The sequence below is a fragment of the Cynocephalus volans genome, chromosome 3 (genome assembly GCF_027409185.1).
Source record: "Cynocephalus volans isolate mCynVol1 chromosome 3, mCynVol1.pri, whole genome shotgun sequence".
Classification (NCBI taxonomy): domain Eukaryota; kingdom Metazoa; phylum Chordata; class Mammalia; order Dermoptera; family Cynocephalidae; genus Cynocephalus; species Cynocephalus volans.
In genome coordinates this window covers 152265469-152553826 of record NC_084462.1, presented here as the reverse complement: position 1 = coordinate 152553826, position 288358 = coordinate 152265469, and the positions used below count along the sequence as shown (strand labels likewise).

Below are 288358 nucleotides of genomic sequence, written 5' to 3'. Positions count from 1 at the left end.
TAATGATAGAAGAATAATACCAGATGTGAAAATTTAAATGAAAGAATGCACGTGAACCCTTGGCTCACTGCTCGGCACACAGAGGAATCTGAGGAAGACAAGGTAATAGATCTGCAACATAACCAGTGCCATTTTAGACAAGCCCAAGGACAAAATGGCGCCATCTACCTCCTCCCCTCCCCCCACATTCTCTTTTACAAGAAGCCTCATGGTTTCGGAGAAAATGAAACTTTTAGCATTTCTGCATGCACAGAACTCTCCATCCCCATGACCTAACTCAATCCCCACCCCGGAATTACATCACCCAGCTCTTGGCACCAACATACCAATATAAGCTCCCACCGCCCTATGTTAGAGGCTGTCCCCCATTTTCAGGGCAGCCCTGTGCTGTCCTCCACTTTCAGCACAGCCCGGCAGATTCTTTTCCTTTAATAAAGCTTGAATGGTACCCAGCATCTAGGCTCACTTTCTTTCACAAGGGTTTGAGAAAGGGAGAGGGTAGCGTGTGGGTAGGAAAGGAGGTGCCGTAGGAAGGCATCCTGAGTGGGCCTCACCATTTCACAGGGAGCTCCTTGAGGGTCCCCCAGCACCAAGCAGGGGCCTGCTATGAAGTGGGCACTTGGGAAATGCAAGTGAGGTTGAATGGCACCTTGGTTGGGCCCTGGTCAGGGAAAGAAGGCAGATGAGAGAGGAAAGGACAGAGAGGAAGGAGTGAGGCAGCAGGAAGGGACAAAGGATGCACAGAATGACAAAGCCTGAACGATGGAGATTCAAAAGATGAATTCTAACTTTGCCCTGTCTTTAGAGCCCATAAAATGAATGGCCTTGTGATGGAATCCTTTCAAACGTGCTTTGGAAGCCAGATGGGAAGCTTATGTCTCTGTTTTCACTTGCAAGCTCAGGTGAAAATAATGAGCCCTGTTCCTGCCTGCAGGGGAAGCAGGTTCTGGTTCAGCCATCACCACCTTTCGCTGTTCTGGGGGCTGGGACGGAGCCCTCCCATCTGCTCAGCAGATGCCATTCTGAAATGCTAACTCCTCTATGAGGCATTCCTGGGCAGCCGGGGAGCAGGCATGTGGGAAAGTGCTGGGAGGTGGGGCAGGGCGGGGAGAACTGGATATTCCACCCTCAGACGACACACATCCCACCTCTACTACCAAAGGCAGGTGAAACATCAGAAGCAAACCAAATTCTCAGGCTGGCTGCCAGGGGGCTTTTAAGGTTTAAAAGAGAAGCTGTAGTTATATATAAAAGCTGTTGGAAAACCTAAGTGCTGCACAAATACAGAGGTTTGTTAGTTACTAGTGTAGGGAGAAGAAAAATCACCAGACCAAGAGATATAGCAGGATCCTCCTACCTGCTCTGACCCCCACTCTGTGTTGGGGAGGCCTGCGGACCTCCTTGGGCCTTAGTATTTCACCTGCAAAACAAGGATAGCTTCCCTGACCCCACCCGTGGTCAAAAATGGCCCCTTGCTTCTCAGTGCTCCCAACCACGTGGTCCGGATTTATACTTGACCTGTACCTCACTCATCTGATGTGAGATTTTTCTTCAACACTTGAGCTAATTGTTTACAAAACTCTTGACTCAGCAGATTATAAGCTCCATGAAGGCAGGGATGAGGAACATAGTTAATGATTATTCACGTCCAATCATTCACCTAAATATATACTGAGTGGACTAGGCACTGTACCCAGCTCCAGGAATGCAGCAAGAAGCCACTCATAAAAGCCTGAGTTTGCTTTCTGGTGGGGAAGATAGATTATAACAACAAAACATACATAAACAAGAAAAGTAAAGGAGAGCAGGGCTCCTGTGTTGCACAATGCCAAGGGGTACTGGTCCATAGAATACAGTGTTAATAGCTCTCCCTGGAGTTGTGCACAGGCCATATTGCCAAGGTCTGGCCTGATGCCTGATACATGGTGAGCATTCTGTAAAAATGTATTAAAGAATAAGTGAAAGAACAAATGAGTGGTCTTAGTGTGGTGAAATCTTTTAATATCCAACTATATTCATTTTTCTCTCCTGTTGCATACCTGGCCCCTGATGCTGGGAGGGCCATGTGACTAATTCTGCCCAGTAAGCTGTGAGCAGAAGTGCTGAGATTCTTCCTGAGAGGGTGCCTGACCCCCACCAGCTGTTCTCCCCCTGCTGCTGTGACCCAGGCAGCTACAAGACCGTGGACTCTCCATCACCCTGAGTGATTTTGTGAAGCAGACATCACTGGATACAATACATTTGCAAGATGTTATGTTAAGACACTGAGACTTTGGGGTTATTTGTTACTATGGCATAGCCCAACCTGTTCTTACTAATGCTTTCACCCTCCTGTAAGGTGTTTGAGGGTGGGACAATGGGGCCATTTATTGGGTTCAGCACAGGGCAATCAGTAAATGTTAAAAAAGAACTGATGGAAGAAAGAGTAATGCACATTAATGAATATTATCTGCATCTTTTCCCTCTGCTTGAATTCCTCAGCTTCTAGGGAACACAATGGCTAGATTGTCCTTTTCCAGTGGGTGGGTTTACCCCCAAGGCCCTCTCTGTAGCAGGTGAGGTAAAGTTGCTATTTTCCACATAGGAAAAAACACACCAATTTCTTTTCATTTGACTCAAACAACATGGAGGAAGGATACAGAAAAACACTAAGCCCCCAGAGTTAGAGCAAATGGGGTGTTTGCCTCTGCAAGCTCCCTCAGTGTGGCTCGCACAAAACAGAAACACTTGCAGCTGTGCTCTGAGTCCAGACGGAAGTATGGACCAAAAAGCTCTATTCCCCACAGGGCAGGGAACACACTGCTACAGATCCATTCCCTCAGACCAGGTTCTCAAACCCCGGCATGCATCTGAATCAGATGGGGGGCTTGTTCAAATGCAGTTGTCAGCCCCCGACCCTAGAATGTGAAATGTAGTTTGTCTGGGGTAGAGCCTGGGAATTCGCATTTCTAGCAAGCTCCCAGGTGATGGTGATATTGCTGGTCCAGGGACAGTATTTTAGGAAGTCACTACCTCAGACTGACTGCTGCTCTGCTTCTCAAAGTCAAGAGTGAACGCAATCTGTTTGAGATGGGCGCTGTAATCTGCCATTAGCCCTTAATGATACAGGATGAACTAATTTTTTTTTCATATTTCTCAGATAAGATGGGGAGAAAGGATGGAGGAAAGGTAAATTTCAGGGAGGGGAGGGCCTGGGAAAGAACCAGTGTGAGGACTGCTGCCCAGAGAGGAGAGGCCAATGGTTGTCCTAACGGTGCTGGGACTGAGCCAGAAGGAACCTGGGGTCCATATGGGTGCAGAGGTGGTTGTGTAAATGTGAGTTTGAGAGTTGATCATTAGACAGTAAAAAGAGCACTGGGCTTGGACTCTGAAAACCTGCAATCCTCGCCCAGGAGGCCTTGCAGCTGCTGGCAGCAGCCAGAAGGAGCCACTCTGAAGTCATCTGCAGCAGATCTAACAGCTCTTGTGGGAAGGGTCTGCCAGGTCTCTGAGTAGGTGAGCCCTTCACAGGTTACTATACCCAGCACACTATCTGAACCAGGCCTGAGACCCAGGGTGGAAAGAGAAAAGCCACCAGGCAGTGCAAAGTGCTCTGGTGTCTTCCTGCTGACTTATAATTGGTGGTAACTGGCAGCCTTGTGCTGTGCCAAGGGTTAGCGTGGGTGGCTGTGACTCACTCAGCCTCATGGGGAAGCAAGATGCTGCTGCTGCAACCAGCGCTGCCACGGAAACAGGCTAAATAAATCCCAGATCCCTGTAGAGGGCAGAGAATGAGCTGCCTACAGCCGGAGAGCAGGGCTGCTCTGGTGCTCTTCTGGGTTCAGCCCCCACAATGGGGTGCACAGCCTGCATGGAGCTCTCAGCTATGGAGGAGCTAGCTGGGGACTGGGGTCAGTAACAGCAGCAACAGAGCCTTGTGCAGTGACTGAAGCATGTGACAAGGGGTGGGCAGAAGGCTATATCTGATGGTGGCACTCTGGGCACTGTGCCCATGTACATCTGCAGGATCTCAAGTCAAGCCCTGGGTACTAGGCTGACCAGTTCACCCAGATCCCTCTCCTAAAATCCGTTGGATATCTGGGCTTATTGGTGGGGTGGGAGAAGAGACAAGACCTCACTCTTGACTCTCTCCTCTATATTTGGAAAGAGCCAGCTCCCTCACTAGACAACATGGAGCCTCCCTCTATCCCGACTGGCCAGACATAGAGTCCTGAGAAACATTCCATTTACTACATGCCAAGAAGGGGAAACTGAGGCCAGAGGGTGCAGTGACCTAACTAAAGCCCCACAGCTTTTAGAGGCAAAGTCAGGCTGGACTTCTGGTATCCTGAGCACCAGACCCTCATCATTTTCCACTGGACACTGCATCCCAAGGAGGCAATTGGATGAGCAATTTTGGAGGCAATTTGCTCTACAATGAATATCTGCTCTTGCAGGCAGTGGGTGGTGCTGTTAATAATATAACCTGCTTTTCCCAAGAGCAACTTGCCCCACCTTCATCAGCTCCTAAGCCAGGCTGGTGGTGAGTTTCCACCGGCTCTACCAATCAGTGGAAATCCCGAGAATTTCCAGGTTTGCCCAGCATCCTCTGATTACAGGGCAGGCACAGAGCCAGAAGTGGGTCTCTTGGGTTTCCAGACCAGCCCTCCCCCCAGGTAGGAGAATATCTAAACTCACGCGTCCCACCTGGTGCATCTCGGGCCATTTCTCCAGAAGGGCCGTTTCTAACTACTCCCAGCTGAGGTGCACAACGGGGCCTAGTGGCATCTGCACTTCCTTATGCCCCAAGGTCCCCCCAGACCCCTGGCAACGACCTCGGGCCTTCCCCACTCCCAGGTCCCTTACCTACCGAGCGGGCCATGGAGGACTTTCTCTCTACCTTGCCCTCAGATTTCACAGGTGGAGCAAAGGCCACCGCTGGGTCCCACCCTCCTTCCTGCCTTTGCCCGCCCTCCTGGTTACGGAAAATCCCTTCCCTCCCCCACCCCCGTCTGTTCCATTTATTATCTCCTCTCTCCTAACTGTTCGACTTCTGCCTTCCTGCTCCTCCTCAGCCTATAAACATGTTCGTCTCTCCCACGTGAAAGAAGAAAAAGCTGAACTAAATGTGTGTCCCACTCTGATCGCTCTCTCCTCTGCCTGCAGAGCTTCTTACCACTTTTTGCCTCCCCGTCTCACCTGCCCTGGGTCCACATCTCTTTCCGTGACTTGCTAGCTGTGTAAGCTTGAGCAAGTTACTTAACTTCTCTGAACCTCAGTTCATTCATCCATAAAATGAGGTTATATAATACCCTCTTTGTAGGGTTGTTGTGAGCATTTTATAAATTCTGCATGCAAAGCACCCAGCAGAGTGCCTGCACATAGGAGGTGCTGTGTTAACAGAGGAGTTGTTTCCGTCATTTCGACCCAATGCTGTGTGAATTTGCCCTGCCACCTTTCTGAAATCATTCCTGGAAGGTCACCAAGAGCCTTCTCATGACTTGTTTCGAGGTTTACCCTTCAGTTTCTGTCCTACTTGACCTCCCTTCAGCATTTGTTGACTGCACCCTCCGTCTAGAATATTCCTTCCCCTGGGCTTTCATTTCCCTGCCTCTCTGTCTGCTCCTCTTCCATCTCTCTCCGATTCTTCCACCCATCCCTGAAATGCTGGTGTGCCCAGTCTCTGTCCTGTGCTTCTCGTTGCACAGTCCTCTGGGCCTTCCTATCCATAACCAGGGCCTAAGGTGTCTTCCAGATTAATCTCCCTAAAGCGTAATGAGTCTCAAGTTGTCACTCCCTTGTCAACAGTTGGTGGTGGTTCCCTGGATCCCTCAGGAGAAACACTACTGTCCCTCATGCCGGCCCACAAGAATCTGCAGCGTTGGATCTCAGTATGACTTTCTAGGTTGTGTCTTAAACTTTCACTGCACCCCTTGTCCTTTATTGTACCTGTCGTGCATATGGAGATGGGCCACTAGATCCCTCTTCAGTATTTCCCTCCCAGGTGCTGGATGTTGGCAGATCACACTGAGCTATCAACCCTCTTTGGGAATTCACCTGTTGGGATTCACCTCAGCATCATGCCCTATCCCAGGGCAGCCTGCATTTCATGGCTGTCAATGTGGGAGCATAAAGTCCTGGGCCCTTTGCCCTCATTCAGAAAAGCTCTGAAGAGCCACTGCAGCTCCAAAGGTCCCCTGCGAGGTCGGCTGATGCCTTTGTTGAGACTGCATCTCAGCCCAACTTCTCCATCTGCCCAGTCCTGCTTCCTTCCCTTCCCTTCCCCAGAAGTTGATCCTGGGAGCACTCCCAGTTGACCTCTGCACACTAACCTCCATTCTCTTCTCCAGCCGCTTCTCGAGAACACAACCCGGAACACTACCCATGTTACCCCATTTGCCTTCACTTGAAGAATCCCTGCCCCCCATTATTTTTTTCCTTTATTTCTTTGCTCATGCTGTCCCCTCCAATTGTCCTTTCATTCCATCTCTCCCTATCAAAATGCTCCCTGTTCTTCAAGGTTTGGCTCAAATGCCTCCTCCTGCATGACATTTTTATCTGATGCTCTTTGCTTTACCTCTGTCCACCTGCCAGACAGAAGATACCACTCCCTTCTCTTTGCCTTGGCTCTGGAATTGCCTCTGATCCAATCTGTGATGGTTAATTTTGTGTGTCAGCTTGATAGGACCATGAGGTGCCCAGATATTTGGTCAAACATTATTCTGGGTGTTTCTGTGAGGGTGTTTCTGGACGAGATTAACATTTAAATCGGTAGGCTCAGTAAAACAGATTGCCCTCCCTAATGTGGGTGGGCCTCAACCAATCAGTCAAAGGCCTGAATAAAACAAAAAGAGTGACCCTCCCCCAAGGAGGAGAGAATTCTTGCCTGATGGCCTTGGAACTGGGAACTACACCGTCAGCTCTCCTGGGTCTCCAGCTTGCCGACTCGCCCAGCAGATCTTGGGATTTGCCCACCTCCATAATCACATGAGCTGATTCTTTATAACAAATCTCTTTCTCTCTTTATATAACCTCCTATTTGTTCTGTTTCTCTGGAGAACCCTGCCTAATACTACAGGAATAATAGATTTGATGTGAAAATTAAGTGATATCATGCCTACAGAAGCATTCTGAACAGTCCCTAGCACACTGTTATCCTGCCACAATGAATGTTAGCTATTATTATGAGCTTTTTACTATTCTAAGTCTTAATAATTTTTATCTGACATAACCAGCCCAGAATAAATATTTGCTTATGGAACCCAATTGTCTCCTAACTCAAATCCTCCCATCCATGTATTACCATGACTTCAGCTCTCCTCACTGTGTCTCCAGCTCTTTCTGGGGGTCTGTAAGGAGATGCCTCTCACGTGTCTGCTGTCCTGTCTGTCAGCTGCACTCAGCTTGGGGCCCAGCATCTCAGTTCTTCCTCGCCTGCCCTGGTCCCTCCCTCTCAGCCTTGCTGGTGTCCACCATGGGCATATCAACATCTGGAGGCTGTCTCAGACATTGCCAACACATCTGATCTTCATGAAACCCGAAAGGAGCTGGCTTCCAAGTAGAGGGGTAGAGGAGTGATCTCCCTGCTCTGAGCCACATGTCTTCTCTTGAGCCCAAGGCAGCTATACTTGTGTTTCTTGAATGGTCTCCTTCAGCTTCAGTCTCTGCCCGCCTCCCAGCCCTTCACCCCGCAAATAGGCCCTAAACCTGTTTATAGGACAAGCCAGAAAAGAGATTTCTGATCTCTATCTCTTTTGGCCTTTTCCCTACCCAAAATCTTTGATCCTTCTCAACTTATGAAGAAAAGCTTCCATGCATGGGAGATAGGCAAGCAGACACCGGTGGGAGTGGATGGAGGGAGAACAGCAGGGACTTGACAGCACAGAAGCTGCAGCTGCTGCTGGCCAAGATGTCCAGACACACACAGTAACTTCTGTGGAATGGAGCAAGATCCTACCAAAAGATGCATGAGGACGGGGCCAAGAGGGAGTGGAAAAGGCTCTGTTCTCAGTCTTGGAGCTGATGGCAAGCCTTTGAAAGATGCAGAAGGAAATGTTTTCTTTGATCAGAGTCCATAGCTAAGAACCACCAGGAAGGAAGGGCTGTCTCATCTTCCGGGGGAGGTGGAGGGGAGACTCCACTTACACTGGCTTGCGGGGTCAGTTTTCATGGTTGAAGGCAGCAGGCCTCCCTGCCTGAGCACTCGCAGCTCCATGAGTGGCCAGTCCAACCATCACCCTCCTCCCTCTGGGGCGTTGGGCACAGCCAGAGGAGCCCTGGGCTCTTCTGTCCTGAGAAGGGGTTCCCATTGGAATCCGCACCCTGGGATCTGAGCAGGAAGGGCTTGTGCCTTCCTTCCATCAATGCACTTTGCGGACACAGAGCTCTTGACTAAAGGTGCCGCTGGAAATGGCAAGGCCATTCTGTAACACCAGAGCCTGGGTCGTTGGTTTGCTCTCCACTAGATTTCAGTACCCATCTGTGCTGGGGCCTGGCCAGGCTGCTGGAAAATGTGCAGAAAGGCCAGCATACTTACAACATCATGCAGATTCTTCCCAAAGCCCTCCTATATCCACCGAAATGTAGACTCCCACCTTATGGCCTAGGGGGTCAATCCCTCCTGTGCAGGATTATCTGGCAGATGATCAACCTGTCTGGCTTGAGTAGTTCCCAGGATAAAAGAGTTTGTTTTTGATTAGGAAGTCTGTAGAATGGACTTTGGTTAATAGGATGGTCTTCCTGATTTTGATCTGAAATTTGCTTCCTTGTAACTTCCATCTACCTCGTTCTGCTTTCTGGTCCTTGGGAGAAAATGTCTAATCTGTTTTCTAATTGATGAGGATGGAATTGTCTGTGGATGTCTGGGAAGGCTAAAGCACTTGTGGAACAAGCTCCAGTGGATTGAGGATGAAACCCAAGTGTCTCAATTTCCCAGGCCAGTTCTCTTTCCATTATTCTGTATCTCATTCATAATCCTTGACTATTATTGAATACTTACTGTGTGCATCTGGAATACTGGGTGGGTGCTGGAGGCCTAGGAGACCAAAAACACTTGAATCCTGGCCTCATCTTCACCAAAAAGTTCAGGGTGGAAAACCAGGCTCCTTCCCTTCCTTTAGTGGCTCCTTCCAGCCCAGGCCTACAGGTAGCAAAGGGAAACCAGAGGAGAAAAGGCCTGGAACTTGAAGGGAGGAAGTAGGGCCTGAAGAAGAGTTTGAAAATGGCAGCTGTCAATGCTGGCTTGGAAAGAAGGTACAGAAACTGTGTGGGTGTGTGGGCAGGAGGGAGTGATGGAGCCCAGCACACTCACTGGATGCTACAGCTTAGTTGGGTGGCAGCAGGGACGTGGGGGAGCAGGGATCCAGCCTTGCCAGAACTACAAACCAGAAAGGCAAGGGCCTGGTCCCAACCAGGGCAGGCCCAGGTAATTTCCAAGCACCTAGATTTCTGAGCCAGGCTCCACCCCCAGGGAGCTGCCTTCATTTTTCTCAAAGGCATGGTGCTCTGATTCCAGCATCTAGCTGTGTCTCCAGCCATCAACATTAGTGCTTGGTATCCAGGCTTCATTCCCCACTCCCACCCCACCAAGTGGACAGTGGCACTCACTGCTCTGGTCACTTAGGCCCAGAGAGGCCCAGGCTTTCCTCTCTGGAGCTTGTGGAGGCAAACGCTGATTCCTCTCAGATGCTCAGAAATAGAACAAGCAGAGACTCAGTGACCTGAACAGCATTTACAGACAAAGCAAGGTTTACCAAGCCCAACTTTTCTGGGGGTGGAAGGGAGTTGGGAAGGGGGCCCTTCACCTCTGTGAAGGCTGCTTTGGGCTCTGGATCTCTGACGGTCAAGGAGTTGAGGGGCTAGTGTGGAATTCAGGGCTCCCAGTGTGGATCTAACAAAAACAGTTTGGTATTTATTCCCAAGTAATAGCAAGCTAAGGAATCCCAGAGAAATGAGAAATGGAAGTTAGATCTGGGTCCTTGTCCTATCTTTGCCATTAGCAGCTTTGTGGCCTTGGGAAGTCACTACACCTCTCTGAACCTTGGTTATGCCATCTCTCACACGAGGATAAGATCTGATCTGCTCCACCTCCTCTGAAGGTGCTTGCGATCTGACACAAACAAAAGTGCTTTGAGGCAGCTTAAATGTAGGGATGAATTCTTATTCCAAACGTAATGTTCCGGAAGAATACCAGGCAAGTTCATGCAATGAGGAATTTCCCTTCTTTTCCTGAAACTGTGCCTATTTAAATATTACTGTGCAGAAATAGGCTCAGGAACATGAGACCTCGGCCTCTCATGTGTCTCAGTGTCTCGGTGGGAAGGATGAAGCCTGTGAAATGCAGCTGGGGCTGTCCGGGGTGAGGCTGGCCGCTCCAGAGAACCAGCCGGAGCCGAGGCAGAGATTCCAGGACAGCAAACACCAGTGGAGTTCCTTCTCTGACAAGGTGTTTAGTATCAGGGTTTTGGGAGGCAAAGGCCCTGCCCAGGAAGATCTTGGGGTACAACAGATGAGGCAGAGAGTCCCAGAAGGCAGCGCACAGTAAGTAGTGTGACAGAGGCTTGTGCCAATTGCTAAGCGAGTGCAGAGATTAATTACCACTGGAGAAACTGGGGAAGGCTTGGAGGAAGAGGGGCCAAGTGGCCTGGACAAATGCCATTTATGGTGACCGGTCCATCTGGGCCAAGGCCAGGGCAGAGAGATTGTACGTGAGATCATGGGAGGAAGCTGGGTTGAGGCAGCTGGGAGTCAGTGGAGTGAGACAAAAGGATGCCCAGGACCAAAGTGCTGCTGAAGCACAAGCCGATCCCCAGCCCAGAGGAGCCGGGGCCAGAGATTGAAGTCAGTGTCCCTGAACATACAGGCCAGAGCAGGTGAGAGTGGAACCTGCCTACAAGCAGCTCAGGAATAGCTAAAGATTCCGGGGTTACCCCTGGATCCCTGATCCGTATTTTTGCTCCATTTCATGGGCCATCTGGTGCTGGACCCAGGGGATGATCCTACTGACTTAAAGGATCAGGCTCAGTGCAGACAGTGAACAGGATTTCAGGAGATGGAGATCGGAGATGATGGGTGGCAAGGTAGGGGGCTGAAATTCCAGCGAGGGTCCCAGTGTGATGACAGGCCAAGAGGTGGGAAGGTAGAGCCTACTGTTGGAGGGAGAGGATGATACGCAGTCTGCAAAGTCTTATGTGGGTGTATCTGGCGAGGGCAAGTGTTACTATAAAAGGCAAGGATGGAAAGCCGGGGAAGGCCAGGGCTTAATGCACACCAAGAAATTTGGACTTTATCCTGTAGGCAATGCGGAGCCATTGGCTGGTTTTGAGAATATCTCAATACTGCTGATCATGCTGGCAACAATGTGGGGACAGTCAAAGCAAAAAAGACCACTTGGCAAGAAGTAATAGAGACTTAGAGCAGAGGTAGTAGAGCATAAAAGACAGATTTGAAAGGATTGTGGAGGTAGAATCAATAATACCTGGTGATGGGTCGAATATGGGCAAGACGAAAAAAACCCAGGGATACTTTAAATTGTAAGCTTGTGATGGGGAAGATGATGATATAAACAGTAAATACAGTACTCAAAATTGAGAGTATGGGAAGCAGAGGATATTCATGAGGAGAAGTAATGAAATCAGGTTTAAATACGTTGAAATTGAGACGTGGGTTGGATCATCCGTGTGCTGGCCTCCATTAGGCATTTGGAAACACGGGTCTCCAGCGAAAGAGAAGTAGATTGGAGACAGACTCATCCAGGGGCCCCCAAAGCCATGCGGATAACTGATATTTAAAAGGAGAGGGTGGGGCTGGCCAGTTTGCTCAGCTGGTTAGAGCCCACCCTTGTAACACCAAGGTCGAGGGTTCAGATCCACTTACTGGCCAGCTGCCCAGCAAAGAAAAAGGAGAAGGTGTAAAATGAAAGAAGAGGGCTTTAAAAAAAACATGAGAAATGCACAAGGATAAGTTCAAAGGAAGGAAGGAAAGAAGAAAGAATCAATGAAGCAGGCAGAGAAGTTGTGGTTTGCAAAGGAGGAGGAGGAAAAAGCGTGATCTTGATGCCGAGGGAGGAGCTTCCATAAGAAGGTGAATATATCAGAACTCTTTGGTGGAGAGGAATGGAAATCATCAAGTCGAAGGTATACCTGTTCCCCAATGTTCATCGCAGCACTCTTTACAATAGCCAAGAGTTGGAACCAGCCCAAATGTCCATCATTGGATGAGTGGATACGGAAAATGTGGTATATCTACACAATGGAATACTACTCAGCTATAAAAACAAATGAAATACTGCCATTTGCAACAACATGGATGGACCTTGAGAGAATTATATTAAGTGAAACAAGTCAGGCACAGAAAGAGAAATATCACATGTTCTCACTTATTGGTGGGAGTTAAAAATTAATATATAATTCACACACACACACACACACACACACACACACACACACACACACACACACACACCGGTGGGGAGGGGGAAGAAGATATAACAACCACAATTACTTGAAGTTGATACGACAAGCAAACAGAAAGGACATTGTTGGGGGGGAGGGAGGAGAGGGAGGAGGGATGGAGGTTTTGGTAAGGGGCAACAATAATCAACCACAATGTATATCGACAAAATAAAAGTTAAAAAAATAAAATAAAATAAAATAATTTTTTAAAAAAAGAACTCTTTGGTGGAAAGAGCGTGGAAACCAACTCAAACTAATGTAAACCTCAAGTGGATTTATTGGCTCAATAATCAATGCGTATGGAGTAGTGATATTGGCGGAGGTGACGTTTGTGTTTTGTGGCCTTCTGCTATTTATGTCCCTTCCTAACAGCACACAGGTTCCCTTTTAAGACATTTACTCTTCCCTGATAGACACAGTCTAGTGGGATCCATTCCTGACTAAGGAGCAGGCTTGTGTCTCCAGCTGGGCCAATCTACAAGCTTCCCTGGAACTTGAATCTTGAGTAGAATGAGATAAAAAATACAGAAGGGTAGGATGGATCCCTGCCTTGCCAGCATTCTGTGTGAGGAAACTGCTCCATCATGAGGCCATTCTTGCATCTTAGGTCTTCAGGTGGCCCAGATTCCCACCTGTTACCTGGCTCTTCAGACTTCCAAGTCTCTGAAAAACTCATATCCTTCTAATAAATTCTCTTTGGCTGGAAATAACTAGGCTGCTTGCAACCATGAAATCCTGACTGAGAGACCAGCCTTGGGGACACATTTCCACCATCTGTGTGTTGGCTTTTTTCTTCCATCCTGACTTCCTCACCCATCAGGACTGGCCTTGGCAGCCCCAAGACCAGAGAGGAAAAACCCAGGGTTGAGACTCTAATCTCACCCATTGCCCAACAAGCACTGAAGCCTGGCAGGCGGAGTCGTGTAAAATGACAGTGGCTCTCACTCCTCGATTTGACAAGTGAAGGAAGAAGCCGGTCCCCTACAGATGGGCAGATAAAACCACTTCTCAAACCCGCACATCTCATGGGGCTGGGGCTGGGCCTGTGATTCTGCATGTCTAGCCAGCCCCTGGTTGAGGCTGGTACTGCTGGGGCCTGGACCACATTTCAGGAGCAAAACTCTACAGGGTATAAGCAGGGAGATTTTGTAGGCTGAAGAGGGGGCAGTTGGGCAATTTAGAAGATCTTTAGTAATCTAAACAGCTGTTGCAGTAGAGATACTGGGTGAAAGCCAGATACTGTGAGCTGAGGGTGGGGTGGGCGTTGGAGGGAGGGAGAGCAGATGACAGAGCGTGTGGAGTCCCCGAGCGTGTGACAACACCTGCCCACCTCTGCTCCTTGGAACATCGGGAGGATGTGCTTCTCAGAGGAGAGCTCTGGACAGATCCGGCCAGTGTTCACTGGAGGAGGACAAGAGTGTGCAAGCCCTGCCAGTCCTGCTCTGCCCGGCGTGAACCACGCTGCGCCTCCCGGGTCTCAGGCGCCATGGCCCCTCTGCTTTGCTCATGGGCGCTCTCTTCTCTTAGGGGCTCTCCACACTTTTCTCCCCTCTCTTCCTCCATCTTCTCCAGTGTTTTCACATCCTTCCTGTCACCTCAGAGAACCCTTCAAGGTAAAATAGAAGAGCAGATATGAGTCAGATCATGTCTTTTTCCTGCTCAAAACCCTCCAATGGCTCTCAGGTTGCTCAAGTAAAAGCCCAAACCCTCACAATGGCTTCCGAGGTTCTGCGTGACCCGACCGCCCATTTCTCTCAGTCCTTGTCTTCCACTCGGCACCTCACTCCCAACACTCCAGCTGCAGACGCTTCCTTACTGTCCCTCAAACACACCACACAGGCTCCAGACTTAGGTTCCTGAACATTTGTGCATGCTGCGTTCCCTCATATCTTTGCTTGAAAGTCACCTTCTCTACACAAAATCTTGTACATGAATATTTACAGCAGAATGATTTACAGTAGCCCCGAGGTGGAGGCAACCCAAGTGTCCATAGATGAGTGAATGGATAAACACAATGTGGTATATCCGTACAATGACATATTATTTGTTCATAAAAAGGAATGAAGTACTGAAACATGTTAAAACATGGATGAACCTTGAAAACATTAAGTGAAAGAAGCCAGACACAAAGGACCACATGTATAATTCCATTTATGGGAAATGTTCAGAACAGACGAATCTGTAGAGACAGAGAGGAGACAAGCGGCTGTCTACAGCTGGAGGGAGGGAGGGCTGGGGAGTGACAGCTAGGGGAACAGAGTTTCTTTTTTGGAGTCATGAAAATGTTCTAAAATTGATAGAGGTAATGGTTGCATAAATATATGAATGTACTATAAAACATTTAGTTGTCGATTTTAAACGTGTGACTGGTATGGTATGTTGTATTCGTCTGGGTTCTCCAGAGAAATGGAACCAATATGATAAAAATACATGAGGAAATTTTTAAAATAAGATAAAACTATGAGGAGATTTGTTATAGGAATTGGCTCACTAAATGATGGAGGCTCAGAAGTCCCATGATCTGCCATCTGTAAGGTGAAGACCCAGGAAAGCCGGTGGTGTAATTCAGTCTGAATGTGAAGGCCTGAGAATCAGGGGACCAATGGTACAAGTCCTGGTCTCGGTCCAAAACCTTGAGAATCTGGAGCTCTGATGTCTGAGGACAGGAAAGTGAACGTTCCAGATCAAACAGGAAGCAAATTCACCCGTCCTCCCCCTTTTTATTCTACCTGGCCCTCAACAGACTGGATAATGCCCACTGGCATGGGTGAGGATGCATCTTCTTTCCTCAGTCCACTGATCCAGATGCTAATCTCTTCCAGAAATGCCCTCACAGACACTCTCAGAGATAATGATTTACCAGCTATCTGGGCTTCCCTTAGCCCAGTCAAGTTGACACATAAAACTAACCATCACGTATATGAATTACATCTCGAGAAAGTTGTTACCAAAAAAAAAAAAAAATGTACAAATATGTGTTCAAGACCCTGCTTTCAATTATTTTGATGCATAGCCAGAGTGGAATTGCTGGATCATATGGTAATTCTGTTTAACTTTTTGGGGACCTGCCATGCTGTTTTTCACACAGCTCTGCTCTTTGTATTTAGTGAATTCAAGGACGCCACTGCAGCCCTCCAGCCCACCCACACCTCAGGAGGAGCTTCCTTGTCCCAAGACTCTGCACAGGGCGGTGCTGTGTCCTGTGCTCTACATTTGTCATCCCTATGTGTGTCTGTGTCTCCAGTATATCTCTCCCCTTATAAGGACACCAGTCAGTGGATTAGGACCCACCCCATCTAGTATGACCTCATCTCAACTTGGTTCCATCTGCAAAAACCCTATTTCCATATAAGGAAGGTCACATTCACAGGTTCCAAGAGGACATGAATTTGGGGGGTACACTATTCAGCTAGTACACCCTGTTATTACAACATATCTGAGGACTGAACTGGGCTAGGGCAGTGGTCAACCACATGAGGTCCAATTCAGGGAAAAAATTATAAATGTTTGTGAGCTACATCTTGTATTTTAGAAATTATTCTATTTTACAGATGAGCAAACTGAGGCACAGAGGAAAGGAAAGGTGGGCAAACTGAGGCACACAGTTAGTATGAGGCCGGAGTCAAACTCTGGACAGTCTGACTCCAGAGCCCTTAGACCACACAGATATATCCATAATGAAAAGTGAAAGACCTCATCATACTTGTTTATATGCCTCAAATATTTCATAATCATTTTAAAGATAAAAAGGCAACTTTTTTTTCATTCTCCCTCCCCCAAATCCTCTCTCCAAGGGTAAACATTGCTTGTCAGTTTTGTGGGTTCCAGAACTTTTGATATACACACTCTACAAATTTACAAGTGTTACTTAACAATATGTCCTACAGATTTCTCTGTGTCAGTACATGGAGATCTACTCATTTTAATGCTGCTTAGTGGTCTGCATCATTAACATATGTATATACTGTAATTTGTTTAGCCATTCAAACATTTCCCCTTGTCATGGTCATTTAGACATTTCCTCCCTTTTTGTTCTGTAACAATCATCTTTTTAAATGCTTCATGAATGCATATTCTGGATATTTTTCCACATCTTCACCAACATTAGATATTATCAATCTTTTCTATTTTTTCCAATCTGAGGAGCAAAAGTGATATCTTATTGTTATATTAATTTGCATCTTCTTGGCAATCAGTGAACTTGAACATTTTTTCATATGTTTACTGTTCACTTTTTATTTCTTCTTCAATGAATAGCTAAGATTATTTTATATATCACTATCTAAACACCTGATGAAAAAATGTGTTTTGAAGTAAGTGAACTGAGGAATACCTGATCTGAATGACATTGCTATTTATCTCATTGGCAATGAAAAGGTTCTTATTTTAATACATTTAAGATGAATTATACAGTACTAACATTTCACAGTAAAATAACTTACAGAGTCAGAAGGGAAAAGAAAAGCCTCAGAAGCTATTCAGAACCACAGAACTGCATTCAGATTCCACAACACACCGTGGTTATGTAGTTTCAAACACTTTTTGTAGCCCAAAATTAAAACCCCTTAGTGACAAGGAGTTAATAAAATGGGTAGGCAGTTAGAGATACTTCTTGATTTTTAAAAAATAGAATAATTTCTAAAATGCAAAATGTAGCTCACAAACATTTATAATTTTCTCCCTGAATTGGACCTCATATGGTTGACCACTGCCCTAGCCCAGTTCAGCACTCAGACATGTTGTAATAACAGGGTATACTGGGTTGAATAGTGTACCCCCCAAATTCGTGTTCACTTGGAACCTGTGAATGTGACCTTTTATGGAAAAAAGGTTTTTGCAGATGGAATCAAGTTGAGATGAGGTCATACTAGATGGGGTGGGTCCTAATCCACTGACTGGTGTCCTTATAAGGGGAGAGAGGGATTTGGAGACACAGACGTGTCATATGGGAAGAAGGCCACATGATGATGGAGGCAGAGATTGGAGTGACAGGGCTGCAAGCCAAGGAACACCAAGGATTGCCGGGAGCTACCAGAAGCTAGAAAGGGACAAGGGAGGATTCTCCTCTAGAGCCTTCAAGGGGACCACAGCCCTGCTAACACCTTGACTTCAGACTTCGAGCCTCCAGAACTGTGAGAAAAGACATTTCTGTTGTTTTAAGCCACCCAGTTTGTGGTATTTTGTACAGCAGCCCTAGGAAACTAATACGTAGGGTTATTTGCCAAAAAGAAGTTGGACATCAGGGGACAGTGAGAAGGACAACATTTCGACGCATCTTCTTGTGACATGGGTTTAGGGAGGGGGCTCTTCAAGGACAAGGCACTGGCTCCCACCTGGAAGCTTCTGAAACCTGGAGATTCACTAGGCCTGCAGGTCTGCAGAGCCATGCTATAAAATTGTATTTCTAACACAGAGAACCCCTGGTGATATTTTTTAAAAAGCAATTATGGTTAGGAAGTTGAGAGAGGTACAAATTAGAAGGTAGCAGCAGTGGCTCCTGCTTTCCATTTCACAGACGAGGAGTGAGCTCTGCAGGTGAAGGCCACCCAGACGGCAGGAACACAGGACGCACACCCCAGTCCTCCGCCACCTTCCTCTGCATCCAGGCTATGGGCAGTGGCTGAGGGCGGGGGCACTGGCTAGAGACCCCCCCCCCCCCCCCGGGAGCTCAACATGGCTCATCATGGCTGTTGTTACTTTAAATCCCCTGCTTTGGCACCAGCTCCCTTTATCCAGAGTTCCAGCAGGAACTGAGTCCTGAAGTTTCGAGAAGCATCTGAAGCCGGTTCTTGGAGCCCTGCCCGTGGCCCCTCAAAGCTGCCATTCCCGCAAACCTCACCCACCCCCAGCTCCCTTCACTGCACACCCCACGGCAGAGAAAGGAGGCCGGGTCTGCGTGGGGCGGGGAACCCGTCTGCAGGTGGAGAGAACTTACCGGCTCAGCAACAGGATCTTGGGTTTTGTTGCTTCAGAGACTGCCAGCGGCTCCAAGAGAGGACGGCTGACGTTGATGTTGATTTTGGCAGCTTCTCCACGGCCACCTCGCACGGGCCCGGGCAGGCGGCTCACCACGGGCGAGCCCTACCGGGAGCAGCAGTGGGAGCCCAGCCCCGTGCTGAAACAACCGCCCTGCACACGTGGAGTGGGACCCCGCTCCCCACCAAGGCCGAGAGCACCCTGCTCATTCTCTCTCGGGCCGAGGGCCGTCCTCAGAGCGTTTCAGAGACACTGCTTGGATTTCAGGTGGGCAAACCTCTCTGGAAGCCACATTCGTCCTTGCCCAAACCTCCCCGAGGCCCCGTGCTGGGGCTGAGGCTGGGCGGGCCTGGGGCTGTGGCCTCCCCTGCATCTCGCAGGAAGGTGAGGTGGAGAGGACTTTCAGAGGCTTGACCACTGGCGGATGGATTCGCTGCCCCAAGCCTGTCCCCGAAAGCTCTGTCCTGTGTCCCCCAAGTCATAAAAGCCTAAGCCCCGTGAATGCACCCCAAGCCAGGAGCCCGGCAGAAAGGGCTGCTTTGAGGGACCCATGAATTGCTTACGAGGCTCAGCAGCATTGTGAACCCGCTGCCCCTCCTGCCCTAAACACGGGGGCGGGGGGTCTGCATACAGAAAAGCCCTCATCATAAGTGCACAGCCTGTTGAAGTTTCATACCATGATCGTGGCCGCCTGTGTAACCCCAATCAAGAGGCAGAACACCGTCGTGACCGTCTCACTCCCTTCCGGCCCCCACCCCGCCCCCACCCCAAGAGTAACCACCGCCCTGATTCTCACAGCGTGGATTTGCCTGTCTTTGAACTTCACGTAAATGGGATCATACAGCGCTACTCTTCTGAGCCTGGCTTTCTTGGGGCAACGTTATCTTGAGTTTCACCCCATTGCTTTTTATGTGTGCAGAAATGGCCGCAAGGGGCAACGGGAAGTGGAAGGTGAGGTGGTGACAGAGCGGGTGGCCTCGTGCTCATGTGGTTGTGAAGCAGAGCTGCGCCTCGGTTGGGACTTGAGTTTGACCTGTGGGAGTGTCAGAACTTGAACAAGGGAGTCTCCCCAGGGAGTGCTGGGGGTGGGAACAGGGGCACATGGAACCCTCTTTTCCAGCTTCACTCTTCCAGAACCTTCTTGTGCACACGTTAGGTAGGCTCTGGAGAAGGGAGGTGTCTGCAGAAGGATTCCCTGGGGCTTCTTCTGGAATTATTGTCCTGTGTCGCTGAGGGAGACGGAGGAGGGATGGCGGTGGGGGGGGGGGGGGGAGTCACACAGGTTATCTGAGGAGTAAATAGCCAGTTTAGATGTGCCCCTGGTTGCAAAGAAGGGTTTGTCTAGAAGAGAATGCATGAGAGTGGATGGCTGAGCCCAGAGGAACGAGAGACCCCAGCACAGGACCGAGCGGGAGGGTAAGACGAGGCACGTGGCAAGAACGCCTGGTCCCCTCCCTGCAGTGGTTCCCGACCTTCAAATCACCTGAGATGCTTCTTAAAATACCTTCACCTGGACCAACGCTTAGAGCTTGGGGCTTAATTAGTCTGATGTGGGATGCTCAGCCATCAATTTTAAAGCTCCCAGGATGATTCCAACGTGCAGCTGTGAATGAAAATGACTGTCCCACTGCCGGTTTGAAGGGCAAGGCATTCCTCCAGCAGGTTTTGTCAGGGCCAGGGGGAGCCAGATCGGTTTGTCTGTAAGTGAAATGAGGAGAATTTCTAGACAATTTTTAAGGGTCCTATTGGCTCTACCTGTCATCCTCGGTGGCCCTTCAGCTCTGGAGGCTTCCTCTTTCTGTACCCCTCTCCTCTCAGACTTATCCCTCCGCCTTCCCAGCTCATCTGCTCTACTGAAAAGAGAGTCATTCACACTAAAGTGCCAACGACTATATGGTCAGTGTGTAATGTTTCCCTGGGCTTTGGTGTTACAGGAACTGAAGCAACCTGAGACTGTGGGCAGGTCCTGGGACCTCAGCCGAATAAATGTGGAGAAAGGGCACTGGACTCGAGGTCAGGAGTCCTGGGTTCTAGCTGTGTGGAATCCCATTTTCTGACCCAGCACTATTGCTGACCAGGGCTCTGTCCCCCAGAGCTAGGGCCAGGGTAGATGTTGGTAGACTAACCACCACCTGATAACAGAGAGATGCTGAGATACCCACGGTGGCTCTTTCTCAAATTCAGACACTCAGAGACCTGAATTTTTCATGTCCTTATGGAGAACACAGAATTCCTGGCAGGGGTTTAAAAGAAGCCAGGCTGGGCCTGGAAGGAATCAGAGACATCAGATTCCTCCTGGAAAAGGAAAGTCACCAAAAGTCCTACAAGATGTTGATCTAATACCTCTAGAGAGATCCTGGGTGGGGCCCCTAAGAGCCCCTAAGAGACTATTTCAGAGCTCTGTGCCAGAACATTTACCTTAGTCAACAAGAGACACCTGCAAAGGCCCGGCTGAGCCCTTCAAGAGCACATACAAAGGCTGTGCTGAACTACCAAAGCCACCTGCCGGAGGTGTCTCAGAGGTGGTGACATTAACAGAGTGCTGCTCAGGGTACATAGGGCACTACCCCCCTCATCAGAGCATGTGCTTTTACCAATGGCCTTGGGAAGAGGAGGCTGTGTCAGACCTGAGCCCACCCCCACCACGGCCCAGTGTGTCCATTTGGAGAGGGAGCTTGTGTTCCCTGAGACTTGTAGCAGACGATGGGGACAAGACCCTATTGTACTCCGTGCCCCAATTCTAGTGAAGATCATTCCAGGTTTGTTTAAAGTTAAATAGCTATTTTTTTTTTTTAGTGACAGATTTATATATATATATACGTATATATATAGTTTATTATATAATTTATTTTATAATATATATAATTTATTATATATAATGTGTGGCTTTAGCTTTCCAATTTGAAAACTTTAAACTTGTGTTTGCTTTATCACTGTGCTGCTTGGTGGTGAATAAAAGTGTGTATTTCTATGGAGCGAGATGAACTCTTCTGGTGGTGTCTGGAGCAGTGGATCTGGGGACAGCAGTGGTGCCTCGTGCCGCATCAAAGCCTCTCCGCTCTGCCCTGCCCCTGCCTCGCCTGCGGGGACTATGGCAAGAGGTTCCCCTCTCATGGGTGGATCCCAGGCCTCTTTTCTTCTCCAATCTCCTTAGCCAGTTAAAGTTCCTGAAGCATAGCTGTATTGTGGTTATTCCCCTATTAATGGCCCCCCACTGCTGCTCGTAGCACGGAGCCTTCCAGACTGTCACTGGCTCCAACACATCTTCTTGGCTTAATAAGCAGCCACCACCCTACGTGGTCCTTTGTACGTCAGTCAGTATGCACTTTGTGACCACACTTCTTGTGTTTCCTCTCCTGGTGCCAGCGCCACCTCCACCTAGGGTGGCTTCCTGTGGCCTCCACACAGTCCCTCCATCAGGAAGGCCTCCGGGGTCCCTCTGCTGGACGTGATTTGTGACCCACAGGTCCCCTCAGGGACTCACTGCTGCCTCCCTCATGGTGCCTTTGCCCCTCCTACCTGGCTGGAGTCATTCTCATACCTGGTTTCCCACAAGTCTGTGTGGCCCTCAAGGGCAGGACTTTGCCCTTCACCTTTGTGATCCCATCCCTGGCACCTGGTAGGTGCTCGATAAGAGAATTAAACAAATGGCCATTCAGTTTGGTTTGTTGCCAAGTCTCTCTCTGACTCCTACTCCTCCTTGCAGAAAGGAGCGCTGGGGTCTATCTAGCTACTTTGAGTGGGCTCCCCATGGCACCTGCCAAGTGACAGGGGAGTGACTGTGGAGGCAGGCTTGTCACCCCACCCTCTCCCTGAACCCCAACTCCTTGCCCAGTCTGGAAGAAGAACCTCTCCTCTCTCCTCTCCAGTTTTTGGAGAAGCTGGGGGACACATGCTAGTTGTTTTTCTACATTTTAGGGGGGCATGAGGGTCCCTCATAACTCAGTCTACAGCCTCAAGCTGTGGTCAGGTGGCAGGAGTCCACATTTCAGTACCTGCCCAGGGAAGTCTGGCTGCCTCCTTAGGTGTGAGAGCTGCTGCAAGCCCCACTTCCTCTCCAGACCCAAATGTAGAGATTAAGCTTTCCAAGGAGGGGCTGAAAGCTGGAGCCAGGTTAGGTTTTCCTAAAGCCCTGGGGATGGGAATTGCCCCAGGTCTGATCCCCCCACCCCTTGTATCCCTTCCCAGTTAAGTCGCATGGTTTCCTTCTTTTTCTTTTTGGCTCATGCCCATTTTTTGCACAGTAAGAACTCTGAAGGACTGTGCAAGTAACAGAAGATCCAGTTAACAGGCTTAAACACACAGGACTTACTGTTCTCACTCACATAGCTCCTCCGTAAGAGGAGTCTGGAATTCACAGCTCTAGGATTGTTTTTGTAACTGAGCAATGCAATGAAATCCCAGGTTCTTTCTCTCTTTCCTCTCAACTATCCTTGGCGTGTAGCTTTTCATCTCATGCTTGTGGGTTAATAGTCACAAGAGGCCCACCCCAGGCCCTGCTATCATGTCTGTTTTCAAGGCAGGAAGAATGAAGTGAAAGGAAGGACCAGCGTGTTTTCTCCTTTTATCAAAAAAGCAAAGGGCTTGGCAGAAGCCCCAACAGAGTTTCCCTTATATGTCTGTATTATTTCTTACTGCTACTATAACAAGTTGCCACAAACTTTGTGACTCAAAACAACACAAATTTAATATCTTCCAGTTCTGGAGATCAAAGTCCAAAATGGGTTTCACAGGCTAAAACCAAGGAGTCAGCAGGACAGCTTCCTTCTGGAGGCTCTAGAGGGGAATGCATTTCCCTGCCTTGTCCAGCTCTGGAGGCTCCCCATACTCCTTGGCTCATGGCTCCTTCTATCTCCAAAGCCAGCAATGACTGGCCAAGGCTTTCTCACGCTGCATCACTCTGATACCGACCCTTCTGCCCACCTCTTCCACATTTAAGGACCCTTGTGATTACAGTGACTCATCAGATAATCAAAATAATCTTCCTATTTTAAGATCAGCTGATTAGCAACCTTACGTTCAGCTGCAATGTTAATTCCCTTTTGCTATGTAAATTAACATATTCTCAAATTCTGAAGATTAGAATGCAGACATCTTGGGAGGCCATTATTTTGCCTACCACAATATCCTTGGCCAAACCAGACCTCATGGCCACCACCAGCTGCCATGGTAAATCAATTAGCTGGTGAAAGGGAGAAGCTATCATGACTGGCTTAGACCAATCATGTTTCATCACCTGAATCTGCTCCCTTTGTTACTCAAAAGCACAATCAGGGTTTTATTAGTAAGAAAAAGGGATGAAGGAATGGATGTTGGGTTGGCTGCTAACTGCCAGCCACAGCAAGGCATAGGTAACTTCTGTGTCTTCCCAAGTCACATGTCATGTTTGCATTTTGTAATGAGATGGAAAGGAAGTCGTTTATGTGAATGTTCCCAGCCTGTGCCCACACCCTGAGTGACCCAGAGGACTCTAGCCTTGGCATCTGGTTTTCATTCCTTCCTCTTCCCCTGCCCCCCACCCTTCAAGGAAAGAACCTGTCCAGACCAAATGGTTTTCTTGACTTTTGTAATGGGCAAGGAGGAGCAAATTAAAAGATGGGAGAAGCAGGGAAGATTTGGGAAAGTGTGTCAATGTACATGATAAAAGCCTGATTGAATGAGGGGGAAGAGAATAGAATAGAATTAGGAGGATTTGGAGATAATGGGATATGGTTTCCCAAGGGTTTTGAAGAGAGCAACACAGGAGCTGCAACTACAGTCTTCTTCATTGGCTTAGAAAAATTAAAGAAAAGATCATGGGTGTTTTGAAATTACTTTGGGTTGCACAGTTGACTGTGACTCCACCCTGTAACTCAACTGAATGGTAGATTCAGCATAAAGTGTTACAAGTAACTGCTGCACGCATAAAGTGTTACAAGTAACTGCTGCACCAGTCCTCTTCCCCCTGGGGCTGACTTGCTAGTCAGTGGTGTTATTCAGTGCCTGGCAAACAGTAAACACTGGCTTCAGAGTCTCATCTGTAAAATAAGTATTCGGAAAAAAGGATCTCTGTATTTCCTTCCAGCTCTGATAATTTTTATTTATTTATTTATATATTAAGACCCAGGAAGAGTTGATTTTTTAATTATTTTATTTTTATTTTTTATTAATATTATTGTTTTACATTCTAGGATGTTGTTGTGGAGTAGTTGGGAGGGAGGGGGAGAGGGGAAAGGGGAAGGAAATGGGACGGAAGGAGGGAGAAGAAGGGGTGGGATTGAGACCTGTAGCACCCCCCTCTTTCCCACAGGGGACACCGGGGGGCTTCCAGCAGAGTTTTGGTCATTGACAGACTGGGTGCAGATGTCAGGGGGTGTGGCAAAGGAATTTGCCCCCCACCACCCCAGTTCAGGAACCTGGGGCCCTTCTTCCTGCAGCTTGGTGGTCATCGCTGGGCTGATTGCCCATGTTGGGGGTGCGTGGCCAAGGCCCTCGGTCCCCTCACTGATCTACTTCGGGAGAGCCTGGGGTACTTCCTGTGGTGGGTTGGTGGTCATCACTGGGCTGGTTGTACCTGTCAAAGGGGTGTGGCTGGAGCCCTTGGCCCCTACCTGTGGGACTGGTTGTGGGTATCGGGGGGCATGGCTGAGGTCCCCAGCCCTCCCCACTTTCTGGCTTGGTAGCCCAAGAGCCTTCCGGTCTTTCTAGTTGTTATAGTTGTTCTTTGGTGAAATGAGACATTTACTAGTTAATATTAAACTTTGTCTCTGGCTGTCAGTACTTTGTTTTTTCTTTCAGTTCTGTGTTTGATTATTTGCTGTTCCCACCATTTAAACTCTGCGCTGGAACTAATTTGTTGTCCTTTGCTTCCTTCTAAAATGGGGGAACTTCCTGTGGGGACCAGCACTGGAGCCCTGTGGTTGAGCTAAATTGCTGCCTTGCTGCTGATTCCTTAGGGAAGGCTTTACGTGCAGCTCAGGTTTTAATGGTTGACTTTATAGGAATTTCTGGTTCTAGTGGAATTCAGTGCACCTGGGTTGTGTAGAAACTGGTCTGGGCCTGAGTCTTTTCATCAATCTGCACCCCATGCAATTCAATATTCCTGACCAGTCTCCTCTGAGGGGTCCTGTGCTGATTGGGGGGCAGATCAGCTGTCCTTGCTGTGCCCCAGTTTTCCCGTCTGCCACCCATGCTCTAAACACTTCCCATGGGATGGGCTCTGTGCCAGTCCCTTGTGATGACTCACCAGCCATTGAGTGGCTCCTTTTTTTCAGTTGTTGTGGCTCTTCACTCCTATGTGGGTCCATGGAAACCCTATTAGTGGTCTTGCTGGCCTGGGGGCCACCAAGGCCCTCTTGTCCCCTGCTGCCTCCAAGCAGCTCCATCCGAAGGGCGCAGCTGTGGCTTTTGCTAGCTCCTGCTCCGTGCACTCAGCAGCTCCAGCCTGGAAGTGGCTAAGATTTGAAACAGTCGGAGTGGTTCTTTCTTTCTCTCATCTTGGCTTCTCTTGCCTTCATGTATTCTGTAGGTCTTTCCTCCTCTTCCCCTGAGCTCCAGTGGCCCCAGCTTGGCTGTTGTTGCTTTTTTTAGTTGTAGATTGGTTGATTTGTGGGAGAGAGTGATGCTGGGGACTGTCTCTGCCAACATCTTGACCATAAGTCCTTTGATAATTTTTAATTCTGTGATCACCATGCAAAGTCCAGGTCAAGCTAGTTTTTATATCCTTGGGTATCTGGGGTTCACTTTCTTTTGTTCCAAGCAATGGGCTCAGAATGTGAAAAACACATAATTTGGAACTCTAATGCTCATGAGATCACTTAACTTCTCTTAGCTTCAGTTTTCTCAAATGTGAGTGACCTCAGTGATATCCAACTTGGGGTGTTGACGTGAGTATTAAAGGCAACATATGGAAGGTATGAGGCACATAGTAGGCACTCAGTGAAGAGTAGCTATTATAATTCCTACTAAAAAAGAAATTTTTATCCCTAAAAAAAAGGCAAACATCTTGAAATTTTTATTTCCAGATCTCAAGAGTACTCAAAAAAATTTTTTTTCTATACTTTCCACAAAAGGTATCCTGGTCACCCCTGCATTTGATAACATACAGGGTATACAGAAGGGCACATCTATTCACTGGAGAGGGGAATATTTACCTGCACACATCCCCTTTCAAAATATTGCATAAGATTCTCCTGCTCTGTATGACCAGGGTTCTGTAAACTTCACACAAGACTTGAGAAACTGTTTTGCAAATTTGTTGGCAAATTTGCGAGATTATTTTACCCCAATATTCCCCCACTGCACAACATTCCCCCACTGCACAACATTCCCCCACTGCACAACATTCCCCCACTGCACAACATTCCCCCACTGCACAACATTCCCCCACTGCACAACATTCCTCTGCACTGTCCAATTCAGCAGCCACTAGCCACATATGTAATACATTTAAATTAATTGAAATTTGGAATTAAAAATTCAGTCTCTCAGTTACACTTGTCACATTTCAGGTGCTCCATAGCTACCTGTGACTGGTGGCTGTTGCACTGAACAAAGCAGATTATAGAACATTTCCACCATCACAGAAAGTTCTATTGGACAGCGCTGCCCCATACTTGACTCAATTAGCTTTTAATAAAAATAAACCTAAAAAAAAAAAATCAGCCTGGCAGCTGACGTACTAGGCCTGATAAAAGGGCCATCTGCCACTTTGGCGAGGACCATTTTCCCAGGAACACAGGAGCAGAGCCAGCCTGGTGACCTGCAAGGGGAAGAGACTTTGTAAAGCCCATCTCCTGGGCTCAGAAGGGCTCCACTGGGAGTGGAGCCTGTTCAGTTCAAGTTAAGTGCCAGCAGCTTCTTGCCTGATAGCTTAACTAGTCCCATTCCCAGCTGGAAACCCGCCCACCAACCTTGCAGACCTGGGCCTCGGAGGGAAGTGGGAGAGTCCAAGCAGAAGGCCCCTGCAGTGCTTTGCCCTAAGCAGTTACGGTCACTGGCTTCCCTCACACCCTGCCCAGGCCACATATAAGTTGACAGGCATGTCCTCACCACCTTCTCTGCTTGGCAAAACTCCCCCTGCTCTTCTCCACTTTCTCAAATGCCACCTTCTCACAGGACCTCCCTGCCTGCCTGTGACAACCGACCGTCTTAGCACTTTCTTTGCAAATCTGCAAGAGCCCCTGGCATATTCCGCTTTGAGCCCTCGGTGGCTCTTCTTCTCATTAGATGGTAAACTCCTCAGAGGGCCAGGCCCAGCCAGTGCAGCGTGGGGCAGCTTGACATGCCAGATGTTAATTAGCAAAAGTTGATCCTTGTAAATTCTGCAGGGTCCACCCTAAAGAGTTTTGTGATGTGGCTCTGCTCCACACACTTGTCACAAAGAAACTCCAACGGTGGACCCTGCACCTGCCACTCCCTGCAGTAGCTCATCCGGCCATCTGCCAGAGCTGCTACCTCAGGAGGGGCACAGAGGAACTACAGGCTCAGACTGCAGAGGCTCAATTCCCCCCCCACACACACACACACCTGTCTCTCACTGGGTGACACTGGAACATTATTTCACCTCTCTGGGTCTCATTTTCTGTAAAACAGAGATATATATGCCCTTGAGTTGAGAATTCAATAAAATAGTGTACATAAAAATGCCTGGCAAATAGTAAATACTCAATAAATCATAGCTATTGCATTATTATTGTTACTGAATCCAAGTCCGGCAGCCCACCTCCCAGACAAAGACTCAAAAGTCAAATACCAATGATAAGGGAAGCCAGCTTTATTCAGGACCAGTAACCAGAAGGAGAGGGTAGACTAACCTCTCTCAAAGCTCAAATACTGAGAGTTTTTTAAAGAGGGGCTGAGGGAATGGAATGTGGGAAGTGAAAAGCAAGAGGGAGGGGCACGGGAGTGATGTGGGCTCCGGGCAAGGAGCCAGGTGCAAGGTCTCACCGAGGCTCTGTCTGGCTTCTGTTCTTGTCCTTGATGTTATCTTAGGGTCCTGCGGGATTTTGACCTGCTTCAGAGTGGGATCAGCATAGCTTTATTGATGCCTTCCTTGGTTTCTCAGGGGTCTGGATGGTGCGTGTCTCTTGACAAGTTTGCAGTTTCAGGCTGACTGGAAAACAACTTTACATTTATGTAAGTAATATCATCTTGCCCCGTAACCAAGGTTCAAAATATCAAATAAGCATGGGAAAAGAGGGAATTCAGAGAAATACATGCCAAGAAAAAAACTGTCTTTTTTTTTTTTTCCCTAAAGCTCATGCAGTTTAAGGTCCCAACGTGACCTCAGTCCTGCTCACTCCAACATTAGTATCATTCTTGGCAAGAGCCTAATTGTTCTGGGAAGTAGCTTCCTGACTTCGTTCATGCCCATATTCCTGCCTTTGACCTTCAGTTTCCTGGTCTCGGTAATCAGTCTATCGAACTAAGAGACCAGGCTTGTCTTGGCCCACCCTGGCCTCCAACATGGGCACCCACCTGCCTCCTGTGTGTAGGCCCCAGGGTGCCCGGCCTCCTTTAGACATGGCCCAACTAAGCTGGATACCTGTGCCTTGCTCAGGCCGAGGATGCTCAATAAATGTTGGCTAGGTGGAACTGCTGCTCCCAGAAAAACTGGCTCCCTGGAAATGTGTTGGGCTGATCTCTGAACGTAGGCTTCCGCCAGGGGGCTGACCACCTCCAGTTTAAAGGGGGTGTGTTTCCAGAAGAGCAGGAAGGGTGTTAGGAAAATTAAGGGAGTGAGCCTCCTGAGAGTGTGTCATAGGTCACCAGGAATAACAAAAAGTGTAAGCCAACTCTAAAAGCTTTCACCAAAATGGCAATTTGGAAAGAAGAATTTGGAGCCTACCAAACTGTCAATGTTCAAAAAACAATGGTTTACAATGTTGGCAAGTATGTAGTGTAACAGGTATTCTCTTAAAGAAGGGCCTCCAAAATGTGGAAAGAAACTTAACATTCATCAAATGTTCATATCTTTTTAACTAGAAAGACATCTCTAGAAATAGGGCCCAGTGATATAGTCAAAAATATAGTAAAATTATATATATATATATATATATATATATATAATATCAGTGGCAGGATTATTTAGAAAAAGAAAGATTTAGAAACAGACTAAATAAATGTCCAGTAATAAAAAAAATGCTTTTGCAAGGGTAGAAATCTTATTAACTCAATGGAATATCATGAAATATTTAAAATACTGGGTTTAAAAAGATGTCATGTCATGGGAAAATCACTACAATATAATGGGAAGTGAAAAGAACAGGGTGTAAATTCCTTTTAGGGGTCAGTGTAGGAGGGTAGTGAATGAAAGTGATTTACCTCTTAGCGGAAGCTGGAGTCAGAACATTGTGTTCACTGAGCATGTGCTGCTCTGGGCCAGCGGCCTTCAGCCACCAGGTCTGGGACGGCTTGATTTCAGGTGGCAACTAGGACACACAGACTGCACGGAGCAAGAAGCAGAGGGGCTTTAACTTCTGGGCTGAGTCATCTTGGCAGCATCGACAGTTCGTTGCCAAGGTCACACCTGCGGGCTGGCCGTGGGCTGGGGTTGCGGCTTTCCCACACATGTGAGGACCCCAGGCCTTCTCTGGGCATTTTACACGGCTGTTCTTCACCCTGGTGTTCACGGTGATCGCCGAGCCAGTTCCCATAGAAGTAATTTTCAGCCTCATGAGTGGCTGACTCAGTGTGCACCTGGCTCACTTCAAGTAAAATTTTACTTTTTTCGTTCTTATTGAAACTCCTGGTATCTACTCCCCTGCAGACCTAGCCCCAGCTCAAGAGGTAGGGGCTGATCAGGTTAGGCCCATCAGAGCTTGGCCCTCCCTGGTGGAGGTTATCCATCCAGGGGTAAGCACGTGCCCTAAACTGAGGCTGTTAGGCTGAAGGGAAACTCAGGGAGTGCCTCTGTGGCCATGCAGGGTCCAGCCTTAGGACAAAGCTGAGGCACAGTGAGGAGGTAAAAGATCATCTGGCTGAGCTGCCATCTTATAGCACTTAGGGGCCACCATCCTACCTATGGACTTTCAGGTGGTAGCGTAACTTTCTTACTAACACAATTGAGACTTAAACTTCCTAACTGATACCACTGGAGACACCAAAAGGATGACAGTTGTGAAATTGGATTCTGGCCCAAATCTAACACCAACTAGCTGTGACCCTAAGAAATCTCTTAACATTTCCGAGACTCAGTTTACTTTTCTGTAAAATGAGAGTGTTGGAATACATGTTTTCACAGGCTCCTTTCTCTGCAAATGTTCCATGGCTCTTCATTTCTAAGATAGCAACTTATCACAAGTTTCTGATTTCATTACCAAAAATTATCTCTTTGTACACAGAGCATACAAAAATCTCTTGCCTTCATTTAAAAACAAACCCAAAATCCCATGGACCAAATTTTCAGCTCTGATATCCTAAGAAGTTGCTGCTGAGCACTGAAGCGTCCTGGAGGGTGTTCTGCTTGCCAACCTCCGCCTGCTCGAGCCTTCCCAGGCCTCTCCTATGAGAATCGGTCCCATCGTTTCAGCTGCAGAATCTTCACATGAAGAGAACAAGGGACAACTAACCCCAAGACTTCACCATCACCCAGAGGCGGGCATATAAGGCCCGCATGAGCCTTGCTCAGCTCCAACCTCACACCTTCCTGTGAGAGGAACATCTGGTATCGCTTCCAGATAATTCATCAGCGTTCTTTGCAGTCTGAAGTGAGTGTCATCTTTAACAGCACAGCAGCAATAAACACACTCACTTGTAATAGTTTGGGCAGGTGATTTCATTTCACTGTGTCTTTCTTCTCTTTTAAAAAACTGCCTTCTTTCTCTTCTGGAGGTGGGTAAGGGGGGCTTTTATTTCAAGGCTACATCCAAGGTCAAAGGATAGAGGGAAACCATGGGCCATTCTGAACGGCTCTGGGCTCTTAAGTTATTCCCCTGTTCCTTAACAAAAAATGATGACTCTTTTCTCCAATACATAAATACTCAACTTCAGCATCATTTTCATGGCTTTCAAGTATTTCACACCTATATACGAATCATTTATTTAACCAAATTCCTAGAGTTGGACATCCAGAGCCTTCCCATGTCTTCAGAAAGCATGGCATTCCCTTAACCAGCATCACCAGACCATGCATAGCTGCTTGCCATGCCCTCCTGAGGGTCCTGGACTGCCTTCACAGCTGATCTCCCTTGTTCTGCAGGGCTGTGGGTGAGCTCCCTGACACCAGCCTAACTTGAATGGGGACCTCTGTTGGCCACGTCCTTCCCAGCCTCACTTGTCAACATGTGACACAGTTGGTACCGGGTCAGTTTCCAATCCCCCAGGCCTCACCCGATGAACTTCTTCCAGTTTCCTACAAGAAGTCAGTCCCAAAGATGTAGTACTGTGTGGTAAACAGAGGTTTCTCTAGCCCAAATCTACCAAAAGGTCTAGAATGAGGGCAGAGGCTGGGCTTTGTCTTTCCCTGCTTGTCCTCCAAGAGCAGGGGTCCTGCCCTACAATCCAGCTCTGAGATTGGAGCCCAGCCCTCACTATGCCAAGTGCTCTATAGACACTGTGTTATTAAATCCCTGGAATAACACTGCAAGGTAGGTAGTAGCGCTCTCTTCCTTTCACGTTGAGGAAACAGAGCACAGAGGGGATGGTGGCTTGTCAAGGTGCCGGTGGCTTGTGAGATCTGGGATTTATGCTGAGGTCTGTCTGACTCCATCCACCCTGCTGTACTCCAGACTTAACGAGTGCCACCTGCCCACCTCCTTATAAAGCCCGCTGTGCCAGGCTGCATAGTCCTAAAAACGCAATGGCTACCTGCCACTGCATTGAATGGCTAAAATTGAAAAGGACTGACAACACCAAGTGTTGGCAAGGATGCGGAGCAGCTGGTACTCTCATACACTGCTGGAGGGAATGTTTGGAAAACTGTATGGCAGTTTCTAATTAAGTTTAACACACAGCTATGTTACGTTTACGCTGTGCTCAGCTATGACCCAGCAGTTCCACTCCCAGGAATTCATCCAAATGAGATAAAAATAAATGTCTGCAGAAAGACTTGTATAAAACTGTTTGTAGCCACTTTATTCATGATAGCCAAAAGGTGAAAACAGTCTGAGAGTCTGTCAATAAGAGAATGGAAAAATAATTTTTGGTATATTCATACCCTGGAATTCTACTCAGCAACAGAAAAAGAATAAACTCTGGATAACATTCAACAATGTGGATGACTCTCAAAAACATTATGTTGAATGAAAGATGCCAGATCCAAAAGTGTTCACATTGTAGGATTCCATTTATATGAAGATCAAGAATAGGCAAAACTAATCAAGGTTGATAGAAGTCAGAACAGTGTTTGCCTCGGTGATGGAGTTTGGATGTGTTGTCCCCTCCAAAACTCATGTGGAAATTTGATCCCCAATGTGGCAGTGTTGGAAACTGATTGAGTCATGGGGGCAGATCCCTCATGAATGGATTAATGTTCTCCCTGGGGGAAGAGGGGTAGTGAGTGAGTTCTCACTCTATTAGTTCCCGTGAGACCTGATTGTTTAAAGGACCCTGGCACCTCCCCTCTCTCTCTCTCTTGCTTCCTCTTGCCATGTGATCTGCTTGTACCCGCCGGCTGCCTGCCACTTTCCACCATGAGTAGAAGCAGCCTGAGGCCCATGCCAGATGCGCTGTCCCAGAATCGTAAGCCAAATAAATCTCTTTTCCTTATAAATTACCCAGTCTCAGGTGTTTCTGTTACAGCAACACAAAATGGACTAAAATGGAAAATTGGTACCGAGGAGTGGGGTGTTGCTATACAGATACCTGAAAATGTGGATGCAGCTTTGGAACTGGGTAATGGGCAAAGGTTGGAGGAGTTTGGAGGACTTGGAAGAAGAGAAAAAGACGAGGGAAAGTTTGGAATGTCTTAGAGACTTCTGTGGTGGTGAGCAGAATACTGATAGAAATGTGGACAGCAAAGCCCATGTGGATGATGAGGTCTCAGATAGAAATGAGGAACTTATCGGGAATTGGACAAAAGATCACCCTTGCTACACCAAAGCAAGAAATTTGGCTGCATTGTGTCCATGCCCTTGGACTTTGTAGAAGTTGGAACTTAGGAGCTGTGAACCAGAGTATCTGGCGGAAGAAATTTCTAAGCAGCAAAGCGTTAAGGATGCTGCATGGCTACTTCTAACAGCCTACTCTGAGTTATGGCAGTAAAGGCATGATGTAAAGCCAGAATTTAAAAGGGATGCAGAGAGAAAAATTTTTGAATATTTGCAGCCCAGCCATGTGGTAGAGAAGCAGAGAGCAGGAGAAAAACACAAAGCGGAGAGCAGGAGAAAAACACAAGCGTGAAGCAGATAAACTAGTTGCTAAAGACATTATCTTGGCGGTGAGGCAGCCAGATGCTAAGAACCAGGACAATGGAAAAAATGTCCTAAAGGCATTTGAGAAGTCTGGAAGGGTGCCCCACCCATTACAGGCCCAGAGGCCTAAAAGGACTGAGTTGTCCGCAGAGGACAGACGTGGGGCATAGCTGCCCTCGGGAATCTGCTCCCTGCATCCCAGCTGCTCTGGCTGGAGCAGCCCAAAGTGTGGTTTGTGCAGCAGCCCTGGAGAGTAGAGGCCCGAAACCTCGGTGATGTCCACGTTGTGTTAAGTCTGCAGGCCGGCAGGATGTGAGAGCAGTGGAGGCGCCGCAGCCTCCACCTAGATTCCAGAGGATGTATGGAAAAGCCTGGAAGCCCAGGCAGGGACCTGCCGCAGGGGCGGAGCCACCACAGAGGTCTTCTACTAGAGCAATGCTGAGCAGAAAAGTGGGATTGGAGCCCCCACAGAGAGCCCCCACCAGGGAAATGTCTAGTACAGCCAAGGGAGCAGGGCTGCCGCCAGGGCACCAGAACTCTGGGGCCACTGGTAACATGCAATGTAGGCCTGGAAAAGCCACAGGCACCAGTGTGGCCCACTGGGCTGCACCTGGCAGAGCCATGGGAACAAGGCTGCTGGATGCTTTGGGGACCCAGATGCCCAATTGTGCCCAGGATGCAGGACTTGCTGTCAAAGAACATTATTTTGGAGCTTTAAGACATAATGTCTGCCCTGCTGGGTTTCAGACTTGTTTGGGGCCTGTTTTTCCTTTCTTTCGGCCTATTCCTCCCTTTTGGAATGGGAATGTGTACCCAATGTCTGTTCCACCATTGTTTCTTGGCAGTAGATAAATTTGGTTTTGTTTTTCAGGTTCACAGCTAGAGGGACTTTTACTTTTGGTCTCAGATGAGACTTTGGACTTTGGACTTTTAAGTTGGTGCTGGAGCAAGCTAAGACTTTTGGGACTGTTGGAATGGAATGATTATATTTTGTATGGGAGAATGATATGAGTTTTGGGGGGCCAGGGGTGGAATGATGGAGTTTGGATGTGTTGTCCCCCCTAAACTCATGTGGAAGTTTGGTCTCCAATGTAGCAGTGTTGGAAACTGATTGAGTCATGGGGGTGGATCCCTCATGAATGGATTAATGCTCTCCCTAAGTGTGGGGGGAGTAGTGAGTGAGTTCTTGCTCTATTAGTTCCCGCGAGACCTGACTGTTTAAAGGACCCTGGCACCTCCTCTCTCTCTCTCTCTTGCTTCCTCTCGCCATGTGATCTGCTTGTACCCACAGCTGCCTGCCACTTTCTGCCAGGAGTAGAAGCAGCCTGAGGCCTGTGCCAGATGCGGCTGTCCCAGAATCATAAGCCAAATAAACCTCTGTTCTTCATAAATTACCCAAGCTCAGGTATTCTGTTATAGCAACACAAAACAGACTAAAACACTCGGGGAGGGCAGAGGTAGGGATGGCCTAGAAAGGATAATGAGAGAAGTTCCAGGACTGGTGGGAATGTTCTATACAGTGTTTGAGCTGGTGGTTACAGAGATGTAAACGTCTGCTAAAATTCATCAAACTGTATGCTTAAGATTGTGTATTTTACTGTATGTATATGATATACCTCAATAAAGTAATGTTAGCATTAAAAGATGCAAGGACTCAAACAAGGTTAAACTTCATTTCTGTCTCACAAATCAGTCCAAGATGGATAGGTGAGCTCTACTCTGGAAAGTCATCTGGACACCCAGGCTGGCAGGTGGCTCTGGCATTGTAGGTCATTGTTGTCATCTGCGTTGTCAAGGGGGCCATCAAGGCCTAGCTCCAGCCAGTGAGAGGGAGGAAGCAGCTCAAGAGAGGACCATGAGCAATGTTTTCTGAGCCACGCCTGGAAGTGACACCTTCAACTTCCTCTCACCTTCAGCTGGCTGGGACGTGGCCGCATGGCCACCTCTCTCCATAGGGGGACTGGGAATTGTAACTCTACCATTGCAGAAGGATGGAGTGGGTTTTGGTGGGCAGCTGGCCGTCTCTGCCACATTTGGTTTCTTCTGCTGCCTAGAAAAGTCTTGAACCCATAGCCTTCTCCTCTTTTCCCACTTCAGTATCCTAGCCAAGTTCTTTGCACGGCAGGAGAGGTGCCATGAGCTTCAAATTAAAGCCCAGCCCTTGCCAGCCACACTGGCAGAATCCAGTTTCATTGTTTCTCCTCTGCTGAAGAAAGACTGACTTTTGCAGCGATGTGGCAACACTTAGCATAGTTCACTAATTATCACAAGTTCTTAGGGAGGGCTCGTGGCTTCTTCTCCTTTGTTTAGACTGAAACAGGAGACAGAGAGGGTGAGGGATGGATTGACCCACCTCAGGATCATGTGAAGACAAGTTCTGGTCTGGAGGCCAGACTGTTTTCTCAGAGCAGTGACATGGGTTGGGCCATGCCAGCCCTGAGCTGAGCCAATTCTTTAATTAAATGTGATCAAAATTCCCGTCCAATCAGGCCACCATTGAGAGGTTCCAAGGAGCACTGGGAGGGGGGTGAGCATTATCTGGCAACTGCCACTTATTAAGCCCCTGATGATTTCAGATAACGAATGTAATCCTCACAATAACTCTGCAAAGAACGGGGCCTTCACAGAAGGTACCACACCAAGAGTGACCCTCACGTACACTATGTATGTGTCGATGTAGGTTCATCAGTTGTAACAAGTGCATCACTCTGGGGAGAGGGGACGTTGATAATGGGGGAGGCTGTGCACATGTGGGGGCGGTGGGCTTATAAGAAATCTCCGTACCTTCCTCTCAAATTTGCTGTGAACATAAAACGACTCTAAAAAATAAAGTCTATCAATAAAATAAAGTGGTGTCCTTCACCCATTTCAGAGAGAGGAAAACTGAGACTTGTCTAGAATACTCTCAACTCCCCCATTGGGTCAAAAGGGCCTGAGGGGCAGGTGTCAAACCAAACCCTCCACACTCTCTTCCAACCACCTCATGCAATTAGCAGTGTGAGAAGAGAACTGGCAGGACAAGCTGGGGAGCTAAGAAGATCCTTGTTTCTGGTTCCAGAAAATTCTAATCCCTGCATCCCATGGACTGAAGCTTCGAAGCTTCCAAAACTCAAAACACCCTGCCAAGGCCACCAGGTGTGCGGACTCATCAGGCAAATTTATGAGCATCCAGGCAGCCCTAGAGGTAAGGAAAAGGGTATTTGCACATGCACAGTTTTTCCTGTGCCTGCATTTTACTCTAATTACTTTTGATGAATTCACTGATTTGTTCTTTTATTCCCTCAATACAATTTTATTGAATTCCTCCTAAAGAGCAGATCTAACTTTTGTGGGGGTCTGATAATGATTATTTGGGAACCCTCTAAGGAAAATTACAAATAAAAAAACCAGCTACAGAAGTGAATATTTACTTAGAATAAGCAGAGAGACTGTTGCTTTGTGTTGCTTTGCCCCCCACGGATTTGTCACCCCGCTTCCCCTGGGTGACGGAGACACAAAGGATTACTCAAAGCCCATCTCTTCTGAGCAATGAGAAGCTCTGAAGTGGTTAACTTCCCTGGGGATGCTCCAGCGAGAGGCCACCCTTCCTCAGGAAATTAACCCAGAATTGGGGTTCTCTTCCTGCATTTATTTTCCAGACCAGGAAGTTACAGGAAGAGAACATAGGTGGGGTTATAGTTTAACAATATAGGCTGGTAACTTTCAGTGAAACAAGCCAGATGACATTCCAGTAAGGCTATCAACAAAAGCTTGATCTTAGCAAACATTCCTTCTTACAGCAATTTCTCAGTATCTTTACATTTCAATCAATAATTAGTCTGTTCTTGAGCCAGCAACCTGCTGTGCCACAAATCTTTATCTTACACCAGAGACTTTATAGCTTGAGGAAAATTTCCAGTCCTTTGCAAGGTTAATATTTGAAACTGCAAGGCTTTGTAAAACCAGGCCCTGTGAGGTACATATGCTTTATAGTATATTCCACAAGAAATCACAGCACATTATTGGTGTCTTGGACATTCAGGTTCCTTTCTTCTGAGGTCTTTTGGGGCCATTGACCTTGTATAGAAGTGCATTTTTCATTGCAACCTGCCCCCCTAGAATACTCTATGGCTCCCAGTCCTTACAGGGGCCATGCAGGGAGGGGCCTGTAGCTTGAGCTTCATTAACTCCTGAGAAGTTTCCCCTCTATGTGTGCTACCTACAGTAAGAAGCAAACACACATACAGTCTGCTCTCTTGGAATTTGCCATCAAATACCATCAAATAATCATGCTAATAATTTATAATTAAAACTTATTAATTCCATGGAGGAGAGGAAGATGGACTGATTTCTGAAATTGTGTGACAAAGGGAATGACAGACCAGAGGCTCTGGGTGGGCAGAAGAGGGTTCCACACTGAGAATCACTATGTCCCCAAATACTCACTCTTCAATCCCAGTGTGGCTATATGTTCTTGTGCGAAGTCCCCCTTGCCAAAAAGGCCCTGCTGGGCCCATTGCCACCTGCCCTGCTGACTAGCTCTAAGCCTCTGTGCCCAGTGCCCAAGAAGACCTCTCCCACCGTGATACCCAGGAGCCTCCAGTATTCTCCCCCCATCCTAACTGACTCCAGGTCTAGCTTGGGTTTCCTCCCGGTCTCCACCCTCAGGACACCTCCTCACCCCTCTGCTGCATACAAGTGGCGTGCTGCTGCAGGGCCCGGAAGGCGGCAGCTGGCACAATGCGGGGAGCAGGAGCAGAGCCATGTGGCTCTGCAATGCCCAGCCCTGCAGATGCTGAATGTGGGCCACCGTGGGCTCTGCTGTAGCTGCTTGAATACAGAGACCTGAAGAGATGATTTGTGGGGTGATGCAATGAGATTAGGGCTCAGGTGGGAGGGACAGGGACCACCATGCAAGCCCCTTCCAAGCACCCCTGGGAACCACTTCATTTAGTTGAGCTCATCCTCCGTATGTAATTGGGAAGTAAGAAGCGCTCGCGCCTAGCTCTCGGGGCCTGGCACCTGGCAGCTCCTGGCAAGTGTTCGTGGAAGGAAGGAACTAACAGATAAAAGAATGCAAGTCCTGCTCTGTCCTCCCTGAAGGAAGAAAAAGGATGTGGGGGCGGCCACGGTGTGTGCCAGCTGTATTCCTGTGCTGTTTCTGGGTCCCAGCCTCAGGCATGCACGAGAGGGTCCCCAGGCTGCTCCGAGGGGGAGGCAGATAATTGGTGGAGGTGGCTCCATTTCCAAAGAGGGAGGAAGAGGAGAGGTGTGGCCGCCAGCCAGAGCCAAGGCCTTGGGGATCGCAAATGGCAACCCTCCCCACCTACCATGCCAGGAGCAGAGCACGTCCTTACAAATCCTGAGGAGCCCAGAGCGGGGCTCACTGGGGAGGGAGGCGAACTCTCAGCGTACTCCTCCAGCTGAGGAAGAGTACTCTGGCTTCTGCAGCGCTGTGTCCCCTGGCCCCAGGTTCCTCTCTTCTTGCCAAGAAGAAAATTAGTCTTCTCCCCTATGGCCGATGAATCCATTGCGCTTTTGTTGGGGATTCTCCTTGTATGAAGACAAGGATAGAAGCACACTACAGAAAGCTTGAGGACTAGAGAAAGGACAAATCATGTATGGTGCCAGCAACCAATACCCCTCTTGTCCTTGGCATGTTTGATCTCAGTTGTTGCTTACAGCAGCCAGCTCAGGGCTTGGGCTCCAAAGTCTGCCTGCAGGTGAACCAGCACAGCCTGCCCCCAGGCCCGCCACTACAGTACAGAAAACAGCTCCTGCTGGCTGCAGGGCATATCCAGAGCCTTCTCCCACTGAAAACACCAGAAGCAAAGGGAAGCCTGGACAGAAGGGAGCTGATTACTGGGAGGGGGCCATACCTGGACTGAAGGAGGGGGCGGAATGTCCAGAGATGAGGAGTGAATTGCTCAAGGCCTCCAAAGCTGCACTTAGGTGTGTCTAAGCTGCCCCTACTGGGCAGCGCACCTTGGACGGCCTTCAGAGTCGGTTCAGGAGGCAGAGACCCAAACCCTACCTGTAGGCCTGCAATTCTCCCACTTCCTCTGGCCAGCTCTGCCTCTCATTTCTCATTTCTCAGGTCTCCTGTCTCATTTCATTATGGGCTGAGTTCTGGCAATTTCCAGAAGTTAGTCCCCCATACCACCCTGACCCCACCCAGTGGGTGGTTACCAATGGCATGCCCAGGTGGAATAGGGAGGCCCGATGGCAGGTGCTGGTGCTGTTAGCAGTGCTGACCTCTCTCTTGTTCTAGGGCTGCTGGGCGGCTGGCAGAAACTCTCAGAGAACACTCCTGACTCAGCTCTTGTGTGTGCCATGGTCCTGCTTGGGGATGAACACAAGGGAGGCTAGACAAATTCCAATTTGATTTAGCTGCTCACTGCACATGGCCTGTGCCTAGGAGCACCTGCACATGCACACACACACCTGCACATGCACACACACACATCTTTTGTAAAAGATGAATATGAAGCATTAATAACCATAGCCACAACTCATACGGCTGCAATGCTTTACAGTTTACATGGAGCAGGAATTGTGTGGGCACAGTCTCTCCTCTCTGCAACCTGGACACATTGTTCTTAGTTTGAGATTAATAATTAGGAAGAGGGAGGCGGACAGATGATGCTTTCTAATGAAATATCCAGAGCTAGGAGTAAAAAAACCTTGTGATTTTGGGCAAACTATTTAACCTCTCCGAGCTACAGTTTCCTTCTCTGTAAGATAGGGATCCAATACTATCTACCTGAGCATACTTAGTGTCCAGATCTTTGTTTCTAGTACTATTCCCCAATAAAACGAACTAGGGCTCCTGGGGGAAATGGCTGATTCCAGGACTGGAGCAAGAAATATATAAGATGAGCCTGGAGTGTCTTAGAGTACCAAAAATTAAGGAAGTGCTAAAAAAACAAAATGAAACAAAATAAACACCCAGCCCAAAATAAAGGTGGTGATGATGGGAGGGGAGTAGGAGTTCTGCCAAAAGGACACAGGAGAGAACAGAAAGAGCTCCCGATGGCCAAAGTTGCAACAATTTGAGTAACAAAATAAATACATTAGTGTTAGCTTATAACCCAAAGTACAAGATGATATTCATGAGCCCACATTGATATCAATGATTAGATGAATAAACAAATGGGTGAAAAGAGACAAATCTTCCATGCATAAGAATTCCAAATAATGTCTATAGATATCCTGCTCTCAAGGACGTGCAGCATAATTCCCCACTCCTTGTGTGGGCTGCACATAGTAACTTCCTTCCAAAGAGTACGGTATGGAAAGGAGGGATAAAAGCAACTTCACAGTGGAGAAAACAGACAAATGCAACCTCAGCCAGAGGATCAAGGTCAGCATCAGGAGTGATAAGTCATGTTAATAGTCTGTATCCTTGATATAATGTGATGAGAGGGCACTTTACCTCTGCAGCCTTCCTCCCCAGTCTAATCATAAGAACATTAGTCCAGTTGCAATTCAAGAGAATTCTACAAAATATTCTGACCATTACACCTCGAAACTGCCAAGGTCATCAAAAACAAGCAAAGTCTAAGAAACTGTCACAGCCAAGAGGAGCCTTAAGGTAATACGATAAACTAGATGGAATACTGGAACAGAAAAAAGACATTATATAAAAAGAACTGAGGAAATCTGAATCAAGTATGGACTTTAGTTAACACTAAAGTACCGATATTGAATTATCAGTTGTGACAAATGTGCCTCACTGACTTGAGATGTTAAAAATAAGGGAAATAGTATAGGGTAGTCAGGAACTCTGTGCTGACTTTGCAATTTTTCTGTAAATCTAAAACTATTCTAAAATTAAAAAGTTTATTTTAAAAGTGTTGTTTACCTCACAGGGTTCTGAGGATTAAAATGCCCAGAAAGTGCCCAGCACAGTGCCTGGCAGGCAGCACGTGTTTAGGAAATGACAGCTCAGCTATTATTAGGTCCCAGAGAGGAGAGAGACCAGAGTAAGAAGAGCACTGCAGAGTGTATGAATATATGAATTGTGACTGCAGTTCCCAGTTCTGGCCACAGCACCTCATCAACAAAACACAAGACTGCCCACCACACTGGGGTTGTCTAATTTGCATCTCTGTGAAAATCTACAGGTCAAGGGGTAGATGGAAGTAGCAGTGCCAGCTGATGCACTCAGAATAGCCAAGATCAATGTCTCAGGGCCTGCTGATTTGCACAGAGCCAATCAGAGCAAAGGTGTGCCCAGCAACACCTGCAGGGCAAGGAGTTCCCTCTATGGTGCTTTCATAGCTGGGTGGCTCTGGCATCCCCTGCAGGGCTGCATGCTGCCTCTCTGATTAAAGATAGAAACTGGGCAGAGGCTCTGGGTCTTGTGCTCTAACTAGACCATGATGAGATCCTTCATGCCAGCCACCATCCTTGTACCAGCCACCTGCCATGAGGAGAGACCATCCATACCTGCCAGGCAACATGATTCACTCTACAGCTCAACGCCCTGCAGCTTTGACACTGTTCTTGCCCCAAAGGGGTTCTATCATCCAGGCGTAGACCAGAAAGAGCATTGGAGATGCCAGTGGGCAGTTGATTGGCACTGGAGAAATCCACATCATGGAAAAACAAATCCTGAGGCAAGAAATCCAATCCTCAGTGTGTTATTTTCCATATTTGGAGTTGCAAGTGATAGAAACCCAACTCAGTTAAGTTGTGGTGGGGTGAGGGAAGGAGGTAACATTTATTGGAAAGAGAGATTAGCTCACACAATCAGGCCTCAGGAAGAAAGAATCAGGGTTGTTCAAGGGATCATCCTTTGGAACTGGGACTCCAATATCGTGAAGGAACTTTCCGTGGGATTCTGGTATCTGCCCTTGCTGCTTGCTGGCTGTGTCCTCTCAGGGCTGCTTTCCCCTGGCAGCTGGATCCATGGCACAGACGTGATACCAGCTCCCAGGTCCACCATCATCCCAGCTTCACCCACGGAGAGGAAGAGGGCACTTCTCACCTCCCTCCTCTGCCCAAGTTTCATTAAAAAAAATGAGTCACAGGGAAGGAAACTGGTTCATCTTGACTCACATGTCACCTCTAGACCCATCAGGTACTGAGGCGGCATCATCATAAAAGCTGTTTGCTCCCATTCAGACCACACGTTAGAATCAGGACAGTCAAGAGACAGAAACCACAGCAGTTATTTCAACAAAGAGAAAATAATATAAAGAATTTCTAACTATGTATAAAATTGTTGAGTGACTGAAAAAGTAAAGAGAACTCTACTGGATCACAGGGAGTGGCGGCCTGGAACAGCTGCTGACTCTGGGGCTGGGGACAAAGGGAAGAGGTTAGAAGATTTAAAATTTAGAAACTTAAAATAGAGACCCCAACTTTCGAGGAGGAAGTGCCAGCGGGTCGGTGTGTCTGAGGGGGATTCTACAAAGCTAGTTCAGCAAGAGTTGGAGAAAGTGCAAACGGATTCAGCTGCTGCCACGGGAACGCGTTGCTGCCATAGACAAAATGTGCTGAATCCACACGACGGAGCACTGGTCAACGATGGGAGGGAGCAGAGTGCTGACACGGGCTAGTACACGGATAAGCCTCAAAAACAGTGCATGCTCCCACACAAGAAGACAGCCAGAAAAGGCAAGCTATAGAGACAGAAAGCAGATGGGTGGTTGCCTAGGGTGGGGGTCGGGATGGGGAGTGACTGCTGATGGGCATGGGCTTTCTTAATGGGTGATGGAAATGTAAGATAAGGTTGTGGTCATGGCTGCACAAGTCTGTCAGTATACTGACAATTGTTGAATGGTACCCTTAAAATGGGTGAATTTTATGGTAAGTAAATTATACCTCCATAAATCTGAAAAAAAAAACAACCCAAAAAACCCAACGAAAAGACCCCACAAAAACCTAAAACACAAGTAGATAGAAAACCATAGGAAGAAGCAAGTCCAGTTACCCTCCTCCTGTCTTTTTGTTTCTCTAATGCCCCCTCTCTGCAGAGCCTCAGCAGGAAGGTCTTTGCCACTAGCAAAGCAGGCCTGTGTCTGTGGAGTCCCAGCTCCAGCACCCCGGAGCAGGATGGAGCAGATGAGTTTGGAGCAGAAAGACAATTACTGAATAACTGCCACAGGAAGGTAAGTGGTCCCCAAGGGAAAGAGTTTCCTGACTCCTGAAAAGGGGCTGAAAGACATGCCAGGCAATGAGAGAAATACATTTCCACAGCAGAGGGCTTGGGAGGCTGGGGAAGTGGGCTGGAACCCAGATGCGAAAACACTGAGAATAGGGAACTGCAGAGTAAGAGAAAGTCATGACACCTGGAGTCAAAGACCGGGGCAGGCGCTAATAAGCAGGGAGCTCTTATAATCTCCCTGCCTAGAGTCAGGGATGGGGGGCTGGGTGAAATGTTTCTAGCTCTGAAAACTTTGTGGACTGGGAGCACCTTGCTCTAAAAGACACAGGTCCTGGTATTCAAGGAGCACAGCCAGTCTCGCCCTATGTGGAGGAGATGCCTCCCAGGGGTGTGGGCAAGTGGGGGCCCCAGGGTCTGGAATACCCCATTAAAGGGCTCATTCCTTTGAGATCACTTCCTCCTCCCTTACAGAATGCAAATACTCTTTAAAAAGTGGCACTTTTTTCTTAGCCATTGTGCTGGCTCCAGGCATTTCTAAATCATTCCTTCCCTTGACAGGAGAAAACATCAGTAGATGAGGAGAATTAGGAAATCTAGATTTTAAAAGTTCCTGAATTCAAAGTTCTCCGGACACTTGGGAACATTGCGGGGGGGCTGGGGTGGGGATAGGGAGTGACGCAAATGGGCACGAGGTTCCTTTCTGGGGCAACGGGAATGTTCTGAAATGAGGTGGTGGGGATACTGCCCAACTCTGTCAACATTAATGATCTTTGGTACGATCGCCAAATTGCACACTAAAAATGGGTGAGTTTTATAGTAGGTGAATTATATATCAATAAAGCAATTTAAAACTAAAAAGAGAGAAAGTATCTCAAAAGAAAGTTTTTATGGACACGTGAGCAGATAAGGACAAGGCCTCAGCCGAGGCCCTCTGCCGCACGGCATCTGCTGCCATGAAAGGTCTGCAAGGCTGGATTGATGCTGCTGCCACACCGCTGCCCTCACCGCTGCACCAGGCCTGCCTGCACCCTCCGCCTTTGCAGTGGCCCTCGAGGGAAGAGGCACTGCTCATGGGATTGGGCAGAGTTCCCAGACATTCATCTTACTCACTAACCCAAGATCATCATGTGTTAAAGTCCCACTTAAGTGCTGCCCCTCCACCTCCCCCACACTGTGTGTGGCTGGGAGGGCACGAGGACTTAGGGTCAGCCCTGGGGGGTTGGCATGGAGCTCTGTCCTCAGTTTCAGTTTTCCATGCAGCCTGAGACTGAGATCTGGGAGTGGGATAAGGGACCCTGGCTGTGGACTTCTCACCAGTCTTTACTCCAGTTCTGCAAAGTGGTTACTGGGTTATGGCTCAGCTCTTAACAAAATAATGTATCGATACCTAATCTGCGCTTGTCACTTTTGTGTGTGTAAAAAATTAAGACAGCATTTGAGCACTTCTGGTCTCTCACCATAAAACAATCAAGATACTATCCAACCCCCAGCTACATCGCCTCAGAGTGTTCCGGGTTGAATTATTGGTGTGTTTAATTGCAGGTGTTGCAAGTTCAGACCTTGGGCTGCCCCAGTGAGGCTGAGTTTTAACTAACCAGAACTTTCCACACTTCAGTGTACATCTGCATGACTTGGAGAGTTTCCCTAAAATGCAGGTTCTGATTCAGGAGGTTGGGATGGTGCCATAGATTCTGCATGTCTAATAAGCTTCGTGTGCCCTTGCTGCTGGTCCATAGACCACACGTTGAGTAGCTTGCATCTAGAGTTTTCCTGCCTGAGCTATGAAGCCTTTGCTGCATCTTCGAAAGCATCCACCTGCACGGGAAGGGGCAGGCCTTTTCCCAGAAGCTGCCAGGAACCACTGGGCTCTCTGGGTGCACACCGAGGGACTCTCGCCTCTACATAATGTCCAGGCTCTGTGTCCTTCAGTGGCTGCAGGCTGGGACCATAGCAAAGGCTGCAGCTGTCCCATTCCTTGCTCCCCAGCAGAGAAAATGATGAGCCGCTGATTGAACAGGAAGGGACATGCTGCTGCTGAGATCAGCAGTTCACTGCAGACTCCCTTAGTCAGGAGAGGACAAGCAGCCTATGTCCCCTGCTCAGCACCTTTGAGGCCCAACTCCTGCAGGTGGTGGATGGACCCTGGTGTGCTGCCAACAGACAAGATGGAATCTGCCGCCAGAGGCAGAAGCGGCCACCCCTGAACTCACGTGGCCACTCTCTGAGTCAGAGAACATGTGCTTAGCATCCCTAGGTGTCACGAACACAGAAATGCGGAGGACCTGGCTCCTGTCTTTGGGAGCTCACTACCCTGGGGCAGTGTGAAGTGTAAATAACCTGTGGTCCATGGCAGGGTGAAAAGGAGGCCCAAGCAGAGAGAAAAACTACTTGGAAGAGGGAGACACACGTGAGTGGGGAGAAGCGACTCCCTCGGAGGAGGTGGCATCAGAGCTGCGTCTCAGGATGGACAGGACTGTGGGGAGTGGAGATGGGCAGAGAGCATCACAGTCTCTGTGGGGGAGTGTGGAAGAGAGTTGCAGGGCATGTCTGCAGAATGGATAGTCTGTAACGCATCTGAGGAGGCACAGAGATGTATGGTTAATTGTGTCCATGAAGCATTTACTACTGATATGTGCTGGACACTTTGTAGACACAGTAGGAGCCACAGGAAGAGACAGAAAAGCAAATCTCTGAAAATGATAACACATTAATGCATTCTAAAATATCCAGAAGTCACTGGCAGAAAGAGCCATGAGGGAAATAGAGAGCAGTAGAGGGGTTCAGAGAAGAGACCTATTCCTCTGGGCCCTGTCTTTGATCAACTGTGGGTCCTAGAAAGCAGCCAGGCAGGCAGGCAGACTGTCTGGTGAACCAGGGATTGGTCTTCTGGTAATGACACTGAAGCTTGCTGACGGAAGTGGGACATTTGGCCCTTTTTCACTGGCATTCCTCCCCTACTCTCAGCAACATCTCCCCACCCTGCCTGCCGCTGCAGGATCTGCTCAGAGCCCCAGGGCGGTGAGCCTATGTCCTCAACCAGCTGCTATGGCTGTAGGTTACCTGACTAGTATGAAGAACAACCAACCAAAACCTGGAAATAAGGCCAAGAGGATATTTGTATGTCCTTTCAATCTGTGCTAAAATATCACCAGGCTTGCCCAACCATTATTAATGTTCTAGGAGAATGTACTATTGTTTGACTGTGCTATTTACTATTAATGCAGAGCTTGGACTCTGTGGACTTACATGTTAGCTTGTAGAGTTGTGATTGCCCTGCAGGACTTGAACCAGTTTTGTACTCTAAGCTATGTATCCAATATTTTCTTTAATAGGATCATGGAAAACCCCAATGCCGCAAATACTCTTTTGAACCAGCTTTACCGTTTTATCATTCCCCTCATTAACAAATGAGTTAAGTTTTTGATATTGTGTTAATTCTATACTTGTAAAAAATGTCATGCTTTTTAAACTTTTCAACGTTGTACCTGCCCAGTTAAAACTTGGGAGTTGTAAATATGATGGGAGACAAAAAATGTAAATTGATATTGCTCAATTGTGTTGGAACATTCTGATAGACTAGGACAGTCATTACCAAGTTCCACTGTCAATAAAAGGAACCAGGGATCCCAAGGGGAAATCCATCAGAAGGAAGAGCTCATATGACTACGTATGTTCCAAGATGGGGTTCGTGATTGCTTCGATCACGACCTGTGTCTTAAGCTAGAAAACCCCACAGACTTGGAAGCTTGGCCTGATAACCCTGCTTAGGAAACAACAGCAGATTATTTGTAACATTACAAAGGAAGGAACCTTGGCCCCGCCATGTGCAGGCACCTTGCCCAGGTTGAGCGTATCCCAGCAGGGCAGAGCACTTGTCACATGAGCTATACAGGACCATTTTCCTCTGAGTCACTGTGCGTCAGCAATGACAACTGAGACTGGGGTCCCGTTAGAGTCCTGATCAGATGTTTCCACCCCGTCCTGCCCTGCCTGAGGTTTGGAATGAGGCCTACGTCTGTACCCCAAACTGGTAAACTGGGTCACATCAACTACATACACATGAGGGTAGAGAAGAGATTTCCTTTCAAATAAGAATCTCTCAGCTAAAAAGGAAACATTTGGAAAAGTCCGCACTAGAGCAAGACTGGAATTCAAGGCAAGCATGGAATCAACTACTAGCCGTTTGAGGGAGGAGAGGAAAGCCTCAGAGAGCAGGAGAGTCCTCCAGTGGTCACCTGGGCGAGTCTCCAGGGCAGGCCGCGGAGGCCAGGACGGGGAATGGATCAGTCTGCCACATAACAGGCCATTCAGAATCATTATTATCATGCATCTGTGGGTGGCTGGAGGCCTCTGCCCATCTAAGCTGGCTCTGTGGGGTGGCTCAGCTTGACACAGCAGCCACAGTGACTCTGCCTCTTACTGCAGGTCTGTGGTTGGGGGGTGCCCTCTGCTCCACCCTGTGCTCAGTTGGGGCCCAGGCTGAAGGGGTGGCTGTTACCTATGCAAGAGGACAGTAGAAGCACGTGAGGCCTCTTAGGCTCAGAGCCACACACTATGACTTCCATCCATATCACTGGCCAAAGTAAGTCAGACAGCCAAGGTCAAGGTCAAGGGGAATGCCTTTTGCCTATAATCAGGCCGTGGCAAGAGAGGGTGAAAGGATGCAGGGAGGGGTGAGGGACAGGGCCCATCATTCATGTGAGAAGAGGAAGGGCCCAGGCGACAGCTGTGCTCGTGGCCTCCGGAAGCCGCGCTCCTGGGTGCCTGCCCCTTCGTAGCACGGCAAGCAGAGCGGGGCCACCTCTAGGCCACACTTCCATGTCCTCAGCCTGTCTGCAGTGGAGCTGGGCACAGTTACATGACTCAATGGCACTGGGCCTGCCAAAAACTATAGTCTTTTCACGCTCACTCTTTTTTTTCTTTCCCTTCTCTACTCCGACAAACATTTCAATCATTTCAGAGCTGTTTCCTACGGCCCATTAACATGGTTCTCATTCCATCTCATTGTGCAGTGAAGTTTCAAATCAGTTTAATTACTGTGTTGGCATCCCAGGGATGACATGACATGTCAAGTGGATTTTCATGGAGGGCCAGTGTTTACCGTGACAATGTCTATAGTCAATGAAATGTCCTGCAGCCCCTACTGCCCTCCCTTGTGCGGATGGGGAAGAATTCTTATGACCAGCCTGTGGGCCATGATTTGGAGCCTCAGGACACAAGCAGATCATCAGAGAATCAAACAACCACAGTCATTGGTTATTGAGTGCGAACCCCAATTAGGTGTGTGCTCAGTGCTTTACACCTACTGGGCAGGGATGGTCTTGTCCCTGGAAGAGGAATTAGGTCACTTGGGGATCCATGGGGGGCCTTGGGAGCAAGGTGGCCTGCACTGGGGAGAGGGAGGTGTGTGGGGTGATCACTGGCTGGAATTTAGGGAGCTGGAGAGGGTGGGGAATTTCTGGATGTGGCTGAGGTTAGAACCCTTTCATACCCAATTTACTGGCACTGTAGAAAAGGACTATGGTGTGTGTATGCATGTGTGTATGTGAGAGAGAGAGAGAGATTAAGCAGTCAAAGAGCTGAGAAACTAGAGAACACACCCAATCCTTGGCACTCACAACCAGGGGTCCCCAGCCAAGGCCATGCAGACAGAGGCAACTGGAATGCAGAGTTCTGCACACTCTGGAGTCGTGGCCACCCCCACACCCTTCTCATGGTCCCCAGGGGAACTGAGACCACAGTGGACAGGGCTTGGAACTGCCAGCAGGAGGCCTGTCTTCAGTAAGGCACCTCCCTAGTTCTCCACAGGTCCACAGGCAGGAGAGAAAGATGGTGCTGGGACCCTGCGGAATTCCAGCTGTGACCCCAGTGGCAGCAACGACCCAGATTCCCACTCCACACAGACTCGGGAGATTCTCCAAGTTCCCCTCCACAAGGAAATTGCAACCAGGTCCTGATGCCCTAAGCTGATTCTTCCACTCAGTAGGAGTGGATTTATCAGGGAGGGACCCCCAGGAGAAGGCGGCTAATATCATAATGGTGACATGAGTGTCCTCATGTGTATTCCACGCTGGCGACACAGAGTGTAACGGTTGCACACATATTCACCCTAATCCTTCTCAACCTTGGGAAAAGATGTCACTATTATTCCCATTTGACACACGAGGAGCCAGAGGCTTAAAGGGGCTAATCGCCCAAGTTACATCTCTTTGGTCCCACAAGAAGTCTTCAGTCTTTCTCCTCTGCTCTAATTCTCTGAAGTTATCCCCAAGGCTTCATTCAACAAGAGCCGACCAAAAGCTGGCCAGTTCTGTGCTCAGACGGGGCAGGGCAGTGGGCTGGGGGAGAAAGTAGCCCGGAGGAGGGCTGGGGGGGCTGGCCGGAGTGATGGGGTGGGCCGAGTCCCCCGGTTCAGTGCCAGGGTGCCAATGGACTCTCAGAGGGTCCCTAAGGAGGCACAGACAGGCCTGAAGGACATGGGGCTTCCTGAAGCTCCTGGGATGCAGGTTTAAATTATGGTTCTTGACATCTCTAAGGGATGGATGGATGGATGGAAGGGCTGGGAAGAGGGAACCTACAAAACCTGGACTGAATGCACTGAGTCCCACATATGCTGTAGGTGTCACGAACTTCACATACATCACCAGGCTTTTCATTAAAATTTAAAACAAATGCATGAATATATGCTTGTAAAGCTTCAAACACCACAGATGTCTGTAGAACAAAAAGTGAATAGCCCTCAACATGTCCGACCCTCCTCTCAACTCCTGTCTCTCCTCGCAGGTGGGCTTTCTCCACGGTCGCGAGTGTGTGCTTCTAGACCTGTTCACAGGCCATTACATTTGTAAAATAATAACAGAGAGCACATATGAGTGGTTACCAGGCACTGTATGTTATTCTGCATTTACACACAGACACAGAGACACCGACTTTTTTAAAACACAAAGATGGGGTCCCACTCTACCTATTTCTCAAACTTGTTTTTTGCTTAACATGTTTTGGGGATCTTTCCATGTCAGGACTTATGAATCTGTCTCCTTTTTAAAAGATTTATTTTATCTTTTAAAAGGCAGAGCATGCACAAGGTAAGAACTTCGGTGAGAAGAATGAAACAGAAGGTAGAAGTTTCCTGACTACCCATTTCTTTTTGCTCTAAAGTATATGTTTCCATTAATTGTCTAGGCACCTCATTCATATGTATGTGTTTTTTTAATTTTTGTTTTTTTATTTATTTAACAGTTTTGCAACTCAATTTTCTCACTTCACATAACTTGGACATCTTTCCTTATTAGAAATGAACATCTACCATATTCATTTTAAACCACCACATAGTATTCCACTGAACATATGTGTCATTCTTTATTTAATCAGTCCCCTACTGGGGGATGTTATTCAGATTGTTACTAGCGCTTTTCAATTACAGCAAATGCTGCAATGAACATCCTTACGCTTACATCTGTGCTTACAGACATGAATGTTGTATCGGAGACTGCTCAATGGTCTCTGTTAGCCAAACTCCTCTCTTTCTTTAGTCATAAATCCCCTGAGTTTTAGTAAGCACATGGCTGCCCAGAGTAAAGACTACATTTCTCAGCATCCCTAAGTTCTGGTCAATGGGATATAGCAGATGTGATGCGTGCAACTCTGGGACTGTGGCCTTCAAGAGAAGGAATATGCTCCCCTCCCTTTCCCCATTGGCCCCGGGCAGAATGTGGATGTGGTGGGAGCTCTTCCTCTACTATGCAGATGAGGGTAACAGTCTAAGATAGCAGAGCAACAAAGTATGGACTCTGTGCCCCCCAACACCATGGAATTACCCCCTCCCCCCGACACACACACCAACCCAGTGCTAGATCGATTAAGCTGGGCTGTTATGTTTCAGAAAGAAATATACCTCTATTGTGCTTAAGCCACTGTTATTTTGGGTCTGGAGTACAGCAATCAATCTGATATGCTAATTAAAATTAATATATTCACAGGATAAATTCAGAGCTGTGGAGCTGCTACATCAAAAAGTATATGCATTAAAAATTTTTATTTTTAATGCCAAATTGCCTTCCACAGCTGTTACACTCACTTATACTCCCACCACCAGTATTTGAAGGTGCCTGTTTTGCCAAACCCTTGCCAACAATGTGCATTATCAAGCTTAAAATATTTGCTCATGAGTTGAAAAATAACTAATAATTTTTAAATTTGCATTAATTATGATGGAAAGTCAGAGTCTTTGCCTATGTTTATTATCTTTTGCATAATTACCTTCCATCCTTATCACAATTCAATGATGTGTTATTATCATCCCAATTTAGTTTTCTTCTCAAATGTTAACTTGTCCAAGATGACATAGCTGGAGAGTGATGGAGCTGGCTGTGAATCCAGGTCTGGCTCACCTCTGAGACTGGAGCTCTTTCCCTGCCTTGCAGGGTTTCCGCTTGCCCGTCACCACCTGTATGTGTCCTAAACAAGAACAATGATGTGTCCTGCCCAGTCAGGGAACGTGTCGTCCAAGGCCAGGTCCAGCGGGGCTCACCAGAGCATCCGGAAATTAAAATGATCAGCTCTGACTTCAGGTCGTTAGACTCATGAACTCCTGCTTCAGACAGAGGTAGCCTTGAGGTTTTCTTCTGAGCGGGAAGGCCACCAAGTCTGACTGTCTTGTAAGCATCTTCAAAAATAGTTTTTAACTTTAGTTTTATTATGTCTAATACCAGTGGAGAAAATTGTCTTCCAGAGTAAAGGCTGTAGCATCATCATCAACACCCTACGTTCTCGGCAGAGAACAGCATCTTGAGCACAAGGAGAGCTGAGCTTCAGCGGATCCCAGGCTGTCTCCTCCCGGCTAGGGTTAGGCTGGCCCCAGCTGTTGTCTTTGGGCTTTGTGTTCTGGGAGAAGCTTCCCATAGATCATGTCCTAAGACAAGAGAGTTGGGGGAAAGAGCTCCTGAGGCTCTGTACACCTAAGCGCAGCTGCAGGGCCCAGGGCTTCACGGCCCTGAGGGGGTCTTGTACCCTCTTTGGCATGTCCAGGAGACCCAAGACCAAATCAGTACAAAAAGGGGACGTCCAGGGGATTCCCATCTGACAAGAGATTATGAAGTTGTACTTTTCTTGCTTGATTTGAACTAAGTAGATTTCCAGGTGGACCAAGGGAAGAAGTCGGTAGGCCTGGAGGGTGCTTCCTTAGGGGACTTTGGCTTCGCCCTGTAGCCAACAGCGTTGGACCAGGAATGCCTTGACGACAGAGATGGAATAGGACTCTTTTTTGGATCCCTGGCATTTAGCACAATACATGACACACATCAAGTTGTCAATAAGTTTTTACTGATTGAATAAATGAAGAGATGGGTGGATGGATGGAAGTAAATGAAATGAAGATCAGTGGTGAATGTAAATGATTCTGGTCTAAAATGCTGGTCATTAGCTAGATCCCCCTCCCACCACCACCCGGTGATAAGTGATTTGGGCCTTGAAATTACATCATTTCCTTTCCCAAGAATCAGACATGCTTTAAGATGACTTAGGTCACACCTGCTAAAATGTCCCAAATTCTACCTACCGAGACTTGGGAACAAGAAGATGTCCACGCGGAGGATCCTCAGGTAGACTTTCTGATCTGCCCAAGGCCAGTGCTTCCAGGATGGAATCATTAGAGCTTATTTGTTGAAAGACTTTGAAGAACTCTATACCCTTAGTTTCCCAATCTTTAAAATGGGGATAAAATTAATAACTATCCCCTGAATTAAATGAGATAAGTCATGCAAAGTGCTGAGCACCTAGTAAGTTCATAATAAGTGTTAGCATCATTGTTACTATCATTATAGGTAATACAAGATATCTCTTTAATTGGCTTTAATTCCCTCTACTTTCTGTGTAAGGATTTTTTTAGAGAACAGAACCTGCCTCATGTTATTCTTTCCTGCTGAGCACAGGTGTACTGTCTTTGAAAGGGACAGAGGCCTCTCTTTGAAGGACAGAGCCCCAGAAGGATGGTGACTACTGCCTCTGGAATGCGGTCTACCCAGAGAAGTCCGGACTGTGAGGACTGGAGGCCCCAGACTGAGTAGGCAGCTAGCTTGGGTGACAGCCTGGTGGCCTCTGTGGATCCCCACACTCCCTTCTACACGCACGCACACATGCCACACACCACACACATATACACACACACCACATCACACACACACACACACATGCACACACACACCACACACCCACATACCACACACCACATATGCACACATGCACACCACACACATGCACGCACACACACACACTTTGCACCACCTGCTCGTCTGGGCTGGGCTCCCAGGGCAGGTGCAGAGGAAAGGTGCTCTCACTTCGCCCACGAGACTCCTGAACAGTTAACTCCAGAGTAACAGGGTGCGTTCTCTTCCAAGTGGTCAGCCACATCTGTCCCCAACACAGATTCCCTGTCAGGTCCCTGCAGGCCTCATTCTGTAGAATGACATGGTAGGCTTGGGGTGAAATCACTTGGATAGACCGGAAGTCAGTCCTTGACAGAACAAGAAGCAGGTCAAAGCCTGAGTTACTACCATCAATGAGCTTAACTTGAGTTTAGGGAGGTGAGGCCAGCACAGCAGCACGGCACCCTCTGCTGAAGGGAACTTAGGCCGACCTGGTCTGACCCTCGAATTGCTCAGCTGAGGACATCAGTGGCTACGTAGCCCTGCCCAGAGTTACAGAGAAGAGCCAAGACCAGGCCCCAAGTCTCAGACATTGTGACTCAACTATTGTTTTTTTTTTAAAGTCTAGCTTTTGTCACAAGCACCAGCCTTTGTTGAGGCAGCTAGGGACTTTTAGGTTGTTACTGGCATTTAGTGGGTAGAGGTCAGAGATGCTGCTAAGCCAGGTACAACACACAAGACAGCCCCACGACAGAGAACTGTCACAGCCAGAGTGTGAATTCGGTGGGCTTGGTCAGCAGGTGTAGGTAACAATCTAGGCTAATCGCCCACACCTCCTGGAAGAGTGGAATCTCTAGAGGGGGGAAATATAGTAAAAACAGACTGTCGTTTAGCAACTCCACTCTTTGGTGAGAAAACAGGTGTAGTGTCTTTTTTCTGACACGTCTGATACCAAGTGCGTGGAGTATTTTCCACACCCGTAGCCAACTGGGTGTCCCACCATCAATTCCAATCTGACACTAACTCCCGGAGTTACTCCACAGGGTAAGGGCTCAGTCCCACAAGACTGTCCCCGCTTCAGATGCAGGTCACAAGTCCAAGAGGCCACCCATACTTCTGACCTACTGGATATAGATTTGGTAGTTCCTACAACCCCTCTTCAGATTTGATAATTCACTAGAACAACACAAATATCAGGAAAACCCCTTACTTATTTTTACTGGTTTATTATAAAGGATATGACTCAGGAACAGCCAAATGGAAGAGATGCACAGGGCATGGTATGAGGTCAGATCCTCCATGTCCCCTCTGGATGCATCCCCCCCCACACACATTGATGTGCTCATCAACACAGAGCTCTCTGAACCCTGTCATTTAGGGGTTTTTATGGAGGTGTCATCATGCAGGCATGATTGATTCAATCACTGGCCATTTGGTGACTGAACTCAATCTCCAGTCCCTTGCCCTCCTTAGAGGTCAGAGAGTGGGGGGTGGGGTGGGGCAGAAAGTTCTAACCCTTGGGCTGGCCCGTGGCTCACTCGGGAGAGTATGGTGCTGATAACACCAAGGCCCTGGGTTCGGATCCCACATACGGATGGCCGGTTCGCTCACTGGCTGAACGTGGTGCTCACAACACCAAGTCAAGGGTGAAGATCCCCTTACCGGTCATCTTTTAAAAAAAAAAAAAAAGAAAGAAAGTTCTAACCCTTTAGTCACGCGGTTGGTTTTTCTGACAACCAGCTCCCATCCTGAACCTAACTAGGGCCCCTCAGGAGTCATCTCATTAGTGTACAAGGCAATCAATTCCAAGGGTTTGGAGGAGCTCTGTTCCAGGAACCAGGGACAACAACCAAATATTTTTTTGTATTACACCACAAACAGCCCGGATGTCTTGATGTCTGAGGCTGAAGCAGAAGGACTGTTTGAGTCAGTAGACAAGAGGGCGACAGTGAGACGTGTCCTCTGAGTTTGTAAGCTCCTGGTGGTTTGGTAACCTCACACTTTACAGGATGTAGGTGGTGCGGGGCCCTCCATTACCTCTTCCTAAAACCAGGCTACCGATCTCTCAGATGCCAGGGTTTTGTAAAAGTTGGGGAGAGGGTGCTATGTTTTGAATGTTTTTGTCCCCTCCAAAACTCATGTGTTGGAAACCTTATCCCCAATACAACAGCGTTCGGGGGTAGAGCTTAATGGGAGGTATTCATGGCATGAGGACGGAGCCCTTATGAAGAGATTATTGCCAATACAAAAAGCGCTTGTGGGATGGGGTTCTCTCTGCTCTTCTGCCATGTGAGGAACAGCATGCCTCCCCTGTGGAGGACGCAGCATTCAAGGTGACATCTAGGTAGTGGAGACCAGGCCCTTACACCAAACCTGCTGACACCTTATCTTGGACTTCCCACCCTCCAGAACTGTGAGAAATAAATTTCTGGTTTTCATAAATTGTCTTTGGTGTACTGCTAGAGCAGCACAGAATGGATTAAGAGGCATAGCAAGCTTCAGTTTTTACTTTTTCCCCTTGCAACTGAACAATTGCAGGCAGAAAGAACAACTGAGTTTGCTTTCTTTCTGCAATCACAATGCTGATACTGAGAGGGGAGCGGGTGGTGCGGGGGAGAAATAAGAGTTTGCCTTCTCTCATTGTGTTAATTGCAACATCTTCCAGAACCCAGCAAGAAGGCGCGAGGTGAGCCTACGCAGGTCAATTTTCCTGGTGGGTGAAAGAGGAGTAGAAAAGTGGGTGAAAGAGGACTGTAGATACAGATCGGTATGTTTCCTGGTGGTGGTGGTGGTGAGATTTCATAGGGGCCTTTTCTAGTCTTTGCTCCAAATGAAATGCATTGACACCAAAAGAAGTGGTCAAATTGTGGGTCATTCTATGTTTTAGAAATCTGATTTGGAAACCTGCAGACCTGAAGAGCCAGGGGATTCTCATGAATATCTGATACACAAGTGCTACCAGACAGAGAGCTGAGTCATCGGGAAGTGTAGTGGACCTTACACAAAGCCTCAAACCACAAATGTTTCACCTCTAAGTTTTGCAGACTTTGTCACGTAGACATTTTTGTTAAGCACTGTGTGAAACCATGGGATGACTTATTTCTTTCCCCTCCCCATGATGACTACATGCATCTTTTATAACATGCGCATGCCATGTGGTCAGCTCTCAAGGAAGAATTTATTAATGGGTCTAATTAGGAATTTTCCAATGGAAGTCCATATCGGAAGACAGAGTAGCTGTTCTTTGGTATGTGGAAATACATGAGCCTTAAGCCCCATCTCCAATCAGGCAGTTGGGTGGAATTTCATAGATACTGATGGCAGAAGAACAGGGATGGTGGGGACTGTCCTGTGGGGGGCACATCACTGAAGAAATCTCTCTACCGCCTGGTTTGACCCAGGCTTTCCAGGGATAAAATAAGATTAAAAGCTTGATGGGGAAACAAAATAGTAATCACTAGGGCTGGCCCGTGGCTCACTCGGGAGAGTGTAGTGCTTATAACACTAAGGCCAGGGGTTCGGATGCCATATAGGGATGGCTGGTTAGCTCACTGGGTGAGCGTGGTGCTGACAACACCAAGTCAAGGGTTAAGATCCCCTTACTGGTCATCCTTTAAAAAAAACAACAACAAAAAAAAAACCCAAAATAGTAATCATTCTCCAGTCCCCAAGGCCCACCATCTCTCCAAATTTTCCACCTGACTCAGCTCCCAGTGGAGCAGTATTGGGTCCCCACTATCAGACAGCATTGGAACGGGTTATCTTTGCTGGTGCCTGGCTGTGTGCACACAGAAGGGCCCAGTGTGACATGGTGGCCAGCAGCACAGCCTCTGAGGCCAACTGCTGGGCTACAATCCCAGCTGTGCTACTCATGACAGCAAGTGACTTCACCTTTCTTGCCTCCATTTTCTCTTCTGTCAAAAAGGAGTAATGACAGCAGCAGTATCCACAAAAGCCAAGAGGTGGCAACCACCCAGGTGCCCATCAGCAGATGAATGGATAAGCAAAATGTGCTCTATACATACATGGAATATTATTCAGCCTCAAAAAAGAAGGAAATTCTGACACACGGTACACCATGAATGAACTCTGAAGACATCACGCTAAGTGATAAGAAAAATACAAGTACTGGATGATTCCACGTATATGAGGTCCCTAGAGGAGTCAAAATCATAGAGACAGAAAGAAGAATGGTGGTTGCTGGGGAACGACCAGAGGCTGGGGAGGTGGCGATTGGGGAGTGATTGTTTAATAGGAACAGAGTTTCAGTTTTGCAAGATGAAAATAATTCTGGAGGCGGATGGTGATTGCACAATAATGTGAAGGTATTTAATGCCACTGAACTGTATACTTAAAAACAGTTAAGACAGCAAATTTTACATATGTATATTTCACCACAATTTTTAGAAATTAAAATAAGTAAATAAAAGGGGTAATAATAGTCCCTACCTCACAGGGTTGTTGTGAGGATTAAATGAATTAATTAGCATAAATGACTGGTTCTCTACCAGGGAGATTTTGCCCCTTCACCCCATTCCACCCCCAGGGGACATTTCTTGATGTCTAGAGACAAAAATTGGTTGGTACAACTTTGGGGTTGGTGCCGGCATGCTGCTAAATGTCCTCCAGTGCACAGGACGTGCCTCACCCAGAGACTTGTCCTGCCCAGGATGTCAACTGAGGTTGAGAAGCTCCGGTGTAATAAAGCACAGGGTAAGCCTCAGATAAATAGTGACATGATTTATATTTAGTTTATGTGAAAGGAATTTATCATGCACCCAGAGTTCCTGCCACCTCTCCAAAGGAGCCTGTGACTGATGCAGAAGGCCCAGCTGGACCACCCTAACAGCAGGGACCTTGAGCGTGGGGCAATGCTGGTGGCCACCATGTGAGGCCCTGGAGTACATGGGCAGGTGGCAGTTTGTGGTCATCAGTCAAGCCAGAGGGATCACTCAGGTCTGTTAAAAATTTTATATTACCTTGTTTTCCTTAAATCAATGAATTTGGGTCGCGAACCCCCCTCCCTCGGGGTGGGGTGAACTCAACCTGTCGTCATTAGTGCCTCCTCCTGCACATCCCATTAAAGGTGAGCAGAGAGTATGGGGTCCTTCCTCTGCAGAGCCTGACATCCAAGGAGCCTCTTTCAGCCTTCAACCTGCCCAGGGTTATCACCGGGGTGGCCCTTGTCCAAGCCTCTGGCCCCTGGAAGGCTGAAGCTCACGAGCTCTGCTGCTCCAGCACCTGGGGATCTTGGCTGTGGACAGGCGTCCCAGGATTGGAGTTCCAACTTGCCACCACCTTGGATGAGTCACTCCTGCACAAGCCCACCTCCGGACGAGGTCCTGCTAGCTCTCCACTGCTGTGAGGAATCTGTAGCTCTCCACCCCCTTCTCTGTCTGGGAGACTCTCCCCTCTCCCAGCATGACTCCATGAAAGAGATGGGTGGCCTGCAACACAGACCTACCCCGAGGCGACTCAGCGCAGAGCTACGGGCCTGTGGCCAGTCTGTTGCCTCTCGGCTCAGCCCCCTCCTCCACTCTGCTCTGTGACGCTGGGGCCCGGATTCCGCACACTGCCTTTCTCCTCCCTCAGCTGTTCCTTCCTGGGCTCTGGCAAGAGCCAGAGGGAGACTGGAGGCAGGAGGAGGGAGAGGCTCCTTAATTTTAGCATCGCTCCACCAAAAGCCTTGCAGCTCATCCCAGTCTCCAGCCGTTTTTGCACCTCCCAGTGTCAGCTGCACTGTGCCACTTCAGAGCTCTGGGCACAGCCCCCTCCTCAGAGGCCAGGGTTGCAGCTCAGTGGGGCCCCTCCAGTGACGACTGGGTTCTGATAACCCCAACCTCTGCCCTTTGCTCCCCTGGCCCTGGGACAGGAGCTGCTTCCCCTAATCGCCATCGGGTTTCCCCTCCCTGTGAAGCAACTCCCCATGTTAAATTCTCTGATAAGACTCCTCACGTGGTCTCCAGCTGTTGGCCTGACTAAGACCCTGTGGGGGGGTGGGGGAGGGGGAATGTCGCGCACCCCCGCCTGAGTGGATGACTCCCGCTCTGAGAGGCTGGTCGCTTCCAGTGTCATCATAAAACTGCCCAGGACGCAAACGATCATTCTGAGTTACTAGAAGCACCCCGGCGGCCAGGCTTCTTTCACCGCAGCACGCTCAGCCTGTCACCCACTGTCCAGGTCTGGAGGCGGGAGCGGGGCAGCTTGCCGCTTGTCTCTCCCGAGAGGGCCAGGCCGGTGGCCGCAGAGCCACACCGCGCGCCCCCTGCTCCTCGTGCCCCTCGTGAGAGGCACCAGCCTCGCGGCCCCACGCGAAGACTCTGGTGACACTCGGGGGGGGGGGGGAGAGTGGAAACAAAGCACTGTGCACAGCGCCGATTCTGCAAGACCCGGACGTTTGTACGGGCGATTTAAGGTTTATGACTACAGGGCCCACAGTTAGCCAAGGGAAAGATCCGAGGTGGGGCAGGTGTACACAGGTACAGGAAAGGGCGAGTGGCCAGGGGACTCCCTGTGTGCAGACTCGTGATTTAAGCAGGGTCCAAGAGCCTTTCATTAGCTCATTTTTCACTCCTCACCTGTCTCCCTGAACGTGTGCTTGTCTTGGGGGTAACGTCCCCCCCGCCGCCCCCCGCCTATCCCCGGTGCGGCCTGAGCTCCTGCTGCCACCTTGTGGCAGGTTATATAAGAGACACTGGAAAGCCAGAGCCACCACTTTCCCTGCCCTAGAACTTTCTTTGCAGAGATTTGGGGGCTTTCCTGACTCTGGGGATCTCATCGTTTCCTTCGCGAGCAGAAGGAAAGACCACTCCTGCGCGTACTGTTGTCATATGCGAGGCCGGATGCACCGCCTACCACGGCCTTCTCTCAACTGTCCAAAATGTAGAACTCTACGCCTCACATGCACCACAATTCAGCGACACGAGTCATCTGGGGACCGTGTATGTGCGTCGTTGTTGGTGAGGGGCAGGTACCAGCAGGATGGGCACTAATACTAGTACTGCAGAGTCCTACCGGAAGAAGTTGTCTCCTTTTCAGCCAACGATTTGAGGTTCTCTTACGGGAAGAAAAATATGAGCTCCAAAACTAGTATTTAATTAATTAATTATTTTGTGGCCAGATGGTACAGGTACAAACCCTGGACCTTGGTGTTATCAGCACTATGCTCCAACCGTCTGAGCCAACTGGCCAGCCCAAGCTCCAAAGCTAATAAAAACCTCCATTACATCAGAGGACTGTCCTGTCTTTTTAGCCACCCCACTCCTGCCCACATTGCTGCAGCGTATTGAGATCTCAGCAGTGCCCTGACTCTTCCACTGGCACATGGTTTCCACTTGTGAGCTCCTTGAAGTCAAGGGCCTTTCATATCTATAACCTGCATCTAGCACAGGGCTGAGCACAGAGAAGGTCCTAAATGTTTCTTGAATGAAAGAACTCTACCTTTATTCAGAGGCTATCTGGTCAGCATGTCCTGTCAACCCTTCTTCCAGAAATCATCATCTAACCTGCAGCCCTCCTCTTTATTCCCAGTGTCAGTGTAACGGTTGCTGTGTGCCACCCAGATTTCCCGTTATGATGAGGTGCTCATTCCCCTTGACTGCACAAAGCTAAGTCCCTCCCCAGGAATTACCCTCCATCCAAAGGAAGCTGACTCCCCAAGGTTAAGTCCCCTCCTGGGGGCAGCCCACATCAGAAACTGATCAGTGCTGGTGGGAGTGGCTCCAGCCCCTGTACCTCAAATGGAGACAACTCTGAAGGACCGCTGGAGACCCAGAGCTTCTCGTGGGATGGGTGGAGGCTTTTGCTGTGACTGCATTGCAGCTCAACGTCTCCCTCCACCCAAATGAGCTTCCTTCACCCCTCACAGGTTGAGGCACTGGAGAAAGACAACAAGAGGCTGAGGGCAATCACTCACCCACTAAAGGCAAAGTGTCGAAGTCAAAGGAGCCTCCTTGGTAGTGTATAAAGAGCCAGAGGGCAGAAGCAGCTGGGGGTCGGAAGGGAGTGGAGCTCCCGAGAAGACTAACTCCCACCTTAGACAAGCCTGCTCCTGTTATGCCAGGGCCAGGGCCCTAGTCAGGAAGGAGTGCAGACTAAAATCACACAGCTCTAGAGCTTCCCGTAAGATTAGCTGATGCCTTTGTTGTCACTATGCGCATGACAGTTCAATGTGATGCACATGAGGACTTTGAGACCCCTAAACACAGGCCCGCAGATGTGAGGGGCTTGAAGACACCTCAAAGGCTGCTTGTTCCCTTTAAAATCTACTTCCACCTCTCCCCTGGTCCCCTAAGGGGGCAAGGGACTACATTGAGGAGCTGTAAGACCTAGTGTGTACCAGCAGAGGAGAAGATATACATAGGACTGGATCTGGAGGGTTTTGAATCAAGAGATAAAATATAAATTGGATAAGAGAAAGTTTATCGATATGAAAACATTATCCTTTAAGATTAATACCCTGGTAAAGGCTTGAAAAGATTATGCAAATATACTGCTAGGTTTGTTCCCAAAAGCTTGGAAAAAGCAATAGTCCATACTAACTAAAGTAGAAATGCCAGAGTTGCCACAGTAAGTGGTGGAGAAAGAGGTCCCAGGCCCAGAGAAGTGGGCGTGCTAAGCTGGGCATGTTAAACAAGGCCAGAAAACCTGCCAGCCAGCTGTGTTCCATGGGAGGGAGGGTTGGAAAGGACACTTTGTCTAGCCAAGTGGTGAGAAATGTGTGGTTGAGAGGGGCACCAGCACTACTGAAAAAGCTCAGTGGTGACTGTCCTCTACAGGTCAGGGCTGAGACTAGCAGATGCTGTTACGGAACTAGCTTCCCCGATAGCATCGGGATGATGGGGTTTCAAATTAACAGAGGCCAGGAAACACACGACACCAGAAGCAAGGCAGATGCAATTATTGTAATAAGGAACAAGGTCAGAGTGGCAGCCAGGGGAGCCTGATCCAGAGAGAAGGTGGAAGTGGCCAACAGACCATGGCATTCTGAAGGGCAAGACAGATAGATGGGCAGCCAGCAAGGGTACCCCTCAGTCTGTACAATCAGGGAGGCCAAGAGAAGCACCCTAATAAAAGTCACAATCCATTGCCCATTTCTGGACCTGGGCCAGTCTTCAGACCTGGAACTTGGAGACGGAAGAAAAAGCTGGGCCCTCCAGGGAAGGACCCTGCAACACCATTGCAAGGTGTATGGTATACATTTATATTTGGCACCCAAAGCATCACCATGACTTCTGTGAGAATGGGATGGGGGTGGGGAGTACATATGGGGACCAGCTAACAAATATAGTCCTGGTGCACAGGAGGCCCATTGGGTCACAGACCTACCCAGTGGTTATCTCCCCTGTCCCCGAATGTATAATCAGAATGGACATACTTGGTAGTTAAGCAAATCAGCTAGTTAGTCAACCACACTGGGGAAGGCCAAGCGGAAACCTATGAAATTTCTCCCCTCTTCCAGCCAAGATTAAACCACAAACTACACCCTATCTGTGGAGACTAGAAGAGACATGAAAGAAAGGAGTGGTGGTCCCCATATTCCCAACTGATTCCGCAGTCAGACCCCTATGAAAACCGTACAGACGCAGCAGCTTGCTAGCGCAAATGCACACTGCTTCAGACACACGACACGTAGCCATTCTGGCAAACGTGTCCTCATCCACCCCTACGGAGAATGACGACCAGAAACAGTTTGCATTCATATGAGGGGGATAACCCTATACATTTATGCTTTCGCCCCAGGGTTATGTTAACTCTCTGCCCTCTGTCAAAGTACAATCTGAAGGAAGGTAGACCTCCTGGATGTGCTGCAGAATATTACATTGGTCCACTACACTGATGACATCATGTCAACGTGACTGGATGACCAAGAAGTGGGAATTACAGTGGGACATAAACCCTAAAAAGATTCAAGAGCTTGCTGGGACATCTCCTTCAAAGTAAGACTCATTTCTCCAACCACTAAAAAGGAATCTTAATATCCCATATGTCAACATGGGTTCTCAAGTCAGCACAGCCCATTTGTGGGACTATTTCTCTGACCCATTGCCAAGTTACAGGGAAAGCTATGAGCTTTGAGTGGGGCCTAAAGCAGGAAAGGACGCTGCAGCCAGTCCAGGATGTGGCATTAACAGCCTTGCCACTTAGTCCATACATCCAGTAGATCTTATGGTATTCAAATTATTTGTGATTGGAAAAAAATGCTGTATACAATCTATGGTAAACCTAATTGGTGAATCACAATGTGGACCCATAGGGTTCTGGAGTAAGGCATGTGTAATGGCTCCTGGATGCTGCTGAGCCTTAGTAAAGAGCATTTGATCACATGACTCATCAAACACTAAAGCCGTAAGTCTGAGTAGGCCAGCAGTAATCCACCCTAAGATGGAAGTGGTATATAGGGTATTAGCATGAGCAGGGACAGAGGGCATAGGTAGGCTACATGACTAATAAATTGGCTGCATGACCGCAGGTAGTACAGATGCCCTCCCATGTCATTCAGTGATGTGGCACCAATGCCTTCTCTTAGGTCACACTGATGGCCAGCAGGGTGGGAGGTGAATCCCTTATAACCAACTGACGGGAGGAGGAAAAAGCCCAGTTTGGTGCACAGATGGGTTGGTTGGATATGTAGATAAAAGCCAAATATGGACTGCTGCTGCAATACGGCCCTGCTCAGGTGGCCCTTTAAGACAGTAGTGAGGGGAAATCACTGCAAGGGAAAAATTAGGCTATCAGGGACTTGGGAGAGTAGCAGATGACGTGGCTGGTATAGGTCAGGGGCCTGGGAGAAAGATAAGAAGATTGGGAACAAGGGTATGGGCACATGGATGGACCTCTGAGTGGGCATGGAGTGTAAAGATCTCTGCATGCCTGTTGTATAAGTACCGCGCGCTAACCGATTGCGCCACTGGAGCTCCTCTGCATGCCTGTTAATGCCCGCCAGGGAGCATCTTCTATAGAACAGGCACTCAGAGCCCCCGCAGGCCCCAGAGTCCCCTGCAGGCCCCAGAGCCCCCGCAAGTTCTCAGAGCCCTCACAGGCCCCCGAGTCCCCGCAAGTCCCCAGAGCCCCCCGCAAGTCCCCAGAGTCCCCGCAGGGCCCAGAGTCCCCCGCAGGCCCCAGAGCCCCCGCAAGTCCCCAGAGTCCCCGCAGGCCCCAGAGTCCCCGCAGGTCCAGGTTGCTCGCGGCTCAGACGTCTGCGCGCCACCTAGAGGGAGCTGCCCGTCTTGTTTCCGTGGTGCCGCTAACGAGGTGAATTCTCCGGGGCAAATGACTGAACCTCAGGTAGAAAGACCTGGTACTTCGGGGTAAAACTATGCATCGTCTATAGCACACCCTCCGCCTTAGCAGATTCAGATTCTACGGGGACTGTTACCTACAACATAGGTAACAGTTTTATAACTTCGTATGTTGTAGGTAACTGATAAGGCGCGAAAATCGTGTCTTGTCTAGTAGAGGCTCAACTGACTTCTAACAAAAAATTTCACCTGCATTTGCAATTCATTTCAACATTTCTTTACCCCGTATAAATTTGTGCTGTTTCTACCTTGACTTTGAACCAGTAATAACACGTGGTTGGTTACCTGGTTGATTATAATCAAATAAATTCTTGAACACATGCTTTTTCATATGTGAGCAGCACGATTTTACCTTTTCCTGTAAACTATCTTTTAACCCTCAATTTCCCCATATATAAGACACCGGTAAAATCATCCGACAGGTTTGCTGTGATTTTATCTGGCACACAATAGGGATTCATACTGCAACGACATTTTTCAAAGGAAATCATTAAGGCTTTATAAAGAGACCTTTCACTGAAACTTGCAATGTTAATGGGTGCAATGTATTTTCACAGAATCCTTAATCTGGCAACAATTACCACATGACGGCCCTTTGCCACAGACACGTCGGCGCCTCAATCTCTGAGATATTTGATGGCTGGATCCTCATACACACACTTTCCACCTGTTTTGGTTACTTCTCACTATTAGATCAGGCATACCTAACCAAACTGTCACTGTAACTATTTTCCTCTGTCCTTGAATATCAACTATTTCCAAGATCAGTTTACTTTACAACAATCCTTTTCAGGCTAAATAGACCCCAAATTTTAAGCTTTCTTTAAAAAAACATTTTTTTTTTTACTTTAAATATCTTTAAGTATTTGTTTGCTCTTAGTTTAAAAGTTTTGAGGAGAAATTCTTTGATATAGTCCCCCCTCCCCTGCCACCCCCCACCAAATACTGATGGTGTGTTTTGGGAAAGTAATTAAACTCTTCTCAGTTGGAAGTGTAATAAAGTAGGAGGTCTAGTAAAGTGATGTCCTTTGAACTGTAAGATAAAGGGATTTTCCGAGGCTTAAAACTAGTCAAATTCACACCTGTGGTTAAGATCTCTTCTCCCCATCAAGGTGTTGCAGGAGCCAACTAAAGCAGCTAGGCAGCTGTGGGAGCTGAGTGTGAAAGAAACCACAGCCACCTGAACACATCTGAAGCAAGGTGTCACAGTACAAGAAATGTGGTCCGCCCAGAGTCTAGCAAAAGGAAGTCAAAGACCAAAATTTGACAGTGTTTACCAGAGTACGAGAAAAGCTAAAACTGACAGCTATAAATATTCTCTGTTTAGAGAAGTAGAAATATTATAAAGCATGCTTTTCCCAAGCCAGTAAAAAACAGCAAAAAACACTCCCTTGTGCTCTGTGTTCATAAACTAACTTTTGATGCCAAGATGGCCTATCAGTTATCTTCTATGAGGCTGGGAGTGCCCTAAATTTCCAGAACTGTAAATTTAATAAACTGGCATTTTGATCAACCTATTGATCTTTTACTACTTTCATTATCATTAGTTGGTTCTGAGGCTAATTCAAGTTTTCAAAAGAATTTTCTAAGAAACTTAGGTTCTGACGAAATCAAGTTGAAGTACTAACTCCTAACAAACCCTAAAGCCAACCATATTTGGATAGCCAATCTGCCTCTCTCGCCACATTAATTCTAGCTCTATGTCAACCTTCTTTATCTAAAACACACCGTGTACCACTTTAGCTAGGAAGTGGTATTAATGAAAATTTCTTTATGAAAAAAATGCACCTTGAATTTGACTTTATTTTTTATGTTCTCTAGAAAAGCAGGGCCTGAGGATCTTGCATTTTTTTAAGGCCCAGTGTCCAGTTTCCATGAGGCCTGCTGTGTGGCCATTGGCAGGTGAGCCAGTGCTTGCCTCGGTACTTATGCCAAACCTAATTACTGCAGACACCGAGCTTCCCCTATGTTTCACTAGCTGTCATTTTCTTCTCTGACCCTCTTACTCATGGCCCAGATCACCAGGTTTTCTTCCCAATCTGAATTTCAAGAGGGTGACCTAATACAGGTTGAGAAACCATAGGTTGATGGTATTGAGGGCCATATTGGAACTTGTGGAAGTGAATAACTTTCTGGTTTCCAGAAAGGAAAAGATATGATCCAAGTGAAGCTATGTTTTTGCCTCCTGTCCTCTGGCCCCATATTTTCAAAGAGAAAGTAAGTTTAAAGTCACACAGAATGAATCATAAGCCTGTGGACTGGGTGGTTTTCGGTAATTAAACTACTTTATTTCTCTAAATGCCCACCCCTTACAGCTCAGGAAAAAGACAAAGTTCACTTAGTTTTTACCTGAAGCATATTTCAGCCCTTAGGTAAGCCACGGAGATTAATTTCTTTTAGAATGAATCGAAAGGTTAAGCTCAGGACTGGAAGAGCACTTTGTGTTGGCTATCTGTTGTCTCTACTATTGCTGTCACTATATCACTCAGTGTGTCACATCTGACACAGAGGACAATCAACAAGGGCCTTAGGCCAGGAAAGTCACTGCCTAGAAAAGAGAACATGGAAAAACCCCATTGTGTTACAGCTGAAGAGAAAACACTGATTTCTAAATCACAAATGATGTGACTGTAATCTAATCAGAGCCTGCAGGAGTGCAAAATGTTTATGACATCCTGTGCATCTTTCGTTGGTCTAGACATTATACTTTATCTGAAGTGTCTGGCCTACCTCTATGATACATTTTGGACTGATGGGACACAAGCTTCAGAATAGCTGCTGTGCCCGCAACCCACTTCTGAGGCCATTGATCTTATTTTTCCTCAGTTCCTGCTATCTAACCGTATTTGGTTTGTACCGTGAAACCCTGTGCACTCCACTCACTACCTGCAACCCTTTCCACCGTGGCTGGATACAAACTGTAGGCTAGCTAGCAACTGAGACCTGGCTGAACCTGAAATGAAAGAATATCGTAGGCAAAGTTGAGATGAAGACAAGCCAGTGCTTACGTAGCAAGATGTTATGATATGGAGAGGTGAGGGTGTCAGGTGATAGAAAAGGATTGGCAATTGACACAGAGTTTTTCCCCCAAACAACAGCAAATTGGCAGGATTCAGATCAATTCTGCAACCAAAAAGCATGAGAAAAGCTGTACAGAGTGTAAGAATATATTTGAAGTCACTGGAGTGCTACCAGTAACTAGAACTTTAGGAGCCAAGACCCCAGAGTGAAAGGAACCTAAAGAAATGGGACTGGTATTTGGTGACATGTCTGCCAGTTTGAAAGCAGTGGCTAAGAGGCTGAGAAGCTGAGTAGAGGTTTTGAACTTTTACAAGCCTGGGGTGTCAATATCACAATTCAGAGCCTATCAATAATAAAATCCAGACTTCTAGTGTGGATACCTTAAGGGCTATGTCCTAGGAATAAAGATAAACCAGAAATAGACCAGCTCTCAGAAGACTAAAGTCCATCTTCCAAACAGTTCATTCCCTCATTTCCTACCTTGTCTGCCAAAAGTAAAAGTAAATCTCATTGAGGAAGAAGATAGCATCCAGAGCCTTAATTACCTATACGTTTTCATATATAAGGTCTGGCATTCAATCAGAAATAAGGAGGCAAACAAAAGACAAAAACTGAGAACTAAGAGAAAAACAGACAATGGAAGCAGACGTACAGGAGACCCAGATATTGGAATCATCATACATGAATTTAAAATAACTGTAGTTAATATGTTTAATAAATTAAATAACAAATGACAATATCAGCAGGTAACTGAAAATATTTTAAAGAATCAAACGCAAATTTGGAACTGAAAAATACAAAAACTAAAATTAAGAACGTGATATGTCAGTTTAACAGATGTTAGATATAGATAAAGAAAGAAATTAAAACTGGAAGATATGTAGAATAAAATATTCAGGCTGAAACATGGAGGGACTAAAGATAGGAACAGAAGAGATAAGGGACATGGTAAGAAGGTTTAACATTTACGTAACTACAGTGTGAGAAAAGGAGAGAAAGACAAGGAGTGTGGAAGAAGGAATATTTGAACAGAAAATGGTCAAGATTCAAGAGACAATAAAAAACTTTAGCAAGATAAATACAAACAAAACTACACACAGGTACAATAAGGAAAGCTACTAAAAATCAAAGACAAAAATTAAATCTTAAAAATAATCAGAGGAATAAAAAGACATTTCTCTTAAAAGAGCAATAAGACCAAAGAAACTATGGATGGCAGAAGACAACGTAATAATTCTTTTGAGCTGCAGAAAGAAAATAGCTGTCAATTCAGAACTCTGTATCTCATAAAAATATCTTTCAAAAATGGAAAAAAGACATTTTCATACCAAAATACATTTTCACACCAAGAAAAATAAAAACTCAAGAAATTTGTCACTGGAAGGTCTAGTAAATTCATCACAAAAAAACCTTCCAATTTATATGCACCTAATAACATAACCTCAACATATATAAATAAGAAATTGAAGGAACTAAAAGGAGAAATAAATCTTCAACTATAGACCAAAAAAAAAAAAAAAAAAAAAACCAATAAAAATATACAGAATCTGAATAACATAACAAATTTAAATTAATTGATATATAAGGTATAAAAGGCTTTCATAACTGCAGAATACATTATTTTTTTCCAAATGCCCATTGCAACATTTATCAAAATTGACAATATACTGAGCCACAAATTAAGGCTAAACAGATTTCAAAAGATTAATATCTAGAGTTTATCTGACCACAGTAAAGCAGTAAATACAAAATGATAAATAGAAAATCCTCAAATATTTGGAAATTAACCAATATGGGTCTAATTAACCCATGGATCAAAGAAGAACTCATAATGGACATTAGATAACAGTTTGAATGATTGGTAATAAAAATACAACATATCAAAACTTGTGTGACACAGCTAAAGCCAATGCTTACAGAGAGATTTATAACCATAAATGCATACAACAGAAAAGAACTAAGGCTGAAAACTAAAGAAATGTGTGCCTATCTCAAGAGGCTAGAAAAAAAGAATAGCCAACTAAGTAAGAAGAAAGTAGAAGGAACAAATATAAATGCAGAAATTAATAAAGTAAAACAAACAAAAACAATAGAAATGATCAACATAACCAAAAGTTGGATCTTCAAAAAGTGTATCTCTTGTTGAGCTTAATTAAGAAAGCAAAGGCAAAAATAACCAGTACCAGGAATGAAAAAGAGGACATCCTACAGATATTACGACACTACAAAGGTGAAAGAATATTATGAGTTACTTTATGCCAATAAATTTGAAAATGAAAAGAGATGGATGAATTCCTATAACAGCAACTCTCACGTATAGTTTGCAGACCCCTGGGGGTGCCCAAGACCCTCATTAGGTAACCCATGAGGTCAAAATCATTTTCATTATACCAACACATCATATGCCCTTTTATTAACTGTATTAACATTTGCAACGGTTGTGCAAAAGCAGCGGTAAAACTGCTGGTGTCTTAGCAGGAATCAAGGCAATAGCACCACACTATACTGACACTGGATTCTTTACCACCATGTACTCAGAGGGCAAGAATCAACTTCACTTAAGAATGTTCTTGATGAAGTAATAAAAAATATTAATTTTATTAAATCTTGTTCCTTCAGAACACACCTTGTTAAATATTCTTTGTGGCAAAATGGGAAGGATGCACAAAGAACTTCTTCAGCATACCAAAGTATAGTTTTCTCAAAGAAAAGCCTTTGTGTAATTATGAGCTAAGCTAGTCTCTTTTTTTTTTCATGGAATGCCATTTTTACTTGAATGAGTATGAGACAAACTATATAATTATTCAGACTTCAGTATTTGACAGATGTTTTCTCAAAAAAGACACTGGTATTTGTTGCCAATGATAAAATCTGAGCTTTCAAGCAAAAATTAGAATTTTAGAAAACTTGTATCTGCCACTCTGAGCTTTATAGTTTCCCATTAAAGGTGTACTTGATTAGATCAATGTTGATATGAACAAATGTGATTTTTTTATATTGTATAAATGAAATGTATCAACATTTAGAAGATCTACATAACTCAGGGGACCAATACTTTCTAAATGACCAACAAATGATGTTACAATATCAAGCACTGGTAAAAGATCCAACCCAAGTAAGATAAATCAACATATTTTAATGTAACCCAGAACAAACGGGATTCCACATTGCAGCTAACCATTAAGAAACTACAACTTGTTAAATTTTAGTGTAGTATCAAAGTAAGAATACCTATTTATCAGAAAAGACTATTAAAAGATTCTTTTCTTTTCCACCCATATAATATGTATTAGGCTGGGTTTTCTTCATATACTTCAACCAAAATAATATAATGCAACAGAGTGTACGCAGAAGAAAATATTGGTCCAGATGTCTTATACAATTTAACTTGAAAGCATTATTTTAAATAAAAATGTTAACATGTAACGTTAATTCATTTAGAAATAATATCTTTAAAATGTCTATTTTAATTCTTAATGCAATAAATATCAGTAAGTATAAACCACATAAACAAAAGCTCTTTGGGGGTTCCCAATTTTTTAAAGTGTAAAGGCATCCTGAGACCAAAAAGTTTAAGAACTGCAGTCCTAGAAAAACCCAACTTATCAAAACTAAAACAGTAAATAGAAAATATGAATAGTTCTTAAAGAAATGGGATCCATAATTAAAAGGCTTCTCCTAAAGATAATTCCAGGTCCAGCTGGTGTCATTGGTGAATTTTTTCTAATTATTCAAGGAAGGAAATAATTTGCATGGAGAAAAACAGAAGCGTCACGAGATATAAAGCAGCCCCTGAGAAAAACAGAGAACACTGGACCTATGTCCACCTCAGTTTCTGTTGACTTTCTGTTCTAGGTCTGCTACAAAGGTATTCTAAAAGAAACACCTAATTTCTTAGGTGGTATGAGTCTTTGTTTCTTGAAAACAATACTTAACTTCAGGAAAGCTATGTCCAGATCTGTGGTGGACATTGTGGTCAACTCCTTTGTATGCACTGTGAAGCAACTATATACAGCAAAATGCAGGAATGACCTCTGGGTTAAGGCCTGGGCTCCGATTTGTCAGAACCAGTCATGGTAATTCTATGTAGCTTGCAGTGGTCAGTTTAGAAAATCAAGACACAGGAATAAGTTAAGAATCTTGTGTGTGTCAAATCTTATATTAATGAGATGCGAGGAGAAATGTGCTGAGACTTCTGGAAAATTTTTCCTCGATAGGTAATAGGAAGTCGTTTTTCTTTTTCTGAATGAGGACGTATATGGAATGGGGTCCAGAACTACAGACAGCTGGCTCCTGCCTGAAATTGAAGCCAGCACACAAGAGGGTGGAGTTGAGAAAATTGCAGATACACAGGGCTGGAGTAACATGAATAAACCAATCCTGAAAGCCCAGTCTACCTTTCATTTTGTGGTGAGCCGATTCCGTTTCAGCAACTTTGAACTGGGTTTTTGCTCCTTACAACTGCAAATATCCCAAGTAAAATATTATAGAACTCATTATTTCAAGAAATGTTAATTCGTATTGCAAATGAACAAAAGGAGTCACTCTTAAATTTATAAGCCAGACAAATTTGCATTTGGATTATTGAAAGGTGCAACTTACTTTAGACATTTGTACTACACTGTAGAGTTACCACTGCAACATTTGTGGCACATCGTATTATTAACTGGCATAGAATGAGAAGTGGTGGGTTGTGTGTGAGAGTAAACTCGTTAACAGTATTGCGAATACACAGAGACACTACTGGTATCTGCTTAAGCTCAGTGCCATCCTGGGATGTTGACTTTATCTGATAAAGACAGACCAAGAACATTTGCTGCAACTGTTTACTAGGCACTGAAAATGAATGGTCTTTTTAAGAGTCTTGCGGACAATATAGATTCATCTCTAGCCACTTGCTGTTAATGCATATCTTGAGAAATTATGAAGCAATCTAGGGATCTTCTTGCATCAAATTATGTTTTTCCAAGGTATGACGTTTAATTATATTTAGTTGCCTTTGATAAGCATCAAGGAGGACAAATAAAACAGATTTTGAATTACCCGGAAGCCACAGTTCAGGCACATCCTCACTAACAAAGTGCTGCTTCCCACCCTACTCCAGAAAATGCATTTACATAGCAAGATTCACTGACCATGCACTTTTGGATCCTTTAAGAGGAAAATCCTAAGTAAACTGCACTTTAAGAACAAGGAAGAGATTTTATGGGACCCAAATTTCATGTCAACAGCCTTTGAATCTCTGGCCCCAAGATAAATGCAATTCACTTACACAAGGAATTCCTTTCTTTGAAGATGTGTTGCATTTAACAAGCATGTTTTCTGTCACTATAGAAAAATATTATCCTTTAAGGCTAAGTACCACTACAATTCCAGTTGTGCCACTGTGATACCAGAAGGAAAATAGCAAATTGTTTGGGACTCTGATGCAGAAGGCAAATAATCTATACCCTGCTGGTTCTGGCTGTTACTAAATCATAGTTAAAGTGATATATATAAGGCTTACTAAGTGATTTAATCAAGAGCATACCCGTTCTCACTGTAAATCAGCTTGCATTCTAAGTATTATATTTGAAATCACTGGGCTAGCACACACCCCAGGTATACTAAACAAGTTAGTACTTGCCTGATTTTAATGACCATAATCCAAATGTTCTTACCTTTTCTGTATTGTAATTTAGTGTGTAATTAAACAGAGAGACATTTTTATCATCCTACATGTTCCATCTAATATTTCATTTAAAAAAATGTGAAAGAGATTCTCTTTCACTTCTGATCTTTCACATTTCTGATCTATTGAGCTGAATCACATGTTAATAGGCCAAAGCTTCTGTTTAAAATGATTATTTCAGGGATTCGTTAATATTTATTTAGCTCTCGACACATGCCAACCCTTGTGTTAGTCACTGGGCATAAGTCTTGGGATCTGTGGAAGTCATCCTCAGGAGAGGCTGCCTCATTTACAGGCAACAGCTTTGAAGTATGGAGCAGAAAAATAACTGTTTCTTAGCTGCAAAAGCGAGTCTCTAAACAGGGAACACGGGGCTGGGGCTGCTGTTGACGCTGCCAGGATCCCGAAGGCTGGGGCCACGCTGAAGGTGGCCAGCTTCCCTATTCAGGATTCAAGGTTTCAGGCCGGCATAAAAGAAGATTCCTGGGAGTGCCTGAGCCACGCCGCGGGACCGAGTGAGCAGCCCGAGGCGGCAGCGGCCGAGAACGGAGACGGTGACGACGCAGAGGCAGAGAGGGAGCCGCCTGACCCGGCACAGCCCTGTGAGTGAACCCCGGCCCGGCCCTGCTCTGGGGGCGGACGCCCGCCCGGCTTCTGCCTGCCCCACTGGGCCACTCACCGGCCCCGGGGCTGCCTCCATTTTCTCAGGTGGTGGTGGCTCCGGCCCGGCTCGGCCAAGCCTGTCCTCCTCGCCCGGCTCGGCTCCTCACTGAGCCTTCCCACTTGCTTGCCCCGGCATGGGGCTTCCTGGGGCCTGCGGGCCGGCCTCCCCTCCCACTCCCTCCGGGGTTCTCTGGTGGGGCTGGTGGCGTGGGGTGCCCCCGGCCAGCGTCGGGAGGGCAAGGAAGTACAGGCTGGGCTGACTGTCACTCCACCGCACCCTGGGCTCCGGCCCCCGGTAAACTTCCTGTTACCGGGAGGCAGATACCATCTCTGCGGCCACCAGTTCAGAAAAACGCCTAACCGACTTCTAGTTAGGAATAGTGTGGTCGGAGAGTTCCCGAGTTCGCTTGAACCTGCTGGAGAGCTGACTGCGTGCGGGCACCAGACTCGGTCCGGGCTGGGGTGATTCAAAGGTGAACTGTGTGCTGCGGGCTCCTCCCCCGAGGAGCTCACGCTCTGGTGTGGGAGATAAGACAAGTACACAAATAACCGTGATACCAGGAGGAAGGTGATAAGTCCCGAGAAAGATCTACACAGTGCTACAAAGGCACCCAGAGTGACCGGTCGTCTGCGCCTAGCAGAAACCTGGTAGACTTCTTGGGCGAGGCGGTGCCGAGCAGGGTCTTGAAGGCCCAGCTGATAGACAAGGGCTGCAGAAGACACGTCCCAGCCCAGCCCAGTGCACACAGACCGGGGAGACGTCCGGCTAGGGAGGCGGAGACTCGACAGAAACCACACACGCTGTGGGGTCGCCACTGCGTGATCCAACAGCCCGGGCCAGAGCGCACGGAACAGGGAGAAGTCCTGCACGGGAAGTGGAAGCTCAGCAGAGACCACACAACCTGCGGTACCACCCCATGATCCAACAGCCCAGCAGAGTCCAAGCTGACCAGAGAGGTGGTTCCCCGGAGAGGCCCAAGACCCTAGGCAACCACAAACACAAGGCACTAGAGGCCAACTGAGCAGTCACGGAGGTAGCCCTACCAAATTGGCAACCACAGCAACATCTTAGTTAGTCAATAGTCTCAAACCGGTGAACTGTGAAACCCCCTGCCACAATGAATAAACATCAAAAAAAGATACCAGAAATACAAAAAATCAAGAAAGTACACCACCAAAAATTAATAAATCTCAAACTCTAGATCCTATAGAACAAGAAGCCCTTGAAATGACTGACAAGGAATTTCGAGTGATAATTCCAAGGAAACTGAATGAGATACAAGAAAACTCAGCTAGACATCATGATGAAACTAGGAAAAGTATACAGGACCTGAAAGAGGAAATGTACAAGGAAATCAATGTCCTGAAAAAAAATGTAGCAGAACTTGCTGAACTGAAGAAGTTATACAGTGAAATAAAAAACACAATGGAGAGTTTAACCAGCAGGCTTGTCGAAGTTGAAGAGAGAACCTCTAAACTTGAAGATGGGCTGTTTGAAATAACACAAGCAGACAAAAAAAAAAAAAAAAAAAGAAAAAAGAATCAAAGACATTGAAGAAAATCTGAGAGAGATATCAGACAACCTTAAGCGCTCAAATATCCGAGTCATGGGTATTCCAGAAAGGGAGGAAAACGGAGATTGCATTGAAAACATATTCAACAAAATAGTGCAGAGAACTTCCCAGGTATAGGAAAAATCACAGATCTTCCGATCCAGGAAGCTCAATGATCTCCAAATGTATTCAACCCAAAAAGGCCCTCTCCAAGACATGTTATAGTCAAACTGACAAAACTCAGAGACAAACAGAGAATCTTAAAAGCTGCAAGAGAGAAGCGTCAAATCACCTATAAGGGAGCCCCAATCAGGCTAACATCAGACTTTTCATCACAAACCCTAAAATCCAGAAAGAAATAGGATGATATATTCAAAATACTAAAAGACAAAGATTGCCAGCCAAGAATACTCTACCCTGCAAGGCTATCCTTCCAAAATCAAGGGCAAATAGTATATTTCTCAGACAAACAAAAACTGCGGGAGTTCACTACCACACGACCACCCTTACAAGAAATCCTCAAGGGAGTACTGGGTTTGGTTCCTGAAAAATAACGACCACTGCCATAAAAACCCAAGAAAAATCAAAACCCACTAGTATAACAAAAATGGCATTCATGAAGAGAAAACAAACAAACAAAAACGCTATCTACAACCTAAGGAACCAACAAACACAGAAACCAAACAGTAAATCAGAAAGCAAGGAACAAAAGACACCTAAGACAACCAAACAACCAATAAAATGCTAGGAATAAATGAACACCTTTCAATAGCAACTCTTAATGTAAAAGGCTTAAATTCCCCAATCAAAAGACACAGACTGGCTGACTGGATTAAAAAGGAGGACCCAACTATATGCTGCCTACAAGAGACCCACCTCACCCATAAAGATTCACATAGACTAAGAGTGAAAGGATGGAAAAAGATTTACCATGCAAACAGAAAAGAAAAACGAGCTGGAGTAGCTATTCTTATATCTGACAAAATAGACTTTAAACTAAAAACCATAAAAGGAGACAATGAGGGACACTACTTAATGATAAAAGGACTGATGCATCAAGAAGACATAACTATCATAAATATGTACGCACCCAACTTTGGAGCAGCCAGATTTATAGAACAAACGCTATTAGACCTAAAGAAGGAAATAGACACTAATACCATAATAGCAGGGGACCTGAACACCCCACTGTCAATATTAGACAGATCATCTAGGCAAAGAATCAGTAGAGAAACACAAGATCTAAACAATACTCTAGACCAATTGGAATTGGCAGATATCTACAGAACATTCCATCCAACAACCTCAGAATATTCATTCTTCTCATCAGCACATGGATCATTCTCCAGGATAGACCACATATTAGGTCACAAATCAAGTCTCAATAAATTCAAAAAAATTGGAATTATCCCATGTATTTTCTCAGACCACCATGGAATAAAACTAGAAATTAATAACAAATGAAACTCTGGAAACTATACAAACACATGGAAATTAAACAGCATTCTACTTAATGACATATGGGTCCAAGAAGAAATCAAGCAGGAAATCAAAAAATGTATTGAAACTAATGAAAATAATGATACATCATACCAAAACCTGTGGGATACGGCAAAAGCAGTACTAAGGGGGAAATTTATTGCATTAAATGCTCACCTCAGAAGAATGGAAAGATGGCAAGTGAACAACCTAACACTTCACCTTAAAGAACTAGAAAAACAAGAACAATCCAAACCTAAAGTTAGCAGATGGAAAGAAATCATTAAGATCAGAGCAGAACTGAATGAAATTGAAACCCAAAAAACAATACAAAAGATCAATAAATCAAAAAGTTGGTTTTTTGAAGAGATAAATAAAACTGACAAAGCATTAACATGGCTAACAAAAAAAAGAAGAGAGAAGATTCAAATAACAAAAATTAGAAATGAAAAAGGCGGTATTATAACTGATTCATCTGAAATACAAGGAATCATTCGAGACTACTATAAACAACTATATGCCAACAAATTTGAAAATCTGGAGGAAATGGATAAATTTCTGGACACACACAAGCTCCCAAAACTGAACCATGAAGACGTAGAAAATCTGAACAGACCAATAACAATAAAGGAAATTGAAGCTGTTATCAGAAGGCTCCCAACAAAGAAAAGCCCAGGACCAGATGGATTCACAGCAGAATTTTACCAAACATTCAAAGAGGAATTGACACCGATTCTTTACAAACTATTCCAAAAGACTGAAACAGACGCACATCTCCCAAACTCATTCTATGAAGCAAACATCATCCTGATACCAAAACCAGGTAAAGATATAACCAAAAAAGAAAACTACAGGCCGATATCCTTGATGAATATAGATGCAAAAATCCTCAATAAAATACTAGCAAACAGAATACAGCAACACATATGTAAAATTATTCATGACGATCAAGTGGGATTCATCCCAGGGATGCAAGGTTGGTTCAACATATGCAAATCAATAAATGTGATACACCATATTAATAAACTCAAACACAAGGACCATATGATCATCTCTATAGATGTTGAAAAAGCATTTGATAAAGTTCAGCACTCATTCATGACAAAGACCCTCTATAAGTTAGGTATAGAGGGAAAGTATCTCAACATAATTAAAGCCATATATGACAAACCCACTGCCAATATCATCCTGAATGGGGAAAAGCTGAAAGCTTTTCCTTTAAGAACAGGAACTAGACAAGGATGCCCACTCTCACCACTCCTATTCAACATAGTGTTGGAAGTACTAGCCAGAGCAATCAGAGAAGAGAAGGAAATAAAGGGCATCCAGATTGGAAAAGATGAAGTCAAACTGTCCCTGTTTGCAGATGACATGATCCTATATATCAAACAGCCTAAAACCTCTACAAAAAAACTCTTGGAACTGATAAATGATTTCAGCACAGTAGCAGGATACAAAATCAACACACAAAAATCAGTAGCATTTCTTTTCTCCAATAGTGAACACACAGAAAGGGAAATCAAGAAAGCTTGCCCATTTACAATAGCCACCAAAAAAATAAAATACTTAGGAAATGAGTTAACCAAGGATGTGAAAAATCTCTATAATGAGAACTACAAACCACTGCTGAGAGAAATTAGAGAGGATACAAGAAGATGGAAAGATATCCCATGCTCTTGGATTGGAAGAATCAACATAATGAAAATGTCCATACTACCCAAAGTGCTATACAAATTCAATGCAATCCCCATCAAAATTCCAAAGACATTTTTCTCAGAAATGGAAAGAACTATCCAGACATTTATATGGAATAATAAAAGACCACGCATAGCCAAAGCAATGCTGAGCAAAAAAAATAAAGCTGGAGGCATAACACTACCCGACTTTAAGCTATACTACAAAGCTATAATAACCAAAACAGTATGGTACTGGCATAAAAACAGACACACTGACCAATGGAATAGAATAGAGAATCCAGAAATCAACCCACACACTTACTGCCATCTGATCTTTGACAAAGGCACCAAGCCTATTCACTGGGGAAGGGACTGCCTCTTCAGCAAGTGGTGCTGGGATAACTGGATATCCATATGCAGGAGAATGAAACTAGACCCATACCTCTCACCATATACTAAAATCAACTCAAAATGGATTAAGGATTTAAATATACACCCTGAAACAATAAAACTTCTGAAAGAAAACATAAGAGAAACACTTCAGGAAATAGGACTGGACACAGACTTCATGAATACGACCCCAAAAGCACGGGCAACCAAAGGAAAAATAAACAAATGGGATTATATCAAACTAAAAAGCTTCTGCACAGCAAAAGAAACAATTAGCAGAGTTAAAAGACAACCAACAGTGGGAGAAAATATTTGCAAAATATACATCTGACAAAGGATTAATATCCAGAATATATAAGGAACTCAAACAACTTTACAAGAAAAAAACAAGCAACCCAATTAAAAAATGGGCAAAAGAGCTAAGTAGGTATTTCTCTAAGGAAGATATACAAATGGCCAACAGACATATGAAAAAATGCTCAACATCACTCAGCATCCGGGAAATGCAAATCAAAACCACATTGAGATACCATCTAACCCCAGTTAGGATGGCTAAAATCCAAAAGACTCTGAACGATAAATGCTGGCAAGGGTGCGGAGAAAAAGGAACTCTCATACATTGTTGGTGGGACTGCAAAATGGTGCAGCCTCAGTGGAAAATGGTATGGAGGTTCCTCAAACAATTGCAGATAGATCTACCATATGACCCAGCTATCCCACTGCTGGGAATATACCCAGAGGAATGGAAATCATCAAGTCGAAGGTATACCTGTTCCCCAATGTTCATCGCAGCACTCTTTACAATAGCCAAGAGTTGGAACCAGCCCAAATGTCCATCATCGGATGAGTGGATATGGAAAATGTGGTACATCTACACAATGGAATACTACTCAGCTATAAAAACGAATGAAATATTGCCATTTGCAACAACATGGATGGACCTTGAGAGAATTATATTAAGTGAAACAAGTCAGGCACAGAAAGAGAAATACCACATGTTCTCACTTATTGGTGGGAGCTAAAAATTAATATATAAATTCTCACACACACACACACACACACAAAAAAAAACCGGGGGTGGGGAAGAAGATATAACAACCACAATTACTTGAAGTTGATACAACAAGCAAACAGAAAGGACATTGTTGGGGGGGAGGGAGGAGAGGGAGGAGGGAGGGAGGCTTTGGTAAGGGGCAACAATAATCAACCACAATGTATATCGACAAAATAAAAGTTAAAAAAATAAAAAAATAAAAAATTAAAATAAAAATAAATAAAATGATTATTTCAGAACCAAGTACATTTTAAGAATATGTCATATGAAATTTAATATAACATAAATTTTTTTTAATTTGACAAAAATGGACAGGAGGCAAAATGAAAAATTTTTTTATTTCCTCAGTGAATTATCCACTGTCAATACTGTATTTTTGATGCAATATATTTGCCAAAAAAAGAAAAACAAAACTCAGCTTTTATTTTCCATTTTAAACAACTACAATATTTACAAGCTCTTTAGAATAACACTCAGACACACACACACTCACAGACACACGCAAGTACATATATCCTTTCCTCTGGTTTATACTGAATGCTGGTAAGGGCAATGAATACTTTCCAGAGCCCATGATCGGAAAAGGGAAACCCATTTTCCTTCCTCAGATCTACTTTTCTAGAATCATTTTTATTAGTTTTCGTTCCATTTCCTCATGCAGAGCTCATTGCCAGACTTGAATAGAATTATCAGTTTTTACAATTTACTTTTACTTAAACTATAAGCTCTTAGAAAGCATAAGCAGACATGACTTTCCCCCCATTTCTATTATTTTGGTTGTATTATGAAGCTTCATATATTAAAAATCTTGTTCTACCACAAATACACTAAACCCAAGAGTCATCTGGAGCAGCCATCTCATTCTCTATTATTATTCTGTTTTGAATTCCAGGGTATCACATTACATGTACAGATAACACCAGGAATTCATCCTCATCACAGTGTTAGATGACCTTTTTGTTCCTTCTAGCTTGGCTCCACTGAATCATAAATTGTCAGGTACAGAACTGAGGCATAAAAAAAAAGTATAGCCCTATATAATAGGTATAAGTCTTAGAACAAAGTTGTCATATAACCTTGCAGTGACAATCAGCTCTAGTTCCCCTAAAAAACGTTATGCTGATTCCATAAAGTGGCAGATAATGAAGTTCAACTCACAAATAGGTTATTTACCCTAATTCAGAAAGAATATGTGGCTTATAGGCAATAAAGAGAAATTCTTCACACACATAATTCTTGACAGATGACTCTAGTGAGGTGATTCAAATTAGAAAATATACTTATGTTTCAAGCAAGATATTCCACTCTTATCCTACCAGATCTCTTTGTATAATAATTAATACCTTTCCAATTACTCTTCTTACCTAAACATTTAACAAGTTAAAAATGAAACAGCCAGAGTGTATATATATCAACCAGATTTTTAAGAAAGAGAAATAAAAAAAAGAGGGGCTGGGTTTTTAATACTTAATTTTAAAAAGCTATACATATACAATGTAATATTAAAATTTATGCTGCATAAATACATGGTAGTATCTAATTTTCATCTTTCTCCAGATCAATAAAGCTCAATATCCACGTAAGACTGACACAGAAAGTTCAAAGTCCATTTACAGGTACATTGCAGGTTCCATGTACCATCATCTTAGCCTTGACTGACATCATTCTAATTATCTTGGAATTAAAGTAAAAGCCTCTAGAATAAAAAGAGGTATTTTATGTCTTATCTGAACAATATATCATATCAAAAGAAAAACTTAACTGGGTCTGTGTACAGACAAGGTAACTTTACATGATTACATCATACTTACTACAAAAAGGATGAGACTGAATATTGTGGACTTTAAAAAACAACAAATAACCCCAGAAAGGGCTTTGTCCATATTCATGAAAAAGTAATTTAAAAATAAATATAAATGTAATTAACAATCTGGGCAGCAGTTCATAGTTTAGTAGCTAGTAAAAAATAAATTCAAAGAATTCTCACACAAAATTACAATTACCTTTTTCTTAAGTCACATATTTATTCAGGAGGGATGCTTGGCAGTCAGCAAAAAGAAAGAGAATTTTAGAAATTGAGCAAATCATAATTTTAAAAGACCCAGTTCTGGACAATGACTCGGTACAGCAACCACCAAATGAAGGGTTGCTGAGCAGAGGCAGAAGGTGCTGCTCAAAAGCAAAGTGGAATTCATTAAGGCTAAGTTACCCTTGCTAAGACGTGAGGCTGCTTTTTATATTTTGATATGAGATGGAAAAATAAACCAATCCAGAAAGAAAAATACATCTTCTTAATGAGTTTCCTACACAAAAACTTGTATTTTCATTGCTTGACATTTGTACATGGGAGTAATTTCCCATCTCTCACTTAAGAGAAAGACCGTCTATTTCTGTTTCAAGGATTAGAAGTATTCAGATATATTTGAAATATTTTTCAAAATACTTCAAAACTAATGAAATTTAACCCTCCAGTAGTGGAAACCCAAAGAAGGCAGAACACTGATTAATTACACTTTAGGAAGTTGGTGAACAAATTTAATCTCCTCTTATCTTAAAAAATATATGTATAGCTTCATCTCAAGTTTCTCATCTCATATTCTCTCAAGTTCCTTAAATATCAGCATATTATGTTAATTTAGATTCTTTAGGAAATTAAAGTTCTTTAGCAAAAAGTCAATATTTAAAGTTTTTATCAAGTATTAAAAATGGTGTTGAAAGAAAGTTCACACCAAGGTATAAATTAGAAGACTAACCAAAAGCTTAATTTGCAGTTATAAATTGTTTTTAGCCACTGAATGAGAGGGGGGAATAAAAGAAAAGGCAATAATTTATAACTCATTCAAGAGGAAAAACAAAAACAAGACAAAACAGAAAGCTTTCAATCATGCAACTCTATTTAAAGGAAATGAATAAAAAGCTGGTGTTTTAATTACACCTTTTTACTTTCAAATTATGGAACTCTGAAAGTTTTGGCATTTATGAACTAAAGACACTAATGTATGCCAGAGTCTTGTACATTAATGACAAAGGTTAAGCAGAGAATCTAAACAAACAGCTCATTATTCTCCAAGGTGGGGAGGGGGGTGGGAGCAGGAACAAAATATTTCTTATCAATTTAATCAATGAAAGTGTGTTTATTTCTATATAATAAATTAGGTCAAATTATTCTTAAGACAAGAATCTTTCTTCATTTATCACTATTTCCCCTGATGCAACTATTAGAAAAGTATTGTAATTTTTAAAAGAATACCAATTTTCGACTCAAAAATAAGAACAGGGCTTCTCTTAGGGTTCCTAATTATAATAAACTCACTAGTTAAAATTCAACTTGCTTTGAGAAAAATGTCCATCAACTGCTACCCAGAATTAAGACACAATATATATGTTCCATATAAAATCTAGTCTTGCATTGGAAATCTGACTTTTCAGAGTATGTAATGTGTTTCACAATTTTGGAGGGAAGGAGCTAGGAATAAAAAGAATCTGAGCCCTTCTGACTGAATAATCTGAAGTTCAGATTTTTTTTCTGTGTGTGAAAATGAATTATCTCCCATCTGAGACTGAAAAGGCTCCACTATGTCTCATCTAGGCAATGACCATGAAAAGATCATATTCATTTCAGAAAGAGAATAAGCAGCAGGAAGCATAATTCTTTTGATAAGATTTTTAAAAATATATGTATATAGATAGATCATATATTGTTTCAGAAAAAAAAAAAAAAGACACTGAAATTTAATGGTATATTGTAGTTTGCCAAAATGAGGCAAATACAGAATACAATGACAGTATCAGGAAAATACATTTCTAAATGGTCAATTTAGAAAGGGTATTTTTGTATAAAGTTTCGGCAAATCATTTGAAAAGTATTTTTAAACTGTAAATCTTGCAAAGTGTGAAGTCTAGGGAAAGGCCAACACAAGGCACATTAGGTTCTCAATGACCACAGAAATTTTAAATTAGAAAAAGGGAAAATACAGGTTTGAAATAAAAATGCTGTTAGATTCTGTATGTTAGCTATTTACTCTCTTAGTTTTCATTCTTTCTACTATAAGAGTATGCTATGCTGTGAGATTTACATCAGAATTAGTAGGGAAAACAGCTTCTCTCTCCTGTCACATCAAAAGATACTTTAAACCTGTGCTGTCCAATACAGTAGCCACTAGGCACATGTAGCTATTAAGTATTTGAAATATGGCTAGTGCCACATGTTGAAATTGTAACACTCTGAATATACTGCATTAAATGAAATGTACTAAATTTTACTTGCTTCTTTTTAGTATCTATTCATGGTGTGCAGAAAGATGGCTGCTCCTAAATGCTCAGAGAAGATGTACAATTTTCTTTGGAGTTTCACACCAAAAGGAAAAATTTTCTTAAGAATTTTTAAAAAATGCCAGAAGTTGCAAATTAAATCTAAATTGCAGTTCCCACGTAGCCCAACTGTAAATCTGAGTTATATATTTCCCTGAATACATGCTTTTAAAAAAACCAATAAAATTTAAGTTATGACACAACATATGAATTAAGTCAATTTCACAGTTATAAATATTTCAAATTACAGCTACACACTATAAATTACAGGAAATAAAATTCAAGTAATAGAAAAAGAAGAGAAAGGGGAAATAAAAAGCGAAGTTATTAAAGGGGATATAACAATAAGAACTGCACCATTTGGATGATAATTTTATTTGAAAAAATATTTTACTTGACTAACTGCATGTAAAATAACTTAAAGAGCTAGGAACTCTTAAAATAAATAAAAGGTGATAATCCTTTTTTTAAATTCCTGGACGTTCATCATCTTCTTTGAAAAGCAAAAGTGTTTTCTTCCCAGAACCGATCCCAGCAGAGCCTGCCCCACCTGAAGAGAAGCAGAGCAGGTGGGACACGCTCTGTGTCAGAGCTCATCTAAATGTGGACACAGTAGCTGGCAGTAGTGTTCACATGACCGATTCACTGGCTATTAGCTGTGGGAAAAGTCAATGATGAAGATATGTATATCTTGAGATTTAATATTCATTTTAAAGAAAACATCAAACGTACTGGCATAAAGTACACACTACTAACACAAAATGAGCAGCACAGTTCCTGCTACCTATGTTTACAAGGAAAGGGAAGGGGTTAATCCCAAAGGCAATTTAAATAATGGATTTTATTTTTATATATAAATAAATGTTCTGAGAAATCTCAGACTTTAGTGCATTGGTGTAAAAAATTAGTGCAGTTTTTTTCATTAAAGTTTTTAGCGCTCAAGGAATTAGATAAATCTATGTCTGTTCATAGTCTCTTTCACTGTACATTAAACTTTTATACTGCTATGTGTCAAACTGAACGTTTCTACACTGGTCTGTTTTTAAAAATCAAGGTAACTGGAGTTCATGTTGTATGACAAAACATGGCAATTATTTTTGGCAAAGAAATTAGAAAAATATGAGATCATAGTTTAGAAATGAAGTGTTTGTTGATTTAAAGCATAGGCAATGCATAGGAAAAAACCTTTTTTAAGGATGTATATTAACAAAACTTTATCCTTCATGCAAAGTGTTTTCTTGGCAGCTAACTTAAAAAAATATTTCAGCTTTATTTGGGGATGGAGACAGTGACAGGAGTCAGGGTGAAGGGCGAAGGAGAGGCGCTTAACCAAGCCCACTCTGTTTTCAAGTCTCTCCCACATAGGATCAAAGTGACAACTGCAGGAATCTTCTGCTCGCTGCAGGAATCTGCTTGCTCCTCTCTTTTGCCAACCTTTTGGAATCGAGAGGGAAAGAAATGTAGCTATAAACACCAGCTCACACTTCAGCCCCAAGTTCTAGTACCCCAGTCTCAATTACAGTCACATATTTATCATCAATCTGGACCAGAAGCACTGCCTTGTCGATGTGGGATCTGGTACCTGGATCTCTGCTGCAAGGCACCCATCGGTGAATCACCTAATGATTCAAAATAAAACAAGAATTTAGTGTGGAGACCTGGAATGTACAGTGAGCCTTCTGTATCTGTGTGTTCTGCATCCATAGATTGAACCAACTGCAGATTGAAAATATTTGGAAAAAAACTGCTCTGAACATGTACTGAACACATACAGCCTTTTTTTTCTTGTCATCATTCTCCAAATAATATAACAACTATTTACATAAGCATTTACATTGTATTAGGTATTATAATATAGAGATGATTTAAAATACACAAGAGGATGTATGTAGGTTATGCACATACTACACCATTTTATATCAGGGACTTGAACATCTGCAGATTTTGGGTTTTGTCGGGGGGAGGTGGTAAGCTGGTGGGTTCAAGGATCTGAAGCCATGACACTGATGTTATAAGGCTGTGCTCTAACCAATTGAGCTAGCCCAGTATCTGCAGATTTTGGTTTCTGAGGGGGCCCTGTAATGAATCCCCCACGGATACTGAGGGACAACTGTACTCACAAACTCATATTCCTCATTTAGCATTAGAGGTAGTAATTTTGTTTAAGAATTAAGAATAAGTATATAAATCAGCTAAACCCATACATATCAGTAAGAAAGACTACAAAAAAGTCAGAGCACCAAACAGCTGCATAAGAGAACTTACATGGCCTTCCATGCCCTCTTGAGGACTCCAGTCTTTCCAGCTGTTTCTTCCAGCTTTTAATCGAATCCCCTCATCAGGCCACTGCAGCTCTTTCCTTTTTGACAGGTTGATCCCTTCTAGAATTTGACTAGGATCCACAATCTATATTGTAAATAAATATGGATCATTTCCAATTCATTTTTTCCTTAATGATGAAAAGTTATACATAATCACAAACAAAACTTCTTTCACAGGACTCTCTGTGTCTCAAGTTCTCCACTGTCTATAACGGAATACAAAAAAACTGAAAGAGCCACCTCCTGAATTCGTTTTAGCCACTGGCCATCCTTACTAAAATGGCCATGTGACAATGGCTGAATAGGGAACAGATATCACTACAAAAACTGTTTGCTTTCAGTTTTTAAGCTGGCAGAAACAATTTTTTCAACATTCAAAAATGTTCTAGTCTGACTAAGTTATACAAGGTGTGTTTTCACAAGAGTCCTTCACTCAACAAATAAGAAATAAAAACAAATGAGTAACAGAAATAGCACAAGAAGACCTGTGGGCTTACTCACCTGGACTCTGTAAATCACTTCCCCCTTTCTGGCATGTGAATTATTGGCAGGACTTAAGGTGTTGCCTGGCTGTGCATCGGTGGTGCTGCTCTGACCTCCCTCTGTCCCAAGAAAGCCCACGAGAGTGTGATGCTTGCAGGCTGGGATGCTTTGGCTGGAGCTGCTGGAAGAAGGAAGGCCATGCTGCACACAGGCCACGCCGCTCTGGCTGGAGGGTTCCATCTGGTTCACCATAGAGAGGCGGGACTGGATGGAGGACGGCAAGTTTCGAAGTGATATCTGACTTGTGGAAGAGCGCCGACAAGGCACAAATCCCGTGGTGGACATCCGGAGAGATGAATGCCGGCTGCTGTAGCAGTAGGAAGACTGACTGGCTACTGAGGCCCGTGCAGGCGACTGTCTGACCAGGCTTGACTGTACAGAGTGAGAGCTGTGGCTAGTGCCTAGGAGGAGAAACAGCAGCAACACTCATTCAAAGTGGAATGATTCAAATACAGTGCTTTTGTTTTGTAGTTTCTAGAAAGTCTTAAGGCTTTCTCCCTTAAGTGATTACCTGGCAAATTTATAGAACTTAATATTTATACCTAAAACTTTAAAAGTTATCAAAAAGAAATAAATATCTGAGATCTGTTTTCTTCTGTGGTTTTTATAATATAATTTTTATGTGCTAAGGTTTTTAAAATTCAAATTCTGGAACATAAGAAAGACATAATTAAATAATTTACAGCAAATATTAAGATTTAAGGACAGAATAAATCCAAAAATATCTTTCACATAAATATTTCAGAATAACAACAATACTTCTTTATTATATCGGAAATAAAATAGCTCGTGGAAATGAGATAGAAATACTTATTAAGAAATACTACATGTGCTCACTTACATGTAGAATATAAAAAAGTCGAACTCATAGAAGCAGAGAGTAGAACAGTGGTTACAAGGGACTGGGGGAGGGGAGGGGAGGAATGGGAGAGATGTTGGTCAAAAAGTACAAACTTTCAGTTAGACAGGAGTAAGTTCTGGAGACCTATTGTACAGCATGGTGACTGTAATTAATAATAATATACGGTATGCTTGAAAATTGCTAAGTGAGTAGATCTAAAATTTTCTGACCACAGAAAAATGGTTAAGTATGTGGGGTGATGGATATGTTAACTAGCTTGACTTTACCATATCACAATATATTTGTATATCAAAACATTACATTGTACACCATGAATATGTATAATTTTTATTTGTCAATTAAAAAGAGAAACATTTCTTAAGGACCTACTATGTGGCAAGCTCTGTAACTACTATTTAGTATAGTATTACTGCCCTTTCAATCTATTTCAATGACAAGCTACAATGCCTATAAAGAAACAGGGAATACCACACTGTAATTTTCATATACATTAAGGGATTACTTCTAAATACACATTATCAGTGTTACTAAACAGCAGGTTTTTCTGCATCCTTTTCAAGTGGCTTGATGTAATTCTTCAGACTTGTCTTTTTCCTGACTCACAAGAGTAATGTTAAGATTATTAGAAAATAATCATTAATTACATTGGAAACATAGCTATATGTACTTTTTATCTGAAAATAAGAAGACCTAATCAATGTAAGAGCAAAAGGTACATTTAAAGAAGCATATTGAAAGTTCTAGGTTTTTACTCAGAAGTAAAATAAAGAACATCCAAGATATCAATCACGTCTATTTAGAATCTTACTTCCAGTCCATCAGGTTTTTTTTAAAAAAACTTTTAAGTAAATGTCTTAAAACTTCATCTGATCCATGCAAGGCAGTGGGGAGAAGGACAATGTTGGATCAACTAACCAGCCACATAGAAACAAACGGAACCTGTTTCCCACTGCACACCAGGTGGATTGTAGATCTTATGTCAAACATAAATTAGTAAAAGCATGCCTTGAGGGCCTTGAGGTAGAAAAATCTTTCTTAAATAGGATATACAAAGTACTAATCATAAAGGAAAAGATTAGTAAAAGTAAAGTGCTCTATACTAAAATTAAGAACTTCTCAAGGAATGAATGCAAGCCGCTCTTCAAAGTAAGAATGAAGAGCCAAGGGACAGCATGGGAAAAGATATTTGTAGACAGAAAACTGACAAAGAGCTCAAATCCAGAATACAAAATATACATCAATATGAAAAAGATAACCAAATAGAAAAAAAGGTAACAGACTAAACAGGAACTTCAAAAAGAGGAACAGATGATAAACTCATTTAAAAACTTCCCATCTCAGGTATCAGAGCAATACATATTAAAACAATTAGATTAAAGACCATGCCTTCTTTTGCCCCCCTGAGCAAGCAGGGAGCAGACGTAGAAACTGTTAATACTCAAAGCTGGTGAAGGTTGATGAGACACGCATGCCTATATATGACTGGTGAGAGTACCAACTGGTAAAAAAACTTTTTGGAAAGATTTCTGGCATTATATACCAAGACTCTTATTCTCATAAGTTTTGACCTAATGATTCCAGCCTAAGAAAATAATAAGCGATTACAGAAATTTCATACAAAGATAATTACAGCATGATGTCAGAAGAAACCAAGTCAGTGTCCAACAGAAGTTAAATAAATTATACTAATATTATTAGCCTTTAAAAGCGATATTTTCAAGAACCCTTAATATTGTGAATAAAATGTTTATGTCAAATATCAAGTAAAAAAGGACACACATACATGCACACATAAAATGATTAATATAAACAAATGGGATAATGTATACCTGAGAATCAAACAAAATATTCTATTTATATATTTCCAAGTAAATCATATATAATCCTTTTTATACACACATACTAAGTGGCTCCCACGGCTCAGAGGCTGACACTATACACATAACTTTGTTTCACATTACCTAGTGGTGGATGATAAGACGTGACAGGCGGATGGAGTCCACTTCCTGATCCCTGCCCGGGATTTCCAGTGCTTCCCTGGGACACAATGCTGTGGGGATCGTTGACAGTTGTTGTAGTGTTACCAGGGCAGGAAGTTCCACCTCCAGTATCAGAATCTTCAATATTGCCACCACTGTTACATCCAGCTCCACAACCTTTCCTTAGCCTAGGAACAAATACCAGAGGATGAAGCATTATCCCAAGATCACTTCCAAACAGGTATTTTATTCTTTTTCCCGCTATTCTGAACTGTTAATGTTACTAATGTTCACCTCTGAAAGTCTCTATGGTGTAATCAATATTAGGAACAAAAAAAAAATAATCTGTTATGTTTACAAAGAATAGCTTAAGAACTATACCCCTCTTATATTCACTGCCTCAAATCTTTCCAGTCTAATTCACTTTTATAAACTCTATCACTTTTCCTACTACCATAACAAAGAACTATATGTAACACAGTTATACCATTAAGATCACAGCTGGAACTAGAATTCTTGCCAGTGTCTGTTCAGTGATTCTTCTGAAGTATGCAGCCCCTGAAAACCTAATTTATTTCTACTGTTACTGTAGTGCACTTAAACAGAACTATTGCGATCATTTTTACTTCTTCTTTTTATTAAATGTAGAGTGACTAATTGGCCTGGATGGCCATGACTGTCTCAGTTTGGCAATGAGAGTCCTGCATCCCAGGAACTCTCTCAATCTTGGGCAAACCAGGACAGTTGGGCAATCTCTTTCTATGCCATTTCTCTTAGGGGTAAAGAACTTCTTTAAGGTAATTCCAGCACAACAGATATTTTTTGAAAAGAAAATTTCTTTGAACATTACCCTGGCTTATGTTCTTCCTTCTGTTTGGATAGGGATTGATAGCAAGCCCATTTGAAAGTTTGCTGCTCTAATCGCCACATCCTGTTTTTCTTAAGCTCTGATATTTAAAGATCTGAACAAACTTTTAAGAAACTAAAAACAATGTTCTGCAACTTTTCTTCACCATCCACCAAACTATGATGTTCCTACACCAGACATCATAATCTACTAAACAAAAAGCAGAGAAAAAATTCAGTGCAAACTTGAAAACTATAGATTTGAGACTTGGGTGATTGCTGGATTATTAAAAAGGCAGTAGTATGTCTGCAATGCACAACCAGGCATTTCAACAGGTACAGAGTGCTCCCCCTAGTGCTGGAACAGAATGGCAATACAGAAGAAAGTAAGCGACTTGCACATTTATTGTTTTTCTCTTAATTTGCCCTGTTTGCTGGCCCACACATTCTAAGAGTAGCAATATGCAACATTAGAGAGTCAAAAAAATTAAACAAAGAGAAGTGAACTGTTCAAGATTCTACCAAATGGTTCTTAACCAAAGTTGTAAATTAGATTAATAAGATTATGAAGATAAAAATGCTCACATTCTATGTCCTGAAGTTAGATGTATTAGGTTTACATTGTGCCATGGCATCTGTATTTTTTTCTACAAGCTTCCCAAGTGATGCTAATACACACTGCCTAGATAAGGAGGGTCGGGATACACCACCACCAAAAAATGCAACCCCACTGCTCACCTGTGCCACGTTGACACTATGAAGTTTCTGATATTTCCCAAGCTGATAGGTCCCCCAAAAATTTCTTTAAGCTGTTCATGGCTATCAGAATAAGAAGTTGTCAGGGGTGAGACAAAGATTGGGTATCCAATAGGTTGATCACAAGATGAGTTTATCATGTTTCTCAAAGCCTGCTTTGCATTTTGGATGCTACCTCTCTCTGGGTTACGGTTACGTAGAAAAACAAGCTCCTGCTGTTGCCCTGCCCAAAGACCTCGGACACATTCCTTATTCACCTGAAAACCAGAACACATGGAAATTAAGTTAAGGGGCCAAGAATGAAATTCATAGAAACAGAAGAGCAGAAATGGGAGGGATACAAAAGACACTAAGATAACCAGTTGTGGAAAGCAGGAAACAAATATAAGTAGGTCACATCTGAATAGGAGGTAATGCATTTTCCTTTGTCATTAGCAGGCTGTTAAACAACAAGCACTTACAGAGCTTCTCCCTGCTCTACCTTGTAAAAATATCAAGTAAAATGGAATCCATTTAGTTTTTCAAATAGGAAGCACTAAATTTTGTAAAAAAGATAAAAGATATTTTTTTATAGAAATGAGTGATAACAATATTTAGGGTTGAAAGACTGTGACATTTGGGGGTTAATTAAATAATGTAGATAAAAAATAAATCATTACAAACTATCAAAATAAAATCTAAGAAATTAAGCTTCCTAAAGCACTGAGATGTTTTAAAAAAAAAAGGAAAAGTTAGAGTGAACCATTTACACTTAGCTTCTGATCACAATTAAATACAAGCTACATTATTATTTTGCAACCTAGGAATCACATATTAATAAGATGGTGCTGACTTTTTACAAAAGATGCTGTGCAGATCATATATATACTAGATATAAGACCTGCCATATAATAAAAGATTGCCAAAATTGAAAATAAGCAAAAATTTTAAGGCTTTATGGCACATGAGAAAATTTCAGAGGTCAGAATAAATTACTGGCAAAATAAGTCAAATTAAATGCTCATAAACAATGAACACTAATGTATGGTCATTTTTTCCCCTGTGAAAACAGTTTCAGTCACCTTTTAAAAGTCTATAAAGTTATCCAACCTCCATTTTCATAGATGTGAATAAAGGCCTCAAAACTTACTTTAATAACCCTAAAGCTCAGGTAGCGTCTGTTGAGCATGATGATTTTATATTCATTGGTGCCATCATCCATGACATGTCGCAGAGCAAGCAAGGAGGGAGAGTTGGCAAGGACTGCACTCCGCCATGCGGGGTCCCCTTCATGGGCTATTACGAGGTTTTTTTCATGAGATACAATGGCTTCATAGAGCACAGTGGGGTCATCGTACTCATCTGGAGAAGTGAAATGATCCTAAATACAGAAACAGAAAAAATAGGTTTTTTTAGGAAAAGAAGAGAATGACTTCCAGAATGATAACAACTTCTATAGTAAGTTACTAAGTGAAAATTCTTAAAAACTGGTTTAATATGAATATTTCATATCAACATGTTTATATTATTATGGATGAATTATAGGTTCTCAATCATACCAGGTTAGGAATTAGCTAATTACTGCTATACTACTTTTGTAAATTCCTCAATCCAACCTTTTCCTCTAAGTTCTAGACAAACAAATATTTCCAATTCTTACATATTTTCTTTGTTTTTCTCTTTCAATTTGGTTTTTCATATCTTCATTCACATATGTATTTTTTTCTGCTGAAAGATTATTTCACTGTTATCAGTTAAGGAAGGCTAAAACTACATAAAAGGTCTGTATACTGTGTTTCTTTTTGACTAGGCTATGAGCTTTGAGCAGAGACTAAGGATCCTAGACCTAGAGAAGTTAGTAAGGTCCTCCCTGAAAAGCTGCTTGGTCATAACTACTCTTTCATTGATAAACAGTTATCCAGTATTTACCATGTGCAAGATTCTGTGGCAGGTAGCAAGGATGCAACAAAGTATATGAAATGTATCTCCCTTTTATAAACCTACAAATTAACAGGAGATATGGAACATATACTGAAATAACCATAACACAAATCTGAATTTCTGAAATGGTGTGAGTATTATTAAGGAAATGCAAATATCATATTGGCTGCCTTCATATTTATCGTTGGGAGGTTGACAAATTTTTACATCCAGGTGAAGTAACTCATTTGTACTCAGGCCAATGACCAGAGTATGTGTTATTTGCAGGGGAGAAGAGTGGGAGTAGGAAGGCAGTGCCCCCAAGGACGCAGCCTCCAAGTGCAGGGGGCTGGGACATATGAGAATAATACTGTGCACGTGAAAAATGCCTCAGAAGGTGAACTGTTCTCCCATACATGATTTGAGTCTTACAACAACCTTGTCAAGCAGGTTGAGCAGATAATACCCACATTTTACATGTTTCAAAACTGAAGCACGGAGGCTTAACTGCTTCTTACATTTAGAAAGTCAGTAAATGGTAATGCCAGGACTTGAACACATTTTTTACAGTATTTTTTCATTTGATTTTTAAAAATTATGTGATTATAAAAGTTAAGGGAAAAAACTGACGAGTCTAGTTGATGTGATTAAGGGAGGCTATACAATGGAGGTGGTTTGGGGCTGGATCCTAAAGAATGAATACAATTTAAGTGGATGAAAATGGGTACTGTGAGGAAAGGAGAAGGGCTCAACGCAGGAAAACCTATAGGGGAAAAGCATAAAAACTCAGTGATAATGATAAAGATAATCATAGCATAAAGTCTCTTTGTAAGAAATGGGTGCCTATTACATTGACATGCACTGTGCTAGACACTGGAGAAAATAGTAGTAAACAAGACAGGAAGAGGAACTGCTCTCATGGAACTTAGAGCCTAGTGAGAAAATTAGAAAACCACTTTTGGCCAGACTGCAGAACACCTTACTGGTGCCTCGTCCAGAATTCTACTAGGCTGGTGCACTTGTCTTTCAATTGCTTTGAACATTGTGTCTTGATGTTCCTTCTTAGAATTATCTTCAGCTGATGGAGCTGTGTGGGTTGGAAATGCCAGGGGAAATTACTCTCTATTGCTTGTAGGGAAAGAGGTGAGGAGGTACACAGCATAAATCCTGTTGATATTTCATGCTCCAGAGCTCCTGCTAGAATGCAGGTGGGACTAAAATTCAGCTGAAATACGTTTTTGCTTAGCTTCTTCCCTTGTTCTATCATGCTTCCAACACTTCCTTATAAAAATTTCTCAAGTGTACCCCTCAATAAATCTCTTGCATGAGAATCCGGGACTCTGACCTGCTTCTAGAGAACTTGGGCTAAGATAGCAGTCATAACTTAAAATACTGGTAGGCGGTTCTTCACTTTGGTATGTTGTACACCAACTCTCCTAACCATTCTTTTAAATACTGAGCTCATTCTTTCCTATACCAGCAGATATCTACATGTCATACAATGTGCTCTCTCCTAGCAAACAGTTCCATTATGGAAGGAATGCCATCTTTGTATTGGTACAATTATTTGAATGAAAAATAAAAAACCAGACACAGGCAATAATCACATTCCTAATAAAATGGACATAAAGTTGGAAGTAATTAGGCATGGCAAAAGTGGAGAATGCTTAATCTTATTCAAACATTTCTTTTCACTGGGCTTAAAATGGTTGAATGAGTATGCAAAGTTCTATATACATCATTATAGCTTTGTTTTACTAGTAAAATATTTGAAACAAGCAGGATGTCCATGACCAGCACAATTACATTTTTAAAAAGGAAAGTATTTATAGACATAGATAAAAATGTATGAACTTAGGGGAAATCAGAAAGGATATACATGAAATTATTGGCAGTGATTGCTTCTTTGGGGTACTGTACAATGGGTATGGTGTGATGAGAAGATGTTTACTATTGGGTGATATTTACATTTTAATATTTTTCATTATTTTTCAAATAAATAATGTCTCCAGTTCTTCTGGTAAAAGTTTTCAGAAGCATTTCAGAAATACACTTGCGAAGTTGTAAGCAGATGGACAGGATACATTATTTTTTAAAAAACAATGAAACTCAGTCATTAAACAAACATTTATTGGCCACCATGCACTGTGCTATGCAATGAGAATATAAAGATTAATAAGAAATGATCCCTATTCTCAAGGAGATCACAGACTAAAATTTTCAGCACGTATCACATGTAAACCTCCTCTCCTCTTCCCAGCCCTCCGTAGCTCCTGAGTTCCAATTCCACATCCTCACCCTCCCTGTTTATAACCGTTGTCAGTCATGGCTAATGATGGGAGTGTGCTGTATTCAAGTATGCTGGGCCAGAACATAAAGTAGAGAACCTATATTATAGGGCAATAATGCCACAAAGGATGTGTAAGAAAATGAACCTGGAAGCAACAGACAAGGATACTTGAAGTCAGAGACCTAAGGCAGCACAGGTTTTGAACTCTGTTCTCAGTTTCTTCTCAGACAAATGGAGATAAAATATGCCATAACATTTAAAATTAATTAAAGAAGTTTTTCAGGGTCTGTAAGATAATTATGCCATATAAAAGAGACTATTTCTTACATTACAGATATACAATTGGTCCCTTCTGAAGTTTTAAAAACATTTTAATCTGAAATTATCTTTTTCTTTTAAAAGCATTGAATTTTGTCTCAAAAATTTAAAGCTAGCCTGAAGAAGGACAATTCTATTTGATATCAAATGAATATTTTCCCCATAATGCTCGAAATAGTATTCCATTTTTCAGAGATTTTCAAATAATATATCCCTTATTTAAGTAATGCTTCTAAAGAATATGGGATGTTAACTTAATTCCAACACTTTCTATTGTAATAAAATCACCTGAAGAGTAATTCAACTTTTATTTGGGGGAAAAAAGATTCAATCAGATTTGAGTACAGCAGGTACATTTTAATGAATCTTATCATGTGGTCTCTCTCATCAGATCTGATAACTACTGTCAAGTGGAATGATTAGAGGAGCAAGTGCCAGTACTTAATATCATAATATATTCTTGAAATGATCTAGGGCTTTGGAAATGTACTGTGGAGCTCATTTTAATTATTACTCCACTAGGTTTATTTAACTAAGGCTAAATTTGTCCTAACAACCTTTTATTCTATATAACAGACTAAATGAAACTTATAGTTCAGTAACAGCAGCACTTACAACATTCCTGAACTGTTACTAAATTGCATTTGCAGTTGGCTAATATTCATCCAGGGAAGTGGCATGAATTACAATCACATAAAAAAACACATATTACAGGGACCGAGAACCTTTATTTCCTGCTTGTCACTGCTTAAATTCTTCTCCAAGTTCATGCCCAGACAGTTACCCTCTAATACTAATATTCAAATTTACTGTTAAGAACACAGGTTCAGGCTTCTAAGATTTAATATCTTGCCATGAATCATGTTTTTCTTTAGTTCAGATGAGAATATTTCTCAAAAGGTTCCCAGGAAACGTAATTTGGAAGTCAAGTGAAGAAGTATCAGATAAACACCAGTAATGAATTAGAAAAATCTCATCTTCTTACCTGATGAAGTTTGATGGACATACGGATTCCAGGGACTACTACTTTTCTTAGCAATTCCATGTCAGCAAAGATCCATTCATCTCGAATTGAAGAAATACGGAAATCTCCTTTAAATAGGGCATGCAATCCATAGAGGAATGACTCTAAGTTACTGTTAAGATTGGAGATAAAATTTCACATATTTTGACAAAGGTCTTCCATGACACTGATTCTTACATCTGGCTGTGCATCAGAATCACGTGGGAGAGTTTTGAAAATACAGATTCCAGGAACTAATGTCAGAACCCATGAGCCAGAATCACAAGAGATAGGGCCTGTTGGACATGGGACCCTTCTTTATGAAGCAGTGTAATAGTGAGTCCATCAAAATAAAGAACAGACAAAAAGTCTATAAGTTAAAATAAATCAAAGAGGGCCCAATGGAAAACATGTAGTTATCACAGAAGAAATAAAAAATATGCAGTATATCTTAATTCTCATTCATTTGGATATATATGTCAGGAAATTCAGTTTATATTTAGAGGTCCAAAATCTAATATATAATTGTATTAAAAATGTAAACACTCTGGACAAAGACTGGAAGGAAATATGGAAAAATAAAAATACGTGAATTTGTTAGAAAAACAGAAGTAAAAATGAGGAGACCAATCAAACTTATGGGGTAATCACATTTCAAAATGTCAAAAATCCGTTGTTATCATTACCAATGGCTACCTACACATGTTTGAATTTTAAAATCCAGTTCTGTTAACAAGTGAGTAGAACTCAACTATGTTCAGCAAAAAGATCTATAGAAATATAAAATCTAAAGAAACTTTTGCGATAAATTAGCGTAGAATGAATGCGTCCCTGAAAAGTGATTCAGATTAAGTTACACAGCTTCCCATACTCTCTTCCTGAAAACAGAAATGCCTTCTTTACCTGGACATGTGGTGGGATGCAGTACCTAAAGCTCTTCGTCCCAGAACACAGAGTCCATAACAAAGAGTCACCAGGGATGAATCTTTGTCCACATCCAGGGGCTTTAAAAAACAAGGAGCATTAGTTATTAGAAAGGTATTATAAGTATTTAACAAATCAGAAGATATCTAATTAATAAATCAGAGGATAAAGGACTCTACTAGTACATAATTTCCATCTCTTCAAATAAAAGTTCTAATGAAAATAAATGTAGCAATAAAACAGTATAAAATGAAGAATGAATTTGTATGAGGAGATTCTTTGGAATCTTTAAATTAATTCTGAAACATTATAATATTTGAACATTAAAAAACTGGCTAAATTATAAGGAATTAAAATCTTAGCTAAAGACTTCAAAGCACTTACTGGTATACATCACTACTGACATTACCCTCTCCTGAAAATACAATGTTCTATCTATTAACTAGTTATTTTCTGATCATAACCTGGCAAGCCAGCTATTAGTGACACCTGTGTTAGCCTATTAGTGACTACATATGGTAAAGAAAGTCAAACTGATATCCACAGAATACAAGAGTACTTCAAAAAGTTTATGAAAAGATCTGTATTATCTGTCAATTCTCTTTTCCACAAGCTTTTGAAGTACCCTCGTATTGCTTCCCCTCAACCTATATTTTAACAATGGCATACTTAAACTAATGAAAGAAGTTGGTAACTCTCCTCTTTCTCACCCTAAGAAAGTCCAAATAATAATAACTGATATATATACATACATATATACAAAATCTCAAAATGGTTTACCTTGTACAATACTAAAGAAAATAATCTGTGTAGTATTCTCAGTCACCAAAAACAATCTATGGTAGTGGTTCTCAAAGTATAGTCCTAAGACCAGCAGCATCAGTATCATCTAGGAACTTGCTAGAAATGCAAACCTTGGGCCACTGCAGATCTGTGGAATCAAATTCTGGACATGGGATCTAGTAATCACCCTCCAGGTGATTCTGATGCATGCTAACGTTGAAGAATCAATGATATAGGCTAATAATGAGCTTAATTATTCTAACTTTCCCAATAGTATATACTTATATTTTTGGCTTTATTAACCACTAACATAACAACAAAAAATAAGAGCTGTCTAAAATATTAACTTAATATTGATTGGTTAATTTAATTAATTGGGTATTTTAGTTAGTTAACAGCATCTGTATTAAACATAGCCTATTTACTTGCCAACTACAGTGTTGTCAAAGATATATTACATCTTACAGCACACATTCTAGTTTCATCAAGCAAGCTCTTTGAAAGAATTTGGGTCTGGGTTACAAAAACATAAATAAAGAGTATGAAAGCACTAGTTTTAAGAAAAATAAAAGAGAAAGTGGGTGTAGATTTGAAGGTATATAAGCAAAAAACGCTAAAGGTGATTATAATGTGAGACAAAATTATGGGTGATTTTTTTTATTACTTATTTTTAATGGACAAATTAAAATAGTATATATTTATGGTGTACGGCATGATGTTTCGATATATGCATACATCATGGAATATGTGGCTAAATACAGTTAATTAACATATGCATTACCTCACATACTTTTTTTGTGGTAAGAACACTTTAAAATCTATGCACATAGCAATTTTCAAGTATACAATATATAGTTATTAACTATAGTCACCATGATGTACAATAGATCTCTTGAACTTACTCCTCCTAACTGAAAATTTATGCTCCTTGACCAATATCTCCTCAATCTCTCCAACCACCCCCCAGCCCGGTTTCTGGTAACTATCATTCTTCTCCTTGCTTTTGTGAGTTCAAATTCTTTAGATTCTACATATATGTGAGATCATGCAGTATGTGTCTTTCTGTGCCAAGCTTACTTCACTTAACATAATGTCCTTCTTTATTCATGTTGTTGCAAATGACAGGCCTTCTTTCTTTTTAAGGTGGAATAGTATTCCACTGTGTATATACACCATATTTTCTTTATCCATTCATCCATTGATGGACATTCAGGGTGTTTGCATACCTTGACTATTGTGAATAATGCTTCAATGAACATGGGTGTGCAGACATTCTCTTCAACATAGCTATTTCATATCCTTTGGATATATACCTGGAAGTAGGATTGCTGTATCATATAGTAGTTCTATTTTTATTTATTTATTTATTTATTTATGTTTTATTTCATATTATTTTACTTTTTATTTTAACTTCTCAGTATACATTGTAGTTGATTTTTGTGTCTTTTTACCCATTCCTCTTTTCCCCCACCCTCTCTCCCCTCCTCTCCCCCACTACATCATATCTGTTCACTTAACAAGTTCAAGGAATTGTGATTGTTGGGTCTTCTTCCCCCCCTTTGCTTGTATATTTATTTATTTTTAGCTCTCAGAAATAAGTGAGAACATGTGGTATCTCTCTGTGCCTGACTTGTTTCACTTAATATAATTTTCTCTAAGTCCATCCATGTTGTTGCGTATGGCAGTATTTCATTCTTTTTTATAGCAGAGTAGTATTCCATTGTGTAGATATACCACAGTTTCTTTTTTTATCCCTCTCTCCCCCATCCTGTCAATTTTCTATGTTGAAAATGTATTGTTTGTATGATGAGAAACAAAGTTTTTTAAAATTTAGTTCATGCTTCTGCTTCTAACCAAGATAAAGTAATAGAGACCATATTTATCTTCCTACCTGAAACAACCAAGAGCTGGGCAGAATATATGAAACAACAGTTTTCAGACACTGGACACTAGTCTCTGAGAGATGGGAATCAAATGAGGTAGCCCTATGATTGACAGAGCTTATTACCTAGAGAGTTTCCAGGCCACAGCACAAGAAAGGGGAACACAGGCTGAATCTAGAGGTCTCTCAGTCAGCTAGAGTTCTCAGGGGAAAGTACGAAAGAAGAGAGCAAGAGACAGCAAGAGCATGCTCTGGAGATCTGCACAAGGTCCCTCTTGAGTCTTCAGTGAAGTACTGATCAGCACATGCAATGATGACCCAGGGCTAAGAAAAGAACAGTCCAAAAGGAATAGAAAGGAGCAATGAAAAATATCCTGATTGGCTAGAGGACTCAAAAGGGTATTGTCTCAGAAATGGGGAAAATTAGCCCCAGACTAAAAGCTGCTATGGTCCCTCCTAAGCAAGCCCTGAAAGGATTAAACTGTCCCCAATTTAACTGTGTCACAGAATGAAGTTCTAGAATTTTATAGAAATACAAAAATATCCAATCTCTGTACCAACCAGCCACCCCCTCCTTCTCCCCTCCCCCGCAAAAATCCAGCATGCATCAAGGTAAAATTCATAAAGTCTGGCATCTAATTAAAAACAGCAAGGCATGCAAAGTAGCAGGAAAATATAACCCATAATGAGAAGAATGATCAGTTAATCACCCAATCAATCAAAACTGACCCAGAACTGACATAGTTATAGAAGAGATTCAAATCAACTTCTAGAGATACAAAAAAAAAAAAAAAAAATGCAATGTCTGAGCTTAAAAACATACCGGATTGGATTAGTAGTATATTAAATAATGCAGAAGAAAAGATAAATTATCTCAAAAACATAGTAATAGAAACTATGCAAAATGAAACAGAAAAAAAGACTGAAAATAAAACACAAACAGAACATCAGTGAGCTGAAGGACAGCATCAAGGAGCTGAATACAAATGTAATTGGAGTTCCTACAAAAGGGGGGGGAAGGACAGAAAAAATTTTTGAAGAAATGGTGGGAAAATTTCCAAATTTGATGTAAACTATATACATATTTAAGAATCTCAATGTACTCCAAAAACGAGAAACATGAGAAAACTACACCAAGGCACATCATATTTAAATTGCTTAAAATCAGTGATGAAAACAAATCTTAAAAGCAGCCATTGAAAAAGACACATCACATTGTACATATTTTTTTCAGAGGAACAGAGATTAGAATGACCATGCTTATCAAAAGCAATGCAAACCAGAAAATAATGCAGCAACATATGTTACGTACTGAAAGAATAAAATTAGTTCAACTCTGGTAGCTCTTTTTTGTTACTGTTTAAGAAAGCATGTACCCTACTCTCGAAACTGCATTGGAAATTCCAAGAATTCTTGCTAATACTAACAAGGAAGGTGAAATAACTGTGTTATTTAAGATGCGGGAAACGAAGTCAAGCTGAGATGAATCCTTCCCATTTGGCACTGCAGGTCATTTTAATGCAGTTAGTCCAGGACCAAACTTATAAAAATATTATTTCAGGCCCTTTAGTATATAGATTATTTCCTCCTGGCACAGATGTAATTAGAGAAAGAAAGAATGATTTTTTATTTGTGTAATATGCAAGTTAGAACATTACCTTGGAAGGAAACTATGGAAGAAGAGTCTGACGCAGCTTTTTAACACTCAGGTGAGGGTACTAGAGGATGGAGTCAGCAAATCTTTATGGCTTAATTAACTTCCCCAGGAACAGGCTATTCTGGGAATGGTGATTCAGAAAACAGAATGCATGGTCTTAAGGAGGTGGAGATAATCTTGTTCAACTGAAAATAAAAACTACAGCAGAAGGGACAGTACGTAGCTGGAAAAATACAACTGAAGGGCCAGCCCGTGGCTCACTTGGGAGAGTGTGGTGCTGATAACACCAAGGCCGTGGGTTCGGATCCCTATATAGGGATGGCCGGTTAGCTCACTTGGGAGAGCGTGGTGCTGACAACACCACCAAGTCAAGGGTTAAGATCCCCTTACCGGTCATCTTTTTTTTATTTTTTATTTTATTTTATTTTATTTTATTTTATTTTTGGTCATCTTTTTTTTAAAAAAAAGAAAAATACAATTGATAATTTTCTTCCAAAGGGATTACAAGAGTAGGATATAAACAAGGCCAACATTTGTAAATAATAAGCTCTCTGAACAGAATGAGGATACCCAAGTTTGGAGGTAAATCTTTTGAACATATGATATCAGCAATTACGAGGACTTCCTTGATCTATGTCTATGACCTCAGCAATAATCTCTAAGAGAAGGGTCCTCAAGTTTAGGTAGGATGAAGCCCTGTTCCTGAGTGGGTAGACAGTGAGCTCTTAGCTCAGTTGGTCATGATTAACCTACAACAAAAGTAACTGATACCATCTAAGCCAGAGAAGGGCTATTAAAACAACATGATCGCACTACCTCAAACTGCTCCCCACCCCGCAAAGTCCAAGGATTTAAGAACAGTATGGAAAGACATTTTAAATATTTTTCATTTATGAAAAAATAAAACTGTTTGTTATATGTTTGGAAGAAGAGAAGTTTAGCTTTGAGGTCCTCCATTTCAAGCTGTTCACTGGTCTTTTTGTTTGAGCCTCTTATGAAGTTATTTTATCCTTTTCATTATTTTTTCTTTAAAAATATGCTGTTCTGTTTGAATACCATGCTGTACGTGGAAAAAAAAAAAAAGCAAGCTACACTGCTCAGTATATGCTGCACATCTAGTATAAATGTTCAAAGGCCACCACTCAGAGAGGAAGTACAACATGCTCCCATTCTTACTGATAAAGTAAAGACAGAAGATGCTGATATGACAGGGTGCCTTACTCTAAGTAGTTGCAAAGAAAGGACTAACCCAGGTGCTAAATCTGAAGATTGTCAGTGTGTCCATTCCAGACCATGATAAAAGGCACTGGTTGTTCAAGTGGCTCACTATGATTCATGACACTGAGTAAGTCTGTACATAGGATGCTGGTGGTTCACTTACTCAGGCTTTTGCTTGGAAAGTAATAAGAATTAGCTTTGGAATCCCAGTCCTTGGTATTGCGGTTATGTTACATGGAATCTGACTAGGGTGTGACACTACCATGAACATCACCAGACCTAGAAGGAAGGAGCAGTTGCTGAAGTCTGTATAACATCTGATGTTTATTATAAGATAAGTCATTCTAAAGTGTAGACTGGGAACCACCTGAATTAAAATCACCCAGGGAGATACAGATTTTTACGTCCCCAGCCTACCTACTGAATCAGAATCTCTCAGATGAGCCACAGGAATATGCAATTTAACAAGTTACTAGGTCATTTTTACCCACATTAACATTTGAAAATCAATGGTCTACATGCACACTGGCCAATACGGTAGCCACTAGACATATGGACTATTAAATTTAAATTGATTAAAATTAAAATGTAAAATTTAGTTCTTTAGTCATACTAGCCACATTTGAAGTATTTAATACACAAGTGTTTTTGGACAATACAGGACATTTCTATCATCACAGAAAATTCTATCAGACAGCACTGGTTAGATTTTTGTATTTGGAACAAAGATATTTAATTATCCTTAAGACTGGCAGGTGGAGGGGGAACTGCTTAAGGACTAGATTTTGGAGAGTAACGCATATAAAACTGTATTTGTGAATATGCATGTGCATGCACAGGGTGGAGGGGGTGCTACTGGACAGTAAGATTAGGACACTGCAAATGAAAGAATGAGGAAGGCCACTTTGTTTAACCTGTTTTGGCAGAGTGGTTTGGCCCAACCATAATGAACCAAACAGCTTCTCTTGCCCAGAAGATCAGACAGAGAAAGGTCTGGAAAAACTGACCTCATAATAACTAATATAGATATTTTTTCCATTTTTGGAAAAACTTGGATTCAAAGAGTTGTAAATGAAATAAACAAACTCTACCTTTGCTCTTCGGGAAGAGCAATACTCTATCCAGTTGAGGTAAATCACACAGAAACTCTCCCTGGAGATGCCTGCTAGTCGATGATCATAGTCTTCGTCAATGTTTGGATTAAATGTTGGGTCCACATCGACATAATTTCGATCTGCACAAAGACGTAGTCCTTCCTGCATTGTCTCATTAGCTAGCCACTCCTCTAATTTAGAGGAGGTTGTAACATAATAAATGATACCCTAACACAGAAAAGATTAAAAAAAAAAATCAGGTTAAATCACAATTTGAATTAACTCCAATTCCTTAGTGAAATAAATTCCAACTGTTTCTACTGACAGTATGACTCAAAAATACTTTATTCTAGCTATACCCTATACTCTGAGCATACATTTTAAGAATGCTATAATAGTATACTTCAAGTCTCCCTGTATGAAAAAATATTTAATACTTTAACATCACAAATTCAGCAAGGCAACTTAAAAACAATTCTAGTTTATTGATTATAAAGGTTTTGAATTAGAATATTTTAGGAGAGGTGAAAAACCTTTATTGTGGTGCATTTATTTTGAAAAAATTCTCACAGAAAGTTATTAAAACCATCTGGTGATCCTAGGTCAAGTTATAGATATAGCTAATGATAAAGCAACAGAATTATATATTTAGAACTATAGACAAAAAAATGCTGCTGCCGCCCCCCCCCCCCCCCAAAAAATGTTGTAAAATCATTCTCTCTAGCTTACTGAGGTTGGGTTTAACCAAACATTAAACAAAAGGCTTAAAGTTCATCCCAATCACCACAAATAAGGTGGCACACATAAAAGATGGAACAGAGAGATAACAATGTAAGACATGGAAAATGGAGATGTGGGTTATTAAAGATTAGCACATATTTCCCTCTTGAAAGTATTGGCTTAGCCTGCAAGCCCCTAAATCACAACCATGCTGTATTTCTGTAAAACTTTTAGCAAAAATAGAATACAGTCAACCCTCCATATCCATGGATTCAAGCAACAGGAGATCAAAAATATTAAAAAAAAAAAAACAAAAAAACAGAACAAAACACTGCCATCTGTACTGAACAAGTACAGACTTTATTTTCCTGTCATTATTTTCTAAACAATAAAGAATAACAACTATTTACATAGCATTTACATTGTATTAGGTATTTGAAGTAATTTAAAAATAATTTAAAATGTACGGGAAGATGTGCAAAGTTACATGCAAATACCAAGCCATTTTATACTAGGAACTTGAGCGTCCATGGATTCTGATATCTGCGGGAAGTCCTGTAAACAATTCTCCACAGATACTGAAGGCCAATTCTACCTGGGAAAGAATTAATCTCGCCCAATCTGAGGTTTGGCCTTTGCCATCGGGTCTTGGGACCTCTAAGCCCTTGGAATGTCCTGTCTGATAAGACAGACTTTGTTCAGCTGGGAGCCTACAGCCACACAGTATCACCTTGACCTCCAGAGGTTCTGGAGACTTAGGTCAGCCACGTGGGTGGTCAACTATGTCTATGTGACTGTGCCCCAATAAAGACTCTGGACACCAAGCTCAGACAAGCTTCCTTGATTGGCAACACTCTATGAGTATTGCCACACCTCATTGCTGCGACAAATAGACATCTGCACAGCTCCACTGGGAGAGGACAACTGGAAGCTCCTCACCCTGGTGTCTCTGGACACTGCCCTCTGTAGCTCTTCCCTTAGCTGATTTTAATCTGTATCTTTCCACTGTAATAACAGGAGTACAGTGTGAGTGTAACAGATTTGCTGAGTCCTTCTAGCAAGTTACTGAACCTAAGTATGGTCTTGGGGACCTCCCGAACTCTGAAATACTTTTATTCAGTTTGTTGAAAGTAGTGCAAAGCAGTGGTAAACAGCAAGGGCTCAGGAGTCAGACAAGGCTGGGTTTTAAGTCCCCAAATCCACTTGCTAGTTAGAGGACCTTGGGAAAGTCAACAACCTTATGTCGTTTATTTGTAAAACAGGGAAGTGACACTTCTTTAGAGAATTAAGGTACACATATGTGTGTGTATGTTCCTTACCACAGTGCCTAAAACATATAAGCTACAAATGCTATTATTAATGAATAAATGGAATGGGTTCCACTAAAGAAAGCAACAGCAAGGCCTTCATTTATATTTTTTTACTGAGTTTTCTGGATACTAGAGAATTTAAATCACTACTTAGAAGCAAAGCATGAGTTAAACAAATAAACAAAATATATATAGAAAGAGAGAGAGAGAGAAAGAGAGCGTGATAGATATGTATCTTTCGCAAGAGCCTCCAATCATCTGAAGACCTAAGTAGGCACATACCCTTACCTTGACATAGTAAGTAGTGAGTACTTTCCGAAGATCAAAGACTTGAAGCATAGAAGCAGCACTATTATCAGTGATGCTATAACCCTCCAGAATATACTTAGTGACTATCACTTCCCAAGCTAGCCAGCGCTGGCTAAATGCAGCATTAAATGAAAGCACATGAGGAATATGGCCGGGTTCACAACAGCAAAATCCTTCATCTTCTTCAACACCTTCAGTAATGGCCTCCACTTCCCGTTGTTGACAGTAGGTACCTTTAAAAAGAGAGAGAGAGACCATTATAAACAAAGGGGGAGAAAACAGGTAGTGGGAAAAATTAATGCCTCAAGGACATACGAGATTTAGAAAAAAAAGACATATTTTATAGCATTTGAAATGTTATTGATTTGCCTTAAAACACTCATTAACAAATAGCAGCAAACTCCAGAAACCAACCATACTACATATTCTTCTCTTGCAGAATCACAATGTGCATTAGCGCATTAAAGGTTCTGGGAATTTATGCAATAAAGTAGCCTCTTTAATTTCGACTCATCGATTTCCAAACTTTTCAAATGGGTTTACAATTGCATTTGTATCAAATGAAGGCCAAACGAGTAAAGGTACATTTCCTGAAGGTGTGCATTAATTCAAAAAAAGAAGACTGGAATGAGAACTGAGTCATCCTGGCACACAGGAATAGAAGTAGACATGCAGAACTCAAAAGAACCTGAGCTCCATTCACAAGTATCATGTCCATGCTGCAAGCAGAAATATTATATACATTCTGCTTGGCTATATAACTTGTAACAGTTCATTATAATTTAATATTAAATATATAACTAAAACTCTTTCTGTTCCCAATTCCAATTGGATAAGATACATTATTGTCAGTTGAAGCTTACCTGTTGATAAGGTTTCAATTAGGTACAAGGACTAATTATTATGCACTAGCAAAAAAATCTTTGAAGTTACATTCTTTTATACAAGATGCTATCAAATGGGCATTCTTTGCATCTGTGTTACTGAAGTAAAGATCCAAAAACAGATTAAATATAGAATTATACCCATAGCAATCTAGTGCCAGCAAAATATCATCTATTACATTAATGTTAATTTTTATTTTGTTCTGTGGTCTTCCATTTAATTTATAAATTTCTTATATGATGTAAAGACTATAGAGTGATTATACTTAATTGTATATTGGCACATATTTAAATTACATTATAATAAAAATAACTTAAATTGAACTGCATAATAATATTTTTCCTCTAAAGGGAATACATACACCATCCACATTTGAAAAACACTGCTTTGAGAGAAACAGATGCCATAAAACCAAGTCCCAGTTGATGTTGGTGGTGGTATAATGAACAATATGGCTGAAGAAGTTATTTTGGCCAAGCTAAGGAGCTGGCTGTATTGTTTAATACTCTAGAACCCTCAACAATTCCATTATTTCACTTTCTTGTTTAATTATGTTGGCCAACACTTCTATAATAATGTTACATAGTGGTGACAAGAAAAACCCTTGTCTTGAACCTGACATTAACACGGACACCTGTGGTAGTTGACCATTATACACAGTACTATAAATATATATACACATCCACAGTTTTCAGTATAATAAGGATTTATGCAATTTTATAAAGTTATCTTTTAAACCAATAATGGGGAATTCCGGTCAAGATGGTGGAGTAGACGGTTCCCAGCGTCACTGTCTCCCACAAATCAACCAATTCACAACTATAAAAATGTAACATCAGCCAAGCTGGGGCAGCTGGAGCTCAGGGGAAGAGGAGGAGAGGCCCACGGAGTTCATGAAGGTGGAAGAAACCACGATGAGAAAAAGAAAAAACTGCTCTGAGGGTTTCTGGCCGTGACCACTCTAAGGCTGGAACTGATGAGCACATGGAGAAGGAGCCGGCAGAAGCCACAGCTGTGCCCTTCAGATGGAGCTGCTTGGAGGTGGCTGGGGAGAAGAGGGCCTTGGCGGCCCCGAGGACAGCAAGACCATTGACAGGGTTCCCGTGGACCCGTGCAGGAGTGAGGAACCAGAACAACTGAAAAAAGTGAGCCATTCAGAGGCCGGTGAATCATCGCAAGGGACTGGTGCAGGGCCCGTCCCATGGGAAGTGTTTGGAGCATGGGCAGTAGGGGGGACGGGCCCACCTGGAGAACAATGGGACACAGCAAGGACAGCAATCCGCCCCCCAATCAACACAGGACCACTCAGAGGAGACTGGTCAGGAATTCAGAATTGCATGGGGTGCAGTTTGATGAAAAAACTCAGGCACAGATCAGAGTTTCTACACAACCAATATCCACTGGGTCTCTGGAGAGCCGGAAATAGATATAAGGTCAACCATTAAACCCTGATCTGCACTAAAAGCCTTCCCTAGGGAAACAGCAGCAAAGCAGCAATTTAGCTCAACCACACAGCTCAAGTACTGGTTCCCACAGGAAGTTCCCCCATTTTAGTAGTAAGCAAAGGACAACAAATTAGTTCCAGCCCAGGCACACCACCAGCACTGTGGGGCCTGCCTGGGAACTGGACACCACTCCCACATCCAGGCACACCACGCCAGCGCCTTCGGACCCACCTGGGGACCTGAGGCATGAATCCAGGGACCAGATCCCCCTTCCACAACTAGGCACACTGCGCCAGCACCTCAGGGCCCGCCTGGGGACCTGAGGCATGGAGAAAGGGACTGGACTCCCTTACACAACCAGGCACACTGAGCCAGCACCTCAGGGCCTACCCAGGGACCTGAGGCATGGAGTCAAGACTGGAAACCCCTCCCACTACCAGACACACTGCACCAGCACCTCAGGGCCTGCCCAGGGACCCGAGGCATGGAGAAGGGGACCAGACACACCTCACAACCAGGCATACCCCCAGTGCCAAGGAGCATGCCAAAAACATCACCTCCATGTGAGTGGCCCACCACAGCCACCACAATAACCACGACTGCCACGAAAGTGGCTAGATGCCACAACCACCACGCAGATGGTCTACCAACCACTGGAGTGCACTGACACAAGGAGAGTCACCAGTAGAGATAAAGAAGAGGAGGATGTCTCTCTCCACAAAGCCCATTTCAGAGTGACAAAAGCAGCATCTGCTCTATGATAATATCGGGGGACCTGATCACACCTCTCAGCATTGGACAGATCATCTAGGCAACAAATCAACAGAGTAACAGTTAGTACTTCAGAAGGAGTAACCATTATTCTTTTAGAAGGAGAGAAGAAATCTAGGGTAATTAGAGGGGGAAGCAGGGGGGGTGGGGAGAGACTGGACAAGGGGCATAAAGAATAATTATGATTTGTAACAAGACATGAGCTAGTAATATTGATTTGATCAACATATCTCAATGTTGAACCCTAAAAATATGTATAATTAATTTTGATTCAATAAAAAAAATTAAAAAATAAATAAAATAAAAACAAAAACAACAACAAAAAAACCAATAATGGAAATGAAATCTTTTGAGAGGATCATATATTGTTTTTCTCCCACAACCTATTAAAATAGGATGAATTCTATTAATTTACTTTCTGATATTTAATTTCAAAAACGAAAGTGGCTGAATTTGTGAGGGGTACTTAAAATAAACAAAACTCCTGGCTTCTGTTTATTCTAGAAATGAAGAATTTTTGCATCTATAGTCACAAGTGAAATTTAACTATTTTTTTTAATGCCAGCTTAGTCATATTTTGACATCAGTATTATATTAGTTTTGTAAAAAGCCTTGAGAAATTTTCTATCTTTATGCATGTGTTAGAACAGTTTTGAGAGCAAAAGAATTAGCCAATTTCTAGAAGACACTTACTGTGCCTGTTTTTTTTAAAAATGTGATATGAAGTTGGTAGTATTTTTTAGGTATATGTGTTATTACTACATTTTGTTCATTTTGCCTTCTTTCTGGGAAGTTGATCAAAGGTTTGTAAATGAGGAAATAACATGAGAGCTATATTTTGTGCAGACCACTTTGTCAGTGGTCTACAGAGAACAGATGTGGTAAGAGGGAATTTGGAAGTTTCAACATTTACTCAATGACATCCTTGTTCAGAGCAGCAGAATAAGGTAACAGGTAACTCAATTAAAGCAGGATGTTTTTACTTTACCATACCAACCCCAAGACTATTTTCAACCCCTACATATACTAGTATTATATTATTCTTAGAAAAGTAAATAATAAGAACAGAAATTAATATTAATAATTGAAAAAAAAAGAATTTTGAGATTTGGAAAGAGATTTTAGAATATCTATGAGGATATGTTACCAATTGCTCCCTGGATTAGCCAGATCTGTCAGCCACTTCATAGTGAACACTACTGGTAAAAATAATAAAACCGACAATCATCAGAACTAGACATGTCAATATTAATTTGAGTAAAAATTGAAAGGAATCCAGTCAGCATGACAAATTTTCGATGTGTAAAGTCTGATTTGGAAAACTGTACTTGGTGGAAGTAATACAAATAAAAAGTTAACATGGTAGACGCTGTACTCAGAAAATTTTGATATAGACAAAAAACTTACTGTTAGAATCTTGAGAATATCAGTAAAATAAAAATGGAAATTAAAAATATAAATGGATTTAACCAAGACCTTTAGGAAACTTACCAAGAAATTTATTTAAATATTGCCTAAAATTAAGCATCCACCATGATAGACAAATAAAATCAAAAGAATTAAATTGGCTTAATGGAGTTATGTCCCAGAAAATGTATCAATACACTCGGCAGATCCAAATATTTTCATGGCAAAATAATGACACGATTAATATTTTGAGGGAGGGGAAGGTAGCTGGGACAGGGGATAACACTATAAAGGAAAGAAAATAACCAAAGATCACGTGAACATTTGAGCAAGAATATAAATCATACCACATGAGAGTTCTGGAATGAAGAAAACGGAGAAATAGGCTCTACGCATACATTATTTAATCATTCTACAAAATTAACAAGGTATGTATTATATATTAATTGCTGTGTGTGATAGTTACCAGATACATAATGAGGAATGAAGCAGATGTGATTCCTGCCCTTAGGGAGCCTACTGTCTAAAGCAAAGGTTAGCAAACTTCAGCCCCAGACATAATCCAAGCTAAGAATGGCTTTTATATTTTTAAAGAGTACTTAAAAGAAAAAACAACAACAAAGAATAATATCCAACAGAGAATGTGCATGGCTCCCAAATCCTAAGATATTTATTATCTGGATCCTAAAAGAAAAAATTTACCAACCCCTAGGCTAGAGAAGAAATAAACTTTAAACAAATAAACACTAATAAATATAAGATTATAACTATGCCAAGTGCCAAGGATATAAAAACAGGGTAAGACAAGAGACAACCATGTGGGATAGGTGGTTGGAGAAGGCTTCTCTGAGAAAGTGGCATTTAGGCTAATCCCTAAATATAATCATGGAATTAGCCAGATGGAAGGTGGTGGGAGGAGGGGAGGTAGTTGGTACTTTCTGGGCAGAGGGAAGGGCAATAAGGAGTCCTCAGTAAAGAATGTGGCACATCTAAGAAGACAGTGTGCTAGAGTGAGTGCGGAGAGAGAGTGGTATAAAACGAGAATGGTGAAATTGGCAGAGGCAGGATCACACAGTGCTGCAGGACATGTGAGAGCATTTGAATTCTATTTTAAGTGCAATGGGAAGTCACTGAAAAATTTTAAAGCATAGAAATGACATGATCAAATCTGCCTTAAAAGAAAAAATAACCATCATGTCTGAGTGAAGAATTACAGGTATCCCTTGCTATCCAAATCTAGCATAAGTTTAGATAGCAAGGGATACTTTGTTTCCAAATTTATTCGAGTTTTAATTGGCAAATAATTAGAGTTTGGCTAGCAAAGGATTTATCCAAAAATTTATCTGAATCTACTCAGTACCAGAGAGTGAAAGTTCGGAGAGTGATAATTTGGATCAATTTTTTTGCCTGAACAATGTCTGATCAATATGGTGGGATAAGCAGATCATAAGAAGGACCCTTTTCTATTTCACACACATAGAAATGCTAGATAAAATAGCTTTCCCATGCACAATTGCAAAAAAAAAAAATTAATTAATTAAATTAAAAATTAAAAAACAAGACCAAATCTTCATATGCTAAAGCTAAAAAGGAAGTTAAAAGTCACAGCAGTGGTAGATGGGGGGTAAGGAACTGCTGACTTTTGGATGAGTCTACTTGGATTAGATCTGAACAGCATAAAACTAGAAGAGAAAGGATTAAGGGCCTAAGGGCCTAGGCTCCTGATGGAGAAGCAGAAACTAACATAAATAAGAATAAGACAACTGGGGCTGGGGGTGGGGAGAAGAGAATGGATTACAAACAAATAACAAACATTAACATTTACTGCATTAATTTGAGAAAGTCTTATTTCTAGGGAATAAACGTAACTTCTAGAGAAGTTCTTGCTCCACTAACATAAAAACTCAAGGGAGCAAGCCTTCTGATTTAACACGAGTGAAAATAAAGCTAAAAGGTACAGGTCTGGTTCGATCCTCTTTCTAGTTAATTGCTTTCTTGTTTCCTATTCAAGACTAAAAACATTCCAAAGCATGTCTTATAATAGCTCAAAAACTCCCTGCAAACTCTTGGGTCCAAATGTTCTTTAGATTGGAAAGATATTCAATAACAGTACTTGAAATTCTTATAAAACAAGTTTCTACTTGTGCTTACAGTTATTCAGCTTACAGGAGTTGATAACATCAAGTTGATATTGTCTCTAAATGTACAATTCTCTATGTAGAAATAGCTTCATTTGTCAGTACATGGGTTGGTAGGAGAGAGAAATGAGGAGTAACTGCTTAATGGGTACAAAGATTTATTTCAGAGTGATGAAAATGCTTTGGAACTGGACAGAGATGGTGGCTGTACAACACTGTGAATGTACTAAATGCCACTGATTTTGTCACTTTAAGTAGTTAATTTTATGTTATGTGACTTTTACCTCAATTAAAATTTGTTGACGACAACAGCATGGTTTTATGGGAATGTAACTCAGTTAACTACTCTGCCTCATACATCTATGCCGCTTGCTGTCTAACAAATATATGCAACTGGTCACAAAAGGGACTGGCAAGAGACCAAGCACAAAACAGAAATTCAACATCACCAGGAAAATAAGTCAATTATACACTAATGCCACTACCTTTCCATATAAAAACTATGCCACAAAAATGATTTTTCTTTGAATATGAAATTTAGTGGGGAAAATCTAATAATTACTCAATCATTTAATTAATAATATTCCACTAATATTTTACACTAATAATTTGTGTTAATCGATATTCAGTTACTCCTATTTAATTAATAACAAGTTTTCTCATTCCACAATCCCAAAGATCTAATTTTATGACAACCTTTGATTCAAGATATAAATATATAAAACTTAGATGTCACAGGAGTACATTATAGAAATAAAAGGTGAATGAATATCTTACCTCGGAACTCAAGTCCCCGCAACTGGAAAGTGACCAGACCGTTCCCTATCTCTATCAGGTGCACTAACGCATTGAGATAGTCAGAAGCCAGGATGAAACAGTCTCCTGTACTGTAGTTTCCCCACCGTCCTAACAGCAAATCACCACAGATACTGTGCTGTAGGGATCTGGTTAAATGTTCATAAAAGATGGAATTCAGATTGTTGTCATCTGATCCTACAGGAAGGAATTTAAAAAAAAAACATAAATTTCACCTAAAGTCCCATTTATATCAACAAATAGGACTGTTAAAAGTTTTAAAACTAACTTCCAGTTAGAATATATTTATAGTTATTTGACAAAGAAAATAATATTCATGCCCTTATAATTTCTATATAAAAGTGAAACTCCCATCCATAAAATGTGGGAATTTGATTAGATCATTCTAAGGACTTTTTCACCTCTTTAACAGTCCATAAACTATTGCTATTAAATGAAACATGCCTTATAATTAAACTATGCAAAAGAAATGAAAAACATAAAAGAATTCAGAAGAAGAATTCTTCTAGTAAAGGAAATAGGTAAAATAATAAAAGATTTGAACAAGACAGCCCAAAACAAAGAAAAGTTGGTCAGTCAAAAAGTACCTGTATAGTAAGATGGCTAATATTAAGCAGAAATAGACTGTATATACAGATACAGCAGCAAAGAACCTACACAACTAGAAGTTAGAGTTATCCTTTAAGAAAAACATTAGGATAAAAAACATCACTCAAATAATGAGATGACCTTCTCTAAAACAAACTGATCCAAAGCAACAATCTGTAAATGGGTGCTCAAAGTATAGTATTGAAGAATAGCAAAATCTTAAAGCTTAATAATTACTTTAAACTCAGCCTAACTAGATAATATAATGATGAAAGGGGAACTCCAGATTCTAATGTTAATAGAATAATTGTATCTAATCCTATATCTGCCCATCACAAAAGTATGCACAGAGATTTAGGACACAGCTTTTTTGCTACGCAGGATGGCATCATAAGCACCATGAGAATTCCAGCCCATTACAAGCACATACTAGACCTGAGATGGTTCTTTTCTCCACTGGAATGAAACAATGACAGTTATTAATACAAAATAATTAGTTCTCCTTAATCTAATTTAATAATTAAGAATCAATCTGATTCATACTGTTTGGTTTCAGATGGATAGAGCATTTGAGGGAATTTACAAGTCACATGGATACAAATATCCCACTCTACTGGGGAATAATATTTCTTTTAGTAAATTAATAAGGTTGACTCTTGAACAACATGGGAGTTATGGATGCCGATGCCCCATGCAGTCAAAAATCTATGTATAACTTTTGCCTCCCTAAAAACTTACCTACTAATACCTTACTGTGGACCAGAAGCCTTTCTGATGAAATCAGTGAACACACATTTTGTTCATTATATGTACTATACTCATATACTGCATTCTTACAATAAAATAAACTAGAGAAAAAAATGCTATTAAGAAAATCATAGGGCCAGCCTATGGCTCACTTGAGAGAGCATGGTGCTGATAACACCAAGGCCACAGGTTCGGATCCCTATATAGGGATGGCCGGTTAGCTCACTTGGGAGAGCGTGGTGCCAACAATACTAAGTCAAGGGTTAAGATCCCTTTACCGGTCATCTTTAAAAAAAAAAAAAAAGAAAGAAAACCATAAGAGAAAATTCATTTACAGTACTGTACAGGACTTATTGAAAAAATCACATAGTGGACCCATGTAGTTCAAGGGTCAACTATACATTGTATCTAATCCTGCCTGATATGTTAATACCTTATAGCGGGGGCAGTGAGATTCACTTTATGTCATATTGCTATCACGTAAGCTAATAAAATGATGTTTCCCAAACGACAAAACCAAGAACCTTTAGATAATGGTGACATCACCAAAGCACTATCCACTGAAGACCTATGTTGAGTGGTTATTCGCCCCCCACCCACATATGAAATCTCTGTATGAAATAAACTACATAAAATTAAATTAATATTTACTTCAACATTTGGGGAAGGGTGGAAGCAAACATATTTAAAAAGTGTGTCATCTGACTGTATACCCTTCAACACATCTGATCAGTTTTAACTGTTTTCTACTTTTTAACTTATGTAAGAACAATCTTCGAAAGGTATTTTTTTATTCCTATCAGCATTCTTAAAATGCATTTTTAAAAAGATGGGTATATAAACTATAGATACTCTAATTTACATATGATTTGCTGAAGTGACTATTTAGAACACATATAGGATTCCAAGCAAGTTGGAAATAAATATAAATACACATAGTGATACACATACACATGTAATACACACACACACACATATATATGCACATATGTAAAACAAATCCTCCTTACTCACAAATAGCGCTATTACCTGGATTTCTATCAAGCTGGGAAGCCAATCTGGTATTTGAATGATCCACTCGTTTTGTGCTAAAGAGAACAAAGTAAAACATTTTTAGAGACTTCCTTTACACTTAAAAAATGTTTAATAATTGTAAGTGAGAAACTATAGGTTATAGAAGAAATAAATACTACCACTCTATGAAAATCTCTGGAAAAAACAATCTATGATTAGTATAATAATAAAACTCCTTAGTTTTTTAGAGTTAAGGTTTTTTTTTTTTTACTCTCCCACCTTCACCACACATTAATATAGCAGTTTTATACTAATTGGTGTTTCATTGCACAGTGTGTAGGAAGACATCTGTAATTGTACCATGAAAAAAATTGACCAGGATGAAAAAATGCATACTGTACGTGGTTCTTAAAACTTTACAGTGCATGAAACATTCTTTGTAAGGGAAAGGTACATCTATTAATGCCCAGTAGAATGGTATTCTTTAGAACAGTGGTTCCCAGAACGTGGTCCACAGAACCCAAGACTTTTTCAGGGAGTTTTCCAGATAAAAACCATTTTCATAATAATATTGAGCTGTTATTTGCCTTTTTCACGATGTTGACAACTGCACTGATGGTGTAAAAGCGATGGTGGACCATGGGTGCCTGAGCATGAATCAAGGCAGTGGCACCAAACTGTTCTATTCTTCACTGCCACATTTGCACAATGAAACAGACAAAAAAATCAAGTTTCAGTTAAAAAGGTCCCCAATGAAGAAATAAAAATTATTAATTTTATTAAATGTCAAACCCTCAAAGCAGGCCTTTTTAATATTCTGTGTGGCAAAATGAGAAACACACATAAAAAACTTCTGCTGGATTCTCAAGTACAATGGTTGTCTCCAGGGAAAGCACTAGTGCAACTGTGTGAACTACAAGCTGAACTAGCTAATTTTTTTCTTGGAACACCATTTTTACTTAAATAGCTGATAGAGAAACTATGAGATTATTCAAATGTGGGTATTTAACAGATATTTCTTAAAAATAAAGTGAGTGTGTTATTTCAAGAAAAACAATTGGCAATATCTATTGACAATGATAAAATTCAAGCTTTCAAGCAAAAAATTAGAATTTTGGAAAACATGCATCCACCACCATGAGTTTAATAGCTTCCCAATACTTAAAGAATTTTCTTTTGAGATTGGTGGTGATATTAGTGAACACATTTTTAAAAACATTGCATAATAAAATGTGTCAACATTTGGAAGGTCTACATTACTCAGTGAACCAATATTTTCCAAATGACCAATAAATCATGTCACAAAGTTATGCATGGGCAAAAACCCATTCAAAGTACAACACAGATGAATGAATTTTGTAACACACTTGCAAAAGTTCATAGATACAGTTTTAGATTCCATGTTGCAACTAACTTTTAAGAAACTACTATTTGTTGACTTTTAGTGAAGGATCAAAGAAAACTATCCACAATTGTCTTAAAAGGCTATTAAAATGCTTCTTTCTTTTCCAAATACATAAGTGTGTGAGGCTGGATTTTCTCTGTGCACTTCAGCCAAAACAACATACTGCAACAGATTGAATGGAGAAGCAGATATGAGAATACAGGTAATTTTTAATAAGACAGACATTAAGAGATTTGCAAAACTGTAAACAATGCCACTTTTCTACTTTTTTTGGCGGGAAGGGTAATACAGTTATTCTTAGTTTAAAAATGTTATTTATGTTAACATGCAATGAACATATCATTATTTCTAAATTAATGAACATTTGAAATTTATTGTTTTTTTCCCTACTACAGTACATATTGGTAGACAACACCACAAACAAAAAATCGTTGACATTTTCAATAATTTTTAAAAGTGTAAAGGGTTTCTGAGACCAAAAAGTTTAAGAACTGCTGTCATAGAACATTATATTGGACTAAAAGTGGGCCCAGAAGAAAAAAATAGGATATAAAAAACACTGAAATTCGCCAAAATGGGAAACACCACGTGTGGTTTCATATAAAGGACCACAGTAAAAGTTTCAAACCCACAAACCAGTTCATTGTTTAAAAGCTGGGACTACAATTTTCACCTGTTAAATATACCAATGTGCAAAAATGTAGAGAAAAAGGTAGAGAAAGCCAGCAGAATTATAAGTTAGTACAAGTTCCTTCTAAATCAATGTGTTGATCATAGTAAAATCTCCATAACTCAGTAATTCCCCTTTTAGGAATTCTTCCTTAAATGAAATTTGGAGAGACTGCATACAAAGAGAGTTACTAAGCATTAGATTAAATAGGTAGCCTAAGGAACTAAGTCTAAATGGAGAAAACACTTCATGTACAAAGATAGTCATTAAAAACTTACCTTCACAAAAAGGTAGAAATAACCTACAAAAAGTTTAGTTCTAGAAACATCCAACTATTACTAATAAAACTATGAGATAATTCATTAGGACTGTTATAATGATGTAACCTTGTAGAGCAGAAAGTTTCACAGTATTACTAATGTGCAATAATTTGGAGAAATACCACTGAAAGAAAAAGGATACGAAAATGAATATACTCAATTAGAAGTATGTTTTTAAAAGTCTTATGAGTAGGAAAAAGACAGAAAATAAAAAGTAATTTTCTCTGACCTTTTAAAATATGATTTTCAAATTTTAAGAATATTTATAAATTTTTAGCAAATTATTTCAATACAACATATTATGAACCACAAATAACTTCCAGTAATGTTGTCAATAGTTTTTCCTAGTAAAAAAGATAAAGATTGTCTTTCTAGTGTTTTGTTTTACTCACTTATAGTCTCTCTCCCAGAATTTCACAGGTCGAACATATGAAGTGATGAATATTGCACTTCCCAGAAAGGGGTTCAGTGGAGTAGAGAAGAAGGCTGACACAGCAGCCTGGATGAACAACATCGCTGAATCTATGGAAAACTGGTTAAGGAACTTAACGTTCATCTGAGCACACATGCCAAAAAAGAAAATCTCACAAACACATTTAGATTATAGCAACAGAGAAACGAGGTTCGCCAGAGGAATACAGAAGAGGGTGTCACTGGACAGCATAAGGGCATACCAATAAGGACACTACAAGGAGAGTACAACCTGGTATGACCATTTGAAGGGAACCAAATAAATATTTGCTATTATGTATTTGGTAAAAGTCCATATATCAATCTCGGGAAGAGATGCTTGGGTTTAATTTTCCAAAAGGTTAAAACAAAAATTTGGAGATACCAAAAGTCTGCATTTCAAAATCAATGTGGTCACTAACCTTAACTGTTACTCAGAAAATACTTTTAAGAAATGATGAAAATAGAAAATTTCAAAGAGAAGTTTAATTAAAATCATATCATGCCAAAATGTTTTGTATCTTCATTCATTTATTTTAAAATATTTCTAAACACATTTTGTATATATCAAAAATTCCTGGACTTTAATATTCACACATGCAAACACAAAATTTTAAATCGGCATTACTTAAATACAAAACCTAATACTCTTCTCATGTTCAGATTAATCTGTGGGCCTCAGATGTTAATGCAAGCTGCAAAATCAAAATCAGTACAGGTTGGACTTAAAAGACTGTTTTTTGATAATTTATCACACAGTAACATATTCTATGTCTGTGAAAGGTTAAGCCTGTAAACTGACATTCTCATCAAGGATATGACTGTCCATTCTTACAAAACTTTAATTAGAAGGATACGGGGTACTGCAAAGGGTTGAGCAAAAGCATGGAAAGCAGAACCCCATGTAATCTGCCATGGGGCAATGTAGGTGTACACAAACTGCAACTTAAAAAGGAGTTCCCAAAGCTGTAAGAGGAAAAGAAAAACTGTCAGTAAAAAATTTATCAGATATTTGAATTAGAAAATGAAAGCCCTGTAAAATGTATTTTCTTCCTAATAGGGAAATGGCATTGAAATTACTTTCCATTTGCATAATAGGAAAAGATATATCAACTGCCAAAACACTGCACCTATTTTTCAGTAAAGACACCATTTTTAAGCAAGGACAGCTAAGTGACATAGATTTGCATTTCATCTGTTTAAAAGAATGACATTATCAAGATGGTAGAATAGATAATTCCCAGAATCTCACCTTCGCACAAGTAACCAATTTACAACTATTAAAAAGCAAAGACTGCCAACCTGGAACCCCTGGAGCTGGAGGAGGAGGAGGAGAGACCCACGAGTTCGTGAAAGTGCGAGATGATGGTGAGAGGGTGTAGGGATGGCACCTATTGTTCTGAGCCAGCCAGGTAAGTAGGCAGGGCCTAGCAGTTACACAAGCTGGAAAAAGCCACAGCAGCACCCTCCAAGTAAACTTGCTTAGAGTCTGCAGGGGAAAGGAGGGCTTTGGAGCACACCATACCAGCCCACAGGCCACAAAGTCCATGGCAGGATTCCCCCAGGCCTCACAGGAGCAGACGGCTACAAGAGACTGGAGAGGAGAGCCACCCAGAGGCCAGTGAGTTATCATGAGGGATGTACACACAGCCTGCCACATGGGAAGCAGTCAGAGTGCAGGAGAAAGGTTGGCCCATAGGGGGAACATTGGGTACAGCATGGGCAGCTGGTCTCAGTGGAAATCAGTCAGGGCAACAGAATGCAGGGGGCTCAATCTGCAGGAGAGACCCCATCCGGGACCGGAATTTCCACATAGCTCAGACCCAGAAGTGATTAACAATCCTCACAAAAAGCCTTCCCCAGTGCATCAGCAGCAGATAACAGTTTTTCTCAAATGCCTAGGCATCAAAGTAGAGACACAAAGATCAAGGAAGAACAGAGAAATATGTTGCCACCAATTGAAACAAAGCACCAATAGTGGATGCAGAACAACAGCAGATACATGAAATGTCTGACAGAGAATTCAGAATTACCCTCTTATAAGAGGATGTTCAGGGAGTCATAAGAAAATACAGATAGAAGATTAAATACCTGGAAAACAAGTCAGGAGCAGAACAAGAAACTTGACAAAGGAATAGAATCAATTTTTAAAAACCAAATAGTAATTCTAGAAATAAAGAAAACATTATCTGAATAGAAAAACTCAATAGAAAGCTCCAACAGCAGGCTTAATCAAACAGAAGAAAGAATTAGTGAGCTCAAAGATAAAATACCTGAAATTATCCAATCAGAGGAGCAAAAAGAAAAAATAAGAAAAAATAAGAAAAAATAAAATAGAAATACAGCAAATAATGGAACTCCCTCGAGTGAAATAACCCTCCACATAATTGGCATACCCAAAGGAGAGGAAAAAGGAAGAGATGTAGAAAGCATACTCAAGGAAATAACAGGTGAAAATTTCCCAAGTATGGGGAAAGATGACAACATCCAGGTACAGGAAATTCAGACGTCACCAGTCAAATTCTATACAAGGACACCCCAAGGCACATCATAAATGAATTATCAAAAACCAAAGAGAGAGAGATACTGAAAGCAGCAAGAGAAAAGAAACATTTAACATTCAATGGAGCCCCATTATGTCCCTCAGCAGACTTCTCAGTAGAAGAAGACTTCTACATGCCAGAAGAGAATGGGATGATATATTCAGAGTGCTGAAGGAAAAAGACTGTCAGCCAAGAACTCTCTATCCAGCAAAACTAAACTTCAAATATGAAGGAGAAATAGTCTTTCCCAGAGAAACAAAAGCTAAGGGAATTCACCAACAATAGACCTCCTTTACAAGAAATGCTAAAGGGAGTTCTTCGATCTGAAAGAAGATGATGCTAAAGAGCAGCAAGGAAACATTTGAAGGTACACAATTCATTAGTAAAGTAAGTTCACAGACAACCTCTGATACTCCAATATCGAAAGGGTGGTGAATAAATCACTTAACCTTAGTATGAAAACTAAAGGACAAAACTAACAAGACACTAACATAATACTACAATCATACGAGAAAGGCAATATTAAAAGGTATATCTTGAAAAAAATTCCAATTGCTGCTTGGATTTTGAAATTTACTGTAATTGTCACTGAAGGGGTCATGTCCTGATCCTGTTTCATTTTTTAGGCCAACTTGGTAAAAATGCTACACTTGACTCGTCCTCTCCAAGCCTCCCCACAATTAAACCATATGTGAGCTCTGGAAAAAAAAATTAATTAAACAAACAAACAAACAAACAAATAAATAAATAAATGATGTATCTTGAAACAACAAATTGTCAAAAAGTGGGAAGAAGTGACACCAAAGCATAGAATTAGCTTTGGTTTTTTCTTTTTTCTTGGATATCAAAGTTAAGTTGTTATTAGTCTAAAATAATTGTTACAACTATAACATGTTTTTTGTAAGTGTAATGGTAACCATAACACAAAAACTTAGAAGAGGCATACTAAAAATAAACAGTGAGAAAGCAAAATGTAAAGCCAGAGAAAACCACTCAACCACAAAGGAAGAGAGTAAGACCAGAAAAAAGAAAAAAAGGATCCACAAAACAACCAGAAAAAAACCAGCAAAATGGCAGTAATGGGTCCCCACATATCAAGAATAACCCTAAATGTAAATGGATTAAATGCTCCAATCAAAACATGCAGAGTGGCTGAATGTACTATAAAATGAGAACCAATATGCACTCAACTCTGGAGCATGCAATTATATGAAGCAATTACTACTGGGCCTAACGGGAGAGATTGACTCCAACACAAAAATAGCTGGGGACTTTAATACCCCACTCTCAGCAAAGAATAGATCATCCAGACAGAAAATTAACCAGAAAACATTAGAATTAATCTCTACTATAGGCCAACTTGACCTAATGGACAGTTATAGGTCATTTTTTCCAACAGCTGCAGAATATGCATTTTTCTCAGCAGGACATGGAACATTCTCTAGAAGAGACCATATGTTAGGACACAAAACAAGTCTTAACAAATTTTAAAAATAATTGAAATAATATCAATTACCTTTACAATCACAATGGATAAAACTAGATATCAACAACAAAAGGGACACCAGAAACCATACAAAGACATGGAAATTAAACAATATGCTCCTAAACAACAAATGGGTCAAAGAAGAAATCGGAAGAAAATTAAAATTTTTCTGGAGAAAAACAAAAATGAAAACACAACATACTAGAACCTATGGGATACAGCGAAAGCAGTTCTAAGAGGGAAGATTACAGCAATAAATGACTATCAAAAAAGAAGACTCCAAAAAAACAACCTAATGTTACACCTCAAGGAGCTGGAAAAACAAGAATAAACCAAACCCCAAATCAGTAGAAGGAGAGAAATAACAAGGATCAGAGCAGAAATAAATGAGTTAGAGATTAAAAAAATACAAAAAAAAAAGAAACAAAACAAAACAACAACAACAAAAAACAAATCAATGAAACAAAGAGTTCGTTTTTCAAAAAGATAAACAAAATTGATAAACATCTACCTAGGCTAAAGAAGAAAAAAAGAGAAGAGTCAAATAAAATCAGAGATGAAAAAGGGGATATCACAAATGATTCCACAGAAATACAAAGGGCCATAAGAGACTACTACAAACAATTATATGCAAACAAACTGGAACACCTAGAAGAAATGGATAAATTCTTGGACACATACAACTTACCACGGTTGAATCATGAAGAGCTGAAAAACTTAAACAGACCAATAGCAAGTAATGAGATGCAAGCAGTAATAAAAAGTCTTCCAATAAAGAAAACCCCAGGACCAGATGGCTTCACTGTCAAATTCTACCAAACATTAAAAGAACTAATAGCAATTCTTCTCAAACTCTTCCAAAAAATTGAAGAGGAGGGAACACTCATTCTACAAGGCCAGCATCACCCTCATACCAAAACTATAAAAAGACACAACAAAAAAAGAAAACTACAGACCAATATCCCTAATGAACAAAGATGTGAAGATCCTCAAAAAAATACAAGCAAACAGAATCCAACAACACATTAAAAAGATCATACACCATGATCAAATGGGACTCATCCATAGGATGCAAAGGTGGTTCAACATACTAAAATCTATAAACATGTTACATCGCATCTACAGAATGAAGGAAAACACCTATATGATTATCACAATAGATGAAGAAAAAGCATTTGATAAAATCCAACACCCCTTCATGATAAAAAAAAACTCAACAACTAAGGTACAGAAGGAATGTACCCCAACACAACAAAGGACATGTACAACAAACCCACAGCTAATATCATACTGAATGGACAAAAAAATTGCAGACTTTTCCTCTAAGATCTGGAATAAGACAAGGATGTACACTTTCCCTACTTCTATTCAACACAGTACTAGAAGTTCTGGCCTGTGCAATAAGGCAAGAGAAGGCAATAAAGGGCATTCAAATCAGAAAGGTGGAAGTCATACTATCTCTATTTGCAGATGATGTGATCCTATACAAGGAAACCCAAAGATTCCACTAAAAAATTACTGGAACTAATAAATGAATTCAGTAAAGTGTGAGGATACAAAATCAACACACCAAAAGCAATAGCTTTCCTATATGCTAACAATGAAATAGCCAAAGAAGAAATCAAGAAAGTAATCCCATTCACAGTAGCCACCAAAAAACCTGAAATACCTGAGAGTAAATTTAATGAAGAAACTGAAAGATCTCTACAAAGAAAACTAAAACATTGGTGAAAAAATTGAAGAGAACACAAATAAATGGAAAGTTCATGTTCATGGGTTGGAAGAATTAACATCATCAAAATGCCCATATCACCCAAAGGAATCTACACATTCAATGTCATACCTATCAAAACACCCATGACATTCTTCACAGAAATATAAACAATCTTAAAATTTGTATGCAACCACAAAAGCCCCCATATACTGAAAGCAATCTTGAACAACAGGAACAAAGTTGAAGGTATCACACTTCCTGATTTCAAAATATGCTATAAAACAACAGTAACCTAAACAGCATGGTACTGGCATAAAAACAGACAATTTGACTAATGGAATAGAATACAGATACCCAATATAAACCCACGCACTTACAGCCAACTGATTTTTGACAAAGGTGCCAAAAATATACAGTTGGGAAAGTACAGCCTCCTCAACAAATGGTGCTGGAAAAACTGGATGTTCACATGCAGAAGATTGAAACTAGACTCCTATCTCTCACCATACACAAAAATCAACTTGAAATGGATCAAAGACCTAAATTTAAGACCCAAAACTATGAGACTACTAGAAGAAAACACAGGGGAAATGCTATACAGGAAACAGGAGTGGGCAGCATTTCTTTGAGTAAGACTACAAAGGCACATGCAACTAAAGCAAAAATACATAAATGGGACTACATCAAATAGAAAGCTTCTGCATAGCAAGGAACACTGTCAACAAAGTGAAGAGACAACATACAGAATGGGAGAAAGTGTTTGCCAACTACACATTAGACAAGGGGCTAATATCCAGAATATACAGGAACTTAAACAACTCAACACCAAAAAAACCAAACGACCCAATTAAAATGGGTGAAGGACCTGAACAGACATTCCTTTAAAAAAGACATACAAAATGGCCAACAAATACAAGAAAAAAATGCTCAACATCACTAATTATCAGAGAAATGCAAATTAAAACCACAATGAGGTATCATCTCACTCCAGTTAGAGTGGCTATTATCAACAATACAAAAAATAACACATACTGGCAAGGATGCAGAGAAAAAGGAACTCACCTACATTGCTGGTGGGAGTGTAAATTGGTACAGCTACTGTGGAAAACAGTATGTAGGTTCCTCACAGAACTGAAAACAGATCTACCTTACAACCCATCTATCCCACTACTGGGTATATACCCAAAGGAAATGAAATCAATATATCAAAAAGACACCTGTACTCCCATGTTCATTGCAGTACTATTCACAATAGCAAAGAGATGGAATCAACCTAAATGCCCATAAACGGATGAATGGATAAAAAACCCATGGGGTGTGGGCATAATCCTCACTAAGTAGCAAATTACATAGTGAGATAGTTTTTTACAGACAGGGATATTCCTTTCAGTAATAAATTACCTTGCTGAAGAGTATGGACATGAAGAAGAGATCCAACAGCATGGTCTCTGAAAAAGCTTCATAGTCGAATTTGAAGAAGAGCACAGTAAAGATGACTGTGACATACTGATATGTAGGGCTGCTAAAAGAGGATCGTAGCAACTTCAAACCAGCAATGGTGATCATTAAAGCACCTAGTCTATAATACAAAGAAAATACAACTCATCAACTCAAGATGGAAAACATTAGAAAATCTACTAACTTTAGAAAAATCACCATTTAATTTACAAAAATTACAATATATAGATCAAATTTATGCTTCTAAAAATGATTTACTTAGCTAAGCAAATCACATCCTAAAAGCAACTGACTAGCATAATATTCCCCTTTAATAGTATGTATTGATTCTTATTTTTTACATAAAATAAGCATGTTTAAAAAATAAACAGTACTGTTATTCTGACATCTGGTTTTTTAGTTTCTCAATATTTCGATTGCTTTAACATTAATGGCATTTAGCCATTTAATTAAACATATATTAACACTTGCTCACAACATGTACCTACTCTAGTGGGTAGGCCTACAGGATGACCATGCAGGCAACTGACCAACCTATACAGCATCACTTACACACTAAACAAAAAGAGCCATCTACCAAACTTGCCATCTAATACTAAAAATTAGCCCTATTTAATAAATGTCCTCTCAAAAACTCAGTGACAGATGTCTGAAGTAGTGAATATGTCAAGAGCAGAAATATTCAAAAAAGGGAAATCAAATACAAAATTTCACCTGAATTTTTATCTCACAGTGCTGTGCACTGAAGAGACACTCAATGATTATTTGATACTTGATCAATAACAAGACATTGCTTATAAAAGCCTCCAATAATCAGACTTAAGATTAAAGGACTACTGTACTTACTCTGTATCCAGTTTTTTTGGACTAGCAATTGTCTCTGCACTGCTACTAAGTTCATTGAGAACAATTAATGGATAGATAATATTCTTCTCCACAAAAAGAAGCCACACATGAAGTTTCTCAAACCACATCATAGTGGCTGCATCTAACAAGGCAATATAAGTCAAGAAGGTCACATGTCATCTAATGCACAAAGTGGTTTGGCAATATGATGAGAAAGAAAAATCTTACAACTTAAATTTAACTCCATATTATAAATAAAAATGTAAGAAATACAGTACTTTTAATCAACTGTCAACTTCTAGGAACTCTGAGACACAAATTTGCAATTTAGGGATGACTTAATTTTAGATTAATTTCATTTTAAACTTTAATTCTTGAAGCCTAGGTTTTTAATCATAACTTTTTCTCACTTATGCCTATAACTTAACAGAGAAAAGGTTACTGAAGATTACTAGGCTGCCCCTTCCAACCAAAATAAATTAATGACCTATTATATTATCTTTTTAAGATGCTTATATATACATACATGCATACATACATACAGATGTTAAGATATAATGTCTCAGAACAGATACGAAAACATGATATATGTGAATCCACACACTTCATGAGTCATTTTCATTACCAATATTTTTTCCAGTACTTCAATACTGGACTTAAAACATGGTTCTTCAGCTATCTGAAAACAGTATCACCTGTCTTTAGGAAGTGCTCTAATAAGTCATATTTTTTCTTTCAGTTGCTAAAACCAAGTACTAGGTTTGCTATAACCTAGTACATTCAATAAGTCAAAACTGTTATACTGATTCAAAATTGTAAAAATTTAGTCTAAATGTTTTGTTAAGATCAAAAATAAACAATATGATCAATGATTTATCTTAATGAAAACTGTTATCTTTAAAATACATTAGATATCGTGCTATGATTAACATATGAAAGCAATTCGAATAGCTCACCATCAAAAAAATATCTCATTCTGAGTTATCTTCCTGATGTGCAGAAATGGGCCAGTACAGATTCTTACACAGTTTCATGTCATTTCTCCATATTAGAAGAGCACATATGTTTCAAAAGGTCTACAGTACTCTTACTGCAGCATACACATTAGTGTTTGTTTAATTAAATTATCTCTTCAGGATCAAATTGGTGATCAAGATTATAGCAACATGATGCTTCAATCAATTTCACTAAAAGGCCCAGGAAATTTTCTTTGAGAATGTAGTTAAGTTTGGTATAGAAAGCTTTTGAAGGCTCCCGAGTTCTCCTAAAAAGTTAATTCATCTTCAAACAATTAAGTGATTACTCTCTTTATAGTGTTACAGTAATTCACTAACTGAAGAAAAAAGTTTGAGGGAAAACAGTTGGCTTATTTAATGACTGGTATATAATAGGGGATGACACAGGTATAGATTTTATCACTTCTCTACAATGTGGAAGTATAGTATATTATAGGTCACAGGGCCCATGAACAAGAATTGATTACTTACAACAAGAAAAACAAGTCAGTGTTTACAGTAGCAAAGAAGAAGCTTGCCAAGCAGACTGGCCTTCTGTCTGTTTTTTGAGTTACTTGATACTTTATACCAATCTGAACTAATAACAGCAGTTACAAAATGTTTTTAACTTCTTTTCACTTTATCAACCCTTTTATACTCCTCTTTGGTAGAACACAGTGTCTATGGCAGAAACAGAAACAAAGACCCTTCTTTTCTCCTTACGCTTTAAATTAAATATTTCAAATAGAGGCCTTAAAGAGAATTGGGTTGTCTGTATAGTGCAAGGAAAACTGATTGGGAGTAGAGAAGGGAAAGAGAAGTCATAAACATACACAGGACATTCACCAATGAGAGGGCTGTGAAGAACAATTCAGAGAAGGAAGAAGTTTTTTCTATGGTAAGTTGGCATTGTAGCACTGACACACTTCATGTGAAATTAAAGCGTGATGCAAGAGATTTAATTCATTAATAGCTTCAAACAAGAAACACAAGCCACAGTTTTGCTTGATGATACTTATTTAATTCAAACATCTATCAGCATAGTAAAGGGGAAAACTCATAGTATTAAAAAGAACAGTGTTAGTGAAATACTTACTTCGAACTTCATACTGATTATACTCCACTGTCTTCAGCAGAGGATGAGAGAAACAGTGCCACGGGAGCTGTTTTCTAACTTGAGGCAGCACATAATGGGTGACAAATCCCACAAAGCCAACCAATGCATACAACACATACTTGAGAGCAGGCTACAAGAAAAAGTTGAGAAAATTAGGAATGATTTAAAGAATCATAGTAGAACTTCTAATTTGTTAGTTCAATTTCCCATTTGATAATGGAGAACAGCAAAGTTAATTTTAGAATCTAAGAATTAAACATTTGTCTATAGCTAACATTTCTATGTTATGCAGTTTTTTTCTGACTAAATCAGCCATGAAAGTTAGTGATTGTCCATATATTACAGATATTTTTAAATGTGTTAACTACCTACTTTGGTGTCTCACACTATTGTATAATGAGAGAGTAGCCTGAGTTGTATTGCTTCTTACTCCAAGAATGTTCTATGTGACTTTCGGAGCAATGTATTAAATTGTTTTAACTAGTAAAGCTAAAGAATATGAACTAAGTAAAACTGTAAGTCTGAGAGAAGAGCACAATGAAAGAAAAAAAGTATTCTCCTTTGTTTATGCCTTTGCTTGGCATATTATTTAGAAGAGAGTTCTTACGTATGATCAAATTCACAAAAGAGGTAATCAAGTATATCTGTTCAAATATACAAATTAAAAGTTATATCTTTCGAAACTCTGAAACCTCTTGGACATGAAGGAGCCTCCATTAGTGCCTTGAAGACCCAACTACTGGTCCTTACTCAGCTCACAAGTATTCAAGAATTAATAGTTCAAATTGAAAGAGAAGAAAAACAGGCAAAAATGTTAAATAAAATTAAATAATTAAACCTTTACTTCTGGCCAAATGTAGTAACAGGGATTTATCCTCCCATATAAAACAACCAAAACAAAATAAATATATAACCCAATGGTTTGCGACAGACAAGACATAAGGAAATAAACTGTGAATCCTGAAGGAAAGGGAAAAAATGAGGTGAGTGCTATGACTGCCCCAGCTCACTGTCCTGAGAGTTTCCAGGTTGTGGTACAGGGAGAGGGAACCCACGCAAAGCCAGGTACTCCCAGAACTAAGAAAATGAAGCTGAATGTCTGGAAAAATCAAGGCAGCTAGAGTTAACTAGGACAAACAGTGTACCAAAAAGAAAACTGCACAGAGAGAGAACTTTGGAGATCTGCAGAAGGTCCCCTTTGAGTATTCAGGGTAATACCAGTCAGTGCATGCATGTGAGGAAACTACCTCAGGCCAGGAAAGAACCATATGCCGAGATTAGAGAAAAGGTCCAGTATTCACAAAGGGCTAGGAAGAGGGCCTATTCCCACAAGCCAGACTGGAAAAGCTCAAGTTTCACAAGGCAATGAGCAGAGTGATCAAAAGGGTGTTGCTCTAAACTAAACATGGCCCTGGTCTCACCTCAGAAATCTTAAAAGCAAGACCTGAAAGGATAACCATTAATAAGTAACTTCACAGTATGCCAGAACAAAGTTCAAGAATATTTCTAGAAAAACAAAAAAGGCCAACGCCCAGCAAGGTAAAATGTATATGTTGGCATCCAATCAAAAATTACCATGCTTATAAAGAATAGGGAAACTGGGACCCATAATGAGCAAAAGAAAAAATCAATCAGAACCAACCCATAAGTGATACAAGATGCTAGAATTAGTAGATGAGGACATTAACAGTTATAACTGAATTTCATATGTTCAAAAAGTTAAATAGAGGCATGGGAGATATTTAAAAATAGATCTAAATCAACTTCTAAAGGTGAAAATTGTAAGATCTGAGATGAAAAATACACTAGATGGGATTAATGGTAAATTACACATTACAAAAGAAAAGATTAGAGAATTTAAAGACATATCAATAAAAACTTCCAAAATTAAACAGAAAGAAAAAAAAAAAAGAATTAAAATGAAAAGAGCACCAGTCAACTGTGGGACAACTTCAAAAGGCCTAGGATATATGTAACTGGAGTCCATGAGGCAGTGTGGGTGTGAGATGGGGTGGGAAGGGCAGGGGGAGAAGACAAAAAAACATCTGAAGTAATGATGGCCAAAATTATCCAAATTTAATGAAAATTATAAACTGCAGATTCAATAAACCCTAAGCACAAAAACATGAAGAAAACTACATGATGGTACATTATAATCAAATTACTCAAAACTAGTGATAAAAAGGAAAATCTTACAAGCAGCAGAGAAAAAAGACAAGTTATGTACAGGGGAATAAACATAAGGATAACAGCAGATTTTATGTCAGAAATAATGCAAGGGAGGACAGTGGAACAACATCTTTAAGCACTGACAGAAAAAGGAAAAAACCTGTCATCCTAAAATTTTATAAACCAATGGTAAAATAAGAACTTTTTCAGAAATACAAAAGCTGAGAAAATATGCAGATTCATACTACAAGGAATGTACTAGGAAATTTTTCAGGCAGAAGCAAAATGACACCATACGGAAATATGATCCACACAAAACAATGAAGAGCATTAAACATGGTAATTACCGGGCCTACAGATGACAGGGATTGTCCTTAAGGAATTGTAATTAAGGAACAACACCTGAGGAGAATTACCGATACCTGGACTGGATTTAGATGATAAACTTCTAGACTTCCAGCTGTACTGGAATGAGAACTTGGGAGTAGGGGAAGCAGGTAGGAGGGGTTTTTGCATGTGGAAGGGAAGTGAATCATGGAGGCCAGAGGGTGGCTTGGGTAGTCAGCCTCCAAAATGGTCCCCAAGATCCTTGCTCCTGGTATTTACGTCTTTGTGTTCCCTCCCCACACTGTACCAGGACCAACAGAATATAGAAGAGGTGGTGGTATGTCATTTCTGATATCAGGATATAAAACAGTGCAACTTCTGTCTTCTGCTTTCTTTCTCTAGGAACACTTGCTCTGTGGGAAACCAACTGCCATTTTCATAAGGACACTCAGGCAGCCTATGCTGAGACCACATGAAGAGGAACTGAGGTCTCTGGTATCAGCAAGGAACTTAGGCTTGCCAGCAACAAACCTCAGATGATGCAGCATCATAAAAGATCCTAAGCTAGAATCATCCAGCTAAGCCACTCCCAGATTCATGACCAGAAAAAGCATGAGAAAATAAATATTTGCTGTTAAAACCAAACAATAAGTCACATATTTCAGTGGACAAACATTACAACCAAATCAGAAATGAGTCCAAACAAAGTTTTTTTTTTAATTAAGAGAACGAAATGATTCCTTACCTGCAATACTGTGAACACTGTGCTTACATGAATAGCAAAATACAGCACACCAATTACAATGCATACTACTAGGTCAGACTGTAAACGCTCACTCTGTGGAACAAAAAAAGAATTACTAAACAATTACATAAAAAATTTTTTAAATCTTCCCTTTATTTTCAGCTGGCAAAGTTTAAGAAATAATTTTTCATTGATACTCTTTAGCATTTCTAGATATTCCTTACACATAATAATTAGCTATGATAGATCTTATTTTCTTATTCAATTTCCTCATATTTTGGTTTGACACTGAAGTACCAAGGAAATTAAACAATTTGTCTAGTTCTGCATGCTGTATAACACATCACAATAAAGTCTTTTAGAATGAAGATTTCTCCCCCATTGGTCTGTATGTTCTACTTTAAATAGGGGAAAAGGAAATAAGGTACTTAAGTTTCCAGATCATTTATAGGGGTATTTCCCTTTGGATACAGGCATTTGTCCCTCTTGATAAGTTATATTTTCATTGGTCTTTTGAAGTTTTAAAACTGCATGCACATGTCCTATCTTACTAACTAGATTTTAATTATTTCAGGATTATAATTAAAACTAGAAATCTCTTAATATCTCTGGTCATCAATTAACCCATTAGATTTAGGCTTACAAGCCAGATTCAGAATATTCTACTATACTTAACATGAAACATCCTCTGCTAACACGAAGCTAAAGTCAGAAAAAAAAATTGTTTAAATTATATCTTGAGACTATGTGAACAGCTCAAGTCCACTGAAAGTAAATATTATGTCTAATTCAACACCTACATAAATTCAGTCACAAATGGAAACAATCTAAAATAAAGCTGAGAAAAAGAACATATTATGTTTTGTTCCATAAAACAAACATGAATCTATAGAATTCATTCTTCAAATAGTTACTAAAAGAATACAGGCAACATTATAATTCACTAAATTAGAAATTTTTTTAAATTACTGCATTTACTTAAGTATATTAAGTTAGTACAAATTATTGTTCTCTCTTTCAACCTGGAAAACACACACACTTTTCAGACTGCCCTTGAGAAATAAAACACCCTAAAAGACTAGTAAATGACTTACAAGGACAGTTTTTAGCAACAAGAACAATAACAATAAAATGAATCTAATTTATGTTAATATTCACCTTTCAGATCCTACTCTAACCTGAATAGGGTTAAAAATTTATGAGCAATGAAATTACTTAATTTCACCTGACCTAAAAATGAATCTTTAGCATACTGTTCTACATAGAAACCAAGTTTGAGGAATGAGCATTTTTTTATGTTAAAATTTGGAATAAAAGCAATCAACAATGTGTAACTAAATCTATTCAGTGTAACTATACACTTTTCAAATTACTAAATACTTTTAAAAAGTGTTCATTTTATCTTCTTACTGGCCAGCTGCCAAAACAAAAACAAAAGAGTGTTCATTACATAATATGATCAACTGTCTAAAATTGGAGTCTTTTAGGTGATTTTAAAAGCTAAACTTACAACAGAATTTCTAAGTTTTTCAGGCAGTGGATCTTTTACTTCAGACAGAGGGTCTTCTGGATTTTTCTCTTCTGTTTTTGGAAAAATCTTGGATTGCACCAGAGAGCTTTACATTAAAAAAATTAAGAGAAAATAATTAACAGAAAATACGTATACATATAATCTGAAAACCAGTAATTCAAATGGCAAGTAAAGTTTATGATAGAAAAACAAATGATCCAAGTATATTTAATCATTAGCAAACGATAAATTCTAACAAGATTCAGACTCCATAAATAAGCATGCAGTGAAAATATTTCTATTAAAACATAATATTAATACTTGGGAGGGAAAAAACTAACAAACATTCTTGGCCAACAACTAGAATGACCCAAAATTAACAATATGTTTCGAAATCTAATATAGATTAGGCCAATACTACTTTGGAAAGGCATTGGGAAAAAGACATCTTGGAAGTTATTTGAAAGAAATGACAACTTTAAAAAATTTCTTTAGTTCAATAACAATTGATTTCACTTACAAAAGTACAGACGGATCACTGCTTTGTCGGCTGAGATGGTAGGATATTGCCACTAACAAACCACAAAAAACAGAAAAAAGTACTGGAATATGCTGGCCATCCCAAGAATCCTGTTGAAAAAACAATTTAACAGAACAACATGTTTCTAATTTATAATCTATCATCTTATCCTCTTACGGTCAGTATTTTGGAGAGACAATGAAATTTGACAGAAAATTTTAGCCATATTATCAGTTACATTTTATTGCAGATATATTTAGATTTATTGCTTTCTGATGAGCTAGAATCTAGCTGCCAGATTTCTTTTTGTACTTAAGCTTCAGATTTCTTTTGGTACTAAAGCTCTATTCATATACTAGGGATAATTTGCTTCTAATGCATACTGCTATAAATTCTTTCAGACTTTAAGTGCTATTGTTTACAGTAAATTATGAGTTCCTTTCCCATGAATGAAATAACTTTGCATAGTAAATTTTTTTATATATTATAAAAAAATTATAAATTGTTTTTTAATATTATTTAAAAATTATATATTATATATTATAATGGAGTAGGAAAAAGCAATGCATGATACGACACATTAGGCAAAAGGAAAGGTTGACATTTGGTGTGTACTTTCTTGATGCCTTTGCTCACGTACTATATCATTACATCCTCCACGGATTGAGCAAGCATTTAGTAACTGTTTCCTGTATGAATGAACTGCATATTCCCAGAAGGAAATAATTCAAAGGCTAGCTTCCAAGGCCAACCAAACATGCCGCTATACCATGCTGGCTCTGTTCACTGTAGTATCTCTGGAGTCTATTAGCATGAAACCTGGCATAGAGTGGATAATACTGTTAACAGGAATAGTTAACAGTTCTTAAGTATGTCTTGTGAGGTGGACACCATTCTAATCCTTCGTCTTTCTCTGGGGATTTGGGAAGGGAAAACGGTAGGAGTAGGGAGCCAAACAGTAGTTTTTGATAGAACTTGCCCTTTTCCCCCACTTAAAAATAGTCTAGGAATGTGTTTCACATCACAACATAGACATTTTATTGTTTTTTTTTTTTTTTTTTTTTTTAGGTTCTGGGCCAGTCTGATGTATTGAGATAAAATGATCTTAGAAAACATTCACTCCCAACTTTGCCTCATGCATATGTTACTGATGTCTTTTCTTGGTATCTTTATGTTGATGGAAATCATAAGATTTCACAGATGTGTATAAGCCGGGAAGAACTAGTAAAATCTTAACCAGCCTCTTAACAGTGCTGCAATTAATCATACTTCACAGTGATTACTTGGGAAAACCTTTTTTATTATACTGGGGAAAGTCATCAAAAGGAGGGATCTGTAAACAACATCTTGTAAGCCAAATCCAACCTGCTGCCTGTTTTTGTAAATAAAGTTTTATCGAAACACAGTCACAGTCACTTGTTTCAAGATTATCTGTGGCTGCTTTCACAATGCAAAGGCAGAGTTGAGTAGTTTTGACAGAAACTATGTGGCCCATAAAGCCTAAAATATTTACTGGCCAATCCATCATGTGCTAACCCCTGTACTAGACAGGTGTATCAAAAAGTAGGTGCAGCATTTCTGTTTCCCAACATCTTAAACACACATTTCAAAACACTAACATTGTCTCCAGTGATGTATGTGTCTTAACATCTAGAAGACAAGTAATTTTTAGATGATGTTTTAGTCCGTTTCTGTTGCTTATAACAAATTACTCAGAACTGTGTAATTTATAAGAAAATGAAATGTATTCATTTACAATTTCTGAGGCTGGAAAGACATTTTATTGTTTTAATGGCTAAATCAAAACCTTTTTATCATTTATTGAACACTATGTGTAGAATCCCATTCTTAGATCTTTGTACTTACTTCCTAAGTAATTTTTTACAATAACCCTTGAAAATTTGTACTATTATACCCCAATTTATAGATGAGGAAACTAAAGTACAGAGGATTTAAGTAATTTGTCCAGTTAAGTGGCAGAGTCAGAAATGGAACTTCTGATGTGTCTGAAGGTACTGAGCAAAAGGTTAAACATGCCAAGAATTTGAGAATGAACGAAAGATAAATACATAAGAAAGCAAAGTAAAGGAGAAAACAAAATGTATGTAGAGGCAGCATTTTCATAGTGATAATAAGGTGAGCACACCAGGTGTATGAGGGAGACAAGGGAGGCTGTGTGTGGTGGAGGCCTGAAATGAGGGTAGGGGGAGAAAGTTAAGACCACAACTTCCATAAAAAGCAGTCTGTGGATAATGCCTAAAACTTAAGAAAATATAAGAAGCAGACATAAAAGTTAGAGATATGGAGAAAAATACCAAAAGAATAAGCTCAAAGTTGAAAGTAATAATTTTGAGGAAGGTAAAAAGAGGTAGGTGATTGCTGCTCTTGGTAATAAGTTTTGCAGAACTATTTGACTCTAAAATCTACACGTGTATAACTTTGATAAAAGTAAAAATTAAAAAATGATGTCTGGTACAACCACTTTGGAAAACTGGCAATTCTATTTCTAAGTATTTACCCAAAAGAAATAAAAACACATGTCCACAAAAATATTTGCACAAAGACTGTTCATGGCAGCCTTATTCATAACATCCCTAAACTAGAAACAACCCAAATGTCCATCTCTAAGACAGTAGATAAGCTATGATGTATTCAATACAATGACAGTAAGAGGGATTTAAAACTAAATGGAATGCTTCTTTGCAATAAAAAGGAACAAAGTACTTATATACACAATGTGAATGAATCTCAGAAACATTATACTGAGCAAAATAAGTCAGACCCAAAAGATACATATGGTGTGATTTCATTAATATAAAGTTCAATAACTGCAAATGTAATCTATAGTAAAATATAAGCTGGGGATAGGGCGAGTTAGAAAGAAATACAGGGGAATTTTCTGGGGAGATGGAACTACAGCAAACTCTTCAACAACACAGGTTAGAACTGTGAGGGTCCACTGACATACAGATTTTTTACAATAAATATAATGGAAAAATTTTGGTTAGGTACATAACTAAACAGATAGTTCATCTAATAGCAGGCTTTTAGTTGTTAAGTACTTGACGAGTGTAATTAATGCCTAAGGAAAGTGTGCTGTACTTAAGTGTAGTTTAGCAGTTTTGGGCGAGTCAAAAGTTATGTGTGGATTTTCGAGTGCATGGAGGTCAGTGACCCTACCTTCCACGTTTTTCAAGGGTCAACTGTATTTTATATATTGGTGAGAGTGTAGATTACATAGGTGTATATATTTATCAAAACCAATCAAATTGTGTACTTAGGACGTGTGAATTTCACTATATATAAATATTGTCTCAATTAAAACAAAATGAGTATTTAGGAATAAAACAAAAGATGCCTGCCTTTATTTGACAAATAACACCAATCACCACTCTCAGACAAAAGAAAAGCATTCTTAAGTTTATCTCAAAATGACTTGTTTATTTTATTTAGATTAAGAATTTAAAATAATCATGCACTCAAAGCAATTCATGAACATATCCAGTTGTTTGTGTCCCCCAAAAATTCATATGTTGAAATTCTAACCCCCAATATGATGGTATCAGGAGGTAAAGCCTTTGGGAGGTGATTAAGTCATGAGGGTGAAGCCCTCTTAAATGGGATTAATGACCTTATAAAAAGGATCCCAGAGAGCTCTCTAGTCCTCTCTCCCCCATGTGAGGATGCAAGAAGTTGGCTGTTAACAACCCAGAAGAGGGCCCTCACCAGAATGCAACCATGCCAGCACCCTAATCTCAGACTTCCAGCCCCCTAATCTCAGACTTCCAGCCTCCAGAACTGTGAGAAATAAATTTCTGTTGTTTATAAGCCACCCAGTCTATTGTACTTTGTTACAGCAGCCTTAACTAACATACCTCTCTAACTTACAGATTATGTATAAACAAATTCATAGTAACTACTACCTCTATTGAGTCACTAACTAGAAAAACAAAAAGCAAAACAAAACTCAGTCACCTCTGAGTTTTTAATAAATCCTGATTCAGAAGTGGGAGAAGGAACAGAACTATGAAAAATAAAACCACTTTGGGAAGCTGACCTAGGTCAAAAGATTAAAAGGTGGGTTTGTTTTACTCACTGTAATGGGCCTTGACTTCCTCCAAGGTCTAAATGTTTTTGCTTTATTACATAATGACCCAAATCTCTAAAAAATATGAAAACATATGGGAAGTGTACACATATTAATAGGATGCACTAAAGTGGCCTTAAAGAAAAATTTTTAGCTTTTAATGAGCTAAGCATCCTGCTAAAAAATTAAGGAAAAACAAGAGTAAACACAAGGAAAGCAGAGGTGATATAGACATAAAAGTCTATATTACTGAATAAATAAAAAGAAAAATTAAACTATTCCTAAAGGTATGCAATAAAGTCTCCTAATGACTCTAACTGTCCAGAAGTAACCACTGTTCTCAGTTTCTTGTGTATTCTTTCATAATTATTCTATGTATCTACAAAGCCTTCATGTGTGCTTTTAAAAAAAATAACAAAGGAAACATCAATTTTTTTGGCACATTGCCTCCCTTTTAAAAAAAATAAACCCAGTACTGTCTTGGAAATCATTCTGCATTAGCACATAAAAATATGTTTTATTCTTTTTCACGGCTGTTACAGCATTCCATTGTACGGCTACAACATAATTAATTTAATCATAAATGACAGATATTAGGTAATTCCCAGCTTTTTTGCTGTAACAAACACTACTATAATGAAATCCCTGTACATTATATTACATTATAATAGGTGCTATTTAAAACTAAAAATTGGCTAATGTAAATGCCATGCCCCAGAAAGAAGGAAGAAAAATTCACCTTCTTGTCTGCTTTAGGACCCAGGACTCTAGCTGGCAGTTTTACAATTGTGGCTGTTCTGCTACATAAACGTAGTTGAACAGACCTTTGCAAACTCGGATAGAAAATTTATTGTACTTGTTAACTTCTATGATCACAACTTACAAAATGATTCACTTTCCAAAACATGTTTAAAACACAGATGTAAAACATATAACTAGGATGGTTTACAGGTGGTATGTACAGAAGAAGCCTGGATTTGGATATTATTGCCTCCAGTTCTTTTCTGGGCTTAGCTCTGTCAAGTATCTCCCCTCTACTAGATTTTTCCTCATCACCTTTTAAATGCAATCAAGTCTCAGATCTTTTTAAAAACCAAAAACCAGAAAACAACCCCCACAATGTACACAAGCTTCCCAACTAGTCTAGGAAGAGGTAGAATTCATTTCCTTAATGCACATTCAAACATAAAATTATACTAAATCTGGCTTCCTTAAAAACAGCTTCTCTAGTGTTTTGGTTATGTCACCAATATCCTACTACTGCCAAATTCAATAAAAAAACTTTCAGACTCTACTGTCTCTAAAATTTCCTTCATGGGATCCTATTCTATCCAATACTTAAATATTGGTATCACCCAGGGTTCTTTTCTCATCTGTTTTCTCTTGTCAATCCACATTAGCAGACTTTTTCTTATACTTTGTTGGTGACTTCTAAATCTGTTTTTCACTAACTCAAACCTCTCTACGTATAACTACCTACTATGTACCTCTGGATCCCCATATCAACAAAACGTCCAAACCTTAACAATCACCTTCCTCAACAAACTCCAGGGTTTCCAATCTTGCACACTACTACCACTACCTAACCAGTTGTTCAAGGCAGATCCTATCCAGAAATCATCCTGGACCCTATTCTGGCTCTTCTCTTTATCCAGATATTCTCCAATGTGTTCATGGTATCCAATTTTAGTTAAATCCATCATAATTTCAAGATTAAAGCACAACTGTCTCCCTACATTGATCCCTCTATCTTAGACTTCAATCTTCTTCCCAATGGAGACAAGTAATCTCTCTAAAATGCAACTCTGATTATTTCTTTGCCCTACCTCAAACACATTGACGGGCTTCCATCTTTAGCCCAACACATTCAGGATAAAAGACATTTCATAACCTGGTCCTTGGTTACCTTTCTAGCCTTATTGAAGGCCATCTTTTCTCATGTTCCCTAAGTCCTAGCCATTCCACATTATCTGCTCTTTCCTCTACACAACACATTTTCTTTACATCTCCATGGTTCTTCATACCTTGTTTCAACTAGCTTATTCCTGTATGTCTTTCAAAATTTGGCTGAAGCCACACCCTTGAAAAGTTGTCTTTAATCCTTTTTGGCTGAATAAAGTAGTCTTAAGTTACATACCCATAGAACTCTGTTCTCATAACCTTCATTGCCCTGTACTGGATGTGTTGGTTAACTTGTTAAGCAACAGCTCACCTACAAGCTCCTTAAAAGCAGGAAATGGCTTTAAACACAGTACTTGGCACACAGTCAGTGCTCCATAAATTCTACTTAATAAATGAAGCAAAAAAAGATGCCATGAGTCACTTTTCATAGTCCTTTCTAACCTGCCATTCTCTGATTATCTTGCATAATCACACACACAAATATCCCAGAAGTATGTGTGAGGGGCTGAGAGTTGTTATAAAAATTTTTAATTTTTTCTTTTCAATATGGTGATAATCTTTTAAAAGGCAGGTTCATCCAGATCCTTCCAACCCAATAATGACATTAAATTTCAATGTACTGATTTTTACTAGCATGAATCTTAAATTGCAGTCCCTGAACTTGTTCTTACCAGTTTAAAGAAACTTTGATATAAACAGTAGTTACGTAAATTCTTAACTTGAAATTTTAAATTGATTTTTATTCTGTGATTACCATGGCCACCCCTAATTTAGACAAGCCTAGTTTTCAATAATCTATTTCTAATATTAACCTCTGATTACTGCATAAAAAGGATTTTATTTTAATAATGGTTAATTATTAAAGTGATTTCAAATTCAAAGTAAATGAGAATAATGTTCAGCATATGAAGACAACAGAAATTAATGCTAAAGTAGTTCCAGAGAAAAAAAAATCCTTATTAGTCAATTTAAAGCAATCTTCATACAGAAATATAGCCTTAAAGACAAAACATACTATGGTTTATTGCTCACCTTTAATGCTCCATAGCACAATCCATACAACAAGGCTACTGCCACAATGCTACAGATAAAACTGTAAAGTGCTGCAAGCAGGCTTGTAGTAGCTACACAGTAAAGGAAAAAAGAAATCAATATTTAATAAACATCTATGAAAAAAATGAAAACTTCACCGAAAAGCACTTAAAATGTTATAATGTCAACAATAATTAAATATCTACACATTTGATTTTTTAAAATTCATTTACTCTATCCTATACTTTCAAAAATTTTTGACATGACAGAGTTTTGCTATCCTCAATCTTTGACACAGGATAAAATATATTCATCTTGGAAGGAATGAACATTTTTTAGCAGAAAAAAATTATACCAATATTATGCTTCTAGAATGTATGTTATATTTAACAAACATCATGGGAAAATCAAGCTTGAAGAAGCCTGAAAAAGAACTAGAGATGTGGTTAAGTATTCACTGGAAGATATTAGTCTATGTAAATAGAACCTGTGTTACCAACAGAAGTAAATCTGTATTCCCATGAGTTAATTAATCCTCAGAAAAAAGTATAGATCTGACTAACTACTAATAATAAAAAATAGATCCAATGGAATTACTGGTAATAGGGATTAGGGGATGGCTAAAATAGCTAGACTTTATTTTTAAAACATGGATGACAGATTTTCTTTAATGGTAATTTTACAGTGATCATAAAAGAAATTTATAGAAAAAAATTTCTTAATAAGATATTAAAAACCTAACACCTTACACAAGTTTGTAAAGTATAATGACAAAGCCCACTATTATAAATTACCTACACTAAGCCCTCCCCATATTATTTAGATTAATATAACACCAATAATAGTTTCTAAATACTGAAACTGTCTTCTACCCATTAAGCTCTACTGATGGATGAAATCAGCTGTCTTAATCCACACACCTTCAAAAAAATTTCAAAACATTAAAAATGCTCTAGTATGATATAGCAACAGAAAAAACCTTAACTTCTATTTAAAACGTTGATATTATGGCTTAAATTTTATCAGCAGAGATGACTTCAATGCATACACAATACTTAGAAGGTAAATGAAGACTGCAAAGGTGAAGTTAGAAGATCAATGGACTATAGTTACAGTAATTTCTTTCTTTTCATATATTTCCTCTAGCTGCACACTCATCTTTTGGTAAAATTTTAAATGGTTAAACTAAATAATGATATATTTTAACCACAGTAGCTGCTGATAGGATTATTTCCCAGTTCTGCAAACCACTATCTATGCCAGAGTAATATTGGTATGGCCTAACTTATTTTTTAAATAAAATATACACATGACAGGAGAATAGATTTTCTATCAATTCATATTCACATATTCTACTCTAAAAACAGAGATATTTCTTAAAATCTAATTCAGTAAAATGCATTTTGTTTCTGGTTTTGGTGTTCTCATTCTAAGGAAAAAACAAAGCTCTGAAACCAAATATGTAGACATATCAAATGTATATACCAGTACAAAATCCAAATATAATGCCATGTATCAGATCTCAATCTACTTGGGATAAATGATCTCTTATAATTATCTCATAATTTATTTACTGTATTTACATACAGTTTCTATGTAAACTCACTATAACTTTTAATTTCAGACATTATTTTATCACTTCTTATCCATCAGCTCCATTATTCCTGGATCTCTCAGTGAAGTAGCAGACTTGACTACTTTTTTTCCTATCTACATATTAACTGTTACTCAGTCTTCTATTATTAAATAAGTGTCCTTTTTTTCTAAATTCAACTCTAAAATAAAAACTGAAAAAGCATTTTAATGCTCTCTTTTCTACTTCATGATCTGTAAAAGTGATACTGTAATCAGTAATTTTCATAATGAAATACTCACCATTACCACCAAAGATATGAATATCCAATTGTTCACAAAGGTACATTACAAATGTATTCACCTGAGGCAGGAGACCAATGAAAAATACTATCGGGAAACAGAGTGTAAACACTACAGAAGGAAAGAAAAGTATATTAAAAAATATTAAACTGTATCAATCCTTTTGTTCATTTAAAGATTATAAGTGATAAAAAAGAATCGAAATTAACATAAATCACTAAGCAATATTTAAAAGAGATTTTAAAATATTTATGTCTACTTAATTGCTTGGGTATTAAATACAATCTTTTCAACTATAAATAACATCCATTAAAATTATTTTAACTATTTTCACATAGCAAGAATCTAAGATATAGACTCAAAAAATCCCCAGAAAAAAAAAAAAATCTTTCTATTGCATCTACAAGAACAGAAGAACTAGTGTATTTGTTCATCATTAGCTTTTTTCATTCATAATAGCCCTATAGTTTTGTTCCCCAGAGAGAATTACAATAAACAGCAATATAAGCTTATTAAAACTATTTTTACCTATCTAATTTTTCTATTTATCAGTGTACTGTTAGTATACAAATAAATTAATGTTAAGATAAGAAATACTTTAAAGATGACTCACCTATAACTAAATCCCTGGCTGATATAAATACCAATGGATTGGTGAAAGTTATTCCATATAATTTGAACTTGGTTGTAGTAAGATTTCTGCTACCATAATCCAAGAGCCAAATAAGACCACAACATAAACAGAAATAAACTGGTCTACTGTAGGCAATGATACGATTATGACCCTGAAAATGATATTTTAAGAAAAAGTCAGTTTAGTTAATTTTAAGAGTCACAACTAGCTACTGAGATCATTGATGGCTTACATTCTAAGGATTCAGAATTTTTCCATATGGAAGCTTGATTTCTGATGGTCACACACAGAAATGACAAATACAAAAAAAACCAGAATAAACTCTGTGATACCGGATTGAAATCAGAGGTACTGGTATGAACTCATTATTTTTAATATTCATCTAAATATAGAAAAAGATATATATGTGTATATGAATATGTGTGTATTCGATACGTATGTATCTATATTTCCTAGAAATATAGATATCCACTGAGAGAACCTAGAAGTGATGGCATTCTAGTAATAAAGATTACTATTATCCAGATCTTAATTTATAAATACCATTATTCACAAAAAAGAACCCAGGCTCCATTGAGAAAAGGCTGGTATTGGGTTAGGTCAGGGAAAGTATAAGATAAACCTGGAACATATTGTTATGCCAAAAAGGAAGGAAGTATTTAAAGAATGATAAAGATATGTCAAAAGGACACAGAAGACAGCTTGATGGGCTCCCAATGGCCAAATCAGGGACAATGTGACACTTTAAAAATATTATAGTCCACTGAATAAAATAATCCATGAGTTCACACCAATACATACATACGAGGGTACTTCAAAAAGTTCGTGGAAAATGAAATTAAAGGAAGTTGGCATTTTTCCACGAACTCTTTGAAGACCCTTCGTACATACACACATATATAAGACAGAAAGGAAAGTTCTTTCTTACAGTAAAAAAGTCAACCACTTAATGTAGAGGAATGACAGAGTTAGAAAATCACTATTTGGCAACCATCAAATGATAACTGATTCAAGCAAGAAACATCAGTAGGTACTAAAACAAATGGGTCGAAGTGTGGAGTAGCAGGACATACTTGTATATATGGTTTCAAAGTATCTCCCTATGAGATACTTACAAGAGAAAAACAGTAACATTAAGGTACAGTAGTGGTTCTTAAGGGAAGGGAGAGGGTTTTGCTCCCCAGAGGACATGTGGCAATATCCGCACACAGTTTGCTGTCACAATTGGGGTGGGAGTACTACTAGCACCTCATGGGTAGAAGTCAGAGAGGTTGCTAAACATCCTACAATGCACAGGACAGCACACCCCACCCTCAACAAAGAATTATCCAGCCCAAAATGTTCATACTGAAGAGATCTGAGAAAGTCCACAGACACTACCCTTAACCAAAAGATCAAAGTTAAGATCAGCAGTAATAGGGCTGACCCTGTGGCTCACTCGGGAGAGTACGGCGCTGGGAGCGCCGAGGCCGCGGGTTCGGATCCTATATAGGGATGGCCGGTGCGCTCACTGGCTGAGCGCGGTGCGGGCGACACCAAGCAGAGGGTTGCGATCCCCTTGCTGGTCACAAAAAAAAAAAAAAAAGATCAGCAGTAATAGGACAACTCAACAACATGTGCTTTGTGATATAATGCACCGAGTAGAACACATCAATTTTCTAATACAGTTGGCCTTCCATATCTTCAGATGTGGAACCCATGGATACAAAGGGCCAATTGTACTACACTATTTTTTATAAGAGACTTGAGCATCAGTGGATTTTGGCTTCCACTTGCAGTCTTAGAACCAATCCTCCCATGGATATGGAAGAATGATTGTTTTGCTACCGAAAAAGCATGACCTGTATCTAATCAAAAAGAAAAATCAGACAAACTCAAATTGAGGGATGGTCAATAAAATAACAGGCCTGTGGCTGGCCGATAAGCTCAGTTAGTGAGACCGCAGTGTTAGTAACAACAAGGTCAAGTGTTTAGATCCCCATACCACCCAGCTGCCAAAAAAACCCAAAAACAAACCAAAAAAACTGGCCTGCACAAAACATGTTTACATTGTATAATAAAATAAAAAAAAAACTAGCCTGTATCCACCAAAACCTTCAGTATCTTGAAAGGAAAATACTGAGGAATTGTTCCAGGTTAAAGGAGACTTAAGAGGCCAAATGCATAATCAGGGATTTTGAACTGCCAGTTGAGACAATGGGCAAAACCTTAATAAGATTTGTAGATTAGAAAATAGTATTGTATCAGTGTTAGTGCCCTAATTTTAAACACTGAATTAATGTAAAGGAATGCCTTTCTTTCTAGAACATACACTGAGATATTCAGAGGTAAAGGGACATATATCTGCAAGGGGAGAGGGAGAGAGGGGGAGGGAGAGAGAGGGAGAGGAGGAGGGGGAGGGACAGGAGGGAGGGAACGAGGGGGAGAGAGGAGGAAGGGGAGGGGGGGAGAGAGAGAGAATGCATGCAGACAGGAATTAAACAAATATGGTAAAATGTTAACATAGGGAATCTAGGTGACTGGTGCAGGAATTCTGTACTATCCTTGCAACTTTTCTCTAAGACTGAAATTATGTCAAAATGAAAAGTTAAAAAGCATTGCTTCTATATATCATCATACTTAAAAAATATTCTTAAAAAATAATAAACATAATTAGTCAAAAAACCATTTGCCTCCTTGTTTTGTTTTGCTCATCTATTCCCATTATTAACTATTCCAGTATATGGAAAGAAAGAATTATATGCAAGAAAGAAAGCATAACCAATAAACTATTTTTGGAGTCTATTTCTGAATTACTTTAAAGAGAATGTCCTTTGGTCTTTCTATTAAATGAATACTCAAGTTAGATCTAAAATTGGATCATACTTCACAATAAATAGCGCTAGACAGATATTATTTTTAATCTAAAGTCACAAATGAATAACAAGGTTTTTATCTCATTACTTAGTCCAAAGGTCATAACACCAGACTAATGCATTACTTCTTTATTTTTGCTCCTAATGGTTACCAAAGCAAAATAAAGTTTTTTTCACTTCAAAATTCTATTTTTCAATACTTATTCACAATTTGTTACTTAAAATTATTTAAATGCAAATAATCAAATAACCATGAGTCTATATGAACCAAATTGATACCCCGTTCCTGAAACAGGCTGTCAAAAAATGAATTACTATGCTCATTTTCACCAAGATTTAGAGTCTACAAGTACAATATCATTTTATTCCATGCTAATAAATCACCTTTATTTCTAGGAGTGTGTCAAAACTTAGATGAGGAAATAATAAAATAAATCTTAATTCAATCTGACACATGCCAAAAAAGAAAGCAAAAAAAGAACACATGTTAAGGAACAAACTACAAGTTACAGCCCTATTAGAGTGACTTACATGTCTTGGAGAAGAAGAATCTGGTTGAACACTCTAGAAATGAAACAGAACGACAGATTACACTACTGAAGTCTTGGTAATTTTACAAGCAACTCTCAAAATGCCTGAAGTGATTTCAAGTAAATATTCCACAATCAAGAAATGACTTACATTAATTCTGTTCCAAAGATGAAAGAAACATCAGCGCCAGATACTGGTATCACTGGGATATTTAACAAAAACCTAAAATCTTACCTGACTCTTACTTATTTTGGTTAATAATTTGCATCTAGTTCAGCATTTCTGAAACAGCATATGGTAGACAGATCCATCTTACTGCTTGGCTCATACTACACATAAGTATACTTAAGGTACAATAACGTGGGCTAGTTTATAACAAGAATTCTAGTTCTGTCCACAAATTCCAAGCTTACTAAACAATTCTATGATATGTGTATTAAATATATTATTTGTATTTTCACATCAAAATAATCAAACAAGTTAAGCTGTATCCTTGCAAGAGATTTTACTAACTTCCTATTCCCACATTAATATTCTTAGAGTCAACTAGTTTCATAAATCTCAGTCACCTTTTCCCTTTTCCCTATTTAACCATATTAACCTAAAAGCAGAAGACAAAATTAATGGGACAGGTTCACTAAAGCTAAGGAATGAATTTAAATGGTTTAAGGCAATAAAGGGAGAGATTAAGGTGGCTGAAATGAAAGGGAAGAAGGAAGCCCAGTAAGTTTAACATAGAATCACCAAATTTAATCAAAGGAATTTGGTTACTTATTATTAGGGATCAAGGAGGATGGAGCAGAGACTCTAAGATTCTAGTTGGTACACCACTGTCAAAAGCAAAGAAATTGAGAAAAGAAAACATTAATCAGAAGATGATAATGGGCTAGTTTTAAAATGTGCCCAACTGTCTTTAGTCCTAGATATATATAGGACTAAAGCTTGCAAAACAGGTGAAGACTCTGAGATATAAATCTGGGCATAATTCATATATAGGGGCAACAAATAAAGTAGTCAAAGAGGATGACTTCGCTGGCAAGGAATTGGAAACTGTAAAGAAGAGAGCCAAATAAAACCCTAGAGAATTCTCATAAATTAAGAAGTGGTTAAAAGAACAAAGAGGCATCAACAATGAAAAAGAGAGTCATATGAAAAGTACAAGAATCATCAGGGTAGTGTAAAGTCGCAGATAAGCAGAGTAGAATACAAAACTGGAAGATAGTATTAACAGGTATTAAATGAAGCAGCACTCAGAGAATGGAGACTAAGAAAAAGACACAGATTTAGCAATCAGAATGATTATCATCAACCACAAAGACTGTAATTTCAGTACTACAATGAGGAAAAAGTGTGGATGGGATTGTATTTTGGAAATAGATAACTTGTTTTGATTTCACAGATGGGACATTGAACTTCTGACTTTTGAGCAGAAACAAGTTAAGACTTTGGGGATGGAAGGAATGTATCTACCTGTGAGGAAGACACGAACTTTGGGGGTTGGGGTGGAATGCTGTGGGTTGGCTGAATTGGGCCCCCAATGTTTGTTCATATATTAGAAGCTTAATCCCCATTGTAACTGTTGAGGGTGGGACATCCTATTATGGTAACTGAAAGGTGGGGCCTTGAAGAGGTAATTAGATTGTAGGACCATGACATAGTGAATGGATTAATAATGGTGGTCAGGGGCATAGTTCTGAGGTCTTTAAAAGAAGAGCACATGAGGAACTACCTCTCTTTCTACTCCACCATCTTCTGTCATGTAAGACCCCTGCATTGTTGTAAAGCCACCACAAAAAGACCCTCACCAGATGTGTTCCCTGGACTTTGGGCTTCCCAGCCCCCGAAACTATAAGTAATAAATTTCACTTTCTTATAAAGTTAAAAAAAAAAAAAGGTATGGATGGGTCTTAAAGGAACAGAGCAGATGACCTAGGTGTCTTATTTCAGGTGTCTTGTTCTCAATGAGAGAGAAAAAAGAAAGAACAGCTGATACCATAAACTGTAAATGAGGTATTCAGGCTGGGGGAGGCTCGCATATTAGCATACGTAAGGCAAATAACCAACACAAAGCAAACAGTATTTACTAAGAAAGAAAGGAAAGAAAACAGTCTATAGTGACTGAATAAAAGATGGAAATTTTGGTTTTATATGAATTGACATATTTAATTCTCCCATTTTTTTGAAAGCTTAAAATTGCCAACATTTGATATTTTTAAGCCACTATTACAACAATAACAAAGGGACACTTATCTTCTCTTTCTGATGTTCCAAAAGAACATATATACTAGTTTTCACATTATATCTACCAATGACAGATTTAATAAATTTCACCCACAAAACAGAAGTACTCAAAAGATAGGAGTGGAAGAGATAATGTTGATCATTTAAAAAGAAACAAATTTCAAGAACATAAATTCTTATTTTAACAAATACACAAATATTTTCTTTTGATCCAAAGAAATAGTTTATTGGAAGCTCTATTTACATATAATAATTTTTTTAAGTTTATATTCTCCTTTTATTCTCTACACAATCTAATGTAAACACCCAAGAAAAAAAAAATCTAAAAATTATTTTACTATAATTCAGTGAATGGTACAAAATCTTCTGCCTTTTAACACAAATACTATTCCACAGCATGAAAAGAAGAGATGCTGGTACCTTAAGTAGTGAGTACTGACAGCTGGCTATGACCAGGCAGAACTGAAAGACCCAGATATCTCTGAAGAAGCCTTGTATGAGAAGAATAGATCCCAAAAAAGCCACAAGAATAGCCAGGATGACAGCTAATACATTTTCCAGGATCTCACGATTTCTGCAGATAGAAAGATTTATGGGTAAGTATATCATGAATATAAGAAATTAATCAAATTGAAAAAGGGATGACATCAATGTGAAGTTCAATAATATGCTTGCTGAGATGTCTTTTTGGTACTGGGTTTGAATAAGATTTTGGATCATACTGAAAAAAAAGAAACTAGTTTCACATGGACACAACACAAATTCTTATATAAAAATAAAGCACGCTACAGCAGATTGTGAAGTTCTAACAAAAAGGAATTTTAATTTCTATTAAATTTTACTCTTCTTAATATCTGCTTTTCTATTTGTCAAATCTGTTGCAAAATAGCTAACAATTTGCATGGCAAATACAGTAGATATACAAAGAAAAAAGTTTAAAAAATAAAACCTCAAAATAATTTCTAGAAAATTAAATTTAAAACATTCGTTATTTTATATTACACAGTTTGTAACCAAATTTTGATACCAAGTGGTTTCGTTTTCCCCATCTCTCAAATATCTGAAATAATACAGAAACTCCCTTACTAGAAATACTTAAATACAGGCTACCACGTGGCTTGAGAATGAAGGTAGTGACAATAACCATCAATTCTGCCTCTTTCAAAGTTTCTGAGACAATTCCATACTTTATTAAACTGACACTGTAAAAACAAACAATATGATGCCCAAGATATTACATATGGCAATGAAGATGATTTTTATTTCACATCAAAAAAAAAAAAAAAAATCTCATTACTTATTGGGAAAAATTTTATTGACAAAACGTTAAATAAATACAGTCAGCCCATATTCCACATCTGTGGATTCAATGGAGGATCAAAAATATTCAAAAAAAAAATTGTGTCTATAGTGAGTATGTAGACTTTTCTTGTCATTATTCCCAAACAATACAGCATAACAACTACTTACACAGCACTTACATTATATTAAGTATTATAAAGAGTCTAGAGATGATCTGAAGTATATGGGAGGATGTGCATAGTTTATATGCAAATACTACAACATTTTATATTAAACACTTGAGCATCTCCTGATTTGGGTACCCACAGAAGGTCCTGGAACCAATTCCCCACAGATACAAAGAGACACTGCGCTTGCTAAAAGTCATGTTTCTAAAGAACATTAAATGGCATGGAAAAATGCTCAGCACATGTGCAAAGAAAGCAGAATATAAAACTGTGTGTACAGGAGGATATAAATTCTGTTATTAAAAAAAATACACATATAGGTTAAAAAAGACAATATACCAAAATGATATTGTTAAATGATATTCTCTCTCCATTGCAGGATTATGATTCGCTTCTGTCTGTCTTCAATACTTTCTACATATTTAAATTTCCTATAAGAAATTATTTTTATAATCATAAAAATTTGTTTTTATTTTATTAACCTGTTATTTACAATCAATTGGACCTAAAAAATAAAATTCATAAACATCTCTGTACAATTTCATTTAATAGTTCTACCAAATTTTAAAAGTTCAACAGTGTTTTCAAATCAATAAATTACTGATTTTCCATTTGATCTTAGATAGCAATTATGTAATTCCAGATTTGCCAGATCCAATGACCTCTTTTCAACACTTGTCCTGCCCCGAATTCTATCTCCCTTGTCATCAAATAAGTGCTCTCCTTTGGCTTTTTTTTAATTTTCAATTTTGATGAATCTAATTTATCAACTTAGTCTTTCATTGATGTTGTTTTGGTGCCACAGCTAAGAAATTTTCCCTAACCAAGTTCACAAAAATTTTCTCCTGTGTTTTCCTAGAAGTTTTATTGTTTTAGGTTTCATATTTAGACCTGATCCATTTTGAGTTAACTTTTGTAATATGGTGCAAGGGAAGGATACAAATTATTTTTATTTATTTTTTGCATATGGAAATCCAATTGTTCCAGCACCACTTGTTGAAAAGGCTATCCTTCCTCCATTTCATTGATTTGGATATTATTTTGACACCATCTGGGACCAGAGTTTTCTTTGTGGGAAGGTTTCTAACTATAATCCATTTATTTAACAGCTATAAAACAATTAAGATAATTATTTCTTTCAGAATAAACTTTGATAATGTGTCTTTCAAGAAATTTGTCCATTTCACTTGTCTACTGTCAAATTTATTTGCATATAGTTATTCATAATCTCTTTTTCCTTTAATACCTGTAGAATCTGCAGTGATATCGTATTTCACACTCCTCTTATTGGTAATTGTGTCTTTTTTCTTCTTTTTTTTCTTATCAGACTGGCTAAAACTTTCTCAACTTAACTGATGCTCTCAAAGAACGAGCTTTTGGTTTCCTTAATTTTCTCTACTTTTTTTCTGTTTCCTCGCTGAATTCAGTATTGTTCTTTACTATTTCTTTCTTCTGCTTATGTGGGCTGAATGCACACTTGTTTTTCTAGTTTCCTAAGATGGAAGATGAAGTCACCAATTTGAGAACTTTCTTCTCTAATCTAGGCATTTAGTGCTATAAATTTTCCCAAGCATTGCTGTAGGGGCATGCCAAAAATTCAGGTATGTTGTGTTCATTTTCATTCAGTTCAAAATACTTTCTAATTTCCCTCTTGATTTCTTCTCTAGTCCATGGGTTATTTAGAAGTATTATTTTGTTTCCAAATATTTGGGGATTTTCCAAAGTCCTTTTTATTACCAATTTATAATTTAATTCCAGTGTACTCAGAGAACACACTATGCATGATTTGAATCCTTTTAAAATTTATTGACTCTTGTACTATGACTCAGAATATGGTCTATCATAGTAAATGTCCATGAGCACATAGGAGAATATGTATTCTCTTGTTACGGGTGAAGTGTTCCATAAACATCAATCAGCTCAGGTTGGTTGACAGCATTGTTCAAGTCTATTTAATCCTCACTGTTCTAACAACTATTTAAACAAGGGTGTTGAGATCAGCTATAATTGTGGGTTTGTCTATTACTCCTATTTCCATCAGCTTTTGCTTTAAATATTTTGAAGCTCTGTTTTAGGTGCAGAAACATTTAGGATTGTTAAATCCTAAAGAACGACATGCTTATCTTTATGAAATGACCTTCTTTATCCTTGGTAATATATTTTGCCCTGCAATCTACTTTATCTGACATTAATACAGCTACTCTAGCATTCCTTTCACTAGCGTTATCATGGTGTATCTTCTCCCATCTTTTTACTTTTAACCTATTTCTGTTTATAAAGTACACTCCCTGTAGGCAGCCTAGGCTTTAGTTTTGCTCTTTTTAAATACAATCTGATAATTTCTGACTTTTTATGACTGTATCATCTTGTCATTGCTTTCTATTTTTCCCATCTGTTCTTTGATCTTTTTTTCCTTTTTCTGCCTTCTTTTAGATTAATATAGTAATTTTTATTAATCCATTTTACCTCCTTTTTTGACATATTAGCTATAACTCTTTTGTTATTTTAGTTGTTACTTTCAGGTTTATAATACATAGGTTATGAAAGTCTACCTTCACTGTACCACTTCATATACAGTTTAAGAAATTTATAGTAGTATACTTTTATTTCTCACTTCCTGGCATTTATGCTATTATTGTCATGAATTTTACTTTTACATATGTTTTAAGCCACACAATACACTGTTATTCTTTTTGTTTAAATAGTCAATTATCTCTAAGAGATTTAATCCAGAAGAAAAAATATCTTATATATTTATCCATGCAGTTACCATTTCCAGTGACCTTTGTTCCTTTAGGTAAGTCCATATTTCCAATTGATTTCACTTTCCTTCTGCCTGCAAGACTTCTTTCGACATTTTTTTGTAGTGTGAGTATGATTGAAGAATTATTCCCATTTTTCCTAGTCTGAAAATGTCTTTACTTCACCTCAGTTTTTAAAAGATATTTTTGCTGGATATAGAATTCTAGGTTGAGTTTTTTTCCTTTGAATACTTTAAAAGGTGTAGCTCCACTGTCTTATCACTTGCATTATGTCCAACAATAAACTGATATAATCCTTATCATTGTTTCCTTAAGCACATCTTTTTTCTCTTGCAGTGTTTAATAAGATTTTATCACTGGTTTTGAGCAATTATTTGCCTTGGTGAAGTTTTCTTCATATTTCTTGTGCTTGGGTTCACTAAGATTCTTGAATGTGTTTACAGTTCTTATCAAATTTGGAAAGTTTTCAACCATTATTTCTTCAAAATTTTTCTTTCTCCTGTCTCCTATTGAAGGTGGCACACAGTTTACTCTCATTTTGTCTGCGCTCTTTTCATCAGGGCATAGAAATGGAGAGAAGATTCTTTCTTCTTTCTGTTTCATTTGTATAGTTTCCATTACCATGCCTTCAATTTCATGCATCTTTTCTTCTACAATGTGCAATCTACTATTAATCCCATCAATTTATTTTTCATCTCAGACATTATAGTTTTCAACTCTGCAAGTTTGATTTGGGACTTTTAAAAATATCTTCCATGTCTTTATTTAACTTTTTTAACATATGGAATACAACTATAACTGCTTCAATCCCAGTGTCTGTAAATTCTATTATCTATGCCAGTTACAGGTTGGTCTCAATTGATTTATTCTTCTCCTCACTACAGGTCATGTTTTCTCAGTTGTTTGCATACCTGGTCATCTTTGAATGGATGCCAGAAGACATTGTGAATCTTAACTTGCTGACTGCAGGATATTTCTGGATTTCTACAGATCTCCTTGAGCTTTATTATGCTACTTGGTAACAGTTTGATCCGTTTGGGTCTTGCTTTTATGACTTGTTATGTGGGTCTGAAGTAGTGCTCATGCTAGGGCTAATTATTTCCCACTTTCGAAGCAAGATCTTCCTGAGTACTCTATACAGTACACCATGAAACGTGAATTATGAGTGCTTCTAATCTGGCTGGTGGGAACATGTACTATTATTCCCAGCTCTGTCTGAATGCCAGGAACTGTTCCTCTATGCCTTTCATATGGTTATTTCCCTGGTATTATATAGTTTCCTCACATACATGAATTTATCAATACTCTTCTTAATAGTCATGGGGACCCGCTGGGGATCTCTGAGGTTCTCTCTCTGAGCAGCTCTCTCCTATCTTAATATTCTGTCCTATGGTCTCTAGTTGCCTCAGCCTCCCTGAACTCTTAGTTCCATCTCCTCAACTCAGGAAGTCTGCTGGACTCTTCCTCAGTTCCCACTCCCTGTGTTACAGCCTAGGAACTCTCTCAGCCATTAAGCTGGGGCAAATGAAAGTCTCACATCATTTGTTTCTCATCTCTCAGGGATCACTTTGTCCTTTGTTATATCTAATGTATTGGAAACCACTGTTTCGTGTATTTTGTCTATTTTTGGTTGTTTCACATGGGAGATAAACACAGTCCTATTACTTCCTCCATATTGACTAGAAGCAGCTGCTGCTCTCCAAGTTTGTAATAAACTAATATACTTACCATTAAACAATAGTGCTAAAAAACAGGGAAACAGAAGTTTTCTCTTATAACTTTTATACTTAGAATCATATTACCTATAATCTTAAGATCTTTCATAGTCTCTGGCTTTTAAGTACCAGTTCTAAAAGTCTTAATGATAATAAAAAGGATATTTTTCTATAAACATATTAAAATTGCAACAAAAAAGGTTTTAATGGATTTAAGAGAATGAATGTTTGGAAGCCCTAATTACTTTAAGTTTTATCTCAAGAGGACAAAAATAGAAAACATTTTCCAACATGATAACCAGGTAAAAACCTCAATGGGTAATTAGAGACACTTCAACTAAAAATAAAATCTGCACATATCTTTAATATCACACTATATTCTCACCTATCAAACAGGGCCAAAAGTGTGAGTCTGTCAAAGTTAATGCCAATCCATAGTTGGGGCAGGATCCAAAAGCGGTAATAGTGTTTAACCTTTTGGGCAGCTTCTTCTGTTGGACCATAAGTAGCTGCCAAGTCAGGGCTTAGATCAATGTCCTGTTGCTCCAACAAATCTGTATCAATGGTCAATAGTCTATTCAATCGAATCTGTGGGAGAGAGAGCTAAAAGAAAGTCAGCACTGAAAGGCTAAAAATATCTTTAATTGAACCACGATTTGAGAGTTAGTCAGTTTGCAGATTATATAAGCCCCTTAATTCTCTACTACAGTCCACTCCTTGTGAATATTTTATGATCATTATAAACTACAGAAGGTGACAATAATAAGTGAACTAAAACAAAGCAAATTAATATTAATAGACCATAAGATTTTTATAACTGTATATCTACTAAATCCATTTAAATCATTTATAGTGAATCATTAGTGGCTTTTCTTCTCTGTCAGATTTATGGTCTTTCATCATTAAGCTATGAACCTCACTATCAGTGTCAAATCTGAATTCTGCTATAATGCTTCAACTCTCATTTCTTCCTATAGTCTCATCATTTTTATTATTGTTTTCAAATCACCCCCTCTCCCTTTTTGTTTTGGCAGGCTCCTCACCTAAGGCAATGCAAGAAATTACTACATTACATTTCCTTTAGCTTTAATTCATCCACTCACCAGTCTCCCCTTCCTTTGAAAGCACTAAAAATTTACTTTATCTAGAACAGCACTGGGAAGCATTTTGCTATCTCGAGATTCCACACATTTCAAAGTAGAAAACAACAAAATAATCATCTTCCCATTTTTCCTTTCCTATGAAGTTTCCAGCAAAAAAAGTAGGAACAGTCTTTACTTTCCAAATACATATATGGGTATTGTCAAGAAAATCTGCTTCCTGTATATAACACAGCCATTTCTATCTCTAAGCATTAACAAATGCTTCCCAAAACATTCAGATCCCCTTACCAGCCAGCCACCAAAAAAAAAAAAAAAAAAAAAAACTTCTCAAAATACTTTTTGCTTATCCTCTATGCCAGGGTTTCTCAACTTTGGCACTATAGAAATTCTGGCCCAGATAATTCTGTGCCCTCTACTGTGGGATGTTTAACTCTGGCCTTTATCCAGTAGATACCAGCAGCACAACCCCAGCAGTGAAAAGCAAAAATGTTTTCAGACATTGCCAAATGTCTACTGGTTGAAAGCCACTGCTCTACGCCAATTCTCATCCATGGTCTTAAAACCCTGCTCACAACTCATCTTCAGGAAGCTGTTAAAAATTAATCCCCTTGGCACTAAATTCATTACATGTATTTAGAAGTGTTGCTTATTAGGATTTTATCCGTTTTGTCTTTTCCATCTTGATGTAAATGGCACTGCTATTTTTTTTTTAATTCCCACTTTATCTCACGTGGCATAATTTTTATACAGTAATGTCATTACTAAGCATCCCCCCATACACTGGTGTATGAATAGTAATATTAAACAATAATTAACTAACTAAACCAAAATGATAATATTTAAAGTGAAGTTACAAAATGGCACAATTAAAAATGGCACAACCAGATTATGATGTTGGTGAGTAAATGGACCATTAAATACCCCCAAAATGTGTAATTTCTGATTCACATAAATGGCTAATTAAACTTCACGGTGTTTTATGTTTGTTTCTTATCAAATGACTTACAAGAAGAAATCCACTGTGGGGCAGCAAAAGTGATTTTGCCATAGTTTTTAACTAATTGACATTTTGTAACTTCATCAATTTTTCTGATTTTATAGCTATCTGTGTAAGTACATATTTCAGATTTAATCTGAAAACATATTGTGTTATAAAAATAAAGAAAAACCTACCACATCATGTGGATAAAATCGAACTGAGGTAGAACTGGATACATGAGAATCCGTGTCACTAAAATAAAATGAAAAAGATTTTAGGGAATAAACAGCTTGTCAAAATGTAGAAAGAAAAATAAATCCTTTAACAATTAGGTGATATTTACACTATCTTCACTTTTCCATGTAACTTCAAATGGAAAAATAACATTCTCCTGGAACTGTGACTAAGAGCATAGCCTGTGGGTCACAGCATCTACATTCAAATCTCTGCTTCAACTGATGAGGTCTTGAACAAGTTACCCTACCTCTTTATACCTCAGTTTTCTCATCAATAATAGTACTTGTATCACAAGATTCTTGGGAAAGTGTTTAACAAAATAATCAAAAGAAAGCAATTATAACATATTGCCTGCAACCAATAAAGACACAATAAATTTAAGCTATAATATAACATAACCTAGAACACTGCAATTCAGTTTCCATGGTTCGGTCATTTGGATTTTAAGATTTGAGGCTTTACCACATTTACAGTGGAAGAAATTGTTCTTCTCTTGAATCATACTAAACATAGTAACGGTGGTTCCAGGCATCCATTTCCCTATTGTTTCTGTTGTTACAAATCAGGTAATACTCCAATTTAACAACTTTTGACAGGGTGATTTCTGAAATGGGACTAAAGGAGCTTAAAAATATCGTTATCTACGTGTTCTATCTTTTCAGCATGATGAGCTAAATGACTACAAGGTCCTATTCTTTAAATGGTCCCTCAAAACTTAAAAAGTAAACTGCCCATAGACATGTAACATTTAAATAGATGTGACCCATTATTAAATAGAAGTCCTAAAATAAGAATCAAATGACCCTTGTGAGAAAAGTGAGCTAACTGATCAATAATGGATTTCAAAGCAGCAATTTGAATAGATGAAAAATAATAAAATTTTAGAAAACAAAATTTTAACACATTCTAATACTATAATTGATTATGTTATATGATCAAGATTTCTAATTTATCTGCTTTTCTCCTAACTTCTTCATTACCTTACAAATTCCTTCTAAGGAAAAAAGAAAAAAGAAGCTAAATTTAACATATGACACATATTTTAAGAAATTCCTCCTTAAAGCTAGAAAAAAAATTTAAAACAAAATGAAAGTTGAAGAAAAAAAAAGAAAAAAAACAAAAAAAAGAGAAGAGAGAAAAAAAAAAAAAAAAAAAAGAAAAAGAGACAAAATGAAAGTTGATTATTTAAAAAGATACTTGGCTGGCCAGTTGGCTCGGCTGGTTAGAGAACGGTGTTGATGATAACACAGAGGTCAAGGGTTCCAATTCCCTTACCAGCCAGCCACTGAAAATAAAGAGATAGATAGATAGATACTTGATCAAACCCTTACAAGGAAATAAAATTTTTAAATTACATGAAGAAGGAGAAATACCTTGATGGGTTTGGATTTAGTTATGTCAATATTTTCCTGATAAGTATTTTTACATCATACAATAGAGAGCATAAAATCTTATGGTTAAATGCGAAATTGTAGGAAAACACTGTCCTATTACAAGATCTACAGGAAATTTTGATTTAATTTTTTTTTTTTAACACAGAACAGATTTTATTATAAAAATAATGCTTTATTTTTTCCATAGCAAAAACATTCTACCTTAATTTTTGGAAACAAATACACTATGACAAATTATTAGTCAACAAAACACCAAAAAAAAAAAAAATATTGGAGTCAATATAAACATATTTTCAAAATAACTTTTATATCTGACATGGTAACTATAGTTAACAAAAACTGTAAACATGAAAACTGTTAAGAGAACAGATATGTGGTCTCACCACAAAAAAAATAAGTGAGGTAATCCATATGTTAGCTCAATTTAGCCATTCCACGATGTACATACAATGTTTCAAAACATCATGTTGTATGCCATGAATATACATAATTTTTATGTCAACTAGAAAAAAATAAATTATAAAAAACAAAAAAATTAACTTATATCTCAAGGCTCAAACACTTCAAACATGGCAAAAACATGGAAGTACACACGCACTCCTAATATGACTTCACACATACCAGATATTGGATGCTCTTCTTGCTGCTGGTTCAAAATTCACAAGTGACATATCACAGCCACCAGTCTCATAGAGCGTAGAAGAAAACTTACCTAGTAAATAAATAATTTTTTTTGAAAGCCATTAGAATACTCACAATTTCCCCTTCATGATAAACTAAATTTTATGACTTTACATTTTAAGAAAATATACTATAACCTTTTTTAAAAAATATTTTTAAAAACAATGATCTGCATGTAATTCAGCATGATGTGAATTGATAAGAAATGCTAGATAGTGGGGTAAATGTCAACTTATATAATCAGATATGTAAAGTAAGGGATTTAAGTCAGCTTTGCAATACCAGTCTCTTCCTCTTTTATCCTACCAGCACATTCTCAAGAAATTCAACTAATCATATGAATGAACTTGATGCTGTTTAAAAGTCACCTGACCACTACTTGCAGGTGGTGAGTGGAAATTTGCAAAGCTGCTTAAGTTTCAAGATAGTTCAAACTGCAAACAAAACTGTGTGACTGCCTCCTGGTTTTTTTCAAGAATAAATGGAAGTGTCAAAATGGGTCTAAGGACGTTCAATGAACTGAACGAGCTATAACAATGCTGGTGATAATTAAATTATAATATTTAATAAACATTACTAGTTATATGATTCTACCACAAGAGCTCTATGAAAAATTTAGGAACATCAATTACTATAGTTCGATAAAACTGATAAGGGTTTAGAAATTATATTGGTAACAAAGTAATATAGGTTTAAAAACCAACTCTCTTAAAATTAACTTTATAATATGAAATGATTTTTTAAACGGAATTTTAAAAATATGGATACTTCCTGAAATGCATTGCTCACCCTGAGGATCTATGGTAGCCATATGAACGGTGAAGGAGCATTAACAAATTAATATAAATTTCCAGAATGGTAAAGAGAATGAGGTATATAACTTTGCAACCATTTAAGTCTAGTCCATGTTGTTTTTTTGAGTATTTATAAGTTTTGTTTTTTGTTTTTGTTTTTTTACTAGGTGGAAGGAATTACTGAACTTATAAATATAATGAACCTTAAGGGCAATTTCAACTTTATGGCAGGGCTAAAACTAAGATTTTTCCATGCTGTGCAAACAGTATGCAATAAGGATTTTTACATAAGTGAAATACTTCAAAAAATGACAATGAAAGAACCCCGTAATATACTAATTATATAACTAATGGTTTACAAACATATCGTTCTTTAAAAGGAGTAGAAACAGAAAAACAAAAAACAAAAAACTTTACTAAATAGGATTATTTGAGTACTTTCTATGGGTCATGAGATAAAATATATAAAATTTGCTGTATTTTTTCAAGGGAGGATTATTCAGCATGCAGATTATGTAAGGCTGCTTTTTCTCCCCATCTTTTAGTCATGAGTCATTCATTCTTCGCACTTGTAAACAGATTAATGAACTAAAACAAAATAATACAAGCTGTCAATTAGGCTACTTATTACATGTGCACTGTATCACTGAAGATTTTTTTGAAGTGATAGGGTGAGTTGCAGAAATTGCTAGTGAAAAAACAAATTACATAAAAATACTGGCTCAACTGAAATTTAAAAATTATTTTTAAATTTTAATTTTTTTATGCTCTGCTCTTTCCTCATTTATCACAGATAATCAAAGATTGGCTGTGCTATCATAACTAAACTTACATTAACAAAAAAAAAGAAACACCTGATCAAAATCACAGATTGCATAAATGCAGAAGAATTATAAACCTATGTTAAGTGACTAAATCACAGATTAACAAAGAGCAGGGAGGGCTTGGCTACTGCGTGTGACGTTCAGTAAGACCACATAATTTGTATATATTTTAGAAATAAGTTAATTCCATACTCAATAGAGTTTAAATTATTGCAATATATCCTGAGTATTTAAGCTTTCCATGGGATTTTTAGCAACATAAGTTCTTTTCCTGGAATATTAAATATAATATTTACATGCAACTAAAACCAACCAAAGATACTGTCATTTTAATTTTCAAATGGAACACTGAAAGAATATTAAGTCATTATACTACCACGCTGTCATTTATGTACAGATGTCTAGTATTAAACTTATACAGAAATAGTTGCATTTTAAATAAATAATACAAAGAAAAAAGCTTTTCTTGAAAAAGAGCTGGAAAAATTGAGTAGTTTTATTTCTACTTAAGTCTATAACTTTGAATGCTTCTATACAAACCAATGACTAACAAGGACTGTAACAAAATTAAGAAATTTAAACAGAAGCACAAAACATGTCTAACAAAAGGGAGGCTATAATTTAGAAAAAATTTTTTTTCACCAGTCACCACAAGCAAGGCTATGATTTTAATAGATGTGCATAACTTCAACAGTGTCTTATTTTTTTCTTTAAGAAGCTTTTGTCTGCCTACAAAACTTCAGGAGCATGTTTATGTTCTGAAAAATACACATGGCACTTGTTAGCACAAACTAACACAGGAAGAGGGCTTAATGGTGTATTCCCAACTAACTCCAAAAGAACAATTCTATGTTTCTCTTATATCTTTGGATTTGGAAATGATAGCACTTCAGAAATACCAAATTTTATTCAGAAGATAAATCAGAAAAAATTTACATTAAAAAATGTATAGCTTAAGGTTTCCATGAAAAGCTTAGTAATATTTTAATGTACTAATATGATAACCTACTAAAGGCAACTTAAAAAATAACCTAAACAGAAATAAGTACATTATTGCTACTGGTTTATAAAGACTAAGAACATCTTAAATTTTACAAGTTTTCTTGATATACATAGCAATTTTACATATCTCATTTGAAATTAAAACCATCATATTTAAACTTCTTTTCTTCTTTTTTTTTGGGGGGGGGGGGGGGTTGGCTGGAAGGTACAGGGATTCAAATCCTTGACCCTGGTGTTACCAATGCAAAGTTTTAACCAACTGAGATAACCACCCAGACCCTAAACTTTGATACAAAGTAAAACGTGCCCTTATTATTAACCTCATTAACGTATTTTAATATTATTCTGCATTAAGAAAAATAATCCCATTTAAATACTGATTTCTAATGAATATAAACTGGAAAAAAGCAGAACATCAGTGACATGTGTCCTCCTTACATGAATTTTGATTATAAACTAAGCCATCTCATGATGATTCAATTCCTAGGTCATAATTAATTTATCTGACAGAATGGCTCTGTCATGATTTGAGGAAGAAAAAAATCAATTTATGACAAAATAAACAAGACTGGAAGCTGATACTTCAGACTCGTGAAAATGATATGGCCATGAGATAGCATCTCTAAAGGCAAAAAAAAAGTTAAGATACCTGGCATTTCTCAATTCTGAATATTTAATAATGACTGCTATTGCCTTCAAAAATTAGATTTTTGAAAAACCTTTTTTTGAGGTAGGAGAATTTCAAATTAACAACCATAGGTCAATAAATAAGTGATGAGCAACAGGAAGATAATAAAATTGGATACTGACTTAAAGACCAAGGATACTTGAAGCATTTTGCCTTAAGCCATAAACAGTATGGCAGGACAAATTCTAAGTAAACACTGGCAAAATACTGATAAAATACATGAGAAATTAATGGGATTCTCTAACTTGTCCAATCCATAAAAATCCTCACCACATGACGAGTTAAGTGCATCAAGAATAGTACTCACCTAAGAAACTCCTATTGCATTCTTGAGGTCACTCTCATTTTTCTAAAGATAGCTATGTATCTTGGAAGAAGATGATTACTAGAAGGACAAATTATCTACAGGGTTTTTTAGACCTGCAAGTACCAACAACAAAGGAGGCCTCAAATTTCTTGGATACTATTCTTCTTTGAGCTCCAACTCCCCTCCATTCTGTGTCCTCCAAGCCTAATCCTGATACTCTATCTTAACTGACTTCTCACTTTTGTAGCATTACTCTTAAGGCAAGGAGGGGCTACACAAGCAAAAAGAGATAGATGGGTGATAAATTTATACAGTGGTTTTTAGAAGACTATTGGAGGACTGCATACCTCTATATGACTAACTTAAGTACTCAAATAAGTACAAAAAGTGCTTGTTTCTGATGGTGATGAGTATTGTGTCCACAATGTTATCTCAATGAATATATTATTATACTTTTAAGACAGAAGGCCTTTAAGGTGAGTTCTAATTTCCTGGGTAGCACCCCTCTTATTATCATGAGTGGCGACTCTGAGTCTCTGAGGTAACATTATGAGTTTCCACCCAGACAGAAATGATTCACTGTATTACTGCTTAGAGAGTAATGGACTAGGGGTCAGCAAACTTCTTCTGTGAAGGGCCAGATAATAAATATCTTAGGCTTTGTGAGCCAGATAGTCTCTGTTGTTACAATTCAAGTCTGCCACTGTAATATGAAAGCAGTCACAGATAACACATAACACATAACAAACACATTTATTTTATTTACAAAAGCAGGCATCAAGTTGGACCCAGCCCACAGGCCACAGTTTGCCAATCCCTGTCCTAGACCAAGAATCTTAGACTTCTAAAGCCTCTTTAATTCTTGTGATACAATGCAAATCAAGTCACTATGCTACTTGTAATTTCAAGTTTCAATATTTAGAACCACTCCTTCTTCCTGGAACACTGTGGAACGTTGTACTAGTTTTTTGTTTTTGTCTTTTTTTTTAAAAAGATGACTGGTAAGGGGATCCTAACCCCGGACTTGGTGTTGTCAGCACCACGCCTGCCATCCCTATATAGGGATCGGAACCTGTGGCCTTGGTGTTATCAGCACCACACTCTCCCAAGTGAGCCATGGGCTGGCCCTATCATGCTAGGTTTTTAAAACAGGAGAAGGAAAAGGGCAGATATAAGAAGAAAGAGTTTGGTAGAAGACAACTTTAGGGGGCTGGTAAGGTAAGACAGATATCTCTGTTGCTTGGCAACAGTAAAAGAGAGTCATATACTCTTATATCTTACTGACATGTCCACCCCATTCTCTAGTTTTGACAACACAAGATGCCTTAATTCATTGTCAAGACTCCACTTCCACTCCCTAATCCCCAGATAAGCTGAACTTTCCAAAAGTAAATGTGCAAATACATAGTCTGCTATGATTTCATCATCAGCTCGCATTTTATTTCAAAGGGACAGGTCCTTCTTACCTTGGTAAAATAATCCATAACAATAATATGGATGACATTAAGACTGGTCAGGTAAACAAAAAGTCAAGCCACAGAATAGGAGAAAATATTTGTAATTCGTATCTTATAAATGAGTCACATTTAGAATATCAAAAGAACTCTTACACCTCAGTAAGAAGACCAACAACCCAATTTTAAAAATGAGTAAAATATTTGAACACACTTCACAAAAGATGACATGTATGACCAATAAACACATCAAAAGATGCTCATCATCCTTAGTCACAAAAGAAACATAAATTTAAACCACAATGAGATACTATTATCCACTAATTAGGTCTAAAATTATAAAGGCCAACAATAGGAAACGTTGGCAGGAACAGAAACAACTAAAACTAGATGGTGGGATGTAGAACTGTTTTCAAAATAAGTTTAGGAATTTTATTCACGACAGCCAAAAATTGGAAACAACACAAAAGCTCATCAACCAGGTGAATGAATAAACAATATACAGTATGCTCATATGATGGAATAATATAGGCATACATTATTTTATCATCCTTCGTTTTATTGAGCTTTGCAAATATTGCATTTTTTACAAATTGAAGGTTTGTGGCAACCCTGCATCAAGCAAGTCTTATCAGTGCCATTTTCCAACAGCATGTGCTCACTTCGTGTCTCTGTGTCACATTTTGGTAATTCTCACAGTATTTCAAACTTTTTCATTATTATATCTCTTATGATGATCTGTGATCAATGACCTTCTATGTTACTATTGTAATTGTTTGGGGGCACCATGAACCACACCCAAATAAAACCATGAACTTAATCGATAAATGTTATGTGTTCTGACTCCACCAACAGGCTGTCCTCTCCCTGTTCTTAGGCCTCCCTATTCCCTGAGCCAACAATATTGAAATTAGGCCAATTAATAACCCTACAATGGCCTCTAAGTATTCAAATAAAAGAGTTGCAAGTCTCTCAATTTAATCAAAAGCTAGAAATGATTAACCTTAGTGAGGAAGGCATGTCGAAAGCTAACATACACCGAAAGCTAGTGATACGGAGAAAGTTTTAGTAGTGTAGATAGAAGATCAAACCAGCCAAATTTCCTAAACCAAAGCCTAATCCAGAGCAAGGTCCTAACTCTTTTCAATTCTGTGAAAGCTGAGAGAGGTGAGGGAGCTTCAGAAGCCTAAAGCTAGCAGAGGCTGGTTTGTGGGATTTAAGGAAAGAAGCCAGCTCCATTACACAAGGTGAAGCACCAAGTGCTGACATAGAAGCTGCAGCAAGTTGTCCAGAAGATATAGCTAAGATCATTGATGACAGTGGCTGCACTAAACATATTGGAAGATGTCATGCAGTACTTCCATATCTAAAGAGGAGAAATCAATGCTTGACTTCAAAGCTTCAGAGGACAGGCTGACTCTCTTGTTAGAGGCTAATGCAGTCGGTAAGTGTCAGCTGAAGCCAGTGCTCAATTACCAGCATGCAAATCCTAGGGTTCTTAAGAATTATGCTAACCTACTCTGCCTGTGCTCTATAAATGGAACAACAAATCCTGGATGACAGCACATCTGTTTATAGCATGGTTTACTGAATATCTTAAGCCCACTGTTAAGATCTACTGCTCAGAAAAGATTTCCTTTCAAAATAAGACTGCTCATTGGCAATGCACCTGGTCACCCAAGAGCTCCAATGGAGATGTACAAGAAGATTAATGTTGTTTTCATGCCAGCTAACACAAGACCCATTCTGCAATCCATGGATCAATAAGTCATTTCAACTTTCAAGCCTTAATAAGAAATACATTTTGTAAGGCTATAGCTGTCATAGTGATTCCTTTGATGGATGTGGGCAAAATAAATTGAAAGCATTCTGAAAGGATTCATCATTCTAAATGCCATTAAGAATATTCATGATTCCTGGGAGGAGCTCAAAATATCAACACTAACAAGAGCTCAGAAAAGTTGATTCCAAGCCTCACGGATGGCTTTGAGGAGTTCAAGACTTCAGTGGAGGAAGTCACTGCACATGTGGTAGAAACAGCAAGAGAATTAGAATTAGAAGCAGAGCCTAAAGATGTGACTGAATTGCTGCCATCTCATGATAAAACTTTAAAAGATGAGGAGTTACTTCTTATGGATAAGCAAAGAAAGTGGTTTCTTGACATGTAATCTACTCCTGGTGAAAATGCTGTGAACACTGTGGAAATGACAACAAAGGATTTAGAATGTTACATAAACTTAGTTGATAAAGCAGCAACAAGGTTTGAGAGGACTGACTCCAATTTTGAAAGAAGTTCTATTATGAGTAAAATGCTATCAAACAGAACCACAGCGCTCTACAGAGAAATCTTCCATGAAAGGAAGAGTCAATCGATGCAGCAAACTTCATTGTTGTCCTATTTTTAAAAATTGCCAGTCATTCCAACTACCAACCTTGATCAGTCAGCAGCCACCAACACTGAGGAAAGACCCTGTACCAGCAAAAAGATTACAACTTGCTGTAGGCTCAGATGACCATTAGCATTTTTCAGCAATAAAATATTTTAAATTAAGGTATGTACATATTCTTGACATAATGCAATTGCACAATTAACAGACTACAGTATAGTGTAAACATAATTTTTACAGGCACTGGGATCTGGAACTGAACCTGCCATATCTTCAAGATATGCCTGGACTCAGCAATAAGAAAGAACAAACTACTAATGCATGCAAGAACATGACAAATCTCAAAAACATCATGCTATTTGAAAAACTAAACACAAAAGGCCACATACTGCATGACTGCATTGCTATCAACTTCCAGAAGAAGGAGAATCATGATGACAGAAAGCAGATTGGTGGTTACCTGTGGCCACGCAGAGGAAGGATGGACTACAATGGAGCACAAAGAATCTTTTGAAGGTAGTGACTGTGGTTATTTCATGGCTGCACACATCTGTTAAAACTCACTGAACTGTGCATGTTAAACGGATGCAATTTATTGTACCTAAATCATATATCCATAAAATTGATGAAAAAACAAGAGAAAAAAAAAAAAGGCTGGTCAGGTAAGAGTCCAAGTAGATGAATGAGCATGAGACAGCATGCAGTCAGTGAAATTCCCAAAAGATACTAACCAAGGTTTTGAAGAATGATATTGGTATTTGTTATTTTGTTTTGGAGTTTCATTTAAAAAATATCACTCGTCAGAACATTCAAAGTAGTATATGAAACAAAGAAAGTTCCCCACTGCCAAGGGAGAGTGGACAGCCATTGCCAAGAGCAATTTTTGTGTTGTTCTGAATAGATTTTTCTGTACATTTTGTCCCAAGACAAAGACATCATTCTTCTCATACGTACTGTTCAGAAATTTACTTTTTCTTCTTACTAAAATAGCCTAACTTTTCATATCAATAATGTAGATGCACTGAGTTCTGAATATCACATTATGTTGGTATACCATCATTTTTTAAGCAGTTCTCCCACGACGGACACTTAGACTATTTACAGTTTTTCAAAATTACAATGCTACAGTATCTATGTACATATATCTTTGCATGTTTGTAAAATGTGTGGATTAAGAGAATGGGCACTTTTGTTCTATAATTCTAAAACGCCCTACAAAAATTTCCTGTCATTTAGTTGTCTTATTTCTCCAGACTCCTTTCAATAATGGACACCACTGCACTTTCAACAGATGAAAAATAACCTCAACCCTGTTTTTAATTTTCAATTTTAAAAATTATGAGAAAGGTTAAGCTTTGGTCGATAACTGCAGACCACTTGTGTTTCTTCTCTTTGAACTCCCAACTTTTCTAGTAGGTCATTGATCTTCATCTTAGTGATTTGAAATCCTTACTGTCTTATTGTGCCAGAGACTGACTGATGACTGATCTGCAGTATCCATCCTCTCCTTATTCTTTTTAACAACATGACCTTCCCCTCCCTGAATTTCAGTAGGGCTTATGTCCACCTAGTTAGAAACATTTGCCAGCCTCTCCTGCAGCTGGAAGTTGCCATGTGACTACGTAGGGGCCAATGGAGGTGGGAGAAAGTGAAAGGCACATTTCCCAAGTCACAATCTGAAAGTTAAAAACTGGATGTCCTTGACTTGTTTTTTTACCCCCTCCCCCTTCCTGTTTGCTGGGAAATGTCAACAACTATAGCAGCCACTTTGGACCAGGCAGGGAAGCCACATGTGGAAGGTAACAGAGTCAACCCAACTACCAAGAATGGCTCCCATTAGACTATTATGCGAGAAATATAAACTTCTCTTTTATTTCAGCCACTGATTTTTGGGGGGAGGGGCATGGTCTGCATTAAAGAGTCTAACCTATATTCCAACTAATGCAGGTATTAATCAACTTTAACTTATAATCTTAAGAATGTCCAGTGTTAGAAGTACCAATTGAGTGCTTCAATGAATTCTTTACAACATACAGTACTAGCAAGAGGCAAATTAGTTATCTCAACCAGTCCCTGTTATCTTTTGTAAAATTCCTAGAGCGGTTCAGGCATCCAAAACTGTTTGAAATAACATTCCAGTGGTATTTCCACAGTAACAATGATTATCCAGGGAATGAGGGTCGTAGTAGATAAAAATAACACTTACCTAGGTTTATTTTTAACATATAAAATATTTGTGGGGATAAAACAGACACTCCCAAACCCTGCCAGATAAAGTTTAAAACTGATATAAACTTTCCATAAAGCAATTAACAGTATACATCCAAGCCCCAATGTTTATTCCCCTTGACTGATATTTCCATTTCAACAAACATATTTATTCTAAGGAAATAATCTCAGCTGTACACTGAACGATTTAAGAAATTCTGATAGAAATTTCCTTTTCAAAGATGTTAACTTCAAAACTTATCCATCACTTATGTCATCTGACCTTTTTTAAAAAACACTAAGTATACATGGAAATAAAATTTATAAATAAGAAAAGAAACCATCCAAGTTCTTCCTTTGAAATTATAACATTTATAGTTCAGTTTCTAAAATTATAATTATAATTATAATTAATTAATTAATAATTATGCCTTCTTAATACACATGATACAAATACAATTTCCTCTGATGAATAAGCTACCACTAAAATCCTTACAAGCTATCTTCAATGAATTTTTCCATGACGTCTAATGTTACCTGGTAAGCTTGAAATGCTAGTTAAAATGCAAAAAAGAAATAAAGATTCTCAGGGTTTAGCACAGGGAATGGATGTGGTTATCTATTATGACACCAAAGAGTAAAGATGTAGAAAACACAGTTTAGGACAACTATCTAAGCTTGGAATCAAACAATGCCTGAGTACAAATTTCCTTTAATTCCGAAAGACAATCCTCAGCTTAAAAGTACACATACAGTTATTACATATGTGTACATATACAAACAGTATATGCACTCAAACATACATGAATACATATATGTTTAAGTCTGTATATATGTATGAGTATATATATATGTATGAGTTTTATATAAATACATTATGAATATATATTTTTTCACATGTAAAATCTATATGATTAAAATTTTTCAATACATGAAGCTAAAATAAAGGAAGCAATCCTGTGTAAATATGCCATACTTTTAGGGAATATCATGGCTAACTTTAACATATTTGAATATACAGTACCCAAATTCATTCACACGAAATTATCTTATTACTATTAATTAAAATGATGAGAAAAATTAATCCATGCAAAAAAAAACATTCTAGCCTCTCTACCAATTCCTTTAAATTCAGTTGCAATTTATTTTAAGAATCTTTTCTGGCCAGCTCGATGGGCTATTGAACAGGTATACACTTTCCACTGATGGCTTGTTCTATGCTAATTATTACTAAGCATTCAACTGGACAGCATTCAGGTAACACAGGCCAAGAACTAGCTATCAGAAGGCAGTTAACACAAAAGATAAAATCCAGATTTCAAGAGAATATCCTGAATATCCACTAGCAGATGCTAAAGTCACCTCCAATCAGAAGAGGCTTTTTATCTTCAAAACTGGCAAGATAGTTTATATGTATATATTTTCAATAATCTTCATGTGGCTTTCAGGTAAGGCTTTATAATTGAAACTTGCTTAGCAAATTTTTTGAGCAAATTAAAAATTTTTATAAAGGAAAAGCACCTACTGTTTCATTTTATACTTGACTTGATAAAATTCTAAAAATCTGAAACAGATCAAAATGAAAGCTTTTATTTTAACTCATCTACTCTCATAAAGCCAACAAACAATGAAATAGTGACTGTAATTTTAGATTTCCAGATTCACAAATCCTTTGTCCATAGGAACTTTGGGTTAACTGGAGAGAAATAGCAACAGAAAAATTTTATTACATAGCTGAACATATCTGCAACTAAAAACGTATCACTTGCAACTAAAACAAGTAGCTAAATGGAAGTCTTATTTTCTTTCAAGCACCCTCCTTGTAGATTTTCTTGCCTTTCCAAATTACAAACTCAAAAGCAAAAGCATTCTATATTTAAATTAAAATGTTTTATTGCCTTCTCATTTTATTTAGAAATCGCCCTACATTCTGATGCTACAAATATCTTAGATGACCATTTTCAAGTTTTTGTAAGATTTGCTAAAGATGATTATTCTCATCAATATGCATATCCATGTATTTATTAATACCTCTCTGTAACTAAGGATTTTTAAAAATTAAAAAAAAAGTCAATGAATAGATAGCATATAAAGTTTTATTAACACTCTGGGCACTGACACCACATATTCTTCTAGTTAAAGCATCATCTGGATTATCATCTTTATAAGTGAGAAGTAGTTATGACATGGTTAAACACAATGAGTAAATGCTTTCAAATGAGTATTTCTGAACAACAAGATTTCGTTCTCCATTATATTTATTTAAATCATTAATCTGCATTCTGAACACAAGAAAGCTGGATTGTACAAATAAATAGAAACCAAGGTAGTATAAAAGACTGTCCTTTAAATAATGCATAAAGCAGATATTTCAGTGGATATGTATTACTGAGGTTTTAAACTATACCACGCCTCTGCGAATTAATTGTTTATTTATATGTATATTTATATGTAAATCTATATTTATACGTAAATATAAATATACATACAATTATATTTGTGCTAACAGGAAAGAGGAATAAACTTTATAAAGTTATTATTTGATATTAGTACATAGCCATGATGTCCTCAGAGTACTACACTTAGAATTTTAATAAAACCTACCACGGGTGATAGACATATTGTGAAATACAGAATACCTTAAAGAAAGACTCTATAGTAACAGACCATTAGAAAGCAGTTTTGCCTCTCCTACAGCATACTCAAAGAATTCAAAGAAATCAAAGTTCAGTCAAAATCATTTTTTAAAGAAATCAACATTTTCCCACACGGTACAAACATCTGGGAATAACAGAATTGCCCAAATCATTTTAAGACAACACTAAAGTACGAACATTTATTAACATTTTAACTACCTATTAATAACGGACATGCTCAAAAGAAAATGTAGAATAAGATTAGAGAAAAATAGAAAAGGAAAAAGCAAAAGTCAAATTTTCCTTACAGACAGGACAAATCCTATATAAAAGTGTTCCTATGCATATAATTCCAAAATGAAACTGTCTGAAGAAAGAATGGCAATTATCATTACCCATTATCTGCTGCATTAAAGTTTTGTATCACCAAGATTACATAAGACCTGCATACCAAGTTCATCGTGCAAACTGCTGCCGCCTACAGCAGGTGCATTGTCATGTGATGCTTCTAAGTGGACACTCCCACTTCTCACCAGCAAGGAGGCACTAGCACTGAGCACTGCAGCCTGGGAAGGGGGGCGGGACTGGACTCTGACCTGGGCTGTGGACTGCTGGCCTTGCTGACCATCTTGAAGGCTAGGAAAAAACATGGATTGGGGAGACATTACAGGGAAGAAAAGAGAAAATGATAGCTAGAATGACGTCAATATAGAAAACTAATCTCAAAAGGACACTTTTTCAACGTAACCTAAGAAAGAGCCAATAAACTTTGTAAAATATACAGATTACACTGCCAACTTAAATCTTCTGGTCCTAATAAATCTGATAGGCAGTGATGAATGCAGTAAACATTTAATGTACAGTCAGCCCTCTGTATCCATGGGTTCCACATCCGTTGATTTAATCAACCGCGAATCGAAAATACTCAGAAAAAAAACTGCATCGGTAATGCACATGTACAGATTTTTTTTCTAGTCATTATTCCCTAAACAATACAGTACAGTAACTATATAGCATTAGGTATGATAGTAATCTAGAGATGATTTAAAGTATACGGGAGGATGTACATAGGTTATATGCAAATACTATGCCATTTTATGTCAGGGACTTGAGCATCTGAGCCGAAGGTCCTGGAACCAACCCCAAAGGATACTGAGGTATGACTGTGTATATAAATTGGTCAATCTGTGACTTTTTTCCACCTCAAGCCAACTAAATTCTAGTGTAAGGAAATAGAAAGCAGCAAAGAAGGATCGTAGTACATTCAATATATGTGGGTTGTAGATAAACCCTATTTTGCAATTAAATGTGTACTTTACTTTTATTAATAATCTTGCAATAATTCTACAATTGTTCTTTTAAATATTCTGGGATCTCATATTCACAATAAAACAAAGCCTCTAAGCACTGCAAACCAAAGAAACTTATCAAATGCAACCAAGATGACAATTTTGAATCAAAAGAAAATCACAAACTAGTGCAAGAAAACCAAAAAAGCAGACTCAACCAAGTGAAATACAAATGGTCATTGGGATGTTGACAGAAGTAGAACAGGCATAAAGTTACCTATAACAAGCCTACATATTTCTGAAATAAAGCCATATGCCTTATGTATAACGGGTTAGTTAACAATTAGTTCCCTTAAATTTTGTTATTTCCTTTCCCAATCCATATTGTCATCTCATTAACAAGGATACATCATTTTGAAAAATCCTAAAAATAAATTTGGAAACCAGTAATTTCTCAAAGGATATTACAGTCTTCTCTAAATTTTATAAATTTTAAAAAATATTTAGCATTTTATTTTGTTATTAAAATTATATTTATAAAAACTACCTAAATTATCTAAATAATTAAGAAACTATATTAATTCATTTTTAATTTTTATGTATTTAAGAAATTATGAATTTTAATATTCTTACTACAGTATTTATTCAAATTTAAACTGACAAAATTCATAAAAATATTGAGTATAACTATTATACATCGTTCTCTACATAATATTCAATGCGACTCTCCATTCTGTCAACTTAATTTTACTTTGACAATCCAGGGGTCTGTTACAAAAATTATTAAACCTCTAGAACAAAAAGAAGAATGCTAAGAATGGCCTTCAGTAATTTCATCATTTTTCATGAGTTATCAACTTCCCTCTAATCCTCTGAATTCAATGTAATGATTTCTCTGGTGCCTAAAAAACAAACTCATCAGCTGCAGAATGATCATGAAATAAAAAGGCTAAGGAGAAAATACTATACATATATACATTTTAAGCCTATGGTTATGGCAATAGAATACACTCTGAAACTACCCTGTCTAATACAGTAGCTCATGACTGTTTAATTAAAATTTTAGCTCCTCAGTCCTGCTAACCACATTTCAAGTGCTCAATAACCATATAAGGTAGCTGTGGCTACCACAGCTAATATCTACCAACGTGGGCAGTAGCAAGTGTTAGTGTCTACCATATTGGAAGGTGCAGATTACAGAATATTTCCTCCATCCCAGAAAGTTCTATTAACGAGCACTACCTAAAATATTCATTTTTTAGGCTTCTTTTAGAGTCACTGCAAAGTATACATTCCAAGCAGAGCACAGGAATGAACAAAAACCAAGTCTGCTTAATACTGACTTGTCAATCCTCACTGGCATTATTTTTTTCAAACCGTAAATATAAAAATATTTATTAATTACTTCTTTGGTCTAGGGCCGGCCCGTGGCTCACTCGGGAGAGTGCAGTGCTGACAACACCTAGGCCATGGGTTCAGATCCTATATAGGGATGGCCAGTTAGCTCACTGGCTGAGCGTGGTGCTGACAACACCAAGCCAAGGGTTAAGATCCTCTTACTGGTCACCTTACTTCTCCTTGGTGTAGAATCTTTGTGCAACAGATATAAATCAAGAGATGATCTCGGAAACAAATATAATCAGATAAGTTTTTGTGTTCCACACATATATAATTGATCTGTATGCTTCCTCTGAACCTACGTAAACTTAGCCACAAATCTTGCCAAACTGAACAAATTTCACAACAGTTAGATGTATTTTAATGTGAACATATTTGAAAACATACTAATCTTCAACACAGAGATGTGTAATGTATATGCAAATGTACAAAAAGGTTTTTTAATATTAGGCAGTGCATGAAAATCAACACCAGAATAAAGCAATAAAATCAGCTAAAATCTATGTGATTATAAATGTCAAGTTTTTGAACATCAAAAGATAGTAATAAAATGTTTATGTCCCTTGAATTCCTATTTTCAAAATCCTTCAACCACAAAAAAGCCTGACATTTTCACGTTATTAAGAAACGTATTCTTGGAGGATTGCAGTTCATCTTAAACAAACATAACTGGCATGAATAAATCTTTTTTACAGTTCCAATTATACGCCAAAACTACCAGTTTGAGATAAGGAGCAACAATTTTATAACACAGCAAAAGGAAAGGTAGAAATTTAGGTCTCTAGCTATCAGCTATCACTAGCGCTGCTGTCATGTAATCTTACAATGATAAAAAAAAAAAAACAGTTGACCTTGGTCTTTCCTTCCTCTGTAACACTTAGTTGGTACTCGACACATTCTGCTTTATATTCTTAGCCATCTTTGTTATGTGTCTCCCCAACTAAAATGTAAACTCTAAGAGTATGATTATATTATTCCTATGAATCTCCAGATTCCAGGGAAAACCCAAAAGAGTATCATGAACATAGTACACAACAAATATTTGGTGGATTCGTTTCTGAGCACCACAAAATGATCCCTAAGAATTTTTAATCATGGGCTCTCACTTATTACAATGATCTTATTCTATTACAGATCTTTCAACCTTACATTTTAAAAAATAAATCTAAGAATATACTAAAGCTTTATTTTCATTCCCCAAAATACACTGATAATTTCTTTCCATCCCAATCTACTAACTAGAATTCAAAAGGAGATCACGTTTATAGAACTTATAGAACAAATATAGAACTAACTCTTAATGTTAGTATTATTAAAATTTTAAGTATCTGTCTTTATTTTTAGCTCTAGTAACTGGAAGAATTAGCAAGGGCCTACAAAACCTACCTAACAAGACTAACTCAATAAAAAATTTTTTAAAAATAATTCTAAAACACTATATTCTAATAGGTATTATAAAATACATGCAAATTCTCTTTGTAAGGAAATTGATGTTTCACTCCCAATCCTTGGGCACAATATTTACCAAGTCACTTTTTGGATGGTCAATTACTTAAACTATTCTTTAAAGTTTAAAGTAAATTAGTAGATTTTACTAATATTTACATAGTAACTATAATGAAAGTATTATCACATCTATTCAATTTCTTTCTAACAAACAAGTTTTCCAAATTTTAAATGATCATACCATGCTATATTTATTTAGAGATAAAATTATTCTGTAACTCACACTAAGAAATAATACAATATACTTTACTAAATCCTTTTACAATTCTAAAAGACAGTTTTAAATAAATTGTTGTTTCTCCTAATTCCTCACATCTAAATTTATTTTACTTCGCCCATGATGAGGTCAGCTTATTTAAGATATATGCAAACTTTGTACTGGAAATATACCAGAATCTCAACAAAAACTACATCCTGACTACTTTCCAAAAGTTCTAATGTGAGCCCTTTAGAAATAAGTTTTATACTATATCTTCATTTGAATGGTGATACATTTAAAACTCTAGAAAAACATGGGAAAATCCTGTGTGATCAGCTGAACTTAGAACACAGCTCTTTAATATTCCACCAGGCAGAGAAAAAAACTAATTTGTCTACATTTGTTTGGTGAGTTGGATCCAGCAGGCTCATCTGCAGCAAAGAATGAAAGGATTTCAAAAGACAAAAAAGAGAAGGTTAAAAAAAAAGTTTAAGAAGTATTAACATGGAGTGAGGAAGAAAGCAAAGTTGTCTATGGGGAGTATTATTCAAGGGGCAAAAAGAAGAGGTTAAAAACAAAATAGAAAAAGTAAAATAAGATGCTGAGCTCTTTTTGTACATTGGGACTATACCCCAAACCCATCATCAGAAAGGAAAGTTACTTTAGGCAGGAAAGGAAAGAAGATAGAAAGGAAATATAAGAGGACTCACAAAAAGCAAAGGTGCTTAGAAAAGGTTTCTAGAATAAATGTTTCTTTTAAATTGGTTGCCTTCACCATTTTAAGTATTGGCTTAACTAATCTATACTACTTTATATAGAATTATGTATTATTGAAAAACTAGGAATAAAAAACTAGGAAGTTCCTGACTGCAATATAAAATTCAGAAAATAATCAAGTCTTAAATGGCAGGGCAATATAAAATAAAGTAACATTTTATTTTATTTTATTTTATTTTTTTAAAGCTGACCGGTAAGGGGATCTTAACCCTTGACTTGGTGTTGTCAGCACCAAGCTCACCCAGTGAGCTAACCGGCCATCCCTATATGGGATCCGAACCCATGGCCCTGGTGTTATCAGCACCACACTCTCCCAAGTGAGCCACAGGCCGGCCCTAAAGTAACATTTTAAAGTAATAAGAATTTTGCCACTTTCAAGAACAAGGTTTTAGGAAGGGAAGGGTCTTTTCTGTTCTAATCTACCATGCACTCAGCAGCAGTTATTTCATCAAATGTTCTTTCCTTTTGAATTTGAAATGAAAATGTGGCAGGAAAATGATCTGTATAACAGTGCTTTGAGGCACAGAGATTAATAAAATCTTATGATATAATAAATGAACCGCTTAAGCAAGCACATGTAAAGTATTTATGTGCATATTTGTGTTTTTAAAATAAAGCACAAATCTTTTGAATAGATTTTTATATTTCTAATTTGAGGCATTGACTCAATAGATTTGATACTATAAGAATAAAACACTTACTAAAATTTTAATGGAAAATTATCCCCAATGTTACAAATGGATTCTTACTAAGGAATATTGGGAAAACTAAAAATGTTTTTGTTCAATACACTATAGAGGTTGAGCAATTCAACAAAGATGAATGTACAAACATATATATCCAATTGACCATACTTTACATAAACTCAATATTTTAGTTCTGTGTCATTTACTATGCCCTGGTGATTGTGAAATAAAGACACCAAGTATTAAGCAATAGACCATAATTTAGCAAAATAAATTAATCAAACTGGCTTAGTAAGCTGAGATCAGTTCTTGGTTATTCCTCAACAAGCTCACCACTTGGTTCCATATGTGTTCAATGTCAAGATGTTGGGAAAAGATATTGCATCAATATTATTAATTTGTTGTAGGAAAAATAGAAAGGCTGACTTAAGGCCTACTATTTACTTTTCTATAACTGCCCTAAAGTGATTTTGCAATTTAAAATTGAGAAAACAAATTTGATTGTGTTGTTTAAATAGTGCAACATAAGGCATGCATAATGCAACAGGCTTATGGTCACATGCAGAGAAAGCCGAAAAGAACTTAAATGTATAGGAGAGAAACAGAAAGAAAATACAAAGCTCTTCAAATGCTTTCTTGGGACTGACAGAACAGGTTAGAAGGTCTGTTACATGCATGCTAAACTTGGTGGAATTTTAAAATACCATACCTTAGGGGTGATCCGATGAGTAATGTAGGAGGGGTAGGGTTATTCCCTGCATTGTGCCGGCGCCGTACTGCCTGGCGCCTAAATGTGCTGCGTTCACGGCGAAATGACACTGCCTCCTCGCTGGCCTGTACTGCTGCATCAAGACAGACTTAGGTCAAACAGGAGCCCAGGTCAGAGATGTAAATAGCAGCTGAGCCTGTCTTTCCCCTGACTTCCCACCCTCATGGGTAAAGGAAATCTGTCTAATTACTCCAAATTATTTTCATATGAACACTGTTAATCTATCATATGAAGGAATACACAAACAGTATGCATCATTTATTTAAAGATAATTGTTTCTTTAACAATAATGTTTTTGGTCTATTATCTGACCTCACCACCATCTCTTCAACCTCAATTTCCTATTTCCAGATCTCTGTTGCTTTAAATCTTTTCCTGAAAGTCTTTTTTATTTTTATCCCATATTCCTCTATTATGCCTTTAACTAAGTCAGCCTTAAAAGTACAGTATTTATTAGTTTCTACTAAAGGAATGGGGCGTTAGTTTCTTACTCTCATGAGGATAGTAAAAGCAGCAAAGACAGTACTTCATTGTCAATGCCAAGGAGTAAGGCAGTAGTAAGTTTATCTCATGGTATCCTGTGCCATAATTTTGGCAGCATTAAATGAAACTACTGACTGCAAAATTGCACGTTTGTTAAATGTTCAGGATAACATGAACATATCTTAACTGTAACATACTCTACAACCATCAAATTTTATTCAACTCTATGCCCCTGGCCTTGGTCCCTTCAACATTAGGAAGCAAACATCAACAAAATGGCAAGTAAAGAAATTCACAGCTTAATCTAGAAGCAATAAAGTACAAACTAAAACCAAGCATACAGCAATGAGAAAGTCATAACAATGGCTTAGTAGAATTACACAGGTTTTACAAAATCATACTAATTGACCAATTTGAGTTTCTCAAACAAAATGTACAATTATTTCATCCATTTAAATATAAAACAATTGTTTCCTAGTGATATAAATATTTTGGAAATCATTTTGATTTTAAGAATTGGGTAATTTGATGCTAAATATAAAAAAAGACAAAACATTCCTTTTGAACATGAAAATTCCTTTAAATGTGAAAAAGCTGTTACTTGTGGGGTAAAAGCTCTTTTATACAAAAATTATATAGGGCCAAGAGAACAACTGATGCTGAGTAAATCTGGTCATCTAGAACTGAGCTGGTGTCCAATATGGTAACCAACAGCTATATTAATTAAAATTAAATAAAATTTAAAATTCAATTATTCATACTCATGAACCACACACACTTCAAGCACTCAGCACTACATGTATCTAGTGGCTACCATTATTGGATAGTGCATATATAGAACATTTCCATCATCACAGAAAGCTGTATTGAACACTGCTGATCTAGAAAGTCAAGGCTGTTTTTTTCTAACCACGATCTACAAAGGACATGGCATTCTCTGCTAATTCCTGACAACCATGATGACCTCAATGAAATAAAAATGCAATCAGCATCATCACAAAGGAGAAAACATATTGGCAGGACAGTCACTGGATGAAAGATGACACAAAGCAAAGAAGAAAACAAGACAGTTGAGGGAAGAAATGAAAAATTAGATGAGTAATTGGTATACCTGCTAACAGTTCTTAGATACCAGTAAGGTTAAGTCGGGTCATGGAATTTAAATCACGATTTAAAAACTCAATTCAAGACTTATTTTGTGAAGTTTATATTGAAGATTTCTATTCTACAGTTGTAACAAACTATTACAAACTACTATGCTATTATTTTTAAACCACTGATTACAACAAACTACTATGATCAATTTACAGGTCAATCCAATTTCACTGAGAAACTTTCAAACATTCTATTTATAGATATTCTGTTTCAACCAAAATAGCAGAGAAAAATTTACCCAGACAATTTATAGGAGATAATTTAATCCATAAAACATACTAAAATTATTCAGAAAGATTTAAGAAAAAGCAGTATGTGAACATTGGATACTTAGAATAAGAAGAAGGGAAATAGGGGACAGTCTTCTTTACTACCTTGCTCATACTGAAGTGTTAATTTTAAGTAAAAGCTAATTATTCCATAGTACTGCGACAAAAAGACAAAATACATCGTCCACTTTATTTTTTATCTTTTGTGGCTGGCTGGTACAGGGTCCAAACCCTTCCCTTGACCGTGGTGTTATAACACCAACACTCTAACCAACTGAACTTAACCAGCCAGCCCACAGTGTCCATTTTTAGTCAAAATGTTCTTTTGCTTTTTAGAAAACTTCTTTTTTGCTATTAACACACCATTTATATTTTGTTATCTGCAAAACAGCTACATATTACATTACTTTCTTATAGTCTTGGAAACCCACTGAAGATGAAAGTTCAGACATCCATTGAACAACGCATTAAAGTGGAGTTACGATTACTGCTTATGTTGTCCTTTGTAACATTCAGGGTATAAATATCTAATGTTGTAAGAACTTTCAAAATTTTTTCATGTTTACTCTGGCAACTGCTTTAACAGTAGCTAGGGTCATACATTCAACTGAAAATGCTATGCTATAATTTATGGTCACAGTAAATAAGACTAAACCATGTACCCTGGGAATGTGCTACTAAGAACAGTTCTATTTGGAAAAGGGTCCAGTGGGGATCCAGTTCTATTAGAACCAAAGTGGGGGAAAAGTGTCTTTAAAGCTAAAATAATTTGCTGTAAGCATATATAGTCACATAAGTTGTAGCCACACCTGATGAAAATTCACTTCCACCAACCAGTTGTAATAAACTCTTTGAATCATTTAACTTTACAAGAGTAAGAAAACAAAGCAAAAAAATCTTTTAACTAGGTAATGAGAGGACAGAGAAAATACTTTCAAAACGTTTTGAAGTTGACATTTTGACATTGCTTAAAACCCAGTATCTTCTGGAAAAGAACAATGAAATTGACCAGTACAATAATAAGAGTATACAATTAGTACTCTAGGTACAACTAAAATTTTATGCATGTGTAGGTAAAGTAGAAAAAACAATCACAAACATTCAAGTGATTCAAAAATCATGAACGATAAGACATGTATTAAATAATTTCATGGACACATATTTAGACAGTAGTATATTTTTTAATGTATGTTTTGTATTTTTTCAAAATTACAATAGTCTTGACTTTCTAATCATTCCTCTATTTGTGTTAAAAATACTTTGAAAGGCTGAATTTACAATCATAAGTTTAAGAGGGACCTTCATATAATTCAGCTTTGGCATAGTGATGCAACTTTCAGTATACTGATGCAATCACTCAATTAAGTTTAAGGATTTACTGAGTGCCTAAGTGCAATTCATGGGCAAGGCACAAATACCCCAAGACATATTGGACAACTGTGATCTGATCTATTCCTGAAGATCATAAAGAAAGTAAAATCCACAAAACATACCACCCACCTCAGAAGTTACTTTCTATTTATCTCAATGAGTTAAGGAAAATTCTACCTGTTCTATACTGAACTATTTTAGTTCAACTATTTATTTTTACATGGGGGGTATTAAAACAACAGATTATCAGTTGGTTTTTACTCTGTAAATGAAAACAGAAAAAGCACTAAAGGATTCCAGGATGTTGGAATACACAAAAGAACAAAATTTGGTGAGATAAGAGGTGACATTTATCCAAATTCTATCTCAAAAATTGGAAAGTTGTGCATATAAATACATACAGATAAAGACACCACTTAAGAAACAATGTCAGTCATACATCTGATTAATTAGTGAAAGGATTCATATGTAATAAGTTACTTCCTAGTTGTGATGTACTACTATGGCTTGGCCTCTATAGATAGCTCAATTACTATTAAATAAATTAATAAAATTTAGACAGAAGAAATTGCTCAAGAAAATTGTTCTTCTCAGTGGAAATTGTTTATTGTGGAGGAAAAAAGGAATAAATACAGAAAGGCAAAAATAAAAATGTGTATTTGTCACCTCAAATGGATCAGGAAAAAAATGCTATTAGGAAATTAAATTTTTAAGAAAGATGACAAAAGTATGAAATAAATAAGCGTATATACATCTCAGAAAAAAAGACATTTGCAAACATTTTGAAATACACTGAAATATTCTTCAAGGGAAAATCTATTTTACTTAAGAACTAAATTACTATATGAAGCGAACATTCAAATGATTTTGCAAAGAATTTCTAAAGGAAATATTTCAGTCTAGGCATGAAATCCCTTTCTTAGTTTCCATGTCAGCCAAGAATGATGCTAACTAACATCAACATGCAAAGATTTTGTTCTAATAAAGAAACAAATACCTGTAAGCATCATTTTCTGGGAGGTCAAAGAACAATGAGAATCCACTACTGTACAACTTCTAAGCATCAATTCTAAATTAAAATAATTTCTGTCTCTGTAAACATTTTAAAGGACTACTATACTTTTTGACAAGCCAACAAACAACAACAGAATTATTAGCCGTGTTTTAAAGAGAACATCCTCGCTGATATTTTCCACAATCCCAGCAGCCAACCACATACAGCTGGGGAGATGGAATGCCTTCAAGAAATTAAACTCTGGAGTCATAAATCTCACAATGAGTTTTAGAACAGTTCCTAAAAGATATAGCTTAAGGATTCTTACTTTCATAGGTGGTTCCTAATCTTTAATCTTTTGTGAATGGAATGAAAGATATCAACCCTCTCCCAGAAAAATGCATTCAGATACTATTTTGCATACATTTTTCAGGAGATTCACCTAATAAGGGGTCATTAATGAAGTACATATATTTGAAGTGACATATTTGAAAAGGGAAACATCCCTATAAATGATTTCAAGGTATCGGCATCTTAATTTCCATAATGAATCCATAACTTATAAAACATTTTCATACTTTACACTCAACAGGTTTCAACTCATTAGAGTCTGATAGTTAACTGTGAGAACAGCCTAGACAGTTATTCCTGTTTTACAACTGAGGAAATTGAGACACAGATTTAATGGCTTGCCAGAGTATTCAGCCAGTAATTAGAGGTGGTATTAAAAAGTAATCATTTGATTCCTTTTCAGAATTTCATTGCTGCTACAAAGAAAAATACTACAATGTTTGTTCCCACTTGACAAAATCAGGCATCAGCTGATTCTAGGATTTCTATATTACTTAATTATAATTACTTATTATAAACACTAATAAAATGCCTCTTTTCTTGAAATTGTTGTAAGGGAAGATAATTTTTCCAAACTTGTTTTACCATATTTAATGAGCATTCTCCTATTTGGTTTTATACGTCTAAACTTTCTTCACAGTATTTAAACATAATCTTTTCTTCATGAATCAGGGTCAGCCACACATACATTTATTATAGCATTATACTATAATACAGCATTAAGTTATGATACTAGGACGCCCTTGAACACTATTAGAGTAAAGAAGATAGTTTCCCCTGCATTTCATGACCACACATGCTTATGTTCCTTGCTTTGGTTTGAACAATTATTACAGCTCCTCCTTTAGGGCTGGTTGTGTTTTTTTCCGCTGTCACGACTTCAGCCTCAGCATGTACACATCCCCTTCCACTAATGTGCTCTTCTAACTTGCCATGTAGACTGCGAAACCAGAAAATTATGTTTATTAGACTTTAGAGTCTCCCTCCATTTAGTATAGCACAAAAGCGTTAATTCACATTTTCTTGCCTGTTCAATGGTCTTTTTCTTTCTAGTGTTCAATAATATTTGGGTACAAAATAATAGATCTTCAATTTGTATGTAGAGCACAAAGCCTCATAAATTGTTTGAGAAGACATGACCTTTCTTTGAATACAGTAATTATTCCCTTAAAAGATTATCTTTGATTCCAAGCATAAATAATGTAATAGAACCCTATTTCATGCTTACAGAATAGTGACCCAAACACTATATTTAAAATAATTTTCTTAGATAATAAGAGTTTAAAAAATTCAGGAAAAAAATACAAAGAATAATAAGTAAACACAAACCTCTTCATTCTGGCTATTCTTTATAATCTGATAACTGATATAGAAAATATGCTATAATAATAGTATTGAATCATGCAAAAAAAAAAAGTTTAAGTGGCCCTCCAAAGAATACTTTTATTAAAATACAGGCTAGAAAAACAGGATATACCTTATAATTATAAAGGAAAAATTAAGTACAAAACAAGAGGTCAATAGAAAATGTTTTAGTTGAGCTGAAAATTTTTTTCCTGTCTAATTGCAAACCATTATTGATGAAATCCAATTTTAACCAAAGTACTTGATTAATGGTGAGAGGTTTTATGAAAACAATCACTTGTTACATGACTAAATATCTAAAGGTAAGTTATACAACGTACTACTGTCAAAATAAAGTTAAAATCCATATTACTAGATTAGATGTTAATAAAAAATATTTTTCTGCTGATATTATGCAAGAAATTAGGAATTCAGATAGTATTTTTATTTTTACTATAGTCGAGTTTCACAATGACACAATTAGCATATCTCTATTTTTATATTTAATGATTTTCTTCTACTTTATTTTTATGCCGTTTAGAATTAATAAGGTTAAACAAAGACAGGATACATTTGCATAGCATAATGAACTGGCCTGTTTGAAACAGTAATGGCAGCACTCTTAAGAACTGACTATGTGCCAGGCTCTGTTATAAGCATTTTACATGTATTAACTACTTTAATCTTCACAACCCTATGAGATAGATACTATTATCATCTCATTTTAAGATGACAGAGCTGAGGCTTAAAGAAGGTAAGTAGCTTTCCTAGACTCACAACTACAGTGTAGCCTATACACTAATAAAGGTAAATGACTCCATGTCACAAAACTAGATTAGCCTCCTGTTTTACAGTATTGCATTTTAGTACTTTTTTTCCTAAATTCCACCCCTCCACACTACCAACACTATCCACCTTAAAAATAAAACAAAAGGAAATCATTGGAGAACTTATCAACACCTCCAAATTCATTAAGATAAAATCTATTTATGGTTTGTGTATAGATAAATGAATGGTCAAAGAGTAAACTGTCTATTGGCATGTTTCAGAAGTACAGTATGTAAGGAAGAATAAAAAGCCCAAAAACATTTCTCCTAAACTGCCAGACAGGACTGTGGCAAGTAACATTAATATAAACAAATATCTTTAACAAGTATTTGAGATTCTAGGTAATTTTTAAGTAATAAGAACCAAGAAAAAATCCCTTCCCACTACCTCCAATATTCTAAAAAGCCCAGATAAATCCCCAACGAAACTCCTATATTTAGTTGTGATGAAAACCAACTAAATATAAATCACCAACACACTTAAGTGGCTTAGTTTTGATCTTATTTTTATCCTAAACACAATGAAACACAAATAAAAATAGCCCCTGCAATGCCTTCCTTTTGTAAAAAGTTTTTCAACAGCCCACAGACTATTATATTTCTTCCAGCAAAGTAGATGGAAATTTTTAGTTCACTATTTGTTTCTCATTAAAATTCAATGGGTTTAAAAATATATATATGTGAAGAAAAGAAAACAAAAGCTGGAACATGGAAAAATGAGGGCTTATGTTAGTCAAAGAACTGTACTGAGAAGCAAATAATTTCTATATAACTTTTCCTAAAAAACAAAATATCTCACCTTCCCTGTGAAAAGGAAATGACATTTTAAATAAAGACACTGATTTACTATAGCTCTTTAATAAAGCTCTAGATATTTTTTCAGTATTTACATTTCAACAGTATTTAGAGCAGCAATATTTTTCTACCATAGCATGTTCACTCTTAAAATTTATTTGGATAATAACTTTAAAAATTAAGCTATATTTTAAAACCCAATGGTTTCTTGCACATTGTGAATATATCTGATATCATGTGTGGGAAAAATCACTAAAAGCATATCTTTTATAAAAAAACAGAATGGTATCCAGGTGGAAAGACTTGAGGGAATTTAATTACTATGTTGTTACCAAACGGTTATAACCATTTCAGATATAATTAGTTCTCAATAGTTAGGTTTGACAGACTATTTTCTTCCTCAGGTACTAAAAGGTCATTTCTTTACATTTCCATTAGAAATTAACCTTTGTAATAAACTTTACCCAAAATACAAGAGAATGTTTACCACAATATGGACTTTTAAAATACTCTGGATGCAATTAAAATTCTTTGAGAAAAACATATTCATATGTTACAGAATGTCTGTACCAACAGAAAATCCAGCTTACCTTTTAATAACAGACCAAATATTATTATGCCAAAAGGCTAAACTTTAAAACTGAAGATAAAAGCATAAATAAAGGGAATGGGGATAGAGGTTGAAAAAGCTAAGGTGTAACAACAGAAAACCTAATTCTTCTGATTCTATTCAAGAAGCAGATTCCATAATAACCAGAACAGAATAAACAAACTATTCCAGGCAGGAGGAAATAGCAAGAAACAACAATTCTGAAATAGACAGGCCAACACACACTGTCAGGATATAAAATCACCTATCCAGTTTTGCACAATTCTCCATACCTGAAATAAGTAAGCTATTACTTTAATCAAAACACCATCACTGTTATCATAGGAGGCATCATACATCCATTAATGAATACAAAATACCAACAGAAACTACAAACCTTGATTTAATAAAATAGAAAAGCGTTAAGTTAATAAAAATAAAATAAAATTTTACGTGTGAAACTTAGGTAAGAAATAAAACCAAAGAAACAGACAAAAAAGAGCCACAGTTTTCAAAGCACATAATCACAGCTAAAGTAATACTTGGAAAAATCTTATATACCAGGTTGAGTGATCCAATCCCCAAAGTTCAGCAGCACACACTGTATAAGAGTTGACTAAAAATGGTTTGTTGCCGTATTAATATAATTCTATGTTCTGATGTTGCTATTGTTGTATAAAATAAGGGGGCTAATTTTTGTTATTCCTGGCAAAATGTTAACAGGTGGCAACTGGTTTAGGAAAGTGGACACCATCAAGAACAAATTGATGCATTCAAATAATAGAACTGAAACAATACTTTCTTGGTGTCATACCAAAACCTTTTCTAAGATAACCATCTCTGTTGACCAAAGAAAGCTTATTTCAATAACATAGTAGAAAGGGGGGATATTAACAGAAAGCATATTTTAATAAGTACTACTATTCTAAGCAATAGTACCAAAAATTGCAGTGATGCTTGGCAAAATCTCCTCTTGTAGTTTACTTACCTCCATTGACTGCATCTTGCTCTTCCCCTTCAGGAAATGCAACCTGGGTTGGCAAGCTATTCCTAGATCGAGTGACTGTCTCTAACTGGGAAGCCCGTCCCAACAGAGACAGCTCATCTAGCACCTCTCCTTCTTTGGCCTCGAGATCTGATTTTGAAGTGGTTAAAGGTTTTATATTTTCAGGTGCCATCAGCCTACTTGAGTCATTCAAACATGCTACTGTGCCACTGTCCAAGCTCAACACTCGGGCACGAGTCTTGGCACTATTTGTGCTGGAAGTCCGTCGTGCTCCCCGCTTCTTGCCAGTTCCTTCAGGACCCAAATTAGCCTTGTGTGTGTGTTCAGAGTCTATGCCCCTTTCTTTATGGATGTGTTTGGTCTTTAGAGCACTGTATCTGCCCTCAGGAGACTGACACAAGTGAGAAGTAGTGCTAGAAGAGCTATCACTGCTGAACTGGTGAGCAGACTGAACACTGGATGCTCTACTCAAGTCACTTTGATCACTAGAGTCCTCATCGTGACAAAATATAGCACTATGTGGTTTGGTACCAGAAACACCTCGAAAGGAAACATAGTCTCTATGCCGACTTGAATCAAAACTGCTGGCCCGTTTTTTCCCTGTCCTTCTCCTGCCTGACTTGTGGGCAGAGGCTGTCCGGTGGATTAAGCTAGAGGATTTAGGTCGGACATCCCCTTCCTTTTGCTTTCCACCAACATCTTTACACGCTTTTGAATCTACTGGAACGGATGACTTATCACTCTGCTCCTCTGTATTTTCTGCAGTTTTCTCAAGTGGTCTGTCCCCTTGCAAAGTAAATTCATTTGCATGGGGATTTTTATTGGCTTCTTCTGATGCAGAGGTGCTGAGACCCCTCTGATTGTGCATCTCATCAGAGGTATTAGAATCCTTGGCCTCGTCAACCCCACTGTTTGGACTCCCTTCCAAGGCAGTCTTTTCACCACTAGTCCTTTTGTCACTGGCACAGGTGCTCTTCTCCTCTAGGTCAGTACAGCACTCTTTTTTCCTGCTACTTTTCTTTCCTGCTTTAGGAGACTCCTCGTGCTCTGACAAGATACTCTCTATGTGAGTTGAGCTGGTCTGCTCACTTTTATAGCTGCTGACAGTACTGTTAGTGTCGCGGTCTGTTCCACTGCAATAACTCTCTGTTGACCCGCTACTCCGTGTGCTCAAGCTCCTCAAGCTGTCCATGCTTTTGTCTGCCTTCAAAGGTTTGCTCTTCCCACTTTTTGTGGATGGCTGAGAATTACTGTTTTTCAAGTCACCAGCAAGCTGAAACTCCCCAGATAAATGAGAATTTTCCACCAAGGATTCTTTGGATCCAGAATGAGGCTTGGATGATTCTAACTCACTAACTGGATCTAACCCACGTCTTTGCTGATACAGAGGGAAATCACTCAATGATGTGTCTGGAAAAGCCACAGCAGAGCTAGAAGTCCGTGGCACACCACGTGGTCGGTGATCCTTCCTATAAGAGTGTGAATGTAAAGGTACAAGAGAAGCTACTTCTGTGTCACAGGCACTGGACAGAGACTGATCGATGTGGTGGTGGTGGCTATGACTTGGCAGGCTCACTTTGTCACTGAAGTCCCTTGGTAAGTCCTGTCCACAAGAGGATAAGGAAGGCTGAATGGAGATGAAGGAGTCATTGGAGACCAGACGGAAGAGCTTCCGATCAGTTGCTAAATCTGTTTCAAACACAGATTTGGAAATGTTAAAACAAATGTATGACCTGCTTTTCCACTGTTTAACAATGGAAAGGAATTCATACCATACAGTAAATCAAGAATAAACAATTTCTCAAGCAGTTCACTGAGTAACAGTTGGCCAGTCATTCCAAAGAGCTGGTTTCTATTTCACAGTTGCACAAAGCAAGCTTTCTACTGATGGAATGAACTGAGCTTCCAAATCTTTGAGTTCTTCAATTGGCCTCAGAAAAGGTTCTATAGACTATCAACAATAAAACAAGAGGCAACAAAGGATTATATTTAAAATTCTACATAAGCTCTATTTAAGATTTCTATGCAAGCTCTGTCTCTAACTTACTAACTAGACAACTTTGGATTACCCTCTGAGCCTCTGTTTTCTCATCTGTAAAATGCAATATCAACCTCACTGAGTAGTAGGCAAGGAATAACTGAATTAATAACATATATTGCTTGGCACAATGCTGTTACAATTAATGACAGCTATCATTATTTTACCTCACTAACACAATAAAATTCTTTTGAAAACTAATATGATTATATTACAAATCAGCAAAAATTTAGAGTTCTCAGAAACAGGAAAAAAAAAAAAATTAAAAGGCTGACCAATGCCCACACAAAAATATGATATGTTACACAATGTAAGACATCTTGCTGTTCATAATGGTTAAAACATCAACAATAATTATTACAATGCAAAATATGGCATTTTCTCTTTCATTATTGATACTGCAATTACAAAACGCCTCATGAAAAAAATACATATCCTATATATCTGTAAAACCATTCCTTTTATCCTCCATTTAGGACAGTGATCAGTGACTTGAATTACCATATATATACACACACACTATGCATATAAATATAAATACAAATAAATCCATCTACCTACCTACCTACATTTTAATTTATCATGGAATATTGCTTGACAATCAAACTGCACAATAGCTGATTTTTTAATATACATTTTGAAAGACAAGGATGGTTGAGCCTGCTGTTAGTTCAATTAAAAAAAAATTATTGTCTTATTTGTCATTAACTGCATAGAAAAAGTACAATAATAGATTCTACAGTAAGTCAGGCTCTTCCCAATAGAATTTCAATGACAAATCCCCTAAGATTAAAATAGAATGAGTTAAAAGAAATGTTTATATACTTTTAAAAAATCTAAATCTACATTAGAACTAAATAATTAAAAACTCAGAGACAGGGGTTCCAGTCAAGATGGCAGAACAGACGGTCCCCAGAGTCACTCTCTCCCACAAATCAACCAATTTACAACTATAAAAATGTAACATCAGCTAAGCTGGGGCAGCTGGAGCTCAGGGGAAGAGGAGGAGAGACCTACGGAGCTCATGAAGGCGGGAGAAACCACAATGAGAGAAAGAAAAAACTGCTCTCAGCATTTCGGGCCACAGCCGCTTTAATGCTAGAGCGCATGGAGCAGGAGCTGACAGAAGCCGCAGCTGTGCCCTTTAGATGGAGTTACTTGGAGGCAGCAGGGGAGAAGAGGACTTTAGGGGCCCCCAGGACAGCAAGACCACTAGTACAGTTCCCATGGACACATGCAGGACTGAGGAGCCAGAACAGCTGAAAAAGGGGAGCCATTCAGAGGCCGGTGAATCAACACAAGGGATGAGGACAGGCCCGTCCCACGGGAAGTTTTTGGAGCATAGGCAGTGGGGGGAGACAGGCCCACCAGGAGAACACTGACACACAGCAAGGACAGCCCACCTGCCCCCCAATCAACACAGGACCACTCAGAGAAGACTGGTCAGGAATGCGAATTGCATTGGGGTGCAGTTTGATGAAAAAACTCAGGCCCAGATCAGAGTTTCTACACAACCCAGGACTACACAGAGTCTCTGGAAAGCCGGAAGTACCTATAAGATCAACCATTAAACCCTGAGCTGCACAAAAAGACTTCCCTAGGGAACCAGCAGCAAAGCAGCAATTTAGCTCAACGACACAGCTCAAGTACTGGTTCCTACAGGAAGTTCCCCCATGTCAGAAGCATGCAAAGGACAAAAAATTAGTTCCGGCCCAGGCACACCACCAATGCTTTGGGGCCTGCTGGGTGGCCCGGGGTTAGCAGCCAGGGACTGGACCCCCCCTTCCCAAAACCAGGCAAAGCACACCAGCACCTTGGGACCCACCAGGGACCAGCGCGTGGAGAAGGGGACCAGACCCCTGTCCCACAATCAGGCACACTGCCAGCACCAAGAAGCATGCCAAAAACATCTTCTGCATGTGGGTGGCCCACCACAGCCACAATACATGGCTGCTGCAAAAGCAGCTAGACGCCACAACCACCATGTGGATGGTCTGTCAGCCACTAGAAGTGCATTGACACAACAGTCACCAGCAGAGATAAAGAAAAGAAGAGAACATCTCTCTCCACAAAGCCCATTTCAAAGTGACAGAAGAAGCACCTGCTCTATGATAATATTGGGGGACCTGATCACACCTCTCAGCATTGGACAGATCATCTAGGCAACAAATCAACAGAGTAACCATTATTCTTTCAGAAGGAGAGAAGAAATCTAGGGTAATTAGAGGGGGGAGGAGGGAAGGAGGGGGATGAGGAGAGATTGGACAAGGGGCATAAAGAATAATTATGATTTGTAACAATATATATGCTAGTAATATTGATTTGATCAACATATGTCAAGGTTGAATGCCGAAAATATGTACTACTCAATTTTGATTCAATAAAAATTTAAAAAATAAAATAATTCTAGAATGTACCATACAAACTGTGATATATAAATGACCTATTAGGTTTTATGCTTTAAAGTTTTCATGATAAGCAAAACCCACGTTCCTTATCATCTACTTAAAACAGCTGTCACTGTACTTGGGCTCTTACATCCTCCAAATACCAAAATTTAAAAGTTAGCATTGTATTTACTTTTCTGTAGTATTAAACTATAATAGGTTAGTTCTAAAAACTCTCAATATATATATCTCTCATAAATAATTTTGGGATGGTATAATATTCACATTTCAAGGACATGAATTTTACAGAACAAAAACTTATCAATTCTAAACAAGTAGTTGAAAATCACTAAATCTAACATACAACAAAGGACTTTTTTAAAAATGCTAATGATCAAATCTAGCTCCCTTCTAAGACGTGAATATAGCAGAAATTTAATTTTTTGATTTTAAAAAACACCACCAAAACATACTTTAATACATGCACTTTTTTCAGTGGTGCTATACAAATACGCCATAAAAGCTTTAATTGTGTCAGGAAGAATTTTAGGTGGTTTTAGCAAATTTTCAAGTAAACAGACTTTCTTAGACATTTTTTCTTACTGGAAACAATATATTAAAAGACTACATCTAAGTTAAGAGGCTCAAATTAACACAGAAAGATACTATTTTTCATCTAAACAAACTTGTTTTCGATATTTGCTACTAGTGGTGTTTAGGATAAGAAAGGCATGTTCACATACTGCTCTTGGTGGTGCAAAAAAAGTGGTATAACCTTCTATAAAGCAATCTGGCAATATGGCCAAAAACCTTGAAAGAGTATTCTTACCCGTTAATGGGTAATCTCTTTCTAGAAATTGTTGCTTAAGGGCATATCAAATATGTGTATAAAGTTTTATCATGAAGTTGGTCATTTCAAGTTATTTAAAGGTTCTTAAAACAATGTCCAATAAAAAATGGTTGAATAAATTATTTAGTCTAGTAATAATGTCATACAGGCACTAAAAACATTTTCAAAGATTATGCAATAATATGAGAAAATACTTAAATGAAAAACGTAACACTATATAAAAGATATGTTTCCAGTTCTGTAAGTTAAAAAGAATGCCAAGGGTATACATGTGTACATACAAATGTTAAAAGTGATATACCATATTTAGTTATAAAAAGGAATAAAGTCCTCATATATGCTATAATGTGGTCAGTGAAAGAAGCCAGAGACAAAAAGCCATATATATAATTCCCTTCATATGAAATGTCCAGAATAGGCAAATGCATAGACAGAGAAAGTAGACTAATGGTTGTCAGGGGCTTGTTGAAGGAGGAAATGGGAAGTGTGATGAGTACAGGTTTCTTTCTGGTGTGATAAAACTGTTCTGGAATTAGGTAGTGGTGATGGATGCATAACCTTCTGAATATACTAAAAACTACAGAACTGTACACTATAGGAGGGTGAATTTTATGGCATGTAAATTACATTTCAATAAAGAAATAATATGAAAAAGTGATCCACCAAAAATATTAAGTTTCTCAGGGGCAGAAGTCAGCACCATGCTCACCCAGTGAGCAAACCGGCCATCCCTATATGGGATCCGAACCCGTGGCCTTGGCGTTATCAGCACCGCACTTTCCCGAGTGAGCCACAGGCCGGCCCTCTCAGTGGTAGAAGTGTGAATTATTTTCTTCTTCACATTTAACTATTTTTTCTAAAGTTAACATACATTATTTTTATAAACAAAAATCATATTTTCCTCTTCTCTTCTGGATCATCTCCATCAATTATAAAAACATGCTGTTATTTCTCTTACAAAACCTTACAAAATCCAAATCCCTTCTCTATTCTAACTTCCCCTGCTAGCTATCACCATACGTCTCTGCCCACTTTACAAAAATTCACTGAAATAGTATATATTCACCGTCTTCTCCTCCACTTCTCTCTTAAGCAGATTCCAATCCCACTCCTTTAAGACTATGCTTATCAAGGTCACCAACACCTTCTACATTTGTTAAATCCAATGGTCAAGTCTCATTCCTCATGTCACTTGAAGTACCCTGCAGCATTTGACAAAGCTGATCAATCCATTCTCTTTGAAATGCTGGGATATAACAGTCTCAGTTTTCCTTCTATTTTGACAGTTATTTCTATCAGTCTTCTGGACTTAAACTGGAGTGGCTGAAGGGCTCAGTCCTTACAAATTTTCATTTTTCCATCTATATTCCCTCTATTGTAAATCTCATCCAGTTTTATGTCCCCATGATAAACTAGAATTTGGAAGTACCCATAACTAGTTCTTCCATCTACCCAGCCCCTGTACTCATATGGGGATAGTCTGCTCTTGGATAGGAAAGACATGAGTGAGACTGGGCAGGAAAACTGTAGATTACCCCTTCTTAAAAGTGAGAAAGTAAAGGATACACCCCTACATCCTCAGTTTTCTCCCAATCATCCTGAATCATGTGACAAAATGAGTGCCAACCAATCAACTGCTAATCAACTAATTAAAGGTCATCGTCCTATAAATCCGACCCAGCCAGAGAACCAGAAGTCCCAAATGATATTTAAGTCAGAATGAACATTTGCCACTAGATGGTGCCAAACCACAGCCAAGAAAAAGAAAGATAAGGATCATGGCACCAGGTCACCTACACTCCAAGCCAGCTAATCATGCAGGCTTGCTGTTAGTTTATAAACTTTGTAATAACCCAACCCCACATTTGACATAACTGATTTCTTTTTTGTACTTATACAGTGACAACTCCTAAATTTAAAACTCCAACCCAAACCACTTATCTGAAATCCAGACTTCTCTATCTACTCATTGCTGCTTAGAGATCTAACCGCATCTCATACCTGATACGCCCAAACTGAACTCCCTATCTTACCATCCATGCTCTCCTCACCCACAAATCTGCTTCTCCTCAGTCTTCCCCCTTTCAGTTAATGGGCACTCTATCCCAACCTCTGCTTAACACAAGAGCCTTAGAGTCACCCATGACTATTTCTCTTACACAATATATCCAAATCTATCAACACATCTTCTTCTTAACATCTTCTACACAAACGCACAGTCAAATTACACTACCCTAATCTGTGCCCTGGATTATTGCAATAATTTGCCAACTGAGCTCCCTGCTTCAGCTTTTGCCCTTTTTAATATATTCTCAACATAGGAGCTAGAGTGATTCTGTTAAAATGTAACACAACCCTTTAGCAGTTCCTCATCTCAACGGGAATTAAAACAACATCTTTAAAATGGCTTCCAAGCCTCTATACAATTGGTCCCCTCACTCCACATTATTTCTCAAACCTGACAGGCAGGTTCCTACTTTAGGGTTTGCCCTTGCTGTTACCTCTGCATGAAGGGAGCCCCCTCCCCCAGATACCCTGATAGCTCACTCCTTCCCACTTCTTTGCTCTCAGTGAGACTAGCCCTCAACCACTCTGTTTAAAATTAAGTTGCCCCAGCCCCTACCACTCCCTATCCTCTGCTCTATTTGCTACATATATATTGATTTATACAAGTATGATTCCATATTAATAGTATGGAAGCCACATAAGGGTAGAAATTTTTGTCTGTTCATTCACTAATTTATTTCCAGTATTTAAAACAGTGCCAAGCACATAATGAGTACTTGATAATACTTGTTAAATGTTAAACACATGGAAAAATGTTACATGACAAAAGCAAATTATAAAACTATACGAAAGTAATACTGTATGAACTAAAAGCAAATCTAAATTTGAATTGTAGGACTGCCATTGCGTAGCTATGTGACTTTGGACAAGTTTCTTACAACTTCTCTCTAAGCCATAACATGCTTATCTGTAAAGTAAAAATAATAATAGTATTAACTTCGATACTTATAGTGAAGATTAACTGGTTGAATATATATAAGGTGCTCAGAAGAAGACCTAAACCAGGGGTTGATAAACTAAGGTCCAAGGAGCCACGTCCAGCCCTTTACTTATTTTCGTAAATGAGATTTTAGCATAGCACAGCCACGCCCACTCACTTATGTATTGTTTATGCTTCCCTTCACTCTACAATCGGCAGAGCTGAGTAGCTGAGTAGCAAGAGAGACCAAGTGGCCTGCAAAGCTACCCGGCCCTATACAGAAGAAGTTTGTCGACACCAAAGACAATAGACACCTAGACAATAATAGTATGCACTCAGTAAATGTTAGACATCTTTATCCACATTTATGTGTAGCTGCAAGGGCAGATTTGTGTGTATATAATTCCCAACCTGCCAGACTATAAAAATCTTGCTCCCACATGGTACTTTCCAGATGTAAAATAAGATAAAGAGATACGTGATCCCTAAATGCAGTGACAACAACCCCTCTTAGATTACTACCTAGTTGATGAGACATTCTGATGGTCACATATTACAGAAAGGGATACTGTAATTCTCAGAGCAACTGATTCACCTTTAATTTTAAAAAAGTTTCCACACCTACAGTATGTTGAGAGGTCTTTTAGGGTTCGGTTTTGTTTTTTTTGGTAGGGTTGGGAGGGGTATTCCACAAAAGCAAATAAACAGTGATACAGTACTGTAATTCAAAAATGCAGAGAGTTACAGTGGAAAACTTAAAATTCCAATACCAGTAACAAAATGCACTTATAGGAAATGAACCGGGATAAAATACTAAATTAATGGGCAAATGTCATAATTCAGTTATCTATTTGTAACCTCATACACAAGTTTCATGACTAAGAATAGGAAATTTGTCAGCTGATCTGCCCACCAAACATCACCCACAAGTTAATAATAATGGGGTTATAACAGGATGGAAATAGGGAGATGGGTTTCCAACTCAATTCTGGCTCATGATTATATAACCTTGGACAATCTCCATTTGAAAATGAGGATGACATACTGTCCTTTCATGTCTGAAAATTAAAAATCAAACATGAAACTACGGTAGTTAAAAAAAAAACTATAAAATCCAAAATATTCATTTATAATGAAGTTGAATAGGAGAAAAAAAATCACATCTTGCCAAAATTTCTATTAACAATCTGCTACAGGAAGGAAGCATGTTGGAGACACACATACAGTTTCTCAGTAAGTCCAACAGCAAGTTATTTCTATATGAAAATATGTTGTTTTTGCAGTTGGGCAAGAGATGAAGTAGCTGGCAATCAGAGATCAACCTGAAAGGAAAATAATAGTTTTACATACTAGGTTATCACTAAGCTGGGCTAGATGTTCTGACCAACTAAAGAAATAGCATATTCTTATCTCTCATCTCATACTCTGGAGCATATGCTCATAAAATTTCTCTCTCCAAGTTTATTTGGCAGAATATGTATAACTGAATTCCCGTAGGCTAAAAGCACTTATAACGCTATATTACTACTACCCCAGTAAATTATTGATGTGGACTGAATCACGTCCCCCAAGTTTTATGTATCAGAGGCTTGGTCCCCACTGTGAAAGTGTTAAGAGGATAGGAAATCCTATTGTGGTGGTTGAAGGGTGGGGCCTTGAAGAGGTGATTAGATTGTAAGACCATGCTGTAGTGAATGGATTAATAATAATGGTGGTCAGGGGCGTGGTACTGAGGGCTTTAAAAGGACAGTACCCGACAGTCTCTCTCTTTCTCTCTCTCTGCTCCACCATTTTCTGACATGTGAGACCCCTACATTCATTGATTGCTGTAAAGCTACCACCAAAGAAGATCCTCACCAGATGTGTTCCGTGGCCCACCTTCTGAAACTATAAGCAATAAATTTCATTTTCTTAAAAATTATCCAGCTCCAGGTATTTTGTTATAAGCAACAGAAACGGACTAATACAATCATTTCATTTTAATGTTTCCTAAAAATACTATGCTAAATTATTATAAACTTCTGCCAAAATGTGAGTGGCATATTCCAAAAATACACTCTGGTCACCACAATATACAATGTGACTGTGAAGTATAATGTTTTTACCTTGCTCTTCACTTCCTTCCTTACAAAGACTTGAGCTCTGGCCCAGACTTAAACTGATATCATCAGAAGTCTTAGCAGTATCTGTATCTCCTACAAAGTTAAGAGGAACAAGTAAGGATATTACATAAAAAAAAGTAAAGGCTGTAGGTGTGGCATAACCAAGGAAGGACATCAAAGAATATGGTACATATCTATCAACTAAAGTAGTTTTTATATATCAAGAGTTACAATAGTGGAAGATGCACTGAACTAATAAGAAGTACCAAGGACTATCAGAACACATAATTATTCTCATAGAACTACTAACCAAATAAAATGGAAAGCTTTATAATGTTAGCAAATAAAACTATTTCTTTAAAAATAAGTAGATTTAAAGAAAATACAAATTATGTAATAACAACTTGAAGAAACATAAATTTCCTTCCCAAGGAAAATTAGTAAGCTAAAAAATTGTAGGGTAAAAATAATATGAATTTATCTGAAGTAGAAGTATAGAACAAAAGGCAGGAAAAAACTTTCCATTTTCTTTTCATTTGTGTTTCACTGTGTCTCATTTGTGCACATTTAAAAGTTTCACATCAAATTACTTAGTTTTCTATGAACCCCACCAAAACCCATGAAAGTACTTTCCCTCAAGGCAAGGAAGTTTCTTATAGATCAAAATTTATAATTTGTGCAATGTAATGCAACCGTTCAAACACTTTTGTGAAATCTGAACGATAAAAGAGGAACACAATTTAAATCAAGCAAACTTTAATAAGATAAATAATTTTATCCATAAAATAATTTCAAGAATAATCTTTTCACAACATTTTAAATGTGCAGTACTGTTATCTTTATTAAAAGCAAAAATGAAATGGAAAGTCAGAGGCAATTTTTGATCATGCTTACCCTTAATAGTTGCTGCTGTTCCAAGACGAGAAGAACCAGATCCAATCTGAAAACATAACATGAAGTAAATAAAACTAATTAAAATGCTAGCTATATGTCATTATCAATATAAACTAGCAAGATTATCAAGCAAAATTATCATATTATCAAAACACGCTATCAATCACTTTTATCTATTAAAGGACACCTACTGGGCATTTTCTGTCAGGGCCACACAACCTGTTTGCTGTGGCGATGCTGCCTGTATCTTACAGATGTGCTGAGATACCAAATCCCTCTGAATGCTCAGGATTTATGGAGCCCTCTGGGCTGGATGCCTCCAACCTTAAGCCCCTCCTGTCATACAGTGTTTTGTTTTACTTTGTTTTGTTGGCTGGTCAGTACGTACTATCATTTTTTATATTGCATCATGACACATTTATGTTAGAGACAACAGCAAAACCAGGTGTTGAGATAAATTTAGACTTCTTAGGATACAAAAAGGGAAGGCTCAGGGACAAAACATATTAATATATGCTACAAAGAACATGTAAATCTTACTGTCAAAATGTTGGTGTATCAATATGTACTTTCCTTAGTTCCAGACAAAAGGTAAGTACTTCTTTGTATATGGCTAGAACACTTAAAAAGAATCTAAGGCATACACAAAAAAATAAATTTTTAATACAAACTATAAACAGAAAACTAAACCTGACTGCTGAGCTTTTAGTGCTTATATTCAAGACGGTATAACATTTCCCTAAAATTTCGCAGCTATTATTTATACTACCATAAAAATCATCTAAACAAATAACACAAATTCCACAAACACATTAAGGAAACCAAATGTAACAGCATGACAGTTACTAAATCAGTAAGTCTTAGCAACTCTTCCTATAACCTGTTTTCATGGGATTCAAAGAAGAAAACAGTTAAGCAAATTTAGCATATTAAAATAAAATTAGGAACATTCATATAATACTTTATATCTCACCAAGTCTTCCCATTTATTGATTCTACTTAACAAGAGTATACTACAAGTAATATGCTCAATATATAGGTTACTGTTGACTATGAAGGGGCATTTGGGAACTTTCTTGGCCTGGATGGCAATTAAATGGTTGTACACAGGTGTAAAACTTAGCACTGAGCTGCACACTTAAGATGTGCACTATGCTGTTTAAGTTATGTGTCAGTTAAAAAGTAAATAAAAATAAGCATATATATACAGATTGACACTACTAATAAACTCTAGATGTAGCCAATAAAAAAAAGTTTTGTAATATTTTTGAACTGTTTATTAAGCTTGGTTCTCTTAGTTTTTCCTAATTTCTGGTTTTAATTAGCCATAAAAGGCACTGTAATTAACCAGAAAGAAAAAGGCCAAGAAGCATTTTTACTACAAAATAAAGTTTCATTCATTCTTACCACACCTACCAGACAAGTTATAGAACATATGTTACTTTTCTAACTGAAATTACAAACAAATAACTTCCTGGACAGAAATTTAAAAATAAAAAAGCAAACAAAAACATCATTTTATGCACACCCTTCTAGGAATTTAAACTTTAAAAAAAAAACTTTTTAAATATGGGTATGGTAGTCATTTGCTCACAACCTCAGTGTTCCCTTTCTCCTTCCTTATCAAGCACCCCATTTTGTTCAGACACTGGTCATACATCTTTTGATCTATGAGAAGTGGGTCCAGTCCTGGGTCTAAAGGTAGGTATATGACCTAGTTCTAATCAATAACTGTATGGTACAGTATGCTGAAGAGCTTCAAGAAAAGACCTTTTCATGTCTGAGAGGATGATGACCAAGGAGAATCTCTCTGCCCCACACCATTACACCTGCTTCCTAACTTTTCAAAAGGGTCATGACTGAAGCTGCTGTGCTCATCCTGCAACCCTGAGGGAAAAGCCTAGAGTAGAAATGACAATCTAGGGCACTAATGTTACTGAGCTGCTGAACAAATGCCACGCAAACACCTCAAGATTTAGGTGACAAACATAAACTCCTACTGCTTTAAGTCAGTATTAGTTGAGTATTCTACTACCAGCTGACAAAAGCATTCTTAACGAATACAATGGGTAGTTTATATTTGCTCTTCTGTATTATTTAAGCTTCCCCCCCAAATTATCAAAGAATCATGGTTATTTACATGTGGAACAACAGAGGATCAAGAATATAAAGTATAGTACATCCAAATGTAATGCATTCTCCAAAAGGTCACTATAGAAAAACACTTTATGACATTAACATTCATGATACATTCAGTAAAGAGAATCAAGTTACCAAAAGCATGCACACTATAATTCCTCGTTGTTTAAAAAACTTTTTGATTATGACATTATGAATGTTTTTAATTTTCATTTTGCTTACCCTCACTTGTTAAATTTTCTAAAAATAAAAAGGAAAGAATTAAGGAAAAATGGTATCATCTTACACTTGGGGTGAAGTTTTTTATTTAAGTGGTTTGCGTAAACTAAAACATTCTACTGTCTCTTGTCTTTGATAAGTGCCATAGGAAAGGTCCAGGAAGGATTATGTATGTCAGAGAAGAAAGGTTACTTTGTATCTTATACCTATATTCCTTGGTAAGACATATCAAATCTATTACTTAGGTTACTTTTATCAAATCTACTATGAGATCCCAATCTCTTTGAAGGTAAGGCCTACTCTCCACCCCAGACCAAGTAAAATACCTTCAATACTACCAGGCACCAAAATATTTGAAGGCAGACAAGTGACAAAAGAAAAGAGAGGGAGGTAAGAGAGAGAAAAAAGAGGGAAAAAAGAAAGGGAAGGGAAATGGAGGGCAGAAGATGGATGGGGGAGAGCAGAGGTGGCAAGAGGGAAGGAATGATAAGAATGACTACTGCACAGCCACTACGTTCAAGGAGCTCACTATTTTTTTTTTTTTTTTTGTCTTTTTGTGACCAGTAAGGGGATTGCAACCCTTGGCATGGTGTCGCCTGCACCATGCTCAGCCAGTGAGCGCACTGGCCATTCCTATATAGGATCCGACCCCGCGGCAGAAGCGCCGCTGCGCTCCCAAGCGCTGCACTCTCCCGAGTGCGCCACGGGGCCGGCCCTCACGGAGCTCACTATTTAGTACAGAACACATCCACATAAACAAAGATAATAATGTGCAATAAGTGTTATATAATATGTACAGGAAACAATGGTATGTCTACATTGGTAATATCTATTACCAACATACAAATATACCAATATACAAAAAGCCTGACTGGTTCTTCACTTCAGCTTCTCTAAAGGGTAATAATAATTATGTCAACCATTTCTTTTGTCATAAACTGTATAAAACGAAAACACTAAAATCCAAATAGCACAATAGCCTCCAATATTTGCCCATTTTTATTCAAGAGTTACTATTTTAAGGAAAACCAAGTTAGGTATACTGTGTTTATGTGCACGCATGCTTTCATCATTACATTCAAGAAGGGACTCCCTCCCTGAAACGAGTAGGGCAAGTTCCCACAGACTGATGCCAAGGGCAGAGTATCAAAAGGTGGCTGGCCACTGCTGTGCCCTCTCACCTGTCCCACTACAAAAATAAAAAAAGGTGTGGACCTCCAAAAGATCGTTGGAAAAATATAGAATTACTCCCTGGGGTAATCTGATATTGCCCACATTTGTCAGTAAGAAGGAAGGCCAAGCAAGGTAAGTAAGACAACAAAAGAAGAAGTCATATTCAAGGATTAAGTAGTTTCATTCTATAAAAAGAAACTGAGAAAAGCACAAAGCCAATAAAAAACAAGATCAAGGATAGTTAACACTTTTCTTCAAACGGGCATCGTAAAAACTGAAGCTTAAAAAGTATCAATCCAATTAATATGTCACAGCCCTTTCCACATTTTTTTAAAACTCCTACATCTCCCATTCCATACCCTGGGCTGGCCAATTAGCTTACTTGGAAGAGTGTGCTGCTGAGAACAGCAAGGTCAAGGGTTTGGATCCCCATACTGGCCAGCCATACTGCCCCCCATCCCCCTGCAAAAAAAGAGACAAAACTATATACCCAGGCAATGAGCATGTGGTACATGCTCAGAAAATATGTACTTAACTAAAGTAAAAAGTCAGTTAAAAATAAAAATATTAATATAAACAATCAAAAAATAATAATCGGAAAGATAAACCCGGTATCAGTTGGCTGACGTAAGAATAGAAATGAGACCATCATCAGGAGGAGAAGAAAACGCAAAATAAAATACCACAGTTTCCTACCTGGTTGCTTGGATCTAGACCAGCATAAGAATTTCTTGAACTGCAACCAACTGGAGGTGTGGCCTCGCGAATGAACTCAGACATTTCAATCCCTCCACCAGGATCACTGAGGAAAAAAGAGTAACTGTCATTACCCTGACACTAATAATTATCTTTTTATTTGTTTATTATTTTTGTTATACTTTTTTCTATAAAACCAAGAGGTTCTCATTTTTAGTAGAGAGCAAAAAAAAAAAGTAAAAAAATGATCATTCTTCTTTTATAAGTCTGTAATTGAAACTATTTTATTACCACATCACTACTTAAAAATCTTTAAAACTCTCTTATCCCAAACTATCTATATCCAATCCAACATTAGAAACTGGCTTAATTACAATTATAGCATTCTAAATATTTTATATGTGCCATAAAACCACTCTAGTGAAGAAATGATTGCCTTTTGTTTCCCATGAGCAAAGAGAAATTGGTCAACTGTAAACACAGAAGACAACCAGATATTGCATTAACTGATCGCTCATGAGATCAGTCTGCCTGAGCTGCAGGACACAATGATAAACATACAAGAGAATAGTCATCCTGGTCAAGCTATTTGCATCTGTATTTATTTAAAAATAAACAGAATTTAATTGGGATACTAACTTGTTCCACAGAACTGGAAATCTAAGATTTTAGATCTATGTGTGCTGAGTTAGAAGACATAAGCTAAAAAAGTAAGATGATACTATGCAGTAACATTTCAGAAAGACAAGAAGGAAAAGTACTAGGTTCTAAGAGCTGGGAAAGCCCACATATAGTACTTAAAGATAATGGGAACCCAGAATTAAGAAAAGAGATCACACCAAATTTCAAAAAACTTAGAAAATGCTATATAATAAGGTTCCTTAGGAACACAGCTCTTAGAACAACTCATAATCCCATTTTTTCTCAAACTTTTTTACTCGTTCTACCTGGTATAAACAGAATAAGTACACAATAAACTTTTTAGCTATTATTATCAGGATAAAAGTTCCATTATATATGCTGGATACTATAGTGGATATAAACTATCTTGACATCCAGCATCTAATTCAACCTCTTGATTAACAAAAAAAGCAACCCCAAATTCTTCTGGTGAACCACCTAATCCTAAACTCTCATAGGGATTTTAGTAATGTTGATCCGATCCTTAAATTAAAGAGTAGGCCCTTCTGGCCAAAGTCAATCAGCATGTACCATTCTTCTGGTCATTGAAATTTGTTCTAGAATAAGTACATGACCCAATTCAGGCTAGTGCAAATCAGGCCAGGCGTGTCCTACTGTTGAGAGAGAAAACTCTATATCTGCTAGTTTTGATGCTGAGACTTAAAGCCTAGAACTGCTACAGCCACCTTACAACCTAAGGGAAAGCTGTCTAAGAAGCCAACTAATAGAAAAGAGCAGAGCTTGGCTACAGGAAGGGAAGCAGGGTCATGAAGTGAATTTGAAACTCTGCATCCCGACACATCTGAAAACATGCCACACATGCAGACTTTTCAGTAATGAATCACAAATCACATTAAGCCTGTTTGGGTGGGGTATTCTGACAGCTGCAATCAAAAGATATAGGCAAATATAATTTGCTTGCAAGCATACCTTCCATTTAAGTATTTATCACTATAGCAGTTGGAATTCTACTGTGCTTTCATTACTAATGGTCTCATAATTATAATGTCCCTATTTGCCTAATGGGTTCCTAATTCTAGGCCACTGACTACAGTTAGCTAACTAACGTCCAATAGGAAAACTAGCTCTCTAACTTGCTATCCATTTATAAAAATAAAACGTATTGGAGCTCAGTTACAAACTTAATAGCCAATTCAGTGGACAAATGCCTGTGTGTGAGAAATGAAGAATATGTTCATTTGTTAGCTGTTCGGTATTAACTCATACAAACTGTACAGGCCAGAATGAGAAATTTTTCTAAATTACGAAAAATCATAAATGTGTATACAGAGACAGCCATCAGCACACTGATTAGTGATAAATAACAACCAGCAATATTACTGTTAGCTCCACTGAATGCATTCTCTAAGCCAGATTCACAGAAATTACAAGGCAGAGGGCAAGATGAAGATTAAGGAATAAAATACTCAACACCACAGAAAGGAAAGAGAGCCCTCATTTTGCCCAGTTTATATATATCAGTTTTACTGATGTATAATTCACATATAATACAATTAACCCATTTTAACTGTATAATTCAATGGTTTTTAGTACACTCCTAAAATTATAAAACCATCACCACAGTCAATTTTAGAACATTTTTATCACCTCAAAAACAACCCCCTTTAGCTATTACTCTCCTACTCCTTCAATCCTCCCCAACCATAGGCAACTACTAATCTACTTTCTGTCTCTATAGATTTGCCTATTCTGAACATTTCACATACGTGGAATTATATATATAACATGTAATCTTTTGTGACTTGCTTCTTTCACTTAGCATAATGTTTTCAAGGTTCATCCATGTTGTAGCATGTATCAGTACTTCATTCCTTTTTATGGACAAATTATATTCCACTGCATGGACAGACCATATTTTGTTTATCCAGTCATCAGCTGATGGGTAATCGCCTAGTTTTATGTATCACTTCTGATAGCAAATCCAAATGATTACAATCTGAATGTAATAATAAACAAAAACAAATACTAAGTACTTATTATATTCTGGTCATAGGAGTATGTGCTTTATTTCATTTTCTGATGAAATCTTACCTAAATTCTATGATATAAGTACTACTATCTTCATTTTATAGATTAACAAACTGAAAACCAAAAGGTGTAAACACTTGCCTAAGGTCTCAGAGGAGTGAACAACATGAACTCAGTCACCAGTAGATAGGGTTCAAGTAGGAGGGGAGGATACAAACAATACTTACTCAGCACTCTACAACATGTTATCATACCTGTTCTCTCTTTTCTGTTGCATACCTGAATGTAGGTACTCATAACCAGTATGGACTAAGACAAGGTTTGAACACCAGGTCTTTAAAACTCTAAAGCCCAGGTTCTTTCTTAGAAACCACACTTCCTTTCAAAAAATAGACACTGAAGGTTTCTTTCACGTTCAAAACCAAAAGTAAACACTATTATTAGAATACGGTTTCTTACCTCAGCACTACTAACATTTTAGGGCCACATAATTCTTGATTGTGGAGGACTGTCCTGTGTATTATAGGATGGTTAACAGCACCCCTGGCCTGTACTCACTAGATACCAGAAGAATACTCCCAGTTGTGACAACCAAAACTGTCTAGACATTGCCAAATGTCCCCTAGGAAGCAAAATCACCCCAGTTGAAAAACAATGATCTAGAATTAATGGTCAATGGGAAGAAAAGGAGTACTAAAGGAACAAAAAAGATGAAGGGAAAAAGGGACAGCTCCTTTTATACAAAAAATGCTCTAGCAAAGTTTTTGTAATTTTCTGTTCTCTAGAAATTCAGAAGTAGAACTTTTAGCCAAGCTGTAGATGTTCTAAATATAGCTAAACATATAATATGGGGGAGTAAGTTTTCTTAATCAGCAAGACTTGCAGGTTTTCAGAATGGAGATTTTAGCACATACCTGGAAAGTATAGTAGTTTACAATTCTCACAGAAGCAAAGAGGTCTACTGCAGTAAGCAATACACCAAATTCAGGGAATCTCTACCTTTATGCCTTAATTTCCCCATCTGTTAAAAAAAAAACAAAAACCAAGTACAGGGAAAGGCAGAAAAGCAGACGGGGTCTAAGCTAAATTACAGAGGCGACTTCATAAACTAATTTGATTATTAGTATCATATTAAATGCTCATCTGCAGGCTTTGATCAGAAACTTCACAGCACCATTATGGTACTAAATTTACAAATCTAATTTAGATTATAATGATGCTCATTAAAATATGAATAGATAAAAACAAAGTCCCTAAACAGAATAAATCTCCCTCAGAAAACTTAGCCTAACATTCAGCTTCATATTGTTTAAGCGAATTCTTAGTTTACCATAAATACAAGCACTAATTACTACTGTGAGGAACATAGAAAACATGATCTGTCTCCAAAATATCTGTATTCAAATCCTAAAATTCAATGTGCTAATTTCCTCTCCTAAAGCATTAGAGATGTAATACAAACATTAATGACTTTCAATCTTTCCCTAAGATAATGGTTTAAGCATTTTAGAACTGCTATACCAATTAAAGAAAGACCAATGAAAACCATAAAGCTCAAGCAGCCCTACTAAATTCATTCACACATGCAACAAATTGACAGCTATAAACGTACCCAGCACAGTGATAGGCTCTAGAAATAAAAATATGTATTTTCCTGTTAATTTCTTTTCCTCAGAACAGAATGTGAGATTCGTAAGTAAGAGGGTGAGGAAAAGATATCAGAAACAGAAACCTAAAACAGAGATCTTACTTAATGGCGAAATTTAAAAACATTTTCTTCCAGATTAGAAGAAAGACAAGATGTACGCCAATACTATTTCAGTTTAACTATGGGCTAGAATAGAAGTCACAGCCAATGAACAAATTAAACAGAAAGTATAAGGCCTAGAAAGAAAGAAAGAAAACTATCATTATTGAAAGAAAATCAAGACATAACCTATAAACAAAGTATCATCATTAATAAGGGAGTGAAGCTAATAAGGTTGCAGGATACAAAGTAAACTGCTACAGTTAAGGGGGGAAGAAAAGAAAATGTAATTATAAAAAAATTTCACAATGGCCAAAAAAACCATAAAATGATAAATTTCCTTCTAATGGAGAACATGATTAAACTTTACTGAAAGTCATTTTAAAAGACTAAATAAATGGAGATTCAATATTATAAAGATAAGAATTCTCAGCAGAGTGATCTAGGTATTCAATACAATTCCCCAAAAAATACCAAGTTCTTGCAGACTTTGCCTATCAGACTCTAATGTTTATATCAAAGAGCAAAGAGCCAAGAACAGCAAAGTCAACTCCTCAGAAAGAACAAGGTACGAAGTTTGCCCCACCAGCTAACAGTCACATTATAAAGCTACATAAAGCTACAGTAATTAGGACAGTGTAGTAATGGCACAGACATAGACAACTAGATGAACAAAACAGAAAAGACAGTCCAGACATATACCACCATATACGGAAACTTAATTTATGACAGAGAGAGTACCACAGATTACTAAGTTAAATTAAAAAGTCCTTTTAACAAAGACTGGGTAACCCAGTCATTCATAGAGGAAAACATAAGTCTTAAATCCCTACCTGACACTGCAAACTAAAATAATTTCAGGTAGAATTGAAATGTGAAAACAAAAGAAACATGAAACTTTAAAAACACAATATAGGAAAATATCTTTCTGATCTATGTGTAGGAAATAATTTCTTAAGACACAAAAAACCTAATTATCAAAAAAAAAAAAACTTTCATCATATTAAATTTAAGAATGTATGAAAATCATAAGAAACCTTAAGGAAAGCAAAATAACAAGGCACAAACTGGGAAAAGATGCCTTTAATGTACATAACTGATAAGTAGTATAAATATATATTTTTTAAATCCTATTAATCAATAAGAAAAAGTCAACTCCAAAGAAAAATGAGACAAGACATAAATGGACACTGGAAAGAACAGAAAATCTAAATAGATCATATGTATAAAATAAGACACTCAACCTCATTAGTAATCAGACAGTTTAACTGAAAGTCACAACGAGACATATTTTATACTTACCTGAATAACAAACTTTTAAAGTTTACTGATACCAAATGTTGATGAGCATGTGAAACAATAGGGACTTTCACACACTATCAGTAAGAGTATAAACTGGTAAAATTATTTTGGCAAACACCTTGGAATTACCTAATGAAACTGAATATGAAAATACCCTATGAACCAGCCTTCATAAACTAGATGTACACATGTGTACCAGAAGATATATACAATAATGTGTTAGCAGACGAAAAAACTGGAAATAATTCAAATGGCTATCAACAGAAGAATGGATAAATAGATTATAGTCTATTCCTACAGTGGCAGACTATATGACAGTGAATATGAATGAACTATAGCTACAAACATCAACATGGGTAAATCAATAAAATACAATACACTGTGCAAAAAAGCCCCTCGCAGAGAAATATATATAGTATGATTCTCTTCAGGATGTCCTAAAGAAGACAAAATAATTATGTTTAGGGATATCTACAAAGACTGTATAACAATTAAGAAAAGCAAGAGAATTGTTCACAGAAATTTCAAGATAACAGTCATTCCTAAAGGGAATAGTGGAAAGAAATGGAAAAGGAGTGCATGGAGTTTATATGGTAATTGTGTAATGTCCTATTTCTTAAGCTGTGTACTTGATCATTATTCTCTAAATTATACATATATTTTATACACTGTTTAGAATGTATATATTTCACAATAGAACTTTTAAAAAGAGAAAATGGAAAAACAATTCAGTAACAAGCAATTAAATATATATATATATAACATCAAGAAATAATTAGAACAGAATGATTACCATGGTTTTTTTTTTATAATAATAATTACATACTGGCTACCATGTGGCAAAAATTGTTCTAAGTACTTTACATATATTATCTCATTTACCGCTTATAATAATTCTATAAGATAGTAGTAGTATTTGCCTAACATTGTGATGAGGAAGCCAAGACATAAGAAGCATAAGTGACTCCTCCAAGGTAACACAATCAGGAAGAGATTCAAGGTTTGGCCTACTAAGCGAGAAGTCTACACTGTTTCCTTACCCACTGTATAAGAGTATATATTTCTTCACAGAGATAGAACAGATTTAGGAAATGTGAGAACTCATTCTAAAAATCTGAAATTTTATGAGACATAAAAGATAAGTGACTAAATGGATGATAAATGGAAATATATGGAATTCTCATCCAGGGACATGGATGAGATTTCTTACTTTAAAGGTTGAGTTTCTCCAAATTTAATATAATTATCATCAAAATTCTAATGGAATTTTCTGGAGGAGGACCACAGTGGAATATCTCACAAAAAACTAAGTATATGCATGAAAATAACCAAGATAATACTGAAAAAATATATAATGAAGAGGGACTCACACTGCTAAGTATTAAGGATATTACAAAGCTACTATGATAAAAACAATATGGTATAAAGAAAAAAAGACAGAAAGATCAATGGGGCAGAAAACAAAGCCCAGAAACTGACATAAGTACATACAGTAGTCCTCCCTTATCCTTGGGAGATACATTACAAGTCCCTAGTGGATGCCTGAAGCCACACATATTACCAAGCCTGACTGCCAACAATCAGAACACATTTCTGTTCACATCTTCCACCCACAAATTTAATGTCTTTTCCGTCTTAACTAAGCACTTATTACGCACTGGGGCCATAACTTTTGCAGTCTGAGGTGCAACAGCAAAAATAGCACGAATTTCGTTTTTCTTCTTCACAATTTCACACACAGATTTGTTCTAAACATAGATCTTAGCAACCTCAGCAAATGATTATTCTCATTTCTTATCAAGTTGAGAACTCTTACGTTTTCACTTAAAGGAAACACTTTCAGACTTCTCTTCAGCATATCCAAACTGCCAACATCACTACTCTTGCCCTTTGGGGCCATTATGAAGTAAAACAAGGGTTACTTAAATACAAGCACTGCGATACCGTGACAGCTGATCTGATAACCCAAAGAGCTCCGAAGTGACTCACTGGGGTAGCACAGCATTAAGACAGTGGACAAAGGGAGGATTCACATCCTGGGCAGGATTTGGGAGACAGAGCAGGGCAGTGCAAGATTTCATTAAACTATTCAGAATGGCAAGCAATTTAAAACTTATAAATTATTTCTGGAATTTCCCATTTAATATTTTTGGGCCACAGAAACCTCAGAATGCAAAACCATGGATAAGGGGGACTACTGTGTAAGTATGCTACATGAAAAAGAAAGAATTTAAAATTATCTGGGAAAAATGCATTACTTAATGAATGGTGTTAGAACAAACAAGCCTCCACAAATTAAGTTACAATGTTTTCAAATTGACTAAAATTTAAGAGTAAAAAATAAAATTATAAAAATAATGAAAGTAGATACAGGTAAGTATTTATATAACTTGGAGGAAAGAAAAATCTTACAAAACTTGATATCAAAGGCAGAAATAACAAACATACATATAATAAACCACATAAAAATAAACTGGCATATAAAAGATAAATAAAATGCTATAAACTGAGGAAAAGTATTTGACACAGAAGATAAAGAGTTAATACGCTTCATAAATAAATATCTTCTTCAAATCAACGGCAAAAAAACTAACAACCAATAGAAAAATATAAAATTCAAAAAATAACAAATATAAATGGCAATAAAATAAGAAAAATACCTCCAGTTAGTAATCCAAAAATAGAAAAATTAAACAATGAAATATCTATCCTGTTTTGCCAAAAACTAAATACTCGGTACTGTCAAAAGTATAAAAAAACTAGAGGCCCTCAAACTGCTCATCACAGTAGGTAAAATGGTAAAATCTTGGAATTTGGTAATATATACTATAAAACCTAAAAATGTATACAGCCTTATCTAGTAAATTTATCACCTCTGATAAATTATGGTAAAATATTTAATCATTTAAAATTTCAACATCACAGTGATCTTTCTAATATTTAAATTTAAATTTGAAAATAACTGAAATAACTAAAAATAGGATAAATTATGACAATCCACAAAATGGAATACTATGCATCATTAAAAATAATATCACAGCCTGGAAACTTGTGGACCTTCCTCTTGCCGTCTCTGGTGGCCGGTCGTGGGGGATGACCGCCACTTTGCCCTTGGCAGGAGAGTCTGCCTCATTTACAGGCAACAGCTTTGAAGTATGGAGCAGGAAAAGAACTGTTTCTTAGCTGCAAAAGCGAGTCTCTAAACAGGGAACATGGCGCCGGGGCTGCTGTTGACGCTGCCAGGACCCCGGAGGCCGGGGCCACGCTGAAGGCGGCCAGCTGCCCTATTCAGGATTCGAGGTTTCAGGCTGGCTTAAAGGAAGATTCCTGGGAGCACCCGAGCTGCGCCACAGGACCGAGTGAGCAGCCCGAGGTGGCAGCGGCTGAGGACGGGGACGGTGACGACACAGAGGCAGAGAGGGGGCCGCCCGGCCCGGCCCAGCCCCGTGAGTGACCCCCGGCCCGGCCCTGCTCGGGGGGCGGACGCCCGCCCGGCTTCCGCCTGCCCCAGGGGCCACTCACCGACCCCGGGGCTGCCTCCATTTTCTCAGGTGGTGGTGGCTCCAGCCCGGCTCGGCCAACCCTGTCTTCCTCGCCCAGCAAGGCTCCTCACTGAGCCCTCCCACTTGCTTGCCCTGGCGTGGGGCTTCCCGGGGCCTGCGGGTGGCCTCCCCTCCCACTCCCTCTGCGGTTCTCTGGCGGGGCTGGTGGCGTGGGGCGTCCCCGGCCAGTGTCGGGAGGGCAAGGAAGTACAGGCTGGGCCGACTATCACTCCACCGCACCCTGGGCTCCAGCCCCCGGTAAACTTCCTGTTACCGGGGGGCAGATACCATCTCTGCAGCCACCAGTTTGGAAAAATGCCTAACGGATTTCTGGTTAGGAATAGTGTGGTCGGAGCGTTCCCGAGTTCGCTTGAACCTGCCGGAGAGCTGACTGCAGGCGGGCACCAGAGTCGGTCCGCGCCGGGGGATTCAAAGGTGAACCGTGTGCTGCGGGCTCCTCCCGGGGAGGAGCTCACGCTCTGGTGTGGGAGATAAGACAAGTACACAAATAATCGCGATACCAGGAGGAAGGTGATAAGTCCCGACAAAGATCTACACTGTGCTACAAAGGCACCCAGAGCGACCGGTCGTCTGCGCCTAGCAGAAACCTGGTAGACTTCCTGGGCGAGGCGGTGCCGAGCAGGGTCTTGGAGGCCCGGCTGATAGACGAGGATTGCAGAAGACACGTCCTAGCCTAGGCCAGTGCACACAGAGCAGGGAGACATCTGGCTAGGGAGGCGGAGACTCGGCAGAAAACACACACCCTGCGGGGCCGCCACTGTGAGATCCAGCAGCCCACCCTAGAGCACACAGAGTGGGGAGATGTCCGGCTAGGGAGGCGGAGACTCCACAGAAACCACACACCCTGTGGCGCCGCCACTGCATGAACCAGCAGCCCGGGCCAGAGAGCACGGAACAGGGAGAAGTCCTGCACGGGAAGTGGAAGCTCAGCAGAGACCACACACCCTGCGGTACCGCCCCACAATCCAGCAGCCCAGCAGAGTCCAAGCTGACCAGAGAGGTGGTTCCCCGGAGAGGCCCAAGACCCTAGGCAACCACAAACACAAGGCACTAGAGGCCAACTGAGAAGTCACAGAGGTAGCCATACCAAATTGGCAACCAGAGCAACATCTTAGTCAGTCAATAGTCTCAAACCGGTGGACTGTGAAACCCCCTACCACAATGAATAAACAGCAAAAAAAGATACCAGAAATACAAAAAGTCAAGAAAGTACACCATCAAAAGTTAATAAATCTTGGGCCGGCCCCGTGGCGCACTCGGGAGAGTGCAGCGCTTGGGAGTGCGGCGGTGCTCCCGCCGCAGGTTCGGATCCTATATAGGAATGGCTGGTGCACTCACTGGCTGAGTGCGGTGCGGGCGACACCACACCAAGGGTTGCGATCCCCTTACTGGTCACAAAAAGACAGAAAAAAAAAAAAAAAGAAAGAGAGAGAGAAAACTGAGAATGGGCTCTGTCAATAAAGTATTCCTTTAAAAAAAAATAAAAATTAAAATTAAAATTAAAAAAAGTTAATAAATCTCAAACTCTAGATCCTATAGAACAGGAAGCCCTTGAAATGACTGACAAGGAATTTCGCGTGATAATTCCAAGGAAACTGAATGAGATACAAGAAAACTCAGCTAGACATCATGATGAAATGAGGAAAAGTATACAGGACCTGAAAGAGGAAATGTACAAGGAAATCAATGTCCTGAAAAAAAATGTATCAGAACTTGCCGAACTGAAGAAGTTATTCAGCAAAATAAAAAACACAACGGAGAGTTTAACTAGCAGGCTTGTCGAAGTTGAAGAGAGAACCTCTGAACTTGAAGATGGGCTGTTTGAAATAACACAAGCAGACAAAAAAAAAAAAAAGAAAAAAGAATCAAAGACATTGAAGAAAATCTGAGAGAGATATCAGACAACCTTAAGCGCTCAAATATCCGAGTCATGGGTATTCCAGAAGGGGAGGAAAACGGAGATTGCATTGAAAACATATTCAACAAAATAGTGGCAGAGAACTTCCCAGGTATAGGAAAAATCACAGATCTTCAGATCCGGGAAGCTCAACGATCTCCAAACGTATTCAACCCAAAAAGGCCCTCTCCAAGACATGTTATAGTCAAATTGACAAAACTCAGAGACAAACAGAGAATCTTAAAAGCTGCAAGAGAGAAGCGTCAAATCACAGAATATGTAAGGAACTCAAACAACTTTAGAAGAAAAAAACAAGCAACCACTCAAACAACTTTAGAAGAAAAAAACAAGCAACCCAATTAAAAAATGGGCAAAAGAGCTAAGTAGGCATTTCTCTAAGGAAGATATCCAAATGGCCAACAGACATATGAAAAAATGCTCAACATCACTCAGCATCCGGGAAATGCAAATCAAAACTACACTGAGATACCATCTCACTCCAGTTAGGATGGCTAAAATCCAAAAGACACTGAACGATAAATGCTGGCGAGGTTGCGGAGAAAAAGGAACTCTCATACATTGTTGGTAGGACTGTAAAATGGTGCAGCCTCTATGGAAAATGGTATCGAGGCTCCTCAAACAATTGCAGATAGATCTACCATATGACCCCGCTATCCCACTGCTGGGAATATACTCAGAGGAATGGAAATCATCAAGTCGAAGGTATACCTGTTCCCCAATGTTCATTGCAGCACTCTTTACAATAGCCAAGAGTTGGAACCAGCCCAAATGTCCATCATCGGATGAGTGGATACGGAAAACGTGGTACATCTACACAATGGAATACTACTCAGCTATAAAAACGAATGAAATACTTCCATTTGTAACAACATGGATGGACCTTGAGAGAATTATATTAAGTGAAACGAGTCAGGCACAGAAAGAGAAATACCACATGTTCTCACTTATTGGTGGGAGCTAAAAATTAATATATAAATTCACACACACACATACACCAAAAAAAACCGGGGGGGGGGGGGAAGAAGATATAACAACTACAATTACTTGAAGTTGATACGACAAGCAAACAGAAAGGACATTGTTGGGGGGAGGGAGGAGAGGGAGGTTTTGGTAAGGGGCAATAATAATCAACCACAATGTATATCGACAAAATAAAATTTAAAATAAATAAATAAATAAATAAATAAATAAATAATAAAATAAAATAATTAGACTAAAATTAAAAAAAAAAATAATAATATCACAGAAAGATTGTTTTCACTACTTGAAATATTTGCTGAGTAACTATCAGTATAAGACACTGATCTAGGACCTGGAAACATAATAGTTTATAATAAAAACAAGGTCCCTGCCTCCAACAAGCTTATACATGCAAATTAATGATTAAGCAAGATAATTTCATATAGAGATTAAGGCAACGAGCAAAATTGTCACAGGGCAAAATGTCTGTTCAATGAACAAACAAGGTTATGATTTTAGGGATGAGGAAAAATGTAAACTGAAAAAGAATAAACCAAAGGCTTTCAATGCATTGGAAAATATACAGAAGTATTACCTGTCTTAACAGAGGAATACTCACTTTTCATTATATTATTTATAACTTAATATCTGAAATATCTCATATTATGCTGAGTGGAAACATGGCAAAGCAGTTAAAAGCACGGACTCCAGCTGTTGGTTAGAATGCGGTGTTATAACACCAAGGTCAAGGTTTCAGATCCCCACACTGGCCAATTGCGCCCCTCAAAAAATTTATATATCCAAAAATAGCATGGATTCCAGAGCTTAACTGCTTGGATTATTTCTTTCCCACCTTGGTTTCCACGTCTGTAAATCAGGGACAATAACAGCATCTACCTCATAGGATTGTTTTGAAGATTGAATGAACTTATATATGTGAAGTGTTCACATAGGAACTGTTTTCTATGAGTTGTATTAGTGGTACCTATTATTTCTGTAAGGTCACAATAAGTCTTTGTGAATAAAGTAGATCCCTCTGTCAAAAAGAGAAAAGTGGGTGGGGCCAACATAACGCAATAGATGTAACCAACAGAGGGAATACTTCAGCTGGGACAGGAAGTAAAGGCCTCCGGGAGGAGGTGACATCTACCCACAGCTGAAGCCTACAAAATCAGTCTCGTGACGATCTAGAAAAGGAACAGCTAAGTTTCTTAAGATAACAATATAAAATTGAAAGATATTTACAACAAAGTGAAAAATGCAGATTATAAATGTCAAGTAAAATATTATCACAGTTTGCTTAGATATATACTCATATACACTTTATTTATATGTGTAAATAAAAAATAAATGCTGACATTTATAAGCCATGCTTAATTATTTATGTAGGCTGTTTTTCATTGTTTTTGGACTTTGGTAGAATAACTACTACATGCTAGCAAATTGTTCTAACTTACGTAGTAATTAGGCCAAGGAATTGACTTAATCCCCCAAACATGCCAGTTAGCTTTGCTCTGTTCTAATACTACAATCCATATGTATCATATCATTGTATCTACAGTGGCAAGATCTAATGCTGCCTTAAAACCATATAAAGAGAACAGGTCCAACACAATAATCACATCATTATATACATAATGATCTACATCACTACGAACTGAGTGAAATAGGTTTCCTTACCTGGGTCCATTGCTGTCTTTTCTCCTGGTTGAACAGTTGCTTTGTTCAGCTTTGGCTTGCTGATCTGTGAACTCATTTGCACTCCTATCTACAACTTCTCCAGCATCAAGTGCTCTGTGTAGTCGATAGTTGACCATCTTCAGAACAATGAAAACAGCAGCTATCACAGGACAATAAACTGCTACTATAATCATGGAGGAAGGAAGGGCCTTTAAGAGAAGAAAAAAAGGAGATAGAGATACACATTTTAAAATATTTCATATCTCATTCAGTTAGAGAAATCTGTATCTAAAATAATAAACACACACATTTACATACAAGGTGACAATTATGTTACCAGCACTAAGCTGCAAAAGTACAAGACTGCACTGCCCAGAACAGAAGCCACGGGCTACATGCAGCTATTGAGCACTTGAAATGTGGTTACCCTGAATTTTGATGTGCAGTGAGAATAAAATAACACTGGAATTCAAAGACCCAGTATGAAAAAAAGAATGTAAAACATCTCAATTTTTATGTTGATTACATGTTGAAATAACATTTATACTGGGTCAAATAAAACATATTACTGAAATTAATTTCACCTGTTTCTTTTAACTCATGTGGCTACTAGAACATTTTAAATTACATAAGTGGCTCACAATACTTTTGTATTGGACAGCATTTGTATACAGTCCATGCCAAAAAGCTTATAATACAATTGGAGAGCTAAGGTATCACATTACACTCTATGTGAATAAGTCAGGATTGTGATCCAAATATAATCCCTATTTATGTGCTCATGTAACTTTTTTTTTAGGATGCAAACATTCTTTGTGTTCTAGAAAATTAGAAGTTAAACCTGTCACGAGAATGACTTTAGAACTATGACTGTAAAACCAGGTAAGACAAGGGAGATATGCAAAATCCAAATAGCTCTTATTTAAATGCTTGAAATACTTAAAAATTGTAGCCTGCAAAATAAGAAGAATAAAAGAAGTACAGAAGAGAACTAAACAATAAACAGATTAATTAAAGCAGTCAAGAATCCCAGGCGTGGGAACTGCAGACCATTGTACTTCAGGATTAAGTGATACAGAACTTGACTCCAAGGTGGGCAGGCTTGGACACAACTCCACTTGGAAAGCACGGCCTCAGTCACTGTTGGCAGAGTACAAAACCAGGCTTGACGAATCCCCACTTTCATAAGAAAAATCACCCTGGATGTCTGTAGCTCTAGATCCCACATGTTTTCATAAGATTTAACCTCAGCCATCTGAGAACGTGACCCCAAATCTGTTTGGAAAGGATAACCTCAAATTGCTTGAGATGGTGAAATTGAAAATGTCCTGAGGAACCAGGCAGATTTACAATACAGTTATCATGAAAGTTTAAAAATAAAAAAAAAATTATCTGGGACGGAAAGAGTATCAGTCAAAATTGAGAAGGAAAATAAAAAGTAAATTGAGCCCACAGATCAATACCTTTGTGTTGAGTATGGTCATAATAGGTATATATTTGGTATTTTTAAAGAGTTGGATTAAGAAGCCATGCATATTAGCGCATCTAAAAAATTAAATTTGTGATTCAAATTTAAGACGTTAATGAATAACTGGTTTAGTCCTATAATTTTAAGTTGAAAATGCATTTAAACTTTTACAAAATCCACAAATATCAGAATTAGGAGTTAAGTGCTTGTATAATATTGTGAAATATATACTTGGTCTTCATCTCAGAGTCCTGCCATACAACACCAAAAATCCTTGCAATCTCCAATGTGAATCCTGCACACATCTGATGCTAAAAGTGTTCTGTATTGTGAAAGCATAGTAGAAGAAACAGAGTTTATTTTTCCTTCTATGTCCTCTAAACTTGGAAACATCTGTCAGATAATTTAAGTACGTAAAAATGAATACTAACTTTATAATAGCAATTTAAATTAAAGGGGTCTTACACTATAAAAAATAATAAACTTCTTAAATATGATTGTTAACCTTTTCTGGGCATAATGGCCACCCTAAAATACATGCACATGTGCGCGCGCGCACACACGCACACGCACACGCACACGCACGCACGCACACACACACACACACACCTCAATTGTTTGACAAATACAAACACATATACCACTTGAAGGATTTACAAAAATCCTCTGTGATGCTGGTTTCCATCTGAAATGTTCACATAAGATAGAATTCTTGGAGACAGTTCAGTTCAATGCCCTTATTTCCAAACAGGAAAATGAGATCTACTAAATTTGAGTGACTTAACCAAGATCATTCATCTTAATAACAATATTAAGCAAGGTTTCTTGTACCTATTTCGTTGTGCATTTTACTACTTACCATGTTACCAATTCCATTTTCAAATGTAAAGTGTCAATGAAAAATAAGTCCATTTCATCATAACTCACAGTAGTCCATTTTAAGATTAAAATAATTGATTAGGTGGACAGAAGTAAAACAACCCCAACATTATTACTCAGAGTATTACACAAATTGAACTAAAATGTTAATGGTTCCTCCAAATGGGAAAAGATCAAACAGAGTACCTTAGCATTAAATGGTCTACTGTATTTGCCTCTACAAAAAGAGTCAAAGATTATGAATGCTAAAGACAGATCTAAAGGATTTCCAGGAAGATGGCAGACTAGAGGCACGTTTCTCCTGCAGAGGATCGAAACAGGCCCATGTCCACCCCTGCTGTGGTCACTGGAGCCACTGTCCAGTCCTGGTACTGTTGCCCATTGCAGAGCAGCTCCCCATAGAGCAACATTCCTGTGGGTGGTCTGTCCCATTGCAGCCACAGACTCCCCAGATACAAGGGACGCAGCTGCAATCACTGCTGCCACTGCTCCCAAGGCCTCCACAGATGTGAGGGAGATGGCTGCAGCTGCCACAAGGTAACCCCACTGCTGTCAAGGACACCACAGATGTGACGGAGCACCACCAGTGTTGCTGCCCCTACAAGGTAACCCCATGGCCATGGTGGACCGTGCAGATGTGAGGGAGGCAGTTGCAGCCACAGGCACGGCAGCAGCCCCTACAAAGTATCCCTGTTGTCACTGCGGACACCACAGACACAACAGAGGCAACTGAAGCCACCAGCATCCCTGCCACTCCCACTAGGTAATCCCGCTGCCGTTGAGGACACTGCAGATGCAAGGGAGCCAGCTGCAGCCACCAGTGCTGCTGCCACCCCCCACAAGGTAACCCCGCTGCCACCAAGGACACTGCAGATGCCAAGGAGGCAATTGCAGCCACAGATGCCACTGCCACCAGTGTGAAGTAACCCCAATGCCACTACAGACACCGTAGCTGTGCAGACTGCTGCTGGGGACACTGCAGCCAAGTGGGAGGTTGCTGCAACTGCCACTGCTGCAGTCACCACCACCAATGGCACTGCAGGGCAGCCACCATCATCATGCAAGCAACCCACCCCTACTACAGCCTCTGTTGCCATGCAGGCAGCCTGCCAAAGCCACCTCCACAACCACCATCACCACAAGGGCAGCCTGCTACCACAGCAGCAGCCACAGCAGTCATTGCCATTGTGTAGGCAGACTGCTAACAACTCAACTGCGTTGACAGAAGGAGGGTCACCAGTGGAATCCAGGAATGGCGAGTAATAGAAGAAGCAACTGCTATACCAGATGACCAGACATCAATGCAGAGATACAAAAATACAAATAAACAAGAAAATATGAGTCAACCAAAGGAATACAATAACTCTCAAGTACCAGACCCTATAAAGCAGGAAATCCTTGAAATGACTGACAAGGAATTCCAGGTAAAAATGTTGAAATAAGAACTTTGAATAGGAAAATCAATGAAATATAAGAAGACACAGTTAAAAGACACAATGAACAGAGCAAAACGATCCAGGATATGAAGGAAGAAATTTACAAAGAGATTAATACTTTGAAAAAGAATGTAGCAGAACTCATAGAACTGAAGGAGTCATTCAACAAAATAAAAAACACAACTGAGAGCTTAAGCAGCAGTCTAGAGAAAGCAGAAGAAAGAATTTCTGATCTCAAAGATAGTCTCTTCAAAATAACAGACAAAAAAAAAGAAAGAAAAATTAGTTTTAAAAAATGAGGAAAATCTAAGAGAGATAGCAGACAACCCTAAGCACACAAAAATCCAAACCATGGGTATTCCTGAAGGGGAAGAGAAGAGGCACTGAGAACATATTCAATGAAATAAAAGTGGAAAACTTCCCATGTATAAGGAGAAACAGAGAGCTTCAAATTCAGGAAGCTCAAAGATCCCCAAGTAGATTCAATCCAAAAAGACACTCTCCAAGGCACACTATAGTCAAACTGGCAAAACTCAAAAGACAAAGAGAAAACTCTAAAAACAGCAATAGAAAAGCATCAAGTCTCCTATAAGGGAGTCCCCATCAGACTTCTCAACAAAAACTCTACAGGCCAGAGCAATCAAGCAAGAAAAAGAAATAAAGGGCATCCAGATTGGAAAAAACAGTCTAACTGTCCCTGTTTGCAGATGACATGACCCTGTCTATAGAAAAACCTAAAGACACTACAAAAAAACTCTTAGAGTTGAGAAACGATTTCAGTAAAGTTTCAAGATACAAAATCAACATGCAAAAATCAGTAGCATTTTTACACTCCAGCAATGAACTAGCAGAAAAAAAAATCAAGAAAGCTAGCCTATTTACAACAGTCACCAAAAAAATAAAACACGTAGGAATAAATTTAACCAAGGAGGTGAAAGATCTCTACAAGAACTACAAATCACTGTTGAAAGAAATTAAAGAGGATACAAAAAGATGAAGAGACATTCCATGCTCTTGGATTGGAAGAATTAACATTGTGAAAATGTCCATACTACTCAAAGTGATCTACAGATCCAATGCTATCCCCATCAAAATACCAATGACATTCTCCACAAAAATAGAAATAACAATCCTAACATTCATATGGAATAACAAAAGACCTGAATAGCCAAAGCAATTCTGTGCAAAAATAAATAAATAAATGAAGCCGGTGGCATAGCACTACCTGACTTCAAATTATACTACAAAGCTATAGTCAAAATAGCATGGGACTCACATAAAAACAGACATTCAGACCAATGGAACAGTATAGAGAACCCAGAAATCAACCTACAAACTTACAGCCAACTGATCTTCGACAAAGGCACCAAGAACATACATTGGAGAAAAGACTGCCTCTTCAATAAATGGTGCTGGGGAAACCAGACATCCATATGTGGAAGAATGAAATTAGATCCATACCTTTCGCTAAATACCAAAATCAATTCAAAATGGATTAAAGATTTAAATATAAGACCTGAAACTATAAAACTCTTAAAAGAAAACATAGGGAAAACACTTCAAGAAGTAGGAATGGGCAGAGACTTTATGAATATGACCCGAAAAGCACAGGCAACAAAAGGAAAAATAAACAAATGGGACTTTATCAAACTAAAAAGCTTCTGCGTAGCAAAAGAAACAACAGAGCAAAAAGACAACCTACAGAGTGGGAGAAAATATTTGCAAGCTATGCATCCAACTTAAGATTAATATCTAATATACAGAATATACACAAGGAACTCAAACAATTTAACAGTAAAAAAACAAAATTTTAAATTGGCAAAGGAGCTGAATAGGCATTTCTCAAAGGAAGATTACAAATGGCCAACAGATACATGAAAAAATGCTCAACCTCACTCAGCATCAAGAAAATGAAAATCAAAACCACACTGAGATATTATCTCACCCCAGTTAGACTGGCTATTATAAAAAGACAAAGAATAAAAAATGCCAGTGATGATGCAGAGAAAGGGGAACCTTCCTACACTGTTGGTGGTACTGTAAATCAGTGCACTCATTGTGGAATACAGTATGGAGGCTCATCAAACAACTACAAATAGAACTGCCATACGATCCAGCAATTCCACTGCTGGGTATATACCCAAAGGAATGGAAATCATCATGTCAAAGGGATACCTACACCCCCACGTTTATCGCAACTCTATCTGCAACAGCCAAGAGTTGATATAACCTAAATGTCCATCTTTGGATGACTGGGTAAGGAAAATGTGGTATATATCCACAATGGAGTACTACTCCACCATTAAAAAAGAATGAAATACTGCCATTTGCAGCAACATGGATGAATTTAGAGAAAATCATGTTAAGTGAAATAAGCCAGTCACAGAAAGAGAAATACCACATGTCCTCATTCATAAGTGGGAGCTAAAAACATAAACAAATAAATAATAAAAAAAAAGAAAGATATAACAATCACAATAATACATTGAACATTCAAAAGAAGAGAACAGAACTGAGATTACAAAAGGTGGGAAAGAGGGAGAGGAGCAGGGGGAAGGAAGGAATTGATAAAGGGATATGAAAAACGATTACATTGTATAATGTTGAATATACTAATTATCCTTATTTGAGCATTACACATTGCAAACAGGTACTGATATTCAACTCTATACCTCACAGACATGTACAATTAACTATGTAACAATAAAAAAAGTTTTAATTAAATTTTTAAATTTACTAAATAAGCTCTCTCTCTCTACTACTATATTGCTAAGAGTAGTGGACAGCTGAGGGCCAAGAAGCACACTGAAATGTGCAGGATTTATATATTAAGTAGAGAATCTCTTTTTTAAAACAACTTAGCACAGGGCCAGCCCATGGCTCACTTAGGAGAGTGTGGTGCTGATAACACCAAGCCCCCGGGTTTGGATCCCTATATAGGGATGGCCGGTTAGCTCACTTGGGAGAGTGTGGTGCTGACAACACCAAGTCAAGGGTTAAGATCCCCTTACCAGTCATCTTTCTTTAAAAAAAAAAAAAAAAAAAAACACTGAGCACTGAAAAAGACTACAAACTAAATAGCAATTAACATGACCATTACATACTAGAAACTAGTAGCAGATGAACAACACTGCATTTTCTACTCAAATTACAAAATCTACCCATTTATTTTACACTATATGGTTTAAATGCATAAGCCCTGTCAGTGGTTACCCTTGCGGTTTCTAGGTGACAGAGGACAGTTTCACTTCTCCCAAAGCGGGTAAGAGTGCATATACATGCACTGGGCTGTTTGGTGACTTTACTTAATCTTGTTCTCTACTCTATTTGCATTACTTCATTGGGCTCTCAGATGATTCCAGGGTAGCTGACAATAATAGCACCAGATTATAACAGATCATAAAACCTCCCTGTTGTTGTGATTCACTAATATTACAACAAAAAGCCTTAACAGTATTTCAGTGGTCCCTTAAAATCAAACACCAAAAAACCAGAAACTGGTTAGGTCACCTATTCTTCAGTTTTATGAATCACATACCAAAAGGGCAAAACAAGTGTTATTTACTGTTTGCTTTTATATTTTACTAAATTAGATATATCACAGTATGTTCTCAAAGAAAGCTTCTCAGAGACATTCAGAATTCTAAATAGCAACAAGTAGTACCTCATGGGAATGCAGGTTCTTTGGAAGAAAAAATAATTTGCAAGATAAAATTGCTTACTTTTCTGTTAAAAATATAATTTTTGTATCCCATTCAACCACCCAGTTCTAAATTAAAACCTCAATTTTGAATTTTTCTGGCTGGTATTACTGACTTAATGTTAATTATGTTCCATAACAATTACTTTAAAAAGTACTAGTATTTCCAAAAGGATACTTTACTTCTTAACTTACAATATTTTATTCCAATGTCATCTTCAAATTAATACTTTTGCCACCAAGCACATTAGCGGTCTGTTAGTAATAAAAGCTGATCTGTTTTATCTTCACGTAAAAGTCTACCTACAGGTATAAATCGTTTATTCAGAAAGACTGGTTTTACTTCTTTCCTAGGATACCACAAACAGTGGACACTAGAGAAGGAAGGTGGCGGAGCAAGCAGTGTGATACTAATGGACAAACAAGGCCCTCATTAAATAACCATAAAGCGCACAGCACTGGAAGCACAATATAAAGGCCTGCAGAGTTATTACAGGCTTGAAGTAGCTATTCTTACACATCTAAATGAACATCTATATACCTTATACATTTTACATATCAAAAGATTATAAAATTTAAAAGGTTATAAAATTAAAGGAGACAAGCTTGGTATTTTTCAGTTCTGTTATGCTATGAATAGTTAATATCTTGATTTTTGAGATTCACTTATTGTGTCATACATAATACACAGGTATTCAAACCAGTTCAACAAGAAAACAGTGGTCTGTAACTTAAAGATTAACAGAATGGCAGACACCACTCACAAATGAAGCCAAGGCTGTAAAAAAATAAAATAAAATAAAATATTAAACAAATCTCTTAAAATATTCACCATTAATAGATGCAAGACACCTTGCAAGTGCAACACACCATGTATGCTTGTTTGGAGCTTCTCCCCTCCCCATCTCATTATTTAAAACAATGTTTACCAAACTTTTGGCATCACAGTCTTGATGGGCATTCAGGAAACATGTGAACTACGTATTTTTTTTCTTTTTTGGCAGCTGGCTGGTAAGGGGATGAACAATGTAATTTAAGTAAAGATTCACCACATTTTAATTTCTTAAATTGGCAAATGGATTAAAGACTTTAAAAAGCAAAAATTTAATAAAACTTTTAGAAGAAATATAAAAGAAGGTCTTTATGACCTTAGAAGATGAAAGATTTCTTAAGCACGATTCTCAAAGCACACTTTAAGGACTGATGAATTAAAATTAAGAACTTCCGTTCATTGAGAGACACTACAAATTAAGCAAACAGACAAGCTACAAACAAGAAAACAGTAGAACATGTAATACTGTATATATCCATATATAATACGGATATGAGATATATATAAATAATGCCTTCAAAATCAGTAACAAAGAGGCAAACAAACCTATTTTAAAAAGGACAAAAGACAGACCTTATAAAGAAAAGGAAATATAAATGGCCAATAAAAACAACACAAGAGAACATGTTCAACTTCATCAGTAACAAGGAAAATACAATTTAAAGCCATAACAATATACCATTTAACACTCATCTGTATGTACAAAAATTAAGAAATCAGATAAAAATTAAGTTTGGAGAGACAGAACTCTTATAAACTGCTAATAGGAATATAAATTGATGGCTACATAGCCCAAGACCCAGTAATTCCTGGGTTGAGAGAAACTCATGTGCATGCAGCACCAGGAGACTTTTACAAAAAATGGGGGTAAACCTCAATTGAAAATTAGCAGAAAAATAGAAAACTGCAGACTATTTATCAACGGAATATAATATGGCAGTGAAAACTACAGCTACCTACAACAACATAAACTGTACAAATACAATATAATGTATTATATACCAAATGTAAACCTATCCTTAACTGTATTTTCTTGATTTCTTTGGTAATGAGCATGTATTTCTTCTATAATTAGAAAAAAAGAAATAAAACTCATAGTAATAAAAAGGTTTTTATATTAGAAAAGGAATATATTAGCTTTCATCTTTAACAAAGACATCTATATTCATCTCATCTCAATAATGGATGATTTAGCAATAAGTCACATCAAGGCAGTTTCTTAGTTTCCTCCTTCTTTGCAAGAAGCTAAAAAAAATATATTAACTTTCAATTACACATCACTGGGAATAGCTGGAAGTGTTTAAAGGCTATCAGATAGATCTAGATGTAGATCAAATATAAACCCAAAAAGCCTCCTTACTGAGAACTGGGTTAGATGCTATTAATAAGTTCATCCCTCCTAAAAGCTGGATTGATAGAAATGCAAATAAAAACCACAATGAGAAACCATCTCACACCCACTGGGATGGCTACTATCAAAAAAAAAAAAAAGTATTGGCAATGATGTGGACAAACTGGTAGAACCCTGGTGTGCCATCACTGGCAATGTAAAACAGTACAGCCTCTATAAAAACAGTTTGACAGTTCCTCAAAAAGTTAAAAACAGAATTACCATATGATCCAACAATCCCACTTCTGGGTACATATCTATCTACCCAAAAGAATTGAAAGCAGGATCTCAAAGAGAGATTTGCACATCATGTAAGTTAGCAGTATTATTCACATCAGCCAAGAGGTGTAAACAATCTAAATGCCCATCAACAAATGAATGGATAAACAAATTGTACATACATACAATGGAATGCTATTCAGCCTTAAAAAGGAAAGAAATCCTGTCACGTGCTACAACTGGATGAACCTTAAAGACATTATGCTAAATGACATAAGCCAGTCACAAAAAGACAATATACTTAATGAGCCCACTTATATGAGGTATCTAAAAGTAGTCAAATTCACAGAAACAGAAAATAGAATGGTGGTTACACCAGGCCATGGTGGGAAGAGTAAAAAAGGGGAGTTTTTGTTTAATGGGTATAGAGTTCAATTTTGCGCAATGAAAAAGTTCTGGAGATCTGCTGCATAACAATGTGGATATTCTTAACACTACTGAACAGTACACTTAAAAACAGTTAAGATAGTAAATTTTATGTTATGTTTTTACTACAATTTTTTTTAAAAGTTGGATGCATATTTCACTTTGTTTTTGTCTCCAATAAGGAAAGAAAATCAAATGTTGAGAAATAAGCTAAACTACTGTATTAGTCTATTTCTGTTGCTTATAACATAATACCTGAAACTGGGTAATGTGTAAAGAAACAGTATTTATTGCTCACAGTTTCAGAGGCTGGGAAGTCCAAAGTCCAGGGAACACATCTGGTGAGGGCCTTGTTCTTGGTGGTGACTCTACAGCAACCAGGGTATCTCATGGCAAAACGGCAGAAGCAAGAGAGAGAGCAGCTTCTCACCTGCTCTCCTTTTAAAGCCATCTGAACCGTAATCCATTACTTATGAGTGGATCAATCCATTCACAAAGGCATAGTCCTCATGATCTAATAACCTCTTCAAGGCCCCACCTTTCAATTACCATAATAGGATTTCCCACCTTCTTAACAGTTACAGTGGGGATTAAGCTTCCAATACATAAAACTTTGGGGGACACGATTCTATCCATAGCAGAGACTCAGCCATTTATACCACGGTTTAGTCTTCCTAAATTCTGACAGCTTATCTTTAACATAAAAAATTGTGATATTTCATTCAAGAGTGACAGGTCCAAGCTATTCAAGATGCCAAATGTACTTCTGATAGGACTCTTGAAAGAGCCACTTGGAATCACAGAAATGGTTATACTAGAATTATCACAGACATGAGGTAACCTTATCTTGTATTTCATTTCAAAAACTCAAGTGAATGATTCTCTTCTATGGTTAGCAAACTGCATGGGAGAAACACAATCGTTCATGCAATGTTAACTTCCTAAGCAGCAATGTAAAAGACATACGCACATTTGTCTTTGCTTTGTTTTAGATTCATAATTGTCTCTATTTCCTGCACCACTGATTTAAGATCTGGAAGAAAACTATTGCCAAAGACTGCTTCCTTAATATACCTGCAGCTGTTTTCCATTAGAACTGATTTCAATGGATCTTTTCCAGTCTATGTTGCAAAGTGATTACCAACTAAATCTAATACTTAGTGTCACCTAACACGTACTACTTAGTGATTACCAAGTTGTAAGGTAAATGCTGGACACAGACCTATTCCCCCTCTCCGTGCATACCAGAGTTCCCCCTCCTCCCTGAGAAACTACCCCTGGCCGAGGTATTTACCCAAGGAAAGGCACATCTCCTTTAAGACAAATTGAAGACTAGTAGAGGGAGCAGGGACCCTAAGCAGATTAGCACGCTGGTGTTAAAATACTCTGGCGCCAGAAGAGTAGCCAATAAATAGGTTAACTTGTCTACTCAGCCAGATCTTCTGCCTGTGCTCTGAGTAGGGTGAGGGTCTAGGCATAAGCACGCAAATGATTTACACCTCTCCTTTTATCTGTTCACTATATAACTGCTCTATGTAACCCATGGTGGTGAGGATTTCCAGCTGGCCGGCTGCCTCCAGCACCTCCCATTAAGTCTAATAAACCGATGCCTCTACCTATTGGCCTGGGTGAGCTCTTTGGAATAGGCAAACACTACAAGAGTGCCCTCTAAGATTGGGGGCTGCAACGATACACATGTTGAAGACACATATCTAACTGCTGTATGTATGTCAACTCATTTAATCCTCACAATCACTCTATGCAGTTTGCTCTATTACTCTCCCCATTTTACAGATGGAAAAATTGAGGCATAAAGAGGTAAGTAACTTGGTCTCAAAATGAGACCTTAAGAAGCAGTTTGGGGGCCGGCCCGTGGCTCACTCGGGAGAGTGCGGTGCTGATAACACCAAGGCCCTGGGTTCGGATCCCATATACGGATGGCCGGTTCACTCACTGGCTGAGCGTGGTGCTCACAACACCAAGTCAAGGGTTAAGATCCCCTTACCGGTCATCTTTAAAAAATAAAATAAAAAAAAAAAAAGAAGCAGTTTGGCACATAGTCAGGAATCAGCAAACTTTTTTTAAGGCCAAACAACAAACATTTGTTTGCAGATGATTTGTTATAAATACTCAACTCTGTTGTTATTAAAGTATGTTATTGTTAAAGTATAAAAGTAGCCACATACAACACATAAACAAATGAGCATGGTGTGTTCCAATAAAACTTTATGGACATTGACATTTGAATTTCATATAATTTTCACATGCCACAAAATATCACTCTTCTTAGGATTTTTTCTCAACCATTAAAAAATATAAAAACCATTCATAGCTCACAGGTCGTACAAAAACTACATGGGCCATAGTTTGCTGAACTCTGCTCTAAATGAAAAATTGTTTTCTCCTCCAGTAACCCAAAGAAGAGACCATCAAGCACTTCTCCTTGAGAGTGAAGTCTTACACAGTTACCGGTCTTACATAGACCAGTAATTACTCTTTCACAATTTATGCCCCTGAAATCAAGGTACATTCAATAGTGTCATTTTCATAACAAAGGTCTGAAAATAGCTCATGCTGCTTGCTCTCCAAGCAAAATAATTGTAACTAATATTTTAAAGTAGATTTATAAGTTTTTAGGCAAAAACATATAGTATACTTGCTTTTTACTACAAGAAGCTATAATTTGGAATAATACCTCTATGTTTTTGGTCAGTGAGAAAATTTATCAATTTACATTAGAAAACATTGGTTTGGGATTATCTTGGAAAAATTCCATTGTTTCCATAGAAATGACAAGAAAAACAATAATGACTTCAACGGCCTTATGTACTATTTGACAGTTTCCTAACAGACAACTGACTAGGGTCCAGGAGCAGAGTAACATGAAGTCTGTGTCTTACTGTCTCTCTGAAAAGGTAAATTAATTACAAGAGACTCACAGAAAGTTTAAAAAAAAAAAAAAATTTAGGTCAGCCTTTCAAAATACAAAGAGATACCCAGAAGTTAACATTTCTCCACAAAGCTCCTTAAATTAGATGTTTTCCCTCAAAATGTTTAGCTATAAATTTATAATAAATACAACTGTCACTCCTCTGAGGCTGTAATTTGCTGCCTTATGATATACTATAGTTCAATATACAGCTATTAGAAAAAAGTGAATAACAGTTTTGTTCCCAAATTCAAAACAATAAATTTGTTCAGATTATTCTTTTTAAGTCTATGCTTCTCTCTTTGCATGGTTTGAGATGTGTGAATGTTGCCAATTATCAAGATAAGAAAATGGTGCAATCACTGGCATATTTGGAGAGAAAAATAACTCAATTTTCTTTGCTGTAAAGTTCTGTCCCTGCCAATCTCTCGTAGAAAAGGGAGTAAAAAATAAAGTAATAGCAAAAAAAAAAAAAAAAAAAAAATGTGGCAGATGAAAACAAAAATTAGCCAAATTTGAAAGCAATATGCCCCAGGCAAGAGAGAACACACACACACACACACACACACACACACACACACACACACACACACACACACACACACACACACACACACACACACACACACACACACACACACACACACACACACACACACACACACACACACACACACACACACACCTCTATCCTAAATTTTAAATTCCATCCATCAATAATATCTGGATTAACTTTTCCACGAGATGAAAACTAAGCAGTTAGAACAATAGGAGTGCTACCTTCTTTCTACAGTCTGCCCCAAAACCAGTCAGTCATATATGGCTGTTTTCACTGGCTGCAAATGTTTAATAGGGAAAAGAACCATTTTTTGTAAAGCTCTACTGAGATAGCTCATCAGCCCCAAGTTCTAGCTTTTCCACTGGTTCACCCGAACCTGGGAGTACGAACCTCCACTTACTCTCCTGATGGAAAAATCTCTTTTGGCTTATTCACAAGAAGGATAAATGTATAAGCTAATTCTCGGAAAGTGTGGAATTCAGTTCCATAGCTGTACCACCTTTCATTTCTGGCAGATGGAGAGAATGTTGGAGAGAAGTGAGAAGGAAGAGCTTAGTAATCAAATATTGCCCCCAAATTTAGAAAATAACTATTAATTAAGAGTGAGGGGAGAAGTTAGATCAGAAAGAAAATGAATGTTTTGAATATGCCTTACAATTTTCATATACAACCCGCCCCCAAAGGACTTAGAGAAGGCCCTGAAATCAACAGCCACAACTCTAGGGATTTAGCCCTCTTTGCCACCATCTCCTTCGGGGATTGAAGTAAAGCATTCCAGTTAGGTGTTTCGTTTCAGAGGATAGGGCTGCAGAGAAAAAGGAGAAAAGTACTCTCAATGCTGAGATTCAGGCATACTTTCCCACAGGAAAAGAACAAAAAAAATATATATTCTATAACGTGATTTCAGAGGGCCAGCTAGAAACCTCTGTAACAAACTCAGAATACATTTTCCCCAAAGGCAACTGGTTTAACAAGTGAGCTACTAGAACTTCAGCATACCCATATTTCTGCAGAAGTTTAAATTTTATCTGCATTATAAATATTTTCATAAAAATAGAGGGTTAGCTGGTTAGCTCAGTTGTCTAGAGTATGATGTTATAACACCAAGGTCAAAGGCTGGGATCCCCCTATAGACCAGCCTCCCCCCCCAAAAAAAAGAGTCATTAACAATATTAGACATTTTTTACCTGTTTATATTTGCATTTTATATTTATGTCACTCTATAACATATTTGTACTTTTTGCTGCAGTAGAATGCTCTTAGGTAATGTCAAAATTTATGCCATATCACCCAGATGAAAAGGAACCAGAATAATATAGTATATTCAATTCATCATCAACAGGTATTAAGTCTGTTACTCTGGCCAAGTAAATCACTGTACTAGGAGCTAGAGATGGGCAGTTTAAAACATTTATGAGAAGAGAGCACGGACATGAAAAATAAGGGAGAAAAAACACCCTAACAAATAAAAGTAAGGATGTATACTGATGAATTAAAATAATCTTATATACTTCACAGGATTTTTCCTATACTTTTATTTTAAAAAGAAAAGCAAAAAAAAAAAGGTTTTTAGACCATTTGAATCTATAAAATTTTGGTGAAAGTCAGTATCCTCATTGTTAAAGTGTTATATGAAATATATTTAGACATTATTTTTCTACTCTATTTCATAAAGCAATTTTGTTCAATTTATTCACATACATCTTTAGCAACAGAGCTTTCTTCAACATAAAAGCCATTATTAGTTATCTAACATAGGTTTATATAGCACATTAACATCATCATTTCATTACAATTGATCTGAATTATAACACTTTTTGAATATAAGTATGGTGCTGTTACTGGAAATTCTATTTATCGCAAATATCCATTTGCACTTCATTAGGACAACTGTTCTTTTTTTCATTCATCCCATAAATACATGTTCTTATCTTCATAACCTGCTCTTTAATTTAATCTTTAACGATTTATTATCATGACATTGAACACTTGCAAATTATTAAGTTATAACCCTAATAACAGTTACTATAATCTTTATTAAATTTCTTAAGACTTTTTAAAAACACTAAGTCTTGTTGCAAACACAAAAAAAGCAATTGGAGGGGGGAAAGTGAGCTAATGGCAAGTAATACAAGAGACTGTAATTACTCTGATTACTTCTATCTTTGTTGAGAGGCAGTTCTGGGAGTGGGGGAAACTAGCCTTATAATCAAATATATATGGTAATATGGTGCATTAGAGATAGAACGCTACAAAACAAGAGCAAGATAATAGGAGGGAAAGAAACTGCAAAGTACTTTAACAGCAGAGCTTTCCCTCGGTTTCCAAAGTCATCTTTAGATTACTTGAGAGAACAAAAGTGAAGTAATAAACAATTTTCACATAATTCCAAAAGAGTCTCTAAACAATTCCTGTCTAGAAGGATTTGTTAAAGATAGCACATTTTGAAATTTTTCAAAAATGAAGGTAACAAAAAGGTAGGCCCCCGAATACAACATACCCAATCATTTAAACTTTATGGATGGAATCAGAGATTCACAAAAATCCTCTCCAAAACTAATCCAACCTATCCTATGTATTGAAATGGTTTTCTGTTTAGATTAAGGTACCTATTCTCAAGCTATGAAGCAGCGGCAAACCTAAAAGTATAATTAAAAAATAACTGGTATGTCTAGGAATTATTACAGGTTATTAAAATATGTCAGAACAGCAAATAAAAATGGAAAGGTAGAGGTATTTATGCATCTAATAGAAAGAGTCTGGTACAGATTTATCTTTCAATATTATCAAGATGGTATCATCCAGAGACTGGACTCCATTCTTTACCCAAAAATTCCCAAAATAAAATCTGAAAGAATTATTATATAAAAACATAACTTGAGGGGCACCAATAATGTTTCAATTTATACGTGGTTTTCTGAGTAAACCTAACATCCTGGAAAGAGGGTAGGGTGCCCTATACTAGAAACTATCTCGATTAACATACCCTTTTATAAAATAGTAACTTGACATTTTGGTGTATTAATCACTTGTATTAGTTTAATCAATCTAAGTAAATCCCTGAGTAAATTGATAAAAGCTAAATTTCTAAATGGTGAATATGAGGACCAGAAGTAGTCTCATAAAATCCAACTTAAATAGCTTGATCTATTTCTTTATTCCATTTTTTTGTGACATATTCTATTGAAACAAGTTTTCAGGATTCATAGCAAGTGAAATTAAACATTCATTAGCAAGTTCTACCAACATGACTTTGCAGTTCTAAAGAACAGCAGCTAGATTATGTTTTCACCCTACCTCAAAATACCAGCTCAGGATATATTTAATGGGATTACCTTACAGGTAAATACATATATGAGTAAAATAATGAGATTCTTCTTGCTCTTATATGAAAGTATTAACTACATTTTTTTAGATGTAGTACTCTATACAAGCACAAAATAAGGGGCTGGCCTGTTAGCGCAGTTGTTTAGAGCACAGTGTTGATAACACCAAGGGTCAAGGGTTGGTTACAGCACAGTGTTGATAACACTAAGATCAAGGGTTGGTTAGTGCACAGTGTTCATAACATCCTTACCTGGCCAGCTGCCCCCCTGCCCCCAAAAAAGGCACAAAATAAATAATAGTAGAATAGCTCAAATTTAAGACTTAAAATCAAAATAATGTAATTCAATAATGAAAGTGTTAAGTCAAAGGAAGAGTCAAAACTATGGGGATCAAGTAAAAATAAGTATTTTAAAATAAAATACTAATCCACAAAAATTAGATTATCAAAAGTTATTTTGATTGTATTCCTATATTTCACTAAAATTCAGTGGAATAAATTGCAAGCTGAAATCCTAACACAAGAATGAAAATCAATAAGACAAATAAATTAAAAGAAGTATATTGGCTCTCTTCAGAGTATTACAAGAACCCATACAGCATTTCCATCACATCTGCCCCGAGCTCACTCAATCAGCTTGAAACAGAATGATGGTATTGCATGCTATATAATCCATTTCTACCTTTAACAGAAAGTGCTAAAATTAGGCAATGTATCACACACTAGATTTAAGGTGAAGTAAATGTGAAAAAATGCCTAACAGAAAAAAAAAAATGGAGAACACAGCATATCTTACTACCACCATTTCCTCATTTTCCATAAAGGCAACTTGGACCACACTTAACTCAATGAATACAAGCTGTAGTCACTTATTCAACATGTATTTACTGAATACCTATTAAATCTCAGATATTCTTATAAGAATGGTAGTACAACAATAAACAAGATCCTTTCTCTCCTTGGGCTTCTCAGCAGAATGACTAATTTAATATTTTACCAAGTGCCAGGTGCTTCAAATGAATGATCTCACATTCATAATCCTTTGAAGAAAGTACTATTATTATCACCATCTTACAGATGAGGAAACTGAGGCTTTTGAAGTCATTTGCCTACAGCTAGTAAGTGGTAGAAACAATTCTAACTCACAGAGCCTGAGGTTTTAACCATCATACTAGAAAGTCTTCCTCCAAGGCAGCGTTTCTTTTTTTCCCCTTTTTTCTTTTTTTTTAAAAAGATGACCGGTAAGGGGATCTTAACCCTTGACTTGGTGTTGTCAGCACCACGCTCTCTCTTGACAGCTAACCAGCCATCCCTATATAGGGATCTGAACACATGGCCTTGGTGTTATCAGGACCACACTCTCCCAAGTGAGCCATGGGCCAGCCCTCAAGGCAGTGTTTATTAATCTTTCTTACACTATTGACCCTTTGAGGAGCTCTTTAGACTTTTCTTTTCTAATCGTGCCCCTCCCCATGAAATTTTAATACCACAGATAAAATGTATATCTGTATTACTGTATGTATATCTGTACTTTATATATAAAAAAAGTTAAGATTTTTTCACACACACACCCTCCAAGAATTAATTTTTTCCAAGGGCAACATTGCACCCACTGCTCTAAGGCAAAATTGCTCAGTCTCAGCACTGCTGACACCTTAAGCCAGACAATCTTTTGTTGTGGGGGCTGTCCTGTGCACTGTGGGATGTTCAGCACCATCTTTGGCCTTTACGCACTAGAAGCCAACAGCATGGCTGTTTCAAAGTTAGGTTAAAATCTCCCAAAAAAAGGTTCCCGTTCCTTGAAACATGCGGCTAAGTGGCAGCAATTGCTTCTCTTGCTACTATTTACATATTCATAAAGACTACGGTTCCAGATCTGTTCAAATAAACTGGAATGGACAGGATATAAACACACTATAAATGCTGCATCTCTGTAGCTGGAGTGCAGGAGATGTAATGGGATAGCAACGGCAAGAAAGAGATAGTATCTGATATAAAAACAGCAGGAAAAGAACCCCACATTAGACCAATAAGTGAAAGGACATTAAAGTTTAATCAAACCCATTCATAATGCATGCCACAGAACAAGTGATCTTACCAAATGATCGGTAAGACAACAAACATATCTCACTTTAAATATATGTAAGAATCATAACTCAATCCCTGGGAGGACACTGTATTTTATAAATGGGCTTCCACTATTCACATACTATGTTGGTCAAGAAGATGAGCCAGGATTAAGGATATAATTAGATTTTGATGGGAAACACAGCTCTGAGAGTTCTAGATTCAGATCACATATTGAAAAAGATCACGGGACACTTAGTTCATTTCAAATCAATCACAGGTGGGCTTTCAGAAGCAGATTAATCAGAAAGAAGCATCTTGCGTGACTGTGTGGAGGACAGTAGAAGGTGACTGTGGTGGTGGTCCTGAGGTCAAAGAGAAGAAATGGCAGAGGCAATCCGCATAACCCTGAGTCAGTGATTTATCTTCTAGAAACCCTGTTTCCTCGTCTGTAAAATGGGAATAACAGTATCTTCACTTTACAGGATATGAGAATTAAATGAGAAAACCTGAAACCAGACAGTGCATGGGTATATAATAGCACAATAAATATTTGAAATTTTTAATAATGTTTAAGCAATGTATTGACAAGACTAAGATAGGTAAACGTAAAGACCTCTGAGTAGACATGGTTCACAGGAACCAGAGATGAGCTACAAAAAAGATGACGTAGGTGAGATTTGTGAGACCTCATAATACACAGAGATAAATAGGAAGGGTATTCAAAAAGTTCATGGAAAGATTCATATTAACATTTAATTCCATTTTTCCACAAACTTTTTTAAGTACCCTAGTATTAGTCTGATAGTGACTGGAAAACTAAGTTAATGGAAAATGGGTACAGAAATACCTCTGTAACATGATAAAGAAAAAGAATCTACTTTTCAAACAAAAACTTAGTATGCTTAATGGTAAAACACTAGAATTCCCATTAAAGTAAGGAACCAGACAAGGCTGTCCACATTTTCAACATTATTTAATACAGATATGTAAAGTACCATGCAAAGCAATTACACAAGAGAAAAAAGTATAAATATCGGCAAGAAGTGAAAACTGCTATTTACAAATATAACTGCATATCTGAAAATCCTTGTAAAATCAAAAGAAAATTTATTAGAAAGAATAATCTAACTCTGTAAAGTGGCTGGATTCAAAATTAGTAAAGTAGGATCAATAGTTTCAGATGGAATCCTGGAAAAAAAAGGACATTAAGTGAAAACTAAAGAAATCTAAATAAAGTATGAATTTTAAGTTAATAATGATGTATCAATATTGGTTCACCAGCTGTGACAAGAGGAGAAACTGGGTGCAAGGTATATGGGATCTCTACTATCTCTGCAACTTTTCTATAAATCTAAAACTATTCTAAAATAAAAAATTTATCTTAAAATATCAAAAGTTTTTTTACATACAAGTAATAACCAATCAGAAACATAGTGAATGAAATGGTTACACTAATGTTAGAAACTAAAATCTAAGACTAATCCTAAGGGCATATGTGCAAGGTCACCATGAACAAAACTTTAACAAAATCTTCTGAGGGACATGAGTAAACTTGAATTAATTAAGAGATCCCAGATGTCAAACTCCCATCCCCCAAAGTAATCCACAAATTTAATCCTATTTTAATAAGAAATTCGGTAATATCCCTAGAAAATTTAACAGAATGGTGAAATAAGCATGCAAGAATGGCCAGAAAGAATAATGAAAAGAAAGAATAACACAATAAGACTACTACTATGAAAGAAAAATATATATATATAAATCTAGAGTGAATAAAAGAATATGGGAGATTCATGCAAGAATACACAGGGCCGAGCCCGTGGCGCACTTGGTAGAGTGCTGCGCTGGGAGCGCGGCGACGCTCCCGCTGCGGGTTCGGATCCTATATAGGACTGACCGGTGCACTCACTGGCTGAGTGCCGGTCACGAAAAAACGACAAAAAAAAAAAAAAAAAAAAAAAAAAAAAAGAATACACATAATGATAGACCAGAAACCCGAAATACTCCAGTAGAAATTCAGATTATGAAGAGGGTAGCATTTAAACCACTGAGAAAAAGATAGGTTGGTTGGGACAATTAATTGACTGCCCCCCCAAAATTTTTTTAACTAGCTCTCACACATTGCTTACTGCAAAATAAATCCCAGATGGGCTAAACTATAAAACTATTAGATGTTTATATCACAAAAGACTAATCTCAACATATACTCCTAGCTATCAATAGAACAACAACCTAGTAGAAAAATGAATAAAGCATATGAATTGTTCACAGAAAAATAAAATAAAGCTTAAGCTTATGAAAAGCTGCTTGATCTCACTCATAAAAGGAGAAATGCAAATTAAAACCACTCTAAGATACTATCTCTTACCTACGAAAATAGCAAAGCAATGTGAGGCTATGGGCACTCTCATAGATTGCTCGAAGGCATGCAAAGTGAATGATACAATCTCTCTGTTGGGCAATTTGGCAGTCTCTTTCAAAATTACAAAAGCATTCACTCTTTGACCAAGGAAACCCAGTTCTAGAAATTTATCTTAATAATGTACCTGAACATGTGAGATGGTTTTAAACAAATTATTTATGGCAGCGTGTTTTGTGTTAGCAAAAGGCTGCAAAAAAATTAAATGTCCATCAACAGAGAACAGGTTAAATAACACATCCAGACAATTGGAATACTATGCAACTATTACAATAACTGAAGAAGCCCTGTAGGTACTGATGAACAGATGTTTAAGATACACTGACTGTGGGGAAAAAACAACATATGCAACAGTGTGTTGGGGAGGGAGACAAAAAAATTTGAATTTTCACCTGTATGCTATGGTGGCATTATAAGAAACTGTTCACAGTGGTTTCTTGTGGGGGGTGGAACAGGAGTGGAAAATGGGAGGATGGGGGGCAGGTATAGGACAACCTTTTGACACCTTTTAAAGTTGTATTTTGTTTTGTTTTTAATATAACCACACAAACATCACTGAATTTAAAAAATATTAGAAGAAAACATGAATATTTTTTATAAACCTTTAATAAGGAAGGCCTTCAATAGCATGAAGAAAACTGGTTAATAACTACTAAATATTTTTAATTTATATACTCAAAAAATCCTACCATAAAATTAAAAGACAAATTAGGGGAAAAGTTTAATACACCACAAAGAGCTAATTATTATATACACAAAAGGCTCTCACAAATTACTTAGGAAGACAACATGATTTTCAAAAAAGGACAAAAGATACAAAGCAGTTAAAAGAAAAAATATAAATGTCTATTAAACATATGAAAAGATACTCAAAGGACTCATGATTAAGGAAACATTAAAACAAGATGCCATTCTACACAAGCACACTGAAAAAGATTCATAATAATCAATTTTGTTAAGTACAAAAAAACAGGTCCTTTCATACACTGGTGAGAATGTAAATTAGTAGAACTTGTTTTAAGGTTTAATTTGGCAACATCTAGTTTAATTTTAAATATGCACACATTTAACCTAGTAATTTCTTTTCTAGAAACTTATGCTATAAATTCCCACAAGTAAAATCTTATATACCAGGGTACTTCACACAAATGTTCACCACTGTACTGCTACAGCATTGTTTGCACTAGCAAAAAAAAAAAAAAAAAAAAAAAAAGGTAACAACCTAAATGGCATAATAGGGAACTAAGTTACAATTGGTTCATGCAATGGATTACTTAGTACACAGAGGGCTCAAAAAACATGGAGAGTTACATGTACTTCAGTGGAACCTGCTGCACAATATAATCCCAATGGATATCCCAAGGACACACATCTACATGTGTCTGTATATATATGCTACCAAGAGTTGATAACCATGATCTTGGAGTGGGTGGAAACTGGGGAGGTAGAGAAGGATAGAAGAAGAAAACAGAGGACTTTTATCTTGGAGTACATACAATTAACTACTGCCCAGAACAGTTTCTACAGCTAGTAGTATTTTCATAACAAAAGCCTAATGAAAGATTTTTAACTGATGGGTGAAATGCTCTAGGAATATACTATACTGAGTAAAAAAGCACTATAGAAGTGTCACTAGTATCAATACCATAAAAGTCTACACTATAGCCAGAATCAAAGTTACTTAGCAATTTATTCACTGCTGAAAAAAGGAGCTAAGTTAAACCAGCAACCTAAGCAGGAAACAATAAGGTGTTTTCAGACACACAAAAATAACAGACTAAAACTTCCCAGGGTAATGACTGTAAACTTTGAGTGTCCATCAGAATCACCTACGGATTTTTTTCTGTTGGTACATTGGGGCGGGGGGATGGGGGAGTTGTTTTTCAAAATACACATGCCCGGAATCTCCCCCAGACACTGATGCATTGGGGTGGAGAATAGGACCACAGGTAATCAAATTCCTAATTATTAGTTTGTTTAAGAGAGTGATAGCTCTATCCTATGGATCACCTGTGTACAAGACTGTTGTCATGTGCAACATGCCAGCAATTCTCAAGTGGAGTATCATGACACACACAAAAAAGAGTTCCTAATAATTTTCCAAGGCTGCTGAATAACTTCCTTTAAAAAAAGAAAAAGAGAGAAAAGACAATCAGATTCAGTATCAGTCCCTGCACAGATTACTCATGGTAGTCTGTGCTGTAATAGGTACTTTTCTACAGGAGATGGAAAAGAGGTGAGCAGTGGCTCACAATGAAATGGAGGGGGAGGAATAGTTCAAAACTATCCCACAGAGAATTCTAATTCTCCTCACCCTATTGGTAACCCAAAAAATAAAGTTATAATTATCTGAAAGCCACATGTCAATGCCGGGAGTAGTATGAAAAGCTACATGGTACACTTTGTGAATCTACAGTTCCTTTGACTTTATTTTACCTACAGATATCTCTTTGATAAGGAGGAAAACCAAAACAGATACACAATGAAAGCTTGAGTAACAATTACACTACATAATCATGTGAACAAAAATTATGATATAAATATTTGTCAGTAATGGTGTAAGATTACCAAATCAAAGGCAAAGTAACAATGAGAGGGAAATTTGCAATCGAACACTAATCATGATAAAATTTATCAATTTTAGGAACTAAAACTTTGGACAATAAAATAAGGTTTAAGTTTACAGAAACTACAGACACCAGAGAGGGGGGAAAATGACATCACAATTAAACAAATCTGAATGTAGAACACTCTATAATTGGCTAGACTTTTTTTTTTTTTTTGGCCTGGACTTTTTAAGTTACTTGGATGCAGAGAAAATGATTAAGTCCTAAGTGGATCCCAGTTTGGAAAAAATGGCAAGAAATGACATTTTTCAGATACCTGGTGTATTAGTCCATTTTTGCGTTGCTATAACAGAATACCTCGAACTGGGTGATTTTTAAAGAAAAATGACATTTATTGCTTATAGTCTCTGAGGCTGGGAAGTCCAAAGTCCATCTGGTGGTGGCAACAGTGACTCAGGGGTCTCACATTGTAAGATGGTAGAAGAAGAGAGAGCACAGCAGAGAAAGAGAGAAAGACAGACTCTCCTTTTCTTTTAAAGCCCTCAGAACCACACTGACCACCATTTTTAATTCATTCACTACTGCATGGTCAGACAATCCAATCACTTCTTCAAGGCTCCACCTTTCAATTACCATAAAAGGATCTCCCACCCTCTTAACAGTCACAGTGGGAGCTGCTTCTAATGCATAAAACCTAGGGAACACAATTCAAGCTTCAGTGAGTTTTGGGTGGACATAATTCAATCCGCTACATTACGCCCCTGGCCCTTCAAAACTCATGTCCTTTTCACATACAAATGCATTCATTTCATCTCTAAAGCCTTAACCTGTTTCAACTCAAGAGTCCAAAGTTCAAAGTCACTTTTGTGAAATCAATACAAGTTACCTACTTCCAAGATACAATGGTGAGACAAATATAGGGTACATGTTCCCACTCAAAAGGGAGAAATAGGCCAAAAGAAAGGAGAAACACATCCCAAACAAGTCCAAAACACAGCAGGGCAGGCATTAACTCTCAAAGCTGGCAAATCATGTACCTTGACTCCATGTTCGATGTCCTCTGCATGCTGGTGTGGGGGTTGGGTCCCCCAGTCCTTGGGTAGCTCTGCTCCTATGGCTTTCCTGGCGTCTTCTCCCAGGCTGGTGTTGCTCATTGGTAGCTCCACAGGTCTGGGATCACCATGGCAGTCCTGCTCTCACGGCTCCACTAGACAGATGGGATTTCTCTGCTGCAACTGCAACCCCATGTTTCCACTCAGCACTGCTCTAGCAAAGGTTGTATGTGGTGACTCCGCCCCTGTGACAGATCTCTTCCTGGGCCCCCAGACTCTTCCATACATCCATTGAAATTGGGGTAGAGGATCCAGGCATCCATAGCTCTGGCATTCTGTGAACCTGCAGATCTAATACCACATGGACTCCGACAAGACTTCAGGCTTGTATTTTCCAAAGCTGTGGGTCCAGCCACATCTGGGGTCAATTTAGCCATGGCTGGAGCAGCCAAAGCAGGCAGGGTGCTGGTTCTGGAAGCAGCTTCCCAAGGTGGTCCTGTGCATCAAGCTCATGCAGGGTTCCTCAAGCCTGTTCCCCAAGACCATTTTGTCTCCATAGGTCTCTGGGCCTGAAATGAAAGGGTTGGTCCCAGAGGTTTCTGCAATGCTTTCAGGGACTTTTCTCCCTTCTCTTGATAATCCCATTCTTTTGTGTAAACCTTCTTAGGACCACTGAATTTCCCTCTGAAAATGCTCTCTGCTTCTCTACCACAAGGCCAGGCTGCAAATTTTCCAAATCTTTACACTCTGCTTCCCTTTTAAATTCTGGCTTTATGGCATGCCTTTACCACCATAACTCAGCATAGGCTGTTGCAAGTAGCCATGCAGCTTCCTGAATGAATGCTTTGCTGCTTAGAAATTTCTTCCACCAGATACTCTGGTTCACAACTCCTAAGTTCGAACTTGCACAAATTCCTAGGGCATGGACACAATGCAGCTGAGTTCTTTGCCAGTTCATAACAAAGTTGATCTTTGCCCCAATTTCTGATAAACTCCTTATTTCTGAGACCTCCTCAGAAGTCCATATTTCTATCAGCATTCTGCTCACCACCACATAACCAGTCTCTAAAACATTCCAAACTTTCCCTTGTCTTTTTGTCTTCTTCCAAGTCCTCCAAACTCCTCCAATCTTTACCTAACACCCAGTTCCAAAGCCACTTCCACATTTTCAAGTATTATAAGCAACACCCCACTTCTCTGGTAACAATTTTCTGTATTAGTCCATTTTTGTGTTGCTATAACAGAATACCGGAAACTGGGTGATTTTTAAAGAAAAATGACATTTATTGCTTATAGTTTCTGAGGCTAGGAAGTCCAAAGTCCATCTGGTGGTGGTGACAGTGACTGAGGGATCTCATATTGCAAGATGGTAGAAGCAGAGAGAGCAGAGAGAGAGACAGACTCTCTTCTTCTTTTAAAGCCCTCAGAACCATGCCCCTAACTGCCATTTTTAATCCATTCACTACTGCATGGTCATACAATCCAATCACCTCTTCAAGGCTCCATCTTTCAATTACCATAATAGGATTTCCCACCCCCTTAACAGTCACAGTGGGGACTAAGTTTTTAATACATAAAACTTCGGGAACACAATTCAAGCTTCAGTGAGTTTTGGGGGGACATAATTCAATCCACTACACCTGGGGAAATCTGAATATGGACTAGATGTTAGATATTACAGAATTATCAATTATCTTCAATGTGATAAGAGTATTATAATTATGCAGAAGAGGAAGCATGAAGCACTTAGAGGTGAAGTGTCATAATGTTTGCAACATACTTTCAACTGAGTCAGATACATGTGTTTGAGTGTGTGTGTACAGTTAGGTATCATGCATCTGTATGGAGTTGAAGCAGATATGATTTTACAAAAAAGCTCCTAATTATGGAATCTAGGTGGAGATATGGGCAATCACATACTATTCTTTCAACTTGTTCATCTGAAAATCTTCATACTAAAAACTGGAAAAATAAAATTACTTTAGGCATATTCTTCAATAGCACATTCTGTATGCTTTAACACTGCAGTAGTGTAAGGACTAAAAAAAGTTGCCTTTTGGATAATACAGTATAATTTTTTTAGATTAGCCATATTTATTCTTAAAAATATCTTCCATACCAGCCAGCCACCAAAAAAAAAAAAAAAAAAAAAAAAAAAATCTTTGAATTTCACCACTAAAATGCAAAAACCACACACACACACACACAAAAAAACCCTCTTTACTCCCTTACCAAGTTCATTTTGTTTATTTCAAGACAGTGTGTAATGCTTACAGAAATCACATGTAATGTATATTTGTGGCATGAATAAAATAATACTGCTGAGTGCAAATGATAATTGGTTTATCTGACTTTTCTTAACTGTTTGTTTTTACATCCTTTCTTTTAACTATTCCAGATACTTACCAGGAATAGCAATATTATGAACATAAATAATATTATCAGAAGTTAAAAAATAACTTACTGAGAAACTCTTAACATGTTGTATGTACAACAACAAAATATTCGATAGCAGAACAAAACCTTACATCCAAGAACATTTATTCTTTTAATAAAAATCTTAACATGTTGGATGCACAACAACAAAACACTTGATAGCAGAGCAAAATACTACATCCAAGAACATCTATTCTTTTAATAAACAATCTTTTCCTCAGAAAAAAGATTCATTTGCCTGGTAAGAAGATTGTGGAAACACTGTTCCAGTACAAATAACAAACCTTATGAAGGTCCCACCATAAGGCCTACCACAGTGCCCAGTACACAGTAAATGTTTTGAATGTACGAATTACCCTCTGCATAAAGCATTCTAAGAAATAATTACATCCTCCAATTCTTGAACACTTTATGACACACAAGGGATTAGTCATATTCTACCCTGTAATATGGCTGTGTACTTGTCTCATCGCTAACTTATAAATTAGGAAAAACAGCATGATACAATATACTAGAGACAGGTACCCATTCTGCGTGAATAAAGTCTAAAGTCTTTTTCATCTTAAAATTATTTCATTTTATATAATTCTTCATATGTAAAATATCTCAATTTTAAAATAGCTTAATACAAGTTAGCAGTCAATGCACAGTTCAAAAATATTCAGAATATTCTCCGTTTGTCCATCTAAAATGTATTTATCATAAATGAAAAAACCTTTTACTCACTTTTCTTATAAGACATACTTGATAAATTGTAATAAATTGTATAATTCCTCAAAGAATAGAATCTCAGCATGCGCAAGGAAAACAGTAAGAAAATCATATTAAAGATGATGATACTGGGCCGACCCCGTGGCTCACTCGGGAGAGTGTGGCATTCCAGCGCCAAGGCCACAGGTTCGCATCCTATATAGGGATGGCCGGTGCGCTCACTGGCTGAGCGCGGTACGGGCGACACCAAGCCAAGGGTTACAATCCCCTTATTGGTCACAAAAAAAAAAAAAAAAGATAATACTAAATGCAACACAATATCCTGGATTGGATCCTGAAGCAGAAAGAGGACAACTGGTGACATCCAAATAAAGTCTGTAGTTTTAGTTTGTTAATAGTACCATACCAATGTTAATTTCTTAACTGTGATAAATAAAATCTAAAATTATATCAAAATGTAAAGTTTCAAACATGATAACCATGGTGGTTAGGCCTATTTAGTTTACATCTAGACAACACTCACTCAAACAAGGAGTGAGGAGGATAAGAGAAAAAAAAAAAATAGCCAGATACGTGAGTCAAGCTTCTCAAATTTGTGACTAATCTTCCTGTATATTCTCAGGGTAGTTGGCACTCAGGGTTCTATTTGGTTTGTACAAAGCTCTACAGAACAGGACTTTTTTTTCCCCCTTAAAACCTCAAAAGGAAATGGCTTTTTTTTAAATCTCCACTCGGAAAGGCTTGCTTTTCCCTAGGTTTTGTTTTCTTATTATAACACAAAGCAACAGAGACTAGTACCACGGTGCACATTATAAAAGATGCAACCATTCAGGTTCCAATGATAAAGAAAGAACTCTGAATTGTTTTATAATTCTACCAAAGAAAGTATCTAATCAATTTTTGCGGGTATAGGCAGAAGAACCAGAGGAATCAGAATCAGTAGCTACTTATTTCACTGTGATATGGTAAAGTCAATCTATGAGAATACGCTAAAGAAGTCTACAGTCGTAAAGTCTGTAGAACGTTTGTTGTAATATTCTCTTTTCCATACCATTATCAGTTTGCTATTCTACTGTTACTACTCCCAGGTGTTCCAGCCTACCTACCAAATAAGTCTTACTCTGCCCAGCTATGGTCAGAGACACAACACAGGAAAACCATTTGATTTAAGTCAGATTACGTAACAGAGGGATGCAATCAATCTCCTCTCAAAGAAACTACTTATCAGCTGCCTACTATGAAAACTGTCTTAGTAAAAGGAATAGGAAAAACCAGATCAAAGCTGTTATTGTGATACATGTTAGTACAGTAAACATCCCTAGTTTGGACTAAGAAAAGTCTGAATTAAAAAGTACTTTAAGAGAAATTCTGCCTGTTATCAAAGACAAAATATTAATGAAATGGTTTTACTCAACATTCCTTTGAATAAGAAATCTGCAACAATAACACCCTGTTTGTATTGGAGTGGAAAGACAAATAAATACTCTTAATAATGCTGATGGAAATTTAAATTAGCACTACCGTTCTGAATGTCAATTTGGCATTTCTGACCATTCTCTTTTAAAAATACTCTTTCCTTGGTTCTGTTTCTCTCTTCATTCTCCTACCTTTCTGATCTTTTTAAATGTTGTTGTGCCTCAGAGTTCAGTCCAAGGCCATTTTCTTTTTAATGAGTTAAATAAGACATCTTCAAAAAGTTCATGGAAGATTCATGTTATCTTTTAATTCCATTCTTCGACAAACTTTCTGAAGTACCCTCCTATATTCTCCCCAGAAGAGATTATCTATATGCTAATAACTTCCAAGTAAATTTTACCCCAAATTTCTCTCCTGAATATTCCTCTCCAATGCTCTGAACTCACATTCTCCAATCTCAAAAGTACCCTCAAAATTGCTCAGCAATCCTACCATCCCTTGATGCTCAGTTCACTTTACAACTCACCCAAAAGTAAGGGTTGTATTTCACATTTTGGGAATCTTCCTCAAACCTTGAATATCCTCCTCATCTCCTCCCTCGCTCTCAACAGAAAACACTTGCTCTGTATTTCAAGGAGATTACATAAATCATAAAAGTTCAACTTCAATTTTTACTACCAACTTTATCCTTTCCTCCATCAGCATTTATCCTTACCTCCTCTTTCTTCTTTTCTGAGGATGGTCCTTTACTACCTGTGCTCTCTAGACCACAATCGTATTTTTGCCTTCTCAGGAACCTTGTGTTATTTATTATCTCTCAATTTCTCATTCTCTCACACATATTCCCTCTCAATATAAAGATTCACTAAATGTTTGTAAAATGAATGATTATTTATCAAAGGGAAATATGCATATCTTTTAATCCAACAAGTCTATTTCTAAGAATATATACAAAAGACTAGCACAAAGATTTAACAACTACAAGAATATTCACCCTAGTGTTTTCAAATAGCTAAAAACTGGAAACAATCTACATAACCAGTAACAGGAAAATGAATAGATACACTGTAACACATCCATACTATCTGTCTACTACAGAGCTATTAAAAAGTCACTTTTTTTCCCCACATGGAAACATTCACAATTTATAGTCAAGCTCAAATAGGCTTCAAAACAATACAAATTCTATTCGCTCATTTTTGTAAGCGAAGAATTATAAGTATTTGTAGCTCCAAATACATTTTGGTTACTAAAATGTTCAGCAGACTGAAGTGAAGAGATTACCAATGGTTTTTACTTTTTTCTTTTTACTTATCTTTAATTTTTGATTTAGCCAAATAAATCAGAACAGTAGAATGAAAAGATTGTACTGTATTGACAAAACAAAAAAAGGCCTAAATATTGAGCAAATAAAAGTACAGTATTAAAAACTACTAAAATTGAAATGAGATGAAGTACGCAATTATTAATTTATTTTAAGTCAAAACATGGTCTCATTTGAACAGAAAAAAAGATTTTTGGTATTCAATAGTTTTCCAATGTCTCCGAGTTCTGATAAAACTTACCCTCATATTGCAAGTGACACCTTTAATACATAAGAGCCAAAAACTAGAAAGAGCCTAGGTCCTCATAAACAAGAGAATGGATAAAGATGAATAAACTATAGTATATTCACACAAAAGAATACAAGTCAGCAATAAAAAGGAACAAGCTACTGATATACACAACACCACAGATGAATCTTAAACACATTATGCTGAATGAAAAAGGTTTACACAAAGAATATACTACATGATTCCACTTATAGGAAGTTCTGGAACAGGATAATCTACGGTGAAAAAAATCAGAACAAAGATCAGAAGACTGACTGGGAAGGGCAAGCAGAAACTAACTAGGGTAATGCTGATATTCTACAACGTGACAGGTTTGCACTACACAGGTGTATGCATTTATCAAAACTCATCAAATGCACCACTCAAGATTCGTGCCTTTAGAAAGCTAATGGTGTGCCTGCTTCAGGTGTTTAGGGATGATGTGAACTGATGTCTTTACATGCATCCCCCTTAAAAAGGGTGGACAGACAGGGGGAATACATACACGGAGACATGTAATAAAAACAAAATTGTAGAATCCAGGTGGTGCATACAATTTTTCCAGCTTTTCTACATGTCTGACAATTATCATAATAAAATGTTACAAAATTTAACTCTCAGTAAAGTCAACTAGAGAAAGCAAACTACCTGGTTAAACCTGAGTATTCGAAGGCTGGAAGAGAAATAGAAACTTTCCTAGTTTTTTAATTGCCAAAATGACTTTATGACTTGAAGTAATTTCTCAAATGTTATCTAACAAAAGACAGTGGAACATTTTAGAAATCAATTGTTATTTTTATAATTCACAAGCTTTCTACAACTTGACAAATATGGCTGCTTTCTTGGAGACTTCATTTGTAGACCATCTTTGGACAGTGTACCCTTAATTTACTTTAGATGATATAATAGAGAGAGAAGAGCTATATCTGTGCCATAACCATTTACAGCATCCTCTCTTACCTGAGGTTTTGCTTTCCACAGTTTCAATTACTCACAGTCAACCATGGTCCAAAAATATTAAATGGAATAGTCCAGGAACGAACTATTGATAAATTTTAAATTGCGCGCCATTCTGAGTAGCATGATAAAAATCTCGCACTGTCCTGCCCGGGACATGACTCATCCTTTGTGCAGCATATCCATGCTGTATACACCACCTGCTGGTTAGTCATTGAGATCGTTAGCTCCTGACATCCAACCATTGACACTGTCATTGCTAGATGATCCAGGATCACCAAAGCAGATGATGCTCCTTTTGACATAACATCAGAAGGTCAATAGTAGCCTGACACTATGTCACACTGCCTATGTCATACACCTCACTTCAACTCATCACTTAGGCACTTTATCATCTCACATTACAAGGAGAAAAGTGAGTACAGTAAGATATTTTGATAGAGACCACATTCACATAACCTTTATTACAGCATATTGTTATAATCCTTCCATTTTATTATTATTGTTGTTAATTTCCTACTGCACCTAATTTATAAATTAAACTTTATCGTAGGTATATACAGGAAAAAGCATAAGTGTCTTCAGACATCCGCTTGGGGTGCTGAAACATATCCTTAGATGAGGGGGGACTATTGTATCAAAATAATTACATTCACCTTGACACTAAACAATGAAAATATTGGTAAGGCACAGGATAAGCTTTTCCTAAAGGACAAAGAAAATATTCTAATACTAAATAATCACGTTTAATTGCTAACTTGTAGTACAACTTTTCTAGCTTACTTAAAACAATATAAATTTTAAAATATGAGAATTCCTATTTTAGTCATCTTAACTAAATCTTATTTACAATCATCTTTAAAATATTTTTAAATCTTTGGGAATGAAAATGACCTGAGAGTCTCAGAAAATAATAGTGAAAGTAACCAGGAAGAAAAAGATGAAACCTTCATAAATTTTATATGATTTATTTAGTCTCTAAATACAATCTCTCCATATATTTATATAGTTTATATTACTGTATATGTGTGTTTATATATGTACATATAACTGCACAGAGTTGTATACACGGAAAACCATACATGCTACACTTAGTGATTTAAGGTTTTTTCAAGAATCATTCTGTATTTGATTTTTCAGTAATTCTGCATTCGATTTTTGTCTTGCACACTGACATTGAACCTAAACGCCTAAAGATGTGACTCCACCACATAATACAGCCTACCACAACACTCCCTCCACCCCCAACTATTCCATATCAGTTGATAAATCTAAAGTAGGTTCACATATATAATAAAAAATTCATTCAAAAAGTATTTATTTAGAACCTAATATGAGCCAAGCAGGAAAGCTGACACAGGATACACACTATTGAATAAATCAGACGTGGCCCCTGCCCTAATGAAACTTGAAAGGTATTGAGAGCGGGGGGGATGTTAAAGAGAGCAAACAAGGAAACAGATATAAATATATGTTTGTGATAAGCAATATGGAAGAACATTACAGAATGGAATGATGGAAAAAAGAGAGAGAACCTGTTCATGGTTATCAGGTTAGGCCTCTGAGAGGAGAAGCTACTGAAGCCCAGTCGTAAAGAACAAGCAGCAGCCAGCCTCGCAAAGAGCAAGCGGGAAGAGTATCCTTTCAGAAGACAATGCATGTGCAAAGGCCCCGCAGGAAGAACAAGTTCAGTAGGTTGAAGTAACAGAAACGAGGCCAGTGTAACTACAGCACACTGGAAAACTGCACAAACTGTGAACCAAGGCAGAATTGGCTTTGGTGAGGACTTGGTAAGGATGCTGGATTGTATTAAGTACAAAAAAAAAAAAATCACTGAAGGATATTAAAATGAGAAGTGACACAAACAGATTTATCTCTTACTTTGTGAAGGAAGAGTTGTAAAGGGGCAAGAATAGCAATGAGACTCATAAGGAGGCTAAGGTAGTAGGACAGACAAAGGAAGTGCAACGGAAAGTCTGAGATATCCTGACAATAGAATTAATGATTTACTCATAAAGCAAGGGAAGGGGGATGGTATGAGAAATTAGGTACAAGACAGTGCCATTAACTAAGATAACAGAGTGAGAAAAAAGTTTTGCGGAGGTGGTGGGGTATAGGGGTTTAGCAGGGAACTCAGAATGCTTTTAGACAGGGAACCTTTGAGATGCCTGTGAGACAGACAAGAAGATATGTTGAGGGGCAGCTGTTTCTAAATCACAGACTGCGAGTTAGGGGCATTTTGCTCAAGTTCTTCAAACTTACCTAGAGTGTCTATAAATCACAAGTTAATGGGCTACACGCCACATATACTGAATCAGAATGGGTTTGCACATGTGTACATTTTTAACATTGTCAAGTGATTCTGATGTCAACTAGAGTTTGAGAACCACTTATGTAAATAGATTTTAATGTTCTGCTTCATCACCTAGAGATACAACTCTTCATACAAGAAAACAATATGTTGAGAAATATGTTACAATAATGGCTTGACTTAATAAATCCAGAGCTATCTAATCTCCTCAGTCATACAGCATTATAGAGAAACACTGTTCTAATTAGCCACTTTCAAAAGATGTTTATTGAAGACCATTCTGAAGGTGAATAATTTCTTCTATTTCATAAATATTTTCTTGCAAAGTACCCATGAAATATCTCACAAATGAGTAAATCAAAGTTTAGAAAGGTGAAGAGTCTCTCATAAAGGACACAATCAATAACAAAGCCAAGATTGAAAAATCAAGACAACACCAATTCTAGTCTGCTTTCCACCAAACAAAACTACCACCTGTCTCCAAAAAGCTCACCATCTATGACATGTCATGTAAAAAATAATTATAACAAGATAAAAGGGGGTGAGTGCCTTACAGAAACAGAAAGGACAATCAGAGTTAAGATGGAAAAATTTCTTCTTGATTTTCACTACTTAAAAGTTTTACAATTGCAGAAACTATAAAGTCTGTCTTTCAAGGTATCCTCAAGAGCTCCTAATAGACAGCAAAAGTGTTTGAATCCTATACAAAAAGTCCCAAGACTTTCTAACTCAATGTACAACTTCTCCACAGACTTATAGGCTCTTTTTTTTGGGGGGGGGGGGCAGGGGAAGAAGCAGCCTCTACAGTGGCTTTGGCTTCAAAAAGGCCTACATAGGCATCCAGATTGGAAAAGAAGAAGTCAAACTGTCCCTGTTTGCAGATGACATGATCCTATATATCGAACAGCCTAAAGCCTCCACAAAAAAAACTCTTGGAGTTGATAAATGATTTCAGCACAGTAGCAGGATACAAAATCAACACACAAAAATCAGTAGCATTTCTTTTCTCCAATAGTGAACATGCAGAAAGAGAAATCAGGAAAGCCTGCCCATTTACAATAGCCACCAAAAAAATAAAATACTTAGGAGTTGAATTAACCAAGGATATGAAAAATCTCTATAATGAGAACTACAAACCACTGCTGAGAGAAATTAGAGAGGATACAAGAAGATGGAAAGATATCCCATGCTCTTGGATTGGAAGAATCAACATAGTGAAAATGTCCATACTACCCAAAGTGATATACAAATTCAATGCAATCCCCATCAAAATTCCAATGACATTTTTCTCAGAAATGGAAAGAACTATCCACACATTTATATGGAATAATAAAAGACCACGCATAGCCAAAGCAATGCTGAGTAAAAAAAATAAAGCTGGAGGCATAACACTACCCGACTTGAAGCTATACTACAAAGCTATAATAACCAAAACAGTATGGTACTGGCATAAAAACAGACACATCAATCAATGGAATAGAATAGAGAATCCAGAAATCAACCCACACACTTACTGCCATCTGATCTTTGACAAAGGCACCAAGCCTATTCACTGGGGAAGGGACTGCCTCTTCAGCAAATGATGCTCGGATAACTGGATATCCATATGCAGGAGAATGAAACTAGACCCATACCTCTCACCATATACTAAAATCAACTCAAAATGGATTAAGGATTTAAATATACACCCTGAAACAATAAAACTTCTTAAAGAAAACATAGGAGAAACACTTCAGGATATAGGACTGGACACAGACTTCATGAATACAACCCCAAAAGTACGGGCAACCAAAGGAAAAATAAACAAATGGGATTATATCAAACTAAAAAGCTTCTGCACAGCAAAAGAAACAATTAACAGAGCTAAAAGACATCTAACAGAGTGGGAGAAAATATTTGCATAATATACATCTGACAAAGGATTAATATCCAGAATATATAAGGAACTCAAACAACTTTACAAGAAAAAAACAAGCAACCCAATTAAAAAATGGGCAAAAGAGCTAAGTAGGCATTTCTCTAAGGAAGATATACAAATGGCCAACAGATATATGAAAAAATGCTCAACATCACTCAGCATCCGGGAAATGCAAATCAAAACTACACTGAGATACCATCTCACTCCAGTTAGGATGGCTAAAATCCAAAAGATACTGAATGATAAATGCTGGCGAGGGTGCGGAGAAAAAGGAACTCTCATACATTGTTGGTGGGACTGTAAAATGGTGCAGCCTCTATGGAAAATGGTATGGAGGTTCCTCAAACAATTGCAGATAGATCTACCATATGACCCAGCTATCCCACTGCTGGGAATATACCCAGAGGAATGGAAATCATCAAGTCGAAGGTATACCTGTTCCCCAATGTTCATCGCAGCACTCTTTACAATAGCCAAGAGTTGGAACCAGCCCAAATGTCCATCATCGGATGAGTGGATAAAGAAAATGTGGTATATCTACACAATGGAATACTACTCAGCTATAAAAACGAATGAAATATTGCCATTTGCAACAACATGGATGGACCTTGAGAGAATTATATTAAGTGAAACAAGTCAGGCACAGAAAGAGAAATACCACATGTTCTCACTTATTGGTAGGAGCCAAAAATAAATAAATAAATTCACTCACACACACACACACACACACACACACACACACACACACACACACACACACACACACACACACACACACACACACACACACACACACACACACACAGAAAATGGGGGGGGAAGAAGATATAACAACTACAATTCCTTGAAGTTGATACGACAAGCAAACAGAAAGGACATTGTTGGGTGGGAGGGAGGGGAGGGAGGTTTCGGTGATGGGCCACAATAATCAACCACAATGTATATCGACAAAATAAAAATTTTAAAAAAAGAAAAAAAAAAAGCCCTACATAAATCCCAGCTCACCTCGCCTATCTGCCTAAGGCCACAAAACAAGGCTAAGCCTCACGAGGACTCTGGGTTTGGGATAAAGAACACATAATAAATAGTTATTGCCACTTGTAATTACTTTTGGAAGAAAATACAAATACTAACCTACAGCTGTCAGAGATTTTAATACAGAATGCTGGATTTGCTTTATTTTAGATATATACTTCAAATTATCTACCTCAATACTACAGTACTAGGATGTTTCCTAAAATGTTTACAAATCCTCTTTGCTGACCACCCCTAGACTAGGATCCATTCACTGACAATAAGCTCTGGGTCGCTCTTTACTTACCCTGTCATAACAGTTCTAATGCTGTAATTGTTCATTATCCCCAGGCTAGACTTAAGTTCCTTGAAGGCAGAAGCTGTGTCTTGTTCATTTCTAATTATTCATTTAATATCTGAGAACTTACCATGAACTTGGCACTGATCTAAGTCTGGCCCTCTTAGAGCATATACTCTAGTGAGATAAAAAGACAATAAACAAATATTTTACATATATATATATATCAGTTAGTGATAAGTACTATCAAAAAGAAAGTAGGAAGGCTACAGAGTGTTGTAAGGGCTGGGGAAGTCGCTATTTTACACAGAGATCAGGGAAAGCCTCATGTATACCAGAAACCTGAAATAAGTGGAGCAAGCCACAGAGATATCTGGAGGGGAGGAGTCACCCAGACAGAGGAGGAGAGCAATTGCAAAGGCCCTGAGGCAGGAACATCCTTGTGGTGTGGGAAGAATAGTAAGAAAGAAAAGTGTGTGTGGTTGCAAAAGTGTGTGTGGTTGCGGGAGAGGGTAGGCTCTGAGAGTCAAAAAGTGACATGATCTGAAAGAATCACTCAGACTTCTGTATGGAGAGTACAGAATAAAGAACAGAAGCAGTGAGCCTCATTGGAACACTGCAATAATCCAGGCGACAATGGTGGCTTGAACCAAGGGAGTAATAGATGGTGATGATTAGCTGGATTCTAGTTAGGTTTTGAAGAAAGAACCCACAAGATTTGCTAACAGACTGGAAGTGAAGAAAAAGAAAGAGAAGAATCGAAGGAGAGCTTTTTAAAGGGTTGGGAAGAGTGGAGTTGCCATTAATTGAGATGAGAAAATCGGAGAAGCAATTTTATTTTATTGAAATCTCAGAACCCAATAAAGTGTCTAGGACATAGTAGACACTCAAATATTTGAGAATTAAACTGAATAAACTCCCAAAATGAAGCAGGTAAACTCAATGTATTGGTTTCCCTTTGCTCTAATACTCCTTTAGTAATGTTTGCTCATTAAACAAAGAGACTTAAACAAGATGACACAGTTAATTGCAGGTGCTAACAAAGAAACCTTATACTAGGACACAGCAACTAATCCTTAAATCTCAAGAATCATTTTCAGTTTTAGATTTACGATTCTCCTGCATATAAGAGAAATCTGCTATAAAAGGTCTGTGACAGCCTGAGGATTCTTGCACTCAAAATAATTAACCTGTTCATGAATGATGTCATATTCCTGGAAGGTCCAGTAGTGCAAACAGAACTCTCTAGGCCAGAATTAATCGAAAATTATAACACTTCACGCTAAATTTTCGGAGTGCAACAAGACTGAACAAGTCCTCTAATAAAATAAGCCGTAAGCCATCAACGTTTCTTAAAAATGGCTTTTCTACCACAAACAATAAGTCCCTTCAAAACAATTTCAATGAAAAATTAGAATCTACTTGAGAATGTGAAATTTAGCACACCATCCCCCAAGCGGGCACTTTTCCTGCCGATTACTGAAACTGAGCTTCACTTAGGGAAGATTAGGTATCCTCACCTTTGGCACTTCTCATAGTCGTATTCCCAGATTTTCTAACACAGCATCCTCACTGGTCTAGCTCCAACGAAGCTAGCAAAAACGTATCAAAGGAATTTTCCTAAAATAAAAACCTGTCCTGTCCTTCCTTCCGTTTACTTTAAAAATGTCACTGAAGCTTTGAGTATCTAATGCCCCACCCTAATAATCTAATGTGCTTTTTAAAAAATGTGCTTAACAAGTTTCAGTGAAAATATCGCTTAAAAACATACATCATTCAAGGATGATCATACTGAATTCAGCAACAGGCAGTACTTTCCTTCCTCCTATCAAAGGCCTTGAACCAACCCAAACAAATCTGCTGAAATGCCAGCCAGATTCCCCGTACCTCCCCCGCCCCCTCCCCCTCAAAGCGGGCCTGGAAACGCCAGAGCCGCCGACTACGAAGCTGAACAGAAAAGAACCAGCGGTCAGCAAAACAATGACTTTTCCAGGCACAACGGTCGAAAGCCAGGTTTTCAGCCACCACCTAGAAGCGGGCAAGAACCCGGACGACGCACGAAGACGCCCTCAACAGAGCGGCACACACGCTCGCCCCGCTCCAAAGGCCCCGCGCGCGGATCCGAGGCGACCCGGAGGAGGATTCTCCCCGGAGTCGAGGAGCGAGAAGCGCGCCGGGTGAAGGGAATGCCCGAGGGTGCCCAGGAGCCCGGGGAACTCGCGCAAACCCGCGAGCGAGCCCGGGGTGATGCGGCGTCCCCTAAAGGGGCAACACGCTCAGCGCCTCCTTCACGCCGCTGAGGCAGGGAGTCCCAGCGGGGATGCGCCCACCCGGTGGAAAGGCTGGAGAGGCTACGGGTTAGGGACCCCCCGAGAAGGGGCCTAGGAGGCTCCTAATTCCCAGTGAACGGGTTAGGGGGCGGGCGCGGGAGGTGCGGGCTGCTGCTGACTCGTTTCTCGTGTCATCGCTGCAACAGGGGAAACCCTAAAGAGGGAGGCGAGTGTGAAGGAGGGGTGGGGGAGGGGAGCCGCGTGCCGAGCGGGGCTGCGGTCCCCGAGGGGGCGAGGGCGCAACCCCAGCGCGGGGCCGGGGAGGCGCTGCCCCGCCAGCCCGAAGGGGGAAGGAGCCACCCTGCTCCCCACCCCCACACTCACCATGTAGAGGGTGAAGGGCAGGCCGAGCAGAAAGAGCCACAGGTAGAGGTGCAGTGCGTTCACGAAGGTGGCCTGGTGCGGGTCGTAGTACCAGCCCCCGCTGAGCGCGGCCCACACCCCCTGCCGGAGGATCTGCAGCGTCTGCGACCCCATCCCCACCCGGGGCCGTCGCCGCCGCCGCCGCCGCCGCCGTCCCCGCCCCGGCCCCAGCTCGGCCTCGGTCGCCGGAGCCTGCAGCTGCCGGGTCTATCCCCCTCCGGAGCTCCGGGAGAGCGGGCCAGCGCCTCGGCGGTCGCTAGTACTGCTGCAGGAGGAGGAGGCAGCGAACGAGGAGGAGGAGACCCAGGAGGAGGCGGCGGCGAGCGGCGGGGCGGAGGACCGCGAAGAGGAGGAGGAGACCGGCCTCCACAGCGCCGCCGCCATCTTGTCTCCTAACACCCGGAGCCGGAGCCAGGTCCCCGCCGCCCGCGGCTCGCCAGCGCCGCCGCCGCCGCGACCCCCGCCGGCCGCCAGCCCTGGGCCCGGCGGAGACGGAGGCCTGGCACCCGGGAGCGACGGGGAAGAGGCCGCGCCCCCTCCAGCTCCTCCTCTCCTCTCCCTCCGCCCCGCGAGCCGCCTCCCCGCGGGTGCGCGCAGCGCCTCGGCCGCCACGGGCGCCTCCTGCCGGCGCCCGGGAGAAGCGCGTGGACGCGCCCCGGAGCCCGGGCCTGTAGGGGCTGCCGGGGCTGCCGGGACAGCGGCAGCGGCAGGGGCTCTAGTAGACCGCTTCCCGCACCTGGTAGACAAACCTACCAAGTTCATTTACAAATCCCTAAATGGGTTCTTTCTGACTCCAAAGTCAATAGACCTTGTCTTCAGAAAAGCATCTGGGCTGACGTTTATGATGTTTATGAAAGACCTGGAACAACTTACTAAAGACAATTGAAGCTAATATCTGAGATACTCACTAAAGGCCTGGAAGAGTTAGGGAAGGCTGATGACAGTGTTGAAAAGTCATAAACGCACCCAATTTGAACAAGAACTGTGTTGGCCCTTGGAGCGGGCTGGAGGCACTTGGGTGAGAAAAATAGCCACATCCGGGACTGGGAGGATATACTATTTCCAAAGGTAAGTAATAGGAGTTGCAAGAGATAACAAAAGTGTGGGGTGAACAGATTATCATTTGCACATGGTGATTTTATTTTTTAATGTGCTATAACCAGTATCCATTTTATCAATGGGCCAATCTTAACAGAATTGGAAGATTAAATGTGATTCCACTCCAAGTTACGATAGTGTATTAGACTTCCCTTTTTACAGCTGTGAAAACTGGGAATCATTCTTGGATGGGTGTAATGTTTATAAGGTATGTCTGATCTCATTAAATGAACTTTTTTAAAGTTTGAGTTTATTGTAAACAATAACCAATAAAAGTACGCTATATTCCCCGATTAAAGTTGCTAAAATTAATGAGGGAAACAAGAGAGCCTAAAGAAACTGGTGACATTTTAGAAAGAGTAATGAAAAACCTTTGCAATACCTACCAGTGCCATATCACTTTATGGTTGTTCACACATGGTCACACCCGTTTCATTTGACCTTCACCACACTCCTGTGAGAGCAGCCTGGAGGCTATCATTATTTTATGGATGAGGAAATCTAAGCTCAAAGAACTAAGTGATTGCTCAAGTTCTCATAAGTAATAAGCGCTTGAGAACTCTGAAACCAGCAGTCATCCTAACCACATGGACTGAATTTTGGAGGTTTATTTCTCAGCGCTCTCCACCTTATCCATTCAGGTTAGAGTTTGAACAGATTATTAACTTCCCCAGCAGCTTCTGATTACGTGTGGTCTGCTTAAATGGATGACCAGTTGTTCTCAAAGTGTAGATGGAGAACCAGCTTGTGTCAACATCACCTGAGAACTTGTTAGAAATGCAAATTCTCAGGCACTACTCCAGACAAACTGTGGGGGCTAGGACCCAGCAATCTGTTTTAACAAGCCCTCCAGAGGATTCTAATATACCTTAAAGGTTGAAGCTACCACTGTTGAACACCATCCCCAGCCTTGATTTGCTTATTTCCTTATAACCCACAAAGCATTGAGTTCCAACAATATACCTTGAAATTGAGAGATGTGGATGAACACTTGCCAAAATATGCTTTTAAATATATTAGTATATCTAAAAGCAAAACTATAATTAAATAATTCAATTTTACAATTAAAATAGTGGCTTTGAAGCTCGGTCATAGACATAAGGTATTGTCAAGTTGTCATTTGTTACTTCTAAAGAAGACAGGAAAGCTTTCTGAGGAGGTTTGGGAAGTGATCCCAAGCTTTCCAACACAAAGATAGATGTAAAAAAGGGTAAAATTCCAATACCACATCAGTTTCCACACCAGCAAATACCTGCTGTGTTTTAATACAGAAGGATTAGCTGTAATAAGGGTGAGGTGGACAGGGAGAAACGGAGACTAGAACTAGATACATCGATGGAATTGAAGGCAGACCCAGCTGGCATGACGAACGTTTAGCCAGAAGGCAGTATCTGGATGATATGGAACAGGCCGCAGGCCAGGAAGGAAAGCAGGCGGCAGCAGGCTGGTTCAACACAGCAAATGGGAGCGTTGTAAACCAATGGATGGCTGGAACACAGCCTCGGGAAATCCAGAAGCAGTCAAAAATTGGGAAATCATGAGAAGCATTGAGAAAATGTATTACTTGTAGCAAGACCCCAGGCTCAATGTCAGGGTCTTCTGGGTCTGGACTCCAGCCCTATGGGGAACTGATGAAAACAAATAGAATTCAGGTCCTTGAGCTTGGATATCTTTCAGCTCTGGATTGGTCAGAGTATTTTAGATAAATGCTAATTAACGGATAGGGAGTCAGCAGTTGAAAGAATCCAATGAAAAGGCTGACCTTTCCAAATGACTGACTCAGTCATGGGGGTTTGGGGGTGGATTCTTTAGTGCTTTTGATCTGTAGCTTTCAAAATGTTTATAAATGCTGCCACAACAAGCTCCCTATGTTATAAACAGGAAGCCAAGGTACAAAGAGGTTACATGGTTTGCCCATGGTAACACACTCTATCATACCAATAAAATATGAGAGCAGAACAAAAGTTAAGGGATCTAATTTGCTAAGTGTTAACCCTCTTAGCCATGCATAAAAGCCATTAATAATGTTACATTTAGCATGCCCAAGTTAGTAGCCGTGACATACTGCCAAACCACGACCTGACATTTGCTCATCTTTCAGCTAATCCTGTTAAAATTATATTTCCTGACTAGCTCATAGGCCCCTTGAGGACTGGGAATGCTTGACAGCAGATGCTCTCTCCTGCCTGAAAGGGACAAAGCTGAGTGTGCAAAACCTTCTAATAACCCCACCCAACCTCACCTTGGAGCAGAAACATACAAACTACAGCTCTGGTCAGTTTATGTGGCAGCAGTGATCTACTTTAGCCATTGTGGCCCACATATCCTGCCATCAGCCCAAATGCAGCAAGTATCCATGTCTTCCCCCAGACCAGCCCCTCTTCTTTCTCTTAGTGAAATCAACATTTTCCAACTCGCTCAGACTTGGAACCTCATATACCCTCCCCTATGGTCTAGTCTCCTATACTCTTCCTCTTCTCAACCATTCCTTTATGTTGCCAGATCAACCATCTTGGTAGATGGTTGATGGTTGGTACCCAGTGACCTCCTATTGCCACCAGTCTCTCCCCTTCAAAACTATTCTGCCTTCCACCAACAAATTAATTTCCCTAATCCACTTTTCTTAAAAGTCTTTAATTCCCTTCAATTGCCTACAGGACTAAAGGCATACTCCTTAGCTGGGCATTCAAGGTCCTCCACAACCTGAATCACTATTTTCTCTAACTTAACTGCCACTCCTCCCCAGCATAAACCCTTTTTATTGGTGAATATCAACCTATTTATTTATTTATCAGTTCACCCATTTATTAATTTCTGCCTCTGTGCTCTTACTGACACCATGTGTCTTACCTAGAAAACCTTATTCCTCCACCAGCCTACTGAAATCCACTGACTACAAAGGCATTCATCTATTTTTTCAACAGCCTAGAATGTTGTTCCCCTCATTTAGTCCTTAATTGTGTGATACTTTTTACCCCTCCAGGTAAACGGTACATTCCTTGAGGGCAAGGCATTTCTCAGCATGTCTCACAGTGCCTAGCAGAAAGCTGTTAAGATCAATTAACACTCAGTTCATATAAGTCAAATAAATAAAGCACAGAAACCAGTGACTTTTCAATTAGAGATTTTAATCTGTTTTAGCATTCATTTGGTAACTCCTCGACGTTTAAAAGCATTTCACCAGCTTAGAAGATAGTTCAAGGAAGGAAAAAAAACATGAAATGGAGGTGAAGGGAATTTAGAAGTGAAGGGAAGTGCCCTAGAATTCTTCCTCTGGCTCATTTTTTAGCACTTGCTACATTATATCACACCAGGAGAATGAGTGTCAAAGGAGAGTGGGGGGAGATATCTTATATAATATAATTATAAAATACCAGTATCTGGATATGGAGCTAAATATGTAAAAATAAAAGGTTTTCTTACTACCTAGGAGATGATCCTTCTTTGAAATTTCAATCTACTCTTTTTTTATAAATGTAGATTCCATATGATGAGTACCTTAAAATATTTTTTAATTAACACTAGTTCAGTAATTCTTGTTATGGTTTTGTGTCATCCTGAGAGTATGTTCTGTAATTTCTCAAAAAAGCAATTCAGTTTTAAATTCACACGCAACATGTTTGGGGCAGGGCAAAGGAAAGGGGAAGGATATGGGATATTGCAAAACTCCCCAGATATTGGGAATCCCTAAGTTAGAAACCGTATACACACACATTGATTTCCATCTTTTGACATTAAAAGACTTTTCTATGTCACTTTGATGTCTAATGTGTTTAACTATAATGTATTAAAGAGCTAATTTACTTTCTGCTTCAGCCAGGGTAGTAAAATTCTAGTAGGACATGTTGGGCTGAATGATGTGGCTGGGTGATTCTCTGAAGAGCTCACCTATCCCATTCCCCCATTTATAGCTACCAGTGTCATCTGGAGCACCTGAGAGAGTTGTCGCCTCTAGAGGCTGGATGTCTGGCTCTTCTGCAAAGGAGGACCAGGAACATTCCTTGGTGGGAAGGTAGTGCTTGTAAACCTCTGTTTCAGTTCACCTTCTGCTACTTTCTAAATGAGTCCTAGCCCCAAGTCAAGGAATCCAAGCAGAATTGAAGAATCCTGGGAAATTCAATGTTGCGGACTCGTTACATTTAGTTCCGATGGCTGGAGCTTTTTTTCTAATGGCAAAAATGAACATTCCAGGGCCGAGCCCGTGGCGCACTGGGTAGAGTGCTGCACTGGGAGTGCAGCGACGCTCCCGCCGCGGGTTCGGATCCTACATAGGAATGACTGGTGCACTCACTGCCTGAGTGCCGGTCACGAAAAAAAAAAAGACAAAAAAATAAAATAAAATAAAATAACAGCCAACTAGAGTTGGCAGATCAGCCTTCACTTGGGCCGAGCCGTGGCGCACTTGGTAGAGTGCTGTGCTGGGAGCGCGGCAGCGCTCCCGCCGCGGGTTCGGATCCTATATAGGTTGATCAGTGCACTCACTGGCTGAGTGCCGGTCACGAAAAAACGACAAAAAAAAAAAAAAAAAATGAACATTCCAATGATGTAATAAAAAGATCTTTCCCTTGGAGACTTTTCACAGCTTTCTTTTTGGAAACCTTGACAGTACTAATAAGTATTTCTTACTAGTTTTGCTTGTTAATATGGTTTGGGTTTTTGAATTTTGGTGGGATTTTTGTTTTTTGTTTTGCCTGGCCTATTGTCACTAGGATTCAGCAGCTGTTCATATACATAACCATTTTCTAATTATGCATAAATAGTCTGTATTTATATATGTCCCAGAGGAGTGATATATTCAGGATAAAATCTCTCAAATAGGGGACTGACCAGTTAGCTCAGTTGGTTAGAGAGTATGGTGTTATGACAACAAGATCAGGGGTTGGGATCCCCATACCAGCCAGCCACCAAGGAAAAAAAATCCATCCAGATCACAATCATCTATTAAAAACAAAGAATTCTGAGTTATGATACATCTATGTGAAGTGCTGAATAGCAAGCTGACAAAGTCCTTTCTATTCAAGGGAAGCGGGCAAGGCTGGCATCCTTTTTGCCTACTTCCCCCTTCTCCCTCCCCTTGAGGTCTGACCTTTGATTGAACCCAGAACCCTGGAAGCTTTGTAGATGAAAAACTTATGTTCTTGACAAGTAGTTAGCTATGAATCTTCAAGTGCCCTGGTAGCTGAAAATGTGCTATATAAATAGCTTGGTACCAGACATAACTGATTTAATCAGTACAATTTGTTATTTTTACTATAAAAAGGAACCTAAAATAAACTAGGATGTCTTACAGGTCAGCATCCTGTAAGGTCCTTCTGATCCCATAAAGTGTGTCTCTTCATTTCCCACTGTCTCCCCTTGGGGTTCTGGTCGACAACACATCTATACACAGTGTATTGAAAAAAATCCTCCAGTGCTGGGAATCCCTAAATTAGGGATTTAGTATAAACACCTATTTTTTTCTCTTTTGATATTAAAAGATATAATTCTGAGTAGCCAACAGAATGTTGAAGTAGCTTTTAATGAACTGATAAGGAATTATCTTTGAGCTATATGGCTAAGTGAAAAAAAAGTATAGAACAGTATGTGTCATCTGCTGTTATTTGAATAGAGAAAAAAGAATATATTATTTGTGATTATCTGTGTATTGAATGTCTCTAACAGGACATCTGAGAAAATGGCAGGAGTCGCCAGAGAAAAACTTAACTTTTTATTGTATATCCTTTGTACTTGACTTTTATGTCATTCACAATGTTACCCATTTTTAAAAGTAGTTAATAACTTGGAAAAATAATTCAGATTCCTAGGTTCTAGCCAAGACTTGCTAAATTGAAATCTCTCACATGCAGCCCAAAGATCTGCATTTTTTTTGACCGGTAAGGGAATCACAACCCTCAGCACGGGTTTGTCTGCCACGCTCAGCCGGGGAGCGCACCGGCCATCCCTAATTAGGATCCAAACCTGCGGCCTTGGGTAGCGCCGCACTCTCCCAAGTGAGCCACGGGGCCGGTCCAAGATCTCCATTTTAACAAGTTCCTGTATTCTTCTGCAAACTAGTATTGAGAACCACTGTCCTTCACCCTTTTTTTTTTTTATTTCTTCCTTCTTTCTCCTGGGCCCCCTACCATCACCACCACCACCATTTTTCCTCCCCTCCTTTCCTCGTCCAGTTTAGATCTCATAGTTTTGCAATTCACTCATTCCATGGCTACCCATTTTCACGTCTTCCCCCACAACCTTGCCATCAGCCAAAATCATGACACTGGATGGATCTGCTTTCTCTGCCTCCAACACACAGGCTGACTTTCCAGGTTCTAAACTCAACTGTTACCTGGACTTTTGATTCTTATTCAGTATTTCTTGCATCTCTCTTAATGATTTTTAAAATTTCATCAGTGTTCTCAAGACACCCCATCCCACCCTCACCCACGGAAAACAGAGGATATCAGACTGTAATTCCTCCATTTCCAGCCCTCCTGCTTCTACATTTATATACATATGCATTCATTCTTCCTTCCCTTTTTTCCTTCTTTTCTTAGTGGAAGAGCTGTTGTTCTGCCTAATGAATCACTCCACCCATGCTCTGGACCCCAACACTTGTCATCTCCAAAACCTACTCTTACGTTAACTTTGGTCGCTCTGGCTCCACATGCATTCTCCTATCTCTTTCTGCTGGCACTTGCCTTCAGCCTATAAATAGGCACTCTCATCCTTAAGTCTGCTGTTGCTTTCACCCTTTTTTCCCTCTCCTTCACAGCCAAGTTTTTTGAGTGAAACAATGTTCCTCACCTGCCTTGAATATAACTCTCATCACTGCTCTTGCCCAAGTCACCAGTGGTTTCTTAGTTGCCAAATCCAGCTGGCACTTTCCAGTACCTGTTTTATTTAATCTCTGCTTCTGGGTCATTGCTTACTCTTCCTGGTTTCCTTACTTCTCTGATCACCCTAGACTTGAGTCTTCTTTATGGAATCCTCATCTTCCTTCTGCTCCTCAAAGTTTGTCAGCAAATTAAGAAAGGAAAAAAAGTTCCATCATCCACTTTCAGGATTATTTTTGATCCAGAAGATACTACAGTCTCCCTACTTGAATCATGTAGTGACCCTCAGCCTGTGGGATTACTAAAAGATGAAAATAAACTCCTCATGAGCAGCGGTTAGACATACGACACCTGAAAATTATTTGTGAGAATTGTCTCAGGAACAGAAAAATGAGCTTGGCTTTAAACATTACAGCTATAATCTAAATTTGTTTTCCAGGTTTTATTTTAAATCCCCTACTCTTAATAGCCTCAGGTTTATTAGGAATTCTTAAACTTTCTAATCTCTAATTTATGAAGAGCTTTTTATAAGCATTTATTTATATATTTATTTAACCTTCAAGCTTGTATTTTGAAAACCTGACATTAATTTATTGAGAGTTTGCTTGTGTCAGCCTCTACCATTTTGCATCCCATTGGCCTCTTGGCTAGTATTTAGTTTTTCATCCTAAAAATAATATACTCATATTTTTTATCTGAGAAAATATAGAAAAGAAAGATAAAACTTAGCTAATGGACCCAGTACCCAATCACAATCACTGTTAATGTGTGATATCTTTTATTCTCAGTCTCTCCACTCCCCGCCCCAAACCCACCCCGACTTCTGGACCAAATTCTAATTGGAGTTTAGAGCCTGATTTGGAAAGTTTTTAGGTCAACATGTGCCATGTGCTTTGGCAGTTTTCTAAGTCTGAGAAACTTCGGAGACATTTTTCCTTCTGACTTACCCATGTGTTTCACTCATATTCTTGGAAACATTCTCTGGACTACATGGGAACTAGCAAGCAGCCTCAAGTAACAAAACTCTATTCAAACTCATGTAGACAATAAGGAAAAGTATTGCTTCATATAACTGGAATTCCAGGAGGTAGGCAGGCTTCAGGGGCAATTTAATTTAGTGGCTCTGTATCTATCTCTCTGTAATAACCTGAGATGACTACTTCTGTGTTGGCTTTGACCTTGGGCTGCTTTCCTCATGTAGGGAAAATGGCTATAGCTGTTACTGGTATAAACATAGAAAACCCCCTACACTTGTGTATACACGATAGAACTAACTTTGTTTCTCCTTTATAGCTAATGATTAACTAAGATTGTATTGAAAGCAGACACCTTGTCTCGCAGATACATTTCTCAAAGCAGGAAGCAGCTGTCCATCATACAAAGACATTCTGTCTCCACAGTACATTTACCCCAGCCTCAGTCTATCGGGAAGGCAGTTGGGACTTTACCTTCTGTCTCCCTCGTCAATGTCTTCCAAAATAAAAGGACTTTCCTTTAAGTTCTGTGTGGCATGTGTGATTGGCAATCCTATAGCAGCAACCACTTGGACCCACATAGGTCAGGGATTCCCCTGGTGGAGGAGAATCCCACAGGACTCGTTCATTACCACTGGTTTCACATAGAGATGCCATCAATTGGAAGTTCACCTAAGAGCAAGGAAATTTCTTTCCCAAGAATCTCCAGAATACTTTGGTTACATGCCTGTTCACTTTTTGTCTTTTTGTTTGTTTTATTTTTTGGCAGCTGGCTGGTACGGGGGTCCAAACCCTTGACCTTGGTGTTATAACGTCACACTCTAACCAACTGAACTAACCAGCCAGGCATACATGCCTATTCTTGAGCCAACCCCTATTCTTAGGGCATTACCATTCACCAATTCATTCTGGCCAAGGTTCCTGAACCAATTACTGGCCAGGGGAATAGAATTACCTTTACACTAGTCAGTCTCAGATGTGGATTGAGGCACAGGGGATATATTGGGAGGGATAGATGCCTAAATAAAACCAAATTATGTTAAGAATCAAAGAGGAGGAATAAGTGGAACAGACACATACGAGTTTAGAATCTTGGTCATTATATATATATATATAATATATATATATGTTTTATAATTTTTTGCTTGTTTTTAATTTCACTTAAGTTTTTATAAGTAATATCTTCACATAGTTCAATTGTCAATAAAAACATACACAAAAGATATACAGTATGACACCCTCCTCACTGACCCCAGCCATCCAGATATTTTATGGATATACAAGGGAAAATATTATATATATAGTATATATACTTCCTTCCTTTTTGTACACAAAGTATAGCATGCTATACACACTGTTCTATACCTTGGCTTTTTTTGCTTAACAATATTTATTGAAGATTATTACATTAGTACATAAAGAGCTTCATCCTTTTTTTCACTGCATTGTATTATACTGTATGGATGTGCCACAATTTATTTAATGCCTATGGATGGGCATTTAGTTGGCTCATAATGTTTTGCTTTAAAAACACTGCTATATGGATAATATCATTATATATTTCATTTTTGCACATTTGGCGAATATCTCTCTGAAGCATAAATTCCTGAAAGTAGAGTTAACGTCAAATTGCTCTCCCTAGTTGTTGCACCAATTTATACTCCCACTAGCAGGATCTGAAAATGGCTGATACAGAACACTTTCATCAATGGAACATGTCAGATTTTTTGATCTTTCGTAATTTGATAAATGAAAATTGATATCTCAGTATAGCTTTAATTTGAGTTTCTTCTGTTGTGAGTGAGGCTGACCCATTTTTATGTGCCTGGGAGCCATTTATTCTTCCTCCTCCAGGCCCTGTCTATTCATATTTTTTCCCATTTTTCTACTGCATTGTTGATCTTTTGCTTTCTGATTTATAAGAGCTCATTATATTTTAGGAAAATTAGTCTTTGGTTTGTAATAGAACTGGAAATATTTCTATCCAGTTTATCATTTGTCTTTTGACTTTTCTTATTTTTTTTTTCTCCATGTAGAAAATTTTGATATTATGTGATTGAATACATCGATCTTTATTCAGAGAATGTTCTGGATATAATATCATCATTAGAAAGGCCTTCCCTACTTTAAAGTGAATAGCTTTCTTTTAGTTTCTTCTAAAACTAAAATGGTTTCATTTTATACATTTAAATATTATATCCAACTTGAAGTTGATACTACAAGCAAACAGAAAGGACATTGTTGCGGGGGAGGGAGGGAGGAAGGGGGGAGGGAGGTTTTGGTGATGGGGAGCAATAATCAGCCACAATGTATATCGACAAAAGGAAATTTAAAAAAAATAAAAAATAAAAATAAAAAATAATAATAAAAATAAATACATATTATATCCATTTGGAATTTATCCTGGTCAGGTATAATACATTCAACTTTGATTTTTTTTTTCCATTTGATTGACGTTCATTTTATGCTCTTTCATGATGATGCCCTTTCTTATTTTGTGCTACTCAAGGTTTTGCCAATATTCTCTGCAGATGTTTTAAAAATCTGTTTTGATTGACTTTAATTAGCAAAACAGTAATTCACAGTTTCTGTACCCTTACCCTAGGCCATGATATATTTGGAGGTTGGAAAGAGGATGGGGTAAAAAGGTCTTGAAACCATACAAAAAATAATTCTTAGACAGAATGGAGACACATCTCTCTTCCTTAAGCTGTGGATTTTGGCAGTAAGACTCGCCAAATCCAGATACCCAAGGACACTCTACTTAACTCCCTTCCACTGCAAGGAGAATGTAGTATGCACTGTGATTCTCCAGTGGGATAGAAACTAATGTCTATCCACGACAACAGGATGTCATGGTCACTGCTGAGTAAAAATCCTTTGACAAATACAAACAGACTTCTGCTGTAGCGCTGTCACATTGCATTATAGTTATTTGTTTACTTTTCTGTCTTTCCCAGGAGACTGGGAGTTCTTTAAGGGAAGAGGCACTTTGTGTGAACCCCTGTAGCTTAGCACACTCATTGCTCTTGATTTGAATGTGCCTATTGCGTGCTCTCTCTTATATGGGCAGTCTACTTCTATATTCCACTCACTGTTTTAAGCAAGTACCAAGTGTCAACCACTGAACTAAATCTCTTCACATACATTACCTTTTTTAAAAAATTCTTACAACAGCTCTATGAGGTAGATACTATTACTTTCCTTATTGCAAAAGTGAGAAAACTAAGGGACAGCAAAGGTAAGTAACTTGCCAGAGGCAACAATAGGTAGAGGAGCCACAATTCAAACCCCGGGTGGACTAACAGTCATTCTCATTTTCCACTGTTGTCTTCTGCAGATATTCAGAATGAATGACTTTCACACAAGCAGCACTCTCATGGGAGAACTCATAATCAAACTAATGGTGAAACCCAATTTTTTTGCAGGGAAGTAAAGAGGGACAAGAACTTGCAATCACAACACCTATTACTGTGTCCACCAACCCTGGTCTTTAGTGTTATTACACAAATAAAACTGATGTGTATGTGCCTTGGGTTGAATGTTCCCCCAAAACTTATTCCCCACTATAACAGTTGAGAATGAGAAATCCTATTACAGTAATTGAAAGGTGGGGCCTGAAAGAGGTGATTAGATTGTAGGACCGTGCCATAAGGAATGGATTAGTAATGGTGATCAGGGGCATGGTTCTGAAGGCTTTAAAAGGAGAGTACATGAGAGGTTAGTCTTTCTCTGCTCTGCCATCTTCTGCCATGTGAGATCCCTGGGTCACTGTTGCTGCCACCAAGGCCTTCACCAGATGTCTTCCCTAGACTTTGGACTTCCCAGCCTCTGAAACTGTAAGCAATAATTTTTTTCTTTATAAGTCACCCAGTTTCAGGTATTTATGTTATAAGAAACAGAAACAAACTACTACAGTATGATTAACCAGGTAGCTTGATGCAATTTGAACCATTCTCCCCACTCAAAAAGTACATTTGCCCCTTACCAGCCAGCTGCCAAAAAAACCCCATATTTGAAGATGAGAAAACAAGAAAGACATTATCTACTTTGATATGATTCTAAAGTATATCACCTTCAAATCTAAGTTTTTTTAAATAGCAAATTATTGTGGGAAACATCTCACAACTGATTGCCATACAGTGGAATACAACCTCTGGTTTACTGGGAAGGGTGTGGGTTTGGGATTCAGAGAGACCTGGTTCATTTTCAATTGCAACTCACTGACTGTTGCTTAAGAGAGTCTGTTTCCTCATCTGTAGAATGCATTATAAAATAACCCCTTTATCGTAGGCTTGCATTAAATGAGGTTTACAGCAATGTGCTGTAAATTGCCAGACAAGTGTCAATCATTATCATTATCTTCCACTACTGCCAGTGCCTCTCATAAGTCACCAAGTCTACAGTGTTAGCACTGTAAGGTGTCTGGCGTTTTCCTGCTATGGGACAACAGAAGACCCTCCTCAGTGGTGCAGTATATATGTTACTTTCTTAAGGTTAAAAAATAATTTCTCTAAGTTGGGGTAAGTTGATATACTTTGCTTTTTAAATTTTATTCCCCTTTTTTTTTCTTTTGGCAGCTGACCAGTATGGGGATCCAAACCCTTGACCTTGGTGTTATAACATTGTGCTGTAACCAACTGAGCTAACCAGCCAGCCCATGATATATTTTTCCAGCCCAAACGTCAGGTCTGCTCAAGCAGCTGCTAAAGAAAAGTTATTATCCCTGCTCCTATTTTTTGCTGTTCCTGCAGAGTAAAACAGTAGCTAAAAGCCAAGTTTCTCTTACACTCTTTCCTTTCTTAGCATTATGGCCAGAATCCTGGGATCCGACATTAACCATTAGGAGTTTCTTAAGCAGCAGCAGACTAGCAAAGGCAGCTGCCAGTATTAAAGAAATATATTAAAACTCTTTTTTGTTAAAACAGTAAAAGTCACGAAGATTGATGAGTATGCTGAATTGACTCACACTACTTGAGAGTAGTCATCTTGATGGTGACATTCATCCTGACTGTGCTAAACAGGTGACCTATCCTGGGCTGGCCAGTTGCTCAGCTGGTTAGTGCAGTGTTATAACACCAAGGATCACAGGTTCAGATCCCTGTACTGGCCAGCCACCAAATAATAATAATAATAAAGTAAACAGGTAGCAATGGGATCCAGAGTCGTTGGAACAAAATATGTATCATTATGTCATATATGGGGGAAAAAAGTTGAGTAAGGCTCCAAGATCCCAAGGGTTTTAATTAATAGGAAAATTTGATTCGATGGTAGTCATTAAACAAATGGAAGGAAAACAAGCAGTGGGAGTAATAAGGGTGGGGACATTAGCAGGAAGCATGTAGAAAAATGCCCTGAAGGCTTGAAATCGGCACTATTGTAAGTCAAGCCTAGATCAGCTAGGGACTGAAACAGACTCACTCACTAAGAAAGAGGCTAGGAGCTACTGCCACAATCATTCTAAACATGTTCTTCTCTTATCAAACTCTACTTCCTTTCTTTATCTTCTACTTTCTAAGTGCTCACTAGAAGCTCCACTACTGGCTTCCCTCGCAGGAAGGAGAGGTTCAACTGTTGCTGCTTGGGTAGGAACGCGATGAGAAAGATATCTCAGGATTTTTCTTACTCTCCTTTCTGCATCCCCAAGAACATATCCCTCCCCTAGGGCCCAGAATCTGCTCTTCTTTGCTTAAAAAAAACCTCAAACTATCCCCCAAGGCTCACCTCTTCCATGAAACTTTCCTTGACCTCTCCAGCACATACAATGCTAATTTTTCTTTTTCCTGATACCTATACCTTGTGTATAAGACAGTATGTAGACACACTGACACATTTTTCTCTGTCTCATGTGTGCTGACCTTTTCTTCCCAAATAGATTATAAACTCCTTGAGGACACGAGCCACATCTTGATCTTGTTGAAATCACCTGCCTAATATGTTTTGGCAATTAGCTCAGCTGGGAGCTGCTTACACCCTAGAGTATCTCTATAGTCTGGGAGAATTTAAGGAGCCCTAAGGCAGTTTTTCTTTTTTCTTTTTTCTTTTTTTTAAAAGATGACCAGTAAGGGGATCTTAACCGTTGACTTGGTGTTGTCAGCACCACGCTCACCCAATGCGCTAACCGGTCATCCCTATATGGGATCCGAACCCGTGGCCTTGGTGTTATCAGCACCACACTCTCCTGAGTGAGCCATAGGCCGGCCCCCCTAAGGCAGTTTTTCAAGGGAATAGCATCAAACCAGCCTTGTTATTGAGCCTACATAAATCTTCCCTAATTCTAGTAGCCAGCTGTATGCCTGGAGATCAGGTCCCTAACAACCTGTCCCTGAATCCTTTTTTGGTGACCTCTGCTGATATCCCATTTTTCTGGATTCGGTGTTGAGCTCTTGTTCCTGTTAATCCTCTTAAGAACCCAAATCCTACCTCTGAACCTCACCCTCCAGGGTGCAGTCCCTGCTGCCCACTATCCAGAATAGCCAATTTGGATCACATGACTGCCCAGACCTCTGTACTGTGTGGGTTGTGCTCCACCCACCTCTCATCCTCCCTGGCACAAGAAGCCAGCCTGCTTCTCAGTCTGACTCTTTCTGCCAAGACCTTTTGGGAATGCTTGCCTTGATCCAGGGCTTCTGGCTGGTCTTTGAGTCCTTTCCATCCTGCCATCAACTGAGCCATCACTCTGGGATTTAAAAAAATATTCCCCTCAATGTTGGGGACACAGCAGACACACACAAGTGCAAATTTGTGCATATTCACAAATTCATTGATTGGTTGAGAAGATTTCCATTACCTTCCTAAATTTATACTCTCCCTTTTCAGGCATTTATCATTTCTAAGTCTTCCAATGTTAAACTTGGAATTTTCTTTAAATCAAAGGGGCCGTTAGAGATCATTTTCTCCAACCCTCCTATTTTATTTCTAGTCTCTACTTTACTACCCTACATTTATGTTTCTATTTAGAAGCTAGTGGCACAGGATTTTTGCTAATGATGCCTTTAGCAAGGAATTCTCTTTGTCTGTTAGTAAATTGCCATGATGCTGGGAAGATTTTATAGAAAGTCTCAACTTAGTAATCAGTTACCATCAAAATGCATTTATCCATTGCTAAGATGAAGCAATTTCCTTCTTAGCCCCAGAAAGGAAGCACAGTCACACAAGTGCACACACACATTCACAATGTGATCAGCCAGTTTTCTGTCTGGAATAATCAAAATACCTCCCAGCTGGAATGATAGCATCATTTTCTTGACATTGAAATAGAAGGGTGATAAAGCATGTCTCAACAGGCACAACAGAAATGCGCTGCTTTTATGATTCATATTTTTAAAATGATGCTATGGGACCAAAAATGCAAAGCAGAGCTTGTTTTGTGTTGGCAAAAATGTGGCTAAGGACAGTCAACTCAGCCATGCATTTTAAGCTCTGGAGAAAGCAACACCACTGCCAATCACCCCCACCCTGTCACCCTGATGTGGCAATGGACACCTGGATTTCCCTACAGCTATTACCTTACTGTGCTCTATGCTGTGTGTGAGCAAAGAAAACTGTGATATTTCCTGTGTGATGATCTTGCTATAGCTTTGGAGGTGCTAAGGAGAATTGCAGTGAAACAGAATCACCAGTACTATGTCCTGCCTAGCTCTACCTCTTGATGGGGGGCTGTTGTTGGCCACTGCAACAGACTGCATGTGTGTCCCTACAAAACTCGTGTGTTGAAACGTAATCTTCAATGTGTTGGTATTTGGAGGTGGGACCTTTGGAAGATGATTAGGTCATGAGGGTGGAGCCCTCATGAATGGGATTAGTGCCCTTATAAAAGAAATCCCAGAGGACTCCCTTGTCCCTTCTGCCATGTGAAGACAGCTATCTACGAACCAGGAAGCAGGTCCTTACCAGACACCAAATATGCTGGCACCTTGATCTTGGACTTCCTAGCCACTAGAACTGTGAGAAATAAATTTCGGTTGTTTATAAGCCACCCAGTCTATGGTATTTTGTTATAGCAACCCAAACAGACTGACAGCCACACTTTCCAAACCCAGAATCTACAGGGTGTGTGTTTTACTTCTCTCTCACTGCTCTGCTTGGGAGGAGAACTCTCTCCAGTATAGAAAATGCTGGGAAGTCCCTCCCCGGGAGGTTTCTAGCAGCTTGCTTCCCACTTCTTTCTTTGACTTCTCTTCTCTCAGACACAAGTAAGATAAACAATACTGGGTTAACATTTTCTAAGCCATGTAACCATAGGAGCATGCCATTGGAAGGAAAATAGGCTAGAAATAGGAAAAGATAGGTTTGATTCCTGCAATCTCAGCCAGATCATTGACGTCAGGATATCGCAAACCCTCCTTCATCAAAATGCAGGCACTAATGTGTTGGCTCACGTCATCTTGAGTAAGATCTGCCTTCACGTAAACATTAGTGCATCTGAAGACATTCCTGGACATTGCTAATGAGTCAGTGAAAAACCCCAAATTATCTGTGTATCAGTTGCAATTTTACAGTTTCAGTTTACACAACAAACAAGAGAAAGCAATTTGCTGGAAATTGACAGTTCATTTTTATTTTGAAACCATTGCTAGTACATTTTATACTAAAGGAGAGGCTTACAACAAATGAGTAAAAATGAAAGCAGACAAGAAGCAGCTTATATAGTCTTAATTTCTGTGACTCTAAAAACATTGATCGATCAGCAGTCCCATTCAGGAAAACCAAAACTCTTTATGATAGGCAGAATTCTAAAATAGCCCCCAAGCTTTCCTGCCCCTGAAATCCATGAGCCTTCTCCCAGTTATTCAATCAAACACTAATCTAGGTCTGCTGCGAAGGTATTTTGCAGATGTAATTAAGGTCCCAAGTCAATTTGATGCCAGAGGAGAGGGTCTGGGAGGCCCAATAGCTGGCCTCAACTCACCCTGTCCTCTTACCAGGTTCTTGACTCTGCCACCAGAAAGAATTCAAGAGCAGAGTTACAGTAGAAAGTGAGAACAGGTTTAATATGACAAATAAGAGATACAGATTTCACAGAGAGAGTGTGGCATAGCTCCAATGACTGGGCAGGTCCCACACACCAAGTTTAACACAAAAGTAAGAAATACACACAAAGTTTAGTAGAGAGTGCAGGCTGGCTCAAGACACTGAGCAGCCAACTGCTAAAAGTAAGCTTAACACAAAAGTAAAGCATACACACCGCAGCCAGCGAAGTGTGATTTGGCCCCAGGAAAGTAAGCAGCAACCCTGCCTTCTGTGGGGATTTGGCTTTTATATTTTCACTATCTAATACATATCTGTGCTATCTAATGAATGTTCAATTAAGGAGGTGGTTACCTGTTATGTAACATAGTCTTGCACATGCTCAGTTGGTCTCCTTTAGGAGCATGTTCATTGGTCAAGTCCTATCACATGCACTGAACATATTCAAGAATATTCTATGCTCTTTATCACCTCTAGTGGAAGGTCATTCAAAGATAAACTCCCTTCTACTGAGCATACTCAGTCGCTGGGGTCATATAAGCTGGTATAAATTCCTTTTAGTGAGCATGCTTAGCTACTGGATTTGCATAAGTCCACTCCTTATGGTCTCAATCTCCCCATGTTGGTACCAAAAATAGGTCCAACAAGCAATAGTAACTCTCCTCCAGGGAAGGGATTAGGGGAGGGGCCTGAGACCATGGAGAGTGGTTTGAAACCCAAAGGTGTGTCCTAAAACCTGAACTCAGGGAAACTGAGCACCTCCTATCTCAAATTGACTTTAAGATAGAGAGGTTGTCTGGGTGGGCTTGACCTAATCACATGAGCCCTTTAAATCTGGCTCTGTAAGCCAGAGACAGAAAAAGTCAAAGAGATTCAAAGTGTGAGAGGAATTCAACAAAAGGGAGATTCTCCACTGCTGGCTTTGACCATAGAAGGGCCAGGCGGCAAGAAATGCATCAGTCTCTAGGAACTGAGAGTGGCCCCCAGCTGACAGTCAGCCAGGAAACAGGGGCCTCAGTCTTCTAGCCACAAAACACTGAATTCTGTGACCATCTGAATGAGCTCCATATGAGAACACAACTTGAAACTTGATTCAGCTTTGTGAGAACCTGAGCAGCGTCAGTTTTCCAGTTTTGTGGAAAACTGTGAGATAATAAATGGATGTTGTTTTAAGGTGCTGAATTTGTGATAATTTGTTACTTAGCATGGAACTAAAATACACACTTCATGGTTTAGAAGCCTCCTATGTAAGACCAAAATCCAACCTCCTTCAAAGAGAAACCTACCAACCACTCACTGTGAACCAAGTTATCAGACTACTCGAAGTATGGCCCAGGGACCAACAGCAGACATATAGCCTAGGAGCTTGTTAGAAATGTAGCATCTCAAGCCCCACCTAGGACTACTGAACCAAAACCTTCATTTTAACAAATCCTGTGGTGATTCGTATGCACGTTAAAGTGTGAGAAGCACCAGTTAGTATTTTAATAAAGAGCTAGAGATCCGGAATTAACAAAACCTGGGTTCCCAACATGCTCAATAGTTTTGCTCGCTGTGTGGCCTGAGAAAAGTTGCTTAACCTCTCTGAGCTTCTATTTGTCTGTAAAATGGAGCAAACAATAGTTCTGACTTCATAGCGTTGTGGTAAGGATTAAATAGGATGGAATGTAAATAATTTTTTTTTTTTAAAGATGACCGGTAAGGGGATCTTAACCCTTGGCTTGGTGTTGTCAGCACCACACTCAGCCAGTGAGCGGACTGGCCATCCCTATATAGGATCCAAACCCATGGCCTTGGTGTTATCAGCACCACACTCTCCTGAGTGAGCCACGGGCCTGCCTGGAATGTAAATAATTTAGCCCAGCATTTTAACCTATCTTTAGCCTGCCATGTAGTAAGGGCTTAATAAATGTTGGTTATTATTTGACTGGGTTCTAATAGCTGAGTGAATCAAATATAAAGAGGGCAGACAAACCACATTAGTTGGAAACATGCAGGATCCCTGTGGTCAATGTTTTCATCTGATGAAATACATTGTCACAGGACTCCTCAGAGACTGCAGAAGGTTTTGACCTTGGTTTTCAACCCCATAAAGCATCCCCTGGCTCCATGCTGGGTCAGTAATGTCCTCTCATCACAAGCACCATCTCAGGTAATCATGTGTGTCCCCACCCCCACTCCCATCTCCCCTGTCAGCATTAATCTCACTGGACTCGACCTCACTTAGCTAATGAGATCTGGCCAGAAACCGTAGAAATGGTTGTCAGAAACCCCAAGTATCCCTGAATACCAATGACAGGTCACCCCGCAGAAAAGATGAATGGTTATACCAGGGCCAGAACACAGGCTGTGTGGCTGGTTTAACAGAAATCAAGGGTTCTTATTTTTGTGGGAGGGAATGATGACTTTGGTGACAATGCTGTTAGTATCACCAAGCATAAGAACAAATGGGCAATCTGACAATTACAAATGACCGATACAGAAGCGAGAGAAGGCATTTGGGATCAGTTCTGGAGATGCCCAGCTCCCCCTCCTGGTTTCTCTGTTCTTGGCAAATGCACCTCTCATTTGCTTTATCTTCTTAACCTGAGCCGAAGCAATCTCTATGGCTCAACATAAATAATGAGGATGATATTGATAATAACAACAGCTCTCATTTATTGAGTGCTCTAAGTGCCAGGCACTTTTCATATATTATTTATACTCCTAATAACAACTCTGTGAAGTAGACATTATTATGTTTCTTTCTAGTTAGGGAACAGGAGGCCTCAGAGAGGTTAGGTGGCTTGTTAAAGGTTGCACAGCAGGGCCGAGCCCGTGGCGCACTAGGGAGAGTGCGGCGCTGGGAGCGCAGCGACTCTTCCGCCGCGGGTTCGGATCCTATATAGGAATGGCCCGTGCACTCACTGGCTGAGTGCCGGTCACGAAAAAGACAAAAAAAAAAAAAAAAAAAAGTTGCACAGCAGATAAAACACTCTTGGATTCAAATTTAAGGCTGCTTGACTCTGAAGACTGTGCTCTCTTCACATTGTCTCTGCAACACAGCTGTTGTCCTGATTCCGTGCCTAGCCTCTTGACCCTTTGCCTGGGACCTTTTACCTGGGTCTCTGATGCTGCTGCCCAGTCAGCTCCTGAATTGCTTTTTTCCTGTCCTTACCAGGTTTGCTCCACTTCTGGGTCCTGTCGTCTTTGCTCACATGCTCACCTGTCTGGCCACTGGAAGCATGCAACACTCACCTATTTCTTATTGGTCTACGTGGTTCTGACCTGGGAGTTCCTAATGTCACTGCGCACAGGGCTGCTGGCTGGGCCTGACCCATGAGGGACTGGCTTGATACTCCCAGATGCTGAGTAGCCACCCCTCATCCTAGACCCACCTGCGTTAGAGTCTCCTGAATCTTCCAAGCCTGGCTCATGAGTGCAGGAGAGCATTTCCATATGCATAACTGAACCCACTCACCCACGTTCCTCTATCTGTTCCTGCTGTACTCCATCTTGAATACTGTTCCTTTCTTTCAAGACCACATTCTACTGCCCAGCTCATCCCTCAGTCATATCCACCCTACTGCCCACAGAATAATACCTTGACCTGGAATTACATCCCTTCGCCATCTGGCCTCAATGACCCTTCCAAGTTCCAAGGCTGTTTTCCAGCCAACTGTTTCCCGTCAATTCTCTGTGATTTTCTTCTGGGCCTTTGCTTCTGCTCTGCTCTGCCAGGAACACTTGTTTCCTCTGTGCCAGTTCTGTATCATCCAAGATGTAGTGCAAAATCCATCCTCTCCACGAAAGTGGCCCAGATCCTCCCAGCTGGAAACAGTCTCTTCCTTTTGTTGATCTGCTATGGCACTTTATTATCTGTACTTCTCTAGTGATACTTAATTTCATACATTTTGCCATAGTCAATTATGTACATATTTTTCTCACCTTTTAGACCATAAGGTCTCTGAGAGCTGAGAGCATCTGATGTTTTTTCCTTTTCGGTAGACTTACAGTGTCTAACAAAATGTCTTGCTCACAGTAAATGTTTGATAGAAATTTATTGATCCGTCAGCTGGATGGATGGATGAATTGAAAGACCGAGGCATTGGGACCCTGGCTGGGCTTTTTCAGCTATGCTGCCATGACTGGAGAAAGGCTGCATCTGGCAGGTGAGCAGGCTGTCATAATCACAAAAGGGGAAGAAAAGCTTGAATGAGTGAACTATGCTGGGAATGCGTGTTCATCATTTTTTCTGTTTACCAGACTCTATCAGTAGGATGCCTTAGAATATGAGTAGCAGAAAACTCAACCTCAAATTAGCTTCTATCATAAAGAAATTTATTGGTTTGAAAACAGGAAGTCACAGGTAGGGGACAACTTGGGATTGTTGGATCTAGTGGCTCTTTCCAGCTTTTTGCTGGGCTGTCCCCAATGCTGACTTCATCTTGAGGAAAGTTCCTGGGGTTCTGGAAGCCTTCTAGTAGTTATTGGGCTAATCTCCTCCCTTTTCATCTCCTTCTAACTTCTATGGTTCTTTCTCAAAAGTAAGGAAGCATATTTTCCAGTAGCACCTAGAAAACCCTTCTTTGTAACTCATTTTCCTAGGTCTACCTACCCTAGACTGGCGGTGAGGATGGGGATAGAGCTCAGACCACTCAGGCTCGTCTGGAAGCTGCAGTAGAACCCATGACAGAAAGTCACTACAATACTCATTATACGGCAGACAGTTTTATGAGTGCCACTCCCAGGAGGGTTGGCTCTTATGACCTTATCACCTTAGACAAGCAATAAACAATGGAAAACATGTCCCAAAAGGTCTCATTGCCACAGATCTTATAATGTACCTGCAGGTCTAAGAGTCTGTCAGTGCTTCTTGTGCAAATCTTTTGGTTAGTCAATAGGGTTTATTGAACACATGCTATTTTGATAGTGTTATTCTGAGCACTGTGCAAAGTTAGAAAAAGAAAAGGAGACAATGCAGTGACTTTTTTTAAACAATAGAACGAGTGTTGAGGGAAATAGTTCTCTTTTGAAGGCAGTGTTAATTCTGCTCAGTTATTTTCCAGAATGTAGAAACTACTTGAGTCCCTTCCTCCTTTCTGTGTCCTCTCTTCAACTCTCCCTTTTCTTGTCACTATTTTTCTCCTTTCTTATTTTCTCATTTCAGGAAAGTGATATAGCAGAGATTAAGAGCGTAAAATCTGGAGTAGGACTTTTTTGGGTGAGAATTCTCAGTCTGAGCCCTAGCTGTGACTTTCTAGCTGGTACTTCATTTCTCTAAGCTTCTATTTTTCACTGATAAATCACACCTAATAAGTATGCCTACCTCCTTGGGCTGTTCTGGAATTTTAAAAATTATGCACATTAAAAATGATTAATAATTGTTAACTGTTTTAATTTTCTTCTTCATTTATTCTCTTTTAATTGTGCCACATTTTGTGTTCTGTTCTCCTCTGCTAAATCTCAGAAGGATAGACTGATAGGAAATAGTTACAATTAGAGTGTAAAGAATCACCTTTCTAGTGAGGAATGGAAAGGAACCACTTCAGTTCCTTCTCTTTTCTTCATTATAATTAGAGTATTTAAAGAGTGCTATGTGAACAAAATTAAAGCAAAGATGGAAATTTACAAAACCAGTTGAGAGGAGCACGTAAGTGGTACATATGCAAGCAGGAGAATGAATGCTCTCTTCTGTATAAGAATCTCCCAGCTGACAATTACAGCTTCATCTAGGCCGAGTTTGTTCAATTGGGTAGAGGACTTTCTGATGAGACCAAGATCATGGCTTCAATTCCAGAATGTGGTGAGCTTACTTTATCTATTTTATGGCTACAGACTGTTCTCCTGAGCCTGAACAGCCATCTGTAAATGCATCCATCATTCAGAAGATGATCAGTTGGTAGAATGCCACCTTGTAACTCCAAGGGCAAGGATTCAGATCCCTGTACTGGCCAGCCACCAAAAACAAGCAAAAAACCAAGAAGATGATCAGTTGGAAGAGTCTGATTGAAGCAGTGCAAATCTATCACCTTAGTAGGAAACAACACAACAACAGAAAATACGTGCTATTATGGTGGTGGGTTAGTCATGTTATTTGTGTACATGAAGAGGGCACACACCAAGACATCATCACAGAGTTCATGGAAAACTAATAGCTTCAAAGCTGTAGGTTCCACAGCAGTTGACAGCCTGTAACAAAGAGTACTGCTATGTCCCTTGTCTTTAATTCCCTCAGTTCTGCCTAGAGACCAATTTTAGAGACCAAAATTCCCATCTAAACCCTCTAGACTGGACTCAGTTGCCAGAAGTACCTGGTGTGGGAAGACTTTCCTGACACCTCTTTCTCCTCTTCCCAACCCTGTATTAGTCCATTTTTGTTGTTTACAACAAAATACTTGGAACTGGGTAATTTATAAAGAAAATGAAATTTATTGCTTACAGTTTCTGAGGCTGGGAAGTCCAAAGTCCATCTGGCAGTGGCGGCAGTGACCCAAGAGTCTCACATTGCAAGGTGGTGGAAGAAGAGAGAGCAGAGAGAGAAAAAGGCAGACTCTCCTCTTCTGTGAAAACCCCCAGAACCACTCCTCTGACCACCATTTTTAATTCATTCTCTACTGCATGGTCCTATAATCCAATCAGCTCTTTGGGGCTCCACCTTTTAATTACCATAATAGGTAGGATCTCTCACCCTCTTAACAGTCACAGTGGGGGCTAAGTCTCTAATACGTAAAACTTGGGGGACACAATTCAAGCTTCAGTGAGTTTTGGGGGGACATAATTCAATCCACTACATTCCACTCCTGGCCCCCCAAAACTCATGTCCTTTTCACATGCAAATGCCTTCATTTCATCCCCAAAGTCTTAACTTGTTTCAACTCAAGAGTCCCAAGTTCAAAGTCCCATCTGTGAAATCAATACAAGTTATCTACTTTCAAGATACAAAGGTAGGACAAACATAGGGTACATGTTCCCATTCCAAAAGGGAGAAATAGGCCAAAAGAAAGGGGTAACAGGTCCCAAACAAGCCTGAAACCCAACAGGGCAGGCATTAAATCTCAAAGCTGGTGAATCTTGTAATTTGACTCCATGTTCAATGTCCTCTGCACACTGGTGTGGGGGTTGGATCCCCAAGTCCTTGCGCAGCTCCGCTCCTATGGCTTTCCTGGTCTCAGGCCACACTTCAGCTGTTGCAGGCTGGTGTTCCACTCTGGTAGCTCCACAGGTCTGGGGTCTCCATGGTGGTCCCGCTCTCACAGCTCCACTAGGCATGGCACTGTTGGGGTTTCTCTGCTGCAACTCTGACCCCACATTTCTGCTCAACATTGCTCTAACAAAGGCTGTCTGTGGTGACTCCATCCCTGCAGCAAATCTCTTCCTGGGCCCCAGACTTTTCCATACATACTTTGAAACTGGGGTGAAGGCTCCCGAGCCTCCACAGCTCTGGCATTCCATGAGCCTAAAGACAACACCATGTGGACGCCGCCAAGGCTTCTGGCTTGTATCTTCCAAAGCTGAGGGTCCAGCCACACCTGGGAGCAATTTAGCCATGGCTGGAGCAGCCAAAGCAGCTGGGGTGCTGGTGCTAGAAGCAGCTTCCCAAGGTGGTCCTGAGCAGTGAGCCTGTGGAGGGTGCCTCAGGCCTGTTCCCCAAGACCATTTTGTCTGCTTAGGTCTTAGGCCTGAAATGGAAGGATTGGCCACAGAGGCTTCTGCAATGCCTTCAGGGCCCTTTTCCCCTTCTCTTGATAATCCCTTTTCATTGTACTACTCTTCTAGCTAATAGTTGCTGGGCTGCACCATTGCATGCTCTCTGCTTCTCTACCACATGGCCAGGCTGCAAATTTTCTAAAGTTTTACACTCTGCTTCCATTTTAAATTCTGGCTTTATGGCATGCCTTTGCCACCATAACTCAGCGTAGGCTGTTGCAAGTAGCCATGCAGCTTCCTGAATGCTTTGTTGCATAGAAATTTCTTCGGCCAAATGTTCTGGTTCACAATTCCTAAGTTCCAACTTCCACAAAGTCCTAGGGTGTGGACACAATGCAGCTGAGTTCCTTGCCAGTTCACAGCAAGGTTGATCTTTGCCCATGTTTCCAATAAACTCCTTCTGATTTCTATCTGAGACTTCCTTAGAATGGTCTTTACAGTCCATATTTCTATCAGCATTCTGCTCGCCACCACGTAACCAGTCTCTAAGTCATTTCAAACTTTCCCTGGTCTTTTTGTCTTCTTCTGAGTCCTCCAAACTCCTCCAACCTTTGCCTAACACCCAGTTCCAAAGCCACTTCCACATTTTCAAGTATTTGTTATAAGCAGCACCCCACTTCTCTGGTACCAATTTTCTGTATTAGTCTATTTTTGTTGCTTATAACAAAATACCTGGAACTGGGTAATTTATAAAGAAAATGAAATTTATTGCTTACAGTTTCTGAGGCTGGGAAGTCCAAAGTCCATCTGGTGGTGGCAACAGTGACCCAGGGGTCTCACATTGCAAAATGATGGAAGCAGAGAGAGCAGAGAGAGCAAAAGGCAGACTCTCCCTCTTCTTTTAAAGCCCTCAGAACCATTCCAATGACCGCTATATTTAATCCATTCACTACTGCACGGTCCTAAATCCAAATCACCTCTTCAAGGCTCCACCTTTCAATTACCATAACAGGATTTCCCACACTCTTAACAGTCATGGTGGAGGCCAAGTTTTTAATACATAAAACTTGGGGGACAAAATTCAAGCTTCAGGAAATTTTGGGGGGTCAAAATTCGATTCACTACAAACCCCAGTCCCTTGTAGAGTTATGTGATCTCTCTGCCGTGCTCCTTTGTCATATTATGATGGTTACTACCTAAGTCAGCTCAGGCTGACAACATAGAGTAGGTTGTTTAAACAACAAAAGTGTATTTTCTCACAGTTCTGGAGGCTGGAAGTCTGAGAACAGGATGTAAGCATGGTCAGGTTCTCCTGAGGGCTGTCTCCTTGTCTCACAGATGGCTGCCTTCTTACTGTGCCCTCACATGGCGGGGGGAGGGGGTGGCAGGGGAAGAGAGAGGCTGCAAGCTCTATGGTGTCTCCTCTTATAATGGCACTAATCCCACCATAAGGACCCTACCCTCATGACCTCATCTAAACCTAATTACCTCCTTTATTAGTCTGTTCCTTATAACAAAATATCTGGAACTGGATAATTTGTAAGAAAACAAAATTTATTGCTTACAGTTTTGGAGGCTGGGAAGTCCAAAGTCCAGGGAACACATCTGGTGAGGGTCTTCTTTGGTGGTGGCTTTACAGAAATGCAAGGGTCTCACAAGGCAGAAAATGGCAGAGCAGAGAGAGAGACTCTCACATGTTCTCCTTTTAAAGCCCTCAGAACCACACACATGACCACCATTATTAATCCATTCATTAGGGCATGGTCCTCAGCATCTAATCACTCTTCAAAGCCCCACCTTTCAGTTAACATAATAGGATTTCCCAGCCTCTAACTGTCACAGTGGGGATCAAGCTTCTAATCCATAAATCTTGGGGGACACAATTCAATCCATATCACCTCCCAAAGGCACCATCTCCAAATAACATCACATTGGGGGTTAAGGTTTAAACACATATAAATTTGGGCAGGACATAATTCAGTACATAATAGCTATAATTATTTTTGCTACAATGAAAGTTTCTCTGACATGAATAATATCCATGTAAAATGGAAGTCACATTGATTCATATATGACTTTCCCAGCAAGTTAATGTTTTCAAGTGATCAAGCTTTTCAAGCTTTTCCACATGTACAGAAAATGTCTTAGCTACATATGAAGACCTTAAGAATAAGCTGAAATCGATAGTGCAAGTTCTGCTTAGTTTAGCAGCTTTAAGAATTGCTGCTCTTTCTGCCGGGGGTGGGGGTGGGGGTGGGAAGGCTACATGATGGGTCATGTTTTTAACTTTGATGAAAACAATCTAGCAGCTGTTAGGGCTCAAAGGCAATTACCCTAAAATATGGAGCTTTGACATGCTGGAATAAAGAAGCAGCCTCAAGGTCTTTCTGACCTCCCCTGCCCCCCTCCTGTCTCTCAATCCCCTGTCACTCTCCGAAGCACAGAATGAAGCTATTTCCTTCTGCCTAAAGTCCAGACCTGCCAAAGAAGAAGACAATTACCTCTTGTCCTTTCCCTGAGTTTTCATTAACTTAACTCATATCACAGGAAAAAAAACTGAAGTCTGTCAGCACACCTGGACAGATGTTTGCCACAGACCGTCATCTTCTTGAGGAGAATTTATATGTGATTTCCCCAGCAAGTTAATGTTTTCAAGTGTTTCAGTCATTGTCTGCTGTATGGGCCCAACTGACCTTGTCCCATGCCATTGTATGTTCTCCAAGCCCTCTGAATCTCCATAAGAATTATTTATTCATGGGCCGGCCCGTGGCTCACTCGGGAGAGTGTGGTGCTGATAACACCAAGGCCCCGGGTTCGGATCCCATATACGGATGGCCGGTTCGCTCACTGGCTGAGCGTGGTGCTCACAACACCAAGTCAAGGGTTAAGATCCCCTTACCGGTCATCTTTTAAAAAAAAAAAAAAAAAAAAAAAAAAGAATTATTTATTCATATACGCCCATCTCCTCTTTCTCTATGAAGATGGGTATATAAGAGTCTGTACCCCATTGTTTTGGGGCAATCACTTTGAGATTCCCCCATGCTATGCATGTTAAAATAAATTTTGTTATGCCTTTTTTTCATACTAATCTGAATTTGTCCATGATATTTAGTGAAACTTTAGGGATGAAGAGGAAACTTTTTAGTGAAATTTCAGGGTTGAAGAGGAACCTTTCCCTTAGTCCCTACAAAGCAAATGCCTGTATTTAGGTCCTGTGTCTCAAAGGAGAAATTCTGAACCCCTTCAGGTTGAAGACAGCAAAGAATTGACTAATACTGGATGCAGATACCAGTACATTTAACTATTATTTTTATTAGAATGGTGATTGTTTTTGTTAGTGCTCTGGTCTCAAAGTTCTGTAGGTTTTCAGAAGTCTGCCTCTAACCCTGTTTCCCCCTGTAGAGCTAGGGCTGGATCTGGAGTTCACAGACCCC

At 39.1% G+C, this 288358-nt stretch overlaps 1 protein-coding gene across 8 annotated transcripts; it reads right to left on the bottom strand.

Annotated features, from left to right (window-relative positions):
• Positions 1-84529: 84529 nt before the first annotated feature.
• PCNX1 (pecanex 1) lies at positions 84530-259872 on the bottom strand. Of its 8 annotated transcripts, none has more exons than XM_063091563.1 (37): positions 259400-259872; positions 218822-219030; positions 204982-205087; positions 200755-200800; positions 199864-199953; positions 189480-191186; positions 180254-180386; positions 174141-174325; positions 161330-161420; positions 159272-159329; positions 157381-157598; positions 151470-151623; positions 148809-148841; positions 145402-145573; positions 144789-144899; positions 142914-143005; positions 135893-136002; positions 135373-135478; positions 133863-133955; positions 130601-130751; positions 128510-128651; positions 127607-127784; positions 121320-121428; positions 120405-120534; positions 117633-117691; positions 115230-115445; positions 107786-108039; positions 105465-105695; positions 98813-98913; positions 97892-98042; positions 93529-93759; positions 92382-92656; positions 90780-90985; positions 87915-88357; positions 87358-87498; positions 86675-86711; positions 84530-86526 (listed from the first exon to the last, which is right to left on the bottom strand). In XM_063091563.1, exons 1-37 carry the CDS (start codon positions 259550-259552, stop codon positions 86225-86227), a joined length of 7224 nt encoding a protein of 2407 aa, XP_062947633.1. In that variant the 5' UTR covers positions 259553-259872; the 3' UTR covers positions 84530-86224. The 8 variants fall into 8 exon arrangements, with proteins under 8 accessions (XP_062947633.1, XP_062947635.1, XP_062947634.1 ...); XM_063091565.1 differs by having other exon boundaries at positions 157381-157583; XM_063091564.1 differs by having other exon boundaries at positions 180254-180383.
• Between the last annotated feature and the right edge of the window lie 28486 nt (positions 259873-288358).

What these genes read in the sequence shown, in the direction of transcription:
- PCNX1 (XM_063091563.1), bottom strand. Translation starts at nt 259,552, where the DNA reads ATGGGGTCGCAGACGCTGCAGATCCTCCGGCAGGGGGTGTGGGCCGCG. An exon ending in AGCCAGGGATTTAGTTATAG is followed by an intron (nt 144,900 to 145,401) that starts GTGAGTCATCTT and finishes TTCCTTCTGTAG; the next exon opens with TGTTTACACTCTGTTTCCCG. An exon ending in TGTCCATCAAACTTCATCAG is followed by an intron (nt 93,760 to 97,891) that starts GTAAGAAGATGA and finishes TTCTGTATTTAG; the next exon opens with GATCATTTCACTTCTCCAGA.